A 288,358-nucleotide genomic window follows, 5' to 3' on the forward strand; every position below is an offset into this window, starting at 1 on the left:
ACAACCTTACATTCAATAAGGCCAACCTGGTACCCAGCAAGGCTACCCTTCTGGACAAGTTGGCCAGTCTTAAATTCAACAAGGCCAGCCAATTGTCCAGCCTACTCAACCATCTGGTCAATCTGGACAACCTTCGGTTCCACAAGGTCAACCCAATTCCCAGAAAGTTCAAACTTCTGGGCAAATGGGCCAACCTCAACCTCAATCGGGCCAACCTTCTAGCCAAATGGCTCAACCTATATCTTCTCAAGGACATCCGTCTGGGCCTGCTCAACCGGGCACTCAAATGATTGTTGCTTCTCAAGCTCCACCCGGTTTTCAGCCCCAGTCTGGGCTCCAGACCCAATCCGGTCTTCAAATTCAGGTTGGATCCAAATCCCAAGATTCTTATCAAACGCAACCTAGCTCCTAGGCTTATTTTGGAGCCCAACCACCTTATGGTTTTCAGCAATCCCAAGGACAAACCCAATTTGCCCCATACCAAAACTATCAACAACTGCAGGTTAATCCTTACCAGAATTTCCAGCAACCATGTGTTGCTCCTGCAGGCCAAGTTGGTAATCAATGGAATGCTGGGGGGAAAATCCAGGGTCAACCATCCAGTTACAGCTATAACCCCTATGGACAAAATCCTTAAAAACAAAACCCTTATGGGCCAAATCCGTCTGGACAAAATCAATGGGGCAAAAAAGTAGCTGGGTGGAACTCTAGTGCTACCTCCTACCCGCGGCCTCAAATGTCCTTTAACCCTCAATTACCCTTTTTAGCAATGTTGGAATTACCAGATGTGTCCAAACTGACAAATGATCCCATTCTTCATAATCTGTATTGGCCACTGGTTCTAACTAAAATTCTCAGTGATTGTCCCAAGTTTGACGGTAAAGCTGGAGAAGATCCCCAAGCCCACGTCATGACTTATCATCTATGGTGTTTGTCAAACTCATGGCTTGATGATTCAATCCGGCTCCGCCTTTTTCAACGGACCCTCACTAGCTTCGCTGCTAAATGGTATATTGAGCTAGCTTGCGGATGTTTTCAGGACTTTAACTCATTGGCTATGGCATTTTTAACTCATTTTCAGTTGCCGATTCGATATGAAACGGGCACACATCTCCTGACATCCTTAAAACAAACCACGGCCACGCATATCTCTGATCATATCCATGAATGGAGATGACGTTACCGTTTGATTAAGTTTTGGATTCCCGATCAGCTTTTGACTGACTAGTTCACAACCTCATTTATCCATCCAATAGCCTGGGACATTGCTATGGGGGAATGTGTAACTGAAGAGCAAGCTATTACATGTGCTTAGTACCTTGACTTGGTTTACTCCCAGTTCGATACATTATATGATTATTTTCCTGATGCTCCGAGGCCCGGAACTTTCAAAGCCCCGCCAACACCATCTGTTGACAGTGTCATTGGTTCTGTCAATACGTCCTCTAAGAAATATTTCGCGAACCCTGGGAAGCAAAAATCGAACACTTCGAATGAAAACACTTCTCAGGCTGCATCCAATTCTGGTAACACTTCTAAGGTTAACATTTTTCAATCCACCATGGTGGACAAAGCCTCGAAAGGGAAAAAGAAGGGAAAAGGAAAGAATAAGGCTGATCAACCAAAGAAGGATTCCCCTAAACCTCCACCCGAGGAAGGTGCCAAATGTAAGCCTAAGTATCCTTGCCTTATCTGTGATTAGGATCACTATACTAAAGACTACCCCAGGGGGTCTAAAGTTAGTCGTTTGTTAAAAGGTGCCCCTGGGACTCCTGTCGTGCTCAAAGAGCCTTTCCCTCACAACAAACGCAAATGGTGGCCGATCCTTCTCAATCCTCTTCTCCCTTTCGCTCTCAAGTATTTATGGCTGGGATGATTCCCGTCCACATTAGTACTCGGAAAAAAGAGCATTCGTTGCCTGCTGGGAAGGAGACTGAGGTCCCCTCTAGTGCTCCTCTGTCCAGTTCTGGTCCCCTCCATATTGAGCGACCTAGCACTGAAGCGGTCATCCGACCTCCTCCTAAAGGTGTACTCTGGAAGTCTTCTTACAACCCTAATGCTCATGCCACTCAGTACTATAGCATCATTGAGGACTTAGCCCGGGCTTCTTCAGTTATGTTTGCATTAGAAGTCCTCCAGACCTGCCCCTCTCAGAGGAAGTCCTTGCTATTGAATATCGGTGGCATTGACCTGGCCGACTCGGACCTAATCACTTTTGACCTAGACAGTCATATACCGAGACTTCCTCACCCGATTGCCTTCCTTACCCGGGTCATCATCAATTCTAAAATGATTCATCATACCATCATTGATGAAGCTACTTCTACTTGCATAATATCTGTTGCTTGTTGGAAGGCTATCATTTCTCCGACTCTGAGCTAGTCTCCTACGACCTTGGAAGCCTTTGATGGATAGAGTCTCATCCTTATGGTATACTCCAATGTCTGCCTATTACTCTGGAAGGGAAGATGGTCAAACTGGAGGTCTAAGTTGTTGATGCCAATTTAACTTACAACCTCCTTTTAGGACGAAGCTGGACATATGCCATGCGAGTCGTGGCTTCATCTCTATTTCATGTTATTCATTTTCCTCATTAAGGGAAGATCGTCATCGTAGACCAGTTGTCCTTCTTCGCCTCCTCCTCCTCCAATGGCAACGTGCCTGTTGTGGAGGATACCTCCATTCCATGTGAGAGTGTGGGTGCTAGACTCTTTAAAGATCCTACCCTTATGGGTGTTTTTTCACTCCCACCTCCCAACATCGCTCCCATTAATATGATTTTTGTTCACTCTGATCCTTGGGTTCTTCCTTCTGCTGATTAGATAGAATCTTGGGGCGATGAGATGCCATTGAGTCCTGCCGAGCTCAACTACGTCGAAATTGTTTCTGTATCGGCTCCATCCCCTGAACCTGCTCCATCTAGCAAAGCTCTCGACTCGTACACTCAATCCCCTTGGCTTGGAGATGCCGCTTCTTCAGACCCTTTGAAGGAATTTTTTCCTACTGATGAAGCGATTCTTGAGACTATGTCTTTCGAGGAACCTCCATGGTTTGATCATCAACATCGTTCCTCGTTTCTCCCTGCCCATTGGGAAATGTTTACTTGTCTCGACCAATTTGCTCCTTGTGTCCCCTCCCAACCCCTTCAGACACCCATCCAAATTCATCAAGTGTCTTCTGAAGGGAATATGGCGAACATTACACAAACTCAACCAATCGACATCTTTGTTAAACCAGGGATTTTCGAGCACATCCATGTTGGAGTAACTTGTACTCCGGAAGAGATTCAACTTTATACTGATCTTTTTCGTGAATTTCATGATGTGTTTGCTTGGTCTTATGAAGAGATGCCCAGCATCAATCCTAGCAACGTGGTGCATGAGATACCTACCTATTCGGATGCCAAACCTCTTCGATAGCATTTACGCCCCATGCACCCCCGAAAGGCTGTAGCTATTAAAGCAGAAGTTGAAAAGCTTCTTAAGGCTGGCTTCATTTACCCTATCCCACTCACAGATTGGGTTTCTAACATTGTCCCTGTGACTAAAAAATAGAGAACTATTAGGGTATGTGTTGATTATCGTGATATTAATCGTGCCTGTCCCAAAGACAACTACCCTACACCCTTCATTGACCATCTCATTGATGAGTGTGCCGGGAGTGAGATATATTCATTCATGGACGGGTTTTCTGGTTATAATCAGATTAATATCTCGCCTGCGGATCAACACAAGACCGCCTTTATCTATCCATGGGGCACGTTCGCTTATAAAAAGCTCCCCTTTGGTTTAAAAAATGGCGGTGCCACCTTCCAACACGCAATGTCTTATGCGTTTCATGATATTCGACACATTGTGTAGCCTTACCTGGATGACCTTCCAGCTCATTCAGCGAAGCGCCAGGACCATCCAACCCACCTTCGCGAAATTTTCCTCCGCTGTCGACACTATCGTATCTGGCTTAATCTGCATAAGTGTGTCTTTTGCGTTGAGTCAGGCAGACTTCTTGGGTTCATCGTCTCTCGGGAGGGTATCCATCTCGATCCCCTTAAATTCAAAGCCATCTTGAATCTCCCTCCCCCTGCTTCTTTGCAGCAATTGCAGAGTTTGCAGGATAAAGCGAATTTTTTACGATGATTTATTCTGAATTATGCTGAAGTGGCCAAAGGCTATACACGATTATTAAAGTGGGACACCCCATTTCGTTGGGATGCCACTGCACAAGAGTCATTCGGGCACCTCAAGACCCTCCTTGTTTCTGCTCTATTGTTGCGTCCCCCTGACTATCACCATGACTACACTCTTTATTTAGCCGTTGCCAATACCACTATTGGCATCGTTCTAGTTCAAGATGATGATGATGGTACTAAGCATGTCATTTATTATCTCAACCGTAATTTACTAGATACGGAAACTCGATACACCTATGTCGAGAAGTTGGCTTTGGCCGCTGTTTACGCCATCCAGCGTTTCCGCCACTATATATTATTGCGTACCATGACGGTGATTTCTGATTGCAACCTAATGACGTACATTTTGTCACGTCAGTTACTGGGGGCAAATACTCAAAGTGGATTGTCATCCTTCAAGAGTTTGACTTGGAGTTCACCACCACCAATTCTAAGAATTCCCTCGTCTTTGCTGAGTTTCTTTGCTCTCTGCCATCAGTTACTGCACCCTCTCGATTAGAGGACCATATTCTGGATGAAACTCTATTCCTTATTAGTACCCTTGATCCTTGGTATGGGGATATTATTGTCTATCTCCAAACATCCTCTTTTTTTCCCTATTTGTCCAAGGATGCTCAACGATGGATTCGCCATCATTCTCAACCTTATCGCATTATTGGGGACACCCTGTACCGTCTCGGTGCCAACTCTGTTCTCCGCCGATGCTTATCATTCGAGGAAGTTGAACGAGTTCTAAATGACTGCCATTCTAGCGCCTATGGTGGTCATATGTTCGGGTATGCTACTTCTCAGAAGATCCTTTGTGCTGGTTATTTTTGGCCCTCCATCTTCAAGGATTGCATTCTTGCCGTCCTCTCTTGTCATGAGTGCCAAATATACCAACGAAAGATGCGCACGCCTCCCGCTCCGTTACACCCTGTTGTTACCGTCGACCATTTTTCCAAATGGGGCATTGATTATATGACCTGTAACCCTCGCTCGGCCGGGGGGCATGGGTATATCATCGTTGCCGTTGATTATTTCACAAAATGGGCCGAGGTGATGTCTACACTATCCAAGGATGGTCACACATCAGCGCAATTTTTATTTAATCGTGTCATGTCACGGTTCGAAGTCCCTCAGGCTATCATCACTAATCACGGAAAACATTTCCATAATCATATGATTACTGATTTAACGACCCAGCTAAGATTGCGGCATGATAGCTCGACATCGTACTATCCTCAGGCCAATGGCCAAGTGGAAGTCGTCAACAAAGTTTTAGTGACGATGCTTCAACACACCATCGGCATGCACAAGTCCAACTGGAATTTGATGTTGTTCTCCGCCTTATGGGCCTATCGAACTTCAGTGAAGGATGCCACTGGGTTTACCCCGTTCCAATTGGTTTACGATTTGGAGGCTACCCTTCCAATTGAGTGTGAGATCCCTTCTCTGAAATTAGCTGTCGAATTACTCCCCAACACTACTCCGGTAGAAGAATGTCTTCTCTACCTAGAGCGGCTAGACGAGACCCGTCGACTAGCCTGTCTAGCCATTGAAGCACATAAGAAGAGAGTGAAAACTCACTTCGATCATACTATCCATCCTCATTCTTTTGTTGAAGGAGATTTAGTCCTGCTCTACAATCAAGCAAATGATAAGCTAGGGGCAGGAAAATTCGAGCCTATGTGGCATGGGCGTTATATTGTAAAACAAGTTTTGTAAAAAGGGGCATATGAGATGATTGATTATGAAGGGAACCCTCTAGATAAGCTGTGAAATGGGCTTTATCTGAAAAAATATTATGCATGAACCCCATGCATCTGATTTGTACATAGATGTGTTATCAGCAGGTGTGTTGTGTGTGTTTTCATGTTTGGCTTGGTGTGTAGGCGTTATTGTTGCTTATTGTGTCTTTTTGCTTCGTGTGCAGATGTCTGATACACCCTATGTTGGTTTCGCTAATGGTGCCTGCCACAGTACCTGGTATCTTTCTTCTGCGGCATGGGTGATCTACGATCCTCACGTGAGTTAGTAGACCTTCAAGGGGTTTTGTCTGGGTTGCACCACAAACAATATCGCTGAATATAGTGTTGTTATTGAATTACTGACCGAAGCTATCAACCTCGATATTCGTACATTGGTTGTGAATCTGGATTCTCAGCTTGTTGTCCACTAGCTTAATGGGCATTATTTCGTCAAAGATCATCGGATTTTAAGGTTGTATTTATGTGTTAAATTGTTAGAAATAAATTTTGATTTTATTACATATCAACACATTCCAAGAAGATTAAACACGTTAACTAATGCATTATCAAACCATGTATTAGACAGACATTTGCGCAACATGTAATCAAAACAACATATAGAAGCATTCAAAACACAATAATGAACCATGGAAATATGTATATATATATATATATATATATATATATATATATATATATATATATATATATATATATATAGTTATATATATATCTGATGTGGCGCACCGAGGCACTCAAAAAAATAAGTGTATATGTCCAAATAGAGTATGTGCTCTCCGTACATCCAAGACACATGTCTCTCAAAAAATCAGCAGGAAATAAAACCTAGGTGTCTAACTGTGGTGGGTTATGCTCCCTATAGCACACCACCGCTCGTGCGACTTGCCTCAAAAGTTGGTGCACCCTAGGTATCACCCCTACTATATGTATTTGGTACTCTATGGGGACCTCCTCGATCCCCCTGTAATCAGGGATCCCCTCCGTCAGTCCCTCAAGATTGTGGGGCACTATCTCCACTGAACTACCAGCTGGGGGAACCAAGGCCAACTCTTTGATGCCCTGTGGATCCCTCTGTGCCTCTGGAGCTAGTCCCATAGGCCTCTCTAGTCCCACATCTGCAAGTACCATAGAATACATCATTAGGACATATGCATGAAAAAATCTAAAAAACATCATAAAAGACAAAATACAAAAATAGTGTGATCAAGTGTTTTACCGCCATCGTCCCACTGCTCGCCAGCGGGCAGCTACATGTCGAGGTCTCCACGAAATTCCATACCAGCATATGGCCAGTCCTCGACGAAGATCGTCTGGCAATCCAGCCACTCATGGAATAGTGTCCCCCATGACACTGGTCATCCGCCACCCCCTCATGGCATAACATGCGCCCACCGTGTGATCCTGGTCTCCCACGGTCTGGGCCTGTCCAAGTCCATATCCTGCAACTGAAGCGCTGGCACCCGCTCTAGCATGAGTGGGATCAAGATAGACCCGTAGCCAAATTGCTTCACCTCCCCGCGATGACAGTTGGTGAGTTGTCTCTTCATGTTGGTCGTCACTGCTTCCGCCCAGTTGTACATGGTCGGGTTGAGGCACTCAAGAGCCAACTGGAGTTGGGTCTTTGTTGCCTCGTGTTGGGCTTGGGAGCCCACTGCCCTCGTCACCATGAATAGAACTGCACGAAGAACCAAGTCTTCCACCGTCGGAATTTCCACCTTCCCGCTTTTTTATTTGCGTGCCCGTGGGCACACTCGTGCTATCAGCATGTCTAATGATTCACCCCCGGTTCGTTGGCCCTCTAGAATCGGCCTCTCACCATGACGGGACAATCCAGTTAGGAAATATATGTCCGTAGCATCGAACTCAATGTCTCTACCACGGATAATGAATTTTCCGTCTGTTGGGTTCCAAGCACGAATTAGCAACTCTAGCAAATCGGGTTGAGCCCGAAGATGCGGAGTGAGGAAAAATTTGAGTAGCCTGCAAGCACGTAAATCATTTTGGCACCCAGCATCATTGAATGCATCCTCATCATTGAAATCGTGGGTTCATTCCTGCCAAACAAATGCCATGTTGCCCTGCAATACAAGAAATGAATTAGAGCCCCTTTCATAAATTTAAATTCATAATTTACACAAAAATTCAATTTCACGTCGTCGTCGCGGCTGTTTTCAAAACGGCGGTGACGGCGCTGAGTCAATAGTTCATTTTTCCCACGATCATCACGAGAGTACACCAGTTTCTCGCGACGATCACGGAGGTGGTACGTGTAATCACGCTCGATCGCCACGGACCCGAGCGGCTTTTCTACGACAACCGAGAGGCGGAATTGGATTTGAAAATCAGCCTAAACCCACCTACCTAACACTAAATTGCATGAAAAACTACTAAAATGCAGTGCAAGGAGAAATGTACTTACTTGGCAAAGGTTCCAAGACAAACCGTGGACAGACGAGGCCAGAATCAGCTTGAGAAATTTTATCAGGTTGGTGCTCCAAGTGCTCAAAGGTAAAATGTGCAACGTAAATGGTGAAAACAAATGAATTACCCCACCCTTTTTATAGTAATTTTTTGAAAAATTAAAAATTATACTTTAGGATGTGGGTTTTCTCATTTTTATTGCATCGTTAGTTAGGGTTTTTGGGTTTTTAACTGTATTTCTGCATATATTAATCATTTATGTCGAATGGATTTTACGTTTGACGTGTTTTGTGTAGAACTACAAGTGGTGATATCATGTCATACTTTGTATGCACTTGATCTGTAAAGTCTTCTTTAACGCTCTTTTCCGACTTAAAAGACAAAAAGATAGTCGAGTTATCTCTTTTGACTCATTAAACGAAATAAGGGGTAGTCTGCTTTAAGCTCTTTTCCGACCGTATAAAAGCGAAAAGATTGTGGGGCTTTTGTCATTTTAGGTTCGTTATTGGTTACGAAACAACGTGGTTTTGATCACTTCTCTACTCTTTCGGATCGAGGTCACTAATGACGAAAAGTACTCCTTGATCGTAATGGTCAAGCGGTTCTCTCAAGTATCGTTTTATACTTTTTCGGGCTCGAGAGACACAAATCTACGAAAAAGACCCCCTGGAGTTTTCTTTTCCGTGTCTTTTTCAAACTCTCTAAACATGAAAAAGTCTCTGAGTTTTACCTATGTCAGACTCATTAAACCCTGGCGGAATTGGACTCGTCACCATGACAAGACTCAAGCTTCTCCTCCCTAGGGCTCGTTAAACTATTACTAGGTTGGATTCAACTGAAGGTCGAACTTATATTACAAGCATATGCTATCTCCTTCAAGCTTGTTTTCAAAAATAATTGGGGTACTCGCCAGCAATGGTGGGGGGGAATTTGGAAGTTGTCATTGGTTATCTGCGGCAGCTAGTCACTCTTGAACATCGACACTTTTGCTTCTTGTTGGGTTGGGATATCCATACATCGTCATTGGCCTTCCGGGGTTTTGGGTTACCATTTAGCCTCATTCCATCTGATCTATGTTGTCTCCATTAAGCCTCTGATCCCTTGGTACCTGAATGCTGCCACCCTCTGGAGTCGTGTCGCCGACATGTTCAAGAGTATAATCCTTCTGTAGTTGACATCCTTACCTCCTCCTCTGATACTCTGTTTCACCATCTACCACTTGTTCTCTATCTTGTGTCGTTGATGGGGGAAACATTATGTCCCTCCTGCGATGGATCGTCTCTTTTCGACATCAGCTCATTATCCAGAAGACTAGTTTATAGATCCCCTTTGGTACCTTAGAGCTTGCATGCCTCAATGGCAATTTCTTTGTGCCTGACAATTGACTTTCATCATTGGTCATAGATTGGTTGATTCCATGAGTGTTTGACTTCAGCTCATTCTTCACACTTCATGGATTGTACTGAACAGTACCTTGAGAACCATTGGCATTATTGGTGGTTTCTCTCGCACTCGTTAACGGTTTCCCTCATTGACCAGTAATCGAGCGACTTTCTATCATGCTCGACTTCAGCACATCTGTTCGCATGTTAGAATTTGTACTATGATCGGTTCATTTTCCAACCCCGAACTCAGATTACACATGTTCAGGCTGCGTGGATTGGTTCGTGATTACATGACTCATTGATGGATGGCTGCGACCATACCTTTATCATTATCATGGTCTTACTAGCTGGATGGCTGCGTCCATACCACAAACCTAGTTCGTATGTCTTTTGGATGGTTGTGCCCATGCCTAGACTACATGTATTTCACTATCAAAGATATCGGTTGTATTTGCGCCTGCAGGTTCTTCCAGGTGGTGTTCCGGCTCAGACAGTTTTGTAAAGCATTTCACCTCTCCTACTCTCTTGGGCTTCATACTTTAGGGGACATCTATTACACAGTAATTTGTCACTACCTTCACCCTAGTCCTTCTACCGTGTCATGTGTCCAGTAAAACATGCTCATACTGAACAAATGCTCTCTTATGTTGCAAATTGACCCACTTTTCCTAAGTTTTCTGCCTCGTCGCGAGAGTTCGCTAAATATATGCAACGGACAGCGGTCATAAATGGTCCAGTTGCACCTCTGTCACAGGAGTACATTTAATTCCCATGACGGTCGGATTTCATGCTCCGGCGCGAGGCTATTTGCTATCTTTATCGATGGTTTGACTGATTACATTGCCTACTAGCGATGTCAGCGCTAAAGCTTAGTTATAAACTCATGACGATCCAAATTGGGTGAATTTGTTCCAATAGTCGGCCTTCTAGATTTCTCTAGACCTGGTTGTTGGGTTAGTTTGGGTCGCCCTCCTCCCTCTGGCATGGTAGTTCCGTCTTTTGTGCTGCTTGCCCTAAGGATAAGCTCCCTCTCCCTCATTTCATGGAGACCCCTTCTCCTATAAAATCACTCACCATTGCTATAATCTTCTAGTTCTTTTGGTTCTACAGTGCTACTGCTGCTTTTGAGTTTGATAGATAGTTGGTGTGAGTGTGACGAGTGTGGGATTACTTTGTAGTTTGCAAGAAGGTGTGGAGTGCCCTTAACCTTGTGTAAAGCTTGTAAATGAGAGAGAGAGAAAGATATTGCTATTTGGGGGACCCATCTTTCAGAGTGAGTGCTTGAAGAAACACACTGGTTGGACCCTCTGAGAAGGCTTGCGACGTCAATACTTGGTTGTAAGCTTTACTCTTGATTCATTATTAATACAATCAATGATGATTTCCTATGTCTTGTATGTAATTTACTTGATAGCTCATGACTTCTTGACTTTATGAGTAAATAGATCATTGTTGTTTCTCAGTTACGTGCTCTATTGTTTCTTTGTGGTGTTTCAGGTTGATGCTCATTAAGGAGAAGGAAACGGAAGCTGGAGCAGCGCAACGAAACTTCATCAACCACCGGTTTGAGGTAGGCCTCCAACGATGACTATTTAAGGAAGTTAATCGTTGCTTTGTCCTTGATGTGACTAGACCCACTCTAGGGCTAGCGGGGTTGCCTCTGTCTGCAAAGGGAACACTTTCCTACATCACACTTGTCATGTTCGATAAGTCCATCACTATTTGATGTTTTAACGAGCCTAGTGAAGGTAAAACTCAACATCTTTTTCATGTTTAGAGAGTTTGAAAAAGAGGCAAAAAAGAAAACTCCAGACGTCCCTTTTCATGGGTAGCCCCTTGTTGGAAATAATACTGAGAGGGGGGGTGAATCAGTATTATCAAGTCAAATATTCCCTTTTTCAAATCCAGATAATATACGCTACTTCAGTTAATTAAAACCACGTATATACGCAACTATGTAGAAGGAAACCTGCGTATACAATGCAAATTTACTTTATCTTTCAGAAGTTGATTATTAATCTGTGTATTAGAATCAAATAACCAGTAACCAGAGACAGTAAAACAGATCTGAAGACTATCACACACACAAGAACACAAGATATAAGGTGGAAACCCAATGTGGGTGAAAACCACCTGCTGCAATTCGTCTCTATCTTCTTTTAATTAGAAACTTCTTTTTACAATGTATTGGCGCAGTCCTTTACCAGTACGCAGGCCGCAACCTGCAGAGAGCTACAACCCTCTCTCGTTCTCCAGCTTCTCCTTGAAGGGAGCTACAACCCCCTTAGCTCTTGTACTAGCCAAGATACTAGTACGTAGGTGCTGGCCTACTGAAGGCTACAACCTTCTCTTTCTTCCGGGGACCTCGTTTCATAAATTTTCAGAATGGATCCATGAACATCAATCAATCATCAATAATTTAAAAGATATACGCTACTTCAACAACCTGAAACCTGCGTGCATACGCTCCTGTGTTTGGACCAACCTGCGTATACGCCGTTTTCATTCACTGAACCAGCATGTATACGCTCTTTCACTTCACTGAACCTGCGTACAGATCTATAAAGGATAATTCATTCTTTCAAATATTCAGACACTAATTAACCCAGATTGTCAGATTTATAGATCAAGCATGCGCCTCATATAACAGATAAAAATCATACAAAGATACTATTATTCAAGCTTAAAGATTATGACCCATCAATAGAACTTATCCTTCTTTATGCGCTAAGGTTCCTCCTTCATTCAGATCTAGATCTGCACCATAACCCCAATCACAAATATTTCAGATCTAGCACTTATTAGATATTCAATTCATTCAGATTGATTGCCTTGCCAAATGATCTCCTTCCTCTTTTATAGTCTTAGGCCTTTCACAATACCACGGTTCAAAACCATAATAACACAATACCATGAACCCAATACTTGGGGTCAACACTTTTGATTGCAATACCACGGACCAAAACCATAGGATCAAAAACTGTCAGACTAATACCATGAGCCAACCATGAAAGTGCGTGAACTTTTCTCTTCATGAAAGGAACTTTTCTCTGCATGAAAGTGCGTGAACTTTTCTCTATATGAAAGAAACTTTTCTCTGCATGAAAGTGCGTGAACTTTTCTCTACATGAAAGAAATTTTCTCTGCATGAAAGTGCGTGAACTTTTCTTTACATGAAAGAACCTTTTATCTTCATGAAAGTGCGTGAACTTTTCTCTACATGAAAGAAACTTTTATCTTCATGAAAGTGCGTGAACTTTTCTCTACATGAAAGAAACTTTTATCTTCATGAAAGTGCGTGAACTTTGCTGCACTATAATTTATCATCTGAGATGAGTGGGTTGCCATCAAGTACAACATATGTATCATAATGCCAACAATCTCCCCCTTTGGACTTGATGGCAACAACAACCAATCACTCTCCCCCTTTGTCATCAAGGGCAAAGGGCAGACCAAGATAATCTCTTTCCTAGATAAAATTTCCATTGCCCATACTCCCCTTGAGTACCTGCTGAAATCTCTGAATGAGCTCCCCATTTGTATATGCCAAGGTGTACCACTTTGTCCATGCTTCCTCTGAGTACATGTTGAAGTCTCTGCTCTGCTGAAGTGTGTTGTTCATGCTCCCCCTAACTATAAGCAAGGTCTGCAAAAAGATGTTTTACAAGAAGAACGATGACTTATACATCATAAAAGACCTTCCTATCACCAAAAGACTCAATACATACATCCATCACCCAACCAAGTGGGGATACATCATAGAATTACATGTGACAACCAAATACATTCCATCTTCATCCCAGGCATAGTGGGGAACCGTTACATGACCTTGACACCATAAAAGAGATACATGACATAGAGACGAAATATCTAGAGCAAGGCTTATGAAAGTCACAATAACTGATAGCAGCAGCATCTGTCAATCACCATTCAAATCAGAAACCATGATTTCCTTCTGTTCTCCCTCTGCATTCATTCCACCTGAATCCAACAACAGATGTGAACTAGAACCAAAAGCTTCTAAGATAATGCCAACAATGCATCATTAGAAGTTTATCTGCTCCCCCTGAACCTGTGCCAGATGGTCTCTGTCAGACCCATACCAGATTATCTTCAACCAGAGCCTGTCCCTATTGATATCCATCAAACCTCCATATACACGACTGTCTCTGCACAAACTTGCGTATGTACGCGGATCCTCCTTAGGCAACTCACGTACCCCCATTTTTCTCTGAAACGGACAAGATTTAACAGCAAGATGATGCATCAACTACACCCAGCTTCTGTCTGAGGTATTCAAAAGTTTCCCTGGGTAGTGGTTTGGTGAGTATATCAGCAACTTCTTCCTTAGAGGGAACATACTCCAACTTGACCTTTTGTTCCAGCACTTGTTCCCGGAGGAAATGATATTTGATAGGTATGTGCTTGGTCTTTGAATGCATAACTGGTTTCTTTGAAATGATGATTGCACTTGTATTATCACATAAGATGGAGATAGGTGGTGTACAAGTGATTTGAAAATCCTGCAAGGTTTACATCATCTAAAGGAGTTGAGTGCAACAAGATGCAGCAGCCACATATTCCGCTTCAGCTGTAGATAACGCAATCGAACTCTGTTTCTTGCTTAACCAAGATACTAATCTGGAACCCATAAAGAATGCTCCACCACTTGTGCTCTTCCTGTCATCCACGCTTCCATCCCAATCTGCATCTATATAGGCATGTAGAGTGAGATCTGTATCTCTAGGATACCATAAGCCATAGTTTTGAGTTCCTTGAAGATACTTGAAAATTCTCTTTACTGCCTGAAGATGGGTTTCCTTAGGATTTGCCTGGAATCTTCCAACTATTCCCACTGCATGCATGATGTCTGGTCGAGTACCTGTCAAATAAAGAAGACTTCCAATCATGGATCTATAGGTTGGTTGATGCACTGCTGTTGATTCATCATTTGCACTGAGGCTGCATCCTGTAACCATAGGGGTACATACTGGTTTTGCATCTTCCATGCCATATTTCTTCAAGATCTGCTTGAGATACTTGGTTTGAGACAAAAAGATACCACCTTCATTTTGTTGGATTTTCAATCCAAGAAAACATGTCAGTTCTCCAAGCAAAGACATTTAGAATTCTTTCTGCATCACCAAGGCAAAGCTTTGACTCATAGCTTCTTCATTGCTGCCAAAGATAATATCATCTACATACACAACAAATATTAGCAATTTGTCATTTTCAATTTTTATATAAAGATTGCTATCTGTTGATCCTTTTGAAAAACCATGTTGATGAAGATATTTGTCCAAACGGTAGTACCAAGCCCTTGGAGCCTGTTTAAGACCATAGAGAGCATTTTTTAGTCTGCATACAAGATTTGGATCATTCCCAAGGATGAAGCCATCTGGTTGCTCAATGTACACTTCTTCTTCTAAGTCTCCATTCAGAAAGGCTGATTTCACATCCATTTGAAATACTTTGAACTTCTGAAAGCTTGAGAGAGCAAGGAACATTCGGATGGCCTCAAGTCTAGCAACGGGAGCAAAAGTTTCTTCAAAATCTATACCTTCTTGTTGAGCATACCCTTTACAAACAAGTTTGGCCTTGTTTCTAATCACTTCCCCATTTTCATTCAACTTGTTTTTAAAGATCCATTTTGTCCCTATGACATTCTTATCTTTTGTTCTAGGAACCAACTCCCAAGTGTTATTCTTTTCGATCTGCTCAAGTTCTTCATCCATTGCCTTGACCCAGCATTCATCTTTGCATGCCTCTTTTAAATTTTGTGTTTCAGTGGAGGAGAGCAATGCCAAATAGCTTGAGGCTTCTGCAATTGTTCTTCTTGTTTGTAAACATGCCTCTTTCTGCCCCAAAATCTAAGATTCTGGATGATTCTTCTGAACGTACCTGGATGGAGTCTTCTCTTCTATCCTTATCTGTTCCTCTGGTGCCTCTTGAGGTTCTTCTTCATCATCAGTCTGATTTGAAGGGTAGTCTTCATCCTCTTATTTTCATAATTTACTTTCCTAGGAATGTTTCCTTCTTCATCAATCACTACATCAATGCTGTCAACAATTCTTCCAAGTCTTTTATTGTAACACTTATATGCTTTGTTGTGGGGAGAATAACCAAGAAGTATGCCTTCATCTGCTCTAGGTTCAAACTTTCCAAGATGTTCATCATTATTCTTCATATAGCATTTGCTTCCAAAGATTTTGAAATGTTTTACCAAAGGAGTCTCACCATACCAGAGCTCATGAGGAGTTTGAGTGTTGTTTACACGGACATTTGTTTTGTTGAGAATAACAACCGCAGCAAATGCAGCTTCACCCCAAAAGGTTGCGGGTGTTCCAGACTCATCAAGCATAGCACGAGCCATTTGTTGAACCGTTCTATTCATCCTTTCCACCACTCCATTTTGTTGAGGAGTTCTAGCTATAGAGAATTCCCTTCTTATTCCATGTTCTTCACAGAAATTGAAAAATTCATTTGAGGTAAACTCCCCACCTCTATCAGACCTGAGGCACTTAATTTTGTGATCTGATTCATTTTCTGCCAAGGCTTTGAACGATTTGAATTTTTCGAATGCTTCGTCTTTGTGCTTCAAAAGTCCTATCCAAACCATCCTGGAGAAGTCGTCAATGAATAATATAAAGTATTCTTCTCCTCGAGGTGATTTTGTCCTAGATGGACCACATATATCTGTATGGACTAGTTCAAGAGGCCTGCTCGCTGATCCTTCCTTCTCAGGGAAGTTAGTTCTGGTTTGCTTACCAAACTGACATGATTTGCATATTGTATTGTCTGGAATTCTGATGTCTGGAAGACCACGAACTGCCTGGTATTTGCATGCTTTCCTTATCTGTGAAAAGCTTAGATGCCCCAACCTCCGGTGCCATAACCAGTGTTCATCATTCTTGCTCAAATAGCATTGTTGTTGTCCTTCTTCAAATATGTATAAATTATTTGGAGTTCTTATGCCTTTGATCACTATTTTTCTTGTATCAAGATCACGAACACTACATCCATTTGATTGAAATATTACCTTAGTTCCTTGATCGCACATCTAACTAACACTCAGTAGATTATGCTTCAAGCCATCAACATACAGAACATTTCCAGCTTTGACTTTTTCTTTCAACTGAACAGTGCCTTTTCCTTTTATGACTGCAGGGGTATCATTTCCAAAAGAAACTTTCTTTCCCTTTTCTAAAGCACTATATGATTGAAGTTTTTCCTTATCACCTGTCATATGCTTCGAACATCCACTGTCGATGTACCATTGATTTTCTTGTCCTTCTGCATAAAAGGCTATCCCACATCTTTCTGGTTGTGGTTCCTTCATTCTCCATGTTCTGGCACTTGAGGCTTGTTCCTTCTGAGTTGTCTGCCGAAACCTGCTCCTGCATTCAGAATCTTCATGACCGAAGTTATTACAAATAGAACATTCAATTTCATTTTCAAGGGCGGAAAAGTTGTTATAGGTTCTTTTCATAATTCCAGTCATACTTCTTTGTTTTTGAGCTTCTCTAGTCATGATTGTCTTATAGGCAACACATTGAGCTGCTTTGTGGCCAAAGTTATGGCAAGAGAAACATTGGCCATTGAAGAAACTCCTGCGATTATCAAATTGACCAGCCAAATGATTGTAGTTTCTATTGTCATCCATTCTTGAGGCAAATTGAGAAGATTTTACCTGTGGCTGGTTGTAGCTTTTGTTCATCCTTAAGGTGGATTGCCCCTGATTTACCTAGTAGTCTTTGTTTATTCTTGATGTAAATCGTCCCTGTTTTACCTGGTGATATCCATTGGGCTCTTGCTCATTCCTCCTTGCTGCATCAAGATAACTTTTTGAGGTGGATGGTTTCTGCGCTTGAGATGCTTCTTCATTATATCCTAGACCTATCTTGATTAGTGGGGAACGCTGCACATTGATAATCTCATCTAGAGTTTCAGATCCTTTAACAAATTTAAGATTAAGAGCCTTTGTTTTCTCAATCTCTTTTCTAGGACCAACAATTTCACATTCTAACTTCTCAAGAAATTTTTCTTTTTCAACAAGTTGGAATTGCAAAGTATCAATGATCACATTCTTCTCTTCTAAACATACTTTGAGTCTAGAAATCTCTTCATAAAAACCATCTTCATCTATAGCATCCATGTAATTATCATATTCAAAAGCCATAAAAGTTTATAATTCTTACCTCGTTCATCTTCATCACTATTTGAAAGACCATCATTGTCTTCACGAGTGTAGTAACTTTTCTTAGTTACATTCTGTTTCTTGTTCCATCTAACACGTTCCTTCCCCTTGTCAATTTTATCCTTATGAGGACATTTGGCAGCATAGTGACCAACTCTTCCACAAGCAAATCATTTGAAAGGCAACTTACCTCTGAATCTTCCAGTACCCCGTTGAAGGTTCTTGACAAAATTTGATTCCTCCTCTTCTTCAGACACGTGTCCTGACTCATAGTAATCTCCTCTGCCTGAAGCCTTGAAAGAAGCTTCTCTCCTATCTGATGGTCCTCCTTTCCTCATTTCATAAGCAGTCAGAATTCCGTGCAGCTGAGACATGGTAAGGTTTCGTAGATTCTCTTTTTCTTCTATTGCAGAAACTTTAGATTGAAATCTAGGGGACAAAGATCTTAGAACCTTTTCAACCACAACAGCCTCTTTTATTTCTTCACCCAAATTTTTCATACAATTAACAATCTCATCTACACGAAGGAAATAGTTAGCCACACTTTCATCATTGTGCATTCGGAGATTTTCATACTGAATTCTGAGGGTTTGAAGTTTTGCTCGTTTTACCTGTTCATCTCCTTCATAGCTCAGAACAATCTTGTCCCATATTTCTTTTGCGGATTTATACTACATAACCTTGACGAATTCTGATTGAGATAGACATCCTAATAGGGTATTGACAGCCTTTGCATTTGTTTCATATTTCTTCTTCTCAGCCGGATCTGCAGGAGTTGTTGATGGAAAACTGTACCCTGTATTTATGATATCCAAAACTTCTGTACCAAGAGATTGAAGATAGGCAGTAACTCTTACTTTCCAATATACGAAGTTTGTCCCATCAAAAATCGGTGGCCTAATAGATGCTTCTCTCTAGTAGTTGCTCATGATGATGGATCTTCCTCCAAGCGATCAAGATTCTTTAGAAGGACCTGCTTTGATACCAATTGTTGGAAATAATACTGAGAGGGGGGGTGAATCAGTATTATCAAGTCAAATATTCCCTTTTTCAAATCCAGATAATATACGCTACTTCAGTTAATTAAAACCGCGTATATACGCAACTATGTAGAAGGAAACCCGCGTATACAATGCAAATTTACTTTATCTTTCAGAAATTGATTATTAATCTGTGTATCGGAATCAAATAACCAGTAACCAGAGACAGTAAAACAGATCTGAAGACTATCACACACACAAGAACACAAGATATAAGGTGGAAACCCAATGTGGGTGAAAACCACCAGCTGCAATTCGTCTCTATCTTATTTTAATTAAAAACTTCTTTTTACAATGTACTGGCACAGTCCTTTACCAGTACGTAGGCTGCAACCTGCAGAGAGCTACAACCTTCTCTCGTTCTCCAGCTTCTCCTGGAAGGGAGCTACAACCCCCTTAGCTCTTGTACTAGCCAAGATACTAGTACGTAGGTGCTGGCCTACTGAAGGCTACAACCTTCTCTTTCTTCCAGGGACCTCGTTTCATAAATTTTCAGACTGGATCCATGAACATCAAGTATATCTGCATCAAACAATCTCCTTTTCCCCAATTAGCACTGGATCAAGTAAACACTTCTCTGACAGTTGTACCCAGAACACAGTAACAATAACCACACACCAAATTCTGAACCCAGAATACTGCAGCAATAAACAGAGGCAGCTAGATCATAATTTAAAAGATATATGCTACTTCAACAACCTGAAACCTGCGTGCATATGCTCCTGTGTTTGGACCAACCTGCGTATACGCCGTTTTCATTCACTGAACCAGCGTGTATACGCTCTTTCACTTCACTGAACCTGCATATAGATCTATAAAGGATAATTCATTCTTTCAAATATTCAGACACTAATTAACCCAGATTGTTAGATTTATAGATCAAGCATGTGCCTCATATAACAGATCAAAATCATACAAAGATACTATTATTCAAGCTTAAATATTATGACCCATCAATAGAACTTATCCTTCTTTATGCGCTAAGTTTCCTCCTTCATTCAGATCCAGATCTGCACCATAACCCCAATCACAAATATTTCAGATCTAGCACTTATTAGATATTCAATTCATTCAGATTGATTGCCTTGCCAAATGATCTCCTTCCTCTTTTATAGTCTTAGGCCTTTCACAATACCACCGTCCAAAACCATAATAACATAATACCATGAACCCAATACTTGGGGTCAACACTTTTGGATGCAATACCATGGACCAAAACCATAGGATCAAAAACTGTCGGACTAATACCATGAGCCAACCATGAAAGTGCGTGAACTTTTCTCTTCATGAAAGGAACCTTTCTCTGCATGAAAGTGCATGAACTTTTCTCTATATGAAAGAAACTTTTCTCTGCATGAAAGTGCGTGAACTTTTATCTACATGAAAGAAACTTTTCTCTGCATGAAAGTGCGTGAACTTTTCTTTACATGAAAGAACCTTTTATCTTCATGAAAGTGCGTGAACTTTTCTCTACATGAAGGAAACTTTTATCTTCATGAAAGTGCGTGAACTTTTCTCTACATGAAAGAAACTTTTATCTTCATGAAAGTGCGTGAACTTTGCTGCACTATAATTTATCATCTGAGATGAGTGGGTTTCCATCGAGTACAACATATGTATCATAATGCCAACACCCCTTAGGTCTCAAAAGGTAGAAAACAATACCCAAGAGAACCTCTTGGCCATGTTTGAATAAGGTATTCCTTTTTCATAGCTAGTCTATCTCAGTCCAAAAAAGGGTTAACTTATACTGAGTAAATGTCTTTTCATTTACTTTTATGAGTTCAAAAAGATAAGTATTTGGCAATATTTTCATATTTTGGGAGTCTAAAAAGAGCTAAAAGAAGACTCCAAGTGGGTTCCTTTTTCGTAGGTTTAAAGAGCTTGAAAGAGAGATAAAAGTGTACTATGTGGTCAAAGTAACATGTTCAAGCATAATGAAAACCTACTAATAGCTGTCAACTTTCTCAAAACACCACAAGAAGGATTAAAAATACCTTTTTCATAGTAAAAATGAAGCATATCTAGGTCAAAATACTAAAAATAAATAAAATAATGAGAAAATGACCATAAATATTGAAAATGACTTGTCACTTTTACCATTTTACCTTCATCAATGAGTATTTGGAGCCCTTTTGCCCTCAATTTCCTTCAACTGATTGCAACCAATCCAGGGAACCATTTCAAGTGTCGTCGCTTCTAGGTAGGAACTGAAACCTTTCTCTATCTTTCTACGGTCCATTAATGTGTTTCCATTCAAAAATTTTAAGGTTTTGAGGCCCCTGGGGTTCATAAAAAATGCCCTGGGACCAACGCACCCCTTGGTGTCAAAAATTGCATTGCACCTAGGCAAAGAAACACTACAGACAAATGTGCAACACTTTGGTAGACACTATTGGGGTGCGTTAGGTGCATTTTCTTAAATTGTCTTTCAATTTTGCCTCAAATTTTGTCAAGTTTCTTGCATGGGAAAGAGCCTAATGCATTCCTTGTTGATGTTTTGGGTACCCATTAGCACATAATTGCATTCATTTGGCAAGAAAGAGAACATGAGGAACAAGATTTTAATGAAGCAAATGACCCTGCTACCATCTAGACACCCAAAAATTTTGGGTTGTTGAAATTCTTCCGGCTTCCTGGTATGCGGAAACAAATGGAGTTATTGAAATACCTTATCCATTCATGAGATATTTAGGCACAGTCATTCAAGTTTGGGGAGAATATACTCGAGATACAGATAGAGGATATTTACTTTCTGACAGGATTGCAAAGCAAGGTGCCCCCATCTCTCTTCTATGTGGAAGAATTAACGGTGAGACAGTGAAAGACTATATCGCTACCTATTGTATACCTCGAGCCCTTCCTACAAGGGATGGAAAGATCAGCATAAAAGATGTAACCCAATTAACTTTGAGAATTATCTTATTCATTATCGCAAGATTCGCAGACATCTCAACGCTACATGTTGTTGGGAACAGCCCAACTTGACCTAGTTTTTGACAAAGACTCTACATTTTGTGGGGCAGAGTGTGCAGCAAAGAAATTGGAATACACCATGAAATATAAGGGCGTTAGAGTGGGTTGAAGCCCATCTTTTTTGTAAAATCATGTGATAATGTAAAGGATCAATGGTTTTAGCTACTTGTTTTAGGGAGTCCATGGTATTGTAACGATGTAACCCTTGATGTAATAGCATATATAGGGTCAAATGATAAGAAGAAAAGGATCGTTGAGATCCAGATCCATGTTATGGTTGAAAATTTGTGATCTTTTGTTGGGGAAAAGAAGGTGAAACTCTGTAGTTGAGTGTGCAGAGGCCTGAGTCTGCAGCTTAGTTCATAGACAGCCTACAGCGTCATGTGCAGGTCAAGAACTATTTGTTGTACAAAGAATCATTATATTAGCAACAGTTCTTGTGGACATAACCCCACATTGGGGTGAACCACAATAATTTGGTGTCTTCATCTATATATTTTATTAGCAGTTTATTACAATTGCACTTTATTTCAATACATTGATGATTTATGGCTTTATATGGTATGTTAAGTGATTAAATGAATGTGGCGAAGTGGTTTATGAATGTTAAGGATAAAAGATAATATAAAAAGACCACATTGCATCATCCTTCAAGGTTGCAGAAACCTAGTTCTATATCCTTCCATAGTCACTTCGGGTGATACTACGATCTACTTGCAGGTCATTGCCGAAAGGGCCAATGATTGAGGGTTTTATTAGTGCACAGTATAGATCAAACCTAGGTTAGCCCAAATCATAACCAAAAAATGGTTTCATTGCTAGGAATGGGATCTATTTGAGGGATATGTGGATGTGGCATCCGTCAAAGAAGGAAATTCGAGATTGGCTAGAATTGAAAGAGTGAGAATTTGCAGATCAAGAGAACAGAAACCCTCGTCTGACATCTAAAGCTTGGTTACAGAAGTATATTTTCATGGATTAATACAAAATTTTCTTTGCATAATTTCCTATCGAACTGTACAAGTGGATATCAAGGTTTACTAAAAGAAATACCTATTTTAAAGGTGGAGAACCTACGATGTGGACTCTTGAACTAATACAGCAACTCAACTCAAAAGCACTGACAATAGGATTTCAAGGGCTGTCGATTTTTGGATTGATAGCATCTTGGGAGGATTTATTACTAAGTTCACAGTAGACTCGACTGTGTCCTATAGCAAAGAAGAATGATGATTTTTCAAAGGACCGCAAGGTATGTATTTGAAATCTCTGAAAATTTGGATTAAAAAGCTTCTATGTGAAAAGGGAGTTTTACAAATGCAATCAGATTGCTAGTTTACTTATGTTTGGAAGAAAAGAGAATAAATTTGAGCCAGAGATAGCAGTAACATGAAGTGGAAAGAGATATAGAATAGATACTATAAAGAGAGCTCATCGATAGGACCGAAGGCCTTTGTAGAGACTGAGTATAGTCCTCTTTTGAGTGAATCAGAAAGTGAAAGAGAAGATAGCCACCCTGATAAACCCTAGGTAACTTCGCAGTATTTACCTTCCCAGCTTGAGAGTTCACGGAAGCCATAATCCACTAATAGCTAGGGTTTTTTTTCTCTCCCCCTCCCCCTCCCCTACCCCCCATACCCATCCCCTTACTCATCCCCCTCCTCCTCCCCCTTCTCCCAGTGACTACCCCTACCCCCCATCTCCCTCCCCCTCCAAGAAGAAATATGGTTGATGATATTAAGCTACCTATTTTCAAAGGAACTGGATTGGAAGATCCATAATAGTTTTGGTTTTTATGTGAAGCTGTATGGGTTGCGAAGCATATAAACGATGAAAATATAAAGAAAGCGCATCTAATTACGACATTCCAAGATAGAGCATTGACATGGTATATGAAGTATTCAAATAATCTGACACAAGAAAAACCTATGATACCCACAGTATGCAAATAAAATGCATAGTCTCATTAAGTCCCAGGAATTTCAATGACCTGCCTCGTCAAACCTTCATAAAACTTATGGTTTAAGGCCCCTTAATTACTTCTCATGCGAAACGATTCCATAACTAACCCCAGTCTGTCCCCTAATCAATCCTTTCTGGGGACTTTATTATAAACATTATAACACCTTTGATTTATTCTATATGCCCACACATATAAACCAAACCCCACTCTTTACCTTGGGTTATACTCGAACTTATCCCATAAAACCCTTGCCGCTTTATTTCTATTATAATTCTTTTATAATAGAAATATTCCACAAGCATACATAAATCATACCTTTAGCGCAATCGTGGGATTTAAGGACTCATAAGAATTTGGCATTCGGAACTCCCAATCTGTGGGATGCGATTACTCTTTCCACTGTACTACGGCCTTTGTACATACTCTAACGCTCCACCTTATTCCATTCATTCCCCACCATTGATTTCATCCATCAGCATCAACGATTGTCACAATCTCGCAGATCACACCAACATGCATTCCAAGACTCCTCCTTTCGCATGCGATATGCAATAAACACAACCGGACTTCAAATACAATAAAACCATGTCCATAAACTTCTCGGGTCTACTCTGCATCGTACATCGCAAAACTGCATATCACAATTGTTTAGGGCCAAGGTACATCTACCATGGAATATTGCGATGCGAACTCATCGGCAAGGATATCGCACATCACACTTCCTCAGGCCCAAGTTGCATTTGCTCACAAAAGGAATATTGCAATGTGGGGGTAATTAGCGATCCTCTATCATTTATCAAAGCACTTGATCCAATGGTCAGCAATAATATCGCACATCGCAAATCGCTTAATCCAGGGTTCACTCACTCTGAGATATTGCGATGTGATTCTAATTGATCCATTCTATGCGACTTAATCCTGGCCGCCCATCACGAACAATCTTGTCCGTTGATCGTATAGATCTAATGACTCTTGTGCATCGATACTTCACTTCTTCATCTGTCTCTTTACTTTGGTTTTTACGCCATTTCTTCAATGTTTTCTATGGTTTCGAATTACTTCAGGATTTTTCTGGTCCTTTCGTTGTTGTGTCGCGCAACTCCTCCTGAGCTTAACTCTGCATGCTCTTTAATATGGTCACTCTCAAAATTTCCTTTGATCCTTCAATTGGTTCAACAATCCATTACGATCCTCCATATCATTCTTCTTCTTTGTGTTCTGCCCGAACTCCGCTTGCAACCTCTGTTACACAGAACTACTCTAGTTCACACACAGATTATAATTAAATTACTCCACACACAAACACAAACTCAAAATTGAGTTGTTTGTATTAATAACCAGATATTTACACAGGAACTGTCTCAGGCCTGATTTCCAATATTAGTGGCCTCTGTTTCACAATCTGCTCGTAAGCTTACAAACACACTCTAACTACTAACTTGACTAACTAGCTAACTAACTAACTCTTTTCTCTACCTTTTTGGCTTACATTTATACAAAAGGATTCTACAGCCAATTCCTGGTTTAGATCCATAAACTTCTCAAAAAAATCCTAAAATCTCTTCCTTATCTCTAAGGATCTTCTCTAATCCACAAAACCATGAACTAATTCCTAATCTAAGTTTTACAATTATTTCTCAAATCTCTCAACTATCCTAAATCTCTCATGTTCTCCTAAATTCGAGAACATTTACAAATATGCCTCACTATTCTTAATTAAATCCCTATTCTCATTAAACCACTTAAAAACCTTAATAATTACATTAATTCAACACTTAGGAAACCAACTTCCTTGGAAACACAAGACCCCCTATGTCTACTAAAATACAATTATTTTTCTTGAGCTGAATACTCCTGCATCAAACTCCCAAAGTAGAAAATATTCATGATCTCCTGATCATGTGTCTTCATATGTTGATAGAAAACCTCCATGGTCCCAAACTTTATTTTGTAGTTGTCTGAATGTTGTGCACCTTTGTTGTTGTTGTATGTATGTTTTCTTCTGTTTCATCTTCCTCTCCTTGTCAATCAGGTTCAAACTCTGATTGATCCTCCTTCTTGTTGCTATCAATCTCCTCCATATTGGTTGTTTCAATATTAACTGCCATAGTTCTTCAATCTCCATTTCCAACACATCCTTGGGCTAGTCCATACTCTATCATTTACTTCTATTTCTTCCTCTCTGATTCAAGTTGTTGTTGTTGTCCACTAACTTTGGCACCTTCACATTCTGCATCTCACTGCACATTTTCCATTCATATTTAAAATTCCGATTACTTTCCTCATCCTTTTCTACTTTAACTTCTGATATTACTCTTGATATTGCTCTAGGTACCACTATAGATATTTCTTCCACCCAAGCTTCCTGAATATCTTTGAAGTTATCTTCCTCTTCAACATCTAATTTCTGCTCATTGTCTGTAACAAAACCTGTAATCATAAAACAATTGTTAAAATAAAAATCATAAGGCTTCTACGCCTTTTCTTCCTTGGGCAACAATTCAGCTTGTTTCTCTAATTCTTCCTCCTCTGTCAGCACATCAGTATGTTGTTATGAATCCTTAGCAGAATTCATGAGACTGTCAGCTAGTCTCTCCTCCACACCATCTGTTTCAATGATGTCTTTCTATCCTTGTCCAGTGTAGTGAAATTCTTCATTCTCATCCTGTGTTGATTTTACAACCTGAACACTTACTTTTTGGTTTTCTAGCCTTTTCTCCAAAAGACTTAACTCTTGCCACAAATTTTCCATCTCACTTGAAATCTCTCCTAAAAGCTCTGTACAATCCTCACTATCTTCTTCTTTGTCATAAGTATGACTTCTTGTTGACACTACTTCTTCCTTCTTGATTAGAATAAAATTATGATCCTCCATCTCTGTGATAGTTTTAGATTTTTTCCATCACTCTCCCTTTGGTCATTTAAGAAAATCAATTCCTCGTTGTTCTTACCAATAGCAAATTTCTTAGCATAAGACATAACTATCTCATCTCTACTGAAGGTATTTCCTCCACTAAGCATGGAATTTATGAACTCCTTATGTTGTAATAACTCAACTTGATCTTCATTTGAAAGGCAGTCATCATCATGCTTTTCTTGGAAACTTTCAGTTCCATTCAAGGCAGTTCCATAAAATGGTTTGTCTTCTGTAATACCTACATTCACGCACAACTTGTCAGTTGTAAAACCACAATACCTCATGATCTCATTTGATGATTCAATCACTAATTCCTCCTGTTGTTCCAAGTCCTTTACATGACTCAAAAATATTTTGATGGTATTCTCCTCAATCTCATCAAGTCCTTTATTTGATTGCTTGATATTCTTCTCTACTTGTTCTTTTAGAACAGAATTTAGATTCTACCTATCTTCTTCTTTATGTCAATATCAGCAAATTGTCGTCCTTCACATGTTTCACCTACAAACATACACAAATTTTCAGATTTAAAATCATGTGACTCTTTGGTCTCACTCAAAGTTTTAGTCTTCAAGTCTTCATCTTCACCCAGAACTCCACCCTGCTCTGGTTCACAAATGGACACTTCCATTTCCAACTCAAATTCTCTAAGTTTTTCCATCAGCCACTTTACTTGCCTCTATTGTAGCCTTCTCTATAACTTATGCCACTTCACTGACTTATTCTTTAATACCCAACCTAATCTCTGGTTTTCCTCTATCAGCATTGTTAACACATCGAGTTGTTCTCTCATCTCTACAATTTCCTTGTTAATTTCCTCTCGACTCATCCTCTTGCCATTTGCCTTGGCATCCTCCTTCTTCACTTTTCTTCTACTGCGGTCTTCCTCATAACATCTGCTATGACTATCAGTAGTCATCTTCTTCCCCATCTCTATGAGTTCTTCACTCACTCACTATGAGCTGCATTAAAGCCTCGGCAATAGCAAGTCCTCCCTACTGTCACTTACCTCACCAAGCTTTCCTTTGTACTTGGTCTTTTGTCAAGCACTTGGTTCTTTGTCTCTAGAACCTCTTTTGAGCACTTTTCTCTGCTCCTTTAGGCTTCAACTCATCTTCACCTTCTAAGAACACAATTGTCCTCTTGTATTTCAATCACAATGAAATACTTGGTTCTGACCACCTCTTCTTTCACTTAGAAATTCTTACTAGCTTCCTTCATTACTTAGAAATTCTACCCACATCCTTTGTGGAATTTCCTTTGTGAGTTGCAACAATACCTCTGCAGTAACAAGTCTCCTTCTTCCTACATCTGCCTCACTAAGCTTCTTTCTTATGAGCTCAGTCTATTAGCATTTCTCTAGTTCTTTCCTCTGGAACCAATTGAGAACTTCTTGCTCTAGGTTGCTGCAATCTCCCCACCTTATGTTGCTACCTGTGCATCAATATAAAAACCACAACTCTCCAATCTTCAAGATCTCTGCATGATCTTGTTCTACCATTCCCCTGCACTTTGAATGGATTGTCCTCTATTTCCTTGCATCTACAATTCTCCCAATATTTTGTTGTACTTTATCTCTGTGTTCTTACTGTTTGTCAGATTAGAATCTAATCTCATCTTGCCTGCATACACATCTTTACACAACTCTATTCTAAATTGTTTTCAAAGAAACTTTCACACAGAATTTATTTGTTCAGCTCTGACAGCAAAATGACGCAGGAAAAACCTGCGATACCCACAATATGCATATAAAATGCATAGTCTCATTAAGTCCCAGGAATTTCAATGACCTGCCTCGTCAAACCTTCATAAAACTTATGGTTTAAGGCCTCTTTATTACTTCTCATGCGGAAGGATTCCATAACTAACCCCAGTCTATCCCCTAATCAATCCTTTCTCGGGACTTTATAACTCAACCCTTATAAACTTTATAACACCTTTGATTTATTCTATATGCCCACACATATAAACCAAACCCCACTCTTTACCTTGGGTTATACTCGAACTTATCCCATAAAACCCTTACCTCTTTCTTTCTATTATAATTCTTTTATAATAGAAATATTCCACAAGCATACATAAATCATACCTTTATCACAATCGCGGGATTTAAGTACTCATAAGAATCTGGCATTCAGAACTCTTGATCTGCAGGATGCGATTACTCTTTCCACTGTACTACGGACTTTGTATATACTCTGACTCTCCACATTATTCCATTCATTCTCCAGCATTGATTTCATCCATGAACATCAATGGTTGTCGCAATCTCGCAGATCACACCAACATGCATTCCAAGACTCCTCCTTTCGCATGCGATATGAAATAAACACAACCGGACTTCAAATACAATAAAATCGTGTCCATAACGCTCTCAGGTCTGCTTTGCATCGCACATCGCAAAATGTCAGCATCGCACATCACAAAACTGCATATCGCAATTGTTTAGGGCCAAGGTACCTCTACCATGGAATATTGCGATGCGAACTCATTGACGATTGCATTAGAGATCGCACATCGCACTTCCTCAGACCCGAGGTGCATTCACTCACAAAAGGAATATTGCGATGCAAGAGTAATCAGCGATCCTTTGTCGATTATCAAAGCATTGGATCCAACGGTCAGCAATAACATTACACATCGCAAATCGCTTAAGCCAGGGCTGACTCACTCTGTGATATTGCAATGCGATTCTAATTACTCCATTTTATGCGACTTAATCTTGGCCACCCATCACGAAAAATCTCATCCGTTGATCGTACAGATCCAACGACTCCTGTGCATCGATACTTCACTTCTTCATCCATCTCTTTACTTGGGATTTTAAGCCATTTCTTCAATGTTTTTTGTGGTTTCGGATTACTTCAAGGTTTTTCTAGTCCTTTCATTGTTCTGTCCCACAACTCCTCCTGAGCTTAACTCTGTGTGCTCTTTAATAATGTCAGTCCTGAACTTTCCTTTGATCCTTCAATCGGTTCAATGATCCATTACGATCCTCCATATCATTCTTCTTCTCTGTGTTCTTCCCGAACTTCGCATGCAACCTCTGTTACACAGAACTACTCTAGTTCACACACAGATTATAATTAAATTACTCCACACATAAACGCAAACTCAGAATTGAGTTGTTTGTATTAATAACCAAATATTTACACAGGAACTATCTCAGGCCTGATTTCCAATATCAGTGGCCTTTGTTTCACAATCTGCCCGTAGGCTTACAGACACACTCTAACTGCTAACTTGACTAACCAGCTAACTAGCTAACTCTTTTCTCTACCTTTTTGGCTTACATTTATACAAAATGATTCTACAACCAATTCCTGGTTTAGATCCATAAACTTCTCCACAAAATCCTAAAATCTCTTCCTTATCTCTAAGGATCCTCTCTAATCCACAAAATCATGAACTAATTCCTAATCTAAGTTTTACAATTAATTATCAAATCTCTCAATCTCTCAACTATCCTAAGTCTCTAATGTTCTCCTACATTCGAGAACATTTACAAATATGCTTCACTATTCTTAGTGAAATCCCTATTCTCATTAAATCACTCAAAACCCTTAATAATTACATTAATTCAACAATTAGGAAACCAACTTCCTTGGAAACACAAGACCCCCTATGTCTACTAAAATACAATGATTTTTCTTGAGCTGAATGCTCTTGCATCATAATCATATCATAACATTTGCATTTATTAAAGAAACATTTATCAGAGAATTTAAGAAGTCGAAGTCTAAGTCGTAGTGCATCACTGAGTTGAAAGAAATTAAAAAGAAACCTACTGAGTCTGTTTGGGAATTTGATCAGAGATTTAATGTATTTTGTTGGATCAAGTGAGCTTTGACATAGCTCCATAGAAACATCAAGAATTGTTTATAGTTGCGTTGTTACCGCATATCAGATTATTAGTGATGCAACAAAAGATAACAAGTCAAGTCGAAGCTCTACAGATTGTGATGAAGTTGGAAGCTTCACCTATAGGAGATACTAATGCATGTATGCAATAGATTCAGATTCAGCTAGTGAACCTAACCCTACATATACAAGATATCAAGAAAATCAAAGAATTTAGAGAAGAAGTATGGTGTACGAAGTGCAAAACGAAGGGCCATTCTAATGAACGGTGTCATATCTTCAGAGATTATATGGCTAGTAGAGCACCAAATCCTTTGAATGCAGGATCCAGCCTATGGTGCGAGATAAGTAAGACCAGAGGCCAACATCGCTCAAGAGATTGTTACCTATTATAGAAATATGTGTAGACTCCAAGGAACCTATATTGCAAATTTTGTAAATCAGTAGAACATCATGAGAATAATTTTCGAGCTTATGAACTAATGATGGAGCGTGGTGCTGACACTTATAGAATTCAAGCAGAAGAACATGGACATGAAGGTAGTGGACAATGCGGCAGTCGAGGAGGCTACCAAAGAAGAGGTCAAGGTGCTAGAGCTAGTCGAGGACGTGGACAGATCATTTATTATAATTGCAGCCAGCATGGTCATTTTGCGAAAGATTGTCATGACCCTAAAACAACATGTAAGTATTTTAAATCCTTTGACCATGTAATTGAAGAATGCCCTGTACTTATGGCAAAGATGCGAGAAAAAACGAATCAACAGCTGACACAGAATATTCAAATGATGACTACTGAAAGGAGGACCAACGAACCTCGAATTAGTATTGTCACTAGAAGTGGAGCTGCAACCGGAAGTGATAAAGCAGATGAGAAGAAAGAATCTGAAAGTACATGGGTTAGAAAAATTGTTGAGAAAGTTCTTGTTTTTTATATTCAAAAGGAAAAAGAAGTATTTATGGAAGAAAAGTGAAGCTTTATGGATGTTGGAGCTTCGACCTCCAGTGCACAGCCAAAGAAGAGAACTAGTTGTGATGTGTCATCAACTTCAGCACAGAATTAAACTTCGACACAGAACTGAGCTTCGACATAGGATCGAGCTCCGACACAAGACCAGGATTCAACAAATCAAGTAGGTATTTTAAAGTATTTTCTGCATACTTGTATAAAATTATTAAGACTGCAAAAGGTTGTAGAAGGGATTCACAAGTTGATATATTCCTATGCATCCAAGGAAACACTGTGAAATGAGATGCACGCAGTCAATAATTTTCATCGATAGAAGATAACTAGAAGAGAAATGAGGATTAGTGCATAGATAGAAGTATATGAGATGGATCGAGATATCATGGATATGGGATCTAATGCTATTGTCTTAATGAAGTAGACACGAGATTTAATGGGTAAGTCGAAGCTACAGTGGTAACCTATTCAATTAAGGATGGAAAATCAGCAAAAGATCTTCCCCTTAGGAAGACTACCAAGTGTAATAGTGGACATTGAATGAATTCGCACTACTGTTGATTTTGAAGTAATAGAGATAGTTGATGACAGTAACCCTTATCCTGCATTGCTTAGACTTGATTGGGAATTTGAAAATATCGCTATAATTAATTTTAAGAAGAGAAAGGTGATGAAGGGAATAATATGAGAGTAATTGTTCCCTTGGATCCATCAGAAGGGGTAAAATATATATAACTAGTTAGAGAAGAATATTGTGTAGCTGATATAGATAATATCTATCAAATGATAGCAAAGGAACAGGATTGGGTTAACCCTACTACAGAAGGCAAGTTGACTTGGGAGCATGATAGTTCTTGTACCTCAGACTCAGAAGAAGAGTTGGAAAATTGGCAGAATAGGTTGCATGAAGTATCCACAAGGCATTGTGCAAGAATTACCAAATCAGTTCATTGTATGATATCTGAGGTATGTAATATGCCTTCTTATGATGTCTTGGGTGATGTAAATACTTTTCTTGATGATTATGAAGAACAGGTTCCAGAGAATCAAAGGTTATTAGCCTTGGATATAGCCCTAAAATCTACCCCTGCTAGATGGTGGGGTGCACACAAGAAGAATATAGAAGGCTGGTAGGAATGTTGAAGATTGATGTGGATAAGGTTTGGAAAGATAGATATAGAAATAGAGATAAAATATGATGGTGAAACTAATCCTAGGAAGCATATCCATCTATGCACTATAGAATAGAAGGAGATTCCATAGCAAGAATGGGTACACAGATTCATTCATACATTAGAGACAATCCCTAAGAACTAGTACTTAGAAACAAAGCTTCGACATGGTACATCAAACTAGGCAGACATGGTTGATGGCTTTATATTAACATTCAGCTTTGAGGATGATTGTCCATACATAAGATTTGGCTCTTCATATAGTTAAGAAGAAGATATTTAAGAATGTTACCCCACTGACATGGCAGCGACCTGATAGGGCTAAACAGATAGAAAATGCACTAGAATGCTATAACCTTACTGCAGGAGAATAAGAAGATCCTCGCAACATCGACATAGTAGAATCAGAAGGATACTGCTAAGTAAATGGACGAAAGCCAAAAATACCAAATATAATAAAGCCACTGAAGACTAAGAAGGTGTGAGAAGGAACCTAAGTTTACAACAATAGGGGACTATTGGGATGAAGAGACAGTCAATAAAGTTACAAAGTTACTTCATGAATACCAAGAATTGTTTCCCACAAGTTTTCAGAGATGAAGGGTATAATAAGAGATATAGGAGTCAGGAAGATTCCCCTTAAGCCTAATGTGAAGCTAGTCAAACATAGACCTTACAGGCTGAACCCGAAGTATAAGGAGAAAGTAAAGATAGAGCTTGATAAGATGATAGCAGCAAGAATTATTGAACCAGTAGAAGAATCAGAATGGGTGATTCCTACGGTGGTACAAGAAAAGAAGACTCAAGGAGAGATTAGAATCTGTTTGGATCTGAGAAAGCTAAATAATTCAGGTTTACATGATCCCTTCCTACCCCTTTCACAGATGAAGTGGTAGACAATGTAGCAAGTCAAGAAGCTTACTCCTTTACAGATGGATTTTCGGGTTATCATTAGATTAGGATTGCACCTGAAGATCTGAATAAGACCACATTTGCTACAAAATGGGGCTCATATCAATACACAGTAATGACTTTTTGATTAAATAATGCTCCTACTATATTTTCTAGAGTGGTGGTTGAAGCAACATGTAAAGAGATTCTAGACCTTGATGTCCACGAAGAAGAATCAGTGGAGGACAAGGTCACGAAGCTCGACCTTGCAGTGAAAGGATACAAGCAGATGATTACAAATGTGCAATTTAAATATGAAATGAAGATCAGTGGGGTGCAGATGAAGCTGCATCCAACCATGTCACAGGAAGTAAGAGAGCAGAGGGAGATTGACCTGAAGACCACAATGGCCAGCATCTCCACATTAGTGGCAGACTGTGGGAAACTTTTAGATGAGAGTTTACAGATTTGGACTTCACTGCAAGAAGAGATTCAGTAGAAGCAACAGCAATGGGAAGAGATTCAAGCATCTGCGAAGACCTTACCAATCTCGCAGAAGCTCGCCAAAATCAATGAGGGAAAGGCCCTCCAGAAGAAGATTGAGGAATTGAAGAAGGAAGAACATATTTTAATATAAAGGAATTAACCATGGAAGGATTAAGCTCTCCAACTATTGCAAGTAGTATATGAGAAGCTCTAAGAGCTACGACAGACGGAGACAACAATGGTGCAGAAGACTGCAGCACATGTGATGGAAGCATTGCTGGAAGAGGTGCACAGTGAAGAAAAGCAATTCAGAAACTCTAGAGAAATCCAACAATACTTATAATAGTATTGCAACAAAAATCATAGGCAAATCAGCTGAGTGACTCAGGACGAGTCACATGTGAGTGTTGGGGGCCTATTGGGCGCAATCCAACTTGGCCTAGTTATTAGCAAAGCCTCCACATTTTGTGGGGCAGAGTGCGCAGTGGAGCACGTAGCAGAGTGCGAAGTGGACCATGTAGCAAAGCAATTGGAATATACAGCACGGTATAAGGGCGTCGAAGTGGGTTGAAGCCACTCCTTTTCGTAAAATCATGTGATAATGTAAAGGATCAATGGTTTTAGTTATTTGTTTTAGGGAGTCCATGGTATTTGGACCATGGTATTATAACGATGTAACTCTTGATGTAATAGTATATATATGGTCAAATAATAAGAAGAAAAGGATCGTTGAGATCTATATTTGTGTTATGGTTAAACTTTTTTGATCTGTTGTTGGGGAAATGAAGGTGTGGTTCTGTAACTGAGTGCGCAGAGGCCTGAGTCTACATCTGAGTTTGCAAAAAGCATACAACTTATGCATAGGTCAAGAATTATTTTTTGTACAAAGAATCATTATATTAGCAACAGTTCTTATGGACGTAGCCCCACATTGGGGTGAACCACGGTTATTTGGTGTCTTCATGTGTATATTTGCTTATCATTTGTTGTAGCGTAGTTGTTTATTACAGTTGCACTTTATTTTAGTACAGTGATGATTTATGGCTTTATATTGTATGTCAAGTGATTAAATGAATGCGACAAAGTGATTTATGAATGTTAAGGATAAAAGATAATATAAAAAGACTAAATTGCATCATCCTTAAAGGCTACATAAACCTGTTTCTGCATCCTCCCATAGTCACTTCGGTGAGACTGCTATCTACTTGCAGGTTGTTGCCGAAAGGGCCAGTGATTGAGGGTTTTGTTGGTGTGAAGTATAGATCAAACCTGGGTCAGCCCAAATCATAACTAACACATGTAGCAACCAATTCATACATGTAGTATTGGATAGAGTGTCTAGATTTGACAATATTCAACTGGAGTGAGGGTGTCTTGGTCAATTTGAAAGAACAACTTATTAAAGCAAAGGAGGGGAAGTTGAATAACTTCGGCTATGGTGCGATTTTAGTCACTTTTTCTCTAGAGCGGGTACCACTACTGCAACATCAACATATTGTACTTGAGCCTATCGATCTGAGGACCCCATGGATGAGGAGGTGGATAGACCATATGAGCTGACATGCAAGCCCATCAATGATAAACTTTTCACCAGCCTTCTTTGGGTGATGATCTTGAGCTCGAGTTTCCTGAGGGTGAGAAATGGGATACTTCAAGTAAGATACTTTGACCATTAAGTTTTCGAAATTTTTACAATTTTTTTGTGTTTCTCGATGTTCCCAAGACTAAACTATTTCATGTTTTCCTGCAGATATCATACTTGTTCAACCAATAGGTGCTACATATCTTTGTCGTCTAGAGAGATAGCCACAGGAGGAGATAGTGAGACTAGTACACGTTGTTGTTGTTGGAAAATCAAATATATTATTAGGGTTTGATTCTCATTTCTTGATAATTACTTGTTACTGTTTTGGCTTCTTTTACTTCTTCATTATCTTACCTTTCATTAGGCAATTATACACATATGAAGATCACAAAACAAGAGACACGAGATATAGGCACATGCCAGGGAAAAACCCCCTCGTGGGGAAAACCCAATCAAGATAATTCTTCCTTTCAATAGTATCCTTTGAGACTCTTTACTCTAGACCAAGACCAAACTTTCCCTCCCCACCATGTCAGTCTCCCATATCTTCAACCCCTTCTAGCAACTTCGACTAGGCAGCAACGTTTGGTAGCATGCAGCTTATGGCAACAATGAAATCTTAGGATACTTTGATCTCCCAACCTAGACCATGAAACAGAGAGAGAGAGGCAACAAAAACTAGATTTTCTTCTTCTCTAGAGATACCCCCAAACTCGCACTTCTTTCATCCTCTCGACAATAACTTTGAACTTCTTCAGCTCTTCTTGAGATATCAAACTTCCTTGAGAGTAAGTGATCCAAATGACTTAGACCTCCTTCAACATATATGCTTCTTGTGGGTAGAATGGGGGTCTTTAGGCCGACTTGATCTTCCTTAGGCAAACATGATGTGGAGGACACATACTTCATATTTGACTTGATACAAAACCTTTTTACATGATTCAAAAGCCCAAGAAGGGTCTCCTCAAATATAAAATGACTCTATAAACTCAATATTAATCCTAGGAGTCCACAATGGGGACTTTGACTGATATAATGATGACCCAAGCATGAAACCCATGCTTTAATAAGTCATTGTTACAATAATAAAAAGTATTTTTTTATTCTTTTGACAAGTACATTACATAATGACTCAAGTACATTATTGAAGACCGAACGTAGTTACATTTTCTAACACTCCCTCTTAACTAGGGAGGAATTCATAATGTACATATACAATCGAAGATCTCAAACTATATGAAAACATGAAGAACATTTAGGCACCGCAATGCCATGGACTAGATTCCTGGCTAGGGAAATCTATCCAAGTGGGACTAACGTGGACTCAGGCTTTAAACCCCTCTAGGTACCATCACGCTTACTTGCTAACCACCAACCCAAACATATAGGTGTGTATCCAAAACAGAGCTCAATAAACAACACCACCTTTTCAATTTCAAGATTCCAGACATCAACACATAGTGTCGGCCAGATGTCTCCCTAGGCACTCGCAAAGCCTCAACAAATCTCTTCCATTTCCTTATCATCAATACAATCACCAATATCTACCAAACCTAGCATGTTCCTTAGATATTTGAACTTCTTATTAGGAAGAGCCTTTGTTAGTATGTCTGCTACCTATTCATCTGTCGAAACATACTCTAACTTCATGATCCCATCCTGCACCAAGTTCCTAATAAAGTGGAACTTATTATTGATTTGTTTCATCCTCGAATGAAACATGGGATATCCTAACATCTTGATACAACTTTGATTGTCACAATTGATCACAGTAGAACCCAGAGACTTCTCGAACAAATTAGTCAGAAGCTTCCTTAACCAAACAACCTCTTTTCTCCTTCACATGTAGCCACATATTCTACCTCGGCACTACTTAATGCAACAAAATCTTGCTTCCTACTCATCCATGAGATCATAGCAACTCCCATACTAAATCATCCTCCGGTAGTTCTTCTTCCACTGGTCTCACTGCCACCCCAATCAGAGTATGTGAAGCCAATTAACTTGACTTGCTTATTGTCATACGTTAGGCATTGATGTATAGTGCCACGAAGATACCTCAATATATGTTTGGCAGTTATCCAGTTATCATAATGAGGCTTCAATTGAAACTGACTAAGAATGTTCACTGGAAAGCATATATCTAGCCTAGTATTTACCAGATACATTAGGGAACCCACCAGCTACAAATATGAGGTAGAATTCACTAGACTAGAGTTAGATCTCCTCGGTTTCGTGAGGTTGGTGATCATAGGAGTAATCATCGGCTTGGAGTCCATCATCCCAAATTTTTGCAATAACTTGATGATGTACTTTCCTTGCCCAAATATATTTCTCGAGGTCCCTGTCACACTTCTAGACCTAGGTAATAGTGCATCAGTCCTAGATCCTTCATCTCAAATTCAATTTCCAACATCTTCTTGCATTCTTGAATTCTTCATTCTTCACCAGTGATGAATATATCATCCACATATAGTATAATAATGGTGGGCTCATTATTCATGAATTTGATGTATAGATTCGGATCAGTAGTACTCTTCACGTACCCAATTCTGAGAAGATATGCATCCATTCTTGCATACCATTCCCTCGGTTCTTACTTCAAGCCATATAGTGCCTTCTTGAGTCTGAAAACATGAGAGTCCCTATTATTCACTTCAAATCCCTCAAGTTTTTTGATGTCCACTTCCTCATCAATGGTCCCATTTAGAAATGTGGTCTTAACATCCATTTGATGGATATTTCAACCCATTATAGTAGCCAATGAAACCAACGATCTAATGGTAGTGTGCCTTGTTGTAGGTACAAATGTTTCCTCATAGTCAATCCCTTAATTTTGAGAGAATCCCCTTGCTACGAATATTGCTTTGTACTTGTCTATACTTCCAATAACAGCATGTTTGATCTTATAAATCCATTTCGATGTGAAAACTGATTTGTCACTAAGTCTAGGAACGATTTCCCAAACCCCATTCTTCATGATGGATTGATATTCTTCCTGCATAGCTTTCTTCCAAACCTCTTCATGCTCAGCTTCCTATAATGTAGATGGTTCGGTTTCAACCAATTTTGTCATATATGCAGCATAACCAGAATACCTTTTCAATTACTTACTTTCCCTGGAGGACCCTTTCATAGTTTCATATCCTTCAACATCTTCTAATGTAGCACTCAACCAATTTGGCCTTTTCCTTGTGGTTGGGATAACCACCGATCGAATAGGTTCACTTGGTCCTGCTTCTTCAACATTAGAAGGGTTCTCATAATGAATTTCATATTCTACAAATACAGGAACTTCTATATCATCAAAATCAATAGGAATGTCCTTTGATTTCTTGTAAGCTTGATTGTCATCAAATTTGACATATGTGATTACTTCAATGTGTCTTCCTTCCTTTATATAAATCCTATATACTTTTGAGGAAAGACTATAACCAATGAATATTCCCTTGATGCTTGTCAAGTCCAACTTCTTTCGCTTGTCTTTCGGAACATGGACATATGTTGGACTTCCAAATATGCGGAGATGATCCACAGTCGGCCTCTTTCCTGTGTATACTTCTTCAGGTGTATTATTATCAAGACTCTTATGAGGACTTCTATTTTAAACATAGATGAAAATGATTGTTGCTTCACCCCATAATAACTTCGATAGATCTTGATCAAGGAGCATAGTTCGAATGCCTTCTTGAATGAACCTATTCTTCCATTCGGCCAATCAATTTTGTTCAGGATAGTAGGGAACAATGAGCTCCCCCTTAATATCTTCATCCTTACAATATGCAATTAACTCTTTATAGGTGTATTCCCCACCATTGTCAGATCTTAGAGTCTTTATCTTCTTTTCGGTTAGGCTTTCCACCTCATCCCTGAACTCCTTGAACTTATCAAATACTTCATATTTAGATTTGAGTAGGTAGAGATATGTTTTCCTCGAATGGTCATAAATGAATGTTACATAGTAGAGATGACCTCCAAGTGTTTTGTCAGACATGGGCCTGCATACATCGGAATGGATGAGATCTAATATTTTTTTAGATCTAGATTCAATATGATGAAATGGATTTTTAGTATGCTTCCCCAAAGAACATCCCTTGCACACACCTTCATGATCTAACTTCATATCAAGAATACCATGAACCAATCAACTAAGAGTAGGGATGACCCTATAATGAAGATGACCATACCTTTAATGCCATAGTTTAATGGGACTTATTTCCATATGAACCAAAGCTTGAGGAGATGGATTTATAACCCAGTAAAGACTTCCTTCACTAACTACAATAACCCTAGCTTTGTCAATATTAGAGTTATTTCCCAAAACCAATACTTTTCCATCAACAAAAGCAATCATTTTCCCTTTATCTTCTAAACAAGAAATAGAAAGTAAATTATTTTTCAAACCTAGGAACATAAAGAATGTTGTTGAGATGTTGCTTCGATCCATTATCTAGCTTCAATGATGTAGATCCCAAGCCTCTAACAACATAGCTTTTGTGTCACCCAATTCCAATGCATGAAAGGATGACTCCTTTGATAGTCTGTGAAGTTTCTTGCTTTCACCTATCATATGTCTTGATGCTCCACTATCAATTATCCATGCATTGTCATCAGAAAGAGAACCTATAAGAGCAACCAAGAATCCTTGACCCTTGACTTTGTTGAATAAGTAGTAGATGATCTTCTTGATCCATCTTCCAGCAGTGTTGTAACGCAATCTTATTTAGTTCATCATAGAGGGAGAATCCATTCCAACAAAGTGACCTTCGACTTCTATTGACCTTAGCTCTGATTCCATGTTGGAAAATCAAAGATATTATTAGGGTCTGATTCTCCTTTCTTGATAATTACTTTTGAGTGTGTTGGCTTCTTTTGCTTCTTTATTATCTTATCTTTCATTAAGAAATTATACACATAAGAAGATCACAAAACAAGAGAAACAAGATATAGGCATGTGTCAGTTAAAAAACCCCCTCAAGGGGAAAACCCAGTCAAGATAATTCTTCCTTTCAATAGTATCCTTTGAGACTCTTTACCCTGGACCAAGACCAAACTTTCCCTCCCCACCATGTCAACATCCTAGATCTTTGACCCCTTCCAGCAACTTCAACTAGGCAGTAACTTCTGGCAGCATGCAGCTTATGGCAACAAAGAAATCTTAAGAGACTTCAATCTCCCAACCCATACCACAAAACAGAGAGAGACACACCAAAAACTCTATTTTCTTCTTCTCTAGAGATTCCCCCAAACTCGCACTTCTTTCATCCTCCCGGAAATATACATTGTACTTCTCCAGCTCTTCTTGAAATATCGAACTTCCTTGAGAGTGAGTGATCCAAATGACTTCGACATCCTTCAATATATAGCCTTGTTGTGGGTCAAATGGGGGTCTTTACACTAACTTGATCTTCCTTAGGCCAACATGATGTGGAGGACACATAATTCATATTTGACTTGATAGAAAACCTTTTTAGATTATTCAAAAGCCCAAGAAAGGTCTCTTCAAATATACAATGACTTTATAAACTCAATATTAATCCTAGGAGTCGACAATGGGGACTTTGACTAATATAATGATGACCCAAGCATGAAACCCTTATTTTAATAAGTCATTGTTACAATAATAAAAACTATTTTCTTTTATTCTTTTGACAAGAACGTTATTGAAGACTGAACATAGTTACATTTTCTAACAGTTGTGGTAGGACAAGATGCGTTACGAGATCCTCATGTAGCAGAGATACTATCAAAGGTGGAGCACCACATGGAAGGACTGACACATGGGATTGATGAGACCATGGTCGATCAAATTCCATTACGAATTCAGCAACACACCATCAAAGTGCCTAGTCGTATTGGTCAATTATTGCACAAGATAGCTCGTGTAGTGTTGTTTTATCATGAGCACCATTGATTTGTCTACTTATATGTTTTGAATGTAGTTTTTATATGGACGATGTAGCCATATGTGTCTTGGGGCACACATTTTGTAAAACCAAAATTTATATATATATGTGTGTGTGTGTGTGTGTGTGCGTGTGTGTGTGTGTGTGTGTGTGTGTGTGTGTGTGTGTGTGTGTGTGTGTGTGTGTGTGTATTCAGTGTTTCTTAGTTCCTATTTTTCTTTCAATATGATGTGATGTGAATTGAAAGTTATTTACATTCTTTTCAAATGTCGATCTAAAACAAAATTAGCTAGGGCATCTGCTAATGTGTTCAAATTTCTAAAAAAAAATTCATATCGTATGAAATCAAAATGTCTTTCCAAAATACGTACTCTCAAAATCATGTGAATCATGGCGGGATTTCTCACTAAATAGATGTTTGTGAGTTGTAGTACTACGAGTTGTGAGTCAAGCCTGATGACTATATGGCAGATACCATGCAAAATAGAATCAAACATTAGCTCAACCAGTCTGCATACTCACTAGCTCACCATTCGGAGCAAAGAAATCCCACGCTACGGAGGATAGGTTTTGAGTACTACGGCTAGCACCATCGGCATAACCAATATACAGTTTGAGAGAGGTTGACATCTGCAATCCAAAAGTAAACAGAATCAACAGAAACCATGGGAAACTCTGAAAAACACACTACAAACACACTCAACACACCTATAGACAGTATGTACATAGTGTACCATGCATGGGATCAAGCATAGTAGTTTTTTAGGTACAACCCATTTCTAGGTTGCGCGAATGGAGCTCAATCGATATTTACTAACTCATAAGCCCCTTTTGCAAGGACTCATTTGACAATGTATGGGCCCAGCCACAGAGGCTAGAACTTTCCTCGAACTAACTTATCGGCCTCCTAGTCATATACGAGAACCAGATCTCCTTCCAAGAATATTCTAGGCTTGACACTTTGGTCACATTTCTCTTTGATGTATATTTTATGGGATTCATTGGCTAACGCGACATCACCCCAGGTTTCATCAAAACAAGTCAGATGTAAAAGATGATCCTCTATTGTAGAAGTAGTAGAAAGAAGTTCGATAGCTAGTTTCAGTGATGGAATTTCGCATTCGATGGGGAGGATAGCTTCCAGGCCATACACCAATTAAAAGGGTGTGAATCTAGTAACAGTCCTAACTGAGGTTTAGTATGCCCACAAGGCATCATATAGAAGCAAGTGTCAGTATGATTTATGGACCCCTATCACATGTTGAAGCATAGTCTTAAGGACTTTGTTAATCACCTCAACTTGTACGTTAGCCTGAGGATAATAAGCATTGGAATTTTCACATGAAAGTCCCAATTTGGCAGCTAATTTGATCATCATATGATTCTGAAAGTGCTTCCCGTGATCCGTTACTATTGCTTTTGGAACACTGAACCTAGCAATCACGTGGTTGAAGAAAAATTATGCAGTCGTTTCGCCAATATTATTGAATGTAGGCATCACTTCGACCCACTTAGTAAAGTAGTCAATAATGACAATGATATATCCATGCCCCCCATGTTGAGTGAGGGTTACATGTCATAAAATTAATGCCCCATTTCACAAAGGGACCAACGACGACAAAGAGATGCAACGGAGCAGGTGGAGCATGGAATTTTCGATCATATATCTAGCACGCATGACATTTCTAGACTACAAGGATACAGTCGCAAAAAATGGTGGGCCAAAAGTGACCGGCGCGTAAGATTTTTTACACAGTAGCGTAACCAGATAAATGGCCACTACATGTTATCGAGTGGAATTCATTCAATAATTTCTCGGTCTCCTCAAGAGTGAGGCACCTACGCAAAATCGTATCGATACCACGACGGTAAAGGGTGTCATCGATAATCACATAGTTTTGGGATTGGTATCAAATACATCATTGCTCTGAGCGGGAGGTATTAGGACGGAAAGTATGGGTTTGGAGATAGATGAGAAAATATCCATACCATGGGTAAGATGATGAGATCAGGAATAATGACTCATTTGGGATGGAATATTCAGATGTAGATTCAACATCAAGGGAAGAGAGATTGCACATTAGCTCGGCAAAACCTAGGAATTTCTTCGACTTGAATTTGATGAATTCCAGGTTGAACTCTTCAAGAATAACGATCCACTTAGAGTATTTTCCTCCTAACAATTGACATGACAATATGTATGTCATAGGGTTGCAAATTGAAATGATTGTAGTTTTGCAAAGCAATATGTAATGGTGAAATCTCTAGACGCCTTGAACTGTCACCAAAGCTAACTTTTCCACATGATTATACCTGATCTCAATATCATTGAGGTTCCAACTCAGATAATAAATGTGATTTTCAGTACCCAAATTGTCTTCTTGGACCAACATCATAGCTATAGTAGAGATGGCAGCAGCAAGGTATAAGAAATCATCGCACTGATAGTCAGGAGGATATAAAAGAGATGTTGGACAGTTGGCATTGTCTGGATGGCCAGTGGCCTAGTGAAGGCATCTACAAGTGTGTTGGAATTGATGTCAATAGTCATGCTAGGAAGATCTGTTGGGCAGTTGGCATTGCCTAACTGTTGGTAGGAGCAGTGCCTAACTGTTGGCAGGAGTGTTGGCATTGATGTCAACCAGACTAGCTTGGATGCTTGTCACAGTAGATGTTGGCAGTGATGGCCCAAGATGAAATCCCATGGTAGCTACAGGCTTCATGCAAAGGATCATCATGGTGGTTGTGAGTTCAGCTGACCAAAGAGTCAAGGCATAGAATAGTGGTAGAGATTTTAGAGCCATCTTAGAGGTATAATATGATCTCAAAGCCTACATCACACCCTCTCCATTAGAAAGTTCTCAGGAAGAGCTTTCCAACGATATGCAGAAGTTAAGAAATGGATTCCTGGTTCAAAAGTTATGGCCTGCTGAAGTTCAGGGATTTGAAGACTTAGGCAGGAAGGAATATCAGCATATTAGAGATTGGAATGTTGGAGGTCAGCATATCGGCGATCGGAGGTTAGTGTATCGGCGCATCAAGAGATTGGCGTATTGGTGCATTGGAATGTCTAAGATCCACATATCAGAGATATCAGATATCAGAGGTGCGATACATCGAAGCAAGTTGTATCGGAGGTTGGAGGATATTGAAATCCCGGAGATCAATGTATTGGAACATCAACATATCGGAGATTGCAAAATCGGAACTTCGTCAAGTGAAGAACCTTTAAAAAGTCGCGATATCAATAAGTGTTGATAAGCCCTTAAAAGCACTGAGGAATTCCAAAAGAGAATTAACAAAGGATTTCAGTGTAAACCCAAGGTTGATAGGTTCTTCTCTCTCTCCTATATTAGGAAACAAGGAAAAATATGATTGGTTCTGATAAGGACACATGGCAGCATGTGATTGGCTCTGATAAGGACACATGGCAGGATATGATTGGCTCTGATAAGGTACAGTGGCAATTGACATTAGCATGACGTGGCAATGCGGTAGGACACATGGCAGGCATATTCAACCTTATTGGGTAGGCTAATGGGCCATAATTAGGTGACACATGTCACCGCTAAGGAATCACCATGTGGAGTGATGATGCCATATCAGAAGTCGGAAATCAGACGTTGAAGACATCAGAACTCTATAACAATTAGAGTTTGAAAAGTTTCTAATATAGAGGGCTTCCAATAATGGGTTGGCACATGGTCATGAGAGGTCAAAGAACCAAGGGAACATAGAAATTAACAAAGGGAGAATAGCCCCCGGAAGAAATCTAAAGGCTTAGCACTTCAATGCTAAGCGAGAGGTCACAGGCAATGGTTCTATGATGAGAAGCATGGTAAGGGCTAAGAAAAAGGAGCTCGGCAATCAGAGGATTAGGATATCAGAACCTTATAACAGTTGGTTATTAAAAGTTTTGATGCAGGGAGTTTCCAATATTGGGTAGGCTCTTGGTCATGTAAATCCATAGAGCCAAGCGTGCAGAGTGGTAGTAAAGGAAGATTGGTCCCAGCAAGAACATTGTACCACTGTGGTGTAAGAATGTGGATCTTCTTCGATAGCACAATATAGAGAATTAAAGGTGTATGGGTCGGTAGCTACGAAGTTGAATGCAAAAAAGAAGGAGTTGGCCTTAGGAGTAATGGCGACTGTCAGAGATCGTTGGGTCAAGGCAGTAAGGACCACGATCTTCGGGAAAGAGTGTTGGGTCTGCCTTGAGGTGAGACAAGCCATCTTTGTGCTCTGATGCACATCTTTAGTGAGTTAAATGGATATATGGGACTCGTGAAGTAGTGTGCAGTTCATATGAGAATTATTTTCTCAGTATGGAGCTTCACGCAGTTAGGCAATGAAGGACTACAAGTTTGATCACTATTTTTGCACTCTGACAAGAAATAGACAGAAGACACAACAGTAGCAAGAAAGGCCATGCATAAGTCCACAGAGAAGCTATGTCAAGGTACAACCAAGACTATGTGAAACCATGAATAATCATGGAGAGCCTCAGTGATAGGAGAGTTGCACATAGAGAGGACTGTGCATTGTTGGAGTGTGCAGGTGGATTGAGAATTCATTCTCAGCATGGAGAAATTGTCAAGTGCCCTTTCTCATGGTTAATGCAGTGGCAGAGACCAAGTCAGACGAAACAACAGAATGTAAGATCCATGCTGAGGTACACTTGTGCAGTGTGAATACAAGATAGAGTGGTAGCATAGATCGAGGGGCAGCAGAGGAATAAAACCCAGGAGCTCAGATGAGAAATGTGAGGGGAAGCAGCATAGTTTCTAGAGAGCTAAGCGGAAAATTACTGAGAGTGTGCATTGATGTGTAAGGCTGAGTGAGAGCCTGTTCTGTAGAGAGAGGTCGAGAGTGCCTATGCAGAGGTAAGAGACCCCGAGAGCTGCACTATTGTGAGTAAAGGCGGAAGTTGCATGTGCGTTATGTGTAAGGCTAAAGTTTCCTGTGTGTTATGTGTAAGGCAAAAGTTGCTTGTGAGTTGTGCGTAAGGCTGAAGTTGCCTATGCACTGTGAGAAAGGCCAAATGTGTCTGCGTTGTGTGAGTAAGGAATTAGGTGCCTATGCAGAGATAGAAAGCCGAGAGCTGAGTTCATGCTGATGAAAAGTAGAGAACATAGAGTTGTGTGGTCTGTGATGAGTGACTATTGTTCAGAAGATCAGTGGGCTACTGCAGAGTGAGCAGAGTGGACAGAGAATAGAGTTGATATCAGGTAGAGTGGCTGCCAATTATAGAGAAAATTATGTTCTTATTTGAGTGTGGGTTGGAGGCTACATACATGAAGTTGGTGTTTCCATCTCTAGCGGGTGTTTGAGAAGGCTTGGGTGTAGGTGCCTCCTACAAGTTGGTGCTTGCTTAAATCCAAGGAGCTACAAGTTGGTGCTTGCAAAAAATCTGTGAAGTTGGTGCTTCACATGGTGCCTCTGGTAAGCTGGATAGGGCTACAAAAAGAGGGAGTTGGTGCTTCCAGCTAGTGGGTGCTAGCAAACAATCAAAGGTAGGTTGGTGCCTACATACTAAAGAGGTTGGTGCCTCCTGGAAAGTTGGTGCTTGATAAACAAAGGGGTTCAGTGCCTCCTGTGAGTGGGTGCTCACAAACAAACAACAAATTTGGTGATTTTTTCCCTCTAGGTTTCCACATGAAAAACACTGTGTCAAATGTATGTTGCTCATGATTCACCCCCCCCCTGCAATTCCTTTCCAATAATTGGTATCAGAGCCAAGTTCCTTCAGGAAAATTTTAAACATTGGAAGGTAGATCTATAAGGAATTATTTCTAGGAATGAGTCTCAAGAAGCTTACTCAAGTAGGATGCCAACCTTCTATGGGACCAAGTATTCTTTTGGGAAAGTGAGAATGGAAGCGTATCTTATGTCCCTAGGAGTAGATGTTTGGTATTTAGTATTGGTAGATTACAATGTCCCTGATATTCCTCCCACTGATGCATGTGGAAAAAATTATATTTGAGCAATGGTAAAGCCAAGTATGCCATTCTCATTGGTCTTAGTCAATCAAAACTTGTAAAAGTTATGCATTGTAAGTTTGTTAGGGAAGTGTGGGTAAAACTTAACCAAATTCATGAAGGAGATGAAAAATTCAAGCAAGCGAAACTTTTGACTTTCAGAATGAGGTTTGAAAGCTTGAGAATGGATGAGAATGAAAGCATAGCAGGTTACTTCCTCAGAGTTGATGAAGAGACTAATATAATTAGAGGACTTGGTGAAGAAGTCAAGGAAGAGATGATATTTCAGAGAGTATTAAGATATCTACCCATGAGATTTAATGCCAAAATCTCATCTATTGAGGAAATGGATAATTTGAGGGATCTCAAGATGGATCAGTTGCATGTTACTCTCATAGCCTATGAGATGAGAGTAGGAATAGAAAAGTATGAACCAAAGGAAGCGATGTTCAAAGTATCTAGAAACGGAAAGGAGCACAAAGATCATCAAGATTACTCCAAATGTGAATCTGATCAGGAGCTGGCTCAGCTAGCCAGAAAACTGAAGCATGGCTCAGGAACATATAAAGGGAAGTTGCCCTTTAAGTTTTTTTACTGTGGAAGAGTTGGAAATTTCTCTTCCAATTGCCCTTATAAAGAAAAGGATAAAAGGGAAGAGGATCTGAAATTAGGAAACATGTCTCACATACATTAGAAGAAAAAGCCCTATAAGAACAAGAGGTTCTACTCCAAAGAGGATAGCTCAGCACCAGAGTCAGACTGTGAAGACTCATCAGAGAATGAGTCAGATAAGTATTTTCTGATGGCCCTTGAAATAGACTCCAATGTAACAGCCCTAGTGAAAAGTTCATGTAAGAAATGTAAGAAAGACAAAATAAGACCACGGATAAGGGACACGTATTCCAAGATAAATTTTGGGCAAAGATATCCTAGTGGGCATCACTGCATGTGTGTTTTGGCTAAGGAAAATTGGAAAAGGCTAAGGCAAAGACATTAAAAGGAAAAAGGGAATTTTTGGCACATTTTGTATAATTTCCCACTGTAGATCAACAGATTATGCAATATACTAAACAAAATACAATATCTACTTCTACAACAAACTTTGCGGAAGCTTAATCAAATATTAGCAAGATCAATGAGAACACATATAACTAAGAATGAGAAATCAATCACACATAGCACAGAAAAAATAACCCGGGGAAAGACTCAACCTAAAACCCCAATCTTTGTATTATCATACAAGTGGAAATATGTTCAATTTACAAAAAGAATCAGCTCTCAAGCTATCCTGCTCTCTCTGCAATCAAAAAATACTGCTCATAGAAAATCAAAGGCTCTCACAACCTTCTCCTCTGCCCTCCAAGCCTCCTATTTCCTTGCACAGTTTCTCCTGGGTCCTCAAGCTGCCACCTATGTGTAATAATTCCCGCCTCACACTGCTCACTTGGCCCAGTAGTAATTGCGCAATCCTGAAGGAGATAAATCCTTCTGCATAGATGAGTTTCCTTTATAGGAAAAATTCATCCAACTGATAGTACATTGTCCCTCCTCTGATCTCAACCGGGTCTCTGACTGAACTGACATGCATGAGTTATTTATGAGAGAATATTCAGTTATCTGAAGTGCAGTAGTTACATGCATGCAAGCATTAACTAACTGAACTTACATTAATTCAACAAACTGTTTGAATTAATCTAACTGGACTTGACTCAGTTAACTGAGCCAACTAATTACAACTCATCCTTATCTCTTTAACTAATGGATAAATTCCTCAATTAATGGAGAAATTGTTGCATGTCCCCACATAGACTTCATGTTTGATTTTCCTTAACTAATTAACTCAAGATGAATTAATTAATTATTTTACAAACAGTTGCTAAGATCAAATTCAAATTTTACTTCACTATTTTAGTTTAGGGACTGACTAAAACAGGAAGGTATCCCAAACTGCTAAAAATAGAAATGTTATTTTTGGCACTTCCATTTTTCATTCCTTGTTGCTTAGTCCAGCACTAGTACCTGAACTGCTATATATAATAGTGCTATTTTTAGCACTTCTATTTTTAGCATTTATTGTTGCCATTTTCAACACTCCCTCTCAACAAGAAAGGCATTCAACTTGAACCTGATCCTAAACCTTTGGAATGTTCTGCATGCAACACTTCTCCCAAGTGTTATTGCTCCAGCAACTCTAGAAACAAAAAAACTCCCAACTGACCTCTCTGTTGGGCTAGAAACACCCTCTGATGCTGAAGCTCCCTCTGCCGCTGACAAGTGCTCCCTCTCTGACCTCTGAGTTGCTGCAACACTCCATGCATCTTGCACCGTTGCACACCTCTTTGTGCCATCATGCACTGGTGCAACACTCCTGTGCCTCTCACATTGTTGTAGCATGCTAGCTCTACACTGTCTTGGGACTCTTACACTGTAGCTCTCTCTGTCGCTCCATCTGCATCTGTCTCTACCCACTCAGCTAGTCTTGGTACTCCTCGTCGGGGCTCCTGTAGCAAATTCGAATCCAAAATGTTGGGTACCTCAAGGATCCAGCCCCTATTTCAGCCTTCGTGGGACAATCACCCCACCTCCCACCTCGAGGTATGGCTGCATGTGATCCCTCTGCCCACCTGGCTCAGAATTTCCCCTTACTGGAGGTCTCTGCATGAGTGAATGCCTCCACTCTATCTCCTCTCGGTTTCCCCAGTTATGTCTGCTCCACAACCTCCTGAAGTTGCTTCACCAATCATGGCTCCTCCACAATTGTCTGAGACTTCTTCTGGCGCTGCATGTTGAGAGGTGATTTACTCTCCCTCTCAACCACCAAGTCTCCATCAGTTGCCTTCCAACCACCAATTCTCCATCAGTTGCCTTTTTTCTCAAGGCTTTTCATGCATCTTGAACCTCAAGAGCATACAGGTTCTTGACTTGTGAACCAATCTGCTTCACCTGTCTCGTGGTGATGTGTCGAAGGAAAACATTTCCCTTACTAAAGACTACATCATAGCCCTTGTCTTCCAGCATGGCGATCGACACTAAATTTTACTTTAGTACTGGTACATACTTAACATCGGTCAAGGTAATGTGAGCTCCATGCTCCCTCTGAAAAACAATTGTACCTACACCTGAGACACTATAATTTTCATCATTACCCATCGCGATCCACATCTGGAGATCCTTATCCTTCAAGGTACTAAACAAACTCTTGTCACTGGTCATGTGGAAAGAAGCTCCACTGTCAAGAAACCAACCACTTCCCACCATGGATGAAACCATGCATGCGAAAAGTGTGAAATCCAACTCGAACTGTGAGGCCAGTGCCTCACCTTCTGATCCTTCCACGGATCCATTCTTGGATTTCCTCAGTGGACAATTTGTAGCAAAATGGCCCACTTCATGACAACGAAAGCATCGCACTTTTGATTTTTCAAACTTCTTCCCACCATGGGAAGAACTGGATTTGGGATGAGAATCCATCTCCTTCCCTTTATTTTCCTTACTCACTAAGGCACAATTTTCTTCATCCTCCTTGGATGAAGAAGATCCATCTCTGGTGCTTCTCCATATCTCCTCCTACATCGAATCCGACCAAAGTCATTCCCAATCTGGCAGTTTCTATCTTCCGTTTACCAAGTCTTGGTAGCTATGCCAGCTCTTAGGAAGACTGAGGAGTGCAAGACTCACCATGTCATCATTATCGATCATGATCCCTACACTTCCAAGCTCATCCCTGTAGGTGGTGAGTTTGTTCAGATATGTAGAGATCGTGTCACCATCTTCACACTTGATCTTACGAAGCTTGTCTTTCAGCACCAGCTTCCTCTGATCACTGTTGTTCTGATATAGATCTTTCAATGTTTTCTACATCGAAAATGGTGTCTCCTTCCCATGGAGGCTCGAGACAACGTGGTCTCGAACTCCCTCCAAGAGGATTCTCCTTGCTCTAGCAACACATCTCTTCCATTCTGCCAGTTGAGTAGCATCAGTCGACTTGGGGAATCCTTGATCAATGAAGTCCTTTAGACCGTTATCCTCTAATACTACCTCCATGCGATCCTTCCAAGCTATATAATTCGAGCTTCCATCAAGGGCATACTCGAGTCTTACCACTGAACGCCATCGGTGAAATTGAGATGTGATGAGAACTCGATTTCTATATTCAGGAACCACAAACTTCGAACTTCTCCTTCTTGTATATTGTTCCTCGCCTTGATCACCTTTACTCTAATACCATGTAGAATTTCCCACTGTAGATCAACAGATTATGCAATATGCTAAAGCAAAATACAAGATCTACTTCTACAACAAACTTTGCGGAAGCTTAATCGAATATGAGCAAGATCAATGAGAACACATATAAATGAGAATGAGAAATCAATCACACATAACACAGAAGAAATAACTCGAGGAAAGCTTCAGCCTAAAACCCCAATCTTTGTATTATCATACAAGTGGAAATATGTTTAAGTCACAAAAAGAGTTAGCTCTCAAGATATCATGATCTCTCTGCAATCAAACAATACTGCTCATAGACAGTCAAAGGCTCTCACAAACCTTCTCCTTTGCCCTCCAAGCCTCCTATTTCCTTGTGTAGTTTTTCTTGGGGTCCAGTGCTTCCACACATGTGAATTTCCACCTCACACTGCTCACTTGGCCCAGTAGTAACTACGTAATCCTGAAGGAGATAAATCCTTCTGCATAGATTAGTTTCCTTTATAGGAAAAATTCATCCAACTGATAGTACATTATCCCTCCTCTGATCTCAACTGGGTCTCTGACTGAACTGACATGCATGAGTTATTTATGAGATAATATTCAATTATCTGAAGTGCAATAGTTACATGCATGCAAGCATTAACTAACTGAACTTATATTAATTCAACAAACTGTTTGAATTAATCTAACTGGACTTGACTCAGTTAACTAAGCCAACTAATTACAACTCATCCTTATCTCTTTAACTAATGGATAAATTCCTCAATTAATGGAGAAACTGTTGCATGTCCCCACATAGACTTCATGTTTGATTTTCCTTAACTAATTAACTCAAGATGAATTAATTAATTATTTTACAAATAGCTACTAAGATCAAATTCGAATTTTACTTCACTATTTTAGTTTAGGGACTGACTAAAATAGGAAGGTATCCCGAACTGCTAGAAATAGCAATGTTATTTTTAGCACTTCCATTTTTCATTCCTTGTTGCTTAGTCCAGCACTGGTACCTGAACTGCGATATATAGCAGTACTATTTTTAGCACTTCTATTTTTAGCATTTCTTGTTTCAATTTTCAACACATTTATTTATGAAAATAAAGGAAATTAGGAGAAAATGAAGGTAAAATGTCACAGGTTGCATGTGAGAAGGAAATTGAAGAAAAATAATGGAAAATGAAGAAATTAGAGGCCTCATTAATAAAAAGGCTTCTGAGGATCAGTTGGCAGGATCTTGGCTCAAGCTTGGTCAGTTCAAGTTTGGAGATCTCTCATTATTCTCTCTCTCTCTCACTCACTCTTGGTCACTTAGAGTTTTCATGGAGCACTCTAGCTTTGGATCAAGGAAGGAAAATCAAGCAAAGGGGAAGGAAGGAAAGCAAGGATCAAGGAAGAAGAGTAGGATCAGGCAGATTCAACAAGAATACTTGTAGTTAACCTCTTGCATGTGTGATTTCCTAGCTGGTTTGGACATGCATGGCTTTGCCTATTGGTGTATGGTTCTCTTGTTGTCGATGGCATGGTTTTGCTAGGTTATGATAGTGGTTTTCTTCCTAGCGTTACCTTTTTCCAGATGCCATGGTGTTGGGATGTTTATTTTGGTTTTTGAGCTTTGGTTTGTTAGATGGATTTTGAAATTCGGGCCGAACGTGGTCTCAAGTTCATTCCCAAAGGCCTAGGAATCCCTTGATCGGTTTTGGAAGGATACACATTAAAGCCAGTGGGAGGAGTCTTAGTTTAGGGCCTAGTGATCTGGGTTTGGATTGAGGTAAATCCTGAGAGACTGGTCTCAATTTAGGGCCTAGTGATCCGGGATTGGATTGTGGTAAAGGCTGAAGACGAAAAATTCTTCAATGATAGTGATGGATTCTAAATGGCATTCCAAGTTTGATTCGGTTGTGATCAAAGCACCAGGTTTGGTGTGATCACGGTTTGATGAGGGTGGAGGTGATTTAACCTCTGGATTCCCTTGGTTGTTCTTCGATTGGTTGTTCTATGAGATCCCACATTCATGCTTGGAATATGCCACGGAGGTGACTGGCGGAAAGAGAGATTTGGTTCAACCATGTCTATGGTCGGGTGGTACATGGAAGTCTTGGACCTGGTCGAATTTTCTTATGATTAATAAAAGCTAAGTTCTCTTACTTTTTCACTTGTTTATATGTGGACTTGATGGTTGTCATATCTTTGATATTTATATGGTTTTACGTTGGTTATAAGCATGGTTAAATGATTGGTTCATGTCATGGTTATTTCATGTAATTACTTGTAATTGTTGAATGGATGGATGCAAGACCCAATTGACGATATAATAGTTCAATGGAGAAGGAGGTGATCCTTCTTGTTAATTCTCATAAATTCTTTTAGTCATTTATGATTTGTCTTGTATCCTAGATCTGTAGGTTGCGTTCATTCCGAGTGTTTGACATAATGTCAGTCCCAGTTGGGGATGCTCAGGCCTAGTCCTGAGACTGATTTTTGATTTTTTTATATTGTCATCATGGCTTTGATGGATTATGAAGGTTATAAAAAGTTCTTGGAAGAGGCTAGGATTTTGGGCTAGAAAAGTGGCTCAAATCTCGGGGATGCTAGCACTAGTCTGCTGGAAAAAGTCCAAGGATGCTGGCACACAACCCCGTGAGAGAGACTTTGGATTTTGGTCGTTCTCTTACCTATAGCTTGAGAGTGACTAGGGGTTAAAAGGCTTAAACCATCAGGGGACTCACCGACAGGATGTCTGAGTGGCTGACATGTCTAGTGAGGGTATTGTTGTTGATGTGGATGGGTTTGTTTGATATGTTTTGTCTGTTCCATTTCCTTAAGGTCTCCAAGGAAGTTGAATCCCTTATAGTAGCCTCTCTCGTCACATGTTTACCCCGATTGGCCAGTTGCTTGGGTGGACCTGGGAGGAGGGGGTGTTACAGAGAGGTATCAAAGTGTGGTTGCACTCTCCTTGGGTGAAGGTGCTTGGTCATGCAAGCATGCCAGATGCATGTGTGTCTCTTACACTTGCATTCCATGTGCTTGTTGCATTGCATCATCTTGATCATGATTGTGGTAAGTTTATCATGAGGAGCTTGATGTTTATTTTGTGGAATGTATCGTCAAGAGTACATGAATGGTTACATGATTATATGCAGCTTGATTACATCCTTGTATGTTAGGTTGCATTCTTGTATGTTTTATTACATGTATCAGCCTTGTAGGTTGTTTACAAGAATTGATCGACTACATGCATTCATGCATAAATGTATTTGATTAGGCATTGCTTATGCATATTTATGGTTGCATGTGGCAATGTGTACAATGGAGTAATGGTTGTTGTCATGCATGAGGTCATGGATTGTGTGGTTGATGTGGTCATGCATTGATGATTGGACTTTAGCTAGAATGAGGTGAATATGGTTTGGTATTCATGTGTTATATGTCTATATGCAGTTGTTATGCATGTATGGTCTTGGTTATCGTTATGCATGAATAGTAGGTCAAACATGCATTGTGAAGTCATGGTATGCAATTTAGGTCATCAAGGTGATGTTGGTATGTCATGATGCTAATGTGTTGGTTGAGATAGAGCAAGAGATGTAGATCATCATAACGAGGTTGCAGCATTAGAAGTTGGGGTAAGAGAAGATCGTCATACATGTATTGTATGTTGGCATGCAGGTATGTAAGTTAAGGATATTGTATGCAATACGTTTATGTACATGTCTTTTGATATTATGTTTACATTCATGATAAATGTTAGTTGATTAGTGTAGTTATATGCACATGTGTCGGATAGTCAAGAATGATAGTAACTTATAGTTGTATGCATTGTCATTATTGTTTTACATTAGATAACCTGATTATTAGGTTATATATTGTTGATAAGCATGATATATAGCTTAGTGTTGTTATATGTTATTAACTTGATGATCAGGGTTATCTCATTGAGATCTTGATGTTGTAATTTGGATTGGCCATATGCATGATGGTTATGTTCATTGCATTGAAGATCTTGATGTTATATGTATTTTTTAACCTAGCTTAGCCTATGTAGATGGTTATGGTTGTGATATTCAGGTATGAGTCGACATATTTGTTATTTGGTGTCATACGAATCTAAACCGATCATACATATGTGATTTATATCCATAAATGATAATTGTTTATGAGTTAGCATGTGAACATGTTAGTTAGTGATTGTTATGGATAACATGATCTTATTTATGTTTAAGCTTATGTGTTGATAAGTTATATCATGCTAACTAGATTGATTGTGTAGACAAGATAGCCTCCCCAAAGATACATTAAGGTATGAGTTTGCTTACATTGTATACTTGGTGGTTGACCGTTTGATTATGTCGTTTATTGGGTGTTTGAGTGTTTGGTGTCTATTACTTCATCTAGTTGATTTATTTAAAATGGTATGTTTGCAAGTTGGTTGAATATTTAATGAATTTCATAATATGAGTATGCATTCCAATGGTCTTGTTTTAAGATGATTGTACTAACACATATGTGTTGAGACAGTTGACATGTGCTTGAATTTAATTGACAGTTGTAGTATTATGTCTAATGACTATGAGTTGACTATGGGTTATGACATGATTGTTTGTAAATGTTGATTTCAAATTGATAGATATTATTGTCTTGATATTTGGAACATGTGGTTGACATGTGTGATCAGTGGCAGCAAACATGCTTGGTATTAGCATGGCAAGGTAGCAGTTGATGTGTTTATATAACTAATAGTTGAATGATGTGATAGCACATAGTAAGCCTCAATTACAACAAAGTAAAAAGGTAAAAGGAAGTAATTGGACATGAATTCCTTTGGCTATGTTTGGAAACCCTAATTCCAAATGAATGAGTGCTTTGCACAGAGGAAATCTTCTTAACCTTTATGTTGTCTGACATTATGTGGATATGTGCTAGACTCATGAACATGTACTTGACATCAACATTAGCTAGAGGTGGATCTATCATGGGGATTGGAGTCCCTTAAGAGATGGTGTGGACGTGTTCAGTTGAAAGCAAGGTGCGTGGACCAGAAAGATAAGGTAACTGGTGTATTTATATGTTTATTTATGCATTGACAATTATGTGTCTATGACAGTGTGATGCAGGGAGTTGCATGGCAAGAGAAATTTCCATGAAATCTTGAAGGAGGCTCAGGCCAAGCTTCTCTTGGGAACCATGGGGATTAGGTCATGGTGTTTGTTGTTATTCTTTTGCTTCTTTTTTTTGCGATTTTGAGTGTGTCTGGTGCTTAGTTTTGCCACTTTGTTTGCAATGTCGTATTGTTGTTGATTTGCCATGGTTTTCTTCTTCTTGTTTCTTGTGTTGCCTTTTATATTTTTTAGTCTTGGGAATTGGTCGAGAAAGAGGAAAGTTAATGGAGATCAAGGAGAGATGTGTGGTACCCAATAGGTAATGTAAGACACAGATGAAGCTTGGTGCATGAGTAAGCACAGCAGAAGGCAAGAATATGACAATCGATTGGATTGGTTGGGTCCATAGTGGTAAATGGACGATGGCAGTACAGACATGTGAAAGGTAACAAGAAAAGGTAAAGTAAATGGATCTGAGGCTTCAAATGCCTTGGATATGTTGCAAATGATTGTTCTCAATGTTTTGCACAAATAAGGAAGTTCTCCTAACCTAAACCTTATGTTATTTGGTAATTATTTTGTGATCATGATTATGTTGATGTTTATATATGTATACATGTACGCATGTATGTCATTGTCTAACAGGATGATGATTGTTTTATTCTAATGATTATATATGTATGTATCTATGTCACTGTCTGACAGGGTCATCAAGAATCGTCCTTGTGGAGGAATGATTGCTTACGCAGGTGAATGGCATGAAGAGGTTCCTAGTCTTACGAGTAATCAATTAAGCAGAGTAGTCATGAAAAATATTCTAGGTCCATTTCATATGGTTATGAGTTGATGTTATGTGATAATATTATGTCTATGTTATGGACAGGTTACACCAATGGATACAACAGTGAAATGAAAGCAGTGTGGTCTTCGACATGCTCGGACAAGCACGGATAAGACACTGGAAGCAAGGTTTCTTGGTAGAGATAGTGTGGTTTTGGATGTGTGGTACTACTATTATGCATATGTTGTATATGTTATACATGTTCAATCTATGATGTGTGCACATGTGGTGTTGTGTATATATAGTGTGTGTACATGTTGTTTATGAAATGTTATGTACCGGACGGTACAGATAGTGTTGTGTGAATATTGCATATGGTGTTGTGTGCATGTTGGATATGTAGTGTTGTGTACATATGATGCTATTTACATGTTGGATATGCAGTATTATGTACATGTGGTGTTGTGTGTGTTATGCTCCTATACCAATAGGTGTCGTATTTCATGATTGACTGAATTATCTCTGCAATATGTTCATACCTTTCCTTTTTATAAAGGTTTCCATATTATGAAGATTTCAAAAAATTAAAAAATTAAAAGAGGGTATACCCTAAAATAAAAATCAAAGGGTGAAAAGATAAATGGTCAAAAGGAAAAAGTGAAAGAAATGAACCTCGAAGAAAAAGGACCAGGAAAGTGTGCAAGTCCAAATGCCACTACTATTTCATGTTCTGTAAATAAAGTTTCATGTACAGCTTGTGGAACTCTTTGTCACAACTGATGAATGGTAAAATACTTCAATCTTGGCCAGTTCATGTTTGAATTTCTTGTTTGGAAATAGAGAATAAAATCTGTCCAAACTGTTTAAACTTGGCAAATAAGTAGATAGGTAGAGAAGCAAAGGAGCTCAACAGTTTAATCTGAGCCCTTGGAAGAAATAAGTGCAGATCTAGATAGGCTTATCATGCTAAGAAAAGAAAATTGATGAGGGTTTTCCAGTCCAAATGCACCCAAAAAGAAGAAAAAATGTTAGGTACAGTAGGCTGGGTAGGCAGTTTTGGTGTTGCTGAAAGAAACTTGTGATAGGTTTTGTTTCTCAAAATTATTCATCTTATTATTATCACAAGTACCATGGCAGGTGGTTGCATCCAGGTCAAGCAAAGCATGAATAACTCCCCTCCATCCTTTTCCCAATCACTTACTAATCTCCCCCAAAGACATTGAGATCTGCTCAATATCCCCAACTCACTTCATCTCATTTCATAAAAAGCCTAAGTAAAACCACATTCTTACTTTAGGCAAAAAGCCACATTTCTTGTGTAAATCCCTGTTTTCCCTTTTTGCCTAAGTTTTCCAACATTATATTTAGCGCCCAGTTACTTTCAAAAAGGTTTCATCTTAACAAAATAACATTTATTATATAAATCCCTCGTATAAGTTACCCATTCCCATATTATTAATACATTAAAATCCCTATATTCTAATATTCCCGCCCTCGGTTGATATACAACCATATATCTATTTATTGGGATTTAAAGGTTTATTTGAAACCTTTAAATAACCTAACCCACCGCACCCGCAAGAATTAATTAACATCTGGTTAATTAATAACTTAAACCACAACCTGATAACCAATAAAATCATGCCCGATATCGTTAATTTAACGTTAATATGAGCGGGCCCCCGCGCATTAACCTCCCTCTACCTCCATTGACCGCCAACCGTCAGATCTCGGCCCTCGCATCCGACGGCTGAGATCTATATCGCGACCCCCTCCGCCGCCGAAGTTTACCGCCCGGGGAAAGGGTGGTATTGCGCCCGTACTCAGGACGCGTGTCGACCTCCTGCCTTGTTCGCGGCCCTCCCCATCAAAACCACTTTAGCTCATAAGCGGTGCGGGGTGAAACCACTTACCGCCCTCCCGCTGACCCCCCACTGATGTCACCGCCACGTCACTGCTGACGTCACCCTCCGTACCCTCCACTACGCGACAAAGTGTCCTGTCATGATGATGTCATATGTTCATTAAACACCAAAATCACCCCGCCAAACCAAAATTTTGCTAAAAAACATAAGAAAAGGTCATTTTCGTTATTTTTCTCTGCGAGCAGTCTTCCATGAAAATTACATCCGGTTGATTGCACGAGCGTACAGTCTGCCACCCTGCCAGAGAAACCACGGCGACACGCTCTTCCATCAGTCATTTCAACCTGCAATTGCACAATTCGTCTCCTTAAGCCAGGTATTTATCCATTCAACTGTTACCCTATAAATTCCACTTTTCGACTGAAATTTCTACCTGTGAAACGAAACTCAAGTCAAGAGCAGTCTGTTTAGCCCACAAAAACACTCCCAGACCTGCTGTTCAGTCAAGTTCTCCACAACAATTCTAAATTCCAATTTGAAAACACAAGAACCAAACATGGAAGCCCCCGTAGCCCTCAATGTCGCACCCATCAATGCACCTCATAAAGACTTGAACTTTCTACCCTTGGCTGACAAATATTTCCAAATAAAAGACTTAATTGGTGACAGGAATCATCTACAAAGCGTCTGCCAAATCAGAGATAGCCATCTAAGCAACTCTGACATTTTTGGACTATGGGAATCAAACCTTCACATGTACTTTCTTCCCTCAGTCCATGTCTTCCCAAACATCATTCACCAGTGCTGTGCCAATTATGACCCTATTCATAGAGCTATTATGTCTCCTTCCAACACTGTCTTTTTCTCCATAACTGCTGAATCCATCAATGATATGTTACATTTTCATTTCAACGAGCCTCTGGCTCCTCTTTCCATGGGATTTTTGCTTGAAAAAGCTTCTCAATTTCCCAACTCAGAGATAACTCGCATTGCCCAGATGTTCATGATACCAACGCACCAACCTACAGGCCCTCCTCCTTATACTGGAAAAATCATTCTTGACATGATATCCTTGATTTTGGGATTTAGATCTAGTGAATTTGTGGATGATATCACCCTGGTTCTATTAACTATATTTACTCCAGGACAGCCCCCTGTTGTCAAGTATGACTATGCCACTTTCATTGCCAATAAAATCCATGCTCAGATCATGAATTTGGAAAGGGAAGGTGTCTTCAAATACACATCTTGTATATACCATCTATTGTTATATTATCAGCCAGACAACTTTCCATTTTCCATCGGGAAATTAGATTCAAAAGGAAACCGGAGGTCTGTGATCTTTTGGAGCTCAATCTTCCATGACTGTGACTCCCCTTATACCTATAGTGAATTCATTGACTTATTTGTACACCCAACCTCCACTCTGTTGATAGGAGCTCCCCCTCCTAGAATTTCTGGTGATCTGAAGAAGATTTTGCAGCTTTCCAAAAACTATAGAATAGGTGACTGGTGCCTCTACCAAAATCACACAGAAATCAGAATATATGGATGTCAACTTTTCCCCTTCAAGTTGCCTAGATATGTGCCCATGAGGTTATTTGCATTAGAATATTTTAGGCAACTCATCCATGCATATTTAACCCACTTTTGTAATGTAAAGAAGAAGGCTCAAGTGAGAATAAAAAACCAGTTAGGCCCTTATGTTATCCATGATAGGGATGCATGGAAAGATGCTGAACAGATCTTAGAAGACCACCTCAAATTGAAGAATAGTTTTGGGTGGGTGCCATATGATCCATGTAGTTTCATAAATGATAGAAGGGTGAGGTACAGGCTATCAGTGTACATACATCATAGGATCCCAGAAATTGAACAGTATGCAAATCAAGAAGAATGGGTAGAAGGGACCTTAGTTGAACAAATTACTGAACAGGAAAAAATGGAAAAAGTTATGAAAGATCTTGAAAAAACTCTTGACCTGGACTCTTTTGGGCAGGTATCTTTCAAGCTGCCTCAACAACCAGCAGTTGGAACATCTTCTACTGGAACTTCTCAGCAGCCTGTACAAAGAACCAGCACATCAATCACAGGGACCTCAAAGGGCAAAGAAGTGGAAATTATAGAGCAGCCAATAATGACCGATCAGCCAGGGGGGTCTAGAGAGCAGGAACAAGTGCAAATTCCTCCAGCCCAATCTAAGGCAGTTGAAATCCCAGCTCTACAAACTCCTCTAAATGAGGAAAAGGGTAAGAAGAGAGACAGAGAAGAGGCCACACCTATCAGTGGACCTGCAGAGCAACCAGGTGCAAAGAGGCAGAGATTGGATCCTCTGTTAGAAGAGGAAATCATTGAAGAAACAACAAACAGCCTAAGAGGTGAGAGGGTAATCAGCCAACAGACTTCCCCAGTGGTAGATACATCAACTAGCTCACATAGGCAAGAGCTAGAAAGGCAGCATAGTGTTGAGGTGTCATCTACCAGGCCACAAGGCAAACAGCCCTCTGACATCAAACGGACCTTCACAGAGATAAAGGCTAGGAATGATCCCGTGAGAATTGAAATTTATAATCAATACTTAAAAATGGCCCCCTCAACCCAGCAAAGATTGATGTCTACATATGACATCAAAGAAGGCAAAATGATCATGAGTTATTTTAAGCCGAAGGTGCAGCAACCCCGGTCTGCAGCAGATTATATCAGGACAAACTTAGAGGTCCTAGCTAAAGATATTCACCCCTTGGACCAGATTGAGCTCCACAAGAAGACTGGAGAAATGGTTTATTCTACACTGGCTGACAAAGCAATGCTGGCCCACCAGTTGCAAAGTTCCTTAGACAACACAACTGCTCAGTTAGATTGGGAAAAAGCTTCTTCTGTGGCCAAAGATAATAGAATCAAATCATTGGAAGAGATCATTATGGATCTGGGACATGACCCCAAAGATGCCAAGGGCATAAAGGCACTAATCAAGAAAAAGGAAGAGGACTGTGATTTAGGAAAGTGTTCCCTCTGCGGACAAAGGCAACCCCTCTAGCCCTAGAGTGGGTCTAGTCACAAACAAGGACAGATCAACAATAGCTTTCCTTAAACAGTCATAGTTGGAGGCCTACCTCAACCAGTGGTCGATGGAGTTCCGTTGCGCTGCTCCAGCTTATGCTTCCTTCTCCTAATGAGTAATCAACCTAAAACAATGCAAAGGAAATACAACAAAGCACGTAACTGGAACAACAATGATCTATCTACTCACAAAGTCAAGAAGTCATGAGCTATCAAGTACATTACATACAAGACATAGGAAAACATCATTGATTGCATTAATTATGAAATAAGAGTAAGCTTACAACCAAAGTCTTGACGTCACAAGCCTTCTCAAAAGGGTCCAGCCAGCATGTTCCTCAAGCATTCACTATTTGAAGATGGATCTCCCAATACACAAATCTCTCTCACTCACAAGATTAAGGGCACTTCACAATCTTCCTCAAGCTATTAAAAATCCCACACTTGTCACACTCACACCAGCTATCTAGCAAACTCACAAGCACTAACAATACTATCAGCAACTATTCCAAAAACTAAGAACTAACAGCACATAGCAATGGTGAGAGTTTAAATAGGAGAAGGAGTCTCCATGAAAGGTGGAAGAGTGAGCTTATCCCAAAGGAAGGTAGCACAAATGACGGAACAGCCATGCCAAAGAAAGGAGAGCGACATAAACTATGCCAACAACCAGGTCTGGAGTCATCTAGAAGGGCAACTGTTGGAACAAATTCACCCAATCTGGATCATCACAGGCACATAACTGGTATTCCGCACTGACATCGCTATTGAATAATGTAGCTAGTCAGGTCATCTCTGAGGATTACAAACGACCTCAAGTTGGCACATAAAATTGGACCATCGCGGGAATCAGGTGTACTTCCGCGATGGCAGCGCTTCTGGGCTGTTTTGGAGCACCCTTCAGCACGTTTATTTAGCCAACATATGTGATGAGGCAGAAACCTTTGGAAAAGTGGGTCATTTGGCAACATCAGAGAGCATTTGTCTAACATGAGCATGAATGATTTGGACAGATGACACAATAGGAAGACTAGGATGAAGACAGTGACAAATTACTGTGTAACAGATGCCCCCTAAAGTATGAAGCCCGATAGAGTGGGAGGGGTGAAATGCTTTACGAAACTGGCTGAGCTGTAACACCATCTGGAAGAACCTGCACGCAAGTATAACTGATATCTGTGATAATGAAATACATGTAGTCTAGGCATGGGCGCAGCCATCCAAAAGACATACAAAATAGGTCTATGGTATGGATGCATCCATCCAGCTAATGAGACCATGATGAGGATAAAGGTATGGTCGCAACCATCCATGAAGACTCAGGTATGGTCACAGCCATCCATTAATGAGTCATGTAGTCATAAAACCAATCCACGCAACCTGAACATATGTAATCTGAGTTTTGGGTCTTGAACCCATCCGATCATAGTACAAATTCTAACATGCGAATAGACGTGTTGAGGTCGAGCATGGTAGAAAATCACTTGATTACTGGTCAATGATGAAAACCATTAACAAGCGTGAGATAAACCACCAATAATGCCAATGGCTCTCAAGGTACTGTCCAGCACAATCCACGAAGTGTGAAAAAGGAGCTGAAGTCGAACACTCGTGGAATCACCCAATCGACGACCAATGATAAAAGTCAACCGTCAGGTGCGAAGAACTTGCCATCGAGGCATACAAGCTCTAAGGTACCAAAGGGGATCCCTAGATCAATCTCCTGGATAATGAGCTAATGTCGACAGGAGACGACCCGTCGCAGGAGGGCCATAATGTTTCCCCCATCAACGACACGAGATAAGGAACAAGTGGCATATGGCGAAATAGAGTATCAGAGGAGAAGACGAGGGTGTAAACTACAGAAGGATTATACTCTTGAACATGTCGGCAACACGACTCTGGAGGGGGGTGGCAGCATTCAGGCACCAAGGGATCAGAGGCTCGATGAAGACGGCATGATCAAATGGAATGAGGCTAGAATGATAACCCAAACCCGCAGAAGGCCAAATGAAGATGTATGGATGTCCCAACCCGACAAGAGGCAAAAGTGTCAATGTTCAAGAGTGACTAGCTGCCATAGACAATCAATGATAAACTTGCTGTTGAGTCCAACCTAGTAATAGTTTAACGAGCCCTAGGAAGGAGAAGCTCGAGTCTCGTCATGGTGATGAGTCCAATGTCGTCAGGGTTTAACAAGTCTGACATAGGTAAAACTCGGAGTCTTTTTCATGTTTAGAGAGTTTGAAAAAGACACAGAAAAGAAAACGCCAAGGGGGTCCTTTTTCATATATTTGTGTCTGTCGAGCCCGAAAAAGTATAAAATGATACTCGAAAGAACCACCCGATCATTACGATCGAGGAGTACTTTTCGTAACTAGTGACTTCGACCCGAAAAAGTAGAAAAGCGGTCGGAAGCATGTCGTTTCGTAACCGATAACGAGCTTGAAACGACAAAGGCCTGGTAATATTTTTGTGTTTAAATGGTCAGAAAAGAGCTTAAAGGCAACCGCCTCTCATTTATTTTAACGAGTAAAGAGGAAAACTCGGCTATATTTTCATTTTTCAAGTCGGAAAAGAGCTTAAAGATGACTTTATGGATCAAGTGTATATGTAACTGTCATAACTCCGCTACCTGTATCTCTGCCCAAAAACACGTCACACGTAAACCCATTCGAGATAAGATGAACAATATTCATAGTTATAGTTAAAAAACCAAAATTTGACTAACTATGTGGCAAAACAATGAGAAAAAACCCACATTTATAAAATATAATATTTAAATTTCCAAAAATTACTATAAAAAGGGGTTAATCCAACCATTTTTACCATAGTTACTATTCATTGCACTGTGGATCATTTTGGAGCACCGAAATTGGCGAGCTAAATTCGGCTTTGATCATCCATCATTCACCCCGAAACTTGTTCCAGGTAAGTATTCCTTGTCCTGCGCTTCAATTCCATACCTTTTTCACGCATTTTGAACATTGAATGTGTTAAATTGGGCAAGTTTTTGAACCGAGCTTCGTCGCTCAGTCATCGCAGCTATAGCCTTCGGGTCCGCGATGGCCGAAAAAATTGACACATAGCGCGCTTCGATCATCGCGGAAAAGTGGTGTACTTCCGCGATGACCGCGAAAAAATGAACTAGGGACCTCACGTCATCGCATCTGTTTTTAAAACAAATGCGATGACGACGCGAACTTATGTTTTTTACAAATGACGCGTTGAAATTTGATAAACAAAGTGCTAATTCAATTTTTTTCGTCATGTAGGTGACAATGGCGTTTGTTTAGCAAGGGTGGATGCATGATAACAATGATATAGAAGCTTTCGCCGATGTGGGGTGCCAAAATGCATTACGAGCATGCGGATTGCTCAAATTCTTCCTAACTCCGCATCTCCGATCACAACCTGATTTGCTGGAGCTACTAATTAGGGCTTGGAATCCCACAGATGGGAAATTCATCATCTGAGGCTGGGATATCGATTTTGATGCTATAGACATATATTTTTTGACTGGGCTGTCCCATCGAGGTGAGAGGCCTATTCTGGAGGGGCAACGACCCGAGGGTGATTCCTTAGAGATGTTGATGGCTCAAGTGTGCCCACGGGCACGCAAGATAAGGAGTGGGAAGGTGGCAATCCCAACAGTGGACGACGTAGTCCTTCGTGCTATGCTTTTCATGGTGACACGGGCAGTGGGCTCCCAAGCCCAACATGAGGCTTCGAAGACCCATCTCCGGCTGGCTCTCGAGTGTCTCAATCCCACCATGTTTAACTGGGCAGAGACGGTGACGGCGAACATGAAGAGGCAACTCACCAACTGCCGTCGAGGAGAGACGAAGCAGTTTGGTTATGGATCCATCTTAGTCCCGCTCATGCTGGAGCGGGTGTTGGCACTACAGTTACAGGACATGGATTTGGATTTACCCAGGCCACGTGAGACAAGGGCCACACGATGGGCTCACGTCATGCCACGAGGAGGTGGCGGACGACCGGTGGCGTGGGGGACATTGTTCCGAGAGTGGCTGGAGTGCCAAATGATCTTCGTGGAGGATTGGCCATATGCCGGCATGGACTTCCGCGGAGATCCTGACATGCAGCTGCCCACTGGAGAGCAGTGGGATGATGGTGGTAAGACACTTGATCACATTTTTTTTATTTTATTTTTATGATGTTTTTTGAATTTTTCATGTATATGTCCTACTGACGAACGCTATGGTATGCAGATGTAGGACCGATGCGACCCGTCGGGATGGCTCCAGAGGTGCAGAGGGATTCGCAGGGCATTGCAGCACTAGCCTTGGCTCCTCTAGCTGATGATACGGTGGAGACGGTGACCCGAAACCTTGAGGGTCTGACGGCAGGGATCCCTGACTACATGGGGATCGAGGAGGTCCCCAGAGCGTTCCAGATCCACACAGTAGGAGTGGAACCCATGATGCATCGTCTATTGAGGCGGGTGACACGAGCGGTGGTATGCTATAGGGATCATAACCCACCTCTGTAGACACCTAAGTTTTTATTTCCTGCTGGTGATTTTTTGAGAGACATGTGTCTCAGATGTACGGAGAACACAAACTCTATTTGGACATGTACACTTATTTTTGAGCGCCTCGGTGTGCCACACGAGATATATATGTATCTATATATATATATATATATATATATGTATGTATGTATGTATGTATGTATATATATATATATATATATATATATATTCTTATGGTTTATTATTGTGTTTTACATGCTTCTTGTATGATGTTTTGATTACATGTTACGCAAATGTCTGTCTAATACATGATTAACTAATGCATCAGTTAACGTGTTTAATCTTCATGGAATATGCTGATATGTAATGAAATCAAAATTCTGCTCTAAAAATATAACACGTAAATACAACCATAAAATCCGATGGTTTCTGACGGAATATCGCCCATTGAGCTGGTGGACGACAAGCTGAGAGTCCAGGTTCACAACCAATGCACGAATACCGAGATTAATCACCTTGGCCAGTAACTCAATCACAGCACTATATTCAATGACATTGTTTGTGGTACAACCTAAACAAACACCTTGAAGGTCTATCAACTCACCATGAGGATCGTAGATCACCCATGCCGCAGAGGACAAGTTGCGGGTACTGCGGCAGGCACCATCGGCGAAACCAACGTAAGGTGCACCAGACATCTGCACAAGAAGCAAAAGACACAATAAGCGGCAATCACGCCTTCACACCAAGCCAAAAACATGAAAACACACACACAACACACCTGCTAAAACACACGTATGTACAAACCAAAGTGCATGGAATTCACGCATAATACTTTTTCAAGTAAAGCCCATTTTGGGGCTTATCGAGAGGATTCCCTTCATAATCAATTAGCTCATAGGCCCCTTTCTGCAAAACTCTCTTTACAATATAAGGCTCGTGCCACATGGGCTCGAGTTTTCCTGCCCCCAGCTTATCATTTGCTTGATCGTAGAGCAGGACCAAATATCCCTCAACAAAAGAACGAGGATGGACAGTATGATCAAAGTGAGTTTTCACTCTCTTCTTTTGTGCTTCGATAGCTAAAGAGGCTAGCTGACGGGTCTCGTCCAGTCGTTCCAGGTAAAGAAGGCGTTCTTCTACTGGAGTAGTGTTGGGGAGTAATTCGACGGCCAATTTCAAAGAAGGGATCTCACACTCGATTGGAAGGGTAGCCTCCAGTCCGTAAACTAATTGAAATGGAGTGAAACCTGTGGCATCCTTCACAAAAGTTCGGTAGGCCTACAAGGCGGAGAACAAAATCAAGTGCCAGTTAGACTTGTGCATGCCAACGGTATGTTGAAGCATCGTAACTAGAACCTTGTTGACGGCTTCTACTTGGCCATTGGCCTGAGGATAGTATGGAGTCAAACTATCATGCGCAAGCCTAGCTAGGTTGTTAGCTCAGTCATCATGTGATTACGGAAATTCTTACTGTGATCTATGATGATAGCCTGAGGGACTCTGAACCATGAAATAACATGATTAAACAAAAATTTCACCGCTATGTGACCGTCTTCAGATAATGTGGGCATCGCCTCGGCCCATTTTGTGAAGTAATCAACGGCAACGATAATATACCCATGCCCCCCGGCCGAGCAAGGGTTACAGGTCGTATAATCAATGCCCCATTTTGAAAAAGGGCCGACGGTAACAACAGGGTGCAATGGAGTGGGAGGAGCACGCATCTTCCGCCGGTAGATCTGGCACTCGTGACAGGAGCGGACGGCAAGAATGCAATCCTTAAAGATGGAGGGCCAAAAATAACCGGCGCGGAGGATCTTTTGAGCAGTAGCATATCCGGACATGTGACCACCACAGGCGCTAGAATGGCAATCATTCAAAACTCGCTCAGCTTCCTCGAATGTTAAGCATCGGTGGAGAACAGAGTCGGCGCCGAGACGGTACAGGGTGTCCCCAATGATACGATAGGGCTGAGACTGATGACGAATCCATTGCCGAGCATCCTTAGACACATCGGGACGAAAAGAAGACATCTGCAGATATACAATGATATCCCCGTACTAGGGATCGAGGGTGCTAATTAGGAACAGAGTTTCGTCTGGGATATGGTCCTCTAACCGAGAGGGCACGGTAGGAGATGGCAAAGAGCAAAGTAACTCAGCAAAGACAAGGGATTTCTTAGACTTGGTGGTGGTGAATTCCAAGTCGAACTCTTGGAGGATAACGATCCACTTCGAGTACTTTCCCCCTAGCAACTAATGTGATAGGATGTACGTTATCGGGTTGCAATCAAAAACCACGTTCGTAGTGCGCAACAAGATATAATGGCGGAAATATTGGACGGCACAAACGGCGGCCAATGCCAACTTCTCGACGTAAGTGTATCGAGTTTCTGTATCTAGAAGATTGCGGCTGAGATAATATATAACATGCTCAGTGTCATCATCATCATCTTGAACAAGAACCATGCCAATAGTGGTATCGGCAGCGGCCAAATACAGAGTGTAGTCGCAATGATAATTCGGAGGACGCAACAATGGAGCAGAAACAAGGAGACCCTTGAGACGCTCGAAGGACTCTTGAGCAGCGGCATCCCAATGAAATGGGGTATCTCACTTTAATAACCGCATGAAACCTTTAGCCACTTCAGCATAGTTGGGGATGAATTGTCTCAAAAAATTTGCTTTGCCCTGCAAACTCTGCAATTGCTGCAAAGAAGCAGGGGGAGGAAGATTCATAATAGCCTCAACTTTAAGGGGATCCAAACGGATGCCCTCTCAGGAGATGATAAACCCGAGCAGTCTGCCTGACTCAATGCAGAAGACACACTTATGAGGATTAAGCCTGATGCGGTAGTGTTGACAGCGGAGAAAGATTTCGCGAAGATGAGCAGGATGGTCCTGGCGTTTTGCTAAATGAGTTGGTAGATCATCCAGGTAGGGTTGTACAATGTGTCGAATGTCATGGAATGCATAAGACATTGCACGTTGGAAGGTATCACTAGTGTTCTTCAAACTGAAAGGGAGCTTTTTCTAGGCAAAAGTTCCCCACGAATAGATAAAGGCAGTCTTGTGCTGATCTGCGGGCGCAATATTGATTTGGTTATACCCAGAAAAATCGGCCATGAATGAATACATTTCACTCCCAGCACACTCATCAATGAGCTGGTCAATGAAGGGTGTGGGGAAGTTATCTTTGGGACAGGCCCGATTAATATCACGATAATAAACACAGACTCAAATAGTACCCTATTTTTTAGTCACAGGGACGATATTGGAGACCCAATCTATGAGAGGGATGGGGTAAATAAAACCAGCCTTAAGAATCTTTTCAACTTCCGCTTTAATAGCCGCAGCCTTTTGGGGGTGCACAGGGCGTAGACGCTGGCGAACAGGCTTAGCACCCGGATACATAGGTATCTCATGCACCACGATGCTAAGATCAATGTCGAGCATTTCTTCGTAGGACCAAGCAAAGACATCACGAAATTCGCGAAAAAGATCAGTATAGAGTTGAATTTCCTCCGAAGTACAAGTTACTCCGACATGGCTATGCTCGACAATCCCTGGTTTCACAGAGATGTCAATGGGCTGGGTTTGCATGATGTTTCCCATATTTCCTTCAGAAGACACTTGATAAACTTGAATGGGTGTCTAAAGGGGTTGGGATGGGAGACAAGGAGCAAACCACTCGAGACAGGTAAGCATTTCCCGATGGGCAGGGAGAAACGAGGAACGATGGTGATGATCAGACCAAGGGGGTTCCTCGAGAGACATGGTCTCGATAATGGCTTCATCAAAAGGAAATATTTCCTTTAGAGGATCCAAAGAAGCATCATCTCCAAGCCAAGGGGAATGAGCATACGAGTCGGGAGCTCTGCTCAAAGGAGCAGATTCAGGAGGTGGAGCCGATGCAGAAACAATCTCGATGTAGTTGAGCTCGACAGGACTCAACGGCATCTCATCGCCCCAAGATTCTACCTGATCAGCAGGGGGAAGAACCCACAGATCAGAGCAAACGGAAATCATATTGGTAGGAGCAATGTTAGGAGGTGGGAGTGAAAAAACACCCATCAAGGCAGGATCTTTAAAAAGTCCAGCTCCCACACTCTCATATGGGATGGAGGTATGCTCCAAAAAGGGCACGTTGTCTTCAGAAGAGGAGGCAAAGAAGGACAGCTGGTCTACTGTGACAATCTTGCCCTGATGAGGGAAACAAATGACACGAAATAGAGATGAAGCCACAGCTCGCATGGCGTATGTCCAGCTGTGTCCCAGAAGGAGGTTGTAGGTAAGATTAGCATCAACAACTTCAACTTCCACTTCGACCATCTTCCCTTCCAAAGTAATGGGAAAACATTGGAGGATACCATAAGGACAAGACTCTCTCCCATCAAAGGCTTCCAAGGTCGTAGGAGACTGGCTCAAAGTCAGAGAACCAATAGCCTTCCAACAGGAAACAGACATGATGCAAGTTGAAGCGTCTTCATCAATGACTGTACGATGAATCATTTTGGAATTGATGATGACCTGAATGAGGAAAGCAATTTGGTGAGGCAGTCTCGGTATATGGCTTTCCAGGTCAAAAGTAATCAGATCCGAGTCAGCCGGGTCTATGCCACCGATGGCCGATAGTAAGGACTTCCTTTGAGAGGGGCAACTCTGGAGTACTTCTAAGGCAGACATAGCCGACGGAGCCTGTGCTAAGTCCTCAACGATGCTGTAGTGTTGGGCAGCACGAGCATTAGGGTTGTAAGAAGATTTCCAAAGTACACCTTTAGGAGGGGGTCAGACGGGCATCTCAGTGCTAGGTCTCTCGATATGGAGCGGACCAAAACTGGACGGAGGAGCGATAGAGGGGACCTCAGGCTCTTTCCCGGCAGGTGACAGATACTCTTTTTCCCGAGTACTGATGTGGACGGGAATCGTCCCAGCTATAAATACTTGAGAACCAAAGGGAGAAGAGGATTGGGATGGATCAGCCACCATTTGTGTTTTCTGTGAGGGAAAAGGCTCTTTGAGCACAGCAGGAGTCCCGAGAGCACCTTTCAACAAACGACTAACTTTAGACTGCCTCAGGCAGTCTTTGGTATAGTGATCTGTTATGAAACCAGCTCAAGAAAAGATAGAAAAGATAGATCAACGCCTTATAATTCAGCCTCTTCGAGGGGGCAACCTCCTTTACATTACATAAATGAACAATTCTTCGATGATTCAAATGAAAAAACCTCCTTTCTATATATAGGAGTCTAAGGAGTCACAATATAACCCAGCCGACCTAACAATAATAATATAAAGCCACAAAAATAACAATAGAGGGATTCTGTGGGGCACAGAAATAACAATATGGGGATAATAGGGGCACAACAATATTAATAAGGGATGCAACTACAATAGTAATGGGGTAATTACTAGTATTATAGGGTCCCTCTCCTTCAAAAAAAGTGTTGTCCTCAACACTTGAGTAGTTCTGGATGCTTCTGTATAAAATTCTCATCCTCCCATGTGGAATCTTCGGCGGATAAGTTCTTCCACTTGATAATATACTCTGAAATTGATCGATTTTGTAGCTATCGAGTTCTTGTTTCTATGACTGCTTCTAGTTCCAGTATAATTTTTCCTTCCTCGTCAAGTTCTGGCAATATTGTTTGAACTGGGAGCTTGCCGCCTATAACCTTCTTTAAACATGAAACATGGAAAACCGGGTGCAATCGAGAAGCTGCAGGAAGCTCCAATTTGTATGCCATAGTACCAATCTTTTGTAACACCTTGTATGAACCATAATACTTTGGTGATAATTTATTATCCTTCTTAGCTTGCTTGAGGGACATTTGCATATATGGTTGTAGCCGTAGGAATTCCCAATCACCTACATCAAAACTTCTTTCGTTGCGATGTTGATCTGCCTGTTGTTTCATTCTATTCTGTGCCAACACGAGGTTATCCTTTAAGATTTGGAGGACTTGTTGTTGATGTTCGATGTGATGTTCCACTGCTTGAACCTTAGGATTTTATCTTAAATATGATGTGATGGATAGTGACTGATATCCATAAAGTGCCATAAATGGGATCATTTTTGTTGTTGTATGGAAGGAAGTGTTATACCACCATCCAGCCAGAGGCAACCATTTGACCCATTGTGTCTGTTTATCAGATACAAAGCAACGAAGATATCCTTCCAAACATTTGTTTACTATCTCAGTTTGCCCATCAGATTGAGGATGATAAGATGAGCTATGAGCTAACTGAGTACCAAGACAAGAAAATAATTCTATCCAAAAATGTCCAGTGAAAATGGGATCTCTGTCACTTACTATAATCTTTTGGTTTCCATGTAGCTTTTGAATTGTTTCCATAAATGCAGTAGAAACCGTACTGGCTTTAAATGGATGTGATAATGCACAAAAGTGTGCATACTTGGTAAGTCTGTCAACTACCACCATGATGACACTCTTTCCCTCAGACTTGGGTAAACCTATGATAAAATCCAATGAAACCTCCTCCCAACGTTGGCTTGGAATGGATAGAGGTTGTAATAGACCCGGTGTCTTAATTGTTTCAACTTTATTTTGTTGGCAAACCAAACATTCCGCCACAAATTTCTGAATATCCGATTTAAGGCCATCCCAAAAAAATTCCTTCTTAACCCTGTGGTAAGTTTTTAAAAATCCTGGGTGCCCTCCTAAGGGAGAAGTGTGCAATTCCATAAGAATCTTTTGTTTTAGTTGGGAATTCTTACAGAGGTATAAGCGATCTTTGTACCATAAAGAATCATTTTTCCAGCTAAATGTATCAGACGTATTGGAATCTTCTTGTAACTTTCGAATAAGTGCCCATACTTCTTCGTCATTCTTCCATTCCTCCCTTGCTTCGTTTATCCAATCTGGTTGGATAATAGAAATGGTGCACAACAATGCTTCCACATCCTCATCCTTTCTTGAGAGTCCATCTGCCACCACATTTTGCTTCCCTTTTTTGTAGATGATTTCAAAGTCATAACCCAACATATTTGTGACCCACTTTTGTTGCTCTTCAGAGGATAACCTTTGTTCTAAAAAGTATTTAAGGCTATCACGATCCGTTTTTACGTTGAAGTGTCTTCCCATTAGGTAGGGTCGCCATTTCTTAAGTGCATGGAGTATTGCCAACATTTCCTTCTCATAAATAGCTTTTTGTAAAAACTTTCCCTTGATTGGACGACTTTCAAAAGCAATGGGTCTTTCATCTTGCATTAAAATAGCACCAATTCCATTTCCTGAAGCATCGCATTCCACAATAAAGGTTTTTGTGAAGTTCGGTGTAGCTAAGACCAGTGCTTGGCACATTGCCTCTTTAAGATGTTCGAAGGCCTTTGTTTCTTCTAGAGTCCATGAAAATGCATCTTTCTTCAATAATGTTGTTATAGGTGCTGCTATTCTCCCATAATTCTTAACAAACTTGCGATAATACACTGTCAACCCGAGAAATCCTCACAGATGCTTTATGGATGTGGGGATTTTCCATTCCTTAATGGCTTTAATTTTGCTAGGGTCTACCTTAACTCCTTCATGAGATACAATATGACCCAGATATTCCACCTCTTTCACTCCAAAGAAACATTTGGATCTTTTTGCATATAATTGTTTCTCCTCCAATAGTTGTAGCACCCTGTCAACATGTTCAACATGATCCTTCCAAGACTTGTTGTAGATTAGTATATCATCAAAAAATACTAACACAAATTTTCTAAGGAATGGTTTGAAAATGGAATTCATCAAACCTTGAAATGTTGAAGGTGCATTGGTAAGGCCAAAAGGCATGACCAAAAATTCATAATGACCCTCATGAGTTCTAAATGTTGTTTTCGGAATGTCTTTAGTCTTCATTCTGATTTGATGATATCCTGAATGAAGATCCAACTTGGTGAAGTAAATTGATCCATGCAATTCATCCATTAATTCATCAATGACAGGAATGGGAAACTTATCTTTTATAGTGAGCTTGTTGAGCTCCCTATAATCCAGACACATGCGCCATGATCCATCCTTCTTGTGCACTAATACTACTGGAGCAGAGAAAGAACTTTGAATTGGTTGAATTATACCAGCCTCTAGCATTTATGCAACCATACATTCAATTTCACTCTTTTGGGCATAGGGATATCTGTACGGCTTGATGTTTGGAGGAACACTTCCTGGAATCAAATGAATACCATGATCATGATCACGAATAGGTGGGAGACCTTTGGGAGTCTCAAATACCTTGGAATGATTGTCCAAGGCTTTTTGGATATCTGGAGAAATAGATGATTGCAATGTGGAAACATCTAGCGAAAGTGTAATTACACCCCTTTGTTCTTTTTTTAGAAGCTTTGTCATACCATTAAAGCTAATTATCTTTCCTGATTTCCGTGCAATACCCCTTAATTCAACTTCCTTTCCTTCCACGAAGAATTTCATGAAAAGTTCTTGATTGAAAGCTATTGTACTCATGGATTGTAGCCATTGTACTCCTAGTACAACATCAGCACCTCCCATTGGAATGGAAAGCATTGGGCTAGTAAATACATATTCTCCCATCGATAGCTTGATATTATGGCACTTTCCAGAGCAATTTATTGTTCCTCCATTTGCAACCATCACTTGACACTCTGGTGCTAGGTATAAGAAGCAATTCAATTCTTTTGCTACCTTACAATGAATAAAATTATGGGTACTTCCTGAATCAATCAACACTAGTACCTTTTTCTTCTTGATTTGTCCTTCTATCTTGATGGTTTGAGGAGTGGTAATTCCCGCCAATGCATTACAAGATATGGTTGGATTCATTTCTTCTTTTTCTAGGCTTTGTTCCTGGAGTATATCCTCTTCTTTTGACCTTTCTTGCTCCTTTTCTTCTTCCTCTTCACAATCTATGTAGAATAATTTATTCTCAGCACACTTATGATCTTTAGTGTATTTGCTATCACAACTGTAACAAATCCCTTTTGCTCTTTTTTCTTCCAATTGTTGTGGTGTCAACCTTATAGGTTGTGGAAGACTAGGAGCAACCACACTTCCATCTTTATAGTTGAGAGTGGTATGCTTCTTGGTTGCCATAATTTTGCTTTCCATTTTTCTTTCTAACCTGAATGCCTTCTCTAATGAATCAGGTTCCCAAAGGCGAACATCATGTTGGATATTATCCTTTAAAGACCCTATGAACACATCAATCATATGCTCCTCTGGAATATCTTTTACCCTTATGTTCAATTTTTGGAACTCCTCAATGTGCTCCATTATTGAACCCTTCCGTTTGAGACTTATCAATTGGCTAAAAAAAGTGTTGCTTTTTGTATTCTCATAATGTGCTATCAATTCTTCCGTAAAAATTGCCCAAGTGATAAATTGTTTACGAGAGCAAAGCCATTGATACCATACAAACTGATTTGGTTCCAAATATAAAGTTGCCATACGTACCTTTTGTGTGTTTTGCACATTATTGAGATCGAAAAATTGCTCCATTTGTAATATCCATGTTGCGGGATCCTTGCCATCAAACGTCCTCATATCGATTTTTGGAATATGGTGGGTTTTCGATCCCACATTAGAGTCTAAGAAATCATGATTAACATTTCTTTTGTTCGCATCATGAGTTTCCTTTACTACCTTTTCACCATTGGTAAGTATTTCCTGTAGAAAATTTGTCAAATCTGTCTTCAAATCTGCCATGCCTGTCTTCAAATTTGTGTTCAAATCTATCTTCAAGTTTTCCATCTTAGCTTCCATGCCATTTATGTTAGCTTCTGTTAGCTTTTGTGACAGTGACATTTGTTGCACTTGTTCTTGTAATTTTGATATATCATGTAGCATTTCTTCCTCTTCTTCATGACTCATGCTAGAGCTTTCAGGTTCCTTACTAGGTGTTTGCATTTTCTTTCCTCGGGGCATCAATTACCGATAATAATGCTCTACTATGCCCTTTGAATTCCGTCAAAATAAATTTTCAAACCAAGCTTAAGCAAAAATTTAAGAAAATCTACACACCTTTTTTCACTTTGTGGGAGCTTGATATTGCCTCTGATGTATCTTTGTACTTTTCGATAATATAGTTCTGAATTTTTGACCTGCAGTAGCCCTCTGTGTCCTCTTTCCAATGTCACAAGTCTGACCCAAATTGGATTCTCCAAGGAAGAGTTATGTGAAATCTCCCACAGTGACTTGATTATAAACTAGTTCAGTAAAGCAAACTTGTATGACGTGCCACGAGTCACTGTTTCGACCTTTGGATCTGAAAAATGCATACAAGAAACTACAGTCTGTCCTCTTTCTATACCTTCTTACGAAATTTCAATCTGATCCGCAGAGAGAAAGTTATGATTATTTTCCCCAGGTCACCTGTTTGGAATGTAATTCAGGAGTCTGCAAAAAGACCAACTTCCTTAGATCATATCTCTGCAAATATAGCGCGAAAAACTCTCAAATTTGGACTCGAGGTTCAGCGCAATTTCTTCTCAAATGAGTTTTTTTTTAACTTCTGAAACATCGCAGAAAAAAAAGTTATAGCAAAAATGCCACGATGACCTGTTTGGAGCAGCAAAACCCTAGAATCCAAAGCTCTGATACCAAATGTTATGAAACCAGCTCAAGAAAAGATAAAAAAGATAGATCAACACCTTAGAATTCAGCCTCTTCGAGGGGGAAACTTCCTTTACATTACATAAATGAACAATTCTTCAATGATTCAAATGACAAAACCTCCTTTGTATATATAAGAGTCTAAGGAGTCACAATATAACCCAGCCAACCTAACAATAATAATATAAAGCCACAAAAATAACAATAGAGGGATTCTATGGGGCACAGTAATAACAATATGGGGATAATAGGGGCACAAAAATATTAATAAGGGATGCAGCTACAATAGTAATGGGGTAATTAATAGTATTATAGGGACCCAACATGATCCTTGTCACAGATAAGACAAGGGTACTTGGGTTTGCGTTTTGCGCCTTCCTCGGGTGGAGGCTTAGGGAAATCCTGCTTAGGTTGATCCGCTTTATTCTTTCCTTTTCCCTTCTTCTTTCCTTTCGAGGCTTTTTTTGTCATGGTGGAATAAATGGCGTTAACCTCGAAAGTACTACCAGAATTGGATACAGCGTGAGAAGTATTTTCATTCGGAGCATTTGACTTTTGCTTCCCAGGGTTCGCAGAAGCTTTCTTTGAAGGCGGATTAACAGAACCGATGACACCGTCAACAGATGGTGTTGGTGGGGCTTTTGAAGTTTCGGGTCTTGGGGCATCAGGCAAATAATAATATAGCGTACCGGACTGGGAGTAAACCAAGTCAAGGTACTGAACGCGCGCAATAGCTTGCTCTTCAGTTACACATGCCCTCGTAGCAATGTCCCGTGCTATCGGGCCGACGAATGAGGTCATAAACCAGACAGTGAGAAGCTGATCGGGAATCCAAAACTTAATCAAACGACGACGTCGTCTCCATTCATGGATATGATCAGAGATATGCATAGCCGTTGTCTGTTTCAAGGATGTCAGAAGGTGTGTGCCTGTTTCATATCGAATCAGCAGCTGAAAATGAGTTAAAAATGACATGGCCAACGAGTTAAAATCTTGAAAAGATCCGCGAGATAACTCAATATACCATTTAGCAGCAGAGCCAGTGAGAGTCCTTTGAAAAAGGCGAAGCCGGATTGAATCATCAGGCCACGAATTCGATAAACACCATAGATGATAAGTCATGACGTGAGCCTGGCAATCTTCTCCAGCTTTACCATCAAATTTGGGACAATCACCGAGAATCTTAGTTAGAACCGGGGGCCAATACAGATTATGAAGAATAGGATCATTGGTCAGTTTGGACACATCTGGTAATTCCAACATTGTTAAAAAGGGTAATTGAGGGTTAAAGGACATCTGAGGCAGCGAGTAGGAGGTGGTACCAGAGTTCCAGACAGCTGCCAGTTGCCCCCATTGATGTTTTCCATACGGATTTGACCCAAGAGGGTTTTGTCCGTAGGGATTTTTTCCATAGGGGTTATAGGATGGCTGACCCTGAATTTTCCCCCCAGAATTCCATTGATTACCAACTTGCCCTGCAGGAGAAACATAAGGTTGCTGGTAATTCTGATAAGCACTCACGTGCAGTTGTTGATAATTTTGATACAGGGAAAATTGAGTTTTCCCTTGGGATTGCTGGAAACCATAAGGTGGTTAGGCTCCAAACTGAGCCTGGGAGGCAGGCTGCGTTTGATAGGCTGGTTGGGGTTGAGATCCAACCTGCATTTGAAGACCAAATGGGGTCTGGAGCCTAGCCTGGGGCTGAAAATCGGGTTGAGCTTGAGAAGCAACAATCATTTGAGTGCCCGGTTGAGCAGGCCCAGAAGGATGTCCTTGAGAGAATTGGGGCTGAGCCATCTGGCCAGAAGGTTGACCTAGTTGAGATTGAGATTGACCCATCTTCCTAGAAGGTTGAGCTTGCTGGGTGTTGGGTTGTCCTTGCACAACTAAGGGTTGTCCTGATAGACTGGATGGCTAAGCAGATTGGACAGTTGGTTGACCTGATTAGATTTGAGGCTGACCGACTTGTCCAAATGGTTAACCATACTAGACAGTGGGTTGGCCTTGCTGAACGTAAGGTTGACCGATTTGCCCAGAAGGGTAGCCTTGTTGGACACCAAGTTGGCCTTGTTGCATGTAAGGTTTTCCTGGATTACTAGAAGGTTGTGCAAAATAGGTAAAATACGGACCACCAGAGGCCGAAGGTTGTCCCTGGAAGGGTTGTCCTTATGGGCCTCCAGGTTGCCCTGGATAAGACTGCCCGTAATACTGCTACCCATAAGAGGGTTGCATGTAAGATAGTTGGTCTTGATAAGGTGGTCCTTGAAGATGTGCAGGTGATACTTCACCACCGCCATAACCAGTGGTGGTCCAAGCAATGGATAATGGGACCATGACCTTAACCGTAGGCCGAGGTGGCAAAGGTCCATGGAGATAGAGATGAGCCCCTCTAGAATCATAATAATGAAACGGATTTTGAGGACCCGGATTCTGAAGAGCATGCAAATATTGATCGTATGCCCCCCCTGCTGGAATAGAACCAGAAGAAGGTGGGGCACTTAGTGTAGGATCAACAACTCCAGATAAAGATGTTGATGGGCCATTGTTAGCTGACCCTGAAGAAGGTCCAGCAGCAGCGGTCACAACTGAGGATGCAGAAATAGCACCGACAACGGGGTTTGAAGAAGCCACACAGACAGTTGGAATAGTAGGGATGGAAGTGACAGACACATTGTGAATTTAAGGAATAAAGGACTCCAAGGTCGGATTGATGGTGTGCGACCACATAGAACTCTTAAGGGGGGGCCTAGAAGACATAACATCCCTCAAAGCCTTATAGCGTAAAGGCAACATAACACTAAGAGGGGTGATACGAAAAGGTGCAGTTTCCGTTGAGGTGGGAATTTCACCGCTCGTCGCAACGAATTCTTCACTTGTGACGAGGGATGTGTCCTCCATATCAGAAGAAGACATTGGGATCGAAACACTAGGAGGAGTACGGGGAATATCTTCTTCGGAAGGCTCCCAAATGGGGTTCCAGTGGATTTCATAAGTCTCGTCCTCTGGAGCGCGAGAGTTAATCGGTTGGATACTCAAAATAACAGGGAGAGTATCACTCACAACCGGTACCTCAGGAGCAATAGAAGAAGGAGACCCTTGGTCACTTGGAACGGGAGACAGGATCGGTGATTCTGCCAGGATGATGATTCAAAAATCCTAGGAAAACTAACGAGGGAGGATCCTACTCAAGCTAACGCAAACAAGATCTAACAGGGTAAATGTGAATCGTGGCCGAATAAATTTTAAGACACAGGAACAAAACTTGACCTTTTCATCTTTAAAGTGTCGAGAAAAGGACAAAAGATGACTCTAGTTGCCTTTGAATATTTAATGAGCCTGAAGCAACAAGTGCTCAGATGGACCTTTTCTTTTAGGGAGTCCGAAAAGGAACGAAAGTGACTACTCTGGAGAACTGGGCAAAAGGTTTACTAGACAAATCCGTAAAACTGCATCTACACCTTAGCAGTCATATGAAAACCAAGGACTTTCCGTATGGCAGTCAATCTTCCTGAATGTTGTGTTCGGTGTGTTACGGCTTGTAAGGCAGCGGACATGGCTTCCTATGGATAAAGGATGATAACCTAGTGGGGTCTCCCAGCATATACTCAACGGTACATGGGAGCACAAATCCGTGCTAGACCACTATTGAGTCATAGAAGGAGGAATCACCCAACCTTGAGTGGAAACAAAAGTGACTAGGTTTAACGACGCCGGAGCACGTCTCTAGCCTCGACCTCTAAATGTGTGCATTATGTTCCAATGCGTTGTTAAATTTATTCAGTTTATTTTAGAGTTTATCTTGGATTATGTTTTAGTTTTCAGGTCTTACCGTATGTATATAACAAAACCTAGGATGCAGCTAGAATCAATGAAATATATTTTTTTTCAATGAACACCTACCTATGGGAGGGTAGAGAGGTCATTCCCAAACCAAGAAAACCAAGACAACAAAGCAGTCACTCAGTGCAAACAGACATCAATTCCTAAAGTGCACAGATACTACTAATGAGAGATTTAATCATTCGCTTTTCAATATGCAACTTTGAAATGCAAATTCACTTTCACTTTCGTAGACTAAATGAAATGCAATCCTTTTGATTTTGATGTCTCTTGAATCTAAAAGAAACAAATAAGCAATAAACAAATGTGGAAAAACGGTTGATCCAAAAAAATTGTAATCTATGTCTGAGTAGTGAAGAGAAATCGAATCAATGCTGAGATTGGTCCAATAACAACCACTAAACAATCAACCAAAAGTAAGCAAAGGGGAAGGCTCAATCAAACCGACAGCAAGCTGCAAATGAATCTTTGAACAACCAAGCAACCAAGCGAAACTGATCCAAAAGACTTGGAACAATGAAACTAGGTCACAAAGCAAAAAAAACAAGATTCATTCAACAAAGCTCACGAGAGAGTGCCTCAACCTATGAACAGTGAAAAACAAGTTATCAAACAAGTGAGAACAGCTAGGGACTAGCAAGACTGATGGATTCAGGAGGCATAATTGAAAAAATCAATTCTACAGCAATCAGCGCGGGTGATACACAAGCAACAAGCACTGATAAAGAGCACAGTGCAGCGAAAAAGCGATGTCAACGCGGAAGTACACGACTTTCCCACAATGGTCCGATTACAGAACCGTCGTGACTGTTAAGCGTAATTATGCAATGAACAGGATACTACAAAAGGGGTGACGCGATGACAGCGCAACTGTTAAATTAAAAGCCACGATGATGTTCAAAACAGTAACAGACGAACCAAAAACTCCCAAATCAAAGACAATCAATCCTTAATCAAATAAGGGAATTTCCCAGATCAAGCCCAGAAACTCAGAAGACTGGTAACTAATCCCTAAAACTTCAAAAGAGACCAAAACAAAAATCAAGACAAGAATAAACAAGAAAAGAACAAAGGCCAAAGCTCCCCAGCAGAGTCGCCAATTTGTGATGTAGGAAAGTGTTCCCTCTGCGAACAGAGGCAACCCCTCTAGCCCTAGAGTGGGTCTAGTCACAAACAAGGACAGATCAACAATAACTTTCCTTAAACAGTCATAGTTGGAGGCCTACCTCAACCGGTGGTCGATGGAGTTCCGTTGCGCTGCTCCAATTCCGCTTCCTTCTCCTAATGAGTAATCAACCTGAAACAATGCAAAAGAAATACAACAAAGCACGTAACCGGAACAACAATGATCTATCTACTCACAAAGTCAAGAAGTCATGAGCTATCAAGTACATTACATACAAGACATAGGAAAACATCATTGATTGCATTAATTATGAAATAAGAGTAAGCTTACAACCAAAGTCTTGACGTCACAAGCCTTCTCAGAAGGGTCCAGCCAGCATGTTCCTCAAGCATTCACTCTTTGAAGATGGATCTCCCAATACACAAATCTCTCTCACTCACAAGATTAAGGGCACTTCACAACCTTCCTCAAGCTATCAACAATCCCACACTTGTCACACTCACACCAGCTATCTAGCAAACTCACAAGCACTAACAGCACTATCAGCAACTATTCCAAAAACTAAGAACTAGCAGCACATAGCAATGGTGAGAGTTTAAATAGGAGAAGGAGTCTCCATGAAAGGTGGAAGAGTGAGCTTATCCCCAAGGAAGGTGGCACAAATGATGGAATAGCCACGCTAAAGAAAGTAGGGCGACATAAACTATGCCAACAACCAGGTCTGGAGTCATCTGGAAGGCCGACTGTTGGAACAAATTCGCCCAATCTAGATCATCGCGGGCACATAACTGGTCTTCTGCGCTGACATCGCTATTGAATAACGTAGCTAGTCAGGTCATTATTGAGGATTACAAATGACTTCGTGCTGGCACATAAAATCGGACCATCGCGGGAATCAGGTGTACTTCCGCGATGGCAGCGCTTCTGGGCTGTTTTGGAGCACCCTTCAGCGCGTTTATTTAGCCAACAGAGGTGATGAGGAAAAAACCTTTGGAAAGTGGGTCATTTGGCAACATCAGAGAGCAATTGTCTAACATGAGCATGAATGACTTGGACACATGACACAGTAGGAAGACTGGGATGAAGACAGTGACAAATTACTGTGTAACAAGGACATTGTTGCCCTGAGGATACAGTTGAAGCTACCTCCTTCAAGACACCCTCAGACTGCAGAAATAATAGAGCAAAAATCAGAGGAAGACATGATGGACCTTCTCATGAAACTCAATGAAAGACTAACTGATACTAAGCAAGAACTTGAAAAAGAATTAAAATAGAAGCAGGGAGAGTCGACCTCCCAGCCTCCTGAGGTAATTCCTACAGTTACAAGTGCAGTCCCCTCAACAACTGGAGCAGCATTGGCCCCAAGTGTCCCAGCAGCTACAGCAGCAGTAATCACAGGTACAACATCAACAGGAGCAGCACCAGGCAGCAGTATAGGTATGAGCACATAAGAGTTGATAAAAGCCATGGAAGAATTGAAACTCCAAGTGTCAGAGCTAAAGCAAGTAAAGGAGAAATTGGCAAAAGTAGAACAAAGTTATGATAAATCCAAAATTAATGTGGCAGAGAAAACAAGAGAGGTTAAAACATTGCAGAACAGAGTCAGAGCATTAGAGAAGGATCTCACTATGGACAAGCCTCTAGCAGAAATTAAAGGAATCCTTTGGACCAACATCACTCAATCCCTTAGTGATGTTTGGCCATCTATCCAAACTATTTATGAGCAGATTGACTTGGTGAATGCAGCACATGGTGAAATCCAAAAAGCAAGAGCTTTATTAGGACAAATTCCTGATCAAGCCAACAGGCTCATTCACTTTTTGAATTATAGAAATAGAGAATATCTGGAACAGCTCGGCATCCCAGACAGGATAGGCACAATTTTGGATATCAAAAGAGTTCTAACCAAGAAAACTCTAATGCAGAATTTAGAAAAAAGATGCCAGGATATGCAAGTAGAAATCAATTCTTTCATGCAAAGATTTACAATTTTGCAGGATAAAGGACTGCCAAGTCTTTTAGGGAATAATGACAGGCTAATGAGACACACAGATTACATACATAAGTTGAACACTTATGTTGTTGATCAAGTTAATACATCAACAAGTGCTTCAGGAGAAAAAGCACTCCCCTCAGGCCAAAGTCTCTATGATAATTTAGAGAATTTATTTTATATTGAACATGAGGTGAAACATCTGTTTCATCTATAGTCTAACTTTTTCAGGTATACGGAAGCTGATGAAACCCTGAGGAAGCTTCAGAGGCATAAATTTCCAGATCAACAATGGTGGGAAGACGTGTTGGGGATTTTGTGAATATCTCTCGGGTAAAATGTACATTCTGAGCTATTTTTCCATGATATAGATGAACACAGATAAACAAGAATCAAGTGGGTCAAAGCGTATCTGATCAAGATTAAAAGAATATTAGACAAAGATGCAGCAACAAGCACAGAGTACCAGTGGAAAACAGTTGTGAGCCGACTCGCAGCACCTACCTCCGGTACATCCCATAAAGATGGAATGGCCAGCACAGCGTCAATTTATTGTTCCCCTGTTTTCGAGACTGTTCATCTCTATCTCTTGTAAAAGAAGCATTAATTGTCATCAGATATTATCTTCTTCAGATATTTTGATGTTATTGTATAAATACCCCCCCAGACGAAGTATTTGGGGTTGGTTGGTGGATGTTCATAGTTTTGACTGTAATACTGAAATTTTGGAATAAAAGGTTGTTGGAATCATTTTTGTCTAGCTTACTGGATGAGGAATCGATGCTAAGGACCATGTTGTAGAATTCTTGAATCATCTTATGGATCAATAAGTCCTTTCTAACTTGTGTTTTACAGTTTCTTTGTTTTCTATATCATCTATGTTTCATGATCTAAATAGTAGAGAGAAAGAATAATTCAGAATTTGCTTAATTGCACTCTGTCTTCAATCTTTACTATTTTCTATGTTTTCTTCAGAATTAGTATGAACAGTGAATTCTTAATTGCTCATGTTTCCCCTGACTCTTTCATCTTGACTATTTGCTAAGGAATTCTTAATTGCTCCTTAGCAGTATTCAGCCATTTTCCCTCTGTCAAAAATGATGAAGGATTCTTAACTGCCCTTCACCCATTTGACTCCATTCCATCTGATTTCAGCCTTTAAGTTGTCCCATTTCTGAGTACCTTGCTCTATGATACCTCCTCTGTTTAAAACCCGAATCCAAGAAGTTGTCCATATTTGACTCCATCATGCCCAATGGACTGAAACTCTTTAGTTTACCTCACTTTTCTATTGAAACCTTCCAACCAAACTCAAAACACAACCCTTGTTCCTCATAACTAACCTAACACACTTCAAAACAAAGCTAAATCATAAAGAGAGAGCCCTCTCTAGATGCAAATGGGCTAGAATCTGCATCTAAAAGATTGGTTTGTGGTTACCTCGGCCGTATTCCCTTTCTTACAACTTTTGGGAACAACCTAAGTGATAACAGCGTGCATGTTGTACATGTGGTGCTATGTACGTATGGTGTTGTGTGCATAATTGTACAAGTGGTGTTGTGTGCATATGGTGATGTGTACATGTTGTACAAGTGATGTTGTGTGCATATGGTGTTGTGTACATGTCATGCATGTGATGTTGTGTACATATGGTGTCGTGTACATGTCGTGTGTGTGGTATTATGTACATGTCGTATTGTGTACACGTTGTACATTGATGCAATGTACATGTGGCATTGTGTACACATTTTACAGTAGTGCAGTGTACATGTGGCGTCGTGTACATGTTGTGTGGGTTGTGCCATGTACATGTGATATTGTGCACACGTTTTGCAAGTGGTTGCAATGTACCGATGGTACAGTGTACATGTGGTACATACGGTATTGGTGTAGATGCATGTATTGCATGGTGTTATATGACGTGTGTAGTTATATGTGTGTGATGCACACTATGTGTATGTGCACATGGTTGAGGAGAAAGCACTGGGTGTTTGTCTGGTGTGGAAACCGATCCGGAGTGCATACAAAATAAAGACAAAGGTAGAAGCTAAGGATTGATTAAAGGATAAGTATCAGTATTTTATTTCAGCTTTATTATGCATGTGATTTATGACTATGGTATATGATGCTTATATGTGATCTATGATTCTGGTTTATGAAGATTACATGTGATTATGATTTTAATCTATGACGGTTTCATTTTGAGCTAACCGATGTGATATGTTTATACATGATGATTTGGTCAAAGATGTTAGTTTGACTTGTTGTGACAGGAAGCAAACAGGATTGCAAGTGTACCTTATCAACGAGCTACCAATGAGGTATGATTTGTGGTTATTTCAATTATTTGAATCTAATGGAAGTTATGTGTTTGGAACAGGAATGCATGAACATGCCCAGTTGAGTTGTTGAAATCGACTATAGGTATTAGCAACAACAACAAAAGGAATTGGAACATGTAGCAGTATGTTGGTAGAGTACTTCAGGAGCAAGGCCATTGTGGGACACTAGTACCCAATAGTGTCCATTTATTTCCATGAGCATTCTATGATCGGTATGATGGTTTGAGGTAGGTATATGCCTTAGTTTTTGTATTTTCTGATGCGAGGAAGCCTTGCCAAGGAATGGAACCCCCGAAATAGGGGATTCTAGGGAACTTAGAAGTTGAGTGACTGCACGGAAGGGGGTGACTGGATTTACCGAGGGACTGTGTAGCAGAGAAGGGAAGGTTGCAGATATATTGATTTTGGTCATTAGCATTGCTAGATGAGATCATATGCACATTGGGAGTGCGCCCTGGAACAATGAGCTGGTAACTGTTCTCTGAGAGGACAAGTGGTGCAGGATTATAGCACTAGACATTGAATGTAGCTTTGACTGTGGCAGTGGATTATGGACTTCCTAGGAAGGAGTTGAATCCTGCTATTGCTTTGAGGGTGTAGGTGTGATCCTCTAGATTCCCGTGTTGATTGATACAGGCATCATATCCTTTTATTTGTTTGTTTAGAAAATGTGCATATGTGTATATGTGGTTATTGTAAATATCGTAATGAGTTGTGCAATAAAGATCCAATATGCAGTGTGGTTATTATATTGTCGTGTTGTCATGATATTTTGCTTTTGAGTAGGTCTTTCATTGTAAATACTGCAACATGCTAAGTTATAAAGCTCCATGGGAAATATGTTTGCTTATCAGCGACTTTTTTGAGGTCATGGAGTGGTTTAACACCGAGGACAGTTTTCCCCAAGGGGGAGGGTTCTGTAACAACCCTAGTGAAAAGTTAATGTAATAAAAATTAATAAAGGAAATATAAGACCGTGAGTAAGGGACATGTATTCCAAGCTGAATGTTGGGAAAATATATCCTAGTGGGCATCATCATATGTGTGTTGTGTCTAAGGAAAATTGGCAAAGGCTAAGGCAAAGGCAATTTTGGCACATTTATTTATGAAAATAAAGGAAATTAGGAGAAAAGGAAGGTAAAAGGTCACGAGTTGCATGTAAGGAGGAAATTGAAGAAAAATAATGGAAAATGAAGAAATTAGAGGCCTCGTTAATAAAAAGGCTTCTGAGGATCAATTCGCAGACTCTTGGCTCAATCTTGGTTAGTTCAAGTTTGGAGTTCTCCCATTATTCTCTCTCTCTCTCTCACTCTTGGTCACTTAGAGTTTTCTTGGATCTCTCTAGCTTTGGATCAAGGAAGGAAAGGCAAACAAAGGGAAAGGAAGGAAACCAAGGATCAAGGAAGAAGAGCAGGATCAGGTAGCTTCAGCAGGAATATTTGCAGGTAACCTTTTGCATGTGTGATTTACTAGCTAGTTTCAACATGCATGGATTTGCATATTGATGTATGGTTCTCTTGTTGTCGGTGGAATGGTTTTGCCAGGTTATGACAGTGGTTTTCAGCCTAGCCTTGTCTTTTCCAGATGCCATGGTGTTAGGATGTTTATTTTGGTTTTTGATCTTTGATTTTCCAAAGGGATTTCAAAATACGAGGCAGACGTGGCCTCAAGTTTCATTCCCAAAGGCCTAGGAATCCCTTGACCGGTTTTGGCGGGATACACGGTATATCCTAGGGGAGGATTCTTGGTTTAGGGCCTAGTGATCCAGGTTTGGATTGCAGTAAATCCTGAGAGACTGGTCTTGGTTTAGGGCCTAGTGATCTAGGATTGGATTGCGGTAAAGCCTGAGAGACAAGGAGACGGAAAATTCCTCAAGGATAGTGAGGGATTCTGGATGGCATTCCAAGTTTGATTCGGTTGTGATCAGAGCACCGGGTTTGGTGTGATCACTGTTTGCTGAGGGTGGAAGTGGTTTAACCTCTGGATTCCCTTGGTTGTTCTTGGATTGGTTGTTCTATTATATCCCACATTCATGCTTGGAATATGGCACGGAGGTGACTGGCTGAAAGAGAGATTTGGTTCAGCCATGTCTATGGTCATGTAGTACGTGGAAGTCCCGAACCTAGTTGGTTTTGCCTATGATTAATAAAAACCAAGTTCTCTTGCTTCTTCACTTGTTTATATGTGGACTTGATGGTTGTCATATCTCTCATATTTATACAGTTTTATGCTGGTTATAAGAATGGTTAAATTATTGGTTCATGTCATGGTTATATCATGTAATTACTTGTAATTGTTGAATGGATGGATGCAAGACCTAATTGATGATATAATACTTCAATGGAGAAGGAGGTAACCCTTCTAGTTATGTCTCATAAGTTATTTTAGTCATTTATAATTTGTCTTGTATCCTAGACCTTTAGGTTCCATTGATGCCAAGAGTTTGACAGAATGTCAGTCCTGATTGGGGATGCTCAGGCTTAGTCTTGAGGTTGATTTTTGATTTGTTTATATTTTTATCATGTCTTTTATGGATTCTAAAGGTTATAACAAGTTCTAGGCAGAGGCCGGGATTTTGGGATAGAAAAGTGGATCGAATCTCGGGGAAGCTGGCACAGGTTTGCTGGAAAAAGTCTAAGGACGTTGGTACACAGCCCTATGAGAGCGACTTTGGCTTCTAGTCGTTGTCTTGCCTATAGCATGAGAGAGACCAGGGATTAAAAGGCTTAAATAATCAGTGGGACTCGAGGATAGGATATCTAACTGGCTTACATGTCTCCTGAGGGTGCTTTTGTTGATGTGGATGGGTTTGTTTGATATGTTTCATTGGTTCCATTTCCTTAAGGTCACCAAGGAAGTTGAATCCCTTATAGTAGCCTCTCTCATTGCATGTTTACCCCAGATAGTCGATTGCTTGGGTGAACCTGGGAGGAGGGGGTGTTACAAAGTGGTATCAGAGCGTGGTTACGATCTCCTTGGGTGAAGTTGCTTAGTCATGCATGCATGTATGTTAGTTGCATGTGTGTCTCTTACACTTGCATTCCATGTGCTTGTTGCATTACATCATGTTGATCATGGTTGTTGTAAGGCTATCATGAGGAGCTTGATGTTGATTTTCTGGAATGTATCGTAGGGAGTATATGACTAGTTACATGATTATGTGTAGCTTGATTACATCCTTGTAAGTTAGGTTGCATTATTGTATGTTTGATTACATGTATCAATCTTGTAGGTTGGTTACAATAATTGATCGCTTCTACTCAACTACATGTGTTCATGTGTATATGTAGTTGATTAGGCATTGCTTATGCATATTGATGGTTGCATGTGGCAATGTGTACAATGGAGTAATGGTTGTTGTCATGCATGAGGTGATGGTTTGTGTGGTTGATATGGTCACGCATTGATGACTAGACTCTAGCTAGAATGAGGTGAATATGGTTTGGTACTCATGTGTTATATGTCTATATGTAGTTTTCATGCATGTATGATCTTGGTTATAGTTCTACATGAATAGTAAGTCAAACATGCCTTGTGAAGTCATGGTATGCAATTTAGGTCATCAAAGTGATATTGGTGTGTTATGATGCTAATTGGCTAAGATAGAGCAGGAGATGCAGATCACCATAATGAGGTTGAAGCATTAGACTTTGAGGTAAGAGAAGATCGTCATACATGTATTGTATGTTGGCATGCAAGTATGTAAGTTAAGGATTATTATATGCATTAGGTTTATGTACATGTCTTTTGATGTTATGATTACATTCATGATAGATGTTAGTTGATTAGTGTAGTTATATGCACGTGTCGAATAGTCAAGAATGATAGTAACTTGTAGTTGTATGCATTGTTATTGTTGTTTTACATTAGATAACTTGATGATTAGGTTATACGTTGTTAATGAGCATGATGTATAGCTTATTGTTGTTATATGCTATTAACTTGATGATTAGGGTTATCTCATTGAGATCTTGACATTGTAATTTGGATTGCCCATATGTGTGATAGTTATGTTCATTGCATTGAAGATATTGATGTTATATGTATTGTGTTAACCTAGGTTGGCCTATGCAGATGGTTATGGTTGTGATATTCAGGTATGAGCCTACATATTTGTGATTTGGTATCGTATTAATCTAGATCAACCGTACATATGTGATTGTTATGCATAAATGATAATTGTTTATGAGTTAGCATGTGAACATGTTAGTTAGTGTTGGATATCATGATCTTATTTATGTTTAAGTTGATGTGTTGAGAAGTTATATTATGCTAACTAGCGTGATTGTGCAGACAAGATAGCCTCCCTTGAGATACATTAAGGTATGAGTTTTCTTACGTCATATACTTGGTGCTTGACCGTTTGATTATGTCGTCTATTGGGTGTTTGAGTGTTTGGTGTCTATTACGTCATCTAGTTGATTTCTTTAACATGGTATGTTTCAAAGTTGGTTGAATATTTCATGAATTTCATAATATGAGTATGTGTTCCAGTGATGTTGTTTTAATATTTTTGTACTAACACATATGTGTTGAGACAGTTGATATGTACTTGAATTTAATTAACAGTTGTAGCATTATGTCTAATGGCTATGAGTTGACTATGGGTTATGACATGATTGTTTGTAAATGTTGATTTCAAATTGATAGATATGATTGTCTTGATATTTAGAACATGTGGTTGACATGTGTGAGCAGTTGCAGGAAACATGCTTGGTATTAGCGTGGCAAGGTAACAGTTGATGTGTTTATATAACTAACAGTTGAGTGATGTGACAGCACATAGTAAGTCTCGATTCCAACAAAGTAAGAAGGTAAAAGGAAGGAATTGGACAAGAATTCCTTTGGCTATGTTTGGAAACCATAATTCCAAACGAATAAGTGCTTTGCATACAGGAAATCTTCTTAACCTTGATTTTGTCTGACATTATGTGGATATGTGCCAGACTCGTGAACATGTACTTGAAAGGTACATTAACTAGAGGTGGATCTATCAAGGGGATTGGAGTCCCTTGAGAGATGGCGTGGATGTGTTTAGTTGGAAAAAATATGTGTGACACAACAAGATAAGGTAACTGGTGTATTGTTGTGTTTATTTATGCACTAATATTTATGTGTCTATGACAGTGTGATGTAGGGAGTTGCATGGCAAGAGAAGTTGCCATGAAATCTTGAAGGAGGCTCCGGTCGAGCTTTTCTTCGGAACCATGGGGATTGAATCAAGGTGTATGTTGTTAGTCTTGTGCTTTTGGTTTTTTGCAATTGTTGAGCTTGATTTGTGATTTTGAGTATGTCTGGTGCATAGTTATGCCACTTTTTTCGAAGTGTCGTATTGTTGTTGGTTTTCCATGGTTTTCTTCTTGTTCTTTCTTGGGTTGCCTTTTATATTTTGAGTCTATGGAATTGGTCTGGAAAGAGGCAAGTTAATGGAGCTCAGGGAGAGATGTGTGGTACCCAACAGGTAATGTAAGACATGGATGAAACTCGATGCATGAGTAAGCGAAGATAAGACTAGGATAGTTGGTTGGACTAGCTCGGTCCATAGTGGTAAACAAGTGGTGGTAGTACATACATGTGAAAGGTAACTAGAAAAGGTAAAGTAAATGGATCTGAGGTGTCGGATGCCTTGGCTATGTTGGGAACGATTATTCTCAATGTTGTGCACAAATAAGGAAGTTCCCTTAACCTAGGTCTTATGTTATCTGGTAATTATTTTATGATCATGATTGTGTTGATGTTTATATATGTATACATGTATGCATGTAAGTCGTTGTCTGACAGGATGATGCTTGTTTTATGCTAATGATTATATATGTATGTATCTATGTCATTGCCTAATAGGGTCATCAGGAATCTTTCTTGTGGAGGAATGATTTCTTACGCAGGCGAATCGCATGAAGAGGTTCCTAGTCTTACGAGGAATAAATTGAAAAGAGTAGTAATGAAAAATATACAAGGCCAGTATCACATGGTTATGAGTTGATATTATGTGACTATATTATGTCTATGTTATGGACAGGTTATACCGATGGATGCATCAGCTAAATGAAAGCAGTGTGGTCTGCGACATGCTAAGACAAGCATGGATAAGTCACTGGAAGCAAGGTTGCGTGGTAGAGATAGTGTGGTTTTGGATGTGTGGTACTATTGTTGTGCATATGTTATATATGTTGTACATGTTGCATCTATGATGTGTGCACATGTGGTGTTGTGTATATATAGTGTGTGTACATGTTGTTTATGCAATGCTATGTACATGATGGTACATATAGTGTTGTGTGAATATTGCATATGGTGTTGTGCACATGTTGGATATGTGGTGATGTGTATAGATGATGCTATGTACATGTTGGATATGCAGTGTTTTGTACATGTGGTGTTGTGTGCATGTTGTACATGTGGTGTTATCTATGTATGGTGTTGTGTGCATAATTGTACAAGTGGTGATGCGTGCATATGGTGTTGTTTACATGTTTTACAAGTGGCATTGTGGGCAAGTGGTGTTGTGTACATGTTGTGTATGTGATGTTGTGTACATATGGTGTCGCGTATATGTCGTGTGTAGGGTACTGTGTACAAGTTGTACAGTGGTGTAGTGTACATGTGGTATTGTGTATACGTTGTACAATGGTGCAATGTACATATGGCATTGTGTACATGTTGTGCATGTGGTGCAATGTACATGTGATATTGTGCATATGTTGTGCAGGTGGTTGCAGTGTACCGATGGTACGGTGTACATGTGGTACATACAGTACTGGTGTATATGCATGTATTGCATTCTGTTGTATGACGTGTTTATTTGTATGCGTGTGATGCACACTATGTGTATGTGCACATGGTTGAGGAGAAGGCATTGGGTGTTTGTCTGGTGTGGCAACCGATCCGAAGTGCATATGAAATAAACACAAATGTAGAAGCTAAAGATTGATTAAACGATAAGTATCAATATTTTATTTCAGTTTTATTATGCACATGATTTATGAGTATGGTATATGATGCTTATATATGATCTGTGATTCTGGTTTAGGATGATTACATGTGATTATGATTTTAACCTATGATGGTTGTGTTTTGAGCTAACCTGATGTAACTACCCTAGTGAAAATTCCATGTAATGAAAGTAAATAAAGGCAAAATAATAACCACGGATGATGGGACACTTATTCCAAGTTGAATGTTGTGCATAATACTAGTGATGGGGATCACTTGTGATTGTTTATGGCTAAGGAAATTGGCAAAGGCAATGGCTAAGGCTTTGGAAATGCAAAATGGATTTTTTGGTACGTTTATTTATGAAAATAATGGAAATTAGGAGAAAGAGGAGGTGAAAGGTCACAAGTTGTATGTGAGAAGGAAAATGATGGAAATGAAGAAAATAGAGGCCTCATTCATAAAAAGGATTATGAGGATCAGTTGGTAACATTTGTCAGTTCAGTTTTGGATCTCTCTCATTATGCTCTCTCTTTCTCATACTCTTGGAGACTTAGAGTTTTCCTGGAGCAATCTTGGTGGGTGTGGCATACTTGGATTCTTGGAGTAACAAGGCAAAGGAAAAGTAGGAAAGCGCAAGAAGGCATCGGGATCAACAGCTACATTAGATTTGCCTACAGGTACCAAGTTGCATGTATGTTTCCTTCACTAGTTTTGGCATGCATGGCACTTGCATGTGGTTACTTGGCTGTGATCTGTCATTGGCATGGAGAATTTCCTAGATTGACGATGGATTGCCTAGCCTTTCCATTTAATGGATATCCATGGTGATTGCGGGTTTACTTTCATTGTTCGTTTTTGGTTGGTTCTCAAGTTTCCTTAGCTTGGGTTGAGTTTCTGGTTCTTGGAGACTTGATTGGACAAATTCTCTAGAGCCTTGTAACAACTTGGGTTGAGCTACTAGTCCTGTAACCTTGGTTGGAAAAATGCTCTAGAGCTCTTGGTGGTTTGAGTTACTAGTCCTGGAGTCTTGGTTGGACAAAAGTTATGGAGCCCGACGGCAGCTGTGGGTTGAGTTATGAATCTTGGAGCCTTGGTTGGAACAAATTCTTTGGAACCTGGATGGCTAAGATAAATATCTATCGAATTATGGTTTTGTGATGTCTAACCATGAGGTGGAATCATTGTTTTATGGGTTGAGGTGGATGGCCTCTGGAATCCCTAAATGAGTTTTGATTGACGTGTTCTATGAGATCCCACATTCATGCTTGGAATATGGCACGGGGGTGAATGGATGAAGAGATATTTGGCTCAACCATTCTATGGTCGGGTGGAACGTGGAATTCCCATCCCAGGTTTGGATTTTGCATCATTAATGAAAGGTTATTTCTCCTTGTATTTCTATGAGCATTTTGATGGATTGTATGTGGTCTATATGGTTGTACTTTCATGAGTATTATTTTTTTTGCTATTATGCTGACATCAGCCATGTATGGCTTTCCTTGTGTTTTTACTTGTAATTGAATAATCAATGTATCTATGACCTAATGGATGGAATGGAAGTTGATGTGTTGAGGCATCAATGGTTCTTAATGATTCTCGAGTAAGTATGAGAGCCCTATGCTCAGAACTGTTAATTACACCTATATATTACACATTTGCAATACGTTTGACGAAATGCCTATCATGGCTAGTAGGGTTCCAGTCAAGGTCTTGAACAAGTATTTTCTTTAGTACTGTCCTTTCCATGTAATTTTACTACTCTAAAGAGATGGTTCAATTATGGGTAGTGACCTGGGCTCTGGGCTTGGAAAAGTGGCTCAAATCCTGGAGTCCCTGGCATAGCACTGACAGTTTTGGCCTCTTGTTGCTGGCAGGAAAGCCTGTGAGAGCGACTTTGGGTTACTGGTCATACTCATGCCTATAGCATGGGAGTGACTGAGCCTTAACTTGTCCAAAAGCTCAGTGAGACCGCAAGGCAAGTTATCTAAAGTATTGGATTGGTTCTTGAGGGTCATGTAGCTACTAATTAATGTCTGCATGGTGTGTTTCTATCGGTTCCACTTCCTTAACATGACTTAGGAGGTCAAGTCATATCATAGTGTCCTCTCATCGCATATTTACCCAAGATGGACAGTTGTTTGGGTAGATGTGGGAGGAGGGTGTTACAGAGTGGTATCAGAGAGCATGGTTCACCCCTCAAACTAGATAGGTTATGTGTTGGTCATGCATGCATGTAAGCTGCATGTGTGTCTCTCAACCTTGCATTCCATGTGCTTATTGCATTTGCATGATGTTGTTCATGGTTTTAGTGATGTCGCCATTGGAAATTTTAGGTGTTATTGTGGAATGCATTGTTGTGAGTGTATGACTGGTTACATGTCGATTGATTTCGCTTACATGTATCGTTGTAGTACACTTGGTTACATTATTGCATGTTTGGTTACATTCTTGTATGCGTGGTTTCATGTATCATTTTTATAGGTTGATTTCAAGTATTGTTCATGCATGCTTGGTCGTATGTGTTTATGCATATGTGTGGATGGTTATGCATCGCTTATGCATGTTCATGATTGCATGTGGTCAAGTATATAATGAGGTAATGATGGTGGTTGTCAGGCATGAGGTCGTGGTGTGTGTTGTTGTTGAGGTCATGCATTAGTGACTGGACCCTAGCTATAATGACGGTCGCATGGTCATATGCTTATGTTTTATGTTTTTATATGTTGTCATGATTATGCTTTACATGTATCATGATGATTTGTTGATATTGCAGACAAGGTATCCTCCCCGAGCTATACTAAGGTACGTTGGTTTATTGTGATTTGGTTTAACTGACATGATATACCCTACAAGAAGAAATATCAAATGGCTAGCAAGATGGTTGACTAGAAAGACTCTCCCTATGAATCCGAAGAGCAATCTGGTGTTAATAACTCTTTTGATTTGGCAGTTACACAGAGAAGCTTAAAGGAATAAATAAGGAGTTGTAAGGTAGATAATGACAGAATCATATAGGCACAAGAAAAGTTAGCAAAGGTAAATGCAGTCATACTTCAGATCTTGTCAGATTTGCAGCGACAGGGACCGTTTCAGATCATCCATGAGCAGGAGGATAGAACTAATGGGGAATGTGGTAGTAGATCGCATGGTGGTCACCAATCAGATAGAGATGACACAATCAGAGATGGTAGATTGTTGGACATTCCAGATAGGAGAAGAGATAGACACAAGTATGATTCTAGTTCTAATTCAGATAAGCACTATGATTGTCATTGGTATCATCCTTACAGGTGGAGTGGTAAGGGGTATTTTCCAGAAGAGTTTAATAAAGCAAATCTACCTACTTTTGATGGAGAGGTAAAGAAATCGCAAGATGCAGACGCATGGATTCTAGGCATGAAGAAGTTCTGTAGATTGCATGACTATTCAGAGAACATGAAAGCTAGAGTGGCTACATTCAGTCTCAAAGACAAAGCAGACATTTGGTGGGAACATGTGAAGAATGTCAAATGTATTCATGAGGAAGATTTGACTTAGAGTGAGTTTGAGCGGCTATTCAAGAGGAAGTATTTTTCAGAGAGATACTTTGATGACGGGGTGAAGGAATTTTATGAGCTAAAGATGGGATCTATGATAGATGATGAGTAAACTAGCAGGTTCTTGGAGTTGCTGAGGTATGTGCCTTATCTCATAGAGGAAAAGGCCAAGATTTAGAGGTTCATTAGTGGGTTACAGGTTGCATTTAAAGATAGAAGTGAGTTTGATGAGCTTAGATCATTTGAGGAGGCCATTCAGAAGCTAAGGCGTCACTATGAAAAATGGAAGCATAGAACTAAGACTAATCCAGACTAGAGAGGTAATACAAAGAAAAAAAAACAAATGGGACAAAAAGAGAGCAAGACCACAGGGCACAGGTAACAAGGAGAATGTTGCACCACCTAATAGGTTCAATGCATCAGACAAAGGACAAGGACACAGATCTGAGGAAAATAATAAGGATCCCATGTGGTGTTGGATTTGTGGAGAAGATTATCGCAGGAGAGACTACCCACAATACCAGAGTGGTAGGCCTAAGATATACAGTCCACAGGAGGCACAGACTATTGGAGATGTTGGTTAGAGTATACCATGTATTTATGCAGCATTGGATAAAAAACAGGCAGAGCATCAGGCATCTATTATTGAAATGGACGATAAGCTTTGTGATCAAGTTATTTCTATTTTAATTGACCCTAAATCTAATCATAGCTATGTTAGTCCTGACTTGGTGGAAAAGTGTGGTTTGAGTAAGGAATTGCATGCAGAGTCTTGGTTAGTGAAGTTGCCTACGGGTACAAAGAAGTGAGGTCATCATTGGGTAAGAGCTTACGCATTTGAATTGAATGGTATGTCTACCACAACACATCTAAATGTATTACCATTGGGATCATACAATATGTTGTTGGGCATGGATTGGTTGTATCTACATAGAACCAAGGTAGACTATTATGACAAAGCTATTGAGTGTGTTCATGACAATGGGGAACCAAGAGCCTTACAGGGTAAGAAAAAAGCCACATCAGTTAGGATGGTGACATCTATGCAAGCAAAGCGTAGTGCTAGCTATTTGCAATACACATTTCTAGCGATAAGGGTAAGGAGGCTGAGGATGCATATGTATTGAATAGGTACCCAGTTCTACAATAGTTCAAGGATGTGTTTTCTGAGGACATTACAGAGTTGCCACCTCATAGGGAGGTAGAATTTTCTAATGAGTTAGTGCCAGGGGCATTTCCAACATCGAAAGCACCTTACAGGATTGTTACATAGTATTTTGTCACTATCCCTGTACTCCACGTTCCTTGATCCTGGAGGACCTCTACAGTGAACCCCGCATGCTTTGCCTTCATGGAGAAACTCCTATTATGTCCCTCTTCATGAGCAGATCATTTCCCTTTTTCACCATTTCCCCTAAAACTTCTATTTTTCCCAGTTTACAAGGTCGGCGTTAATGACATTTGTCTCCCCCGCGCCGATGTGTAGAGATTAGAACTATTCCCTATGCTGACTGGTGCGACTAAGCTGTGTTCCAGTCGCATTGGTCTTGTTATGGAAAGTTTTTTAAATTAGAGCCGAAGCTTCCAGCTCTAGAAGCTCTGTAATGGAAGTCTAGTAAATGGTTTGGCTGGATGGGATCGAGGATGATAGTTTGGGCTCCTTGCCCCTATAATGATGGAACTACCTCAAGGGATAATTCCTTCTCCCATGAGAAGAGGACTGTAGTTCTTAACCCTGTACAGAAATTACCTGCATACGAATTCTAAAACACATAAAATAGACAATGCAAGAGCATAACACATAAAACACATATACACAAAGATTTTCCCCTGGATCCCAAAACCGGACTACCAACTTGATTTTTCATTATGTTCCTTTCAATGTTATAATACATATTTATACATGCCGAAGCATCTAATACCATGGACCGAAAACCATCGCGTCCAAAAACATGTGCGAAAATCATGCACAAAACCATAGGTGGGTCCGCCCAACCTAACATAGGGTCCAAAACCAAAATTTTCTGGGACGCTGCCCCGGACCCCATAAAGTGGGGTTACGAGTACACCTCAAACCCCCTGTGACCCCCCCCCCCCCCATGCTACACAATCGGCGCAACGAAGGGGGTGCTCCGCCCCTTCTCTAACCCCCGGTTAACTACGTGGGCTAGTCGTGGAAAGAATATAACACAACGCAACATTCTCCCACTTGTTGTTTTCTTTCCACAGGGGGCCACAAGAGAGCTTAGTCATTTTTCCAGCCCTAAAACACCCATTTTTTCTCTACACCAAGGAACTTCTCAGAGCTCACATATTTTGTCAATGCATCTGCAGTATTCTTCAAAGTGTCCACCTTTACCAGCAACATATTTTTTTCTTCTATCGTATCCCTCACAAAGTGATACTGAACATCAATGTGCTTTGTCTTTGAATGATATGCAGGGTTCTTTGCCAAAAAAAGTGCACTTTGGCTGTCACAGTCTGTCCTTATAGCATCATGTACTAACCCCATACTTGAACTCAATCTCTGCAACCAAATTGCTTCCTTGCTTGCATGAGTGGCTACCATGTATTCTGCCTCTGTAGTTGATAGTGCCACTACATATTATTTCTTACTCATCCAACTGACTGCACCTCTAAATAGGTTAAACACATACCCACTTGTAGATCTTCTCTGATCCAGATCTCCAGCCCAGTCTGCATCAACAAAACCATGAATATCCAACACTCTATCCAATCCTAGTATTCCTTGATAGCACAAACCATAATCACTAGTGCCATGCAAATACCTGAAAACCCGCTTCACTGTTGTCCAGTGCTCCTTCCCTGGTTTTGACATAAACCTGCTCAATACTCCCACTGTATGTGTAATGTCTGGTCTAGTACAGACCATTGCATACATCAGGCTACCGACTGCACGTGCATATGGAACACGGGACATGTCCTCTTCCTCTTTGTTACACAAAAATATCGTCACCATGATTATTTGCAGTCAGTATGGGTCTATCATCAATTGTACTATCCTCCTAAGCAAGTCTCAGACCTCAGCTCTTCAAGTCAAGATTTGAAAATGAGAGAAAGACATTGAAAATCAATGAAACTTTGGTTCCGCACTTTCTCTCACTATTGCCTGCGGTCCCGCACCTTCTATTTACAAAAACTGCGGACCTGCCCACTCTGTCCCTAAAGGTGTGGGTGCGGACCCCTGTGAAAGTCAAAAAGGCGCAAGTTTATTCTAAAAAACTCACTTTGGGTTAATTTTAGATGATTCTAGAAGGAATTTTGACGTGGATTTGCCGCTCTTAGGTGGTTCATGCATCCCAAAAGAGAAGGAGCTAATCCCTTGATGAGAGGAGCTATCCCTTTGAAGGAGGGATCCCTTTGAAGGGGGACTTAGTAACTTCCCTCCATTGCACTATAAATTCAGGCATTGGGCTGGTTGCTAGGGAGGTTAGAAGCTGAACATTTTTTAGGGTAAATGCTGGTGAAATTAATACTTCCTAGTTGAGCTTGAGAGGAGAGATCACATACCTTTTTGGCTTCATTGGGAAGAGAGTGAAACTTTTCAAAGTAGAGGAGACTTCTTGCTGGACCCTGGGAGGAGCTTGTACAGCGTCAAGGCACAGGTTGTAAAGTTCTTCTTCTTTTGAATTAATACAATCAAACTCATTTTTTTCAACAAGTGTCTCATGTTATTTGTTTCATGAATTCCTTGACTTTCATGTTAAATATGTTTTATGATATTGGCTTTTCAGGTGCTATTTAATTTGTTTGCTTGTTTGTGTTTGCAAATTCGCAATAAAGGAACTCATTTGGATCGAAGGGGCGAGGGCATCCACAAACTTGCGTTGGACCTAAGGTAGGCCTAAAAACACTTGTTTGCCTTTGTTTATAAAAGCATATTTAGAGAAAGATAGTGTCTGATTGGTTTGCTTGTCATTACGTCTTCTTTAGATTCTAGGAAGGTCTATCTTGTCCGCAAGATCGACTTATTCCGTGTGACAAAATGGCGACCATACTGGGGACTTGATTTTTTCCTTGTTTTTACTTTGACCTGCGAAACTGTGTTTTTGTTTCTCTTTCTGGCTTGTTGTGTGTGGAATTGGGTAGAGTTTGTAGATCCAGGGTTATTTTTCATTTTTCATAGCTTTGGGAGAGGACCGCACCCTAGCCTTTTAACATAGTGCGTACTTATCCGCACTTTTGCTTTTAGCACAGAGCGGGACCGCACCTGTGTTAACTGTGGGCCTGCGGACCCTGTCAAAATTTTGAAAAACCTAAGATTTCCTCTGTTAGTCAGCTTAGTTTTTGTTTAGAAGTTATTATCCACTGCCCAGACCTGCATATAACCTGTCAGAAGCTTTCCTTAGGTTGATTTCATTAGTGTTAGGGTTTTAGGTGAAATTCCTAGGAGTTTTGCTTGTTGGGCTTGTTTTTCATTTTGGTCTTGTAGTAGCTCTGAGCTTAGAAGCTGTAGGGACCTCAGATCACCTTGGTGTCTACCAGCCTTCTTATGAGTCTGACCATTTATGAAATCTCCCCTTGTTGAGGAATCCGCTTTGTGTTTTCTCTTTACAAAACTTCGAAAAGCTTGTGTTTAAAAGTTTGGATTTTCATTTTTAAAAAGAAAACAAAATTGGTTGTTTTTGACTGATTTGTGATTCTGCATAAATTGGTCCTTAGCTTACATCTAGCTAAGTAAAACATCCTTAAAAAATACATTTTGTAATCTTTGACTTCAAATAGGTTTTTATAGTTTATAGATCTCAAAGTTAGTTCTTTGCAAAGTTTTGAGTGTTTTATAAAAAATAAAAAATCTCTTTTGGAAAAAAGTTTGTTTTTGTTGTAGTGGTTGAGTGCTTTGAAACGAAAAAGGGAAATTTTTGTGGAATAACTAGTTGTCTCGTTTTGAGTGCATTGGAAAGGACAAAAGCTCTTCTTTTAATTTGTTTGTTAAGACAGATTTGTGTTTACAAAGTATTTGCATTCTCAAACTCTTTCTTAGTTAGAAGTTCATCGAAGAGAAAAGGTTGTTTAAATCATCTTAGGTGCATTTTTAGTGATTTTGAGTCGAGTCTTCATACCACGAGTTTCATCTCCGCACCTTTTGACTTAAACAAAAACCAATAAAAAATCACGCTTAAGTAAAATTCATCTAGCAACATTTTTATTTCTAGGGCTCTGATACACCAACTTAGCTTAGGCTAGTGTCTTGGAGTAGGAGAGTAATTAACTCTCCAAGACAGTAAAAACAAACAAGTAGTTGTATCTTGTGGTAGGGAAGAAATCCAATTGTTGCATTTATGCTCTGGGAAAGCTCCTCTTAAAGGAGAAGCACGAGATCGTGTCCGAACCAATGTGGGAATCAATCCTTCCTCATTGGGAACGACGCTAGTTATTCACATATTAAAAACAGTAAACCTCGGATTAACCATTGTCGAGGAGCCTGGGGTCACTTGTTGGTAAACCTTGGATTATGTCAAGGAGCCTTCAAGGGGATTGAGCTTGCTACTCTGCCCTTCCATGCGTATCGGATCGTAGACTGTTCCCCCAGGTATATTTGTTTCAGTTGGTAACCTTAGTGGCCATATTCTTTAGGATTCTTCCTGAGGTGACAGTGGTGGGAAGATCCCACTGTACCTGGAGCAGACGTCGGCTAGACTCACTTGGATTTTCTGGGGGGTTCTCTTCACTCGAGACGGTTAAGTGGAGGAACTTGTGCTAGTCTATTCATTAAGCAGGTTGTCGGGGTAACTGTTCCAACCTCCATTTCTGTATTGAACTCTGCGACGTTGGATTTCATCACCAACTAGTGTTTTCAGTACGGAAAGTTACTGTTTGTGTGTGTTTGATCTCCTAGATTCTTTAGGCGTGTGATTCAAATTTTTTTGGTTCTTTAGAGGCTTTAGGTGGTTTTCATTGAGATTTTACTTTGTTTGCGTGTGAAGTAGTTAAAAGTTTTTAACCGTGGCTGAATTACCGAGGAAGTCCCGTAGACTTCGGGGCCAACCTCCTGAGTTTTCACCGAGCCAGCTTGAAGGCTTGAAATTCCTCGTAACTCCTAGAGACAGTAGAGTTGGGTCACCTGAAGAAGGAGAGTCTTCTTTGGTGGTACATCCTGATTTTCAAGCTTTAGTAGCAGATTATAATCCGCAGTCAGTGTCTGTTTCCGAAGTTACTGGTAGCTTTTCATCTACTAGTGATATAGGTGAGGTACCTGAAATATCCGAACCTAAAAGTGAATTTGATGCTACTCTGACATCGGGGTTTGCTTCTCCAGCTTCTAGTGGTCCTGGTTCACCTAGGGTAGAAAGAGTAATCACCCAAGATCTTCCTTCTGGACTTATAGCTATCGAAGAACTTGCTACTCCGGAAGAAGAAGTAGGCATCCCTATCCCTGAAAATCAACCTGTTATTGAGCTAAGGGAGCGTGAATCAATTTTTTACAGTCCACCTAGGAGCAGTACTTGGTATCTTTCTTTGACTAATTTCTTAGAAAACCCAGGGTTAAGTTTTTCACCACCTCGTGTTCCTTATCACCCAACACCTAGAGGTTATTATCCTCCGTTAAATATGTCAAGACAGTCGTCCATGTTTACTCAATCGCCTGAATCCTTTTTGTACGGCGGTCCTTCTGTTCCCTCTGGGTATCAGTCACTTTCTGGTACTTTTTCGGGAGCATCTCCTCAACCCATTGAGCAAGGGTTATTAACTGGAAGCTATGGTAGTAAGCCGTTGAGCGTAGAAGATATTCTCATGATGTCAGGTTCTATTCCCAATCCTCAACCTCAAGGTGGCCAGTTACCGCCTTGGGGGCAGCCTCAATTATCACCTGGGGGGCAACCTCAAGGTACCCAATTTGCGTCTAGGGGGAAACCTCAAGGGCAGTACATACCTACGGGACAGTACGTTCCTCAAGGTCAACCCCAGACTCAATATGTACCCCAAGGTCAACCCCAGTATCAATTTCTACCTCAAGGTAAACCCCAGTATCAGTACGTGCCTCAAGGGTATCAACCCCAAGGTCAGTACTCGAACCAAGGTTTCCAACCACCCTCCGGTCAATCATATGTTCAAGGAACGGGAAATGTACCTTTGAATTATCAATCTTACCCTCAACCCGGTTATGGTCCTCAATATTCTCAACCTGTTGTGGGTCCGTACCCCGGAATGAATATAGTGTGGGATCCATCGCAAACTCAACAGGTGTTGCAGCCAAATGTACAGTTGTCATCTCAAACTGGACAACCCTTAGTTTCTGGAACACCCCAGCAACCAGTCCAGTCTAATATTCAAACTTCTGTACCTTCGATAGTTTCTCAGCCTGGGCCTAGTACGCCTCATACTCCGCCTCAAACGACTGCTACAACTGCCGCAACATCTGTTCAATCTACCCCACTTACTTCTGGAGTATCGACAGCTCCAGTTTCTATTGTTCCTGTATCTACTCCTCAGACATCTTTACCACCGTCTGAATCCACAATTCAAACTTCGGTTCAGATGCCTGTAGGACAACCTGGTTCAAGTACGGTTGTCACAAGTCAACCACAATTTACTTATCAACCGTACCAGGGACAGTACCAATTTGGTCCTGCTGTGCAGCAGCCAGTCTATCAGTATCAACCGTACCTTGGGTACACTTATCAACAACCTCAGCAACCCCAGTACGGTCCAGTTAATCCTGGTTTTCTGGGAGGATACAATATCCCAAATGCAATTCCTATTCCTAGTTGTCCTGGATATCCTCCTCCTAGGGTTGGTCTCATGACCCAGAGTTTTAGGGACCCTAATCGTCAGTTACCGTTTATCGCAACTTTGGACTTGCCTGACTTGTCGTGCCTAACGAACGATCCCATTAATTATCTTCCGTTTTGGCCGCCAATGCCGAATAAGTCACCTAGTGATATTCCTAAGTTCGAAGGTAAATCAGGAGAGGACCCGTCGAACCATGTGATGACTTATCACCTCTGGTGTGCGTCTAACTCCAGTTCAGATGATTCAATCCGTCTAAGACTTTTCCAGCGCACTCTAATTGGTCTTGCAGCCAAGTGGTACATTGAGTTACCGCGAGGCACTTTTTATAATTTTAGTCAGCTAGCTACCTCGTTTTTAACCCATTTTCAGTTGCCAGTGAGATATGACAATGGCACGGAATTGTTAACTTCATTAAAACAATCGACATCCACTTACATTTCAGATCATATTCATGAGTGGAGACGTCGACGGCGTTTAGTGAAGGTTTTTATTCCGGATCAGATTTTGGCTGAGTGGTTTGTAAAGTCTTTGTTGCCAAAGATCACTGAAGATGTAGCTAAAGCCGGAGTTGTTACTGAGGAGCAAGTAATTGCTCAAGCATAGTACATCGACTTGGTATATACTCAGTGAGGTACGTTACACGAGAAAATCCCCGATCTTCCCAAGCAAAATCAAATCGTTGCAGCTCCTTCGGGATCTCATGCCGCTGATGGTATGATTGGTATGGTTAACACTAAAAGTAAGAAGAAGTCTTCCAAGTATTCTTCTCCTATCATAACCTTGCCTGATTCCCTGACAGGAGATTCCTCTGCGGAGATTTCCGTCGATATTCACGTTGTAGAGTCATCTACAGCCAAATCAAAATCCGGTGGGAAGAAGAAAGGAAAGAAGAAGAATAAAACGGACAAAAATTCAAAGGAGAAACTTGAAAAATCGGAATCCAATGATGAAAAACGCAAACCTCATTATCCTTGTCCCATTTGTGACGATGAACATTTTACAAGAGATTGCCCTCATCATGTAGAGGTTGCGAAGATTGTCATCCCAAACGCCTGCTGTTTTGAAGGATCCTTTTCCAGCTCAAGACAGTAAGATGATAGGTTCTTCCTCGAGTGCCAATGAAGAACCCATACTGATGATGTCCCATGTTAGGATTGTGACTCGATCGCATGATTATGGTAGTAAAAGTCTTGTTGATGATAAAGAAGCAGAATCTTCTCATTCTAATCCATCAACCTCAGCGCCCGGTTCTGATCCACTACAGATCGAGAAACCTAATCTAGACTTGGTAATCAAACCGCCCGCCAAGGGTATACTTCGAAAGTCGGCTTTCAATCCACATGCGAGAGCGGCCCAGAACTATAACATTATTGAGGATTTAGCTGTTTTACCCTCAGCAATGTCGGCTTTGGAAGTGCTGCAATCATGTCCAGCACAGCGTAAATTACTTTTGTCGACTATAGGAGCTGTTGACGTTCAGGACTCGAACCTAATAATTTTCGATCTAGAAAATAGTACACCACGCTTACCTCATCAAATGGCTTTCCAGATTCCAGTGATAGTAAAAAACAGGCCTATTCATCGGACTGTGATTGATGAGGGAGCCTCAACGTGTATTATGTCGATACAGTGTTGGAGATCACGTGGTTCTCCTTCGCTAAATCAATCCCCGATGATTCTAAAGGCCTTTGATGGCCGTGGGTTTCATCCTTTTGGCATTCTACAGGATTTGCCTATAGGGGTTGAAGGAAAAACCATTAATCTAGATGTGGAGGTGGTTGATGCCCCTCTAGATTACAACCTTCTCTTGGGTCGAAGTTGGTCTTACGCTATGGCAGCGGTCGTTTCATCGGTCTTTCGAATTATAAAGTTTCCTCATAATGGAAAGATCATAACAATAGATCAGCTGGCTTACTTTTCATCCGACCTAGCCTCTTCTGAAAGTATTCAGCATGTCGGTAAAACGACTATCCCGTATAAGGATGTTGGAGTAGGACTAGTTAAAGATGCCAGTTTACTGGGAACTTTTCCTTTTCCTCCGATCAACGCATCATCTTCATTCGCAACCATTCATATGATTACATCAGACACCATTGTTTATGATGATCCTTGGATCATTCCTTCTGAATCTGAGATAGACTCATTTGGTGATGTCATGCCTTTGAGTCCATATGAAATTGCGTATGAGGCCGTGCAATCGTTTACCGACCCATCTTCAACCGAAATTGACTTCATGAATGTGGTCCGTGAGGAATCACTTTTCACATCAAGCTCGGATTTAATCACGTTTTCTGAACTTGTTCACTCTGATGAGCAAATTCGTGAAATCCTATGTTTAGATGATTTACCATGGGAAGATCTCCATCACAGATCTTCGTTTTTACCCGAGAATGATCGTTTTGAAAATGATTTTTCATCAATCTTTACGACTAAATATGTCAAGGAACCTCAGAATCCAATGAAACATCCTGATTCAGAGTTAAATTTGGGAAACATCTCTCGAACTATTCCTATTGACATTTCGGTTAAGCCTGGAATTGTTGAGAACATTCATATAGGTGCCTCGTGTACAGATGACGAAATTCAAATATATAAGGCCCTATTTCAAGAATTCCACGACGTGTTTGCCTAGTCCTATGAGGAAATGCCAGGAATTGATCCCGCGATTGTTGTTCATGAGATCAAGACTTACCCGGACGCTAAACCCGTCCGGCAACGTTTGCGTCATATTCACCCAAGAAAAGCTGCTGCAATTAAAGAAGAAGTTGAAAAATTACTCAAAGCATGTTTCATTTATCTGATCCCGTTAACGGATTGGGTATCGAATATTGTTCCGTTAACAAAAAGTAAGGAACAATAAGAATATGCATCGATTATAGGGACATTAATCGAGCCTGTCCAAAGGACAATTACCCAACTCCCTATATCGATCAAATCATTGATGATTGTGCCGCCAGTGAAATATTATCCTTCATGGATGGTTTTTTCGGATACAATCAAATCAATATTCTACCTGCCGATCAACCAAAAACGGATTTCATTTGTCCATGGGGGACATTTGCTTATTGCAAACTACCTTTTGGGGTCAAGAATGCCGGAGCAACTTTCCAAAGGGCCATGTCTTATGCGTTTCATGACATCAAGCACATTGTGCAACCCTATCTCGATGACTTGCCTGCTCATTCATTACATCGAGCAGATCACCTCGTCCATTTACGAGCAATCTTTATGAGGTGTAGGCATTATCAGATTCGGTTAAACCCACACAAATGTGTCTTCTGTATAGAAACGGGTCGATTGTTGGGGTTTGTAGTTTCGAAATCTGGCATTCGCGTCGATCCCTCGAAGGTCGAAGCTATTGTCAAATTGCCTCCTCCTCCGAGTCTTCGCCAACTCCAAAGTTTGCAAGGTAAAGCAAACTTATTACGACGATTCATTCCTAACTACACCGAGGCTACAAAGGGTTTTACCCGGTTGTTGAAACAGAATACTCCATTCTATTGGGATGAGATAGCTCAGAAATATTTTGATGCACTCAAACACACGTTGACCCATGCACCGTTATTGCATCCTCCCAACTACAACCAGGATTACTTCTTGTATCTCGCCGCCTCTCATTCCACCATTGGAATGGTCTTAGTTCAGGAAGATGAATTCGGAATTGAGCATGTGATATATTACCTTAGTCGAACTTTAAATCCAACTGAGCTAAAATACTCACATGTGGAGAAATTGGCATTGGCAGCTGTTCAAGCTGTCCAATGTTTTCGTCACTACATTTTACTACGTAAAACTACAGTGATTTCGGATTGCAACCCTATGATCTACATTTTGACCAAGCAATTGCTAGGGGGCAAGAACTCTAAATGGATTGTTATCCTGCAGGAGTTCGACTTGGAATTTGAGAAATATAAGTCTAAGAAATCTTTATTTTTTGCGGAGTTAATGTGTGACTTCCCGTGTACTGACACGAAGACTGTGGCGGAGGAGCCCATTGCGGATGAATCCTTATTTCTAATCAGCACTTTAGATCCGTGGTATGGGGATATCATCGTTTATCTCCATACCCAATCCTTTTGGCCAGAAATTTCAAGGTCAGAACGTCAGAAAATTCGATTCCAGTCCCAACAATACAGGATTATTGGAGATACTCTTTATCGCCGTGGGGCGGACTCTGTTTTTTGACGTTGCTTAACTCAAGAGGAAGCTGAAAGGGTTCTAAATGACTGTCACTCTAGAGCATGTGGCGGTCATATGTCTGGTTATGCCACAGCCCAAAAGATATTGCACGCTGGCTACTTCTGGTCGTCTTTGTTTAAAGATTGTATTACTACGGTCCGAAAATGCCACAACTGCCAAATTTTTGATCGAAAGATGCGCGCTCCACCTGCTCCTCTCCACCCTATAATTGTCGTTGGTCCTTTTGCCAAATGGGGTATCGATTTTATTACATGTAACCCTCACTCGGCCGGGGGGCATGCGTATATCATCCTTGCGGTAGATTATTTTACCAAGTGGGCCGAGGCGATGCCTACATTTGAGGCAGACGGCAAGACAGCTGCAATTTTCGTGTTCAATCATATAATTGCTAGGTTTGGTGTCCCACAAGCGATAATCACTGATCATGGGCGTCATTTTCGAAATGTTATGATGACCAAACTTACAGGCCAGCTTGGTTTGCGTCACGATAGTTCAACTCCTTATTATCCACAAGCTAATGGTCTGGTTGAATCCATCAACAAAATTTTAGTCATCATGATCCGACGAATCATTGGGATTCATCGGTCGAATTGGCATAACATGCTATTTTCAGCACTTTGGGCATACCGAACTTCAGTAAAAACATCAACAGGGTTCACTCCTTTCCAACTAGTTTATGGTCTGGAAGCTGTGTTACCTATTGAATGCGAAATCCCGTCACTGCAAATGGCCATCGAATTACTTCCAGCCACTTCCGAAGAAGAAAAGCGTTTGTTATACTTAGCACAATTAGATGAGAATCGACGTGATGCTGCATTGGCGATCGAGACTCACGCAAAACGTAGGAAAGCTCAGTATGATCAAAATGTGACCCCTCGAAATTTTTCGGAAGGAGATCTAGTCTTAGTTTATGATCAAGCTAATGATAAATTAGGCGCTGGAAAATTCATTCCTATGTGGCATGGTCCCTATGTTGTCAAGCGAAAGCTAGAAAAAGGGGCCTATGAATTGGTAGACTTTGACGGGGACTCTTTAGGTAAACCCAGAAATGGTCTTTACTTGAAGAGGTATTATGCTTAAAGAATGGGTATGGAGATTTTTAGTTAGGATAGCTTTTCTTTCTAGCTGGTGTGTTTTAGTTTAAACAGTGTGCTTAAGCTTAGACAGTGTTTTTTCGTCATTATTCCTGCTTATCTTGGTTTTACTCTTGATATTGCAGATGTCGATGCCTCTCTAAACATACATTGGTTTCACTGATGGTGCTCGTCGTAATACACGGAACATTTCTTCCGCAGCTTGGGTTATCTATTCGCCCTCTGACGAGTTAGTATCTATGCATGGGGTAAGCCTCGGTCAAACAACAAACAACATTGCCGAATATAGTGCAGTGATTGAGTTATTATCTGAATCTATTTCATTTGGGATTCGGAGTTTGATAGTGAGGTTAGATTCTGAACTCGTTGTATTACAGCTTAATAGAGTGTATGCCATTAGAAATCCAGTGTTATTAAGATTATTTTTGAGAGTGTGTCTCTTGGAACGTGAATTTCATTATATTGAATATCAGCATATTCCAAGATCTTTAAATACATTAGCAGATGCAATTGCTTCTCAAATGTTAAGTAGACATTTGCAATAATCATACATGTAAATTTAAAACCATTCCATAACATGATTTACAAGATAAGCCGGTAATAGTGATATATATATAGGAGTGTGTCAAAAAATACATCGTCTTCGATCATAGGTCGAAAAACACCTTATGACCGGCAAAAATGATAAGTACAAAAAACAAAAATGTCATATGTGCCCACAATAGGCGATCATCCTATCACTGGTGATGATCTCGATAAGAAACCACTGCACGGGCCACCTTGCAAAGGAACCTCCTAAAAGGTCTTAGGACCCCAATCACATAGCGCTGAAGTCGACGAGGAATGTCATCTATAGTGGTCTCCGGAATATCTCCTGTCAAGCGCTCGAGATGACCCTCCAACTCGGCCAAAACCTCTGCTGATTCGTCCTGTGGGGCTGGCGCGGCTGCAACTGGTTGTTTCCTCTCGTAAGGCCGGAGAGCGGCTGGTCACTGTGGACCCACATCTGCATTTGAAACTTTTGCTATCAGTTTTGGACGATAGAAAAATAAAAAAAATTAAAATAGGAAAAATGTTGAAAATGATTTTACCTGAGTCATCCCACTGCTCTCCTGGTGGAAGAGCCATGTCTGGGTCACCACGAAAATCTAACGCAGCGTAAGGGAAGTCCTGAATAGAAAAAACCTAGTTTTCCAACCATTGGAAATACTCAGGTTTGAATTGAGCAACCTTCGTCCTCTCGTCCGGATGACGGGCCATAACTGCGACCCATCGCATCAGTTTGGGCTCTCGAGGAAGCCCAGCTCCAACAGTAAGGTGCTGCGGGATCAACATGGGAACCCTCTCCAGACCAAAACTCACAACCAAAGCCCCATAACCAAAGGTCTTTAGTTGTCCGTTCTTGGCTCTGGTCAGTTGGCCTTTCACATTGGCCAACACAGCATCGCACCAGTTGAAGATGGTGCCTCGAAAGCAATCAACTGCCATACGCATCTGGGATCCGGTGGCAATATGTAATGCGGCACTCCCGCAAAGTCTAGTGACAGTAAATGTGATCACCATGAGTTCAGGAAGGGATATGGTTTTTATGTCTATCCCTTTGTCTCTAGCCTGGCTGTTGCAGAACTCTAGCCGGAGGCTATCGACAAACTGGCCACCTGGCCTAGCCCCGAATAGAGTCAAGTCTTCGCCTCTCTTAGGCAAACCAGTCAAGAAATATATGTCTGTCGGCTCGATTTCAAGCTGGTGGCCACCAATGAAGAAGCACTGGTCCTGTATGCTCCATCTGTCAACCAGCCACTATAAGAAATCCACCTGAGCCCTCATGCCAGGAATGGCTCAGAATTTGTACAAGCCGCACGCCTTCAAAGCATCAAGCGAAGGTTGATGATTCCATGCGGCAGAATCCACGTCCTCATGCTCTCGTTCACGCAAATCTAGCATGATGTACTCTCTGCATCAAGTAAAAAGATAAATTAGAATGCTAGAAATTGTTTTGTTTGGGCCAATTTTGAGAAATTTTGGGTTAAAAACCCTTACGGCGGGGACCGCACCCTCTGGGTTAGACACAGTGCGTGGGTCCGCACCTTGTCTACATGGAAGGTGTGGACCCCTAACTTTTTCCCAATGGAGAAAAAGTCGGGGTCCGCAGGCCAGCAGTGGTACACCTGCGGGCCCCCGCGCGCAGGTTTTAAGCCTAAAAACCCTCCAAAAAAATGAAATGAAAGCCTAAAACAAGAAATGAAACGGTTAAAAATGAAGAGTAGGATGATGTGGATTACCTGGAGAATACGGCGTTCAATTCCGACGGTTGGATTTTCCACAATCTTCACGGGAATTTTTCTGAACAAAAGCACTATTTTCTCACCCAAAACTCAAACGGTAAAAATGAATTGACGAAGGCCCTTTTTATAAGCTTTTTGAGTAAATAAATTCCAAATTTGTTTATGTTTCACTTTGGAAAGGTGTTTTTTGCAACGTTTTTATTCATTTCAAATAGGTATGAGTAATGTTTGCATTTTTGTTCAGGATAACGGATTATTCAGGCGAAATCTATCATTTTCGACGAAAAAACATTTAGAGTCACCTTTAAGCTCTTTTTTGACTCCTGAAACATGAAAAGATCGCCGAGTTTCTCTTTTAAACTCGTTAAAATGGAATTAAAAGACGGTCCACTTACAGCTCTTTTTTGACCGTAAAAACATGAAAAGATTGACGGATTTTTGTCGTTTCAAATTCGATATTGGTTATAAAATGACGTGTCATTGATCACTTTTTTACTGTTTCGGATCAGGGACACTAATTACGAAAAGTACTCCTTGGTCGTAAAGATCAAGCGGTTTTCTCAAGTATTAATTTTATACTTTTTCGGGCTTGGGAGACACAAATTTACGAAAAAGGTCAACCTTGGAGTCTTCTTAAGTTTTTTCAGACTCTCTAAAATTGAAAAACGTCGAGTTTCTCCTATACTAGACTCGTTAAAATTTCACAGTAAAGGACCTGTTCAATTACAAATAGGAACGAACCACTCCTTCTTAGGGTTCGAATTTAAACTAAGTTGGACTCATCCGAAGGATGAGCTTATAATCAAGCAAATGTTATCCTCCTCAAGCTTGTCAAAAATAAAGAGGTACTAGCCAGAAATGGTGGGGGCAAAGAGAGAAAAATGAGCCTGTTTGTCATACTTTGTAACCACTCTTGAACACGACACTTTTATTCACCTGGGTTGGGAAATCCTTTGCCTAACAGTTGATCAAACCAAATTGAAAGTCTTCAACCGGTTTCTGGGTATTAACTTTGGGTCAATTGCCACTAAGCCATCTGTTGTGTCGTTATGTGTTCAAGAGGTCACTGCCAATAAGCCATTCATCTGCAAAATATCTATCATCCATCTTGACCATCCCTGAGTTAGTCCTTGCAACTAAATTTCTTCAACTTGATCTATGATTTCGTGTTGTGAGCTTGCCTGCGACGGATCGCTTTCTATCGACTTCAGCTCATTATCTAGAAAGATGATCTAGAAATCGTCAGTACCTTGGGATCTGCATGCCTCAATGGCAGGTTTCTCGCCTTTGACGACAGGTTGCATCATTGACCTTCGATCAGAGGATTCCGTGACATGTTCGACATCAACACATCTATTCACATATCATGGATTGTACTGGGTACTTTGAGAGCCATTGACATCACTGGTGGTTTCTCTCACACTTGTTAACAGTTTACATCATTGACTGGTAATGAAGTGGTTTCTACCATGTTCGACTTCAACACATTTATTCGCATGGATAGAATCGTACTGTTTCGAGAAGTAGAAATGAAGACCCTGGATCTAGTTTCCACAATCTAGGATGTGAGGAATTTTGTATTCATTATATAATGGACTATTCATAAACATATGGTTGCGTCCATACTGTGTCCACATGAGTCTACACTTGTGATGTATTACAAGATCATTCCTGTATCAGAGCAGTAGTTAGTTTTCTAAGTCAGTTTTGATCTGAGTATGGGAATGCCTACCTCAACGATGATATGATCTCATATATATATCTTGCATTGAATGTTTTTACAGGTTCCAACTAGGCTCTCCACAAGATGATCCTCGAAATGATAAAGTACTTCACTCTTCCTAAATGATAAATTAAACCCTCATCTACTACAGACTTCACACTTTAGGGGGCAATCTGTTACACAAAAATATCGTCACCATGATTATTTGCAGTCAGTATGGGTCTATCATCAATTGTACTGTCCTCCTAAGCAAGTCTCAAACCTCAGCTCTTCAAGTCAAGCTTTGAAAATGAGAGAAGGACATTGAAAATCAATGAAACTCTGGTTCCACACTTTCTCTCACTATTGCCTGCAGTCCCGCACCTTCTGTTTACAAAAACTGCCGACATGCCCGCTCTGTCCCTAAAGGTGTGGGTGCGGACCCCTGTGAAAGTCAAAAAGGCGCAAGTTTATTCTAAAAAACTCACTTTGGGTTAATTCTAGATGATTCTACAAGGAATTTTGACGTGGATTTGCCGCTCTTAGGTGGTTCATGCATCCCAAAAGAGAAGGAGCTAATCCCTTGATGAGAGGAGCTATCCCTTTGAAGGAGGGCTTTATCCCTTTGAAGGAGGACCTAGTAACTTCCCTCCATTGCACTATAAATTCAGGCATTGGGTTGGTTGCTAGGGAGGTTAGAAGCTGAACATTTTTTAGGGTAAATGCTAGTGAAATTAATACTTCCTAGTTTAGCTTGAGATGAGAGATCACATACATTTTTGGCTTCATTGGGAAGAGAGTGAAACTTGTCAAAGTAGAGGAGACTTCTTGCTAGACCCTGGGAGGAGCTTGTACAGCGTCAAGGCACAGGTTGTAAAGTTCTTCTTCTTTTGAATTAATACAATCAAACTCATTTTTCTCAACAAGTGTCTCATGTTATTTGTTTCATGAATTCCTTGACTTTCATGTTAAATATGTTTTATGATATTGGCTTTTCAAGTGCTATTTAATTTGTTTGCTTGTTTGTGTTTGCAGATTCGCGATAAAGGAACTCATTTGGATCGAAGGGGCGAGGGCATCCACAAACTTGCATTGGACCTAAGGTAGGCCTAAAAACACTTGTTTGCCTTTGTTTATAAAAGCATATTTAGAGAAAGATAGTGTTTGATTGGTTTGCTTGTCATTAGGTCTTCTTTAGATTCTAGGAAGGTCTATCTTGTCCGCAAGATCAACTTATTCCGTGTGACACTCTTCTTGTGTCTTGGGACATTGTTCAGTAGATAACCTCACACCTACAAGAATAGGAACCTTCACTGGTTTACTATCCAGCATATTAAACCTCTGCAGTATTGTCTCGACATACTTCCTTTGGTTTAACCAAAGTTTCCTCTTTGTATGATCTCTTTTAATTTCCATGCCCAAAATATAGTTTGCGGCACCAAGATCTTTCATGTCGAATTTGGAGGACAATTGGGTCTTCAAATCCTGGATAATTTCTTTGTCATTTCCAACTAGCAACATATCATCCACATACAAGACCAAATAAATAGCACAGTCATTAATTAATTTAAAATACACACAGTGATCTACTTTGCTTCTGGTGAAGCCAAGTCCCCATATAAATGTATCAAATTTCTGATACCACATCCTTGGTCACTGTTTTAACCCATACAGAGACTTCTTTAACTTACATACCAGTTCTTTCTTACCCTTCACCACAAATCCTTCAGGTTGCTTCATGTAGATCTCCTCTTCCAGATCCCCGTGAAGAAATGTTGTCTTCACATCCATCTGTTCTGCCTCAAAATCAAAAGCAACAGCAACAGATAAAAGTAATCTAATAGAGGTTACCTTGGCAACAGGAGAAAAAATATCACCAAAATCAATTCCCAGCACCTGGGAATAACCTTTTGCCACCAAATGAGCTTTGTATTTCTCCACTTTTCCTTATGCATTTGTCTTCTTTTTGAACACCCATTTGCTGCCAATGAATTTCCTTCCAGCCGGCAACTCCACCAGATCCCAAGCCTCATTTTTGTGCAAAGATGCCATTTCATCAACCATGGGCTCTTTCCAGAGTTTTCCGTCCTCTGAATCCACTGCTTCCTTCACGGTTTGGGATCATCATCAGTAACAGAAAAAGAAAAATTTGAATAGAAAGCAGATGGACTATACCTTTCTGGCTGCCTTCTTTCTCAAACTGATCTTCTCACAGCCAGACTTTGTGGCTCTTCATCGTTTGATTCCTCCTCTGTTGTAGAGTCTGATTCTTCCTCCTTTAGCTCAAACTCTATCTTCTCAAGTTCCTTTGGTTGGACTTCATGTTTAATAACATCTTTCACCTCTCTAAACACCACATCTCGGCTGTACACAACCTTCCTTGTTACTGGGTTCCAAAGCTTATAACCCTTTAAACCATCCTTATAGCCAATAAAGATGCACTTTTCAGATTTACTATCCAACTTGGTTCGTTTCTCCTTTGGAACATGTACATATGCATCACATCCAAATACCCTTAGATGTGAAAGAGAGGGTTTCTTACCAGTCCATACCTCTAGTGGAGTCTTATCCTCCAACGCTGATGAAGGTGACCTGTTGACCAGGTAACATGCAGTGTCCACCTCCTCTGCCCAGAATTCCTGTCCTAACCCGGCACCACTAAGCATGCTTCTTTCCCTTTCCATCGGCGTCTTGTGCATTCTTTCTGCAACTCCATTTTGCTGAGGTGTATATGGAGTAGTCTTCTGTCATGCTATACCACACTTCTTGCAGAATTCTTCAAATACCTTACTGCAAAACTCTCCACCATTATCTGTCCTCAGCACATTATCTTCTTCTCTGTCTGGTTTTCCACTAGAGCCTTAAATTCTTTAAACTTGTCAAAGACTTCAGATTTCTTCTTAAGGAAATATATCCATGTATTCCTTGAGAAGTCATCTATAAATGATACATAGTACACAAACTTACCCAGTGATGGAACCTTCACAGGTCCAAACACATCACTGTGCATAAGCTCTAATATATGTTTCGCCCTCTTACTACCAGAGGGGAAACTCACCCGATTCTGCTTCCTGTATACACAATTTTCACAGAAATCAAAATCTAGAGAGCTATTACTCATACCTTCTACCATACCTTTACCATGAAGTATTTGAAGGCCCTTCTCTCCAATACGTCCAAGCCTTTGATGCCATAGCATGGTCTTTTCTCTAGAGACCACTAGATTTTCTACTCCACTTTTAGGAACCACGGAACTATTGCACCCATCAACAACAATGCTACCTTGCAGCTTGTACAGAGTTCCAATCCGAACTCCCTGCATCAATACCAGTGCTCCCTGAACCATCTTGCAAGTATCCTTCTTGAACACTATTTTTACACCTACATCATCCAGCTTGCTAACAAAAATCAAATTTCTGGCCAATGCAGGAATATGCAGAACACCCGGAAGTGTTCTAACCCTTCCACCTTGCAGCTTCAACTTTACTTTTCCATGACAAATGATTCTAGCCTTCCTATCATCCCCCAAGAAGACATCACCACCATCATATTTCTCATACTCACAAAACCACTCTCTATGGGGAGTGAAGTGAAAGGATGCACCTGAGTCAATCAACCATGCCTCATGATCTACATGTGTACTTGAAGAAGCCAAGTACACATCCCCAGCTTCATCTGAGGTGGTTTTCGCCTCTGCAGAAGGAGCCTCATCAGATCCCTTTCCTTTGTCAGGAGCTTTAGATTTACACTCCCTTTTGAAGTGGCCTTCCTTTCCGCATTTCCAGCACACCACCTTTACAGGTTTTCCTGGAGATTTAGATCTCCCACTCGATGACTTATTTTTGTTTCTGTTCTGGGACCATCCTCGTACAGACAAAGCATCACGATTTTGGCTCTCCATATTTTTCCATCTCATCTCCTCCGTCAGCAAGGCTAAGACTATTTCATCAAACTGCAAGGCAGTTGCATTACTACCTATTGCAATAACCAGACTATCCCACGAATATGGTAGAGAACATAACAAATTGATGCACTTATCTTCATCTGAAATTTTAATATCAACATATGCTAACTGACTTACCACAGTATTAAATGCGTTCAGATGCTCTGTCACCGAGTCTCCATCTTTCATCCTCAGTTTATACATCTTTTTCCGCAGGAATAGCTTATTCACCAGAGACTTAGATTGGTACAAAGTCCCTAACTTGTCCCACAAAGCCTTTGTTGTAGCTTCCCCTGATACATTCAGCAATACTGAATCTGAGACACACAATCGTATTGTTCTCTTTGCCTTCTGATCCAACTTCTTCCATTCTTCATCGGACACTCCCGTTGGTTTAGTACCCAGATCTATCACGATCCACTGATCTTTATCCACCAACAGGTCCTCCCTCTTGAGTTTCCACAACTCAAAACTCTGACCATTAAATTTCTCGATCTTTATCTTTCCACTGCTCACCATCTTCTTTCACCACCAGAATCGATCTCGCAGATCTCCCACTGAACAGGGTCTACCACAGGCCCGAGCGAAACCCCTCAACAATAAAGTCATCCCCTTGAAGCCAAATCTGCTCTGATACCAAATGTAGGTTTTAACCCTGTACAGAAATTACCTGCATACAAATTCTAAAACACATAAAATAAACAATGCGAGAGCATAACACATAAAACACATATACACAGAGATTTTCCCCTAGATCCCAAAACCGGGACTACCAGCTTAATTTTTCATTACGTTCCTTTCAATGTTATAATACATATTTATACATGCTGAAGCATCCAATACCATGGACCCAAAACCATCGCGTCCAAAAAAAATGTGCGAAAATCATACACAAAACCATAGGTGGGTTCGCCCAACCTAACATAGGGTCCAAAACCAAAATTTTCCAGGGCACTACCCCGAACTCCATAATGTGGGGTTATAGGTACACCTCAAACCCCCTGTGATCCCCCCCCCCCACTACACAATCGGCGCAATGAAGGGGGTGCTCTACCCCTCCTCTAACCCCTCGGTTAACTACGTGGGCTAGTCGTGGAAAGAATATAACACAACCCAACAAGGATCCATTTCCCATCCATATTTCCTATATAAGCCTCCCTTCTTCCCAAGCACAAACTAGTTAGAGTGTTGGCTAAGTGTGAGTATACTATTTTGATTAGACAAGCAAGTTATTACTAGTTGTAGCCATCTAGTTGTGTGAGGGAGAAGTGTGTTTGGTTTCGAGTAAATCCTAAAGGGAAGAGCCTATAAACTATTGTTGTTTGAAGCCATCATGGAGTACTAATAGAAGTGTGTGGGAACTTGGTCTTGTCAGAGGAAGACTACAACGTCAAGACGAATGGTTGTAATCTCTCTTTGATATTAATATATGCAACTATCGATTGGTTTCCTACATGTTTTGTAATATTACATATTCGTGTCTTAATGCTTCTTGACTCGTTAAGTAGGTTGAATTGCAATTTGTCTATTATTATGTTTGTGTGTTGTTTTTGTTTACTTGTTTCAGGAGCTTGAAGAAGGAAGCAAGAGATAGCTGGAATGAGCAAGCGAGGACATCATTAAGCAGGATAAGCGGACCGAGAGGTAGGCCCTCTTGATTGATTCTAACCTAAGGAAAGCTTCCATAGAATGTATCCGTTGTGGCTAGACCCATTATCGGGCTAGAGGAATTCATTCATGTCCACACTTATAATTTTACTTCACCACAAATTGGTGACTCCACTGGGGATCCCAATCCTTTTGTTTGTCTTGGATTTCATGATTTTGTGAGAACTTTTCTAGTTCCACTTTTTCCCTTTGATTCTGTTTCTTTTCTCCTACTTACTGGTCTGAGTCTAAAATTCATAGTAGCAGATCTGGTCCCTGTTTCAAAAAAAAAATATAGTTTTCTTTAGCTACCTCATTCAACGCGCTTAATTCGCTGACAGTCGCGTCGATCAACACGAGCTGTTGAGAAACGGTCGCGCCGACCAGCATCTGGCACTTGTTGTCAGTTAGGTAGTCATGCCGATGCCTGTAAGTGAAGATTAGGGCTTGACCCCAATCTTGGCCAATGTGTTCTACTCTTGTGATTTTGACCCCGTAAGCCTTTTGGACCGTCTTCTCCCTGACTAGAAAGCTTCATTTAGCTTTCTTTGTGTGCTTGCTTGGTTTAGCCCACCCTCTGATGTGTTAAGTCTGGCCCTATGTGAAGTTCTTTTTTATTTTTTCTTTGAATCCCTCGATTGGTGTTATTTTTGGCCAAAAGGTCGCACCGATTAGCCATCAGCGCTAGTTGTAGTACTGGTCAGTCGTGCCGATCAACGCTACTTTTGGCCCAAAAGTCACTCCGGTCTTAGGGGTAAGAAAAAATCAGAATTTCTCCCATTCTAGTGCCAGTGTGTCTTGACCCTCAGACTCTCTTCTTCCTCCCAGAAGTGACTAGGATGCTTTGTTTTCAATTGAATGAGTGAAAGAGTCTCATTTGTTCTCTTATTTCGAGTGTCTCTTTTCTCTTCCAAGCATAGATTACATTGCTTCGTTTCCCGATTAAAGCATTTATGTGTTTGGTTTGTTCGATTCAGGGAACAAGTTGTTTTTGGTTTGATTCATCATGCTTTGTATTTGATTGATGAATTGTGAAAATTTTCATTTAAATTGCTTTATGTGAAAGATTCATTTTTCATTTTATGAAAAGGAGAACATCATTCTAGTTTACTTAAGCGAAAATATTGCATTAGTAGTGTTATTAAGAAGTTAGAATTTATTGAATTAACCTAAGGAAGCATTGAAACTTAACTCTCATATTTAGAGGTCTAGGCTAGAGACGTGTTCCGACGTATTAAAACCTAGCAGTTGTTGTTCGCTTCAGCACTAGTACGGATTTGTGATCCCCTTACTGTCTAGTATATAACGGGAGACCCCACTAGGCTACAATCCTTTATCCATAGGAAGTCGAGTCTGCTGCCTTGTAAATGTGATACACCGAACAAAGCATTTGGGCAGATTGCCTGCCTGTACTTCTCGATTCGCTAGGAGGTATTCTACAGTTCACGGTTACCTAGTAATCGTTTTGCCTAGAATACCCTAAGTAGTCATTTTTTATCTTTCCTGACTCTTTAAATTTTAAAATATTATCGATCACTTGTCCTTTCAAGCTCGTGAATTCCGAAAGCGACTAGAGTCACCTTTTGTCCTTTTCTTGACCCTTAAAATATAAAAAGGCAAAGTTTTGTTTCAGTGTTTTCAAATTAACTTCCCACGAAATATTCCTGGTTAAAGTTATCTTCCTTAGTGATTCTTTAGGGTCAATTCCAATGCAACATTTCCAGAGTCTTCCAGTCAAGGATTCCCCTCGGATGGGAATCCTAGTCCTTTTCCTTCTTTTGGAAACACTGGTGCTCCTTATATGGCAATGTTGTCCCTTCCTAGGTTAACCATTGGTTTACCTGTCTGGTTATTTTCGACCTCGGTGATACCGAGTGTCCCAGCTCCTGCCCCGCCATATCCTTCATTTGAATCACGTCACGATGATTCTCAAGTTGACCCCTCACCTTCTTCCCCTATTTCTTCACCCTCCTCTTCTAATTCTTCTGGTGAAAGTTTGAAATCCAGTAACTAGGAGGCTAAGAAAAAGAAGAATAAGAAGATAGATAAGAGAGAGGCCAACCGTGCGGCTTTTACTCCAAATGAACCCCCCGTCGACAAACCTCTTGATCCATCGTGGAAGTTAAAATTCCCTTACAAGCTCTGTAAGGGTGACCATCTCCTTTGAGACTATCCTGGCATTCCCAGAGTCTTAGAGGTATTGTCTCAAAACCTGAACCGACCATCCCCATTGACCTCTAGAGATCATGTCGATGCTACACCCTCGGCTAGCGATGGTAAGAAGAAAGGGAAGATTAGATTCCCCTGTAGGTTATGTGAAGGAGAGCATCTTCTTAACCTTTGTCCTCTTATGGATAAAGCTTCCAAAGTTTTGGAAAACCTAACAACTCCTCAACCCCAACTTCTTGTTAGTTATCACAGGCTTTCTTTTGACCCTCTCCTGGTTGGTAAAGAGATTGACTTGGATTCATCTCTTGTATGTCCTTCTCTTCCTGAGTGAGAGTCTCTTGTGTCTGTTCCCGACCAACCATTGGTCGAAAAGAGTGTTGACTTGGTTCCACCACCAATTGCTCACTCTGTTCCGGAAGAGAGTGGTGATCATATTGCTCATGTTCTTCTCGTCTCCTTAGATTCTCATGAATCGAAAAGTGACCCTCCCATCCCGGTTGTTCAGGAGATTCCTTCTCCTATTCCTGTACAGCATGGGGGCAATCATATGATACCCCCACCAAGTAGTTATGTCATCTCTTTCACTTGGGGTCCATTGACTGCTTTCCGCCTCCCATCTTATGAGCCTTTCCAGATCATAGTACAAGCCTATAATATGATAGTACCTGGAACTATATTAGATGAAGGTGCATCTGTTAGCATCATGTCTTCTACTACTTGGCAATATTTGGGTTCCCCACAGCTTGTGCCTATCACTCAGAATCTGTTGGCTTTCAACAGAGAAACCAGTCAGCCCTTAGGGATCCTTCCGAAGTTCCTTATTACTTTGGGAGGAACGGTCGTCTATATAGACATGATGGTAGTCCAAGGTCCTTTAGATTTCAATCTTCTCCTTGGATGTGACTATGTTTATGTCATGGGAGATCTTGTTTCTTCTCTTTTCTGTGTGGTTTGTTTTCCGCACGAAGAGAGAATTGTGATTATTGATCAATTGTCATTCATTGGTCACTAGGCGCCTCCTTTGCAACCATCGTCCCCTATCAGCTCTTGTTTGCAAGCAGTGCCTTCCTGCCACAAGTCAATTATGTGGCTACCTGTTCCATCTCCACATCTACTGATGATCACACAGATGGTATAGTACATTATGTACTGGGGGCATTGGAACCCGATTTGTCTTTGGTACCAAATGACATGTATTCCTCCTGGAGTGTGGTTCTTCCATCTAGTGAAGACCTATTAGGAGCCATGTTCTCGTATGGTTCATAAACAGATGTTATGAGGATAGTTCCTGGTCTTGTGTGAACCTCGTTAAAAAATGAATCAAGATGTCTGAGCATAGTTCTTTGTCTTGTGTCAAGCTCGTTTAAAAAATAAAACAAGAGTCGTGAGGATAGTTCCTGGTCTTGTGTCAACCTCGTTAAAAAATGAAACAAAGGTCATGAGGATAATTCTTTTACTATGTCAACCTCATTAAAAAATGGACCAACTCCCTTTTCCAATTCGAGTCTTTGATTAAGATCTCGTAAAATTCCAGTCGAGTCTTTCCTGGATCTCGAAAGTGAACCTTCATTCCATTCACCTAGTTGAATGACATGAAGCTTGGGGGGCATGTACCTCATTTGAGTCATTATGCTAGGGGCATGCGAACTTATAGCAAGCATAGTTTTTCGTTTCAAGCTTGTGTAAACATGAAACCGAATCCAAGAAGAGTTCTCCATGGTTCAAGCTTGTGTAAAAATGAACCCATGCCCAATTTACATCTCATGATTTCCGTTTTTATCAGCTAATTTCTGCTAGATGAGCCTTGGTTGTTTCATTCCAGTGCCACCATCTCTTTGGCTGATCATACGCTTTCACTAGGTTTTTTTTTCCTTTCCTGAGGAACCGCAGTGATGAGTAGTTTTATTAGCCAGCCTCTTGACCATTACATGTTTTGAGCAGTTCCACCACTGCTGAAACTAGTTGCTACCCTTTATGCCACTCGTTCCTCTAGGATGAGTCACCTTTAAGCTCTTTTCTGACTCGTAAAAAAATGAAAAGATTATCTAGTATTTTTCCCTTTTGACTTGTAAAAAAGAATAAAATGGGGGGTCCACTTTCAAGATATTTTCTGACCCTTTAAACACGAAAAGATAGCCGAGCCCTTGTCGTTTCAAACTTGTTAATGGATGTGAAGTGTCGTGTGCCCAGTATAAGTTTACCCCTTTTTAGGGCTGGGAGTCACTATTTACAAAAAAGTTACTCCTTGACTGAAATGGTCAAGCAGTTATCTCAAGTATCGTTTTCTACCTTTTTGAGCTTGAAAGATGCAAATGTACGAAAAGGGACCATGTGGAGTTTTCTTTTACGTGTATTTTTCAAACTCTCTAAACATGAAAAAGATACCGAGTTACACCTTTGTCAGACTCATTAAATTATTAAACGACATCGGATTCGTCACCATGACAAACACGAGATTCTCCTTCCTAGGGCTCGTTAAATTTACTAGGTCAAATTCATCTGAAGGTTGAACTTATAGTGCAAGCATATGCTATCCCCTTCAAGCTTGCAATTAAAAAATAATTGGGGTACTTGCCAGAAATGGTGGGGGAAAATTTGGAAATCTATCGAGTAGTCTTGGCAGCTTACTCTTGAACATGACACCCTTTGCTTCGTGTCGGGTTGGGACATCCTCCTTTGTATCATTGAACTTCCTGGGTTTGGGCCATTCGTTTTTCCTTCCATTTGATCTCTGCCACGTCATCATGACCACCGATCCTATGGATCCAAAAGCTGCCAAACATCTAGTTGTGTCGCCGATATGTTCAAGAGTCATCCTTCTGCAGTTACACTTACCTCTGATTCTCTGTATCATCCAAAATCATTTTGCATCCTCTTGTCTCATGTCGATGATGTGGGATTCATTTTGGCCCTCCTTCAACACAGTCACTTTTCATCAACTTCAACTCATTATCCGGGAAGTTAACTATGAGACTCCCTTCGAGTACCTTAGAGCTTGCATTCCTTAATGGCAAGTTCTTCGCACTCGACGACAAGTTCACATCATTGGATTTCGATCAAGTGATTTCACGAGTGTTCGACTTCAGTTCCTCTATTCACATTTTGTGAATTGTGCTGATAGTACCTTGAGCGCCATCATCATTATTGGTGGTTTCTCTCGCGCTTGTTAATAGTTTACATCATTGACTGTAATCAAGCGAATTTCTAGCATGCTCGATGTCAACACATCCATTCACACGCTAGGATTTGTACTTTGATCAGGTCGTGTTGGAGCGCAAGACCCTGGGCTCAGATAACACAAGTCCAGGTTGTGAAGTGGTGTGACATGGTTTATGATGATATGCATGTCTCTTTCAGATGGCTGGCTACAACCAGACCATGAGTTGTCATATGTGATCCTTCTCATTATTGGATGGTTGCGACCATACCTTGGTTTCATTATGATCCTCTTTGACAGATGGTTGCGCCCATACCTGGATCTATTTACATGATCATTCTTTGGATGGTTGCGTCCATGCCACGATTCATGTATCATTTGACAGAGATCTCAGTTTATGTATATGTATATGTACTTGCTTGCAAGTTTTCCAACGGCAGAGCGGTTCCCCACACTGATTTATAAATCATTTCATCCCTCACTCTAGCTCGGCCTTCATGCTTTAGGGGGTATCTGTTACACAAAATTTTGTCACTGTCCCTGTACTCCCCTTTCCTTGATCCTAGAGGACCTCTACAGTGAACCCCGCATGCTTTGCGTTCATGGAGAAACTCCCATTATGTCCCTCTTCATGAGCAAATGATTTCCCTTTTGCACCATTTCCCCTGAAACTTCTATTTTGCCCATTTTACAAGGTCGACGCTAATGACCTTTGTCTCCCCCGTGCTAATGTGTAGATATTATCACTATTCCCCGCGCTGACTGGTGTGACTGAGCTGTGTTCTAGTCTCACCGATCCTGTTATGGAAAGTTTTTTAAATTAGAGTCAAAGCTTCCAGCTTTAGAAGCTCCGTAACAGAAGTCTGGTAAATGGTTTGCCTGGATGGGGTCGAGGATGATAGTTTGGGCTCCTTTCCCCTATAATGATGGAACTACCTCAAGGAATAAGTCCTTCTCCCATGAGAAGAGGATCCATCTCCCATCCATATTTCCTATATAAACCTCCCTTCTTCCCAAGCACAAACTAGTTAGAGTGTTGGCTGAGTGTGAGTATACTATTTTGATTAGACAAGCAAGTTATTACTAGTAGTAGCCATCTAGTTGTGTGAGGGAGAAGTTTGTTTGGTTTGGAGTGAAGCCTAAAGGGAAGAGCCTTTAAACTATTGTTGTCTGAAGCCATCATGAAGTACTAGCAGAAGTGTGTGGGAACCTGGTCTTGTGAGAGGAAGACTACGACGTCAAGACGAATGGTTGTAATCTCTCTTTGATATTAATATATGCAACTATCGATTGATTTCCTACATGTTTTGTAATATTACATATTTGTGTCTTAATGCTTCTTGACTCGTTAAATAGGTTGAATTGCAATTTGTCTATTATTATGTTTGTGTGTTGTTGTTGTTTACTTGTTTCGGGAGCTTGAAGAAGGAAGCGAGAGATAGCTAGAGCGAGCAAGCGAGGACATCATCAAGTAGGATAAGCGGCCCAAGAGCTAGGCCCTCTTGATTGATTCTAACCTAAGGAAATATTTCATAGAATGTATCTTTTGTGGCTAGACCCATTATCGTGCTAGAGGAATTCGTTCGTGTTTGCACTTATAATTTTACTTCACCACAAGGATGAGCACACCTGAGTTGGTTGAGTTAAAGTTGTAGCTAAAGGAAATGTTGGACAAGGGATACATCGGGTCAAGTGTATCACCATGGGGCACACTATTATTATTTATAAAGAAGAAAGATGGAACACTCAGATTATGCATTGACTACAGGCAGTTGAATAGAGTGACTATCAATAACAGGTACCCTTTGCCGAGGATTGATGACTTGTTCGATCAGCTGAAGGGAGCGTGTTCTCAAAGATTGATCTGAGATCTAGATACCATCAAGCACGCATCAAAGAGGAGGACATTTACAAGACTACGTTATGGACCAGGTATGGGCATTATGAGTTCGTTGTTGTTCCATTTGGCATAACTAATGCTCCAACTACATTTATGTGTTTGATGAATAGTGTGTTGCATCCGTATTTGGATAAGTTTGTTATTGTGTTCATTGATGATATATTGGTATATTCTAAAAATGAGGAAGAGCATATCGATCATTTAGCAGCAATGTTAAGGTTGTTGAGAGAGCATCAGTTGTATGCTAAGCTCAAAAAGTGTAGTTTCTTTCATATTGAGGTACACTACGTTGGGCATGTTGTCTCCAAGGAGGGCATTGCATTTGATCCAGAGAAGATAAGGGCCGTCATGGAGTAGGTAGCTCCTAAGAATGTGGATGAGGTGATATTTTTCATGGGTTTAGTAGTTTATTATATGAGGTTCATCAAGAACTTCTCGCAGATTTCTTATCCTATCACATCATTGCAAAGGAAAGGTAAGAAGTTCGAATGGACTGAGGAGTGTGAGGCTAGCTTTGAACAGCTTAAGCAATTGTTGACACATGCACCGATACTACATATTGCAGATCCGGACAAAGAATTTGTAGCACATATGCTTGTAAGAGAGGACTTGGTCAAGTCCTTATAAAGGGTGGACAAGTGGTGTGATATTAGTCCCATAAACTAAACAATCATGAGCAGAACTACCCAACACATGATTCGGAGTTAGCAGGGATCATACATGCATTGAAGATGTGGAGACACTATCTTCTTGGCAGGAGGTTTGTACTTATGAGTGGTCATATTGGATTGAGGTATTTGTTTGACAAGCTGAATTTGAATGACATGTAGGCTAGATGGTTGGCCACAATCAACGAGCTTGATTTCGAGATCAGGTACATCAAAGGTAAAGAGAAGAGGGTGGCAAATGCTCTCAATAGACAAGTACAGGTAAATCACTTGGAAGTTTTGAGCTCCTATGGGACAGATCTACAGGATAGGATCTTGTAGGCAGGTCAACAAGATGTCAGGTATATGGAGATTGTGCACAGGTTGCAGTAGAATGTTAGTACAGGTACAGGTACAGGTGCACAAGGTATGGATTATCGTCTTACAACAGACGGGTTGGTTAGGTTCCGAGACATGATATATGTACCAGATAACAGTGAGATCAAGAAGGTGACCTTGAGGGAGTTTCATTTGAAACTGTATTCGAATCACCTAGGGTATCAAAAGACATTAACTATAGTGAAAATATTTTACTATTATCCAAATCTTAAGAGACATGTAGCAAAGTTCGTGGCTAGATGCTTTGATTGTCAGCAAGTGAAAGCAGAATGCAAACATCCAGGTGGACTGCTACAGTGGATCGCGATTCCAAAGTGGAAATGGGAGATCATTTCCATGGAATTCATTACAGGTTTGTCGAAGATAGTGAGAAAACACAATTCCATCATGGTCATTGTGGACAGGTTGACAAAGGTTGCACACTTCGTTCTGGTTAAGTCTACATTCTCTACTAGCGATGTAGCCAAGTATTCATCAGAGAAGTGGTCAAATTGCATGGTGTACCAAGGAAGATTGTGTCAAACAGGGATGTGAAGTTCACTTCCAAGTTTTGGAAGGAGTTGTTTACAGGTTTGGGCATAGATTTGGCATTCAGTATAGCTTATCATTCGCAAACAGATGTACAGACAGAGCAAGTCAACAGGATATTGGAGGACATGTTGAGAATGTATGTGATGCATTAGCAGTGGAAGTGGGAAGAGTACCTTCCACTGGTTGAGTTCACATACAACAATGTTTATAAGTAGTCAATGAGGATGAGTCAATTTGAGGCATTGTATGGGCGGAGTTGTAACACTCCCATCAATTGGAGTGACCTGGTTAACAGGGTGTTGATTGGAACATATATGTTGGCAGACATGGAACACGAAATGCAGGTAATCAAGAAGAATCTAAAGGCAACATGAGATAGGCAAAAGAGTTATGTAGATAAGAACAGGTTGTTCAAGGAGTTCCAGGTTGGGGAATAGGTGTACTTTCTCATCAAACCGAAGAATATCTCCTTGCGGATTGGATCTTATGCCAAGATGGCACCACAGTTTTGTGGACACTTCAGTATTATTGAGCAGATTGGGCCAGTAGCCTATCGACTTGCACTGCCTCCGACAGTAAAAGTCCATGATGTTTTCCATGTATCATTGGTTAAGAAGTATGTTAAGGATGTTGATCATGTGATTGACTGGTTTGTATAGCAGTTGGAACCAAATGGAGAATTCCAACTGGAGCCTTAGTGTATATTGCAGAAAAAGGTGCTCATGCTCCGGAACCGAGCAATCGAGCAAGTTAAGGTGCAATGGAAGTACTTTGGGCCCAATGAAACTACACGGGAGATGGCGGATCAGATGTGGGCTATGTATTCTTCCTTTTTTTTCGGTTTAGGCAAAGCAACTTCGATATGGTGGTTTGGTATATGCTTTATGGTGGTTTGATATGTTCTTCATGGTGACTTGGTATATGCTTTATGGTGGTTGATATATGCTTTATGATGGTTAGGTATATGCTTTATGATGTTTTGATATATGCTTATATATGGTGTTTAGTATATGTTTTGATATATTTTTTAGTATATGATTTGGTATATGTTTTGGTATATATTTCTGGTAATGTTTCTATGTGTACACATGTATATGGATGTAAATACCACCATGAGCTATGTTATAAATCTCCACTATGTGGTATGGGTGTTATGTCAATATGATTATGTTGTCATGTTACTATGCTATTGTTACACAGTAATTTGTCACTGTCTTCACTCCAGTCCTTCTACTGTGTCATGTGTCCAAGTCAAACATGCTCATATTGAACAAATGCTCCCTTGTGCTACCAAGTGACCCACTTTTCCTAAGTTATCTGCCTCATCGTGACTGTGGACTTAATATATGCACTGAAGGGAACTCATAAACAGTCCAGCTGCGCTACCAGCACGGAAGTACATCTGATTCCCGCGATGGTCTGATTTCATGCTCCAGCGCAAGGTTACTTATTATCTTTAGCGATGATCTAACTGGCTACATTGCTCACTAGCGATATCAGCGCTAAAGATCAGTTATTCCCCCACGATGATCCAGATTGGGCAAATTTGTTCCAACAGTCGGCCTTCTAGATGACTCCAAACCTGGTTGTTGGCATAGTTTGTATCGCCCTCCTTTCTCTGGCATGGCAGTTCCATCAATTGTGCTACCTTCCTTTGGGATAAGCTCACTCTTCCACCTTTCATGGAGACTCCTTATCCTATTTAAACTCTCACCATTGCTATGCATGGCTAGTTTTCTGATAGTTGGCTAGTTGAGCAGTGCTGTTAGTGTTTGGTAGTTTGCTAGATAGCTGGTGTGAGTGTGACAAGTGTGGGATTGTTGATAGCTTGTGGAAGGTTGTGAAGTGCCCTTAATCTTGTGTAAAACTTATGAGTGAGAGAGATCTTGTATGTTGGGAGATCCATCTTCAAAGAGTGAATGCTTGAAGAACATGTTGGCTGGATCCCTCTGAGAAGGCTTGCGACGTCAAGACTTTGGTTGTAAGCTTACTCTTATTTCATTAGTAATACAATCAATGATGTTTTCCTATGTCTTGTATGTAATTTACTTGATAGCTCATGACTTCTTGACTTTGTGAATAAACAGATCATTTTTGTTTTCTGGTTACGTGCTTTGTTGTATTTCCTTTGCATTATTTCAGGTTGATCACTCATTAGGAGAAGGAAGCAGAAGCTGGAGCAGTGCAACGGAACTCCATCGACCACTGGTTGAGGTAGGCCTCCAACTATCACTGTTTAAGGAAATCCATTGTTGATCTGTCCTTGTTTGTGACTAGACCCACTCTAGGGCTAGAGGGGTTGCCTCTGTCCGCAGAGGGAACACTTTCCTGCATCACAAATTGGTGACTCCGCTGGGGAGTTTGGCCTTTGTTCTTCCTTTGTTTGCTCTTGTTTTGATTTTTGATTTGGTCTCTTTTGAAGTTTGGGGATTAGTTATCAGTCTTTTGAGTTTCCTGGCTTGATCTGGGAAGTACCTCTATTTGATTGAAGGATTGACTGCTTTTGATTTGGGAGTTTTGGTTCGCCTGTCATTGTTTTGAACATCATCGTGGATTTAAATTTAACAGTCGCGTTGTCATCGCGCTCACCCTTTTGTAATATCCTGTGCATCACGTAATTACGCCTCACAGTCGCGACGGTTCTAAAAATCCGACCATCGCGGAAAAGTCGTGTACTTCTGCGCTGACATCGCTCTGTTGCTGCGGTTAGTTCTTTATCAGTGCTTGTTGCTTGTGTATTACCCGCGCTGATTGTTGTAGAATTGATTTTCTCAATTTTGCCTCCTGATTCCATCAGTCCTGCTGGTCCCTTGCTTTTCTCACCTGCTTAGTAGCTTGTTTTTCACTTTTTATAGTTGAGGCAACTTTTTTCTCAGCTCTGTTGAATGAATCTTGTTTTTTTTGCCTGTGTGACCTAGTTCATTATTTCAAGTTTCTTGAATCAGTTGGCTTGGTTGCTAGTTCGTTCAAGGTTCGTTTGCAGCTTTTTCTTGGTTTTATTGAGCCTTCCCCTTTGCTTGTTTTTGGTTGATTGTTTAGTGACGGTTATTGAATCAATCTTTGGCATTGATTCGATTTATTTTTGCTACCGAACATAGATCATAATTGTTTGGATCAACCGGTTTTTCCACACTTGCTTGTTGCTTATTTGTTTCTTCTAGATTTAAAGACATCAAAATCAAAAGGATTGCATTCATTTAGTGTACGAAAGTGAAAGTGAATTTGCATTTCAAGTTTGCATATTGGAAAGCGAATGATAAGATATCTCATTAGTGGTATTCGTGCACTTTAGAAATTGGTGTTTGTATGCATTAAGTGACTGCCTTTGTTTTCTTGGTTTTCTTGGTTTGGGAATAATCTCTCTACCCTCTCGTAGGTAGATGTTCATTGAAGAAAAAGGATTTTTCATTCATTCTAGTTGCATCCTAGGATTTGTTGTATACATACGGTAAGGCCTAAAAACTGAAACATAATCCAAGATCAACTCTAAAATGAACTGAATAAATCTAACAACGCATTGGAACATAACACACATTATTTAGAGGTCTAGGCTAGAGACGTGCTCTAGCGTCGTTAAACCTAGTCACTTTTGCTTTCACTCAAGGTTGGGTGATTCCTCCTTCTGTGACTCAATAGTGGTCTAATACAGAATTATGCTCCCATGTACCGTCGAGTATATGTTGGGAGACCCCACTAGGTTATCATCCTTTATCCCTAGGAAGCCATGTCTGCCACCTTACAAACCGTAATGCACCGAACATAGCATTCGGGAAGATTGACTGCCGTACGGAAAGTCCTTGGTTTTCATATGACTGCCAAGGTGTATATGCAGTTTTACGAGTTGTCTGGTAAACCTTTTGCCTAGTTCTCCAGAGTAGTCACTTTCGTTCCTTTTTGGACTCCCTAAAAGAAAAGGTCCATCTGAGCACTTGTCACTTCAGGCTCACTAAATATTCGAAGGCGACTAGAGTCATCTTTTTGTCCTTTTCTCGACTCTTTAAAGATGAAAAGGTCAAGTTTTGTTCCTATGTCTTAAAATTTATTCGACCACGTTCACATTTACCCTATTAGATCTTGTTTGCGTTAGCTTGAGTAGGGTTCTTTCTTGTTAGTTTTCCTAGGGATTTTGAATCAAATCATCTTGGCGGAATCCCCAATCCCGTCTCCCGTTCCAAGTGACCAAGGGTCTCCCTCTTCTGTTGCTCCTGAGATATCGGTTGTTAGTGATACTCTCCCTATTCCGAGTATCCAACTGATTAACTCTCGCCCTCCAGAAGATGAGTCTTACGATATTCATTGGAACCCCGTTTGGAGCCTTCCGAAGAAGATAACCCGGGTACTCCTCCTAGTGTTTCGGCCCCAATGTCTTCTTCTGACATGGATGACACATCCCCCATTACGAGTGAAGAATCCGTTGTGACGAGCGGTGAAATTCCTATCTCAACGGAAACTACACCCTTCCGTGTCACCCCTCTCGGTGTCACGATGCCTTTACGCTATAAGGATTTGAGGGATGTTATGGGTTCTAGGACCTCCCTTGCGAGTTCTATGTGGTCTCATACCGTTACTCGAACCTCGAAGTCTTTTATTCCTCAAATTCATAATGTGTTTGTTACCTCTGTCCTGACTATTCCAACTGCCTGTGTGGCTTCTTCAACCCCTGTTGTTGGTGTCATCATTGCATCCTCAGTTGTGACCATTGTTGCTGGACCTTTGTCCGGATCTGCGAATTTTGGCCCGTCAGCATCTACACCTGGAGTTGTTGATCCTACACTAAATGCCCCACCTTCTTCTGGTTCCATTCCAACAGGGGGGTATACGATCAATATCTACACGCTCTTCAAAATCTGGACCCCCAAGATCCGTTTCATTATTACGATTCTCGAGGAGCTCATATTTATTACCCCGGACCTTTTCCCTCTCAGCCTGCAGTTGAGGTTACGGTCCCGTTATCCGTTGCTTGGGGTACCACCGGTTATCATGGTGGCCAAGTACCCCCTGCCAATTTTCAAGGGCCACCTTATCAAGGTCAGTTGTCTTACACACAACCCTCCTATGGGTAGAAGTATTACGGACAGCCTTATCCAGGGCAACTTGGAGGCCCACAAGGACAACCCTTCCAGGGACAACCTTCGACCTCTGGTGGTTCATCTTTTACCTATTTTAGGAAACCTTCTGGTAATCCGGGACAACCTTACATGCAACAAGGCCAAGCTGGTGTCCAGCAGAGCTACCCTTCTAGGCAAGCCGGTCAGCCTTACATTCAGCAAGGCCAACCCACTGTCCAGTCTGGTCAACCATCTGGACAAGCTAGTCAGCCTCAAATCTAATCAGGTCAACCAACTGTCCAGTCTGCTCAGCCATCCAGTCCATCAGGACAGCCCTCAGTTGTGCAAGGACAACCCAATACCCAGCAAGCTCAACCTTCTGGGAAAATGGGTCAATCTCAATCTCAACTAGGTCAACCTTCTGGCCAGGTGGCTTAGCCTCAGTTCTCTCAAGGACATCCATCTGGGCTTGCTCAACTAGGCACTCAAATGATTGTTGCTTCTCAAGCTCCACCCGGTTTCAGCCCCAGTCTAGGCTCCAGACCCAATCCGGTCTTCAAATGCAAGTTGGATCCCAATCTCAACCTGCTTATCAAACGCAGCCTGGCTCCCAGGCTCAGTTTGGAGCCTAGCCGCCTTATGGTTTCTAGCAATCCCAAGGGCAAACCCAATTTGCCCCGTACCAAAATTATCAACAACTGCAGGTGAGTCCTTATCAGAATTACCAGCAACCGTATGTTGCTCCTGTAGGCCAAGTTGGTAATCAATGGAATGCTGGGGGGAAAATCCAAGGTCAGCCATCCAGTTATAGCTATAAACCCTATGGACAAAATCCCTACGGACAGAACCCTCCTAAGCTAAATCCGTCTGGATAGAATCAATGGGGGCAACAAGCAGCTGGCTGGAACTCTAGTGCTACCTCCTACCCGCGGCCTCAAATGTCCTTTAACCCTCAATTACCCTTTTTAGCAACGTTGGAATTACCGGATGTGTCCAAACTAACCAATGATCCTATTCTTCATAATCTGTATTGGCCGCCGGTTCCATCTAAGATTCCTGGTGATTGTCCCAAATTTGATGGTAAAGCTAGAGAAGATCCCCAAGCCCACATTATGACTTATCATCTATGGTGTTTTTCAAATTCGTGGCTTGATGATTCAATCCGGCTCCGCCTTTTTCAAAGGACCCTCACTAGCTCTGCTGCTAAATGGTATATTAAGTTATCTCATGGATCTTTTTAGGATTTTAACTTGTTGGCTATGGCATTTTTAGCTCATTTTCAATTGCCGATTCGATATGAAACGGGCACACATCTCCTGACATCCTTAAAACAAACAACGGCTACGCATATCTCCGATCATCTCCATGAATGGAGATGGCGTCACCATTTGATTAAGTTTTGGATTCCTGATCAGCTTTTGACCGACTGGTTCATGACCTCATTTGTCGGTCCGATAGCACGGGACATTGCTATGGGGGCATGTGTAACTGAAGAGCAAGCTATTGCGCGTGCTCAATACCTTGACTTGGTTTACTCCCAATCCGGTACGCTATATGATTATTTGCCTGATGCCCCGAGGCCCGGAACTTCCAAAGCCCCACCAACACCATCTGTTGACGGCGTCATTGGTTCTGTTAATTCACCCTCTAAGAAATATTTCGCGAACCTTGGGAAGAAAAATTCGAATGCTCCAAATGAAAATACTTCTCAGGTTGTATCCAATTCTGGTAATACTTCTGAGGTTAACGTCATCCAGTCCACCACGGTAGACAAAGCCTCGAAAGGAAAGAAGAAGGGAAAAGGAAATAATAAAGCTGATCAATCCAAGCAGGATTCCCCTAAACCTCCACCCGAGGAAGGTGCCAAACGCAAGCCCAAGTATCCTTGCCTTATCTGTGATGAGGATCACTATACCAAAGACTACCCGAGGCGGTTTGAAGTTAGTCGTTTGTTGAAGGGTGCTCCCGGGACTCCTTCCATGCTCAAAGAGCCTTTTCCCTCGCAACAAATGCAAATGGTGGCTAATCCATCGCAATCCTCTTCTCCCTTTGGTTCCCAAGTTTTTATGGCTGGGACAATTCCCGTCAACATTAGTACTCGGGCAAAAGAGTATCCGTCACCTGCCGGGAAAGACCCTGAGGTCCCCTCTAGCGCTCCTCCATCCAGTTCAAGTCTGCTCCATATTGAGTGACCTAGCACTGAGACTCCCATCCGACCCCTCCTAAAGGTGTACTCCGGAAATCTTCTTACAACCCTAATGCTCATGCTGCTCAGCACTATAGCATTGTTGAGGACTTAGCCCAGGCTCCGTCAGCTATGTCCGCTTTAGAAGTTCTCCAGAGTTGCCCCTCTCAGAGGAAGTCCTTGCTATCAGTCATCGGTGGCATTGACCCGGCCGACTCAGATTTGATCACTTTTGACCTAGACAGCCATATACCGAGATTGTCTCACCAAATTGCCTTCCTTATCCAGGTCGTCATCAATTCTAAAACGATTCATCGTACCGTCATTGATGAAGGCACTTCTACTTGCATCATGTCTGTTGCTTGTTGGAAGGCTATCGGTTCTCCGACTCTGAGCCAATCTCCTACGACCTTAGAAGCCTTTGATGGGAGAGAGTCTCACCCTTATGGTATACTCCAACGCTTGCCTATTACTTTGGAAGGGAAGACGGTCGAAGTGGAAGTTGAAGTCGTTGATACCAATCTAACTTACAACCTCCTTTTGGAACGAAGCTGGACATATGCCATACAAGCCATGGCTTCATCTCTATTTCGTGTCATTTGTTTCCCTCATCAGGGGAAGATCGTCACAGTAGACCAGTTATCTTTCTTCGCCTCCTCTTTCGATGGCAACGTGCCCTTTGTGGAGCATACCTCCATCCCATGTGAGAGTGTGGGAGCTGGACTCTTTAAAGATCCTGCCCTTATGGGTGTTTTTTCACTCCCACCTCCCAACATCGCTCCTATTAATATGATTTCTGTTCGCTCTGATCCTTGGGTTCTTCCCCCCGCTGATTAGATAGAATCTTGGGGCGATGAGATGTCGTTGAGTCCTGCCGAGCTCAACTATGTCGAAATTGTTGTTGCATTGGCTCCACCCTCTGAATCTGCTCCTTCGAGCAGAGCTCTCGACTCGTACGCTCATTCCCCTTGGCTTGGAGGCAACACTTCTTCAGACCCTTTAAAGGAAATTTTTCCTTCTGATGAAGCCATTATCGAGACCATGTCTCTCGAGGAACCCCCTTGGTCTGATCATCACCATCGTTCCTCGTTTCTCCCTACCCACCGGGAAATGCTTACCTGTCTTGAGCGGTTTGCTCCTTGTCTCCCATCCCAACCCCTTCAGACACCCATTCAAGTTTATCAAGTGTCTTCTGAAGGGAACATGGGAAACATCACGCAAACTCAGCCAATCGACATCTTTGTTAAACCTGGGATTGTCGAGCACATTCATGTTGGAGTGACTTGTACTCCGGAGGAGATTTAGCTCTATACTGATCTTTTTCGTGAATTTTGTGATGTGTTTGCCTGGTCTTACGAAGAAATGCCCGGCATCGATCCTAGTATCGTGGTGCATGAGATACCTACGTATCCGGGTGCTAAGCATGTCCGGCAATGTCTACACCCCGTGCACCCCCGAAAGGTTGTGGCTATTAAAGCGGAAGTTGAATAGATTCTTAAGGCTGGTTTTATTTACCCCATCCCACTCACAGATTGGGCCTCCAATATCATCCCTGTGACTAAAAAACAGGGCATTATCAGGGTCTATGTTGATTACCGTGATATTAATTGGGCCTGTCCCAAAGATAACAACCCCACACCCTTCATTGATGAGTGTGTCGGGAGTGAAATGTATTCATTCATGGACAACTTTTCTGGTTATAACCAGATTAATATTGCGCCCGCAGATCAACACAAGACCGTCTTTATTTGTCTGTGGGGCACTTTCGCCTACAAAAAGCTCCCTTTCGGTTTAAAAACGTTGGTGCCACCTTCCAACGCGCAATGTCTTATGCATTCAATGATATTCAACACGTTGTGCAACCTTACCTGGATGATCTACCAGCTCATTCAGCAAAATGCCAAGACCATCTGGCTCACCTTCACAAAATATTTCTCTGCTATCAACACTACCGCATCTGGCTTAATCCACATAAGTGTGTCTTCTGCATTGAGTCAGGCAGACTTCTCAGGTTCATCATCTCCCGAGAGGGTATCCGTTTGGATCCCCTTAAAGTCGAGGCCATTTTGAATCTCCCTCCCCCTGCTTCTTTGTAGCAATTGCAGAGTTTGCAGGGAAAAGCAAATTTTTTACGACGATTCATTCTGAACTATGCCGAAGTGGCCAAAGGCTATACGCGGTTATTGAAGCAGGATACCCCTTTTCTTTGGGATGCCACTGCTCAAGAGTCCTTCGAGCACCTCAAGGTTCTCCTTGTTTCTGCTCCATTGTTGCGTCCTCCTAATTATCATCATGACTACACTATGTATTTGGCCGCTGTCGATACCACTATTGGCATGGTTCTCATTCAAGATGATGATGATGACATTGAGCATGTCATTTATTATCTCAGCTGCAATCTACTAGATATGGAAACTCAATATTCTTACGTCGAGAAGTTGGCATTGGCTGCCGTTTTTGTCGTCCAATGTTTCCGCCATTATATCTTATTGCGCACCACGACAGTGGTTTCTAATTGCAACTGGATGACGTACATCCTATCACATCAGTTGCTGGGGGGAAAGTACTCGAAGTGGATTGTTATCCTCCAAGAGTTCGACTTGGAATTCACCACTGCCAAGTCTAAGAAATCCCTCGTCTTTGCTGATTTGCTTTGCTCTCTGCCATCTCTTACCACACCCTCTCAGTTAGAGGACCATATTTCGGACGAAACTCTGTTCTTAATTAGCACCCTCGATCCCTGGTACAGGGATATCATTGTCTATCTACAGACGTCCTCTTTTCATCCCAATGTGTCTAAGGATGCTCGACGACAGATTCACCATCAATCTCAGCCCTACCATATTATTGGGGACACCCTGTACCGTCTCGGCGCCGACTCTGTTCTCCGCTGATGCTTAACATTCGAGGAAGCTAAGCGAGTTCTAAATGACTGCCATTCTGGCGCCTATGGTGGTCACATGTCTGGATATGCTACTACTCAAAATATCCTCCGTGTTGGTTACTTTTAGCCCTCCATCTTCAAGGATTGCATTCTTGTTGTCCGCTCCTGTCACGAGTGCCAAATATACCAGCGGAAGATGCGCGCGCCCCCCTCTCCATTGCACCCTGTTGTTACCATCGGCCCTTTTGCCAAATGGGGCATTGATTATATGACCTGTAACCCTCACTCGGCCAAGGGGCATGGGTATATCATTGTTGCCGTTGACTACTTAACAAAATGGGCCGAGGTGATGCCCACACTATCTGAAGACGATCACACAGTGGTGCAATTTTTGTTTAATCATGTTATCTCACGGTTCGGAGTCCCTCAGGCTATCGTCACTGATCATGGTAAGCATTTCCGTAACCATATGATGATTGAGTTCACAACCCAGCTAGGCTTGTGGCACGATAGCTCGACACCATACTATCCTCAGGCCAATGGTCAAGTAGAAGCAAGGTTCTAGTTACGATACTTCAACGCACCATTGGCATGCACAAGTCTAACTGGCACTTGATGTTGTTCTCTACCTTATGGGCCTACCGAACTTCTGTAAAGGATGTCACCGGTTTCACCCCATTCCAATTAGTTTATGGACTAGAGGCTACCCTTCCCATCGAGTGCAAGATCCCTTCTTTGAAATTAGCCATCGAATTACTCCCCAACACTACTCTGGTAGAAGAACGCCTTCTTTACCTAAAATGGCTGGACGAGACTCGTCGACTAGCCTCTCTAGCTATTGAAGCATAGAAGAAGAGAGTGAAAACTCACTTCGATCATACTGTCCATCCTCATTCTTTTGTTGAAGGAGATTTAGTCCTGCTCTACAATCAAGCAAATGATAAGCTGGGGGCAGGCAAATTCGAGCCCATGTGGTATGGGCCTTATATTGTAAAGCAAGTTTTGCAAAAAGGGGCCTATGAGCTGATTGATTATGAAGGGAACCCTTTGGATAGGCCCTGAAATGGGCTTTACTTGAAAAAATATTATGCGTGAACTTCATACACTTCGATTTGTACATACGTGTGTTTTTAGCAGGTGTGTGTGTGTGTTTTCATGTTTTGGCTTGGTGTGTAGGCGTATCACTACTTATTGTGTCTTTTGCTTCTTGTGCAGATGTCTGGTGCACCTTACATTGGTTTCGCTGATGGTGCTTGTTGATGAGCCCCAAAAATGGATAATTATTTGGGCTCATTCAACCTCCTAATTCGACTTAATCCACCATTCTCATTAGTTTATTGCATGTTTTTTATTATATTTATGCTAATAGAGTGAATTGGGTTAGTCATTATGCCAACAAGTCTAATGTGTGCTTTGTGTAGCCTTTTTGGTCAATTTGGAGACAAAATCAAAGGTTTAAATGAGCACTTGGTAGCCAAAATCGTGGGAGAACAAGGGAGAGGATTTGTAGGAAGGTGTCCCCTTCATTTATGGGCCCTTAACTCGAATTCTCCACCATCATCTTGGAGTTCAAGGGCCACCAAATCAATTAACGCAAGGGCAGCCAAGCAAGTCAAGTAGGACTGTTGTAAACTGCAAGTTTTGGGCAGCTGAGTCCCTAAAGTTTAGGAGGACTGTTAGGGTCCTCAATTTGTATAAATAAGAATTCTTAGGGCCTCATTTTGGTTAGCCAATAGTTAGTCATTTTTTTTAGCCAGTAGTTAGTCATTTTGTATTCATTTTGTAGTCATTTTGTAGTTCGATTTTTAGGCAGTAGATTAGCTTTGCTTTCAGCACATTTTCAAGTTCTCCTTGTGGATAGTTTTTGGAATGTAACATTTCTTTTGATCAATAAAGATGAATCCAGCTTTGCACCAGCTCTAAATCTCTCTTAGGAGGTTGTAGCTCTTGGGGTTGGGCCCATCTCAAGCGCCCAGTACCTCCTTTGTTTACTTTCATGTGTCTTTGCTGCATTCTTAGAATAAAATCTGTTATTTAGATTTAAACCTTGTTTTATTATTTAGGTTGTTTTTGATGAGTAAAATATCTTTTCATGCTCAGATTTAGTTGATAGGTTGTTAACAGAAAAAGCTTCAAGAAAAGGGCCAACAAACATCTGTGGTTTCACCTCTCCCTCAGTGGGATCAGGAGCGGTGACTAGGATGACTTTGTTGCGCACAAAAACACTGATTTTGCTTTCCCATGCAATCACTAGTGTTTGATCTTCATGTGTAGAAGTTGGTTACAAGTTCAGACTTTCATTTGCTTAGTTGCATGAGTTAAAATACATGGTTTCATTGCAGGTCACACTTCCGTTCATTCTCTTTACTGATAGCTAGCAAATTAGGTCAACATAACTAGGTCTTTGAATTTACAAGTCTTTGTTGGTTCAGATTGGAAAAACGACTTGCAGAGCACCTGTACCACTCCTTCATCTGCTTATTCTCCATCAGCACCATCCACTCCACCCTCTACTTAGAATCCTTGCCTCACGTTTGCCACATTTGCTCACATAACCCTAGTTTTTGTACATCATTGTTTAAGCCTTCTTTGAGCCAACTTAGCTATCTACACCTTCTCACCACTCCTTCCACCAGTCCCTGGGCCACTTCAGACCCCTATCCTACCTCCATATCCATTCATGCATCTTCCCTCACTCACCCATCCTCCAAAATCCAATTTTTAAACATCCTGTAGAAATTTTGAACATCCTGTAGAAATTCCTGAAACATCCTATAGAACCCCTGCAGACTTCCTGTAGAAGCTCACGAATGAGGTTTCTTGATAGCCAAACTCTGTGAAACTCTCTGGAAGGGTGTTAGGGACCCCTTAGGCCCTCTCTGAACCTTCCCAACCTCTTCCAAGCATTTCATCTCGCCAATCCACCTTTGCACAGTCAAAAATAGTTAAATTGTATGCATGATAATTGTGACAACTTATTCAAAAATACAAAAAGATGTTTTCTTCAGATAGTAATAACTTAGACACATGAATTTTACCTTCCTAGAAGTCAATGGCATCTCTTTGAGTAGCTTGCATCCTCTTTTTCGCATCAGTAGGGCTAGTTGGTAAAATTAGGGTTTGCTAGGGTTTGCATTTCCTTTCCGCTTTCCAGTTTCTTTCTGCAAGTAAATTAGCCCCTTTGAGTTAGCTTTCATTCATCAGTTAAAAAGCTTCTTCTAAGAGCTCATAGAAGTTGGCTTAAGCTCCTAGCGGACTTGTGCCAGCTGACCAAGTGACAGCTGCGGCAAGAGCTAGTACTTGTGCATACAGCACCGTCGCTTCCAAGTTTGTTACGAACTACCGAGTTGATAAAATTAAAGAAGGGAGTTCCAGGAGTTGCAGCATTATTGCTGCAATACTGGGGCCCACCATCTGCCGCAGTACCCGCAAATTGTCTTCTACGGCATGGGTGATCTACGATCCTCACAATGAGTTGGTAGACCTTCAAGGTGTTTGTCTAGGTTGTACCACGAAAAATGTCGTTGAATATAGTGTTGTTATTGAGTTACTGATCGAGGCGATCAATCTCGATATTCGTACATTAGTTGTGAACCTAAATTCTCAACTTGTCGTCCACCAGCTCAATGGGCGATATTCCGTCAGAGACCATCAGATTTTAAGGTTGTATTTACGTGTTAAATTGTTAGAAAGGAATTTTGATTTTATCACATATCAGCATATTCCACGAAGATTAAACACGTTAACTGATGCATTGGCAAACCATGTATTAGACAAACATTTGCGTAACATGTAATCAAAACAGCATATAAGAAGCATGTAAAACACAATAATAAACCATAGGAATATGTATATATATATATATATATATATATATATATCTCGTGTGGTGCACCGAGGCACTCAAAAAATAAGTGTATATGTCCAAATAGAGTCTGTGTTCTCCATACATCCGAGACACATGTCTCTCAAAAAATCATCAGCAGGAAATAAAACCTAGGCGTCTACTACGGTGGGTTATGCTCCCTATAGCACACCACCGCTCGTGCCACCCACCTCAACAGGTGGTGCACCCTGGGTACCACTCCTACTGTGTGGATCTGGAACGCTATGGGGACCTCCTCGACCCCCATGTAATCAGGAATCCCTGCCGTCAGGCCCTCAAGATTTCGGGCCACTGTCTCCACCGGATCATCAGCTGGAGGAGCCAAGGCCAGCGCTGCAATGCCCTGTGCATCCCTCCGTGCCTCTGGAGCCAGCCCGACGGGTCTCACTGGTCCCACATCTGCAATACCATAGAGTTCATCATTAGGACATATACATGAAAAAATCTAAAAAACATCATAAAAAATAAAATGCAAAAATAATGTGATCAAGTGTCTTACCACCATCATCCCACTGCTCTCCAGCAGGCAGCTACATGTCAAGATCTTCGCGGAAGTCCATGCCAGCATATGGCCAATCCTCAACAAAGATCGTTTGGCACTCCAGCCACTCTCGAAACAGTGTCCCCCACGACACTGGTCGTCTGCCACCTCCTCAGGGCATAACGTGTGCCCACCGTGTGGTCCTAGTTTCACGTGGTCTGGGCAAATCCAAATCCATGTCCTGTAACTGCAATGCCGGCACCCGCTCCAACATGAGCGGGACTAAGATGGACCCGTAGCCAAACTGCTTCGTCTCTCCTCGATGGCAGTTGGTAAGTTGTCTCTTCATATTGGCCGTCACTGCTTCTGCCCAGTTAAACATGGTTGGATTGAGACATTCGAGAGCCAACCGGAGATGGGTCTTGGATGCCTCGTGTTGGGCTTGGGAGCCCGCTACTCGTGTCACCATAAATAGCATTGCATGAAGAACCACGTCTTCCACTATCGGGATTGCCACCTTCCTGCTTCTCGATTTGCGTGCCCGTGGGCACACTTGTACCATCAGCATCTCTAGAGAATCGCCCCCGGGTCGTTGCCCCTCCAGAATGGGCCTCTCACCGCGACGGAATAGCCCGGTCAAGAAATATATGTCTGTGGCATCAAACTCGATGTCTTGGCCTCGGATTATGAATTTCCCATCTGTTGGATTCCAAGCACAGATCAGTAGCTCCAGTAAATCGGGTTGAGACCGAAGGTGCAGAGTAAGGAAGAATTTTAGCAATCTGCATGCACGTAAAGCATTTCGGCATCCAACATCAGCAAAATCTTCCACATCGTTATCATCATCTGTTCATTCCTGCCAGAAAAATGCCATTATGGCCTGCATGACGAGAAAAAATGAATTAGAACTTCGTTTGCAAATTTCAATCCATAATTTGCACAAAAAAATAATTTTGCGTCGCCATCGCGACTATTTTTAAAATAGACACGATGACGCAAGGTTGCCAGTTCAATTTTCTCGTGGTCATCGCGGAAGTACATCACTTTCTCACGATGATTAGAGAACGTTATGTGTAAATATTTTCGGTCATCGCGGACCTGAGCGGTATACCCGTGATGACCGAGCGGCGGAGCCCGACTCAAAAAATCTGCCTAAACTAACACATCTAACGTCAAAATGCATAAAAAAGACATTGAATTGAAGCGCGGGAAGAAGTCTATCTACCTGGAAGAAGTTTCAGGATGAACGGTGGACGAATGGGGCCGAAATCAGCTCGCCAACTTTGGTGCTCCAAATCGCTCCAAGGTGAAATGAACAGTACCAATGGTAAAAATGAATGAATTACCCCCCCCCCCCTTTTATAGTAATTTTTGAAAATTAAAAGATTATATTTTATAAATGTGGTATTTTTTCTCAATTTTTATCACATGGTTAGTTAAAATTTGGTTTTTTAACTATGTTTCTACATATATTGTTCATTTTATGTCGAATGGGTTTACGTTTGACGTGCTTTGTGCAGAGCTACAGGTAGTGGAGTTATGTCAGCTTCATGTACACTTTATTCGTAAATTCGTCTTTAACGCTCTTTTCCGACTTGAAAAATGAAAAGATAGCTAAGTTGTTCCCCTTGACTCATCAAAAGAAATAAGAGGCGGTCACCTTTAAGCTCTTTTCCAACTGTGTAAACACGAAAAGATTGCCAGGCCTTTGTCGTTTCAAGCTCGTTATTGGTTACGAAACGATGTGATTTCGACCGCTTTTCTACTTTTTCGAGTCGAAGTCACTAGTTACGAAAAGTACTCCTCGATCGTAATGGTCGGGCGGTTCTTTCGAGTATTGTTTTATACTTTTTCAGGCTCGAAAGACACCAATCTATGAAAAATGACCCCTCTGGAGTTTTCTTTTCCGTGTCTTTTTCAAACTCTCTAAACATGAAAAGGACTCCGAGTTTTACCTATGTCGGACTCGTTAAACCCTGACGAAATTGGACTCATCACCATGATGAGACTCGAGCTTCTCCTTCCTAGGGCTCGTTAAACCATTACTAGGTTGGATTTAACCAACGGTAGAACTTATATTACAAGCATATGCTATCCCCTTCAAGCTTGTTTTAAAAAATAATAGGGGTACTCGCCAGCAATGGTGGGGAAAATTTGGAAATCATCATTGGCAGCTAGTCACTCTTGAACATCGACACTTTTGCTTCTTGTCGGGTTGGGATATCCACACATCGTCATTTGGCCTTTCGTGGGTTCACGCCATCTCCATTGAGCCTTTGATCCCTTGGTACCTGAATGCTGCCACCCTCCGGAGTCGTGTCGCCGACATGTTCAAGAGTATAATCCTCCTGTAATTTACACCCTTGCCTTCTCTCTGATGCTTTGTTTCACCATCTACCACTTATTCCTTATCTCATGTCGTTGATGGGGGAAACATTATGGCCCTCCTGCGACGGGTCGTCTCCTGTCGACATCAGCTCATTATCCAGGAGATTGATCTAGAGATCCCCTTTGGTACCTTAGAGCTTGCATGCCTCAATGGCAAGTTCTTCGCACATGACGGTTGACTTTCATCATTGGTCGTCGATTGGGTGATTCCATGAGTGTTTGACTTCAGCTCCTTTTTCACACTTCGTGGATTGTGTTAGCTAGTACCTTGAGAACCATTGGCATTATTGGTGGTTTCTCTGGTGCCTGTTAACGGTTTTCATCATTGACCGATAATCAAGCGACTTTCTATCATGCACGACCTCAGCACATCTATTTGCATGCTAGAACTTGTACTATGATCAGATGGGTTCAAGACCCCGAACTCAGATTACATGTGTTCGGGCTGTGTGGATTGGTTTGTGATTACATGATTCATTGATGGATGGCTGTGACCATACCTTTATCATTATCATGGTCTCATTAGCTGGATGGCTGCGTCCATACCACAGACCTAGTTTGTATGTCTTTTGGATGGTTGCGCCCATGCCTAGACTACATGTACTTCATTATCAGAGATATCAGTTGTACTTGAGTGCAGGTTCCTCCAGATGGTATTCCAGCTCAGTCAGTTTCGTAAAGCATTTCACCCCTCCCACTCTCTAGGGCTTCATACTTTCGGGGGCATCTGTTACACAGTAATTTGTCATTGTCTTCACTCCAGTCCTTCTACTGTGTCATGTGTCCAAGTCAAACATGCTCATATTGAACAAATGCTCCCTTGTGCTGCCAAGTGACCCACTTTTCCTAGTTATCTGCCTCATCGCAGCTGTGGACTTAATATACACGCTGAAGGCGCTCATAAATAGTCCAGCTGCGCTGCCAGCGTGGAAGTACATCCGATTCCCATGATGATCCGATTTCATGCTCCAGCACGAGGTTACTTATTATCTTTAGCGATGATCTGACTGGATACATTGCTCACTATCGATGTCAGCGCTAAAGATCAGTTATTCCCCCGCGATGATCCAGATTGGGCGAATTTGTTCCAACAGTCGACCTTCCAGATGACTCCAGACTTGGTTGTTGGCATAGTTTGTATCGCCCTCCTTTCTCTGGCATGGCAGTTCCATCAATTGTGCTACCTTCCTTTGGGATAAGCTCACTCTTCCACCTTTCATGGAGACTCCTTCTCTTATTTAAACTCTCACCATTGCTATGCATGGCTAGTTTTCTGATAGTTGGCTAGTTGAGCAGTGTTGTTAGTGTTTGTGAGTTTGCTAGATAGCTGATGTGAGTGTGACAAGTGTGGGATTGTTGATAGCTTGTGGAAGGTTGTGAAGTTCCCTTAATCTTGTGTAAAACTTATGAGTGAGAGAGATCTTGTATGTTGGGAGATCCATGTTCAAAGATTGAATGCTTGAAGAACATGTTGTCTAGATCCTTCTGAGAAGGCTTGCGACGTCAAGACTTTGGTTGTAAGCTTATTCTTATTTCATTATTAATACAATCAATGATTTTTTCCTATGTCTTGTATGTAATTTACTTGATAGCTCATGACTTCTTGACTTTGTGAGTAAATAGATCATTGTTGTTTTCAGGTTACGTGCTTTGTTGTATTTCCTTTGCATTGTTTTAGGTAGATCACTCATTAGGAGAAGGAAGCAAAAGCTGGAGCAATGCAACAGAACTCCATCGACCACCGGTTAAGGTAGGCCTCCAACTATGACTGTTTAAGGAAAGCCATTGTTGATTTGTCCTTGTTTGTGACTAGACCCACTCTAAGGCTAGAGGGGTTGCCTCTGTGCACAGAGGGAACACTTTCCTGCATCACAACTATCATGTGGTTATGTTATCATGATGTTATGATGTCATGTGGGTTGGTACTCAGCAAGATGATCATTGTAAATACCGTAATGAGTTGTGTTATAAAGCTCCACTATGCGGTATGTTATCATGTTGTTGTGATGTCTTGTTTTGAGCAGATATTTTATTGTAAATACTCCATAGAGTCGTGTTATAAAGCTCCATGAGAAGTATGTTTTCTTTCACCATGTTGTTGAGGTATATGCGTGATTGAACACCGAGGACGGTGTCCCCGAAGGGGGAGGGTTCTGTAACAGCCTTGGTGAAAATTCCATGTAATAAAAGTAAATAAAGGAAAAATAATAACCACGGATGATGGGACACTTATTCCAAACTTAATGTTGGGCATAATCCTAGTGATGGGGATCACTTGTCATTGTTTATGGATAATAAAATTGGCAAAGGAAATGGCTAAGGCTTTGGAAAGGCAAAATGGCATTTTTGGTACATTTATTTATGAAAATAATGGAAATTAGGAGAAAAGGGAGGTGAAAGGTCACAGGTTCCATGTGAGGAGGAAAATGAAGTAAAATGATGGAAAATGAAGAAAATAAAGGTGTTGTATTGATGGGGCCTGACCCAGGTTCAGTGTTAATTAGCCAAACAAATCCCCACACTACTGGCCCTTTTGGCATCAGCTCACGGAGTGTGGACTGAAGTCTCACCCGAAGCAGTATGGGGGGATGTTGGAACCAAGTTTCCACACCCTGAGATGGTCGTGATGTCGTTTAATTCCCTTTATCCATGCCTTCGCAGGTTTCTTTGCACTAGGGCTTGCAGGACAAACCCTCTATTTCGTCCTTCAATACCTCCGCAAAAGGGTATGATCATCCTTCACGTAGCCCGACCCTGCTGCTCAGATACTTTCGCGCTGCTATGGCAGTGTAGTACAAATTCCCCAATTAATCTAAGTGCCTTTCTTATCTTATCACACAATTATAGTTATCCTTGCATAAACAGATATTCATAAATGCTTTCAGTTACTCAATGTAATTGCATTCATTTGCGCACCATATAAGCATAATAAAGAAAATTCATACATAACATATCAAGATGCATCAATAGAACAAAGACACAGAAATTGTACAATATCTTTCTTTATTAATATCTTCCAAGTGGTTACAACCTTTGTCTGCCCTACGCACACAACTGCAGGGGTCTGCGCACTCAGCTTCGGACTTCCACCCTAGATCAGTTGTAGAGCCTCTACCTATGCTACAACCCAAGACTTAGACTTCTTGCTCTAAAACTATGATTATATTACATCATTCATCATTGTCTGTCTCTTCCAAACTACTTAGAGCTTAACTCTTTTTATACAATCCCATGGTCCGTGGACCATGGGTAGTTCTCTCACAGTCGACTTTACTTTTACAAAACTAAGGGCGGACTACCCTTTATGACACATAACACCTTTGCACTCCACGACCACAAATTGAGGAGTCTTTACAATAATATTACAAAAATTGACTTAAACAAAACTGCCCTTGGGGGATCCCGCTCCCAACAGGCCCCCAACACAAACATCGTGACTCACCTTCAAGTCACTCAGTAAGCACAGAGATATTTGCGCAAAGCCCGTCCAACTCGACCCTGATGACTGCAACTTCGGCTGTGCATTGAGTTGTTGCCTGCTTCACATCTTCAATTTTTTTCTCAGTTACTGCCCTTGCACTGTCAGCCTGAAGTTGTTGTTGTGTCGCTTTGCAGAGTCACAAGCTTGCCTTCAATGTTTCTTGTGACTGCATAAGCTTCCTCCAGCCACGGCTTGAATCGTGCCTTTAGCACACTACTTCCTTGTGCAGCGCTACATCCACCTGTTCCTTCAGCTGCTTGGCTAACATCTGTGTCAACGCGATTGTTTTCGTTGTGCCCTTAACTTCATCAAAGAGCTGTTGGAGTTTGCGCGCTTCCGTTTCTAGCCTCTGGATATTTTGGTCCTCCTACAAGCTGGTCAGGACCTCAAACAATTGTTCAAACAACTGTGTACAGTTCGCTACTGCACTCTCCACTGCCGCAACTACTTCGGTGACAGCGGTCGCCCACTGTTCCTTTACCTCTGGCGGTATTGAAGGTTGGGCCCTCAACTGGAGCTCTGTAATCTACAGGTTCAGCTCCAACTGAACTCGCTCCATCTCTGTCCAAGTGTCATGCACCCCTGTGGCCAATTTGTAGATGTGGACCTCAATTGGGTCTTCCTCCGAAATGGCCAACTCTGGGACCATTCTGCATGCCTCCTCCATGACCTGTATGATCCTCTTGAAATGGCTAGTCACCTCGGCCTCAGCGGCGGTGGCAACATTCCTCTGCAAGGCCATCTGCATGTTGTTTATCTTCTGTTCACTAATCACCTGGAGGGCACGATGCTCATGACCCTCAACTCTGGAATTACTCCATCCTGCAAGAGGGGCAGTGCTTCGCGCGAAAGCGCTGCCAAGCTCATTCCAATTCCCTTCAAAGCGCTGACAGTGGGCCTGTCAACCTCATTTTCCGTGGTCAGTGCTCCATCTGGCAGCACTATCGCATTGGAAGCCTTCATGCGCAGCATATCGGCGGCCTCTAACGTGCTGATAGCCAAGCTGATGGACATCAGACCAGCTTGCGTCGCGTGGGTTTGCAACTCCTGCAGCCTGGTTTGGATGGCCCCTAAGATGATCTATTGCTGCTTCTCGAATTGTTGCAGGGCCTCCATGATGACATCTCTGACGGTGTCACCAATGTCATATAAGTGACCCTCCGTTAGTGTGATAAGGTCTAACGAGGTCTTGGTCACCTTGGATTTCTTTCTGGACCCTCCCCTTTCCAACTCTCTCGGGCATTTAATGCGGGTGGACGTCTCTTGAGGGTCCATGCAGTGTTGTTCTGTGTCCTCTTCTTCGGTCTCAGGTGAAGGCGACTGCGCGCCTTTGTCAGAGCCCCACTTTGCACCACCTGTCTGTTTTCCTGCCTCCTTCCCTACCTATTCCGCCTGGGTCTTCTCAACGTGCTCCTTTTTCCTCTTTTCGAATAGCTGCGCCATCTTCAACTTGGCCTCTTCCTTCTTCTTCTATGCAGCGGACTTGCTTCCACCCATCGCCAAGTCCGTGGTGGTGTGCCACTCTGTCGGCCATTTATCTAACACCGCATCAATGGCATCATCTGTGGATAGGTACGGTAAATCATACCACTTCTGCATCGGGTCCTTCCTTCAGTGCCCTAATTGATATCTGATGGAAATCAACTTTAAATTCGGCATAGCCCTGCAGGTTAGAATTTATGGTGGGCGACAATCGCGGCTTGTGTTTGATGGCCATCCTAATATTCATTTCCATCAAGATCCAGAAGATCTTGTTGTCCCGAACGCGCTCTGCATCCTTGGTTGCCCACATCAAATCATATTCGCTGCTTCAAGAAGGTCTGGTGCGACCAAGGGGAATTAGCTCTCTTCTGGTAGCTCCCACACTACGAGCATGATCGATATCAAGAGCCACACGTAGTGGAAGGTCTTGCTCTGCTCTTGCACTTTGCGGCAGTTCGTCAAGAACTCTCCACGGAGGTAGTCTGACCAGTTAAACTGGACTCCTTCCATGTACTACTGTGCGAACGTGATGACAAGCACCAGCACCTCATCAGCGCGGCACTTCCGCGTCACCTTCCCTGCAAGGATTTGCGTTGCCACCTTCACAGCGGGGTCGCAAATGCTGGAGATAGCGTACCTATGCGGCTTCTTTACTAGTTTGAACTTCTCTTTCATTGACTCTGTGAGCGCCTGTTCGCCACCCTTGCCGCCAAAGATCATAACTGGATTTTAGCCTGTATACAGCAAACATGTTATGTAGTGAATCAACATATTGGTGATGGGTATCGGCTCCTTTAGCCACAGACACCCATCATGCACCAAGCACAGCAGCTGCTTGATGACCAACACTATCACGGGGGTGCGATTATAGTGCGGCACCCAGAGCAGGTTGAGTAATCCTGCCTTCTCTACTCCTCTGAGCCACTTCCTCGGATCCAATGCAGTCATCCCCAGATTTGTGTCTATGATGCGACACATTAGCTGTTCGGTCGCCAAGTGTGGGAACTTCTCGTGGTCTACCAAGTCCCAGTCTTCGAGCTTCAATATGGGCATGCGGGACAAACGCAGACTGTCAAAAGTGATTTCATTCGATAGCAGAGGGGTTTGTGGGGGAGTCTTACTTTCATCAATGTCCTTTGGGACCTTAGACTTAGTCTTGTGCGGAGGGACATACTCCGGCAACCGTGTAATAGGGTCCACACCTTGGGCTTCAACCTCCTCTATTTCCACTCCCACATCCTCGTCGTCCATGGGGATGTCTTCGATACCCTCCTCCTCTACTTCTAGATTTATAGCCTTTCCTTTCTCCTGGGCAGTGGGCTTTGGTGGGTTTCATCTTGGCGATGCACACACCGGTATGGCTGGTTTCTTGCCCTTCTTGTCTTTCATAGTCTCCTTGGTTGGGGTTGGCTTCAGTCTCAATGTTCTCAGGGACTTAGGGACCTCTACCAGTACTTTGGCCACTTTCGGAGCAGCTACTCCAGCCGCCATATCAATCTCCTGCACATTCTACTCGGCGGCCAATCCTTCGATGCCCATAGCTCCTGTGCGTGTCAACATGACGCTATTCACTGGTGCTTATGTCTCCTTTAACAATTGTTCAAACACCGGACTCACTACTAGATCTTGAAATAATTCATGGTTCATGTGCACCTGAGAGCACAACAACTCAATTCTCAAAATGCCAAGTTTTTTTCGCTAGACAGCCACTTGTAATTGATAGGGCATTTTGAATTCAAATCCGACTGTTCCCCCCAAAATCGGTTCATTAATGCCAGATTGGCGGTAGATTTTCAAGGATACAAGCCATAAATTTTATCTTAAATGTCGGTCGCCTACTCCATTTGGCCTCATTTCTACCATCTTTTCATGAACAGTGAATTTAACGGTCACTTTCCAATCTACCTGCACAAATTTTCCCTGGGTAGCACAGCTCCCTCCACTCTGCCGCGAACCCAGTGACACGTCCTTGCTTCACGCCATTGTCAAATCATGCAGCTCCCCAACCCAAGCATTGTAGTTTATAGTCCCACGCCTCCTTTCAGCTTCCTAGAGTGCTAAGACTGTGTTTCTTTCATTTAGTCACATGGTTGGATCTTCGATGTATGGCTTCAAGCAGCTGCCATTCACCTTTCTTGGGAAGGGTTCTCCATTTAATTTGACCAACTGTACCACTCCTCCGTCAGTAATCTCCTTAATAATGTAAGGCCCTAACCAATGCATCCTGCATTTTCCTAGAAATTTATCAAACTTACTATGGTATAACAAAACCAGGTCATTTACCTTAAATGTGCGCAGCTTGATGTGTCGATCATGCCATGCCTTTTCGTGATGCTTTTGGACCTGTTGGTGAAATCCAGCCAAAAATATTTTTTCTTCGAGATCATCCAACTATGTGAGCCTCTCTTTCAGGGCTCTGTGATCCGTCATACCTGTGAGCGTTGTTATGTGTAGACTAGCTACAATGTATTCCATAGACATTACTGCTTCCACAGCATAGACAAGCCTAAAAGGGGTTTGTCCAGTCAACTTCTTGCATGTCGTTTGATAAACCCATAGTACTGTAGGTATGTGTAGGTCCCAATCACTTCATTAAGCATTGCAAACCTTGGTCAGCGTGTTTTCGAGCACTTTGGAACGCCTCTACTTTTCCATTAGCCTGTGGGTGATAAGGTGTGATATTCTGGTGATATACCTGAAATTCCTCTGTCAGTGCGTTGATCGTCTCATTCAGGAAGTTCCTACCATGATCACTCATCAATATCTTCGGACATCCAAATCGCGTCAGTACATGCTCAAATAGGAACTTCATGGCATTTGCACCCCTGCAATCCTTCACAGATTGCGCTTCTGCCCAACAAGTCAAATACTCCATCGCAGCGATAATGTATCTTGCTCCTGTCTTTCCTTGTGGCTGAATAGGTCCTACAAAATCGATCGCCCACTTCTCGAAGGGTTGCAACGTCATTTGTGGATTCAAAGGCATTTCATCCCTTCGTGATGGCCTGCTCGTTCTTTGACATACATCAAATGCCTTGCAATATGCTTTATAATCATGATGAAGGGTTGGCCACCACAACCCTACGCATAGAATCTTCTATGTGGTTTCTCTCCCTGCATAATGTCCTCCCGCGGCGCCCCCATGAGCATCCATGAGGATACTACTTCTTTCAAACTCAGGTACTTACCATCACAATATCTCATTAGTCCCCATTTTGTACAGATGCCCAACAATGACAGAGAAATATGTCGCACGCACCACTAATTCCTTCTTTTGTTAGACATTGTATCCTTCCGGTGCAGTTCCTGTTGTTAGGAAGTGTATTATATCCTCAAAGTGACCATCTGCAACACGCACTGCAAATAGCTGCGCGTTAACCAATCCTTCTTCCAAGTTAGTAGGTTCCTCCCCCGTTTTGATGCACGACAGATGATCTGGTCCCACGTTCAATCGTCTAGGCTTCATGACAACTTCAAAATCATACTCCTGGAATAATAAGAGCCATCTGCAAATTCTCCCCCCCCAACACAAGCTTATTGACCAAGTACTTCAGCGCAGAGTGATCTGTATACATCTTAAAATGGCCTCCTAGCAAGTAGTGCCGATACTTCTGGAGCACATAGACCATAGCTCGCCCTTCGTGCTCAATGGTGGAATATTTCTTCTCTGCTTTGGATAATCTGCAGCTTGCGAATGTGATAGGATGGTCCAAGCCTTCTCTGCCAACTTGTGTTAGTACTTCTCCCAACGTTATACATGATGCATCAACATGTACATGAAACTCTTTCTTCTAGTTCGGGAAGACTAGAATCGGTGTGGTAACCATATTTTCTTTCAATATGTCCAAGATCTTCTTACAGTCATTGTTCCAGTAGAACGTGACATCCTTTTTCAACAATTTCTCCATAGGCGCGGTGATCTAGGCATAGCTTTTGATAAACTTTCTATAATATCCCGTATGTCCCAGAGTAGCACGCAGCTGTTTCACACTCCTCGATGCTTCTAAGTTCAGATCACCATGATATTCGTGGGGTCTACCGTTAGTCCTTGTCTACAAACCGCATGCCCTAATAGGTTTCCAAAAGGAACGCAAAACAGACACTTCTTGAGATTGAGCGTGATCTGGTATCTTTGACAAGTATTCAGCATCAAGCACAAGCTAGCTACATGGCACTTAATCAACCCAAATATAGTCTAGTCATCAAAATATACCTCCAGGAACTTATGAATAAATTCCTTAAATGTTGCAACAACCACGCGTGAAAATATTGCAAGTGCATTCTTTAATCCAAATGACATTACAATGTACTGAAAACAACCCCACTCAGTTGTGAAGGTTGTCTTGCTCCTATCCTCAGGCGCGATTTTGATTTGGTGGTACCCAGAGAACCCATCAGTGAAGGAATATGCTTCCTGGCTACCTACATTGTCCAACTCTTCATTCATTAATGGAGCTGAGAAAGGATCATGCACACAAGCATAATTCAATTTTCTGAGATCCACGCATATCCTTATCTCATCCTTCTGCTTCTTCTCTTGCACCACCATTGGACTTACCCAATCAGATTCTTCCACAAGCTCAATGATTCCTGTTGTGAGCATCTTTTCTAGCTCTAAGTGGACCTTATCCTTATATTTTGGACTGAGACGGTAAGGCCTTTGCTTAACTGGCTTCGCGTCGGGCTTTAACATGATCTTCATCATTCCTAGGTCATCGATTATTCCTTTCAGATCCGTAAACTTGATAGGGAATAAGTGTTGGTATTCACTGAGCAATTTAGCGACCTTATCCACCGTCGCGTCATCCCAGTAGTCTCCAATCTTTGCGAATTTGGGTTCTACCTTCGTAACAATGTTTACTTGTTTTGTTTTCAGCGGCGCGATTATATCAGGATTCTCAATATGTGGCCCTTGAACCTCTCGGTGACCTTCTGTTTCTGGAATTTTAATCCTCCATGAATCCTCATCCTCTTCTTCAGTAGTTACATTATAGCATTCTAGCACACGAATTAGCTGATTAGCCCATTCAGACTGAGCCAGGTCTAAGGGATCTTGCAATATCCTAAAGATATATGCTTTCACCTCTTGTAGTGCTTCATCAATACTGTCAAACCCATCCTCAAAACTGAAGGTCATCATGAATCCTTCGCGCAGGATATCCCATTCACCTATCTGATGGAAAAGCTTTGTTTCTATATACCAATTCATTGGGATGGCATCCAAGGTATGACAAAACAGGTGCACCCATTCAAGTTAGGGCTTTTCTCCATAAGCCTGGGTCCATTTTGCCAAATGTGCACATGAATCATTCTGCTCATCATACTTGTCTGTCAGTCACAGCTTAGGCTTCCCAAATCATGTTCTTATCATCCTCCTACATTCGCGCAAATCATCAAAGCTTCCCTTGTGCGTACTCCACCATCTTGCGAGCGTAGCGCGCAATGCCCAGTCCAAGGCCTGGAAGCACTGCATTTCTAGTACCACCCTTTCAAATGCATCCAAAAAGATATCTACCTCATTCAAACCATCATAAGTAGGCAGATTTCTTACTTCTGATGACACATAACGTAGCGACCGGGTCATCATGTTGCAATTCAGCGTAGTTACTTCATGTAACTGATTTTTCCAGCATTTTATTTCTTCATCGGAGTCCAAAGTGTAGGAACTCTCGCGATCCCATGTGATCTATCCATCCGCGGTGGGATTCACCCAATCTTGGTCTCGCGTTGTTATCTTATAGATATAGTCTAGGTCGTCATCACTCTCATAATCACGGACAGGTTCAGTGTAGTGCGATCCTTCAGCAGGATCGAGGGGTACTATTACGCATAGCGATTTCTTCTCAAAGATCATCTTTTTCTTCTTCATATTGATTACCCCGTTCATATCAGTAGCCCAGTCAATTCCTAGGAGTGCAAGATAGGGATTGTTGTCATCCACTATCTCTATTACTTCAAAGTCAGCCAGTGCACTCGCTCCCTCAATATCCATAGTCACCCCCTGCAGTCGCCCCATGGGGATGATCTTCTGTTGATTCGCCATCCTTAGCTGAATCGGAGACTATTGCAACACAGGTCTCCCCATCCGTTCCCAAGTCTGTTTTGGTAGGACATTCGCATCTGAACCTAGGTCCAAAATGACCTAATCCATTTCATAGTCTCCTATCTATGTGGTCAGTCTCATCTCTCATCATGTCCTTATTTTATGCTTGCCAATCTTTCGTACTACGCACGTCTCACTTGGTTTGGTTCCAACGCATCTATTGATGAGTTCTTGTAATCCTTTCATAGCCTTAATATCACGCAGCAACTTCATATAGGTTTCCAGGAAAGTTGTGAGCACAGAGGAGTTCATCTCCTGCTCAGGCTTATCCTTTCTTCCTGAGGTGGAGGCATTAGCGAAGCTCTTCTTAGCTTCCATGAAGGTTTCCCATGCGTGCTCCAAATCAAACTCAGTCTCCTTTGTTAGAGCTTTGCGGACCCATGAACTATCTTCTTGTTATTTCCCTTTATCATCTCCCGTCACGATTCCACTTCTGAGCACCATATTTATGTTTGGATCTTCTTCGTGCGGCTCAGACCTCATCATCTACAGGTCCTGAATCAACTGAGGTGGTAGCGCCCCTTTGTCACGTATCATAGCTATCAGCGTAGGACAGTCTTCTGTTTCATGATCAAACAGCATGCAATAATTACATGATGGACGTGTTGGGTTAGTGCAATTGTGGCCATAGTGTCCTGGTCCCTCGCAATTGTAGCAAATCAACTTTCCTTAACCTCTACCAGGTCCTCCTCCACCTCGGCCTCGTCTACGTCCCTAAAATCCTATTTGATCCCTGCGCTCTAGTCAAGGGGCCACATTTCGACCTGAACCTTATAGGCAGGAGTTCTATCCATCATCAATTCATAACTCCTGCAATTACGCTCATGATGCCCTACCGATCTATAAAAGTTGCAGAACAACTGTTGCGGTGTCTATACATACTTTTACAGCATATGACAGTTATCCGTGGCATTTTTTCCTCCTACCTGATAGATAGTGCACCATAATGCAGGCCCCACGCTAGGTCCTACTTGAGCTTCTAGCCTTAAAGGCATCGGTCCTCCTCCTGCAATATAGTTCGCAAAGACTGGACAGTGGTCTTTGTCATGACCTTGACTCTTGCATTTCTGGCACCATACTTCCTCGCATACCTTTGGTCGAACCATCTTGTCCTACTTCAGACTTTGCATCTCAAGCCATAGATTCTTCAGCTGCACATGGATTTGCTGAACTCCTAGGTTAGGATCTTACATTAGAGTTTCATATAGTCTCATGGCAATCTCCAAGGCCTCTACCTAAGTTGTTATCATTTGCCGTGACAGGGCGGCCCTTAAGTGAGGCAGTAGCGAAGCCACAAACCACTCACGATGTTGTCCATCTGCCAAATTCATGTTGGCTTCATGGATTGTATACTTCAACCTCTGATTTAGCTCCCAAGGTGTCTCGCTTGGTTGCATCGCAATCTCCTTGAATCCCATGATCAACTGCGCCTCAAATTTAGGCCTACTGAACTCTCTCTTTAGTGTTGTCTGGATGTCTGCCACTCCAGCATTCGGGTTATCATTCGAGTACTTGATATACCAGGTTAGCACGCGATCTTGCAGGGCACTAACCAATGTCGCCTTCTTTATATGATCATCTGTAACACCTTGATCTTCCCATACAGCTTTCACAACAAACCAGAATTGGTCTGGATCCTCATTTCCCAAGCCTTTGAACAAAGGCATCTTTACTACGTTTGCCATACTGAACTGCGATGGAGGTGGAGGTGGTATGGGTGAAGTTGGAGGTGATGGTGGTGAAGTTGGAGGTGGTGTGGGCGGAGGTGGTATTCGCGGGAATCCTTGTCTTATTAACTAAATAGCACTTCACGGAGAAAACTTCACTGTCCCTTCCTCGTCACTTCGCGAAGTTGAAATCAATGGACTATACTCCGGACCCTTTTGTCCTTCGTTCCTATAAGTTTTTCTGCTTCGTGTAGTTCCGAACATCTAGGTAGTTGCACGACCCGTTTTTCGTACAATATCATTTTAATCCAAGTATTCAAGGATTTCACGTACTTACCTCGCGGTCCTTTGAAAAAACATCGCTCTGTCTCGTTGTAGCTGACTGAGGTGTCGACCACGAATTCAGTCACAAATCCTCCTAAGATGTGATCAAGGAAATGATCGACAGCACAAGCGATCTTATCCTCTGATGCTTCCAACCTTCGCACTAGCTCCGGGGTCCACACAATAGGGCCGTCAAGTTTCCACCTTCCTTGGCTATCTGCTAGCTTCGTGATCCACTCGTATAGTTCAATAGGGAAGGAGCAGAAAAATATCTCGTGGATATTTGTATAGAGGTATTTGTCCAATCACTATTCCTTTGTCAGTCACGGATTTATGTTCTCTTGTGTCACGAATTCGTGGATCTTTCTATCCAACCAGTCTCCAATCTCCTTCCTAGTTGGATTCCAATGATACGACATCACACATGTCTTATGTAGATTACGGTCCCGGCAACGAAACCATTTGTTGGCTTAATGGGGCCTAACCCAGGTTTAGCGTTAATTAGCCAAACAAATCCCTACACTACTAGCACTTTAGGCATCAGCCCGCGGAGCGCGGACTGAAGTCTCACCCGAAGCAGTATGGGGGGATACTGGAACCAAGTTTCTGCACCCTGAGATGGTCGTGTTGTCATTTAATTCCCTCTATTCCGTCCTTCAATACCTCCGCGAAAGTATACAATCATTCTTCACGCACCCCGAGCCTGCTACTCAGATACTTTCGTGTTACTATGGCAGCGTGTTGTACAAATTCCCCAATTAATCTAGGTGCCTTACTTATCTTATCAAACAATTATAGTTATCCCCGCGTAAGCAGATATTCCTAAATGCATTTAGTTACTCAATGTAATTGCACTCATTCGCGCACCATAGAAGCATAATAAAGAAAATTCATACATAACATATCAAGATTCATCAACAAAACAAAGACCCAGAAATTGTAGAATATCTTTCTTTATTAATATCTTCCAAGTGGTTACAACCTCTGTCTGCCCTACGCACACAGCTACAGGGGTCCGTGCACTCAGCTGCAGACTTCTACCCTAGGCCTCTATGCACTCAGCTGCAGAGCCTCTACCTATGCTACAACCCAAGACTTAGACTTGTTGCTCTAAAGCTATGATTCTATTACATCATTCATCATTTTCTGTCTCTTCCAAACTACTTAGAGCTTAGCTCTTTTTATACAATCCCATGGTCCGCGAACCATGGGTAGTTCTCTCATAGCCGACTTTACTTTTACAAAACTAAGGGTGGACTACCCTTTATGACACATAACACCTTTGCGCTCTGTGACCACAAATTGCAGAGTCTTTACAATAATATTACAAAAATTGACTTAAACATGGGCTTTTAGCCCCAAAACTGCTCTTGGGGGATCCCGCTCCCAACAAGAGGCCTCATTCATAAAAAGGCTTCTAAGGATGAGTTGGTAATCTTTTGTCAGTTAAGTTTTGGAGCTCTCTCATTATTCTCTCTCTCTCATACTCTTGCAGACTTAGATTTTTCTTGCAGTACTCTTGGTGGGTGTGGCATACTTAGATTCTTGGAGCAAGAAGGCAAAGGAAGAGCAGGAAAGTGCAGGAAGGAATCGAGATCAAAAGCTACATTAGATTTGCTTGCTAGTACTGAGTTGCATGTATATTTCCTTCACTAGTTTTGGCATGCATGGCACAAGCATGTGGTTTCTTGGTTGTGATCTGTCATTGGCATGGAAGATTGCCTGGATTGACAGTGGATTTCCTAGTCTTGCCATTTCCTGGATAACCATGGTGATTGTTGTTTTACTTTCATTGTTTGTTTTTGGTTGGCTCTCATGTTTCCTTAGCTTGGGTTGAGTTACTAGTTCCTGGAGCCTTGGTTGGATAAATGCTATGGAGCCCTGTATCAGCTTGGGTTGATTTATTAGTCCCATAGCCTTGGTTGTAAAAACGGTCTGGAGCCCTTGGTGGGTTGAGTTACTAGTCCTGGAGCCTTGGTTGGACAAATGCTCTGGAGATTGGCAGCAGATGTGGGTAGATTTATTAGTCATGGAACCTTGGTTGGAACAAACGCTCTAGAGCTCTGGATGGTTGGGATAGAGACCGATCAAATGATGGTTTTGTGATGTCCGAACGTGAGGTGGAATAACTGTTTGATGGGTTAAGGTGGATGGCCTCTGAAAGCTCTGGATGAGTTTTGATTGATGTGTTCTATGAGATCCAACATTCTTGCTTGGAATATGGAACGGGGGTGAATGGTTGAAGAGAGATTTGGCTTAGCCATTTGACAGTCGGGTGGAACGTGGAAGTCCCATCTCGGGTTTAGATTTTGCATCATTAATGAAAGGTTATTTCTCGTTGTGTTTCTATGAGCATTTTGGTGGATTATGTGTGGTATATATGGTTGTACTTTCATGAGTATTTCTGATGCTATTATGTTGGTTATGTATGTGTTTTATGACAACAACCATGTATGGCTTTCCTCATGTTTTTACTTGTAATTGAATAATCAAGGTATCTATGACCTAATGGATGGAATGGCAGTTGATGTGTTGAGGCATCAATGGTTCTTAGTGATTTTCAGCTAAGTATGAGACCCCTATGCTCAGAACTATTAATTACATCTATAGATTACACATTTGCAATATGTTTGACGAAATACCTGTCATGGATAATAGGGGTCCAGTCAAGGTATTGAACAATTATTTTCTTTAGTATTGTCCTTTCCATGTTATTTTACTAATATAAAGAGATGGTTACACCTGATATGATATGTTTATACATGATGATTTGCTCAAAGATGTTAGTTTGACTTGTTGTGATAGAAAGTGAATAGGATTGCAAGTGTACCTTATCGACGAGCTACCAATGAGGTATGATTTGTGGTTATTTCAATTATTTGAATCTAATGGAAGTTATGTGCTTGGATGATCCAAGATCTTTTGCTTATAGTTGTATTAAAGAATTACATGGGTAAATTGCAACTTAACCATAAAAATTTAATGAGCGCATGAGAGGAGAGGAGAAACACATAAAAACATGAAAAGAAGACAAGAGGCTTGATAACAGAGTTTGTCCACTTTGTACTACATCTCTAGGTCCTGCTCGATCAATGGGGAGGCCTTCATTCATTAAGTGGCATGAGAAATAAGAAGTACAATCAACATTTACAAAAGGAGTATTATACCTCCCATCTAGAAAATGGCTGAAAAATGGAGAGCTTTGTTGCAAAAACTGGCATCACCATTGATTTCCTATCATTGAGAGGTGCAAAATTGATATAAAACTTGCTCAATTCTAACACTAGACCAAAACTGCCACTTTGGAAAATTTTGCTCAGGCAAGGTTTCGCCCCCTGCCACAGGCCTTCTTAAGGTTCTGCCTCCTTCATCTCGAAATCCTTGCCGCACTCTCCTACCCAGACACACTATGCAGAAGTGTTTAAATGTAATTTCGTCGGTGGATTTTCCAAGGCGAACCGTTGGTGCGCTGGCTAAAAACTTCAGGTGGTTGAGGAGGGGTCGAGGGATCAAATCCCGCCCCTCCATTTTTATTAAATATTAATTTTAAAGTATTATAATGGGAGGTGGGTCCACCGGTCCCGGTGGCCTGCTCCCCCCCAATCTCCGCCAATGGTTTGTGTGTACAAGTGAGGTGGAGGGGCGGCGGGGTTCACAGCTTGCGCCCCCCACTATATATATATGGTTTGTTGGTGGATTCCAGGGGCGGTGGGGTCATGGGCGCCTGCCCCATTTTTGTATTTTTTTTAACTAATATATGGTTCCACAGGGGGTGGCGGGGGTTATGGCCTGCCGCCCCATTTGAAAAATTTCTCAAACTTTAGAGAATATTAGACAAACTAATGGATCCACAATTTCACCTAGAAACTGGTCGGATTCCGGTGCCGAATTCTTGCCAAATTGCGCCCTCCTTAACTCTGCCACATGGGTAAGTCAACCCCGAACTTTGATTGCTTCTATCTTCTTCATACATGCTTGGATTGGAGTGTCATTTGCACCATTGGAATCAGGGCAACGAGCACTTCAATCTAATGTCAAGTTAATTGAATTTCTGCCACTTTGAATTTTGAGCCTTTTTCATGCCACTAACGTCTGGGAATCCCCCTGGATCAATCCTCCCCATTGAGAGACACCACACTTTCATCATTTGCATAGAAAACTAGTACATCTTCTACACTTACTTGTGACTTAACAACCCCTCACTTGCCAAGAGTTTATAGCACACACTCTTTGGTCAAAGATTACACAATAGCAATCAATACTTAAACTACTCATAAGAAGGCTTAAAAACATCATCGTTGCATTTTGAAGTGATGGCAACACATCGTCACCTTTACATTTACTTGCAACGCATGATTTACAAACTGAGGCCATACAAACTACTATTAAAAAAGTTGTCCTTTCCTTAATAAAGCGGACCATCATGAATGTGTTCGAGTGTTGTCACCAACTGGATTCTCTATTTATTCTTTCCAGCTGTGGAGCATTTGGAACATGCTTTCCTGATGTCCCTCTTTGTTGCAGCAACTACAATGATTTTTCTTTCTCCAAACCTTCTGGGTCCTCTTGAAGCGCTTCCCTTTGGTGTTCCTCTGATAAGGTTTCATGGAGCCCTTATTATCACTGGAATAGGAGGAGGAAGTCTCGTCATCCATCGTTGATTGATCACTAACTGCTTTAGATCTTTCCCTAACGTCCTTCCTAACGTAACTGAGTCCTGCATGACGAGGCATTTCATCTACTTTGATGGGGTTCATGATGCCTTGGCCATTAATGCCGAGGCCCTTTCCCTGATATCCCATCTTCTTCAATAGCTTGGACCCGATACATGTAGTATATTTTTCAAAAGCAGTGAAATCATCATCAGGAAAAGTACACAAAATCGAAGAACTATTTTTTACCTCAAGGGGGTTACGTTGTAATCTTCCCAAGGCCTCGTTCTTAGCTTGCAATTGGTGTAGCAACCTCTGTTTCTCCTCCTCTGCTTCCCATAGGAGCCTCCTTAACTTACCATTTTTTGCTTGAAGGTTCTAGTTGGTATCCTTAAGTTCCTCGAGCCCTACCACATTGGGTGCCCTTTCCATCTTTGGTACATCATCTATTGAAATTTTTGCTTCATCACCTAAATTAGAACCCAGATCAATGGGTCTGTCTGTTGTTATTCCAAGAGTTGCAATCCTCCTTTCGTCACTGGAATCTGATCCCAAGTCAATGGGTCTACTTCATACAAAACCGTAGTTGCGACCTTCTTGTCTTCTTCTGACTCAGATGTTTGATCTTGTTGCATGGTGGCGGTGGGTTTCTGCTTCTCCTTTCTGTCATTTCTCTTAGGTCTCAACTCAGGGTGAAGTTTCCAGCAATTTTCTTCATCGTGTCCCTCTTTCTCACAATGTGTACAAGAGGGTTTTGTCCCTCTCCTCTTGGTTGTTGCGGCTCTTTTTGGTGATCATTTTCTCGTGCATCCCACTGCTCTCAAGATGCATGGCTTTCACACTAGCTTCATCAATAGTAGCAGGTTCAAATAATGATAATGAATGCCTTATGTAACTATATAAAGCACTGATATACTTAGTTACAATATCTAGTGAATATAAAGATATGCTTAAATTCAATGCTTTTCTTCTAAAGTCTTTAGTAAAGTTTTGCACATTTTGACCTTTTCTTTGCCTTAGGTGTTGCCATTCTATTAATGCCTTCTGCCTATAGCCCAAAGGGTAAAATTGTTTTTTCAATGCAGACACAAAATTTGACCATGAGGAGAGAAGGTTACCCAGATTCATGTTGCCCTACAATTTTCTCTCCCACCAAACGAGAGCGGTGCCACTCAGTCAAAGGGATGCCAACTAGATCTTTGCCTCATCCTCTTCGATCTGTTGAATTATGCAGTAGACTTCAATATGCCTAATCCAATTGTTAAGCTTTTCGACATTACTTTCACTATTATACATGGGAAGATCAAATTTGACATCTAATTTAAGGAAAGGTTTCTTAGATGCATTTCTTGAATTCCTATGACGATGGTGAGAAGAAGAAGAGGAACTTTCACTCGCGGAAGGAGAAGGAGGGGGTTCTTCTCCACTATTTCCATGCACTGAACCTTGTTCTTCTGGATTTCTCTCTTTTGCTTTCTTGATCCAAAATGGATCTAGAATAGACTTCTAAGTCTAAAAATGTTCCTCACAGAGGAAAATGAAAATCAAGGAATGCTCTTGGAAATAGTCTCATTGCATAGATCTCTTCAATCTGAATCTAATGCAATTTGAATGGGATAAAATGGCCTACGGATGAAGAAGTTATTGTAATAAGAAGTTTGCCCATTGTCCTTTGAAATGGAGGAAAATTCTTATAAAAATGGGGCTTAAGGCCTTATATGCAAAAATCGCATTGCAAATCCCAAAGGGAAGGACTTAACCAAAGGCGTGAAGACTTATGATGAGCGTTTTCAGCCGTCGGATTAAACAGGAAATCAACGGTCAGGATCTGATGGGAGATTACAGATCAAGGAAGCTTAAGGGTTGCGGATCATGGAAGCAGCGACCACCAATAAATGATATTGTGATATGCCAATGTTCCAATGGGATGATCGACGATATCGGTGATCAGCGATCGGCAAACCCTCGATACCAGGGCTAATGCACTACAATATGTCGATATGCGATCAACGATGGTGTCGATATGCGACAGTGCCAACATGCGACATGCGCATCGATATCAGCAATCGGCGATCCCCAATACAAAGGGCCAATGCACATGCGACGTGTGATTGCGATATGCGATAAAGAGCGCAGACCCGATAGATTTATGGACGTGATTGAATATAATTTGAAGTCCGGAATTTCAGATTTTCTGTGTATTCTCGTGTATTTGGGTTTTTACCATGAGATTGCGATATTGCGACCAAAGGCGGACCTGATGGGATTATGGATGCAATTGGATAAAATTTGAGTTTCGACATAAAGCGTTTTGTTGGGATTTCCATGTGTTTCTGTGTATTTCCGTTAGGAACCAAGAATGCGTTATTTGGCAGATTTTGGTCTGGAAAAAGGCCGACTGTGTCTTTTCCATTATAAAATGGCTCCTATTCATTTGTGCCATGTTGTAAGTGAGCGTTTTGTAACATGAATACATTATAGAGACGCAAAGCCACAGAGCTAGATGGCCAGACGTAGAGCCATGGAGTTAGAGGGCCAGATGCAGAGACAGAGGAATGATGGCACAGAGAGGAACAGATGGAAACTACAGAGTTAGAAGGATGCCTCACAAAAGCCAGAGCATGAGTGACAGGGGGAGCTCACACATTGTAATAATCAGAGCACTTGACAGGGGGCTCACAAAAAAATGTAGCAGTAGAGAAGTGATTTCTCTCTCGAGGGAGCTCACAGCTGGGGGCAGAGACAGAATCACATAGTACTCTCTCCCCCTTCGCAAAGCTGCGCAGAGATAGAGCTCAAGATAGTCGTAGAAAGCCAGAGAGTAGGATAGCTGCGCAAAACCAGAGGGTCGATAGCTACAAAGAGCCAAGATCCAGAGCCAGAGCTAGAGCCGAGAGCCAGAGCCAGAGTCAGAGCCAAAGCCAGAGCCAGAGCAAGAGCTAGAGCCAGAGCAAGAGCCAGAGCCAGAGCCAGATCCAAGAGCCAGAGCCAGAGCCGAGAGCTAGAGCCAGAGCCAGAGCCAAAGCCTGAGAGCCAAAGCTAGAGCCAGAGCTAGAGCCGAGAGTCAGAGCCAAGAGCTGAGAGCCAGAGAGCCAAACAGCCAGGGATAAAAATGGTATTCTAAGCCTAATGGTTTAGTCATAACCTATTGGAGTGGAGTGTGGAACTTGTAAAAGAATTCAGCCATAATCCCAAAGAGCCTAATTGAGTTGACTAGAGCTCATGGAGACGTAGCCCAAGCTATCAGGGTGAACTCCTAATTATATTGTTGTTATGTGTGTTGGTTATTATTGGCATTATTTATTGTTATATGTTTTTATATCAGTTTAAGCAAATAAACTTAAAGCACTTAACAGTTTAAAAACAAACACAAGCATGCACCTCTTTCAAGTACTTCTGATTCTGCAAATTGTTAATCATAAGCATAGACCTTGGGAATATATAAGCTTTGGAGTGGGAGAGGTTCTTGTAAGCATGACAAGAAGCATTTAGGTCCCCATTTCAGATCATTTCTCCAGCCTTGAAAGCAAATGATCGACCTTTTCTGCCATTGTATAGAAGGTTTTGTGGTAATTGTGCTCCTCTTCATAGCGAGCCTCTTCATCTGCAGTGTTTCTCCTTCGATGTGCACACCCCACCTCAGGATCGAAAGACTTTAGTTTCCCTTCACCTCTTCGGAGCCTGTTTCTGTTAGCATACAAATAGGAAATTCACATGTACAAACACCTGCTCTAATACCACTTGATGCAAGATCTTTTGCTTATAGTTGTATTAAAGAATTACATGGGTAAATTGCAGCTTAACCATAAAAATTAATGTGCACATGAGAGAAGAGGAGAAACACATAAAAACATGAAAAGAATACAAGAGGCTTGATAATGGAATTCGTCCACTTTGGACTACGTCTCCGGGTCCTGCTCGATCACTGGGGAGGCCTTCATTCATTAAGTGGCATGAAGTACAACCAACATTTACAAAAGGAGTCTTATACCTCCGACTTGGAAAATGGCTAAGAAATGGAGAGCTCTGTTGCAGAAACTGACATAACCATTGAGTTCCTATCACTGAGAGGTGCAAAATCAATATAAAACTTGCCCAATTCTAACACTGGACCAAAACTGCCCCTTTGGAAAATTTTGCTCAGGCAAGGTTCCGCCCCCTGCCACAGGCCTGCTCAAGGTTTTTCCTCCTTCGTCTCGAAATCCTTGCCACACTCTCCTACCTTGACACACTATGCATAAGTGTTTAAAAGCAATTTCGTCGGTGAATTTTCCAAGGCAGACCGTTGGTGCCTTGGCTAAAAACTTTGGGTGGTTGACGAGGGGTCGGGGGATCAAATCTTGCCCCTCCATTTTTATTAAACATTCATTTTGAAGTATTATAATGGGAGGCGGGTCCACCAGTCCCGGTGGCCTGCTCCCCCCAATCTCCACCGGCGGTTTGTGTGTATAGGTGAGGTGGAGGGGAGGTGGGGCTGATAGCTCGCACCCCCACCATATATATATGGTTTGTTGGTGGATTCTGGGGGCGGCGGGGTCATGGCCACCCGCCCCATTTTTGTATTTATTCTTTAAGTAATATATGGTTCCACTAGGGGTGGTGGGGGTTATGGCCTGCCGCCCCATTTGAAAGATTTCTAGAACCTTAGAGAATAGTAAACAAATTAACGAACCCACAATTTCACCCAGAAACTAGCCAGATTATGGTGTTGGATTCTTGCCAAATTGCGCTTTCCTTAAGCCTGCCACATGGGTAAGTCAACCTAGAACTTTGACTGCTTCTATCTTCTTCATATGGACTCGGATTGGAGTGTTGTTCGCACCGTTGGAATCAAGGCAACGAGCACTTCGATCTGATGTCAAGTTAATCGACTTTCTACCACTTTGAATTTTGAGCCTTTTTCATTGCACTGGTGTCTAGAGATCCCCCTGGGTCATTGGAACAACAATGCATGAACAAGCCTGATTGAGTGGTTGAAATCAACTGCAAGTATTAGCAACAACAATGAAAGGAATTGGAACATGCAGCAATATGCTGATAGAGTACTTTAGGAGCAGGGCCATTGTGGGACACTGGTACCCAATAGTGTCCATTTATGGCCATGAACATGCTATGACCGGTATGATGGTTTGAGTCAGATATATGCCTTGGTTTTTCTATCTTCCGATGTGAGGAATCCTTGCCAAGGGATGAATCGTCGAGATAGGGGATTCTGGGGAACTTGAAAGGTGAGTGACTGCATGGAAGGGGGTGACCGATTTCCTGAGGGACCATGTAGCAGAGAAGGAAAGGTCACGGAGATATTGGTTTTGGTCATTAGCATTGCTAGATGGGATCAGATGCACATTGGGAGTGCGCCCTGGAACAACGAGTCGGTAACTGTTCACTGAAAGGACAAGTGGCGTAGGATTATAGCAATGTACGTTGAATGCAGCTTTGACTGTGGCAGTGGATTCTAGACTTCCTAGGAAGGGGGTGAATCCTGGTATTACTTTGAGGGTGGAGGAGTGATCCTATGGATTCCCTCGTTGATTGATGATGAGCCCCAAATTTGGTGACATTTTGGGCTCATTTGGCCTAACTACCTTTGCTCAATCCTTCATTTTTCATAACTTATGCATCATTTTTTAGTATGTTTATGTCATTTGTACGAATAAGGGCAGTCACTATTCCTAGGTGGCTAACACGTGTTCATTTCAGGTTTTTTTACACATGAGTGGAACAAAACTGAGCGGATAAGGACAGAAGACAGCCAAGATGGGGTTGAGGATTCGTAGGAGGGTTGTCCATAGCATTAAAATGACCTTCCTCGAGATCTTCACCCCCAACTCCGAGCTCCAGCAGCCACCACAACCAGATTTAAAGACAGCCAAACGGATTTTGAGGAAGTAGCAGTTCACTCTTAGTTTGGTCAGCCAAGCCCCACTGATTTAGGAGGCCAGCTTGGGGCCTCAAGATGTATAAATGATAGGGCTTTAGCCTTCGAAAAGGACTTTTGAAACATTGTTGCACATCCTGCACTACGAGCTGCTAGCTTAGTTTTGCTCTTTTGTAGCCATTGTTGGCATACTATGTGACTTATGATTATTATTTTTTAATGGAAAGCAGTCGGATTTGATCTCAGTTCTGAGCTTTTAAAGGAGCCATAGCTCTCGGGGTTGGGCCCAACCTGAGAGCCTAAGGCCTCCTTCTTCTGTATTGTTATCCTTTCTTTCAGCATTATGGTTTTTATTTACATGCATTCAGAACGCAGTTTGCTGAGTTAGATTTCTTGGTGTGGTTAAGTAGGTCATTTTCATAAGACAAAATTGCTTCAGCTATTTAGAGTAGAGTGAAGAGATTGGAGTTGATAAAAGTTCTAAAAAAGGGGTTGCCTGCACACTCATTTTCACCTCTTTCTAGGGGCTGGAATTGCAGACAGTGCTGCCCACCAAAAACATTGGTTTACAAATTCATGCAATCTGTGGTGCAATATTTTCGTTTGTAGAAGTTGCCCATGCGTTCAGACCTCTTGGAATATTTCCTTGCTTCAGTACTATACATGGTTTTCCTTAAGAATAACGTTGTTGTTCATTGGTTCCATTAAACAGTTAGGAATGTTTTGATTATATGCAGGACGTGGAAGAATTTGATTCAGTTTGCACTGTGCAGTACTATTCCCTCACTCTCTCATCCTTCTAAGCCTTGCCCAGACCAGTTACTCATCTTCCAATTAGACCCCTTGTCTCTCAGCCACTCTACCACCCACGTTATCCCACCTTTTCGGCCTTCCATTCCCTCTACCCTCCTTTAGACAAGCTAGCTTAGCACATCCCCTCATCATCTCATCTCTCTGTCACTAAGTCATTACAAACCCCTCTCCTACCTCCCTATCCACCCATGCAGCCTCTTCCACTCACCCATCACCCAAAAATCCGATTGTAGAACATCCTGTAGGAATTACTGAACATCCTGTAGAAGTTCTGAAACATCCTGTAGAACCCCTGTAGACTTCTTGTAGAAGCTCATAAACACGGTCTCTTGGGAGCCAAACTTTGTGAGACTCTCTGGAAGGGTGTTAGGGACCCCTTAGACCCTCTCTGAACTTTCCCAACCTTTTTCAAACCTTCCGCCTCCTTGATCCACCTCCGCACAGTAAAAATCTAGTTAAAAGCACATGCATGATAATTCTAATAATTGGAACAAAAATACAAAAAGTGTTTTCTTCAGATAGAGATAGTCTAAACACCTGCATTTCACCTTCATAGAAGTAATGGCATCGCTTTCAGTAGTTTGCATCCCCATCTCTGCATCAGTAAGACTAGCTGGTAGAATTAGGGTTTGCTAGGGTTTGCGTTTCTTATTGGCTCTCAGTTCCTTTTTGCAAATAGATTAGCTTCTTTTGATATTAGCTTTCGCCCATCAGTTCAAAAGCTTCTTCTAAGAGCTCATAGAATTTGGCTTGAGCCCCTAGCGGACTTGTGCCAGCTGACCAAGTGACAGCTGCGACAAGAGCTAGTACTTGTGCATACAGCACCGTCGCTTCCAAGTTTGTTACGAACTACCGGGTAGATAAAATTAAAGAAGGAAGCTCCAGGAGTTGTAGCATTATTGCTACAATATGGGAGCCCACCATCTTTTTGGCGTCGTTGCCGGGGAAGCGTCAAAGTATTGGTGATTGTTGCTTTTCTTCTACTTTCCTACTCTCGCCTTCTGCTAAGTAGTATTTCATTTCCATTCTGCAATTTCCTTTCTGCAAAAGTAGCATAGACATTTCCTGCTTTCATAGATTAACATTTCAATTCCGCAATTTCATTCCTGCAAGCGTAGATTAGCATTTCAATTCTGCAAAGCATAGCTTAGCATTTCGTTCCTGCAATTTCATTTGAGCAAAATAGATTAGTTCTTTCATGCTTTCATTTCAATTCCGCATTTCCATTTCAGCAAGATAGTTAGTTGCAGTTCAATCTGTTTTAGTTTTGCAGGTACCAGAAAAAACAAAAGCAATCAGAAGTCTTTTCATTTCATGCCTCGTAGAAACCGAGATAAAACAGGCAAATTCTTACCCAACACCCCCACCACATCACTAAGTCACCCTTCTCTCTTCTTTGGTGACAGTGATCCAGAAGAACCTATAGGTGAACCTCCTGAGATATACGAAGATCCTATAGCAGAAGAAGAGTTAGAGACCACTCCATCTGAAGCTATGGCTGACAATAGGGGAGAAGATGAGAGAATTGAAGGTGCCTTCCCCATCTGAGAGACCAATGGGGACATGAAAATGAAGAACATCAGCCCCTCCGCTTTACCTCACTTCCATGGACTGACTACTGAAGATCCTGATACCTTCCTGTTTGAGTTTATCGTCCTTTGTCGAACCTATGACTATACCGAGGATGAGCAAAAATTGAAACTCTTCCCCTCTACCCTTAAGGATGCAGCACTATGCTGGTTCATGGGCTTACCTGGGAACAGTATCACCACTTGGGCCCAGATGCAGCAAGCTTTCAATACCAAGTACCGGGACTACTGTAGGTCCAAGGAAACCAAGGGAGAAATCTTTCGGATGACCATGGGGAATGATGAGTCTTTAGAAGATTACGAGGAAAGGTTCCAACTCAGCTATAAATGGGCCAGGTGCACACTTGACCCTGAATCCCTCAAGTTGGTCCTTCTCCGAGGAGTCCCTGAAGACCTCTTAGATACCCTTCACATGCTAGCTGGAGGAGATATTTACCAACTACCTTATGAGCACATAAAGACTGTGTTTATAAACCACTCTAGGGCAGCCCGGAAAAGAGGTAGAGGAAACATCCTCTCAGCTGGTATTCCTTTCTCCAAACATGAGTTTGCAAATCAATTAGAGGACCTCAAGAGTGAGGTGAGACAGACCATCGCCATGCAACTTGATACATTCCGAATCCAGCAGAAGAAAGAGGAAGCTGAGAGGGCTTTGGCTATTTTCTGCCCTAGGTGTACAAGGAAACACCCTAAGAACGAGTGCCCATTACATTCGGTTGAGGTATGTTTTGTCTGTGAGGAGGACCACCCCACAAACCAATGTCCAACTTTACCTGGGCTTAAAGCCATGTATCAAGGGACAGAAGCACCCACTGAACCTCTCTATTTCCTCAACCAAAGAAGGCCACATGGACCTAGACCTTACCAACAGGGGATGCAAGGGACACCCCAAACCTATTACAGCCCCAACCAATCTGCTCCTATGCCTTCCTGGGGACCCCCTCTTCATCCTTCCTGGTCTATACCTCCTCCATGGTCTTACCCACCTCAGTACCATACTCAGCCCACTACTCCTTCGTTTCACTCACATGCCCAGCCACAGCCTCAGTGGAATGCACCTCAACCGGGGTGGAGGCCCCAGTACAATACTCCTCCTGCCATTTTGCCTCCACCACCGGCTCAACCACAACCATTACCTCCTGCTCCTCCAAGGCAACCCCAAATGCCTGCTCAACCGATCCCGAACCCCAACAACAGACAGGCCCAGCAGGTATATACTGGGGAAACATCATGCCCTACCTATGCTGTGGAGATCCAGGAGATCAATCTGTGATCTGGAAAAACTCTTCCGGATCACCAACCTCCTCCCCCAGAGGACGAGGAAGATAAACAGGAAAGTGAACCAAAGGCCATTCCACCCTTTCCTGAGAGACTAACGGCCACCACGCAACCCAACCCAAAGGAGGATGAGCTTCTGGGAGAACTCAAACAGTTGTGTGTGAGAATACTACTTCTCCAAGCCATCAAAGATGTACCGATATACAACAAACTGGTTAAGGAAAAGTGTTTCAGACACCCAGGCAGGCGAAAAAGAGATGCTTCAACCATCAATGTCATAGGACAACTGTCTGATCTTATGTTAGGGCAGGCCATCTGCCCAAAGTATCTGGATCCTGGGAGTCCTGTAGTGGATGTCCACATCAATGGCACCATCATACCTCACACATTGATTGATCTGGGGGCTGCCATTAATGTGATGACCAGAGATACCATGCTCAAACTCAACCTTCAGGGTTCCCTGAGAAAGACCTCGACAGTCCTACAACTAGCAGATCGCTCCACTGTGACTCCCGAAGGGATCGTAGAGGATGTCTTGGTCTCGGTTGACTCTTGGGAGTACCCTGCAGACTTCTTGGTTCTGCAACCAAAGGCAAAGCTTACTGGATACCCTCTCATTTTGGGAAGGCCTTGGTTAGCCACTGCAGATGCTTACATAAGCTGCCGTGCAGGAAACATGACCATCAAAAATGGTCCTATGTCCAAGCAGCTAGTCCTGTACCCTCCTGCCCAACCCTTATTAGAGCATGACTTACCACTTTGGTTGGAGGAAGGAGAAGAGGATGAGGTGTACTCAGCACCTTTGTGCACCCTAGACACCACTAGGGGAGGCCTCCCAACCGAGGATGATTTGATTGAGACCTTGATCCAGACTCCACCTCCCAGTGCATTGTCCTTAGAAGAATTGGTGGAGAATGCCCAAGCCAGCACCTTAGTGGACCTTTGTGTGACCGACCCTGTCACTCCCAGAGTCAAAAATGTGGAGTTCGGTCCTGAGAGAATGTTAAAGATCAGCTCCTCCCTATCTCCTTCCCAGGAAAAGGAGCTGTGTAGTCTATTGGCCAGTCATCTAGATGCTTTTGCTTGGAACTATAAGGAGATGAAAGGAGTTCATCCTTCGGTCTGTACCCATCACATCTACATCAAAGAAGACTGTAAACCGGTTAGGCAACCCCAAAGGAGAATGAATCCAGCCCTTAAGGACATCGTCAAGGAGGAATTACAAACACTGTTGGATGCCGGATTCATCTACCCCATCTCGGATAGCGAATGGGTGTCCCCTTTGGTGTTGGTTCCCAAGAAAAACGAGAAGTGGAGAATCTGTTTTGACTACCGAGAACTGAACAAGGCCACCAAGAAAGACCATTTTCCTCTACCCTTCATAGATCAAGTGTTGGATGGCCTGGCAGGGAAGAAGTTTTTCTCCTTCCTAGATGGGTTTAGCAGGTATAACTAGATCCAAATCAGCCCGGAAGACCAAGATAAGACCACCTTCACTTGTCCTTGGGGTACCTTTGCTTACCGAGTTCTTCCCTTTGGACTATGCAATGCTCCTGCCACCTTCCAGAGAGCCGTCTTGAGCATCTTTTCTGAGCTAGTCCATGATTCGGTGGAAATCTATATGGATGACTTCACTCCTCATGGGTCCAACTTCCAGGAAGCATTGTCCAATCTGGGAAAAGTCCTAACCAAGTGCATTGAGATGAACATGTCCCTTAGTCCTGAAAAGTGTGAATTCTTGATGACTGAAGGGACTGTGCTAGGCCATACCATTTCTCGCCAAGGATTACAGGTGGATCCCAACAAAATTGCTCTCATCAAGAAGGTTCCACCTCCTCTGAAGGTAAGAGATGTTCGAAGTTTCTTAGGATTAGCGGGATATTATAGGAGATTCATTAAAGACTTCAGCAAGCTAGCCTCACCATTGTTTAGCCTCTTGGCAAAAGATGTTGAGTTTAAATGGACTGACGATTGTCAGAAGGCTCTGAATGAATTAAAAGACAAGTTGGTGTCTGCCCCAATCTTGAGAGGTCCAAACTGGGCCCTACCTTTCCACATCCACACTGATGCCTCGAACAAAGCCATAGGGGCAGCCTTAGGACAAGTTGAACAAAAACATCCATATGCCATCTACTTTGTCAGTAAAAACTTATCCAAGGCAGAACTGAATTACACTGTAACTGAGAAAGAATTCTTGGCCGTGGTCCATGCACTGAACAAATTTCGACATTATATCACTGGATATCAAACATTTGTACATACTGATCATGCTGCAATTAGATATTTAATGAATAAACTAGATGTGAATGCTCGTATTATTAGATGGTTACTTTTGTTGCAGCAGTTTGATTTGACTATTGTTGACAAGCCAGGTAAAGAAAATGTTGTTGCTGACTTTTTGTCTAGATTGGATTTACCTGCAGGAGAGGATGGAACAGTGGATGACCAGATGCCAGATGAACATCTGTTTGCTATCTCAATACTCTCTCCATGGTTTGCTGATATAGCAAACTACCTTGTCTCAGCACAGTTTCCTCCGCACCTATCCTCAAGAGAGAAGAGCAGGATCATACGGAAGAGTGCCTCATTTACTTGGATCGGGGGCAACCTATTCAAGCTTGGCCCTGATCAGATCTTAAGGCGTTGTGTAAGGGAGGAGGAAGTCTTTGATATCCTCCTAACCTATCATGACAGGCCTTGTGGAGGACATTTTGCAGCCAAAAGGACTGCCTTCAAAATCCTGCAGGCAGGCTACTATTGGCCCACGATTCACCAAGATGTCAGAAGATATATCAGCCAATGTGACCGATGCCAAAGGATGGGGAAACTGACTCCAAGGGATGAAATTCCTCTCCAACCTCAAGTGACTCTTGAGCCATTTGAGAAGTGGGGTATGGATTTTGTGGGTCCAATCAATCCTCCTTCGAGGCAATGGTCTTACATCATTGTGTGCACAGACTACCTGACAAAGTGGGCAAAAACCAAGGCAATCAAAGCAGCGACAGAAGAAAAGGTGGCCGAGTTCTTAAGAGAAAACATCTTCTACAAATTTGGCTACCCAAGAGAGTTAGTCACCGATCAAGGAAGCCAATTCACCTCCAACTTAATTGAATACCTACTCACTCATCACAAAATCAAGCATAGGACTTCCACCCCCTATCATCCTCAAGCAAATGGGAAAGTGGAAGTCACCAATAGAGCATTAGAAGGGATCTTGACTAAGGTGGTGAGCAGCAGCAGGAAAGATTGGGCAGATCGCCTAGTTGAGGCCACATGGGCTTACAACACCACTTCGAAGACCACAACCGGCTTCACACCTTATGAGCTGGTCTATGGGAAGAAAGCTTTGCTGTCAATTGAGTTTGAATACAACACCTTGAGGATGGCAGCTCAGTTGGACCTGGATCTTAGCCATGCCCAACAAGAAAGGCTATTGCAGCTGAATGGATTGGACGAGCACCGAATGCAGGCCCTTCTCCACTCAGAAGTGGTTCAACTTCAGAGGAAGGTGTGGCATGACCAACACCTCAATGACAAGCAATTTCAGCCGGGAGATTGGGCGCTGTTGTATGATTCCAGGCATAAGGATTTCAAGGCGAAGCTGAGAACCAGATGGCTAGGACCATATGCAGTGGAAAAATGTAACGACAATGGATCTGTTCTTATTCGGACCATTGATGAGGAGGCCATCCCTATGCTTGTCAATGGGCATCGACTAAAGATCTACAGGAAACCTCTCTCAAGACAAGAATTCATCAAAACTGTGGAAAAATCAGTGCTGGTCATAGATCAGGGTTCTGCCTCTGTTTTGGGCATACCTTGAAGATCTTAAAAAAAAAAAAAAAAAGATCCTTGGGTGAAAACCTTTCTGAGGCTCCCAAGGCAGATGGTAGGGGTGAAAACCTCATTGAGGCGTCCCTACTATCTTTCTGAAAATGTTTGAAAAAAGACCCTTGAGTGAAAACCTCTTTGAGGCGCTCAAGGCAGATGGTAAGGGTGAAAACCTCATGGAGGCGCCCCTGCTGTCTTTCAAAAAAAAAAAACAAAAAAAACAAAAAAACAGGGAAAGCAAGTTCACAATGTGGCAATGCATGCAGGTTGTAGGTATTCTATGAAGGAAAAGAGGCCCCTCAACTCAAAGACAACGATCCTTACTATGCTACCAGGTGACCTCACCAGCACCCCCTCCGGAAACACCCATCTTCTCCAAGGTCTGGGCACGATTTGATCACAGTTTAGCCTCTTACAGGAAGCTACAGGACTTTCTACAGGAAGTTCTGTATTTCTACACGAAACTTCCTGTAGAAGTTTTGGACGGCCCAGAACCAATTGTGTGGGGAGATCTAATGCCCGAGGTCCGACACAGAGGCATGCAAGCTAATATTTTCTCCATCACGCACTGCTGTCACCTCCTTCTACCACCCCAGTTGCCATGCAATGAAAATACCTGCACAGTCAACGCAGAACATTGAATTATCAGAGGAAGCAATTCTCAAATAAATGAAAAAAGTTGCAGAGACACCATGCACTACTTATCAAAGCCACCCGAGGGCCCTGCGATCGTGACTGTGATGCCACTGTCTCCACTATCTCAGCATGCACCCGAGGAGGAAAAACTGCTACAGGACATCCTACAGGAATCCCGTAGCAGTTCATCCAGCTAGAGTGTACACCATCAAAGTGCCTGCAACACATAGAGCGCGCACATGTAGCCAAGTCACAAGCTTCGTCATCAGCGGCAGTCTGCAAGGAAGGACCCCCGGGCCTGTGCAAATAGAAGCAGCAAGCAAATCCAATCATCCTCGTCCCGAAACCTGGAAACAATGTCGCGGCCGCACAGGTAAGTGCCTCGCCCTTTCTTTTGTCAAATTACATGAATAATACTCTAGAATGTTTGCAAGTGTGAAAATGAACGGGTTGAGCAGTCGGGTAGCCATTCCACTAGCCACCATGACCAGTCAGATGGTCTAGTCAGATTTGGGAAGTGGTAGTCGTGGCAAGCAAAATGGGTAATGGACACGTGAGAAGCGTCCAGTCGGGGAGAAGCGGCGATTTAACGGAAATGGCAGCGGCAGATCTGCGGGGAATGATGCGGCAGTCAGGGAGATTTGCAGTGAAATGAGTAGGTGACGTCGTCCAACGGTCCGGCAGGGACAGCTCACCCCCACGCCACGAGTTCGGCCGGGATTCAAATCCACCACCTAGATCGTCACTCCACTCATTTATCACCAGCCGTTTGCAGTCGAGTAGCGTCTGAATTTCTCTGAAGCTCATTACTCCAAGTCCTTGGCTCGTTCAGACATCTGGTGGTGGCACAGAAGGAGCAGAACCACTGACGTGCTCTCCGGAACCTGTGCGCGACTTCTACAAGAAGCTGCGCTACAGGAAGCTCGCCGCTACGAAGGAAAGTTGGTCTATTCACATCAAAGGTGGCGAATTGGAAAAGGTAAGCCTGAACCTGTTCCTCCCATGCAATTGGTTTAAAGGGTGGCGAAGTCGACGTCTTCAAAAATGTAAAACTACAGTCTTCCTTTTGCATGAAAGTTGTCGTCGAAGCACATGCGGGATTTTCTACAGGATGTGGTGTGTAATCGAGCCCCTGTCAAGGCTCATCTGTAGCTAGCCCAGAATTCGAATTGTGTGCATGACCGAGGCGTAGTTCTACGCTCTGCCCAAAGAAATCCGAAAGACCATCTTTTGATACGCACCCGCCACCTCCGGCTAACATAGCAGGCTTTCACCATGCGGGTGGATTCATCAGAAAAGAACCGACAGACTCAAAGAAACTACGGGAGAACCTGGAGGTGGTAGAATTGTTCACTTGGGCGCGATGGATGTCGTTCTGCGACAAACTTCAAGGCTATGATGATGAGGTGGCGGAGGAGTTCCTACGAGCGTTGAAACCGAAATCAAAAACGCTGGCCATTGTTAATTTCAGGGGTTTGAATCTCAGACTCACCCCACAGTTCATCAGCAGAGTCACTGACCTCCCAATGGGGGTGCCGTGGGACAAGGAGGAGAGGAAATTAGGCCAAAAGGCTAAAAAGGAGTTTTTCCCATCGGAGGAGAAATTCTCAGAGGATAAGAACGGGGTTCGCAGAGCTAGCTTACAGCCACTTTGGAGTGAGGTCAGCCTCCAAATTATGAAATACATCACATGCGAAGGACGGTTCAGCATTGTCTATGGGTACCATTTCCGGCTACTCACAGAATTGAGGCACCAAATGGACCTACCCTCAGAAAACAAGCTCAGTATTCCTTACTTTCTCCTGCAGTCTATGACTGAATGTGCCACCAAGTTAAAAGAAGGCACGCCAGACCAGGTAGCCCATCATGGGCTCATTAAGCTCCTCGTGGAGGATGCACTCCACACCTACACAGTCCCGCTCTCGTGGGAAGCCTTCCGAAATCTGACTAAGGATGGCGATATCAAGATGTTGACCGAGGAGCTCACCACCTCCAGCAGCGAGGAGAAGGAGCCAGTACACACAAAGAAGAAAGGGAAAGGCCAAGAACCCGTGGCCAAGGCATCGAAGAAAGAACAAAAGGGGAGGCAAGAGAAACCCCAGGTTGTCGAAAAGGAGGGTGACAAATCCACATTGACACCCAGAGAGAAAAGGCTACAGAGTAGGATGGAAAGAACTGAACCCGTCCACGTCAGTAAAGGCACCTCGAAAGCAGCCTCAACCAAGTCAAAAGGCAAAGCGCCCTCAGTCAAACAAGCTAAAACGGTGCCACCTGTTTCTACAGGAAAACCCAAAACGGCTTCTACAGGAAGCCAGAAATCAGCTGATATAGGGCCTTCTACAGGAAGCCCTGAGAAAGGAAAACCAAAGGAGAAGAGAGCTGAAATTCTTGCAAGGGAGGCAGCAGCCGTGTTGGCCGCCCTTAGTACACCTCCTAAGCTGAAGGAAAAACAAAAGAGGGAGATCCCTCTGTACTTCAAAGCCAGGAGAAGTGTGAGAATCAAAACAGGCAGGCCACAACCTCCATCCAGCAGCCCAATTACTATAGAAGATACTCCTACCTCGCCAAGGGAGAGGTCCCCCTCAAAGATATCAGTCACTTATGAGAGGGGGAGCCCGAAGATAACTACTTGGAAGGAAAGAATGGACAGGTTGGCTTCAAAAGACCGGCTACAGGATGCTGAGGCGGCTCTATAGGAAACCTTGGCCTGGCTTAAGGAGACAGAGAGAATGGAGGGAGAGGCACCCTCATCACCACCGAGCAAAGACGAAGTAGAGCCACCGAGGGAAGAAGAGAAAGAGCATATTCCAGAACCGAGTCCCCAGCCAAGCTTGAGCTCGTATTATAACTTTTTGGAGGCTGGGAAAATTATTCCACAAAAATTCACCGTGCCACTTTTCTTTGCGTTGGAGGAAGAAAGGGTAAGGACCCACACGTGGATGAAAATAGCTAAATCAAAAGTTGTGGCAGATATAGGCCCCTTGGAGGAACAACTCAAGGAGGCAAGAAAGGAATTAGCTATGGCTAAACACGTGGCAAGCTGCCAGCGGGTGTTCCTACAGGAAGAGAACGAGAAACTTAGACTGCAGCTAGAGCTGAAGAAGGAAAATGGCACATCCTCAGGGGACACTACCGCAGAACATTAAGGCAGAGAAGGACTGCAAGTTGGTCTTGGGGAGCCAACCTTGCATCTACAGGAAGGGGAACTGCAAGCACAAATCGAGATACAAGCTCTCAAACAGCAGTTGCAGCAAAAAGAGGCGCAACTGGCTTGCATGGCCAGTTGGGCCATAGATGCTCTCCAATGCAGACAGCCGGCCAAATCCTATGGCATGTACCTACGAGACCAGTGGCTGCAATTTCAAATAAATGCATTGGCACAGAGGGGTATCTCCCAACTCCAAGACCCCCAGCAATTCACAGCGTTATGTAATAGCAGCTCATCAGAGGATAAGGCCAAACTCTCGGAGTTCTATCTCCATAATTTGGCCCTTCCTAATGTGACTACATGGGATCCCAACACAGTTGTAGGGGATATGCAATTGATGGCATTTGCCTCATGGTTGAACCATGAAGAGAAGAGGGCAGCAGAAGTCAAGGAGGTCATGGACCGAGAATTACATGAGCCACTGCTGATCAGAGCAGAGCCAGTGGATCCCACTGCGTTGATATCGGCCCACCAACACTTAGCCACCAACCCTCAAACTTTATTGAAATACATGGATCAGCAGGCACAGGCCATAACACATTTCGAGGATATGGAGCGACTATTAGGGGACAACTGTGTTCATGCTTGCACCCGCCGATGGAACACATTGTCCCACAGCCTTAAAATCAGAGAATACCATACTCCAACTCGAATGAGGGAAGCTCTAGCACGGGTGCCCCTCTACAAAAAGTCCATGCAGAACCTTCAAGCCAGCTGGATTGGCCTCAAGCTAAGCCCACCTCTGCTGTTAGGATTGATGGAAGGCAGCACAGAAAAAGAAGAGAAAAAGCAGTGGGAGGAGGTGGAAAGGAAGGCTGGGTTCCATGCCAGTGAGGAAGAGACCACTTCAAAAGCCTGGGATGTGAGGGTGGCGGTGAAAGCAATGAAGGACGAGGAGATGGATTAGTTGCTCAGGGATGAGCAATCATTTTAGCTGGGGGGTGATGATGAGCCCCAAATTTGGTAACATTTTGGGCTCATTTGGCCTAACTACCTTTGCTCAATCCTTCATTTTTCATAACTTATGCATCATTTTTTAGTATGTTTATGTCATTTGTACGAATAAGGGCAGTCACTATTCCTAGGTGGCTAACACGTGTTCATTTCAGGTTTTTTGACACATGATTGGAACAAAACTGAGCGGATAAGGACAGAAGACAGCCAAGATGGGGTTGAGGATTCGTAGGAGGGTTGTCCACAGCATTAAAATGACCTTCCTCAGGATCTTCACCCCCAACTCCGAGCTCCAGCAGCCACCACAACCGGATTTAAAGACAGCCAAACGGATTTTGAGGAAGCAGCAGTTCACTCTTAGTTTGGTCAGCCAAGCCCCACTGATTTAGGAGGCCAGCTTGGGGCCTCGAGATGTATAAATGATAGGGCTTTAGCCTTCGAAAAGGACTTTTGAAACATTGTTGCACATCCTGCACTACGAGCTGCTAGCTTAGTTTTTCTCTTTTGTAGCCATTGTTGGCATACTATGTGACTTATGATTATTATTTTTTAATGGAAAGCAGTCGAATTTGATCTCAGTTCTGAGCTTTTAAAGGAGCCATAGCTCTCGGGGTTGGGCCCAACCTGAGAGCCTAAGGCCTCCTTCTTCTGTATTGTTATCCTTTCTTTCAGCATTATGGTTTTTATTTACATGCATTCAGAACACAGTTTGCTGAGTTAGATTTCTTGGTGTGGTTAAGTAGGTCATTTTCATAAGACAAAATTGCTTCAGTTGTTTAGAGTAGAGTGAAGAGATTGGAGTTGATAAAAGTTCTAAAAAAGGGGTTGCCTGCACACTCATTTTCACCTCTTTCTAGGCGCTGGAATTGCAGACAGTGCTGCCCACCAAAAACATTGGTTTACAAATTCATGCAATCTGTGGTGAAATATTTTCGTTTGTAGAAGTTTCCCATGCGTTCAGACCTCTTGGAATATTTCCTTGCTTCAGTACTATACATGGTTTTCCTTAAGAATAACGTTGTTGTTCATTGGTTCCATTAAACAGTTAGGAATGTTTTGATTATATGCAAGATGTGGAAGAATTTGATTCAGTTTTCACTGTGGAGTACTATTCCCTCACTCTCTCATCCTTCTAAGCCTTGCCCAGACCAGTTACTCATCTTCCAATTAGACCCCTTGTCTCTCAGCCACTCTACCACCCACGTTATCCCACCTTTTCGGCCTTCCATTCCCTCTACCCTCCTTTAGACAAGCTAGCTTAGCACATCCCCTCATCATCTCATCTCTCTGTCACTAAGTCATTACAAACCCCTCTCCTACCTCCCTATCCACCCATGCAGCCTCTTCCACTCACCCATCACCCAAAAATCCGATTGTAGAACATCATGTAGGAATTACTGAACATCCTGTAGAAGTTCTGAAACATCCTGTAGAACCCCTGCAAACTTCCTGTAGAAGCTCATAAACACGGTCTCTTGGGAGCCAAACTTTGTGAGACTCTCTGGAAGGGTGTTAGGGACCCCTTAGACCCTCTCTGAACTTTCCCAACCTTTTTCAAACCTTCCGCCTCCTTGATCCACCTCTGTACAGTAAAAAGCTAGTTAAAAGCACATGCATGATAATTCTAATAATTGGAACAAAAATACAAAAAGTGTTTTCTTCAGATAGAGGTAGTCTAAACACCTGCATTTCACCTTCATAGAAGTAATGGCATCGCTCTCAGTAGTTTGCATCCCCATCTCTGCATCAGTAAGACTAGCTGGTAGAATTAGGGTTTGCTAGGGTTTGCGTTTCTTGTTGGCTCTCAGTTCCTTTTTGCAAATATATTAGCTTCTTTTGATATTAGCTTTCACCCATCAGTTCAAAAGCTTCTTCTAAGAGCTCATAGAAGTTGGCTTGAGCCCCTAGCGGACTTGTGCCAGCTAACCAAGTGACAGCTGCGACAAGAGCTAGTACTTGTGCATACAGCACCGTCGCTTCCAAGTTTGTTACGAACTATCGGGTTGATAAAATTAAAGAAGGAAGCTCCAGGAGTTGTAGCATTATTGCTACAATACGGGAGCCCACCAATTGATACGAGCATCGTATCCTTTTATTTGTTGGTTTAGCAAATGTGCGTGTGTGTATATGTGGTTCTTGTAAATACCGTAATGAGTTGTGCTATAAAGCTCTAGTATGTGGTATGATTATTATATTGTCATGTTGTCATGATGTTTTGCTTTTGAGCAGGTATTTAATTGTATATACTGCAACAAGCTAAGTTATAAAGCTCCATGGGTAGTATGTTTGCTTTTCAGCAGTTTTACTAAGGTCATGGTGTGGTTTAACACCGAGAATGATGTTCCCCAAGGGGGAGGGTTATGTAATCTCCCTGGTGAAAAGTTCAAGTAATAAAAGTTAATAAACACAAAATAAGACCACGGGTAAGGGACACGTATTCCAAGCTTAATGTTGGGAAAAGATTTCCTAGTGGGTATCACTGGATGTGCGTTTTGGCTAAGGAAATTTGGTAAAGGCTAGCGCAAAGGCATTAAAAGGAGAAAAGGCATTTTTGGCACATTTATTAATGAAAATAAAGGAAATTAGGAGAAAAGGATGGTAAAAGGTCACAAGTTTCATGCTATGAGGGAATTGAAGAAAAGTAATGGAAAATGAATAAATTCGAGGCCTCCTTAATAAAAAGGCTTCTAAGGATCAGTTGGCAGGCTCTTAGCTCAAGTGGTCAATTCAATTTTGGAGCTCTCTCCTTATTCTCTCTCTCTCACTCACTCTTGGTCACTTAGAGTTTTCTTGGAGCACTCTAGCTTTGGATCAAGGAAAAGCAAGCAAAGGGAAAGGAATCAAAGAAAGGATTAAGGAAGAAGAGCAGGATTAGGCAACTTCAACGGGAATACTTGCAGGTAACCTTTTACATGTGTGATTTCCTAGCTGGTTTGGACATGCATGGGTTTGCATGTTGGTGTATGGTTCTCTTGTTGTCGGTGGCATGGTTTTGCGAAGTTATGACAATGGTTTTCAGCCTAGCCTTGTCTTTTTCTAGATGCCATGGTGTCAAGATGTTTATTTTTGTTTTTGAGCTTTGGTTTGTTGGATGGATTTCGAAATCTGGGGTGAAGGTGGTCTCAAGTTTCATTCCCAAAGGCCTAGGAATCCCTTGACCGGTTTTGGTGGGATACATGGTAAAGCCTGAGGGAGGAATCTTGGTTTATGGTCTAGTGATCTAGGTTTGGATTGTGGTAAATCCTGAGAGATTGGTCTCGGTTTAGGGCCTAGTGATCCAAGATTGGATTGCGGTAAATCCTGAGAGACTAGAAGATGGAAAATTCCTCAAGGATAATGATGGATTCTGGATGGCATTCCAAGTTCGGTTTGGTTTTGATCGAAGCACCAGGTTTGGTGTGATCACGGTTTAGTGAGGGTGGAGGTGGTTTAACTTCTGGATTCCCTTGGTTGTTCTTGGATTGGTTTTTCTATGAGATCCCACATTCATGTTTGGAATATGGCATAGGGGTGACTGGATGAAAGAGAGATTTGGTTCAGCCAAGTCTATGGTCGAGTGGTAGGTGGAAGTCCCAAACCTAGTCAGATTTGAAATCTAGTCGAATTTGCCTATGATTAATAAAAGCTAAGTTCTCTTACTTTTTCACATGTTTATATGTGGACTTGATGGTCGTCATATCTCTAATATTTATATGGTTTTATGCTAGTTATAAGCATGGTTAAATGACTGGTTCATCTCATGGTTATTTCATGTAATTACTTGTAATTGTTGAATGGATGGATGCAAGACCTAATTGATGATATGATAGTTCAATGGAGAAGGAGGTGATCCTTTTGGTTATGTCTCTGTTGACAGTGTTAGACCCACCAACATTGAGGGGATCACCTCAGTATGAGGTCGCAACTAGACCTCACACCATTTGGTGTGGGAGTCCCATCTGGTATGATGGCCCAGTTGTCATTATCTTAAGGATTTGCCTCAACTCTTGCCTGTCAGCACAGGAAAGTGGTTCGCTTTGTCTTCAAGAAGGGAGGTTCGCATGCCTGGTGAGTGTAAGTGTACTTGTGTTAAAGGTTCTTTCACTATGAGGGGGAAAAGGTGAAGATGAGTTCCATGTTGAAAGGGATCACTCCCAACTCAGCTAGGAACACACAACACAAAGGACATACACATCTTTTGGTGGAGCAGTCCACTTGGATGTAGCAGTCACAACATACAAGGTAAGATAACACGTACAGCATTCATGGATCAGTCGGAGATGAGTGCAACGGTTGTTACAGCAAGGTTCATGTGAAAGGTCTGTCTGATGTCCGGCAGAGCATTCGACACGAACGGTACAGAATTAATAGCATATACAACACATTTCCATCAATAGATTATGCATTACAACAAATGAATCAGTTCAGATGTAGAACACATGGTTAAAGCAACATGCATTACAAGTGTTAAAGATCAATCTTACAACAAATACAATACATGTGTGAAAATGTGTTGGCCTGTTGACAGGTTTCTAAATTAAGCAAAAGTTCCAAGACACATTGTTACACCATACATCACTAACCCTGTCAGCGGGGCGTTGGAGCCACTACTTACTCCTCAAAGAAAAGATTACAGACTCTCTTGGCTATGTGGGAGGAGCTGAGGTGAAAATTCCTTTCATGTACAAATGAGGGGGGTATTTATAGCCAAGGGTGAAACTGACCCTTGTGGTTGTTCGACTACCCTCATGACCATTCGACTTCCATGACTTTCTGACTTACATGACTCTATGTTCAACAAGTGGGTCTCTTGGACTTCCACATTACATCACATTGATTGACAACAAGCCCATAGTAGAGATGTGGGCAACATGACTCATGACTTGACTCGACATGAATTGACATGAAAATGTTGCTACATTCGTGTTGCTGCCGGCGTGCATGTCAAGCTACATTGTTGCTGAGTGATGGATGTCTTCATGGTGTATCATAGCTTCACCTCCACATGGCGAAGTGCGCAGAGTCTTCGATGGTCCTTGGTTCGCTTGATGAAGCTCTAGCATGTTGTTCCTTGCTTTCATGTTGGAAGGCTTGACAGGCTCACTTGTTCGCGAAGGTGCATGTTCATCACATAAGTCTGCTTCGCATGATTTGTTCGTTCATCCCATAGTGAACCTATCCATCTACACGTGCTCCCTTCATTCATCCTATTCATCGTCTTGACATGTATGTTGGTGTACCTGTACCTGCAGTCACTCATGACGAGACGACATCAAATCCAAAACCTCCTAGGCTACCATGACACATGATCATTCAGATGCGGGTGACCGGGGAGGCAGCAGGGCTGTGATGCGGGATGATGGCTCCAGGCAACTGCTAATGAAAACTGCTCAAGATTCATTGAGGGATGGAGACAAACAATCTGAGTTGACAGTGACTGCCTGCAAGGTCTCACTCGACTGGGAGGCAAAATTGCACAAATTTTTGGAGGGATAGTACAGGCTGCAAGAGGGCAAGGCAGGCATGCTCTGTGCATTTTCTTGAATGAAAAGTCAGCAGGGGATGGACTACTAGATTTGCGCAATTTTCCAGAGGAATGGGTCAGGTTGCATGAAGGGTCAACTGGCAGGGATTATGCAGTTTTTCTAAGGAACTTCCCAGGAGACTGACAGCTAGAACTGCGCAATTCCCAAAGGGAACTACCAGTTGGCTGCTGGGGTCACTGGCAATCAGACTTGCGCAATTCCCAGATGGAACTGTCAGTTGGCTGTTGGGGTCACTGGCAACCAAACTTGTGCAATTGCTAGAGGGAACTGTTAGTGGGCTACTGGGAGCTGCTGGCTGGGAAAACTGCACTAAGGCCAGAAGGCCTGCTTGCTGATCATCTCTATGCAATTTCTTAGCTGAGCTGACTGATGGGCAGCAAGAGGCCTACTCATGAGCACTGTGTAATTTTTGAGATGAACAGCCGATCAACTGTCCGAGTGGCCGGCATGAGTGCTGCTTGAGTTGCTTGCGGGCAGCGCTGCTTGAAGGAATTAGCTTGGTGCTTCTACACTACTCTGGTTGATAGTCAATCAAGTCGAAATCAGGATGATGGTTCGGCTATCAGTGAGGAGTCTAGTTGTCAGAACTTCAGCAAAAATGACTGTGTGTGTGAATAGTAGAAAGATGCATAGGTGATCATACGAACACACACTTGCATGACTTGACGACGAAACAATCGAACCATCCAGACACACATGTTCAACAAGACTTACCGACGGTGCAAGCAATAAGCGCAACACTCATGATTGATCGTTCATGATCAGGACGACGCTTGCTTGATAGTGAATGTGACTTCGTGTGTGAGTGCAACATATGCTTTCATGGCAAACACAACAAACAAATACGAAGCAAAGGCTCTGGACATAACCATAACATAGTCGCAAGCATGACTTAGACATCAACATGCAGAGACTTGAGTGCAATAGATAATCAAGGTGGATGTAAGGACTCACACGAGCTCATGGAGTGAACCCAAGTGGGTGCAATCATCAAGTGAAACTCTTCAAGAGAGGCTATGAAATTGGTGCAGGCCAAAATTTTGGAGGGTGGTTGTAGTCGCTACAACACTTGGCGACACACTACTCCAGCTTCTCTGTTTTAGTTCATTGCTAGCACAAGGCCTTGGTACCTCGGGGAATATTGAATCGTTGTGCAGGTTACTTCAGTTTCCCCACTTACCCCATGGACATACATGGTTCACCCTTTGCCAACTCAGTCAAACACAAAAAGTTCAGCTTAGATCTCAGTGTTTCAAATCCGGGAAGGGTAGTTTAGCTCGTGAGTTGAAGATTTTTAGAGTATAATTTTTCATCTTTGGTGTTGCTTCGCTTCCAGCAGGCCTGGACAGTACCCCAGTGGAGTCATGCAGGAACACACACATTACTCCACTGCCAATGAGCCTGGTCAGTACCCCAGTGGAGTTACATGCTTCACCTCTCTGCGTAGGAAGCCTTTCTCTTCTTTCGCCTTTGTGTTTTTTTAAGAGAAATGTGCATAGGCACTTATTTATTTTTGGGGCGAAAGAGGGATCCTGACTTATTAAGAGCAGAAGAGGTTCTTCCTTCAGAGAAGCATGTAAGACCTCTCACATAGGTTTGCTCATTTAGATTTTTCCCCTTCTCCATTTCTACTGGTTGGATTAGCTTCAACACAAAGAGCAGAAGGCCGAGTACAGGCATGGGGCTTCCCAGTGTGGACACAGGTTCATGGTTGGACCAAAGATTCCCTTATAGACGGTTCGTATTTTCCATCAGGACTTCATAGGCCAAAGGTTGTAACCAAGCACAGAGAAAATGAACACAAGACTGGCCAAGTGCTGCAATGTCACAAGTCTCTTCCAATTTTAGCTACATACTCTATTCAAAAGCTAGAACATAGTAGTTGGCAGCACTTATTTCTGGAAAAAAAAATAGTAATATATCAAACAAACAAAATGCACATGAACAAAAAATAGTAAGAAGAATAAAACAAAGCAAAAGCAAAGATAATAAGCAAAACAAAACAAATGAAACAACAAGCAGCAAGCCGACTATGTACAAGGCACAAGTGCAGCCCAACCTATTGAACTAATGTTTGAGGACTTGGCAGTTTGATAGGAAGATTATCAATCCTCCCGTCAAGTGATTTCAAATGATACATGTGTGAGCCAAGTTTCTCATGGACCAGTGCCGATCCACCAGGCTTCGATACCGGAGCCTGGTGGTATTCCAGAAGACCTTCAAGTGAAGACAACACCACTGTTTCAGGAAATGTGTGCAACATGGGTTCAGATGATGGCATGGGGTAATTGTTTTTACTCCGGGAAGGGTTCAAGTTTCTGAAGTCAATGTGTAAGCAAATCTTCCCAGATTTCTTATGTGCAAGGTTTGAATTAGAAAACCAAGTATGATGATGAACTTTGTAAGTAATGCAAACACTTAAAATGTTAGTCAATATTTTCGGCAAAAGGAAGGCAAACAACATGTATGTGTTACATGTTCTTTATTGCAATGGCTTGTCTCCTCCTTTACCTGGAATCTCACATTGGATGGCTTGGGTGCAATGGTTACTTAGGTCATCATCTACTCTTACTGACCCATCTCAGTATTGTTTGATCAAGTGGTCAATAGTTGGTTGTTGCTGCAGTGTGTAACTTGTATCGAGATTGGCCATCTTCGGATCACAGTGGGTTCCCATGTTGCTTTGTTCGTTCATGGTGTTGGTCCTTCATGTGTTCAGAATGAGTGCTTCATCATCATAGTTTGTGACTACGGTCTCCAAAAAACTTGAAATCATGCATGGTTCATTATTTTCGATGGTTGAGATATACTCGGTCCTTGAGCCATTGTGTGTTCCTGATTTTCCAAGACTCGTGGCCCCCATCTTGTCTGTATGTGGACGTGTGGCAGGTTGGTACTATTGTTGCTATGGTTGTTTCTACTTCTGCTACTAACAGAAAAACAAATTGTACAAGTTTCATTATCATCAGTTGGGCGAGGAAGGAGTCCCAACTACTTGTCTGACAATGTTGAAGTAGGTCGTGCAGGATAACACTCTAATGTCTTTTCCAGGAGGTAGTTGCCAAACATGAGTTCTGCGAAGGTTAATGGTTCGTTCTTGCCATCAAGAGGAGTGACATTGTTTTTCATATACCTCTCGAATAACACCCGGATTTGGTTGCATCTACCCTTATACAGAAGCCACAGGTGAGACTAGTCTATAGCAAATTATCCATCTAGCTTGCTGGACCAGTCTCTACTAAGCAACAGATCATATGCTTCTGGTATGTCCACAACAACTATGTTGATGCACTAGAGGAATCGACTGTCATGAGATAGTCGGATGATTACGTCTCGTAGTTCACCAATGGCTGGTATTGATGTTCTATCAAGTTGGATGATTCTCGCAGATGTTTCGCTCCATCGTGCATTGATCTTCTTAGCAATGGAGAGCGGCATGACATTGGCTGTCGCACTAAAATCAACCAAATAGTTGTGGACATTGTACTTGAAATGTTCGAATGAAAGCAGGAATGGGGACAACCTGAGTTCACTTCTTCCATTCGGAGTGTATTGAGCACAGTGGATAGTGATACGGGAGGTATGCATGCTCCCTTGCTAGTATAGGTCATGTTGTCTATTTCTGTTTGTCCCAATGCGCACAGCAAGATACCACGTTGGCTCTGGACTTTGGCTAACTCAAAAAAACTGATGTTCACTCGAGTTTTCTTCATGTCATCAACTATGTTGTAATCTAGAGGTGGTAGACTCACCGAGGTGTCCGAGGTGGAACGGATGCTCGTGTTGTTTGGCGGATTGTTCTGCAACTTGTCAGTCACAGATGTGTTCTTATCCGCTGCTGTCTTCCCGGACTTGCTTTGTGTTTGTTGCTTTGAGGCAGCTGGTGGATCAACCTTCTTTATCAGTCATCTCACTTTCTCTTGCATATCCTCAAGTTTCAAGGGAGCCCCTTTACTCCTAAGATTATAACGATCATTTTGCTTTTGGGGCTGCTTCTCGGTGTTCATCTTCGAGACTACTTGTGAGCACTGATATGCATTCACCACATGCCCATAACTTGGTGCTTCATCAGGTGCAACCTCTTCGTTATCATCAGTGTCTTCTGACTTCTCTTATATCTCACCATCCGCATCAAGCGTATGAGTACAAACAGAGGTAACAAATCGCTTCCAATCTGAACAAGAGTTCTCGAGGTGAAATTATTCATGGAAGAAACAATACTTAGGATCAACGCATTGATCAAGTTGGGACATATGCTTCTACAAAAATTTGGAACCGAACCAGTTGTTGCTTGATGAGTCGATTGATGAACTACTTGCCTATCTCTATTTGGGCAGATGACTATTCGCGAATGTGTCTGTCTTCACATTTTGGTGGTCAAGTTCTTGACAAGGCGAGTGAGGGTCTTAATGTTAGTTGCTTCCTTGTCTCTACCTTTGCTCATCGTTGCTTGGGGATTTCTACTCACATACTTGGAATCTTCCGTTGATTTGTCATCCTTGATGACTCTAATGGCACAAAATATTTCTCAAAAGCAATAGCCTCTTCGCAGCTTTCTAACAATATTGGCTTCACAGCTCGCTTGACGAACTGTGCAATGGTGGTTGGCCATGCAGATGTGTAATAGTCGACAATGACGGAGTCATGAGGTTTGGTGTCTGCTACAAACTTGTTAAATATACGTGTAAATCTCTGATTGTAATCTTTCACTTTCTCTTTTCCCTCCATCTTGAGGCTTCCCAATTCTTTGAGTAGCATGGTTGGAGTCTTGTCATCAGCAAACTTTTCAAGGAACATATGTTTGAAAGAACCCCAGTTTTATATAGAGTTGGGTGGAAAGTTGTGATACCAAGCAATTGCCCAGTCGTCCAAGGTACATGGAAACAGTCTACATGCTACGTCGTCATAACATACCTCAAGGGTATGCAGCTATAGGTAGAAGTTGTCTAAGTGATCTTTTGCCTTCATGGTGCTGTCAGGGTTAAACTTGATCTTCATTCTCTTCACTCGCTTCAGAATTTTGTGCAAAACATTCAGGAGAGCCAATGGTCCCTGAGTCATCCATTCAATATTTGGGTCAGCCATCTCTTCGTCCTCTTATTCTTATTCCTCTGCTTCAGAATCTGAAGGTTTTGCATCTGAGTCTGTTGGTTCGTCTCTGCCTTCCCCTCCGCCTCCTATACCGAATTTTGATCCCAAGACCACAAGAGTACCTTGTTTGTCTTCAAAGAAGATTGGAGGTTCCTCTCTATCTTCAATATCTTCTTCTGAACCTTCAAGAGTAGCAAGGACTACTTCTTCCACCGATGATACAACAACCCCTGTGGGAGTGGCTTTTGGCTTCTTCAATGCGTGTGGAAGATATTGTACACCTGGGATCAGTTTGACTACTTTCATGAACTAGCAAGTGATGGGACGGACGGAGTGAAGGTGTTGATATGAAATCTCATGTTCAATTCTGGGAGGTGAGGAGTAACTAACTGCTAAGTCATGAGAGACGGAGTGTGAGTTACTGCCTTGACTAGATGGTTGATGAGTGATTGTGAGGGGAATTTTAGCCATGTACAACTGGTTTCCCTCCTTCTAGCGCCAGAAATGTTCACGGTTCTGGACCCACCAACATTAAGGGGATCACCCTGGTATGAAGTCCCAACTAGACCTCACACCATTTGGTGTGGGAGTCCCATCCGATATGATGGCTCGGTTGCCATTATATTAAGGATTTGCCTCAACTCTTACTTGTTAGCACAGGAGAGTGGTTAGCTTTGTCTTCGAGAAGTAAGGTTCGTGTGCCTGGTGAGTGTAAGTGTACTTTTGTCAATGGTTCTTTCACTATGAGGGGAAAAGGTGAAGACGAGTTCCAGGTTAAAAGGGATCAGTCCCAACTCAGCTAGGAACATACAACATAAGGGACATATATAGCTTTCGGCGGAGCAGTCCACTTGAATGCAGTAGTCACAACATACAAGGTAAGATAACATGTACAACACTCACGGATCATTCTGAGATGAATGCAATGGTCATTACAGCAAGTTTCATGTGAAAGGTTTGTCTGATGTCCGGCAGAGCAGTCGACACGGACAGACAATATTAACAGCATATACAACACATTTCCATTAATAGATTATGCATTACAACAAATAAATTAGTTTAGATGTAGAACACATGGTTAAAGAAACATGCATTACAAGTGTTAAAGATCAGTATTACAACAAATACAATACACGTGTGAAAACGTGTTAGCCTATTGACAGGCTTCAGAATTAAGAAAAAGTTCCAAGACACATCATTACACCATACATCACTAACCCCGTCAACGGGGATTTGGAGCCACTAATTACTCCTCAAAGAAAAGATTATAGACTCTCTTGGCTATGTGGGAGGAGCTGAGGTGAAAAGTCCTTTCATGTACCAATGAGGGGGGAATTTATATCCAAGGGTGAAACTAACCCTTGTGGTTGTTCGACTACCCTCATGACCATTCGACTTCCATGACTTTCCAACTTACATGACTCTATGGTCAACAAGTGGGTCTCTTGGACTTCCATGTTACATCACATTGATTGACAACAACCCCATAGTAGAGATGTGGGCAACATGACTCATGACTTGACTCGACATGACAATGCTGGCACATTTGTGTTGTTGCTGGAGCGCATGTCGAGCTACAGTGCTGCTGAGTGATGGATGTCTTCATTGTGTATCATAGCTTCACCTCCGCATGGCGAAGTGCATGGAGTCTTTGATGGTCCTTGGTCTGCTTGATAAAGCTCTAGCATGTTGTTCCTTGCTTTCATGTTGGAAGGCTTGACAGACTCACTTGTTCGCGAAGGTGCATGTTCGACACATTCATCCACTTCGCATGCTTCATTCGTTCGTCCATTGGTGAACCTGTCCATCTTCCTGTGCTCCCTTCGTTCATCCCATTCATCATCTTGACATGTTTGTTGGTGTACCTATACTTGTGGTCACTCATGACGAGACGGAATCAAATCCAAAACCTTCTAGTATACCATGACACATGATCATTCAGATCCGAGTAACTGAGAGAGGCAGCAGGGTTTGTGATGTGGGATGATGGTTCCGAGCAACTGTTGATGAAAACTGCACAAGATCACTGAGGGGTGGAGACAAACAATTTGAGTTGACAGTGACTCCCTGCAAGGTATGGCTCGGCTGGGAGGCAAAATTATGCAAATTTTGGGAGGGACAGTCCAGGCTGCAGGAGGGCAGGGGCTGGACAACCAGATTTGCGCAATTTTCTAGAGGAATAGGTCGGGCTGCTTAAAGGGTCAGCAAGCAGGGATTGCACAGTTTTTCTAGGGAACTGCCCAGGAGATTGGCAGCTAGAACTGCGCAAATCCCAGAGGGAACTACCAGTTGGCTGCTAGGGTCACTGACATCCAGACTTGCGTAATTCCCAGAGGGAACTGCCCGCTAGCTGTTGGGGTCACTGGCAGCCAGACTCGCGCAATTCCCAGAGGGAACTTCCAGTTGTCTACTAGGAGGCACTGGCTGGGAAAACTGCACTAAGGTTGGAAGGACGGCCTGCTGATCATCTCTGTGCAATTTCTAAGCTGAGCTGACTGATGGGCGGCGAGAGGCCTGCTCATGAGAACTATGCAATTTCTGAGATGAACAGTCAGTCGACTATCTGGGTGACCAGCATGAGTGATGCTTGATTTTCTTGCAGGCAACGCTGCTTGAAGGAACTATCTTGGTGCTTCTCCACTGCTTTGGTTGACATTCGATCAAGTCAAAAGCTGGGTGATGGTTCGGATGTCATTGAGGAGTCTGGTCATCAGAACTTCAGTAAAAATGACTAAGTGTGTGAACAGTAGAAATATGCATAGGTGATCATACAAACACACATGCGCATGACTTGATGACGAAATGACCGAACCATCCAGACACACATGTTCAACACGACTGACCGACAGTGCAAGCGACAAGCGCGACACTTGTGATTGATCGTTCATGATCGGGACAATGCTTGTGCGATAGTGAATGCGACTTCGTGTGTGAGTGTGACAGATGCTTTCATGGTGAAAAAAACAAACACAAAGGCGTTGGTCATAAATAGAACATGGTCGCAAGCATGACTTAGACATCAACATGCAGAGACTTGAGTGCAGTAGACAAGCAAGGTGGATGTAAGGACTCACACAATCTCACAGAATGAAACCAAGTGGGTTGCAATCATCAAGCGAAACTCTTCAAGGGAGGCTCCAAAATTGGTGCAGGCCAAAACTTTGGAGGTTGGTTGTAGCCACTACAATAGTCTCATAAGTTATTTCAGTCATTTATGCTCTGTCTTGTATCCTAGACCTCTAGGTTGCATTGATGCCAAGTGTTTCACAGAATGTCAGTCCTGTTTGGGGATGCTCAGGCCTAGTCTTGAGGTTGAATTTTGGTTTGTTTATATTGTCATCATGTCTTTGATGGATTCTGAAGGTTATAACAAGTTTTTGGAAGAGGCTGGGATTTTGGGCTAGAAAAGTGTCTCAAATCTCGGGGACGCAGGCACAGGTCTGCTGGCAAACAGGCTTGTGAGAGCGACTTTGGCTTCTAGTCGCTATCTTGCCTATAACATGCGAATGACTAGGGGTTAAAAGACTTAAATCATTAGTGGGACTCAAGGACAAGATGTCTGAGTGGCTGACACATCTCCTGAGGGTGTTATTGTTGATGTGGATAGGTTTGTTTGATATGTTCTATCGATTCCATTTCCTTAAGGTCACCAAGGAAGTTGAATCCCTTATAGTAGCCTCTCTCGTCACATGTTTACCTCGGATGACTGGTTTCTTGGGTGGACGTGGGAGGAGGGGGGTGTTACATCCAAAAAATAGGGTATTATGGACTCTAAAGAGGAAGAAGAAGAAGGAGTGGTAGACCTTGAAGGGGAACTCATCACTGCCCTCGATGAGTTAAAGAAAGCAAGGAAGAAAAATAAGCAGCTAAAGGAACAGTTGCAGCGTGCAGAGGAAGGTATGTATAACTCTTATAATGAGGAGTTTACCTATCAAAAATAAAATCTTGAAGAAGCTATCAAGAGCAAGGACAGTCTAGTCCTTTTATAGAAAGAAAAACAAGGAAATAATGAGAGACTGGAAGAGGAGAACAAGCAGTTGAAATAAGAGTTGCTCAAGTTGAAAAGGGGAACAATCTCACTGATATGCAAAGATGATGTAATGTCTGTGAAAGTTGAGCTGGAGGAGGCAAAACAAAAAGGAGAAGTTCTTCAATACCTAATTCAAGAAAGGGAAGAGAATTGTCAGTGTCTTAAAGCAGAGGTTGTCTCTCTCGGAAACAATCTTGAGAAAGCAAAGATTGAGAAGAGTCTAGATGAAAAATTTGTTGAAGGGACAAGGAAACTAAATAAGATCCTAAAGAGTCAAAGGCCCTCAGGAATCAAAACTGGTCTGGGATACTCTAAGACACAAGAATATTCTATTGGGAAGATAGACTTCAGATCCGTAGGATTCGACGAATCACAGAGCCATGAGAGGAAGCACCATGGAAAATTCAATGATGACAAAGGAGTTGTCGGCCAAAGAGGATATTGTCAACGGAGAATGAACCAATCAGTCATACGACCAAGGTATTTTCCTACACAATCCCATAATGCTTCTAAAAATAGGCATGGATATTTGTTTTATGGTCACTTCTATAAGTGTCATATCTTTGGACATAAATCCATTGATTGTAGTAGGATATCTAAGTCTCAAAAATCTTCTCTCAGAAATCAGAATGCCTTCTCTCCCTTTCTAAGTAAAGTAGAATGCTTCAAATCTAATAATTTTGGGCACAAAGATAGTGAGTGCAGAAGCGGGTTTGAATACTTGTCTAAATCCCAGAATGTCAAACAGACAACTCTCCAAAAGGATAAAGGAAGCTGGAAGGTCTGGAAGAAGAAGGAAGATGATCTGCTCAGGGGGAGTAGATCATTTGTTTCTCTTCAGTGAAGGAAGAGAATGGCCTCAAAGGAGTCCGAATAAGTAAAATGTAGGAAGCTAAAAGGAATGAAAAGAAAAGTGCATCTGACTGATGAAGATGTTTTCTTGTTGATTACAAGAACAAAGTGGTTGATTTTGAAAGTATCAACATTGAAAAGGAGGGGTGCAACCAGCATGAGGAGTACACAACAATATCTTATGTTGTGGGAAGAAGATGGGCTGCAGTGGAATGACAAGAACCTCATAGTCAAGTTAGGTCCATAGGATCGGTCCCCACACAGAGGCTTGAACTCTTGGGTAGCAGTGTTGACTGTAAAGATGCTCAAGAGAAGTGAGCATAGAAGATGAAGCAGCAACAATGACAAAGAACGAGTTGAAATGCATCATCATTTGGTATTTGTAACAATAACAATACAATGAGTAGTTTAATTGGTATTATTTTTTAAATTGATACAAAAGATGCATTAGTGGAGAGTATTTAGCCAACAACCATAAGAAGTCCAAAAATGGATGAATTCAAATCAGAGGTAGTATATGTTCAAGGGGATCATATCACATATGCCCGCTTTATAGAGTAGCAGCAACGATGTGTCCTTGAAGAGATGTCTACAAAGTAGAATGCACATATGAACAACTAGATTCTCGTCTTCGTAGCCAGTGATTACATAAGGAGAAAAAGGCAACATGCAGCCCCTTGCCATTGATGTCAAAGGGGGAGAGAATGTGTGGAGAAGCTGTGATGGCCTATGCAGAAGAAAGCAGGCCATTGGTGTCTCATGCAATGAGATGTGTGGAAGCAGCATTAGGTTGGCCATCACATGAATATAAGGAGAAAGTGTTGCCAGCAATGCCAAAGGGGGATATTGTTGGATAGTTTGCATTGTTTGGATGGCCAGTGGCCTAGTGGCGCAATTAAGCGATGAAGGACTACAAGGTTGATCGTTGTTTCTAAACTGTGACAAGAAACAGATAGGAGATGCAACATCGGCAAGGAAGGAAATGCCTAAGTCCACAAAGAAGCCATGTTGAGGTACATCCATGACTGTGTGAAACCATGAATAAGCATGGAGAGCCTCAGTGACAGGAGAGTTACACATAGAGAGGATTGTGCCTGGTTGGAGTGTGCAGGTGGATTGAGAATTCATTCTCAGCATGGAGAAATTATCAAGTGCCCATTCTCATGGTTAATTCAGTGGAAAAGACCAAGTTAGGTGCAATAGAAGAATGGAAGAGGCATGTTGACGTACACTTGTGTAGTGTGAATAGAGGATAGAGTGGTAGCATCGATCGGGAGGTAGCAGCGAAACAAAACCCAAGAGCTCAGATGAGCAATGTGGGGGGAATCAACATAGTTTCCAGAGAGCTAAGCAGAAAAACTTTGAGAGTGTGCACTTTTGTGTAAGGATGAGTGAGAGCTTGTTCTATAGAGAGAGGTCGAGAGTGCCTATGCAGAGGTAAGAGACCTTGAAAGTCGTGTTTCTATGAGTAAAGGTGGAAGTTTCCTGTGAGTTGTGTGTAAGGATGAAGTTTCCTGTGTGCTGTGAGAAAGGCCAAAGGTGTCTGGGGTATATGAGTAAGGTTGTAGGTGCCTATGCAGAGATAGAAGGGCGAGAGTTGAGTTTGTGATGATGAAGAGCAGAGAACAGAGAGTTTTGTTGACTGTGATGAGTGACTATTGTTGAGCAGATCAGTGGACTGCTACAGAGTGTCATAGTGGGCAAAGAATAGAGAGCTGATATCAGGCAGAGTGGCTGCCAATTACAAAGAAAATTGTGTTTTTATTTGAGTGTGGATTGGAGCCTACATATAGGAAGTTGATGCTTCCATCTCTAGTGGGTGCTTGAGAAGGCTTGGGGTTGGTGCCTCCTGCAAGTTGGTGCTTGCATAAATCCAAGGAGCTGCAAGTTGGTGCTTGCAACAAATCCATGAATTTGGTGCTTCACATGGTGCTTCTGGTAAGTTGGACAGGGATCTACAAAAAGAGGGAGTTGGTGCTTCCTAATAATGGGTGCTAGCAAACAATCAAAGGCAGGTTGGTGCTTGCATACTAAAGAGGTTAGTACCTCTTGGCAAGTTGGTGCTTGCTAAACAAAGGGGGTCAGTGCCTCCTGTGAGTGGGTGCTCACAAACAAACAAATGTAATTAAGTGGTTTCTTAACTTAAATCATAAGAAAACAACAAATTTGGTGGTTTTTTCCCTCTGGGTTTCCACGTGAAAAACATTGTGTCAAATGTATGTTTCTCATGTGATTATTGTTTGAACTTGTGGGTTTGAATATTATTGGTTCACTATTTTTGTGAAGGTATGCCCTCACAAGTAAAAGAATATAAGAAGGGATTGTAATCATAATAAGAAGAAGACTGGAGCTTCTTGATTGCTAATTCACCCGCCCCTCCGCAATTCCTTATTCCAACAAGAGATGCTTGAACCAGTACATCAAATGCTTTATGCGCAGCATCATCCCAATGGAAGGGAATCCCTTTCTTCATTAAGCGAGTAAATCCTTTTTTCAATTCAATGTAGTTAGGGATGAACCTCCTCAAGAAGTTGGATTTCCCTTGGAGACGTTGTAAATGAACAAGAGTGGAGAGTGCAGGCAAGTCAATGATTGCCTAGACTTTTAAAGGATCAATACAAATTCCTTGTTTCGAAACTACAAAACCAAGGAGTCGGCCAAAACCGACACAGAACACACATTTGTGCAGGTTGAGTCGAACGTTATAATGTTTACAACGGAGGAAGATGGCCTGTAAATGCATGGGTGATCATCACGATGCTTAGAGTGAGCAGGGAGATCGTCGAAATAGGGTTGCATGATGTGCTTTATATCATGGAAAGTGTCATCTGTCATACATTGAAACATGGCCCTGCATTCTTTAAATAGAAAGGAATCTTTTTATAAGCAAAAGTACCCCAAGGACAAATGAAAGCGGTTTTAGGTTGGTCTGCTGGGAGAATGTTGATTTGATTATAGCCTGAGAATCCATCCATGAATGAATAAATCTCGCAACCAGCAAATTCATCAACAATCTCTCCAATAAATGGGGTCAGGTAGTTGTATTTTGGACAAGTTCGATTCACGTCCCTATAATTGACACATACTTGGATCATGCCCTGTTTCTTCATAACAGGGACAACATTCGATACCCAATCAATTAAAGGAATGGGGTATATGAAACCAACCAGAAGAAGCTTTTTTATTTCATACTTTATGCCAGTAGCCTTCTTGGGATGGATCGGACGAAGGGGTTGTCAGACAATTTTGGCATCAGGATACGTCTTGATCTTGTGCTCTACAATATTTGGGTCAATATCTGGCATTTCCTCATATCTATAGGCAAAGACATATCTAAACTTACGAAAAAGGGCTCGATAGATATTGACTTCAAATGAAGTGCAAGATGATCTGATGTATAAATTTTTGACTATTCCTAGTTTAATCGAAATATCAAGAGGAATGGTTTCTTCAATATTTAAAAGTTTCTTCTTAGATTCGATCTAATGAATGGAAACATAATTCATAAAGGGTTTGATAAAATTAGGTAGGTATACACCATTGACATTATTTTCAATGGTATATGGGAAGGACAAATAGTGATGATATTCATCCCACGACGCGTCATCTGACATCATGATCTACATGATGCTTTAGTCCGTAGAGAATGTACATGAGAAATTATCAGAGGGCGTGCCATAATCTAGTGATTAATCTACCCAATTTTATCGAAGAGAAAGTATGGGTCCCACAAGCCGAGCAGATGGCTCCATAATATTGCTCAACGGGGCTAAGCGATATTTGGTCGCCAAAACTTTTGATGTCATTTTCATCAAAGACAATCCATGGATCGGCCAAGATCGTATTGATGATATCATGTTGATGTAAGAAATTGAAGTGGAGGAGCTAGGAAGGGGAGAGAACAAAAAATTCCCCATAAGCGATGAATCCTTCAATAAACTAACTCCAACATGTTGATAGGAATGTAGGGCTTCCCCTACCAGAGTGATACTTCCAATAACATTTGAATCAAAGGTGAAAAAGGTGAGTTGATCTATGGCTATGATCCCACCTTTATGAGGAAAGATGATCATTTGAAAGTAACTTGAAACAATGATAGCCATAGCATAAACCCATGTACCTCCCAGTAGAAGATTATAATCCAAAGGTTTGTCAATAACTTCTACTTCAATGGAGATGGCTTTGCCCTCTAATTCCACTAGGAGGGAGTTTAGAATCCCACAAAGTTATATGTCCTTCCATCAAAGGCTTTTAATGTGGTGGTTGATGGATTCAGTTGGGTTGAACTGATTGCCTTTCAACAAGACAAAGATATGATGCAGGTCGAGGCTCCCTTGTCCACAATAGAATGATGAATGTTCTTACCATGGACAACAACCTGGATCATAAAATCTAACTAAGTTGGAAGTCGAGGGGTATAGTTTTCCTAAGAGAAAACCACTAGGTTGTAATTCGATGGATCGATACATCCGATAGTTGACAATCAGGCCTTATTTTGGGTGGGGCAGTTTTGCAACACCTCAAGAGTTGACAGAGTCGAAGAAGACCGAGCCAAGTCTTCAACTACGTTGTAATTTTGAGCAATCTCAAACGAGGGTTGAAAGTAAACTTATGGATAACACCCTTCAGAGGCTTGATAGTCAATTATGCAGGAATCAGAAGTGGAGCAAGATCAGATAAAGATAGTGTTGAACTGGAAGGTTGATCAGTAGCCTGACCTTTAGGATAATTTCTTCACCTCGGATGTTGATATAGTTGGAACTCTAATACTGCTCTGTAACACCCTCCTCCCACCACCCAAGTAACCATGCCAACCGGGTAAACATGAGACAAGAGCTTACTATGATGATATTCGACCTCCTATGTGACTTTAAGGAAGTGGAATCGACAAGAACATCACACATAGCCATCCAACATCATCAACAGAACCCTCAGGAGAAAAGTCAACCACTCAGGCAGCTTGTCCCTGGGTCCCACTATTATTTTGGATCTCTTAGGCCATGGTCACTCTCATGCTATGGGCAAGGGAGCGACCATCAACGTAAAGTCACTACCAATAACCAAGGACCAAAATTGTCAGTTCTATGCCAATGACCTCGGGATTTAAGCCACTTTTTCAGGCCCAGAGCCCAGGCCATTACCCATAATGGAGTGATAGCTTGGAATCATTAAAAATACATAGAAACAATGATTCAAAATCAATAAGCTGAAGTGGACCATAACTAGACCCCTACTAACCATGCCAGGCATTTCGTCAAACATATCATCAGCATGTAACTCACAGGTACAAACAACAGAATTAAGTGTAGGGATCTCATACTTATATGAGAATCGATATGAACCATTGTTCCCTCATGTCATTTGTTGCATTATTGTCTATTAGGCCATATATACACTATCCATTCATTTACAAGTAAAAACATGCTGAGAGACATACATAGTTGTTGTCATAAAATATGCATATAACCAGCATAATAGGAACATAATTACCATAAACATATCAGCCATCAAAAGTAGGTGGTTTGTCTTTCTTGAAGTCATCCGACAAGTATCCCCTATCATTCACTTTGTAAGGTTAATAGCGATGATGATCATGATGTCTATGAGAACCAGAACTAGAATATTACTTGTACTCATTGCCCCTCCTATCTAGAGTGTCCAAGAACCTGTCATCTCTCACTGTATCAGACATATCCGACCTATGCCTACCAGGAGACCAGCTGCCATATGCCCCATTAGTTCCATCCTCATGTCCATGGTTGATCTGAAGTGGCCCTTCGCGCTGCAATTCTGTCAAACTTTGAAGAAGTATAGCATTAACCTATGCTTGCTTCTATTGTGCCTGTATGATCTGTTCATTATCTACCTTACAACTCCTCATCTCTTCCTTCAAGATTCTCAATGTACCTGCCAAATTGGAAGGATTTTAAACACCATACTACTCTTCGGATTCATAGGGAGAGTCTTTGTAGTCAACCATATTTCTAGCCATTTGATCTCTTTCCTGCAATGCATAATATGTCAGATAAACCAAATCACAATAAATCGATGTACCTTAGTATAGCTTGGGGAGGATACCTTGTCTACAAGATTGCCAAATCAGCGTGATACATGTATAACATAATCATAACAACATATAGACATACGCAAATAAATGTATCAACACATAAACATCACTCTAGCTAGGGTCCAGTCATCAATGCAAGGCCATATCAACAATGCATGTTATGACCTCATGCATGACAACAACCATTACTCCATTGTACACATTGCCACATGCAACCAACAACATGCATAAACAATGCCTAATCAACTACACATACGCATAAACGCATGTAGTCGAGCATAAGCGATCAATTCTTGTAATCAACCTACAAGACTGATACATGTAATCAAAATATTCAAGAATGCAACCTAACATACAAGGATGTAATTAGGCAACATAAAATCGAAATGTAAGTGACATATAACCATATACAACCAGTCACATACTCATGAAAAATACATTTCACGAAATCAATATCAAATTCTCCATGACAACCTTACATCAACCATAATCAATTAGTAAGCAAATGCTACAAGTGCATGAAATGCAAGTATAAGAGACACACATGCAACTGGCATGCATGCATGGCCAAAACACACCACCCATCCAGTCTGAGGGGTGAACCATGCTCTGATACCACTCTGTAATACCCTCCTCCAACATCCACCCAAGTAACCATGCCAATCGGGGTAAACATGAGACGAGAGGATACTATGATCATGTTGGGAACGGGATCCCCCAAGGACAGTTTTGGGGCTAAAAGTCCATGTTTTGGGTCGAATTTTGTAAAAAAAGTGTAAAGACTCCACATTTTGTGGTCGCGGAGCGCGAAGATGTAATGAGTCATAAAGGGTTGTCCACCCTAATTTTGTAAAGTAAAGTCAGTTGTAAAAGATCTACCCATGGTCTGTGGACCATGGGATTATATAAAAAGAGCTAAGTAAGTAAGCTCTAAGTAGTTTTTTCAGAGTTAGATAGTCATAGCTTTGAAGCAAGAAGTCTAATTTTCGGGTCGTAGCATAGGTAGAGGCTCTGCAGCTGATTGCGCAGAGGCCTAAGGTGGAAGTCTGCAGCTGATTGCGCGGACCCTTGCAACTGTGTGTACAGGGCGGATAGAGTTTGTAATCATCTGAAGATATCAATAAAGAGAAGCATTCTATGAATTCTGTGTCTTTGTTTCCTATTAATGCATCTTGACATGTTATGTATGAATTTCATTTATAATGCTTATATGATGCGCAAATGTATGTAATTACGTTGGTTAAGTGAACGCAAGTAAGAACATATGTTTACGCAGTGCTAACTATGATTGTTTAATAAGATAAGTAAGACACTTAAACTAGTTTGGGAATCTGCACGGTACGCTGCCCTAGCAGCGCGAAAGTACCTGAGTCGCAAGTTAGGGTCGCGCAAAGGTCAATCATACCTTTCCGCGGAGGTACTGAAGGGCAAAATAAAGGGCTAGTCTGGCAAACCCTAGAACTAAGTGCCCTGTGCGAAAGCAAGAATATAAGGAATAAACTGACATCACAACCATCTCAGGGTGCGAAAACTTGGTTCTAGCATCCCCCCATACTACTTTGGGTGAGACTTCGATCCGCGCTCTGCGGGCTGATGCCGAAAGGGCCAGCAGTGTAGGGATTTGTTTAGCTAACTAACGTTGAACCTGGGTCAGGCCCCACCAAGCCAACAAATGGTTCCATTGTCGGGACCGGAATCTGCATAAGAGATGTGTGATTTCGTATCATTGGAATCATACTAAGAAAGAGATCAAAGACTAGTTGGATAGGAATATCCATGAATTCGCGGTGCAGGAGAACAGAAACCCGCGACCGACAAAGGAACAGTGGCTGGACAGGTACCTAAATATAGAGATCCACAAGATATTTTTATTTTCGTTTCCAGTTGAGCTATATGAGTGGATTGCGAAGCTAGCAGATAGCCAAGGAAGGTGGAGACGTGACGGTCCTATCGTTTGTACCCCGGAGCTAGTACAAAGATTGGAAGCATCTGAGGATAAGATCACCCGTGTTGTCGATCATTGGCTCAATCGCGTCATAGGAGGATTTGTAATTAAATTCGTGGTTGACACCTCAGTTAGCTACAGCGAGGTGGAGCAGTGTTTTTTTAAAGGTCCGCGAGGTAAGTACTTGACATCTTTGAATACCTGGATTAAAATGTTATTGTGCGAAAAGCGGGTTATGTGGCTACCTTGATGTTTGGAGCTATGCGAAGCGAAAAAACTTACGAGAACGAAGGAAGAAAGGGTCCTGAATATAGTCCATTGATTTCACCTCCACGAGGTGATGAAGAGGGAATAGTGTAGGCTTCTCCACGAAGTGCTATTCAGTTAAAAAGACAAGGATTCCCGTGACTGCCACCTCCACCCGCACCCCTCCAACTTCACCACCATCGCCTGTGACTTCACCCGTACCACCTCCACCTCCACTGTGGTTCAATATGGAAAATTCAATGAAGATTCCTTTGTTCAAAGGCTTGGGAAATGAGGCCCTGGAACAGTTCTGGTTCATCGTGAAAGTTGTATGGGAAGCTCAGGGCATTACAGATGATCACATGAAGAAGGCAACACTGGTTAGTGATGAGCGCTAGTATTGCAGCAAGGATGTTGCAACTCCTTGGCTACCAGCTTTACTTATCAACCCGGGGTTCGTACAAACTTGGAGGTGACAATGCTATATGCATAAGTAAAAGTGAAGGTCCTACTTGTTGTCACTGTTCATCTGGTGAGAGACCCCAAGGGTTCCAAGCGAGACTTCTATAGAGTCAAAAGAAGCTTGATTCTTTGATGGAAGAAAAGCAAATCTATTCTAAGAGAGCTACTCTACTGTAGTAATGAAGAAAACAACATGTAATGCTAAATCACACCATATCCTAATTAACCATTTAAGCAGTTATGCTAAGCAAAATTGCTAAATCAACACTAACCTAATGCTGCTATCTAAGTTACAGAAGTAAAGAGCATCAAACCATACTAATGTGTAAGCAAGGAAACTAAACTAAATCTGTTTTCACTTTTTTGGTTTTTTTGGGTAAATCAAGCACGCAATCTAATTGTTCTTGTAGATGTGACAGGTAGATGGAAGGTGGTTGAGGATGGCTAGAAGGTATATGGAGTGTTTGGATAGTGTGGTGTGTATTGAGTAATTGAATTATGAACTGTATGTGAATTAGAGTAATTCTGTATAACATAAGTGTGCAGGGAATTCAACAAGAATCCGAGAGAGAGGACAGTGCTCAAAGGAGTATTGCAATGATCGGGCAGTGTTGGAGTCTGATTGAATAACAAAATCAAAGCTCGGGAGTGGCAGCATTTAAATGATATGCAGAACAACGTTCGGGAAGGAGTCAAGCGGAAGAGCAATCGATGATCAAAATCAGTGGAAGGAAGACGTAATGAACCAGCAATGCATAGGAACTGTTGGATCAATCGGATCAACGAACAGTATTAACAGAAGATGACGGTGGATATATTATCGCAGGAGATTATGTTAATAGATGGATGGATCACATCAAGTCACGTGTCGATAGAAGGGTGTAAAACGTGCGGAATGATGGAGCAGTCTTCGTAGGTGGTAAGCAGTATCTCGCGCACCCTAAGCGTTGTAAGCAGAATTCCTAAATTTCACGCGATTAGCCTAAGTGGGTGACACGTAGCACAGGAAAACCACTTTCCTCGCATGCTCTCAGTCGAATATCGATTGTGCAATAATTACGCGAGATTGCTCGATAGTCATTGGATCATGCAGGATTGATCAACAATGGAGATCAGTCAAGCACATAGCACGGGAAAACCACTTTTCTCACATGCTCCCGATCTGATATTGGTTGTGCAAGAATTCATGTGAGATTGCGCGATAACCATTGGATCATGCGGGATTGATCAACGGTGGAGATCGGCCAAGATAATTGGTGAGTGGGTGATGTGATAGCCATTGGATCAAGCAAAACAAATCGACGATGGAGATTTGGAGTGCCTAAAGTCAAACGTTGAAATGAATATGCGATATTCAGTTGACAGCGATTGGTCAGGTTTGTTGTGGATCGGACGATAAGGAAATCCACGGGTATAATTTGATTAAGACATGATTTATTAGCTCCCGCATATGCATGAAGAAAGTGTTGAAGGAAATGAGAATATGAGTGAGATCTTATTACATAAAGAGAGTGATGGAAAAAGATGACGATGAAATGAACCAAGTATTGAATCAAGAGTAAAGTTTTACAATAAAATATCCCCAATCCTACTGAGGTCTTAGGCCTCTCTACTTATACATCTAAAGTATTCAACGACTTCCTTAAAATTAGGGAGGCTCGTCTCCCAAACTCGAGATAAACTGGTGCTTTTACTTTCACTTGCTTGGCTGCCTTCTAGTCCTCGTGATTTGGTTGTTTGCACTCCGAGCTGATGGAGGAATTTTTGAATGGAGGGGTAGTAAATGAGAAGGATTTACTGCCTATAATTCCTCTCCCTTGTCCCATTCAAGTTTTGACCAGGGTCTTTGCCAAAATTCCTTGCTTTTATCCTTTAATCCTGCATTAAATGCACATTAGACCACAAAGAAAAATATCCAACTCTAACTCATCTCATAAACAAAATATAATCAAAAGTATGTAATAAGTTGTGAGAATAGTTGGTTTGACTAAGCTAGGAGGTGAATTAAGGCCCATATAATTACCCAATGATGAGGTTCATCAATTAGTGCTCTGCAGGATCGCACGCTAACCTGGTGCATAAAGTACTCTAATGATAACCCAAATGCTCAAGTGGTAGACATCCAGATCGCGCTGAACAAAGAATTTAGCAGTCTTAAACCTGAGGCACAGTCAATTGTGGGGTTCAAGGAAATCGTGATGCAACTAGGCGAGACCCCTTGGGAACTAGATCAGAGGTTGAAGTGTAAAATCCGTGAAGCTAATATGAACTTAATAGACGGACAACACCGCGAATGGTTTGTGGCTTCGCTCCTGCCACACCTAAGGGTTGTGCTATCACAACAGAAGATAACGACTTAGGCAAAGGCCTTGGAGATTGCAATGAGACTGCATGAAACACTGATGCAAGATCCAAATCTGGGGGTTCAATAAATCCATGTGCAGCTGAAAAATCTTTGCCTTGAGATGCAAAGTTTGAAGCAGGACAGAACAGTTCAACCAGAGGTGTGCGAAGAGGTATGGTGCCTGAAATGCAAGGGTCAGGGGCATGACAAAGACCATTGCCCGGTCTTTGTGAACTATATTGTAGGAGAAGGACCGATGCCTTTGAGGCCAGAAGTTTAGGCAGGACCAAGTGCGGGGCATGCATTATGGTGCACTATATGTCAGGTAGCAGGAAAACATGCCACAAATATGAATCTGGAAATTGTTTTACAAAAAGATGAGGATCGCAGAAACTTGAAATTGAAGATGCCACAGATAACTGTGATTCACTACAGAAGTTTGTACAGACACCGCAACAACTGTTCTACAACTTCTATAGGTCGGTAGGGCATGATGAGCGCAATTGCAGAAGCTATGAATTGATGATGGATAGAACACCCACCTATAGGGTACATGCAGAAACGTGGCCCCATGACCAGAGCGTGGGGATGTTGCAGATAGGCTTTCAGGGGCGAGTGCAAGTCTGAGGTGGAGGAGGACTTGACAGAGGTTGGGGACAGCTAATCTGCTACAATTACGGAGGACTGGGACACTATGCCCACGATTTCTTTAACCCAATACGTCCGTCGTGCAAGTATTGCACTCTGTTTGATCATGAAACGGAATACTATCCTACGCTGATAGCAAGGATACGTGACAAAGGGGCGCTACCACCACAGCTGACTCAGAACCTACAAATGATGAGGTCTGAGCCACGTGAAGAGGATCTGAACGTGAATATAGTGCTCCGAAGTGGAATCACAACAGGAGATGACAAGGGGAAATAGACCGAAGACAACACATGGGTTCGCAAAGCTCCGACGAAGGAGGCTGAGTTTGATTTGGAGCACGCACATGAAACATTCATGGAAGCACAGAAGATCTTCACTGAGGCCTCCAACTCAGGGACCAAGGATAAGCCTGATCAGGGGATGGACCCTTCTATGCTTACAACCTTCCTAGAGACTTGCATGAAGTTACTATGCGAAAGTAAGGTTGTGAAGGGGTTACAAGAGCTCATAAATAGATGCGCCGAAAACACTCCGAGTGAGTCGCGCATAGTACGAAAGATTGGTAAGCATAAAAAAACGATGGGACGGGAGATGAGACTGACCGCGCAAATAGGAGAGTGTGAAATGGATCAGGTTATTTTGGACCTAGGGTCAGATGCGAACGTCCTACCGAAGCAAACTTGGGAACGGATGGGGAGACCCACGTTACAATAGTCTTTGATTCAGCTAAGGATGGAAAACCAACATAAGATCATCCCCATGGGGCAACTGCAAGGGGTGAATGTAGATATTGAAGGTGTGAGTGCGTTAACTGACTTTGAAGTAATAGAAATTATGGATGATAGCAACCCTATCCTCTGCTCCTTGGCATTGATTGGGCTACTGATATGAACGGAGTAATCAACCTAAAGAAGTGAAAGATGATATTTGAGAAGAAATCGCTCCGCGTAATAGTACCCCTAGATCCTGTTGAAGAATTTCACTATACTACACCAGTCCGCGATTATGAGAGCGATGACGATATGGATTGTATCTATAAGATAACAGTGCGAGACCAAGATTGGGTGAATCCAACAGCGGATGGACGAATTACATGGGATCGCGATAGTTCATGCACCTCGGACTTTGATGAAGAATTAGAGCGCTAGTGAGCCTAGGTATTGCAACAATAATGCTGCAACTCCCAAGGCTACCAGCTTTACTTATCAACCTAGGGTTTGTACAAACTTGGAGGTCACAATGCTATATGCACAAGTCGAAGTGAAGGTCCTGCCTGTTTTCACTGTTTATAGAGTTAGAAGAAATTTTAATTCTTTGATGGAAGGAGAGCAAACCTTATTCTAAGAGAGAGCTACTTCTATTGCAATAATGAAGAAAACAACATGAAAGGCTAAACTTGCACCATAACCTAACTTAATCAACCAAACAGCTATGCTAAGTAGAACTACTAATTTAACATTAACCTGAGGCTAATTATCTATGTTGCAGAAGTAAAAACATTAAAACTAGACCAAGGGGTAACAAAAAAACTTAGGCTAAATCAGGTTTTAGGCGAAAAAAGCAATTGAAGGTTGAAATGTGTGAAAGGAGGGTGTGAGGGAGAAACAACGCACAAGAACCATTGGATCAGTCGGGTGAAAGGAAATGAATGGCGGAGATTTGATACCGGAAGGTTACGTGGGTAGATGGGTGAACAGGGTTGCTAATAGGATAGATGGTTGAGATCTTATCGTGAAGGTTTTAAGTGAAGGGATGGACGAATGAGGGAGCAAGGTGGATGAACAACGGATATCGTGTCGTGAGGGATGAGGTGAGTGGATGGACGGATAAGGGAATAAAGGAGATGAGTGGCTGAGATTTAATCGCACTGGTGAGGCTAAGAGATGGATGGGCGAGGCTAATAGGAGCGATGGACAGCTAAGATCTTATCGTGCGGGTGAAGGTCAGAGATGGACAGTGGAGATCACATCACGGAAAAAGAAACGTGCAGAAATGAGGGAGCGGGTTTCTAAGGCGAAAAGTAGTTTCTCGCGTGCCCTTCAGGTAGTAAGTAGTTTTTAGAATTTTCATGCGATTAGCCTTACTGCATGACACGTAGCGTGAGGAAACCACTTTTCTCGTGTGCCCTTGGGCGGATAACTTTCATGCATTAATCCGTGCGAGATTGCATGATAGTCGTTGGATCAGGCAGGGCTAATCACCGGTGGAGATCGACCAAGCTAGTTGGCGATCAGGTGAAGCAACAACCGTCAAATCAGGCAAGGCAGATCGACAGTGGGGGATTAAAGCACCTAAAGTGATCGAGTGAAGCGACAGCCGTCGGATCCGACAAGGCAGATCGACGATGGGGACTTAAATTTCATAAAGTGAATGGTGGACACTACGCGAGGTAGAAATTGAAGAAAATAATGAATCAGATGGTGATTGTGAAGGTTTGTTGGTGATCGGACGACGAGGAAGCGGTGGAGGGAGAACGTGTTGGAGGTGGTTTCAAAGGAAAAATAACAAAGAAAACCAGTGAGAGTATATAGCTAATTGCATTCAAACAGCGAACTCTATAACCTATGCGAGAACTAGAAACTGTGTTTTTGGGGTTGCTGGCGAGTCTTTGCCTCAAGTCATGGTCCCAGAGGGAGGAGATGAGGCCAAGACACTTGTGCACAACCTGATAGTAATCTTTTCATCTAATATGACCTATGAATTAAAAAAACACAAATGACAGTAAACTACGGCAAATGCAACTACTGAAACAAATGAACAGAACTAGAAAGTTGCTTAACCAAATGAATCAGAACCACAACTTCTTGAGCAAATACATTCGCAAAATGAAACTACTTAACAAATAAACAAAATAGAATTCTATGCTAGAATAACATAACAGTAAAGAGGAGTTGTGGTTGCTTGGGTTGGGCCCTCACCCAAGAGCTTCAAACCTCAAAGTTTAACTCAGAGCTAGCTTAAACAGAACTCATCTTTATTATGGAAACCATGGATTACAAAGAAAATTCACAAGTCTTTGTAGTTCAGAAAATAAAACAAAGTTTTACAAATGAAGTCCAAATTAGAAGTACCCCCCATCCTAATGAGGTCCTAAGGCTCTCTATTTATACATTTGAAGTCTCTAACAACTTCCTTCCAAATTAGGGTGGTTTGGCTCCCAACGCAAAATAAACTATTTTCTGTCTTTTTCGCTTGGTTGGTTGTCTTCTAGTCTTCAAAGTGATGGTTGTTTGCACTCTGAGCTGGTGAAGGAATATTCGAATGGAGGGGTAGTAAATGAGGAGGATTTACCTCCTATAGTTACTCTCCCTTGTCCCATTCGAGTCTTTTCCAAGGTCTTTGCCATAGTTCTTTGCTTTTATCCTTTATACCTGCATTTTTCCTTGCTTTTACCCCTTTATTCCTGCATTACATGCGCATTAGACCATAAAGCCAAATATCCAACTCTAACTCATTTCATAAACAAAATATAATCACAATTATGCAATAAGTTGTGAGAATAGTTGGTTTGACTAAGCCAGGAGGTGAATTAAGGCCAATTAAGGCCCATATAATTACTCAATAATGAGGCTCATCATCACCCCCCTACTAAAAGTGATACTCATCCTCTAAGAAACTTAGTCAATGTCCATGTCCTTCATGGCTCTGGTAGCCTCTCCGACATCCCATTCTTCTACTGTGGTCTCTTCTTCTTGTTTACATAACCTTGCTTTCCTTTCTACTTCTTCCCACTGCCTATTTTCCTCTTCTTATTTTCTCCCTTCTATCATCCCTGGGAGTAGTGGTGGATTGAGTTTTAGGCCTATCCAATTGACCTTCAACCTTTGCATTGATTGCTCATACATAGGTGCCCTGTTGAGTGCTTTTATCAACCTTTGAGGGGAGTGATATTCTCTGATCTTCAAGCTGTGTGGTAGTGTGTTCCATCTCCTTCAACAGGAATGTATATTATCATCTTAGCAGCCTAAACATATCCTTGAAATGTGAAATTGCTAACTCTTGGGCAGTAAGCTATCTAAGTGCTAGCTGAGGATTATTTGTAATTAGATTATGGGTGCTAATTAAGGCCTTACGATTTGATTGTTCAGCTCTAATGAAAAGAGGTTCATTTTGCTCTCTGGCCAATATTCTTTTCATCTCTACAGCCCTTGACTCCTCATGGTTCATCCATGATGCCAAATCCATTAATTATAGATCTCCTAGCTCTGCATTAGGATCCCAAATATTCATGTCTATGAGGGCCATGTTGTGCAAGTAAAACTCAACCATTTTGGCCCTATAGTCTAGTGCATTTTGATCACAAAGATTGATAAATTGTCTGCAGTCCTAAAATGGCATGGTGCTCCTTTTTGCTAGTGTTTTAATCTGAAATTGCAGCTATTGTTCTCTACGGTAAAGAGCATAGGATTTAGCTGGCATCCTACACTGGATGGTCTCCAAGGAGAAGTTGGCCATACATGCTATCTAGTTTTCCTTTTCCTACAGTTGTCCTCTCTATTTTTCTGATCTTATTCCTTTTTTTGTTCTTTTGCATCTCCATCAGTTTCTTCCTTTGTTTCCTCCTCTTGTTTCAGCATCATCTTCCTTGTCTTCTTTCAACATGTTCCTCTGTATCAGTTTCTTCTTCACCCATCTCATCCCCATCTAGCTCTGTATCTTCCTTTTCTTGTTTTGCCTCCTCCTCACTGACAGAAGGATTAACATCATAGATGAGGGTTTTGATTTCATCTTCTGCTGGTAAGCTTCTGAACACTGGCCATGTTATGGGGATCCTGAGGCTTTGGAGGGAATCCTTAATGAGGATCCTGATCAACCCATGGTGAACCAACTGCTAGGAATTTCCTTCCTTTAATTTGTTGCTGGAGTCTATGAGTGATTGCATCAAGAAATAGGGTATGCTGAGTCTTTGGTGAACTGGTGTTTCTACCCCAAATCTTAATTATTCAAGCATTCTCAAATGGTTGCCATAACAACACTATATCTATGGACTCTTGCACTCTCTTTTGACTTATTAAAGAATTTCCTTTTTTGCCACCTTTTCACTTATAAACCAACTACCTCTTAACCTTTACAACTTCTGATCAAATGATGCATATGAGTGAGTGAGTGGGATACTTACCTATGGTCTTGATGTCATGCTACAGTTGTCAAAGATCAGAGGTACTGTTGATGGTCATTCTTCTTCCTCCTCTGTTGTCTGTTAATGGTTTATTAGCTTTTGCAGGTGTCTATGACTGAAGATCTGATGTTGTTGCTGCTGCTGTGGAGCTCTTGGATCTGATGTTGCTGCTGCTGTGGAGCTCTTGGATCTGATGTTGTTGCTGCTGTGGAGCTCCTGGATTTGATGTTGTTGTTGTTGTGGAGCTCCTGGTTTTGATGTTGTTGTTGTTTTGGAGCTCCTGGATTACCAATTGTCAATGTTTGGTGTCTCCTTTAGAATTTCTTGATCAGGTTGTTAGCTGGTGTTGTGAGGATGTTGTAATCAATGGACAGAGGGAGTAGGAGTGTGTGTGGATGCAGGGATGATGGTAATGGATGAGGTGATTCTATTAGAAAACACAATCTTCACCTGGATTGAAGCAATGAAGTGAAAAACAATGGAATTGATGGAGGGATGCATGGTAAGGAGTGGAGGAGATGAATATATGTGAGGCAGGGTTCCCTTTTGATCTTCTCTTTGCTCCTTGATTGTCTTTCTCACCCACCTGCAAAGAACAATTATGTTTTTTTCTTTTTCTTTTTTCTTTTTCTTTTATTATTATTATTATTTTTTTGAAAAATACCTAAGCTGCCTCAGAGAGGTTTTTACCCTAGATATTTGCCCTAGGCACCTCAAGGAAGGTTTTCACCCAGGGATCTTCTTATTTTTTTTATTTTTATTTTCTAACCCTACCCTAATTGAAAAGCAAAATAACTTTCAAGTATAAGAATACTTCCAATGGAGCCAGGTGCACATCAAGATGACATACAAGATGATGTGGAGGCTTGAAATGTATGCTTTGACATGTACCTGGATTTCAGAGACCAAATGATTTGACTTTGAAAGGATCAAGCATATTTGAGGAAGAGAGTGATGCTGCAACTTAGTGACTGTCTAGAACCATATTTCAATGTAGGTGTGATATCCCTGGTCCGCTTGCTAATTTGGATCATCTTGGATGTCTTCTTCCTTCATGACCTTCAAATCTTCCTCTTTTCGTTGAGTGTTCTCTTGAACATATGGAGGAATTGATGGTAACCATGAGGGAGCTTCCTCAATCTCTGATTTTGTTGTCTGCTCTCCATCAAATGCAACCCATGGTTCTTTGATCTTCTCTTTTGAATCTTCTTCTTCTGTATGTTGTCCTTCAATGATATTAGGAGAATCTCTTTTTTGAAATACTTTTCCTGAGTTATGGTGAATACCATTGACCTCAAGAAGAGATGTTTGGAATTGTTGTATCTCAGCATTGTAAGTGGGCTGAGCTACTTCAATGTGTGGGTTTGGAAATGGTGGTACAGGTAGTTGAGTGGGAATGTATATTTGAGATGGATGTGGATAGGGTTGTGGTTGTGGTGGAGGTGAATGGTAAGGATAACATGGAGTTTGGTATGGAGGATATTGAGGAAAATACTAAGGATATTGAGGATATTGTGGATGGATCCCATAAGTTCCTTGCCAAAATTGTTGCCAAGATTGGTTTTGGGGTTGTGATGGCCAATGTTGCCAAGGAAAAGGTGTGTTCCAACTACTTGGAGTTGGATGTGCATAAGCCTGAAATTCTGAAGTAGGCTCTTACATCATATCAAGCTGAATAAGCTGCCATGGTCCTCTTGGAGCTACATAACATCGTTGCATTGACAATGGACTTGGTCCATTGTCCTCCTGGTGAATTTTCTTCAACCTTGGTAATGATAGACCATGTCTAACATCCTGTGATTCTGCAACACAAATATCAACATTTTCTTTTCCTTCATCTTGCATTCTTAACATTTCTACTTGTTTTGTTATATTTCTAAGAATTTATGTTTTAAAATCATCAAACAAATTTACAAGTTTAGCTTGACTTACTGACCTTAATGCTGATTTACCTACTCTTGCTTTTCCCTTTGATATGTGTTTGCATGTTTCACATATTTCCTCAAATGATAATTGGTATACATCACCTTTACTCATGATGTTAAGGAGATCAATCCATTCATCCCTAATTGTTCTAAGTAAGAGGGTTTTTAGTGTGTCAGATCTTAAACGATGTAGTTTTGCCCTCTTAACATTGTCCATGAACCTCCCTATTAGATCCTATAGACTCTCCTCTTCTCTTTGATTCATTCTAAAGATTTCTTCTTTAAGATCATGATCTTTATATTTGTCTAGAAATACCTTTTGCATATCATTCCATGCTCTTATTGAATTAGTCCCTAAACTCATGAACCATCTAAGAGCTCTATCCTTTAAAGTTGTTGGAAACAATCTCAGGTTTTGAGTTTTTGATAGGCAACCATAAGATCTACAACTAATTTTAAATTCAAAGAGAAAGGTTTCCGGATCCTCTGTCCTTAGACCATGAAATTTTGGAAGAAAAGATGGAGGGATGTTCTTTATGAGCACAATATCATCAATATCTTGAATGGGAAATCCAAGAGGATCTTCCTCATTTTCATCATCTCCATCCATTTCTTCTACATTATTTGTCATTTTCTTCTTCTACCTGCAAGAGTGAATGGTGATGTGGCTCTTACTGCACCACATCATCAAATGGGGGATTGGGTTGGTATTTGGAGAAATTTTTCGTTTTTGTTTTTATGATTGAAATCCTACTTGCAAAATGGAAAGGAAATCAGATAATAACAACTAAAAGAAAGAAAGAAACTATATTACTTTTGTAGAAATAAACTAATGGAAGAAAGTTGAAGACTAGAAGTAGAAGAAAATAAAGCTTGGAGCTTAGAAATAGAAGAAAGCAGTAATTACTTCTACTTAGACACCTCCCTGGCAATGGCACCAAAAAGTGGTGAGCCTAGGTATTGCAACAATAATGCTGCAACTCCCAGGGCTACCAACTTTACTTATCAACCCGAGGTAGGTACAAACTTGGAGGTGACAATGCTATATGCACAAGTAGAAGTGAAGGTCCTGCCTGTTTTCACTGTTTATAAAGTCAGAATAAATTTTAATTCTTTGATGGAAGGAGAGCAAACCTTATTCTAAGAGAGAGCTACTTCTATTGCAATAATGAAGAAAACAGCATGAAAGGCTAAACTTGCACCATAACCTAACTTAATCAACCAAATAGTTATGCTAAGCAGAACTACTAATTTAACATTAACCTGAGGCTAATTATCTATGTTGCAGAAGTAAAAACATTAAAACTAGACTAAGGGGTAACAAAGAAACTTAGGCTAAATCAGGTTTTAGGCAAAAAAAGCGATTGGAGGTCGAAATGAGTGAAAGGAGGGTGTGAGGGAGCAACAACACACAAGAACCATTGGATCAGTCAGGTGAAAGGAAATGAACGACAGAGATTTGATTGTGGAAGGTTATGTAGGTAGATGGGTGAACAGGGTTGCTAACGAGATATACAATTGAGACCTTATTGTAGAGCTTTTAAGTGAAGGGATGGACAGACGAGGGAGCAAGGTGAATGAACGGCGGAGATCATCTCGTGAGGGATGAGGTGAGAGGATGGATGGATAAGGGAATAAAGGAGATGAGTGCCTGAGATTTAATCGCATTGGTGAGGCCAAGATATGGATGGGCGAGGCTAACAAAGCGATGGAAGGCTAAGATCTTGTTGCGTGGGTGAAGGTCACAACTGGACGGCGGAAATCACATCATGGGAAAAAGCAACATGTGGAAATGAGGGAGTGGATTTCTAAGGCGAAAAGTAGTTTTTTGTGCGCCCTTCAGGCAGTAATAAATTTTCATAATTTTCATGCGATTAGCCTTACTGCGCGACACGTAGCGCGAGAAAACTACTTTTCTCGAATGCTCTCGGGCGGATAACTTTCGTGCATTAATTCGCGCGAGATTGCGCGATAGTCGTTGGATCAAGGGGGGTTGATCAACGGTGGAGATCGGCCAAGCTAGTTGGCAATCGGGTGAAGCAACAGTCGTCAGATCAGGCAAGGCAGATCGATAGTGGGGGCTTAAAGCGCCTAAAGTGATCGAGTGAAGCGACGGCCATCGGATATGGCAAGGTAAGTCGACGGTGGGGACTTAAAGTTCATAAAGTGAATGGTGGACTCCACACGAGGTAGCAGTTGAAGAAAATAGTGAATCAGACGATGATTGTGAAGGTTTGTTGGTGATCAGATGGCGAGGAAGCAATGGAGGGAGAACGTGCCAGAAGTAGTTTCAAAGGAAAATAACAGAGAAAACTAGTGAGGGTATACAGCTAATTGCATTCAAACAACAAACTCCATAGCCTATGCGAGAACTAGAAACTATGTTTTTGGGGTTACTGGCGGGTCTCTGCCTCAAGTCATTGTCCTAAAGGGAAGAGATAAGGCCGAGACACCTGCGCATAACCTGATAGTAATCTTTTCCTCTAATCTGACCTGTGAATTAAAAAAACACAAATGACAGTAAACTACAGCAAATGCAACTACTGAAACAAATGAATAGAACCATAAAGTTGCTTAACCAAATGAATCAGAACAAAACTTCTTGAGCAAATGCATCAGCAAACCATGAAACTACTTGAAAAATAAACAGAACAAAGTTTTATGCTAGAATAACAGAACATCAAAGAGGAGTTGTGGCTGCTTGGGTCAAGCCCTAACCCAAGAGCTTCAGCCCTCAAAGTTTAACTCATAGCTGGCTTAAAAAGAACTCATCTTTATTATAGAAACCATGGATTACAGAGCAAATTCACAAGTCTTTGTAGTTCATAAAATAAAACGGAGTTTTACAAATGAAGTCTGAATTAGAAGTCCCCCCCCCATCCTAATGAGGTCCTAACCCTATCTATTTATACATTTGAAGTCTCTAACAAATTCCTTCCAAATTAGGGTGGTTTGGCTCCCGACTCAAAAATAAACTGTTTTATGTCCTTTTCACTTGCTTGGTTGTCTTCTGGTCTTCAAAGTGATGGTTGTTTGCACTCAGAGCTGGTGGAGGAATATTTGAATGGAGGGGTAGTAAATGAGGAGGATTTACCTCCTATAGTTACTCTCCCTTGTCCCATTCGAGTCTCTTCCAAGGCCTTTTCCATAGTTCTTTGCTTTTATCCTTTATACCTACATTTTTCCTTGCTTTTACCCCTTTATTCTTGCATTACAAGCACATTAGACCACAAAGCCAAATATCCAACTCTAACTCATTTCATAAACAAAATATAATCAAAATTATGGAATAAGTTGTGAGAATAGTTGGTTTGACTAAGTTAGGAGGTGAATTAATGCCAGTTAAGGCCCATATAATTACTCAATAATGAGGCTCATCAAGTGCTAGCAGAATCGGTTACATGAAGTAACTACATTGAGTTGTAACATGATGACCTGGTCGTTGCACTGTGTGTCGTCAAAGGTAAGAAATATGCCCACTTATGATGCCCTGAATGATGTAGATATCTTTTTGGATGCATTTGAGAGGGAGGTGCCAGAAAAGCAGCGCTTCCAAGTGTTGGACTGGGCACTGCGCGCTACGCCCGCAAGATGGTGGGATACGCACAAGGGAAGCTTTAATGATTGGTGCGAATGTAGGAGGATGATGAGAACATGCTTTGGGAAGCCAAAGGTATGAATAACAGACAAATATGATGGGCAGGATGATCCACGCGCGCACTTGGCCAAATGGGCTCAGGCTTATGGAGAAAAGCCCCAACCTGAATGGGTGCACTTGTTCTGTCACACCCTGGAAGTCATCCCGATGAACTGATACTTAGAAACAGAGCTCTGCCATAGTACAAGTGAATGGGATATTTTGCGCGAAGGATTCATAATGACATTCAGCTTTGAAGACGGGTTTGACTGTATTGACAAGGCGCTACAATAGGTGAAAGCAGCAATCTTTAGGATACTGCAAGATCCTCTGGACCTGATTCAGTCTGATTGGGCTACTCAACTGAGTCACGCACTGGAATGCTATAATGTAACCGCTGAAAAGAGGATGAGGATCCGTGAAAGATTAACATCCCTGAAACAGAAGGTCACCGCGAGGTTGAAGGACTGTATATTGAGAATCCTAATATAACCGTGTCGCTGAAAACAAAACAGGTAAACATTGGCACAGAGGCAGAGCCTAAATTCACAAAGATTGGAGATTACTGGGACGATGTGATGGTGGATAAGGTAACTGAATTGCTCCACGAATAACAGGATTTATTCCCTACCAAGTTTACGGATCTAAAAGGGATAATCAGGGGCCTAAGTGTTATGAAGATCACATTAAAGGCCGATGCGAAGTCGGTTAAGCAAATCCCTTACCGTCTCAATCCAAAATATAAGGAGAAGGTCCACTTAGAGCTAGACAAGATGCTCGTGGCAGGCATCATTGAACCTATGGAAGAATCTAACTGGGTAAGCCCAATGGTGGTACAGGAGAAGAAGCAGAAGGATGAAATAAAGATATGCATGGATCTCAGAAAGTTGGATGATGCTTGCAAACATGATCCTTTCTTGACTCCATTCACTGATGAAGTTTTGGACAATGTAGGCGGCCAGGAAGAATATTCCTTCACTGATGGGTTCTCTAGGTACCATCAGATCAAAATTGCACTGGAGGATAGGAGCAAGAAAACCTTCACAACTGAGTGGGGGTGTTTTCAGTACATTGTAATGTCGTTCAGATTAAAGAATGTGCCTACGATTTTCTTGCTCGTAGTCGTTGCAGCGTTCAAGGTATTTATTCACAAGTTCCTGGAAGTATACTTTGATGACTGGACTGTGTTTGGGTTGGTGAAACTCCATGTCACTAGTTTACACCTGATGCTAGATACTTGTCGAAAATACGAGATCGCGCTCAATCTGAAGAAGTGTCTATTTTGTGTCCCTCCTGGGACCCTGCTAGGTCATGTGGTTTGCAGACAGGGACTGATGGTAGATCCTGCGAAGATCGTGGTGATACTAAACTTGGAAGCATTGAGGAGTGTGAAACAACTCTGCGCTACCCTAGGACATACAGGATATTACAAAAGGTTTATCAAAGGCTATGCTCAGATCACCACGCCTATGAAGATGTTATTAAAAAAGGATGTCACATTCTGCTGGAATGAGGACTGTAAGAAAAGCTTGGATGTATTGAAAGAAAAAATGGTCACCGCAACAATCCTAGTTTTCCCTGATTGGAAGGAGTTTCATGTACATGTCGACGCGTCATGTATTGCGCAGGGAGCAATACTGACACAGGCTGGCGGAGGAGACTTAGACCATCCTATAGCATTCACAAGCAGAAGGTTATCCAAGGCGAAGAAGAACTATTCCACCACCGAGCATGAAGTGTTAGCCATGGTATACGCGCTCCAAAAGTTTAGACACTATTTGTTGGGTGGCCATTTTAAGATGTATACAGATCACTCCATGCTGAAATACCTAGTCAATAAGCCTGTGTTGGGGGGAGAATCTACATATATTTGTTATTGTTCCAGGAGTATGATTTTGAAGTTATTGTGAAGCCTGGATGACTAAACGCAGGACCAGACCATCTGTCGTGCATCGAAACAGGGGAAGAGCCCACTAATTTGGAAGAAGGATTGCCTGACGCACAACTATTTGCAGTGCGCGTCATGGATGGTCATTTTGAAGATATCATACACTTCCTAATGACAGGAACTGCCCCGGAAGGATACACCGTCCAACAGAAGAAGGAGTTAGTGGTGCGCACGACAGATTTTTCTGTCATTGCTGGGCATCTGTACAAAATGGGGTCTGATGAGATATTGCGACGATATGTACCGGAGTTTGAAAGGACCAGCATCCTCGCAGACGCTCATGGGGGAAACACGAGAGGACATTATGTAGGGAGAGCGACCACGCAGAAGATTATACGCGCAAAGTTGTGGTGGCCAACCCTCTATCAGGACTTAAAAGCATATTGCAAGGCGTGTGATGTATGTCAAAGCACTGGTAGGCCATCGTGGAGGGATTAGATGCCTCTGAATCCACAGATGACATTACAACCCTTCGAGAAACGAGCAATAGATTTTGTGAGACCCATTCAGCCCCAAGGAAAGACGGAAGCTAGGTACATTATCACTGCGATGGAGTATTTGACTCGATGGGCAGAGGCACAGGCTGTGAAGGATTGTTGAAGCGTGACTGCTGCGAAGTTCCTCTTTGACTATGTACTGACACGATTTGGCTGTCCAAAGATTTTGATGAGTGATCGTGGTATGCACTTTCTAAATGAGACGATCAGCGTGCTGACGGAGGAATTTGAAGTATATCACCAGAAGAGCACGCCTTATCAACCGCAGGCTAACAAGACGATGGAAGCATTCAATAAAGTGCTGGAGAATGCGCTGACAAAGGTTTGCAACGCTCAATGAAATGATTGGAACCTACGCATTGTAGAAATTTTGAATAATATAACACTTATTCACAAAGATTATCCTGATTATACACTATTTGCAGAATGCATGCATAATACATAAACTCCTCTACGTTGATCATCAATTTTGCGGAATTAAAAAACAATGAAACATCAATCGCATGTACACATTAACATAGTATGTAATGGGGAAAGCATACAGCTGAAAACCCTACACTATCTGTATATTATAATGATAGAGAACATGTAACAATACATAGTACAATACTCCTCACAAGTACTCAGTACTATCTCCACCTGCTACACACAAACTAGCTCAGATCTGAATCAAGTCACAGGTTCAAATCTCCTCCGCTGTCTACCTGCCTCTACTACGCAATCCAATGTGAGAATAGGAATGATCCAAGCTCGTTTTCCTTTCTTCTGTACTACGCAATCCTCATTGGCAATCTCCATCATTGATTGTGCAAATCTGATGCACAGCTATAGTCACAACTGATAATAGTCTCCACCTCTAACACCTGTCTCCACTGAACTGTCCATTCACTAAGTTAACTGATGTATTCTTTAGTTGCTTTATGAGTTAATAATTAGTGAATTAATTCACATCACTCATCACTAGTGTATTTGCAGTTAGACTAAATACAACTAGTTCAACCAAGTCAAACTGAACACAACTCCATCAACTCCTCAATCAACTCCACCAAACTCAATCACTTGAGTTCTCCATCATGCAATAGCTCAACTAACCCATAAGAAAAGCATATTTCCTTCTGGCAGTTGCATGTGCCACATCCGCAACTCGAACTAAAGTGCTCCAAGAGGATAAGATAATGTTTATAGTCCAAATATTAATAAGAGCTGACCCCAACCAAGGAGAGCATGAAGGATAAAAAGGGCAAGTAGCGTGCAATATCAGTGCGCACATTGCCAAGAATAAACCCACTGAAGCCCATCGCATAGGAGAAGGGCAAAGCCATCAATTTGGAGCCAAAGGAGGAAGAAATTGAAGACATCCCGATGGATGATGAGCATGTGGGAGTAGATGTGGGGGAAGTTGAAGCCCATGGTGCTGACTCTATCACTAGGTTGCCTGAGTACATCCCATCGCGCAAGGGTAAGACCAAGGTGCTGAAAGACATTGATGAGAGCAAGGTCCCCTTTCAAACCCCTCTGTTGTCGAATGAAATTGTCTTCGAAGGACCAATCTTGGGGCGGGTTCCTCTATAAAAACTCGAAGACTAGGACTTAGCTGATCATGAAAAGTTTCCACACCTGGAGACCGAGTAGCTGATGCATCGCATTATCAACACAACCATCGAAATGACTGAATTGGAGCTGCGGAGGTGGCTCAGAGGAGTAGAAAGGTAGGGTTGCTCAACTTGCTTTGGGTGTCGCACTACAACCGCACCCCAGTTACAGTATAGGTCATCAAGCAGCTGCTATGCTTGGTGAATGACTGGTGTTTGTGGCTGGAGGAGCCAATACCCATCACTGACAGATTGATCCATAGGATCACGCGATTACCTTACACTGGAGAAAATATGGCCATGATATTTGGCGGAAAAGGTGGAGAGCAGGCCCTCGTGAAGGCCATGAAAGAAAATTTTAAGCAGGTGAAGAAGCCGCGTGGATATGCCATATGCAACATCTGCAACCCTACTATAAAGGTAGCTACGTAGATTTTAACAAGGAAGCTGATGAGGAAGTGTCGCGCCGACGAGGTGTCGGCACCTGTCGTCGCGCTAGCAGCCCAGTGCGCCGAAGGAGTTCAGTTCAATTGAGCAGACTATCTACGCGGTGAGTTCCTTGCGAACTACCGCGAAGCACAGGAGCTCAGCAAGACGTTCCACTACGTGTGGCTCTTACTGTCAATTGTGTTGGTAGCATGGGAGCTTCCAGAGGACAACCAATTCCCTTCGGTCGTGCTAGACCTACCAGAAGCAATGAAGTATGCTTCGTTGTGGGTGACCAAGGACACGTGGCCCATCAAGAATAGTAAGATCTTTTGGATCTTGATTAAGATGAAAATCCGCATGGCCATTAATCGCGAATCGTGGTTGTCGCCTATGCTGTATGCCAACCTGTAGGGCTATGCAGAGTTTAAAGCAGACTTTCGCCATGTGTCCATCAAGGTGCGGAAGGACCCTATGCAGAAATTGTATGAATTGCCTCACCTGGCAACAGATGACGCCATTGATGCAGTACTTGATCAATGACCGACAGAATGGTGCACCACAGTAGACTTGGCGGTGGGAGGAAGCAAGTCCCTCCGCGCAGAGAAAGAAGGAGGAGGCCAAACTAAAGATGATGCAACTGGCCAAAAAGAGAAATAAGGAGGCTACTAACAAGGCCCAAGCAGAGCATGATGCTTCTCAACAGACAGAGAAGCAAATAGGTGGAACAAAGCAAGGCTCTGACAAAGGCGTGAGGTCGCCTTCACCTGAGACAGAGGAGGAGATGGATGAGCAGACAAAACAACACGGCGCAAACCCACAGGCGACATCCGCCCACATCAAGCATCCAAGGGAGCAGGAGAAAGGAGAGTCCAGGAAGAAATAAAAGGCTACCAAGACATCACTGGACCCAATCACTTTAACAGAGGGTGATCTGCACGACATCGGTGAAAAGAGTGGGATTGACCGAATGTGAAATTGAATCGACCACTTGATCAACTAATGGATCATCAACCTGAGTGATATGAGTTTCATTCTCCAATGGAAGAGTGGGATTGACTGTACTTGAAATTAGATCAATCACTTCGTCAGTTGACAGTAAGTTGGGAGAAAGTTTACGGTAACCAGTTAGAAATTCTTGCTGTAGAACAGTAAGGTTTTCCAACAAATTTGAGGCTTCATCCATGTGAGGGCAAATGTGAGTTTGATTACTCCCTTTGTGTAACTTACAAGGAAACCTAACTTTACCCTTTTTCCCAGGAACCTGACTATCACTGGGTGATGGATCAATGGAAAGTTGATGAGATTTTTTTTTACCATACTTCCAAGACCTTTGGAATACCAGGACAATTGATAAGGAAGTGGTCACCCTTACAAAGCCTGCAAGGGTATTTGGGTTTACGATGCATGTTGGAGGTTTCCTCAACACAACTAACACTTACAGCCATGGTTGGTTGGTTGACTTCTTTCTTATCTTGCTTCTTCTTCTTCTTCTTCTTCCCTTTCTTCTTCTTCTTAGCCACCTAGTTACTAGCGTCAAGGCTTTTACCAAGCGAAGAGGAAGAAATGGAGGAAGAAAAATTAGGCGAAGAAGGTAAAGGGTCAACAAAAGGTTGGTGATGTTGAGATGGTGAACTCTGTTGAGGTGAAGCATTCGGTTGAGGTGGAACAATTGGAGTATTTGGGGCCAACGAAGTTGAAAATAACCATATCGGTAAACCTATTGTAAATCCAGGTAATGAAAAAGTAGCCATGTAAGGAGGACCAACATTTCCAAAGTAAGGAAAAGTACTAGGATTCTTGTTAAGAGCGGTTCCTTGGTTGGTAAATTCCAGAACATTTGCCATTATATTCAACTTCAGTGAATTTTATTAACAATTTAAAACTAAAATTAACAATTTGCAATTCACACCTAACAATTAAAATTCACAATTCACACCTATGGTCTCTAAAAGTAAAAACAAACAAATTAACACGCACTATCAAATCTAGGAGTCAAACCACACACAAACAGTAACTTTCCATACTGAAAACACTAGTTGGTGATGAAATCCAATGTCGAAGAATTCAATACAGAAATGGCGGTTGGAACAGTTACCCCGACAACCTGCTTAATGAATAGACTGGCACAAGTTTCTCCACTAAACCGTCTCGAGTGAAGAGAACCCCCCAGAAAATCCAAGTCAGTCTAGTCGACGTCTGCTCCAGGTACAGTGGGATCTTCCCTCCACCGTCACCTTAGGAAAGAATCTTATAGAATATGGTCACTAAGGTTACCAACGGAAACAAATATACCTGGGGGAACAGTCTACGATTCGATACGCACGCAAGGGCAGAGTAACAAGCTCAATCCCCTTAAAGTCTCCTTGACATAATCCAAGGTTTACCAACAAGTGACCCCAGGCTCCTCGACAATGGTTAATCCGAGGTTTACCATTTTTAATACGTGAATATCTTCTATCGTTCTTAATGAGGAAGGATTGATTCCCACACTGGTTCAGATATGATCTCGTGCTTCTCCTTTAAGAGGAGCTTTCCCAGAGCATAGATGTAACAATTGGAATTTATCTCCTACCGCAAGATACAGCTACTTGTTTATTTTACTGTCTTGGAGAGTTAACTAAAACCTATTCCAAGACACTAGCCTAAGTTAGATTGGTGGAAAGAGCCCTAAAAATGTAAAAATTACTAGATGAATTTTAATTAAGCGTTGTGTTATTTAGGTTGTTATTACTCAAAAGGGTAAATGGATACGAAACCAATGGTGTTATGACCTGACTCAAAACTGAATGCAATCGAATATGATAATGTAATCCTTTCAATTCGATGAATCCTAACTAAAGTAAGGAGAGAGTTTCCATTCACTTCCAACAATGCAAAAAATTGATCACTAAGAGAAAATATAACAAATTCTCTAATGCACTAATTTCATCAAGAAAAACTAATGCAAATCAATTCCAAAACATTTTTTATTTTTATTTTTGTGTGTTAAAAACAAGAATAAAAATATGTAAATTCAAATCAAAGAAAGTTGATCTAAATCTACGATTGATTTTTCAGAATGTAAACTATCCAATTGTAATCTATGCACAATTCACTTGAAAGGTATGCAAATGTAATCTATGCACATTTTTCATTCATATTCTGAAAATGAGAATTCTAATTATGCAAATGTGATCTATGCAAGAGAATTCTCAAACACAAGGTGATTCTAATGTAATCTAAGAACCAGTCAAGTGCAAGTCAAGAAAATTGGGTGAGAGTTCCAAAGATCAAAAAATAAAAACACTCAAAGGTGATTAACACTCATACACAATTTAGCGCCCCCCCCCCCCCCCGGGCGAATGAGGGGGAATTTTTTTTTGCAAAAACAAAAGCAAAAAGATGCAAAATTGTGAAAAGACTGAGACAAACCTCCAAGTAATGACCAAAGGAAATCAAATTAAGAATTTCTCAAAAAAAAGACTCAAAACACCTAATTGATAAAAGCTTAAAACAGGAATTCCAATGGAATTAACCTAAGAAAAGTTCCTGACAAGTCACGTGCAGATCTGGGCAGAGGCTAAAAACACCTAAACAAATCCTAAGCTGACTGAAAGAGAAAATCTTAAGTTTTTCAAAATTTTGACAGGGTCCGCAGGCTCCCAGTTTACCCAGGTGCGGGACCGCTCTGTGTGTAAAGAAAAAGTGCGGATAGGTCCGCACTGTGTTACAAGCAGAGGGTGCGGTCCTCTCCCAAAAGTATGAAAAACAAAAAATAATTCAAGATCTACTAAACCTACCCAATCCCACACACATCAAGCCAAAAACCAGAAACAAAGACACAGTTTCTCAAGTCAAAGTAAAAGCAAATCAAAAATTCAAGTACCCAGTGGAGTCGCCATTTTGTCGGTCGGATAAGTCGTTCTTGCAGACAAGACCGACCTCCCTAGTATCTAATGATATCTAGCGACAAGCAAACCAAACAAATTCTATCTTTCTCTAAATATGCAATTTATAGATAAAGGCAAACAAGTGTTTTAGGCCTACCTTGGGTCCAGTGCAAGTTTGTGGAAGCCACGCTCCATTGATCCAAATGAGCTCCCTTGTAAAGAATCTGCAAACACAAACAAGCACACACATTAAATAGCACCTGAAAAACCAATATAACAAAGCATATTTATCATGATGATCAAGGAATTCATGAAGCAAATCACATAAGACAATTTGTTGAGAAAAATGAATCTGATTGTATTAACTTAAATCAAAGAAGAAATTTACAACCTTGGTGCCTTGATGTTGTACAAGCTCCTCCTAGGGTCCAGCAAGAAGTCTCCTCTACTTTAACAAGTTTCACTCTCTTCCCAATGAAGCCAAAAGGTATGTAATCTCTCCTCTCAAGCTTAACTAGGAAGTCTCAATTCCAACAGCATTTACCCTCAAAAATGTTCAGCTTCTAACCTCCCTAGCAACCAGCCCAATGCCTTAATTTATATTGCAATGGAGGGAAGTTACTAGGTACTCCTTCAAAGGGATAAAGCCCTCCTTCAAAGGGATGAGCTCCTCTCATCAAGGGATTAGCTCCTTCACTTTTAGGATGCATGAACCACCTAGGAGCGAACCATCCACGTCAAGATTCCTTCTAGAATCATCTAGAATTAACCCAAAGTGAGTTTTTAAGAATAAACTTGCGCCTTTTTGACTTTCACAGGGGTCTGCACCCACTCCTTTAGAGACAAAGCGGGCAGGTCCGCAGGTAACATGAACAAGGGGTGCGAGACCGCAGGCAACAGTGAGAGAAAGTGCAAAACCAGAGCTTTATTGATTTTCAAAGTCTTTCTCTCATTTTCAAAGCTTGACATGAAGAGCTGAGGTCTGAGACTTGCTTAGGAGGACAGTATGAATGATGATAGACCCATACAGACTGCAAATAGTCATGGTGACAATATTTTGTGTTACATAGAGAAAACCACCTCTTGGTTTTACCGTATATCCTGCCATTCACTAGCAAGGATTCCTAGGCCATCCAAGGGAACACAAATTTTATCTCTATTGCAACCCACAATCCAGCTCAGGGATTACTAGGCCACGTGTTCTATCATTTCGGAGATCCACCTCACTCAACTTCGAATCCATCTGGTAATCCAGCTCAACCAAAACATGAGAACCCCATCACACCATGGCTATCTAGAAATGTCAAGACTAGGCTGAAAACATTGTTACACGTAGAAAAATCCATGCCATGAAAGAAAATAACCACATGCAATTCCATACATGCTAACTCTAGCAAGGAAAATACACATGCAAGTTGATACCTGGAATGAAGTCTGTTGTAGCTACTTGATCTTGCGTTCCCCTGATTGATCTTTGCTTCCTCTTGCCTTCTTTTCCTTTATTGCTCCAATGCTAAAATTTCTCCAAGAAACTCTAAGTGTCCAAGAGTGCGTGAGAGAGAGAAAATAATGAGAGAGCTCCAAAACTCAACTGACAAAAGGTTACAAATTGATCCTCAAAATCCTTTTTATGAATGAGGCCTCTATTTTCTTAATTTTCCATTATTTTCATTCATTTTCCTCCTCACATGCAACATGTGACCTTTCACCTCCCTTTTCTCCTAATTTCCATTATTTTCATAAATAATTGTGCAAAAAATGTACTTTTGCCTTTCCAAAACTTTAGTCTTTGCCTTTGCTAATTTCATTAGCCATAAACAACCAAATGAACACCCCCCTAGGATGTCTTTCCCAACATTTAGCTTGGAATAAGTGTCCCATCAACCATGGCTATTTTTTTTAACTTTTATTACATGGAATTTTCACCAAGGTTGTTATAGAACCCTCCCCCTTGGGGGACATCCTCCTTGGTGTTCAATCACACATATACATCAGCAACCTGCTGGAAGAAGACATATTGCTCATGGAGCTTTATAACACAGCTCGTTGTAGTATTTACAATGAAAGACCTGCTCAAAAGCAAAACATCATGACAATATGATAACATACCGCATAATGGAGCTTTATAACATATCTCATTAACGGTATTTACAATGATCATCTTGCTGAGTTCCAACCCACATGACATCATAACAACATGATAACATAATCACATGTTAGCATAATAACATGACAACATAATCATAATAACATGACACCCATTCTACATAGTGGATCTTTATAACATAGCTCATGGTGGTACTTACATCAATATACATATGTACATATAGCAACATCACTAAAAATATATACCAAAAACATATACCAAGGAATATATCAAAACATATATTAAACACCATACCTAAGCATATATCAGAACATCATATAGCATATACTAAACCATAATAAATCATATATCAACAACCATAAAGCATATACCAAACCAGCATAAAGCACATGTCAAACCACCATAAAGCATATAAAAACCAGCATAAAGCATATACCAAACCACCATATCAAAGCTGCTTTGCCTCAAACGGAAAACAAGGAAGGATACATAGCCCACATTTGATCCTCCATCTCGCATGTAGCTTCATCGGGCCCAAAGTGGTTCCATTGCACTTTAACTTATTCAATTGCTCGGTTCTAGAGTATGAGCACCTTTTTCTGCAATATACACAGAGGCTCCGACTAGAATTCTCCATATGGTTCCACCTGCAATACAGACCAATCAATCACATGATCAACATCCTTAACATATTTATTAAGCAAAGATACATGGAAAACATCATGGAATTTCATTGTCAGAGGCAGTGCAAGTCGATAGGCTACTGGCCCAATCCTCTCAATGATACTGAAGGGTCCACAAAACCGTGGTGCTAGCTTAGCACATGATCCAATCCGCAATGAACGCTTCTTTGGTTTGATGTGCAAGTACACCTATTCTCCAACCTGGAACTCCTTGAACAACCTATTCCTATCTGCATAACTCTTCTACCTATCCTATGTTTCCTTTAGGTTCTTCTTGATCACCTGCATTTCTTGTTCCATGTCTGCCAACATATATGGTCCAATCAATACCCTGCTAACTAGATCACTCCAACTGATAGGAGTGTTGCAACTTTGCCCATACAATGCCTCAAAAGGATCATCCTCAATGGCACCTGATAACCGTTGTTGTATGCGAACTCTACCAAAGGGAGATACTCTTCCCACTTCCTCTGTTGATGCACCATAGACATCCTCAACATGTCCTCCAATATCCTATTAACCCTCTTTGTCTGTCTGTCTATCTACGGATGATAAGTTGTTTTGAAAGCCAACTCTGTGCCCAAACCTGCAAATAAATACTTCCAAAACTTGGAAGTGAACTTCGCTTCCATGTCTGACATAATGATCCGGATTTAAGCAGGAACGCAATAGATTACAGAGATAAACATAAATACAGAGATGTGATAACCATAAAAACAGAGATGCAGCGGAAATAATACTTCATTTCATTAATGGAGAATACTGAAATATGCTTACAATAGAAATAACCCAGCTAGGGCGATGGTAGCTTATCTCTGAGAAGAGATGTGTCAGCTACATGCCTCTGAACTGTTTCAAACTGTCTTTACAATGAGGCTCGAAGGCCTATTTATTATTGAGAAACAATGGAAAACCCTTAACATTCCAAAACCTAACCCTAGAAGATGAAACGCCAAACTATCGGCCCCGTTTGGGTAAATTGGTACATCAACTTCCCGGGGTGGTAACTTTGGCATACGATCTTCGTTTGACGCGCATGATAGCCCGTTGGAAATATCTCTCCGAGGACTACGACGAAAAAATGATTTTTTACCTAAAAAATCACGAAGGTAGATTTCCCAAAAAAACGTCGTTTAGGGCCTCAAAACGGCTCCGGAAGTTTAGGACCCGAAAAACTGCTAAAAATAGTAAACTGCGTTATAATTAAGGAAACTGAAAAACTGAAAGAGACAGTTGTGGGGATCCAAATGGGATAGGTGGGTGGCCACCAACATCCACCTGGATCACACAATCTTCTTTGCAACACCATGCAGTCTAACTAAATCTCTGATGAATACCTACGCCAAATCACTAGCTGAGAATGTAGACTTCAATGGAATGAAGTGTGCAACCTTTGTTAACTGTCCACAATGACCATAATGGAATCACGCTGCTTCACTGTCTTAGGCAACGCTATGATGAAATCCATGGAAATAACATCTTATTTCCATTCTGGAATCTCAATCAGTTGTAGCATTCCACCTGGATGTTTACACTCTGCTTTCACTCGCCAACAGTTGAAATACCTCGCCACAAACTCAGCTACATCCCTCTTCGAATTTAGCCGATAAAAATACCTCTTCACTGTTGTCAATGTCTTTTGATAACCTGGGTGACCAGAATAAGGTTTCGCATGAAACTCGCTCAAGATCACCTTCTTAAGCTCATTGTTATTCATTACATATATCCTGTCTCATAACCTAGTAAATCCATATGTTGTAAGACAATAATCCATACCCTATACACCTGCACCTGTACCTGTACCCTGTTGCAACCTATGCACAATCTCCATATACCTAACATCCTATTGTCCAGCCCGCAGGATCCTATCCTGTAAGTCTATCCCATAGGAGCTCATAGCTACTAAGTCATTTACCTATACCCGTCTGCTGAGAGCATCTGCCACCCTGTTCTCTTTAAATTTGATGTACCTAATCTTGAAACCAAACTCACTGATCGTGGCCAACCATCTTGCCTACCTAATATTCAGATTCGACTGGTCAAACAAATATCTCAACCCAATGTGATCACTCATTAGTACAAACCTCCTACCAAGAAGATAGTTTCTCCACATCTTCGATGCATGTATGTTCGCTGCTAACTCAAGATCATGGGTCGGGTAGTTCTACTCGTGCTCGTTAAGCTTCCGGGACTCATAGCATACCACCTGTCCATCCTGCATAAGGACTCCACCAAGCCCTATCTTGCAAGTGTTTGTACATACCACAAACTATTTGTATGGATCTACAATCTGTAGATTGGTGCATGTGTCAACAATTACATAAGTTGCTCAAATATAGCCTCACACTCCTCTGTCGATTCGAACTTATTACCTTTCCTTTGCAATGATGTGATAGGATAAGCAATCTGCGAGAAGCTCTTGATGAACCTCCCATAATAGCCTACCAGACCCATCAAATATCTCACCTCATCCACACTCTTAGGAGCTACCCTCTCCATGATGGCCCTTATATTTTCTGGATCTACTACAATGCCCTCCATGGAGACAACATGCCCCAACTAGTGTACCTCAGTCTGAAAGAAACTAGACTTGCTCAGCTTAACATACAGTTGATGCTCCCTCAACAACCTCAACACTACTGCTAAGTTCTTGACATGATCTTCCTCATTTTTAGAATATACGAGTATATCATCAATGAACACAATAACAAACTTATCCAAATATGGACGCAACACACTATTCATTAAGCACATGAATGTAGCTGGAGCATTAGTTAAACCAAACAAAACAATAACAAACTCATAATTCCCATACTTGGTCTTGAACGCAATCTTATAAATGCCCTCCTCTTTGATGCTTACCTGATGGTATCCGAATGTCGAATCGATCTTTGAGAACATTGCTGCTCCCTTCAGCTGATCGAACAAGTCATCAATCCTCGGCAAAGGGTACATGTTCTTGATAGTCACTTTGTTCAACTGCATGTAGTCAATGCACAATCTGAGAGTACCATCTTTCTTCTTCACAAACAAGACCAATGATGTTAGATTTGAAACTTCTGTGGTAGTTTTTTGTAGTGGTATGATCTGGATTATCCACAGTTTCGTGTTCATTCTGTCGATGTTTCAAACCCCAAAGGGGGTCCATCATCAGGACTAAATCAGAAAGAATATGAATGAAAACTTATTGAGAGAAGAGCTATAACGACCTGGGTATAAATAAACCAAGATCCCTAATTTTTAAGAAGCCGACACTTATATAAATAATTTTTCATTTATTTTTATTTATTTATATTATTATTATTTTCAAAAAAGTTTTTATAAAAGTTTTAATTAATTATTTATTTAGCTTTAATTATTCATATTAATTTACCTAGAACCTAAAATATTTTAATTGATATATCTGATTCATGAATAAGTTTAATTTTTCATTTCTTCCAATTGTTTTTATTAATTTAATTAAAAAAAAAAATATTTTATTCTATTTTATTTGATTAATTAATTAATTAACTTAATTCTTACTTATTGTTTTTATTTTCATTTAATTAATTAATTTGAATTTAATTGATTAGTTAATTTAATTTATTGTTATTTACCATTCTTCATTGTTTAGCCCTAATTTTTAATTAATTAATTACTTTAATTAATTAAATTAATTTATAATCTTAATTTTACTTCTTTATTTATTAATCCAATGTTAATCCTTGTTTATTAATAATTCTTTTAATTAATTGACTAATTTTATTTAATTTTTATTTTAATTAGAATAGAATAACTAAATTAATTAATTAAATTAAATTTATTGATTAATTAATTTTATTTAATTTAATTATAACCATAATTCTTTTTAATTAATTATTAATATTTACCATTTTAACCTATTAAGCCTTAATTGCCTAATTAATTAATTTATTTTATTTTATTTTTCTTTTATTTTATTATTATTAATTATTTGAGAAATTCTATTTAATTCTTATTTAGAATTAATTACAATTTTTATTTAATTAATATAATTAATTAAATAATAAAATAAAATAAAATTTATTAATTTTGATTTAATTAATCTAATTAAATTTTATTAAGAGACCCTGATACTATGCTTCCAAAGGCCTGGAGGGGTTTATTTGTCTGATCAGGGGAAGCCAGTTTCCACTAATTTCACTCCCATTGTCCCTGTTGAGGTTTTGAGGAAATTTCATAATTTCGATGGCCTCTCTGATTTTTCTTTTGTGATAATTATCCTCTCTTGCAATCACTTTAGCGTCCTCCAGACCACATGATGTTTGGTTTTGGACGAGTATTCCGCAAGGGCCGATGTACGGGATCTCTCATTCTTTATATCAGTCGCGTGCTCCTTTAGTCTTATTTTCAGAGATCGACCTGTTTCCCCAATATAACTCTTGCCACAAGAGCAATCAATCTTGTACACACCCTTGAGTTGTTGACGATCAATGTTATCCTTTACTGACCTCATCATCTGCCTTATAGTTCCATATGTTGTAAATTGAGTGTTTATGTTATTCTTCCTTAAAAATTTTGCAATCTTATCTCTAATCCCCTGGATGAATGGAAGGTAGAATAACATAAACACTCAACAGTAATACATTCAAATGTGTTGTGGTAGGCATACCATTCAAATCAAATGTGCAAGCTCTTACCCAATGATGAACTCGCTTCTTCATACTTGTATCTAAATGTACTAACCAAGACTCTGCATGCAATTCCTTACTCAAACCGCAAACCGCACTTATCCACCAAGTCAGAACTAACATAGCTATAATTAGATCCAGGGTCAATCAAAATAGAAATAACTTGATCACAAAGCTGACCATCCATCTCAATGATATATACCTGGTATTCTTCCTAATTGTTTTCCACTGCTGCATAGATACGTGGAATACTCTCACCAACATCCCAAACAGTGTATGCCTCCTGTGCACTGTATATATGAGGATTTCCACCCTGATTCTGTAGACAATCTCTCTTAAGGTGCTCCTTACCACATGTCCAACACTCCAACCGACCAATTCCCTCACCTCTATGTTGTTGCTGCTAATGTGACCTATGTCCATGTCTAGCTGCATTAAATATCTTTTGTGGTGCCACATTCTCTTTCACATCTACATGTGAAGGCCTTGTTCTCTTAGTATGCCATTTACCTTTGTCCATTCCTTTCCATCCATGCTCAGATTCATTCTTACACTTTGATTGTTCATAGCAATGCTTCAGTTTCCAAATAACTTCCTCAAGTGACCAAGGCTCATCATACTCAATTCAACATCTAAAGGCTAATGGCAAACCACTGACAAATCTATGAACTTTATCCTTATCATCAGTAAGATGCAATGGATACCTCAATAGTTCCATAAACTTGGTCATGTACTCTTTGTCTGTCATTGATCCCATTTTTAGCTCATAGAACTCTTTAGCCTTACTGTCGTATTACCTTTCTGACAAGTACTTCTTCCTGAAAATCCTCTTGAACTCCCACCAACTCAAGTCATCTATCCTAATGTCTATAACCCACTTAACATCTTCCCACCAGATGGTTGCTTTACCTTTCAAGCTAAAGATCGCTATTATGGCCTTCATGTTATCTGTGTAGTCATGCAACTCAAAGAATTTGTTCATCCCAAGTATCCAAGCCTCTGCATCTTCCGACTTCTTCATATCTCCATCAAAAGTAGGCTACACCACTCTGTAAGGAAGTGGAATCGATGGAAACATCACACACAGACATTCAACATCATCAACAGAACCCTGAGGACACAAGGCAACCACTCAGACAGCCTGTTCCTGAGTCCCACTGTTGTTCTGGATCTCTTAGGCCATAGTCGCTCTCATGCTATGGGCAAGGGAGCGACCAACAACCTAAATTCGCTTTAACAAAATTGTCTACCCGCGATCAGGGACCAAAATTTCCAATTCTGTGCCAGCAACCTTCGGATTTAAGTCACTTTTTTAGGCCCAGAGCCCAGGCCACTACCTAGAATGCAGTGATCGCTTGAAATCATTAAAAATACAGGGAAACAATGACGCAAAAGCAATAAGTTGAACAAGACAATAATCAGACCCCTACTAGTCATGTTAGGCATTTCGTCAAACATATCATCAACATGTAAACTACAGGTACAAACAACAAAATTAAGTGTAGGGATCTCATACTTATCTGAGAATGTCTATGAACCATTGTTACCTCGTGTCATTTGCTACATTATCATCTATTAGGACATATATACACTATCCATTCATTTACAAGTAAAAACATGCTGAGATCCATACATAGTTGTTGTCATAAAATATGCATATAACTAGCATAATAGGAACAGAATTACCATAAACATATCATCCATCAAAATCCACATATACATCAATACATTTGCACATGGAAATCAAGGGAATTAATTTCTCATTAATGAATGCAATAAACCAACTGGAGACGGGACTACCACGTTCCACCCAACCATAGAATGGCTGAGCCAAATTTCTCTTCAGCCATTCACCCCTGTGCCATATTCCAAGCATGAATGTGGGGCTCAAACCAAAATAACCAAGCAAAGCATACCGAGGCTAAACCACCTCACCCTCACCAATAGAAACCAGGCTTTACCGTAATCCATCTCGGATCACTAGGCCAACACAAAGAACACATCATAACAGGCTTTATCGTGATCTCCACCTGATCACTAGGCCAAACAAGCATGGATGTCACTAGATTTCTCCACCTACACCATGAGGAATTTTCTTTGTCTCCTAGTCTCTCAAGATTTACCGCAATCCAAACCCGGATCACTAGGCCTTAAACCGAGACCCACTCTCCAAGCTTTACCGCATATCCCAAACTCGAGATTACTAGGCCCAACGAAGAGCAAACCACCTCTTGGCTTTATCGTGTATCCTGCCATTCACCAACAAGGATTCCTAGGCCATCCAAGGCAACACAAAATATGGCTTTACCACAACCCATTATCTGGCTCAGGGGTTACTAGGCCATGTGTTTTAACATTTCGTAGATCCACCTCACTCAGCTTCGAATCCATCCGACAATCCATCTCAACCAAAACATGAGAACCCCATCACACCATCGCTATCCGGAAATGGCAAGGCTAGGCTGAAAACACTGTTACACCTGGCAAAACCCATTCCATGATAGAAAAGAACCACATGCAATTCCATGCATTCCAAATCTAGCAAGGAAAATACACATGCAAGTTGATACCTGCAATGAAGTCTGTTGTAGCTACTTGATCTTGCATTCCCCTGCTTGATCTTTGCTTCCCCTTTCCTTCTTTTCCTTTCTTTCTCCAATGCCAAAGTTGCTCCAAGAAACTCTAAGTGTCCAAAGTGAGAGAGAGAGAGAGAATAATGAGAGAGTTCCAAAACTCAACTGACAAAAGGTTACCAACTTCTCCTCAAAAGCTTTTTTATGAATGAGGCCTCTATTTTCTTCATTTTCTTGTATTTTCCTTCATTTTCCTCCTCACATGCAACCTGTGACCTTTCACCTCCCTTTTCTCCTAATTTCCATTATTTTCATAAATAATTGTGTTAAAAATACCATTTTGTCTTTCCAAAGCCTCTTGAACTCCCACCAAGTCAAGTCATCAATCCTCGACAAAGGGCACCTGTTATTGGAAGTCACTTTGTTCAACTACTTGTAGTCAATGCACATTTTGAGAGTACCATCTTTCTTTTTCACAAGCAAGACCAGTGTGCCCCAAGGTCATACAGTTGGCCTAATGTATCCCTTGTCCAACATTTCCTTTAACTACAACTTCAGATCCATAGGGAGAGTCTTTATAGTCAACCATCTTGCTATTGATTTGATATTTCTTTCCTGCAATGCATAATATGTCAGATAAACCCAATCACAATAAATCAACGTACCTTAGTATAGCTCAGGGAGGATACCTTGTCTGCAATATTTCCAAATCAGCGTGATACATGTATAACATAGTCATAACAACATATAGACATATGCAAATAAATGTATCAACACATAAACATCACTCTAGCTAGGGTCCAGTCATCAATGCAAGGTGGTATCAACAATGCATGTTATGACCTCATGCATGACAACAACCATTACCCCATTGTACACATTGCCACATGCAACCAACAACATGCATAAGCAATCCCTAATCAACTACACATACTCATAAATGTATGTAGTCGAGCATAAGCGATAAATTCTTGTAATAGACCTACAACACTGATACATGTAATCAACATATTCAAGATTGTAACCTAACATACAAGCATCTAACTAGGCGACATAAAATCAACATGTAAGCAACATATAATCCATATGAAACTAGTCACATGCTCATTACAAATACATTTCACGAAATCAATATCAAATTATCCATAACAACCATAATAAATCATCAAACCAATGTAACAAGCACATGGAATGCAAGTGTAAGAGACACACATGCAATTGACATGCACACATGGCCAACACACACCACCTATTCAGTCTGAGAGTTGAACCATGCTCTGATACCAATCTATAACACCTCAAGAGTCGACATAGCTGAAGGATATTGAGCCAAGTCTTCAACCACGTTGTAATTTTGAGCGACACTGAAACGAGGGTTGAAAGTAAACTTATGGATAACATACTTCGAAGGCTTGATAGTCAATTACGTAGGAACCAAAGGTGGAACAAGATCAGATGAAGATGGTGTCGAACTGGCAGGTTGATCATTAGCCTCGCCATTCGGTGGATTTACATTACCATAGTCCATATTTAGAGTCACCACCATGACATCGGATTTTGGCTTTGCCAAGGAAAGCATCAAAACTTTGTTAAAGGAAGAAGCATCTCGGGCAACCATATGAGTCTCCTTATTGGCAAATGGGTCGGTCAGCACAACGGGAGAAGTGGATGATTTAAGGAACTGATTCACTTTAGCACGATGCAGATAATCATGTGTAAAGTGATCCTTGTTACAATAACGTGGAACACCCTCCTCCGCGTCTACCCAAGTAACCATGCCAACCAGGTAAACATGAGATGAGAGGCTACTATGATCAAATTCAACCTCATATGCGACTTTAAGGAAGTGGAATCAATGGAAACATCACACACAGTCATCCAACATCATCAATACAACCCTCTGGAGACAAGTCAACCACTCAGACAGCCTGTCCTTGAGTGCCACTGTTGTTCTGGATCTTTTAGGCCATAGTCGCTCTCATGCTATGGGAAAGGGAGTGACCAACAACCTAAAGTCGTTCTCATAGGCTTGCCTGCCAGTGACCAAGGACCAAAATTACCAGTTCTGTGCCAGCCACACTAGGATTTAAGCCACTTTTTTAGGCCCAAAGCCCAGGCCACTGCCCAGAATGGAGTGATAACTTGAATTCATTAAAAATAAAGGGAAACAATGATGCAAAAGCAATAATTTGAAAAAGACCATAACCATACCCATACTAGCCATGCCAGGCAGTTCGTCAAACATATCATCAACATGTAACCTACAGGTACAAACAACAGAATTAAGTGTAGGGATCTCATACTTATCTAAGAATCACTATGAACCATTGTTCCCTCGTGTCATTTGTTGCATTATCATCTATTAGGTCATAGATACACTAGTCATTCATTTACAAGTAAAAACATGTTGAGATCCATACATAGTTGTTGTCATAAAATATGCATATAACCAACATAATAGGAACATAATTACCATAAACATATCAGCCATCAAAATCCACATATACATCTATACATTTGCACATGGAAATCAAGGGAATGAAATTCTCATTAATGAATGCAATAAACCAACCGGAGATGGGACTACCATGTTCCACCCGACCATAGAATGGTTGAGACAAATCCCTCTTCAACCATTCATCCTGTGCCATATTCCCAGCTTGAATGTGGGACTCAAACCAAAAGAACCAACTAGGGCATTCCAAGGCTAAACCACCTCACCCTCGTCAATAGAAACTAGGCTTTACTGTAATCCATCCTAGATCACTAGGCCAACACAATGAACACATCATAATATGCTTTACCATGATCTGCATCCGATCACCAGGCCAAACAAGCATGGATTCTATAGGATTTGTCCACCTACACCATGAGGAATTTTCCTGTCTCCTAGTCTCTTGGGCTTTATAGCAATCCAAACTCGAATCACTAGGCCCTAAACTGAGACCCACTCTCCAGGCTTTACCGCATATCCCAAACCTAGGATTACTTGTCCCAACGAAGAGGAAACCACCTCTTGGCTTTACCCTATATCCTTCCATTCACTAGCAAGGATTCTTAGGACATCGGAGGCAACACAAAATATGGCTTTACCGCAACCCATAGTCTAGCTTAGGGGTTACTAGGCCATGTGTTCTATCATTTTGGAGATCCACCTCACTCAGCTTTGAATCCATCCAGCAATCCTGCTGAACCAAAACATGAGAACCCCATCACATTATGGTTATCCAGAAATGGCAAGTCTAGTCTGAAAAACTATTACACCTGGAAAAACCCATGCCATGATAGAAAATTACCACATGCAATGCCATGCATGCCAAATCTATCAAGGAAAATACACATGCAGGTTGATACCTGTAATGAATCCTGCTATAGTTGCTTGATCCTGCCTTTCCCTACTTGATATTTGCTTCCTCTTGCCTTCTTTTCCTTTCTTGCTCCAATGCCAAAATTGCTCAAAGAATTTCTAAGTGTCCAAGGGTGAGAGAGAGAGAGAGAGAATAATGAAAGAGCTCCAAAACTCAACTGACAAAAGCTTACCAATTGTTCCTCATAAGCTTTTTTATGAATGAGGCCTCTAATTTCTTCATTTTCCTCCTCACATGCAACCTGTGATATTTCACCTCCCTTTTCTCCTAATTTCCATTATTTTCATAAATAATTGGGCCAAAAACGCCATTTTGTCTTTCCAAAGCCTCAACCCTTCCTTTTCCAATTTCCTTAGCCATAAAGAAACAAATGAACATCCCCTATGATGTCCTGCCCAACATTCAGCTTGGAATAAGTGTCCCATCAACCGTGGTTATTGTTTTTAAATTTTATTACATGGAATTTTCACTAGGGCCATTATAGAACCCTCCCCTTTGGGGGACACCATTCTCAGTGTTCAATCATACATATAACTTAGCAACCTGCTGGAAGAAGACATACTGCTCATGGAGCTTTATAACATAACTCATTGCAGTATTTACAATGAAATACCTACTCAAAAGCAAAACATCATGACAACATGATAACGTACAACATAGTGGAGCTTTATAACACATCTCATTATGGTATTTACAATGATCATCCTACTGAGTATCAACCCACGTGACATCATAACATCATGATAACATAATCACATGATAACATAATAATAGGACAACATAATCATAATAACATCACACCCATAACGCAATATGGAGATTTATAACACAGCCCATGGTAGCATCTACATCCATACACATATGTACATATAGCAACATTATCAAAAGATATACCAAAACATATACCAAGGCATATATCAAAACATTTACTAAACACCATATCTAAGCATATACCAAAACATCATATCAAAGCATATACCAAGACACCATATCAAAACATATACCAAAACACCATATCAAAGCATATACCAAACCACCATATCAAATCATATACCAAACCACCATATCGAAGTTACTTTGCCTCAACCAACAAACAAGGAAGGATACATAGCCCACATCTGATCCGTCATCTCCCATGTAGCTTCATCAGGCCCAAAGTGTTTCCATTGCACTTTAACTTGCTCGATTGCTCGGTTCTGGAGCATGAGCACCTTTTTTCTGCAATATACACTGAGGATCCAACTATAATTCTCCATCTGGTTCTACCTGTGATACAGACTAGTCAATCACATGATCAACATCCTTAACACACTTTTTAATCAAAGATACATGGAAAACATCATGGAATTTCACTGTCGGAGGCAGTGCAAGTCGATAGACTACTAGCCCAATCTTCTCAATGATACTGAAGGGTCCACAAAACCGTGGTGCACATGATCCAATCCACAATGAGCTCTTCTTCGGTTTGATGCTCAAGTACACTTGTTCCCCAACCTGCAACTCCTTGAACAACCTGTTCCTATCTGAATAACTCTTCCGCCTATCCTGTGATGCCTTTAGATTCTTCTCGATCATCTGCATTTCCTATTCCATGTCCGCCAACATATCTGGTCCAATCAATACCCTTCTAATAGGATCACTCCAACCGATGGGAGTGTTGCAACTCTTCCCATACAATGCCTCAAAAGGACTCATCCTCAATGACTCCTGATAACCGTTGTTGTATACGAACTCTACCAAAGGGAAATACTCTTCCCACTTCCTTTGCTGATGCATCACATAGATCCTCAACATGTCTTGCAATATCCTATTAAACCTCTCAGTGTGTTTGCCTGTCTGCGGATGATAAGTTGTGCTGAAAGCCAACTCTGTGCCCAAACCTACAAATAACTCCCTCCAAAACTTGGAAGTGAACTTCCCATCCCTGTCTTACACAATCTTCTTTGGAACACCGTGCAGTCTAACTACATCTCTAATGAATACTTGCACCACATTGCTAGCTGAGAATGTAGACTTCACTGGAATGAAGTGTGCAACCTTTGTTAATATGTCCACAATGACCATAATGGAATCATGATGCTTCACTGTCTTAGGCAACCCTAAGATGAAATCCATGGAAATAACCTCCCATTTCCATTATGGAATCGCAATCGGTTGTAGCAGTCCCCTGGATGTTTACATTATGTTTTCACTCACTAATAGTTGAAACACCTTGCCACAAACTCTACTACATCCCTCTTCATATTCGAACAATAATAATATATCTTCACTGTTGTCAATGTCTTTTGATAACTTGGGTGACTTGAAAAAGGTTTCGCATGAAAAATCCATCAATATCACCTTCTTGAGCTCACTCTTATCTGGTACATATATCATGTCTCGGAACCTGACCAATCCATCCACTGTAAGACAATAATCCATACCCTGTGCACCTGCACCTGTTCTTGTACCCCGCTACAACCTGTGCACAATCTCCATATACCTGATGTGATGTAGGAAAGTGTTCCCTCTGCGGACAGAGGCAACCCCTCTAGCCCTAGAGTGGGTCTAGTCACAAACAAGGACAAATCAACAATAACTTTCCTTAAACAGTCATAGTTGGAGGCCTACCTCAACCGGTGGTCGATGGAGTTCCGTTGCACTGCTCCAGCTTCCGCTTCCTTCTCCTAATGAGTAAACCTAAAACAATGCAAAGGAAATACAACAAAGCACGTGACTGGAACAACAAATGATCTATTTACTCACAAAGTCAAGAAGTCATGAGCTATCAAGTACATTACATACAAGACATAGGAAAACATCATTGATTGCATTAATTATGAAATAAGAGTAAGCTTACAACCAAAGTCTTGACGTCACAAGCATTCTCAGAAGGGTCCAGCCAGCATGTTCCTCAAGCATGCACTCTTTGAAGTGGATCTCCCAATACATAAGTCTCTCTCACTCACAAGTTTTACACAAGATTAAGGGCACTTCACAACCTTCCACAAGCTATCAACAATCCCACACTTGTCACACTCACACCAGCTATCTAGAAAACTCACAAACACTAACAACACTACTCCAATAGCCAACTATCAGCAACCATTCCAAAAACTAGCAGCACATAGCAATGGTGAGGGTTTAAATAGGAGAAGGAGTCTCCATGGAAAGGGGAAGAGTGATCTTATCTCCAAGGAAGGTAGCACAAATGATGGAACAACCACGCTAGAGAAAGAAGGGCGACATAAACTATGCCAACAACCAGGTCTGGAGTCATTTGGAAGGCCGACTGTTGGAACAAATTCACCCAATTTGGATCATCATGGGCACATAACTGATATTCTACACTGACATCGCTATTGAATAACGTAGCTATGGTCACAAGCCTTCTCAGAGGGATCCAGCCAGCATGTTCCTCAAGCATTCACTCTTTGAAGATGGATCTCCCAACATACAATTCTCTCACTCACAAGTTTTAGACAAGATCAAAGGCACTTCACAACATTCCTCAAGCTATCAAAAATCCCACACTTGTCACACTCACACCAGCTATCTAGCAAACTCACAAGCACTAACAGTACTATCAGCAATCACTCCAAAGACTAAGAATTCCAAACTAGCAGCACATAGCAATGGTGAGAGTTTAAATAGGAGAAGGAGCCTCCATGAAAGGTGGGAGGATGAGCTTATCTCCAAGGAAGGTAGCACAAATGACAGAACAGCCACGCCAGAGAAAGGAGGGCGACATAAACTAGGCCAACAACCAGGTCTGGATTCATTTGGAAGGCCGACTGTTGGAACAAATTCGCCCAATCTGGATCATCGCGGGCACATAACTGGCTTGTCGCGTAACATTGATATTGAATAACGTAGCCAGTCATGTCATCACGGAATATTACAAGCTACAGTTGCGCTGGCACATAAAATCCGACCATCGCGGGAAACAGGTGTACTTCCGCGATGGCAGCGCTTCTGGGCTGTTTTAGAGCGCTCATCAGCGCGTTTATTTAGCCAACAAACGCGATGAGGCAGAAACTTTGGAAAAGTGGGTCATTTGGCAACATTAGAGAGCATTTGTCTAACATGAGCATGTATGACTTTGGACACATGACACAGTAGGAAGACTGGAGTGAAGACAGTGACAAATTACTGTGTAACACCTGACATCTTGTTGTCCTGCCTGAAGGATCCTATCCTGTAAGTCTGTCCCATAAGAGCTCATAGTTGCTAAGTGATTTACCTGTACCCGTCTACTGAGAGCATTTGCCACATTGTTCTCTTTACCTTTGATGTAATTAATTTTAAAATCAAACTCACTGATCGTGGCCAACAATCTAGCATGCTTGGCATTCAGATTCCGCTAGTCAAACAAATACCTCAAGCCAATGTGATCACTCATAAGTACAAACCTCCTTCCAAGAAGATAGTGTCTCCACATCTTCAATGCATGTATGATCGTTGCTAACTCAATATAATGTGTCGGGTAGTTATGCTCGTGCTTGTTTAGCTTCCAGGACTCATAGCATACCACCTTTCCATCCGACATAAGGACTCCACCAAGCCCTCTCTTGCAAGTGTTTGTACATTCCACAAACTCTTTGTCCGGATCTGCAATCTGTATCACTGATACATGTGTCAACAACTATTTAAGCTGCTCAAAGCTAGCCTCACACTCCTCTGTCTATTTGAACTTCTTACCTTTCCTTTGCAATTGTGTGATAGGATAAGAAATCTGCGAGAAGTTCCCAATGAACCTCCTATAATAGTCTGCCAAACCCATCAAATATCTCACCTCATCCACACTCTTAGGAAATACCCACTTAATGATGGCCCTTAGCTTCTCTGAATCTACTGCAATGGCCTCTTTGGAGACAACATGCCCCAAGTAGTGTACCTCACTTTGAAAGAAACTACACTTGTTGAGCTTAGCATATAACCAATGTTCGCTCAACAACCTCAAAATTATTGCTAAATGCTCGACATGCTCTTCCTCGTTTTTAGAATATACAAGTATATCATCAATGAACACAATAACAAACTTATCCACATATGGATGCAACACACTATTCATCAAACATGTAAATGTAGCTGGAGCATTAATTAAGCCAAATGGAACAACAACAAACTCATAATGCCCATACCTAGTCCTGAACACATTCTTGTAAATGTCCTCCTCTTTGATGTGTACCTAATGGTATATGGATCTCATATTGATATTTGAGAACATTGTTGCTCCCTTAAACTGATCGAATAAGTCATCAATCCTCAACAAAGGGTACATGTTCTTGATAGTCACTTTGTTCAACTGCCTGTAGTCAATGCACAATTTGAGAGTATCATCTTTCTTCTTCACAAACAAGACCAATGAGCCCTAAGGTGATACATTTGGTCTAATGTATCCCTCATCCAACATTTCCTTTATCTACAACTTCAACTCAAGCAACTCAAGTGTGCTCTTCCTGTAAGGTGCTTGTCATCATGGAGTTGCCCCTAGCACTAACTGAATAGAAAAGTCTACCTCCCTATTAGGTGGAAACTCTATAATTTATTCAAGAAATACATCCTTGAACTATTGTAGAACTGGACACCTTCTTAAAACATCTGCATCCTCAACCTCCTTACCCTTATCACTAGAAATTTGCAATGCGAATAACACACACCCTTTCCTCTGGCTACGCTTTTCTTGCATATTTGTCACTATCCTAACTAATGTGGCTTTCTTCTTACCCTGTAAGACTCTTGGTTCTCCATTATCATCAACACACTCAATAGCTTTGTCAGAGCAGTCTACCTTGGTTCTATGAAGATACAACCAGTCCATGCCCAACAACATATTGTATGAACCCAACGGTAACACATTCAAATGTGATGCAGTAGGCATACAATTCAAATCAAATGCGCAAGCTCTTACCCAATGATACACTCACTTCTTCGTACATGTAGCCAACTGTACTAACCAAGACTCTGCTTGCAATTCCTTACTAAAACCATACTTATCCAAAAAGCCAAGACTAACATAGCTATAATTAGATCCAGAGTCAATCAAAATAGAAATAGCTTGATCACAAATCTTATTGTCTATCTCAATGATGGATGCCTAGTGTTCTGCCTGCCTATTGTCCACTGCCGCATAGATATGTGGAATACTCTGACCAACATCCCCGATAGTCTACACCTCCCGTACACTGTATATCTGAAGCCTTCCATCCTGATTCTATAGACAATCTCTCTTAAGGTGCTCCATATCGCATGTTCAACACTCCAACTGACCAGTTCCCTCACCTCTATGCTATTGTTGCTGATGTGACCCATGTCCCTATCTAGATGCATTAAATCTCTTTTGCGGTTCCACATTCTCTTTCTCATTTGCATGCGAAGGCCTTGTCCTCTTAAGCTTTCATTTACCTTTACCTTTGTCCCTTCCTTTTCATCCATGCTGAGATTCATTCTTACGCTTTGATTGTTCATAGAAATGCTTCAGTTTCCCAATAACTTCCTCAAGTGACAGAGGCTCATCATAATCAATCTGATCTCTAAATGCTATTAGAAAACTGTTAACAAACCTCTGAACTTTAGCCTTCTCATCAATAAGATATGGTGCATACCTCAATAACTCCATAAACTTGGTTGTGTACTCTTCTTTTGTCATTTATCCAATTTTAGCTCATAGAACCCTTTAGCCTTACTGTCGTAGTACCTTTCTCACAAGTACTTCTTCATGAAAAGCCTCTTGAACTCCCACGAACTCAAGTCATTTGTCATGGTATCTCTAACCTGCTTAACACCTTCCCACCAAATGTTTGCTTTACCTTTCAAGATGAAGATTGCTACTTTGGCCTTCATGTTATCTGTGTAATCATGCAACCAAAGAATTTGTTCATCCCAAGTATGCAAGCCTTTACATCTTCTATCTTCTTCATATCTCCATCAAAAGTAGGTGGTTTTTCTTTCTTGAATTCATCCTGCAAGTATCCCCTATCATTCTTCCTGTATAGATGATAGTGATGATGATCATGATGTCTATTAGAACCAAAACTAGAATAGTACCTAATCATCGCCCCTAGTATCTGGAGTGTCCAACAACCTACAATCTCTCACTGTATCAGATCTATCCAACCTATGTCTACCAGGAGACCTATTACCACATGCCCTATTAGTTCCATCCTCATGTCCATGGTTGATCCGAAGTGGCCCTTGTCGCTGCAATTCTGACAAACTCTGAAGAAGTATAGCATTAACCTCTACTTGCTTCTCTTGTGCCTGTATGATCCAGTCATTATCTGCCTTACAACTCCTTATTTGTTCCTTCAATCTTCTCAATGTAACTACCAAATCAGAAGGATTTCCAACACCATACTTCTCTTGAATTCATAGGGAGAGTCTTTGTACTCAACCATCTTGCTAGCCATTTGATTTCTTTCCTACAATGCATAATATGTCAAATAAACCAAATCATAATAAATCAACATACCTTAGTATAGCTCGGGGAGGATACCTTGTCTGCAAGACCACCAAATCAACATGATACATGTATAACATAATCATAACAACATATAGACCTACGCAAACAAATGTATCAACACATAAACATCACTCTAGCCAAGGTCCAGTCATCGATGCAAGGCCATATCAACAATGCATGCTATGATGTCATGCATGACAACAACCATTACTCCATTATACACATTTCCACATGCAACCAACAATATGCATAAGCAGTGCTTAATCAACTAGACATACGCATAAACATGTGTAGTCGAACATAAGCGATCAATTCTTGTAATCAACCCACAAGACCGATACATGTAATCAAAATATTTAAGAATGTGACCTAACATACAAGGATGTAAGTAGGCGACATAAAATCAACATGCAAGCGACATGTAACAATATGAAACTAGTCACATACTCATGGAAAATACATTCTGAAAGATCAATATCAAATTCTCTATATCAACCATACTATAATTGTAATCAATCATCAAGCCAATGCAACAAGCACATGAAATGCAAGTGTAAGAGACACACATGCAACTGACATGCATGCATGACCAACACATACCGCTCATCTAGTCCGAGAGTTGAACCATGCTCTGATACCACTCTGTAACACCCTCCTCCCACATCCACCTAAGTAACCATACCAACCAGGTAAACATGAGACAAGAGGCTATTATGATCATATTCGACCTCCTATGTGAATTTAAGGAAGTGGAATCTACAGAAACATCACACGCAATCACCCAACATCATCAACAAAACCCTCAGGAGACAAGTTAGCCACTCAGATAGCCTGTCCCTGGGTCCCACTACTATTCTAGATCTCTTAGGCCATAGTCGCTCTCATGATATGGGCAAGGGAGCGACCAACAACCTAAAGTCGCTCTCACAAGCTTGCCTGCCACTGACTAGGGACCAAAATTACCAGTTATGTGCCAGGTACCCCAGGATTTAAGCCACTTTTTTAGGCCCAGTGCCCAGGCCACTAACCAAAATGGAGTGATAGATTGAAATCATTAAAAATACAGAGAAACAATGATGCAAAAGCAATAAGTTGAACACGACCATAACCAAAACCCTACTAGCCATGCTAGACATTTTGTCAAACATATCATCAACATGTAACCTATAGGTACAAACAACATAATTAAGTGTAGGGATCTCATACTTATTTGAGAATCTCTATGAACCATTGTTCCCTCATGTCATTTGTTGCATTATCATATATTAGGCCATAGATACAATATCAATTCATTTACAAGTAAAAACATGTTGAGAGCCATACATAATTGTTGTCATAAATTATGCATATAACCAGCATAATAGGAACATAGTTACCATAAACATATCAGCCATCAAAATCCACATATACATCAATATGTTTGCACATGGAAATCAAGGGAATGAATTTCTCATTAATGAATGCAATAAACCAACCGAAGATGGGATTACCACGTTCCACCCGACCATAGAATGGTTGAGCCAAATCTCTCTTCAACCATTCACCCTTGTTCCATATTACAAGCATGAATGTGGGACTCAAACCAAAAGAACCAAGGCATACCGAGGCTAAACCACCTCACCCTCATCAATAGAAACCAGGCTTTATCGTAATCCATCCTGGATCACTAGGCCAACACAATGAACACATCATAATAGGCTTTACCGTGATCTCCACTCGATCACTAGGCCAAACAAGCATGGATGCCACCAGATTTCTCCACCTACACCGTGAGGAATTTTCTTGTCTCCTAGTCTCTCAGGCTTTACCACAATCCAAACCCGGATCACTAGGCCCTAAACTGAGACCCACTCTCCAAGCTTTACCGCATATCCCAAACCTGGGATTACTAGGCCCAACAGAGAGCAAACCACCTCTTGGCTTTACCATATATCTTGCCATTCACCAACAAGGATTCCTAGACCATCCGAGGCAACACAAAATCTTGCTTTACCGCAACCTATAGTCTGGCTCAGGGTTTACTAGGCCATGTGTTCTATCATTTCAGAGATCCACCTCACTCAGCTTCGAATCCATCCGACAATCCATCTCAACCAAAACATGAGAACCCCATCCCACCATGGCTATCCGAAAATGGCAAGTCTAGGCTGAAAACACTGTTACACGTGGCAAAACCCATACCATGATAGAAAAGAACCACATGAAATGGCATGCATGCCAAATATAGCAAGGAAAATACACATGCAAGTTGATACCTACAATGAATTCTGTTGTAGCTACTTGATCCTACCTTTCCCTGTTTGATCTTTGCTTCCTCCTACCTTCTTTGCCTTTCTTGCTGTAATTCCAAAATTGCTCCAAGGAACTGTAAGTGTCCAAGAGTGAGTGAGGGAGATAGAATAATAAGAGAGCTCAAAAATTCAACTGATAAAAGATTACCAACTGATCCTCATAAGCCTTTTTTTGAATGAGGCCTCTATTTTCTTCATTTTCCATTAGTTTCCTTCATTTTCCTCCTCACATGCAACCTATGACCTTTCATCTCCCTTTTCTCCTAATTTCCATTATTTTCATAAATAATTGTGCCAAAAATTGCATTTTATCTTTCCAAAACCTTAGTCTTTGCCTTTGCCAATTTCCTTAGCCATAAACAACCAAATGAACACCCCCTAGGATGTCTTGCCCAACATTCAGATTGGAATAAGTGTCCCACCAACCGTGGTTATTGTTTTAAACTTTTATTACATGGAATTTTCAACAAGGCTGTTACATTTTTGAAACACCTCAAGAGTTGACATAGCCGAAGGAGACTGAGCCAAGTCTTCAATACGTTGTAATTTTGAGCGGCTTTCGAATGAGGGTTGAAAGTAAACTTATGGATAACACCCTTCGGAGGCTTGATAGTAAATTTCGTAGGAACCAGAGGTGGAAAAAGATCAGATGAAGATGGTGCCAAACTGGCATGTTGATCAGTAGCCTGACCATTCGGTGGATTTGCATTACCGTAGTCCTTATTCCGAGTGGCCACCATGACATTGGATTTTACCTTTGTGGAGGAAAGAATCAAAATTGTGTTAGAGGCAAAAGCATCCCGGGCAACCATATGAGTCCCCTGATTGGGAAACGGGTCGGCCAGCACAGTGGGAGAAGTGGATGATTTAAATAATTGATTCACTTCAGTATGGTGCGAACAATCACGTGTAAAGTGATACTCGTTACAAATCAAACATGGGTATCGAGGCTTTCGTTTCTCATCGAAAGATGAATTTGTTTGTTTATCCTGCAGTGAGGAATATTTCTTTTTCTTACCTTTACCTTTCTTCTTGCTTCCATATTGCTGTTGAGACTTGCCCTTATCAGATGACATGGCATTTATCTCAGAAGTAGGAACCACATGAGGATGAGATGGAGGTTTTTGCAGGAGCCGCGGGAGGATGAGATGGAGGGTTTTGTGCATGAGCGGTAAGAGAAATACCATATGGTTTACTCATCGACTGCGGACTAGTAGAACCTATAATGTCGTCTGCAGCATGATATTCTTTACCAGGTGGAGGAGGAACATTTGAGGGCCTCAGAACGTTCGATACCTTATCATAGAGCGTGCCCAATTAGGTATAAACAAAATCTAAATACTGAGCACGAGTAATAACTTGCTCTTCAATCACGACTCCACCTTTGGCCACATCTTCTGTTATGGGAGCTAACAAATATTTGACAAACCATTCTGCTAACAAATGATCACGAACATAAGTCTTGACCAACCAACGATGGAGTCTCCACTCATGAATGTGATGTGAAATGTGAGTAGAGTTTGATTATTTAAAGTTAGTCAATAGTCAATAGTTTCATTCCAGTTTCCTATCTGATGGGCAACTTGAAGTGTGTGAGGAAGGTAGTGGCTAAAGCGATGAAATTGTGAAACGACGCTCTGGGTAATTCAATATACCTTTAACTGCGATACCCATAAGTGTTCGTTGGAAAAGACGGAGTCGAATGGAATCATCATTAAGTGAATTAGATGAGCACCATAGGTGTTACGTCATGACATGCGTCGATGGGTCTTCTCTAGGATTCCCATTGAATTTTGGGATATCATAAGGCAACATAGTGGGAATAATTGGGCACCGTGACGAATGAGCGATGGGGTTGTTAGCAATCCTATTTAATCCGGTAATTCAAGAGTAGCTACAAAAGGCAGTTTCCTATTAAAGTCCGGAGACAGATAACCTAGATATGAAGGGATAACCTCGACAACAGGCACTTGCATCCCTGGATAAGGAGGGTTTTGATAATAAGGAACTTGGTTACTAGAATATGGAGGGTTTTAATAACCAGTATACAGATGAGTTTGCTTCCTAGCCCTGGGATGGCGATAAAGATGTTGGAATGGTTGGGTTTGGATTTGTTGGCCTTGAAAAGGAACTTGATGTGATCCATACTATTTCCCGATTAGGCTTTTCATTTCCCCCTAGTGTGGGTTTGACTGAGACTATGCTAAATTTTGAAGAATTTGACCTATCGAAACTTAAGGGGTAACTTGCGCAAGTGATTGAGAAGGTGAGGGGCCTTGTACAGGTTGACCAATCAGGATCTGGGGAGAACCAGACACAGTTGGAATAGGTTGTAAAGGTCGGCTCACATGTATTTGAACTTGTTGACGTGTTGATGGATAGGTAGGAATTTGTGATAAAGATGGTACAGTTTGAGAATTCAACGATTGATCCCAATATGAACTAGGTTGCACGGGTAAAGTAGGTTTCCAAATATTGGAAGCCATTCCAGGATAAGGAGGACTATAACTAAGTGGATTGCCATATGAAGGTATACCAACAACATGTTTCCCCCTTGCCATGGGAGGAGGGGATAAGGAGGGTTGGGTTGTTAAGGGTAGATTTGCCCACTGACATAAGGGCCAACGTGATGCTCTATTGTAGGTGTATATGGAGGAAGAGGAGCAAACTGTGTGGCATTCATAAGAGAATTACTAGACATTATTTCCGAATTTGATGACATGGGAGAGGTACAAGGAATGAAAGCCACACCAAAAAAGGTACTAGATAATGACTGATATCTAGGTGGGACGGACGAGCCACCATATAAATGATCTTCTGGTGATGTTACAAACATAAATGATGATGTGACACTTGATGTCTCAATCATAGTGGTAGACACAGGTTGGGAGTTTGAATCAGTTCCAATCATGGTTAACAATCCCAATGAAGATTGTTGCGAGAATCCGCGGGTAATCCCAAAGAATTGGGTAAAGGAGATTGTCTCAGAGGTTGAAGAGATAGAAGAGGATTCATATGATAAAAATTAAGGCCTTACCAATGAACAAGAGTAGAAAGATGAGGCTCTTATTGAGGATATATTCAATACCCACAAGTCTGTATGGAAGAGTTTTATTGTCAGGCCCAAGATATATTGGTTATGCCTGAGACAAAGTAAGAGAGAAGGAAGGTCCCAACGAATCAGGTGAAGATGGCCGAGGAAGATGGTTGAGGCTCCTTAGGTTCAATAACCTTAGGAAACAAAGCTTATGACTCAAGGAGATCAGATACAATGACCTCAGGTAACAAAGTTTCAAGGACTTTTATTTCAATTGTGTCAGTGTCACCAACAACAATAGATGTACTCTCGGGTTCAAAACTCAAAGGGACAGATGATTATGGCTTATCAATATCGGGTGGAGGGCCAGTAGTAGTTCATGATGTTCCTGATTCGGTAGTTTGTGTTTTCCTATGTCTAGGACAACGGTTAGTAGTAGCTTCTAGAGGAAGCGAAGGCTTATTTTGCATTCTACGCGAATGACGGGGATGGGGATTTTGTTCTTCCACGTTGGATAATAAATTTTATTAACACAAAAAGAAATAAATCAAAAAGATGGTAATCTAGGCATACAGGATTACCAAGCAATCGTGAACTACAATATACACCTTGGCGAACCAAGGAATTAACGAACAACAACATCTCCTCGAATGTTGTGTTCGGTGTATCACGGTATACAAGGTGGTAGACTCAGTTACCTATGGATGGATAGCAACCTATTGGGGACTCCAAAAATATATGCGACGGTACGTGGGAGTGCATTTTGTAGTAGTGTTGTCTAATGCGTAATTGTTCAATGAGAGCGTTCCCATATACTTTACGAGCGTGGAGCGCCACAAATATATCTGAAGGTACATGGAGTACGATCCCATACACTTACATACATGGAACGAGATTTCACCCCCAGGATACAACGCTGGAAAACAATGATAGCTCCTAAATTTAATGACTTCGAAACACATCTCTAGCCTAGACCTATAAATGTTTGCGTTAATGTTACAAATGCTCCTTAGGTTGATTTAATATTTTTTACTATTTATATTTTATTATGTTTCAGTTTTAGGGTCCACCGCGAATGTCACCTGAATATCTTAAAATGCAAACCTAGCATAAGAAACTAGAAATCCTTTCTCTTTCGATGAAAATCTAGCTAAGGAAGGGAAGAAAAAATATGCAGCAAACAAGATGCACAATGCAATTTCCTTTCCGATGAAATCATTCCTATGCTAATGCACATGCAAAACCCTAAATGCCAATGCAAAAATTTTCTTTTTGCCACGCTTAATTTTCGAAATGGAAAAAACTAAGATGCAAATGTTCAATCACTGATTCAATTGAACTTTTCAAAATGAGGACTAAAACAACAATTCATATAAGCGGTCAATAATCAAACACAATCAGTTTTCAAGCGACCAAGTGATAAGAACAAAGAAAAATCAAAGCCAATTCTTACCAAAGGAAAACAACACAAATTCAAACCAAATGGATGCTTTAGAGAGACCACAGGACATTGAAGACTCATGGAAGTTTACCTGGAAGTAGGCTAACAAAAAATGGGCTCAATAACCAAGGCAAAATTCATGCAAAAACAGGGGCCAGTGGTGGTGCAGAAGAGGCACCAGTGCATTGCAATGCTGGTGCAGAGTGGGCCAGGGTGAGGTGCAACACTTTGTCAAAGGCACAGGGGGTGTGTTGGGCCTGGGAAAGAGAATTCCAACACAAAAATTGCAAAAAAGGCTTAATGAAATCACTTCCCAGGTATGTTCTTGGTTGGATGATTCAACAAAGGTCTGTCAAGGAGGTAATAAAACACAATGGACAAGGAAAACACCAAGGGAATACTTTGTTCCCCAATATGATCGCCAATTTGTTATACAGGATTTATGATTGTAGACAAAAGTATCTCCCCTAGGTCAGTGACTAACCTAGAACAATAGAGAGATAAGGAACACAAAGATTTTCCTTAAAGTAAATAAATGACGGAGTGAGGCTTACCTGGAATCCTTCGAACACTTCGCTCATTCTTTAGCTTGGAAGATCCAATTCTAGCTGTGATTACCAAAATTAGAACCTGTATAATCATATAACACAAGCCAATAAACTACGAGATCTATGCAGTATCATCTAAGTACTTCATTCAATAGATCAACATGGTATTGAAATAAGTGAAATAACAACATCACATGTAGGAAAACAATGAATTATTTGCATTAATATAAATGGAAGGAGATTACAACCATAAGTGGCAGTTTATCTCGTATAAGAGCCCCTCCAAGTTGTTGACTTGTCCTTTCCTTGTCACAATATACACTTCCAATCACCCTAAATGCATGAGATGATAACCACTCACTACAGGAGCATAACGGCATAATCACTCTCCAAAAGCCAACCCCCAACCACATAAAAGGCTAGGAATATATAGAGAGATAGGGTAAGTTGGGAGTTCTTATCCAATTACCAATCTAGGGTAAGAGATCCACCTTTGATGGAGGGATAGGATCAAAGGATAAGTGGTGAAAACTCCAATGTAGGGAAGGATAGGATCTGAATGTTTAATCCAAGGTGAGTAGTTGAAAGAACTTCTGGAAACTCCTAGAAGGGGAAGCTTCCGGAATCCCGAGCATTCTCCCAGATTTTTAGAAACAATGCAGGCGCAAAGGGGAGAAACCTGTTGGTGACCAACACATGCCACAATGGAGCAACCTGTTGGTAAATGCACCCCAGTAGGCTTACAGGGAGATTGGTCCTTAAACTGGATCAGATGAAGCAGTTTAGGGCTGAAACTCTAGGGGATGAAGGGAACATGCTGAGGGATTTGTGCAAGATGGTGACAAGCGGGAATATGATGTTGATTGATCTCATTTTGAGACTTGTTGGTCAGCTCTAACAAAATGGACTATAACAATACTTTTTATTTGGATGTTTAATTAAGGTGATTCAAAATCTATTGGAAAACTGGTAATATCTATATTGAATCATTATTGATAATATATTGAGCTTTATGTTGAGAATCAAGGTTTGACTTCACTTAAGAGTCAATGGTAGTACTTAGATTTACAAGGGTGGAAGATAGAGATATACACAATCCTATAGATTGGGCGAGGATGATAAATGAAGCTTTTTCAAGTCATTATTTTGCAACATATTCTTTTGAGGGTGAAGCTTCCAAGTGGGGGAAGGCTTTAATGAAGATGCTAGATTGTACATCATATGGGAAAATTTGAAGAATTGTTCTTAAAAAAACGGATTAAGGACTAAAAAATGGAAGCAATCGATATAATTCAAGATGAATTAAAACAAGCTAAAGAAGCAATCAAGAAGAATGGTGATGAGTTATCTAAGATACAAAACCTTAATGAATAACTCATTGAATAGATTCAACAATTAAAACAGGGAAATAGTATTAAGGGGAATTGGAAAAGGGATGGTCTATATTAGATCATTATATCTTTTATCATCCATCTTGATGCTTTCACGGTGGAAAAATTAGAGAAATCAACTTAGGGGAGCAATTTTAGTGGCAGGGACCAATTTGGAGGATTGGGGTCAGAAATATTTGGGCAAGTTTGAGGCCTTAAATGATGTTTTTTGGGGGTAAAATTTTCCACTTAAATATGGTGTCCTATGACGTTATTCCACACATGAAGACCTTCCCAACAGTGCAATAACTGCACCAATCAAAATTTGGATGATAAAGTTATGCTTTCTAGAAATTGACTTATAGTGATTGACCACCATAATTTGATAGGATGCCACACCAACCATAGTTACTCATGGAAAAGGGGATAGCCACATGAATACCATGGAGAAAAATATTGAGAGCTTGATTTTTAACTCTATATAAGAGTTGAAGGAGTCAAACTTAACCATTAGTTAGTTTATTGGGATGCGTTATAGTCAAGACACTAGGAGGGAAAAGGGTTCCATTCTATTTGGCTGCATTTTGTTCCATAGTATATCAAAATAGTTGAGATCGAATAGAGAGAGAGAAATATATAATGGAATTGCATTTGGTAATATGAGTCATAAGATGAATAATTGTTAGTGTCATTGCCCAATTGTTCACACAAATCCCCAATCTAAGTGGAAAGTGGATGTTATGTTCCTCTAGGATTTGTATCATTCCTAAAACATATCCAAGACTAGGATTCACTATAGAAAATCCATTTAAAAACTCAATAACGCATGCAGAGTTAAGGTTGAGAGGAAGAACATTCCTTAGATTGGAATTTTGGATGGATTAGGAATGGGATTTGACATCTACTTCAATTTGCAAAATACAACTAGCAAGGACTTTTACCCTTTTGAAGATTTATCATTTTGATGTATCCACATGGACCATATATTTTAAAAGAGAATATTCATAATGCCAACCCTACTAATGTTATCCAATGGCTAGTTCTCCAAGACCTCTTAGAAGTGAAGCTTCCCAATATTTTATATCAAAGCACAAGTTTGATAATGGGCCAAACTTCTAAAGAGAAATGAAATTGTCCAAAAAAACATAGAGATGTTTTTGTGTCTTCCTTATATTATGGAAAATACTCAACCCCTTCCACTGCCACTTATTAGGTCCATCCCATAGAAGAAGTTTATTTTCCATAGCTAGCTTGCACAAAATAATGATTTGAGGTGGCTTTAACCTTCCATTTCCATTTATAGCCAAGATCCATATATCCTTGGAAAGTATATATAAATGCCCATTTATGTCCCTATTGAACTAAATATTATTCCTAAGTGGGACTCGTCCCCCATTTCAAAACTTATATTCCTTCGATCAACTTTATACTTGATTTTAAGAGATGAAATTTAAGGAGTTTCCAAGTTGGAGGTAACTATTTGGGAAAGTGTATAGTCATAGCCTAAATTATTGACCATTGGTTGATAGAATCTCAGGATTTAGAGAAGATATCAATGAAGTAGTTTAGGTCTTTGGAGTTCAAGTAGGACCTTAGCTTCTTTGATATAATGAAATGAGGGACTAGACTTACCCAAGAGTCATGACCTAATTTGACATGTGTGTGATTTCCAACATGTGATGTCAAATGATTCTAGTCACAAGATATTCTTGTCATTGCTCACTAGAAGAAGGGGGTCCTCGTACATGGTTTGGAAGGGTTTCCAATATAATCCATGAGAGTACGAGGGGGGTGTGTGTGTGTGTTATAAGTATACCTTGCAACCTGGATGATAGAGACAACCATTATACAATTATTTTATGAAGCCAAACATACTAACACAAACATATAAGTTAAATGGTTGATGAACACCGATAGCCCCTTTAGTCTCGTGAATTTTTGTCTAGATAACAATTCATCACCAGTAGTCCCTGGTTTGCACATTCATAATCAATGGCGAGGCTTTTAAAAATTTTGTCTGAAGGAAAAAAGATAGTGGAAAACATGAAAACAAATATGAACTCACAATTCCATTTGTGTTAAACAACTTTAAAACACTTGGAAATTGATCTTACAACTAGGAGAATGTGCCCATTATATTTCATAAGCCCACACATCCACTATACATTTTATAAGCCCTAATTATGTTTTTATTTTTTGTAAGTTGAATATATTGCCTCAAAATATCCAATTACATCATTCTTTCCATAAGCATAATACACAACCTTACATTTACTACATTCTTGGTCTTAAATCCCATGATTGTGCATGGGTTTATCCTTCTTTCCCTTCCTCTTCTGGATGTTTATCCATCTTGAGGAGTTATCAGGAGTAACTGAAGATGAAATAATGATGGTGTTTCGTTGAGACGCTTCCATTGTTGTATGTTCTGGTATATTTGCGGTTTCCTTGTCACTATCTAAGTGATCAGATTCATGGTCGCGCTTATGCACACTCATTGAATTAGTCAAAATTATAGCTAAGTCTCTCTCCTTTTCGGCGAAAGGTTGAGCTTCCTCCTATGAAGGTTGAGATGGCTCTACATGGGGCTGAGCTAAAGTTGAAGGTGTTGATTTGGTTGTGGGTGACTTTTGTTGCTGAGTATTATCTTACATGTGAGCCACTATAGGCTTGGTACCTTCGGTTCCCTTTGGAGCCTTCCATACACGGTTCCTTTTCTTAGCATATGGTTGAGTATAAGGCTCATGCGAATAAGGGCATACATTATGAATATGACCTCCCTGTTGGCAAGCCCTACTTTGAAAAGCAACATTTTCATAATTCAATGGCTGTAAATAAACCTTACCCCTCCATTTAAGAAGGATTTTGTCAAACAATCCTTTACTGAGGTCTACTTCGACACATATGTGTGCAAATGTGATAATTTTTGCTGCCATCCTATCAATGTCTATTTTGATGAAGCGATATATTAAGTTTCCCACATCTTCTAAGACATATGGATATGCTAAGTGGATGGGCAGGTTAGGGAGCCATACCAGACCGAGGTTGTGAGAGCTGCCATGGAAAGAGGATTAAAATCAAGGAATCATGGTTGAAAGGAGAGACCATAGTGGCCCAAAAACCAAGATCCTTGATCAAAAACCTTTTTCCAGTCTTCTAAATGTTTGAAGAGCGCAACAAAGAATCATTTTGAGCAAAAATACAACACAATATCAAGAGACCAATTCTAGTGCACCCACTCCTGAAGAGTAGATGCTAAGGGCCAAAAACTGTTAAAACGATAAATAATCGCATTTATTTCATAATATGAAGCTATGAATCTACATATAATGTCATCCACATCAAGATATGGTGTTTCCGCTACCTGGTCCACCACAGACGTTGGTCTTAAAAGATCTTTAGGTTTTGGAGTTAATAGTCCAAGATTTAGGACATCCTTAAAGGATTTGGGTTTAGACACACCCCAACGTTTGGCTCCACCTCATACTCTTGATACAGTAGAGATTGAGGCATCCTTTTCTATGTCGAACTCACTGAAGGATTTCTGATATTGAAGCTACCAACTTCCATGTACGAGTTGAATAATGCCATATGGGGTATCTTGGCCGTGAGTTCGAAAACTAGATCTATGGATATTACCTGCAAAAATAGGGAGCCCCTTGAAAATGGTTTCACAAAGATCGAAAAATTCTCTAAATATTGTGTACTAGACACATCCTAAGAGCAGAAAGAACCTTACAAAAGAAGGGGCCTTGAGATATGAGGTGTTATTAAGCCCGTTGAAAGGCCTCTAACTCCTCCAACTGAAGCGGCTAATCCCGACTTCACATGAGTAGGAATTAACCTAGGTACTCCATGACCCGCTACTTTGTCTAAGTTGGGGCTTGCTTAGGTAGCAATGTCTAACTCCAATTTCTTCGCAACAATCATGTGGCAGAACTGACATCTTGTCATATCACTACAAGCAACAAGGTTTTTGACTGTCTTCCAACCATTTACGATGGTGGTGCCCCTCAAAAGAGAGTTGAAGCTCCCTTGGCTCCCTCTTAGTTGGAGTTGGAGATTGAATTATGAGGGAAAGTCATTGTATACAGTGGTTGGACGAGTTAATTCAATGAATGAGCGGATGTCCGAGATGGTTCGTTGAGACTACAAAGGGATTTTAATTGAATTAAAGGGTTGATCGTTCAAATCAAAGACATCGAGGAGGAGATCAGGCCCCTGCAGGGATTCTGATCTGCCATCCAAACCCTAGGTGAAACTTTGGAGCATGTTGAGCACGAACCAAAAGGTGGTGGCTAGGGTTGCAGAGCTCAACTCAAATTTGCAGTATAAGCCATGATGTTATTTATTATTTGATCACTAATATGGTAGTTTAATATTCATTTTAGATAAATGTGAAAATGTTAATAGATTCACTAAAAATAACCATATAGATTTAAATATGAAAATGAGTTATTAAAAATTCCATGTGGGGCCTTCGATTTAGTCATTTGTAATGGCTTGACTAGGTGGGTAAAGTCTGATAATTTCACTTGAAATACTTACAATGGAGCAATACTTACTTACTGAAGCGGTTAATCTCAACTTCACATGAGTAGGAATTAACCCAAGTACTCCATGACCCACTAATTTGTCTAACTTGGGGATTGCATAGGTAGCGACGTCTAACTCCAATTTCTTCACAACAATCAAGTGGCAGAACTGACATCTTGTCATATCAGAGCAAGCAACAAGGTTGATGACCGTCTTTTGGCCATTTACAGTGGTGGTGCCCCTCAAAAGAGAGTTGAAGCCCCCCTTGGCTCCCTCTTAAGTGGAGTTGGAGATTGAGTTATGAGGGCAAGTCATCGTATACAGTGGTTGGACGAGTTAATTCAATGAATGAGTGGATGTCCGAGATGGTTTGTTGAAACTACAAAGGGATTTTAATTGAATTAAAGGGTCGATCATTCAGATCAAAGACATCGAGGAGGAGATCAAAACCCTGCAGGAATTCTGATCTGCCATCCAAACCCTTGACGAAAATTTGGAGCATGTTGAGCACGATCCAAAAGGTGGCGACTAGGGTTGCAGAGCTCAACTCAAATTTACAGTATAAGCCATGATGCTATTTATTATTTGATAACTAATCTGGTAGCTTAATAATCATTTTAGCTAAATGAAAATGTTAAGAGATTCACTATAAATAACCATATAGATTTAAATATGCAAATGAGTTAATAGAAAAAATTCCATGTGGGGCCTTCGATTTAGTCATTTGTAATGGCTTGACTAGATGGGCAAAGTCTGATAATTTCACTTGAAATACTTACAATGGAGCAATACTTATTGAAGCAGCTAATCCCGACTTCACATGAGTAGGAATTAACCCAGGTACTCCATGACCCACTGCTTTGTCTAAGTTGGGGCTTGCATAGGTAGCGACGTCTAACTCCAATTTCTTCACAACAATCATGTGGCAGAACTGACATCCTATCATATCACTGCAAGCAACAAGGTCGATGACTGTCTTTTGGCCATTTACGGTGGTGGTGCCCCTCAAAAGAGAGTTGAAGCCCCCTTGGCTCCCTCTTAGGTGGAGATGGAGATTGAGTTATGAGGGTAAGTCGTCGTATACATTGGTTGGACGAGTTAATTTAATGAATGGGCGGATGTCCGAGATGGTTTGTTGAGACTACAAAGGAGTTTTAATTGAATTAATGGGTCGATCATTTAGATCAAAGACATCGAGGAGGAGATCAAAACCCTACAGAAATTCTGATTTGCCATCCAAACCCTTGACGAAACTTTGGAGCATGTTGAGCACAATCCAAAAGGTGGTGGCTAGGGTTGTAGAGCTCAACTCAAATTTGCAGTATAAGCCATGACGCTATTTATTATTTGATAACTAATACGGTAGTTTAATAATCATTTTAGCTAAATGTGAAAATGTTAATAGATTCACTAAAAATAGCCATATAGATTTAAGTATGCAAATGAGTTAATATTAAAAATTCCATGTGGTGCCTTCGATTTAGTCATTTGTAATGGCTTGACTAGATGGGCAACGTTTGATAATTTCACTTGCAATACTTACAATGGAGCTAGTAGAATATGTAATTTTCTTGAATGGTTTGTGTGATAAAATGGAGGATGTTTTGATTGGAGATCAGCTTTGGGACTTAAAATCCAATCACAAGCCAATTTATTTAAGTTTCTCTTAGACTGGAAAGAAGCAATTAGAGTAAAAAACTCAGTGTGTTCAACAGAATCACCGAAAGGGAAGAATTCTTTTGACTCCAGAAAATTATAATACCTTCGAAATTATGCTAGAGAGGCTCTTCGAGAAGGAGAAAATCCCAATTAATGGCCTTCATAGTCATGAATTAACACATTTAATTCAAAGCACACTTGCAGAGTGCAAAAGAGAAAAACTTAAGAAGTTTGAAACTAATTGCTTTCTGGTTAATGCATGGTTTGAGGAGGAATGAAAAAAGGCAAGGAGAATGTGGAAAGAGTCAAACAAGGATAACATAAAGCTCAAAGCTTACAAGCAGATATTAAGAAATAAAAAGGCCAATTTCATGGTTTCAAGGAGGGAAGAACTAATCTTCCTTGGGAAAAATAGTCCCAAATTATTTTGGAAGGAGCTCCAACCGAGAAAGATGCAAACTAGAAATAGGATTACAACTTCTAAATGGTTTGACTATGCAAGACAACTCTATGAGTAGCATCCCAAGGTTGACCCTCCCCCCTTGGTCAACACTAACACTGAACTCTTCACGATGTAAGAGGTAGAGATGGGTATCAAGAAGTTGGGTGTTGGAAAAGCAAAAGACTTAGTTGAACTCCAAGCAGAGTATCTAAAGTGGGGTTCAACTATTCTTGCACCTCACATTACAAAAATTTTCAACAACATCATACAACAGGGGTTCCCCACTGGTCGGAATCTGGATTAGGGGCAAATATTCGCTAAAAAATCAAAGTGCTCAAAATTGCTCAAAGACTGGACGACTGCGTTCGTCTCAGCGATATGATCCCAATGCAACTCGTTTCACTCAAAATGGAGTTTGAATGAGAAAGATAGGGACTTTTGTCTGCTTTCCCAAACATAGGAATTTTCAAAAAAAAATACAATCACTGCCCAGTCAGCAGTCCGTATTGCTCACGTGGAAGGTCACTGTGTTGAGAAATGGAAAGACTGTCTTCCTCAATGTCATGATTGAGCAAGAGGTGTACATAGAGCATCCCCAAGGTTTTGAAACCTTGGACCGCAAGTCACATGTGTGCCAACTCAAGAGAGCGTTGTATGGGCTGAAGCAAGCACTCTGTGCTTGGTACACTAGGATAGATAGCTACTTCACTGGGTTGGGCTTCACAGAGAGTGAAGCATATGTGAACCTGTATCACATAGTGGTGGAAGGTAAGATTTTGATCATTGTACTTTATGTAGATGATCTCATACTGATAGGTGATGAGAAGCTCATCAAATCTTGCAAGGTGGAAGGTAAGATTTTGATCATTGTACTTTATGTAGATGATCTCATACTGATAGGTGATGAGAAGATCATCAAATATTGCAAGGAGGACCTTGCAAGAAAGTTTGAGATGAAGGACATGGGGCTCATGCATTACTTTCTTGGCATGGAGGTATGGCAGGGAGATGGGGAGTTGTTTGTTCCTCAAGGCAAGTATGCCAATGAGATACTAAGGAGATTTCGTATGGAGAGCAATAAACCCACAGAGACTCCTCTAGCTGGTAACTGGAGGAAGGAGGATGCTACTTCAGGAAAAGTAGTGGAAGCTATTGTTTACAGGCAGCTTATGGGTTCACTCATGTCTTTGGTGAACGCGCGACCATATATGTGTTATTCAGTTAACCAACTTATTCAAGCGAGGGTTAGGCCTACCAAGTTGTATTGGAAGGCGACAAAGCATGTATCGAGATACCTCAGAGGCACTACTTAGTTTGGGTTGTGGTACAGATAGACAGAGGGAGTGAAGCCTCAAGGCTTCACTGATGCAAATTGGGCAGGGAGTCCATCTGACAGGAAAAGCACATCAGGAGGGATCTTTAGTATTGGGTTAGCGGTAGTTTCTTGGTATAGCACGAAATAGAGATATGTTGCACTTAGTTCGGCAGAGGAAGAGTACAAGTCAAACAACATGTGAGGCTATCTGGATGAGGAAGATCCTGGTTCGTTTGTTTGGTCAGCAGATGGATCCGACAGTGATTTATTGTGATAATCAGAGTTGTATCAAACACTCTGAAAATCCAGTTTTTCATGATCGGTCCAAGCATATAGATATCCGATAACATCATCTCAAAGATTGTGTATTGAGGTGGATCACGTTGTTAGACTACATTCCCACGGAGGAGCAAGATGCTGACATCTTGACAAGGGCATTGCCAAGATGTAAATTCGAGTTTCACAGAGACAGGATCGGGGTAGTGGATAATCCCTTTCTTGTTGAGAGGGAGTGTTGAGAAATGGCAACAAAAATTCCAGTTTAATTTGTCCTTGAATTAAACCGTGAATTAAAATAGAATTCTTTTCTCATATCGATTTGAAAATAATTAATTAATTTTAATTAACCTAATTAATTTAGGAAATTCGAATTGGAAGTCTTATAGAAGACATGTATATGTTCTCCCTAACTTATAGGAGTTTAGGATGAGTTATGAATGAGTTGTAATTAGTTAACTCAATTTATTGAGTAAAGTCCAGTTAAATTAGTTCCAATCAATTTCAAGAACTAATAGTGAGTAAACAGTCAGTTGGGACACTAGTGACCTAATTATTGCTACTCTAGTTAACTGAAGATTCCACCATAAACTCATGCATGTCGATTCTGAGAAAGACCAAGTTGAGACTAGAGTGCAGGGACAGTGTACTATTTGTTTTAGATTTTTTTTAGTTGCACTAATAGTGCATGCAATTAGGAACTGATCCTTGAGGGATTGCACTATTTTTAGAGGCTTTATTTCCCTTTAAATACAAGTTATCCTTCATAGGAATTACACATTGGAATAGAGACTTGGAGAGATTGTGAATTAGCTAAGCTTTGGCCTTGAGCTTGCTTATGAGTTCGAGATTGAATTTGTTGAGTGTTGGGATTGTTCTAGAAAGAACAAGCATTGTAATTTCATCTTGATTTTTCGGATTAATACAAAACAGATAGTGGGGTTTTGAGTTGTGGCTTTCCCTGGATATTTATTGTGTTATGTGCCTTTGCTTCTCTTCCTCTATTGATTATTGTTTGCTTGATGTTTATGGGCTTCTGTTGTAAAGAGTAGAAGTAGATTCTTGTTTCTTGTTTTAGTATATTACATGAGCTTGTGAATCTGCAGGTTTTTCTACAGACTGTGCAAGTCAAAGGTTTGGTCAATAGCAAGTGAGGTCACACCAAGTGGCACATTTTGATTGGTCTACAGTTTGATGAGTTGGTGTTTTTTTATTGGATGGGGGAGGACCAATGAGAAGGAGACATGCGGCAAGTCTGGAGGCCACCATGTGTCCCTCCCCAAGGGCTTATTGGCATCGACGCGTAGCGACAAAAGTTTATTTATAGGTCGGCGGAGTCGAACCCGCAACCTCGCCCACACAAACCCAAAGTCTTACCACTATGCCGTAACACTATTACTTAACATACTACGGGTGTGGCTTGTAATTAAAGACATGGTACGTGTCAATTGGGGAAAGAGAGGGCCAACCTCGCGGGCTAACCCCCTCCCCATGTGACCTTACATTGTAACCGGAAGCCAACGCTGTGCGCTAAGCGAGATTAGTGTTAATTAACCCATGATTATCCCTAATTAAATGTGGATTAACTTGGCAACAGTTTGGCAGGTCCGACAAATCCGTCATTGCGCCAATTTTTTGGGGGGTTAACTGGAGTTTCTCCAGATTTGGTGGAGTTTTCCTAGGGAAAACTAAAGAGACCATAACTTCTTCAATTTTTGACCAATTTGGCTCAGAAAGAGTCATTCCTAGATTATTTAGATGCTCTGAACACCATGGAACAGGTTGCAGAGGTAGAAAGGCACTTCTGTACTTTATTTTTCTACGTTGAAGTTTAAGGAAGCCTAGGGCCACCAGGAGAGGAGGTCAAGCCTAGATCAACTGAAGTCCAATTGCAGAGCTTGGATAGTTAGTTTTGGGGTTTTTGGGTCTTTTGAGTCCAATGGAGTAGGTTGCAAAGCCATTGGAGCACTACAGGTGCATGTAATCAAATAATTGACCATCAATCCAAAGAGGGCCTAGCCATTGAAGCTAGTCCAAGGAGATGTAGACCAGGAGGGGTGAACTCCTTTATCGGCTTTGTGTTATGAGTTGTTGTGTTTTACTTCTGTGCATTTTACTTGTTGTATATGTGTTTTAAACATCTAATTAACCTCATAAATTGCTCCTAAAAGACACTCAACACTTGACATATAATTCATCACATTTTGGTTAATATGAGACGATCCTAAACACATTTTTATTTAATACTAATGAGGGAGCTTGCATAGTATTAACAAGTTTTCCCAACATTCAGATCAAGTTGGTATCGGAGCACTGTTAGCTCATTTTAACCCTGAGATGGTTTGCCAAGGTTAGCTAGAAAATTAGCTATTGTTTTGTATTTGTGCAAGGAGAATTTAACTGTGTGCAAAGTTATGTGTGTAAGCTTTGTGAAGCTTTTTGATGCATTACAAGTGTGATGGGAGCTTCAACAAGTGATGTTTCTAATCCATCTTCCTTGGCAAGACTCTTTGATTTAGAAATGTTGCAAGATCTTATCATCATGAGAGATATGGTGCAAGAGATGAATGAAGATAGGAAGGAGAACACTATAATCCAAGAGGAGTTGATGGCCATGAAGGAGGAGAAGCAAGAACTTCTTGAAAAGATGCATGAGATGGAGATTCAACTCCATGATGCCAAGGAAACCCTAGCCAAGTATGTGCATGAAAATGAGGTATGCAATTCAAGTTTATCTTCAATTTCCTCTCAAAATGAATGTTTTGGTGTTTTTGAAAGACGCACTAGAGGAATAGGGTCCAAATTATTGATGAAAATGGGTTATGAAGGTAAAGGGCTAGGCAAACATGCACAAGGCATAGTTGAGCCAATTGTTGTTGAGGAAAGGCCTAGGTATTTGGGTCTTGGTTATGGACAACATGATGGAGAATGCTCCAAAGCCAAGGAGGCATATGAAGGTGTTCCAAGAAGGACTTTCATTATACGTTCATTACCTTAAGCTTGTGAATTTTGTGTTCATGAGGAATGCAAAAGTTTTATACCCACTTTGCAAGAAGATGCTCATAAGCATGCAACTAGTGGAAATGGAAAACAACAAGATGTTGAAAGCTCTAAAGTCATTGAAAACATTGTTGGTATTTCGAAGAGAGCCACTACCTCATCAAATTAACCTCTTCAAGAAGGCGACAAAGGTGAATGTGCAAGGTACAAAACTACCTTTAATCATGTTTCTTTTGATTATGATAAACATGGTAAATCTTCACATAAGATTTGGAGAAAATTTACATGTTCCTTTTGTGGTTTGAATAACCATATTGTTTTGAGGTGTTGGAAGAAGATAGCCATACACAAGAAACTTTCAAAACAAAAGAGGCAAAAAGCCAAAGGTCCATTGGAAGGGAAAACATGTTGAAAAGAAGATGCAATTATTTTGCACTCATTTCCATAAGCAAGGTCATCTTGTAGACAAGTGTTGGACTTTGCATCCAACAAGTCATCCACGACATTTGAAGAAGGTGGAGAGAGATTTTGGCAAGAATGGAAAAGAGGATTCCATAATTGATGTGGGCCAGGATGATACACATGATGAAGTGCAACTAAAAGAAGCGCCATTGAAATGGTTTGGAAAGAGGTGGTTAGATTTCCTAACCAATTAAGGCCTTGCATTTCTTTTGATAATTGATGTAAATCTTGCCTTATTGATGCATTTCCTTGTTATTTGGATGCATTTCTTTTCTTCTGAAAGTATGTTGCATATTGCATGAAGAAAGATGTTGGAAAAGTAGAGTTATGTTGACTTGCTTAGATGCAGCAAAGATGGCAATTTTCAACTACAAATTTGCATGCATGTTGCATTCTTGAACTTGCATGTTTACGTCAGGAAGGTGTTCGAAAGTGGAGTATGTTGACTCACTTTATTACAACAAATTTAGTCATTTCAACTCTTTAAGTACTCATACATACCAATGGGATTCTTGTACTTGTAAGAGAGTTGATAATTGTTATACATGCATGAGAATTTGTGTGTGTGAATAGTGGAATTTTTAATAGTTTCAATGTGCTTGAACATGCATGAGTGATTGACTTGTGTTGGTTGATTGCTTTGTTAACATGTATGTTGTCAATTTGAGAATGTTGATCATTTGCACATGCATGAGTGTTGGCTTGTGTGGTCAATTGATTGTTACATGTATGTTATATCAACTTGGAAGAGTTGATTTTGTCTCTAAAGATGAAAGGGAGATGTGACAAATTGTTTCATGAGAATGCGGAATTCTTGTTGTAAATCGTCAAGTTGTTGTATATGCTTTTGCTTGACTTGAAAGTCAGTTGTTTGAAGAAGCATGTTTTGTCGACTTGTGTTTAGTTGATGGTTTATACACCAAGATGTAAGAGTACATGGCGATGTTCACATAATGTGACATTTGTTGCTTTGAAGAAGCAAGAGGAAGAGGTCGCCAAGTTATATTCTTGCATGAGTGTTTTTCAAGGTTAATGGTGTTTCTTGTGACAAAATATCACAGGATTTTGGAAGGTCCATGCTTGAGCAAGAGGCTCATGATTAGCCTTCATTCTCAAATCATGACATGAACAACATGTTAATACTGGAGGATGATGGAATCAAGAAGTGAAAGTGGACAAAAAAATTGCAGCCATTGTAGACCATTTGATGTGTTGACGCCAAGAAGCAAAAGAGATGGTGAATGCATTCTTCCAGATGTGGAATTTGGAATCGTGGAGGTAAAAGAATGGTCATTTCTTTTCTTTTTATTACTAATATTGGAACTCATTGTTGTAGTTCACTCAGATGGGCTTAACTTGGAAAAGTGGTTTCCAAGGAGAAGCTTGCATCGAATGCATGTGTTGCAAAGGAGGAACATGATTCTTAGTGGGAAGGCCATCAGTCAGATTTACAAGCACCAAGGGATTGCTTTGGTATAATGGGGTGTTTAATCAACGAGCAGCCAACAAGTGTTGGGTTGGGTCAGTAGAAAAAGGAGAACATTGGTTGAAGTGCCAAGCCATTTGCAAGGCAAGGCATGTCAGTGGACCCAAGTGGTTGTCATGGATATTTTTCTAAGTAGAATCAATTGATAAAACTTGGGAAGGAGAAGAGTATTCAGCTCTCATCCGCTAACCAGATTTTGTGGATCCAAAAGCTTGTTAGTGGGAAGGAGTGATCAGAATCTAGATTAGAGGCAAAAATTTGCTCAAAAATAAAAGTGCTCAGAATTGTTCAAAGACTAAATGGCCACGTTCGTCTCGGCAATGCAATCCCAATGCAACTCGTTTCACTCAAAATGGAGTTTGTATGAGAAAGATAGGGATTTTTGTCCACTTTGCCAAACAGAGGAATTTGTAAAAAAAATACAGTCACTGCCCAATTAGCAGTCCGTACTGCTGATGTGGTAGGTGACTATATTTTTTTTGCAGGTTTGGTTAACAACCAGTGAGGTCACGCCAAGTGGCACTTTTTAATTGGTCTACAGTTTAAGGAGTTGGAATCTTTTTATTGGACGGGGGAGGACCAATAAGAAGGAAACATGTGGCAAGCCCGGAGGCCACCATGTGTCCCTCCCCAATGGCCTATTAGCATTGATGTGCACTGACAAAAGTTTATTTGCAGGTCCGCGGAGTCGAACCCACAGCCTCTCCCACACAAACCCAAAGTCTTACCACTATGCCGCTACAATATTACTTAACATACTACAGGCGCAACTTGTAATTAAAGACATGGTACGTGGCAGTTGGGGAAAGAGAGGGCAAACCCCCTCCCCATGTGACCTTACATTGTAACTGGAGGCGAGCGCTACATGCTATGTGGGATTAGTGTTAATTAACCCATGTTTATCCCTAATTAAATGCATATTAACTTAGCGGCAGTTTGGCAGGTCTGACAAATCCGGCATTGTGCCAATTTTTGGTGGGGTTAACTGGAGTTTATCTAGATTTGGTGGAGTTTTTCTTGGGAAAACTAAAGAGACCATAACTTCTTCAATTTTCGAACAATTTTCACTCAAAAAGAGTCATTCCTAGATGATTTGGATGCTCTGAAAACCATGGAATAGGTTGCAGAGGTAGAAAGACACTTTTGTACATGATTTTGCTACGTCAAAGTTTAAGGAAGCCTAGGGCCACGAGGAGAGAAGGTCAAGCCTGGATTAGCTGAAGTCCAATTACAGAGCTTGGATAGTCATTTTTGGGGTTCTTGAGTCTTCTGAATCCCATGGAGTAGGTTTCAAAGCCATTGGAGCATTGTAGGTGCATGTAATTAGAGAATTGACCATTAATCCAAAGAGGGCCTAACCATTGAAGCAGGTCCAAGGAGATGTAGCCTAGGAGGGGTGAACTCCTTTATTAGCGTTGTGTTATGAGTTGTTGTGTTTTACTTACCTGCATTTTACTTGCTATATATGTGTTTTAAACAACTAATTAACTTCATAAATTTCTCCTAAAAGACACTCAATACTTGACACATAATTCCTCACATTTTGGTTAATATGAGATGATCTTAAACACATTTTTATTTAATACCGATGAGTGAGCTTGCATAGCATTAACAAATTTGACCAACATTCAGATCACCCACATATTGGACAACTAGTCTGGCAATACCTCTTTTCAAGAGTGGTGACGTCAATAATCCCTCCAATTATAGGACCATAATGATAAACCCTTTGTTTGCAAAGTTATTTGTAAGCGTGCTAAAAAATAAAATCAACAAGTGGGTAGAAGAAAGAGATAAGTGTGCTAAAGGGCAAGCAGGTTTTAGACCTAAACATTCCACAATTGATCATTGTATAGCTTTAAGGCACATCATTGAAAAAGTTTGGGAGAAAAAGGAAGAAGTATTTTGTTGCTTTGTTGATTTCAAAAAAGCATTTGACCTGGTTCCCGGGGATAAGCTTTGGCATAGAATGGAGGAACTTGGGGTTCCTAAACATTTGAGAGCATTTGTGCATAGGCTGTATGAAGAGGTGAAAGTCAAAATTATAACTTCAACACACATTTCCGAAAGTTTTAGAAGCGATAACAGGGTCAAGAAAGGTTGCCCATTGTCTCCTACCCTTTTTGGTTTATATATCGACAAGCTTCAGTAGAGGTTAAATTCGCAAGGGGGTGATGGTATTTGGGCAAGTTTGTTATAATGTTTCTTTTGTATGTAGATGACCTTATTATGATTGCTAAATCTGCTCTTGGAGCACTTACTATCCCTTAAGAATTTTTGTAGAAGGGTGGGGATGCAAGTCAATATTAGTAAAACGAAAGTAGCGGTTTTATCTTAAAAAAAGGAAACATAACCAACAGCAGTTCTACTTTGAAGGCAACATTCTGGAAGAAGTTGTGGATTACAAATACCTCAAAATTGACTTCAAAAAAAATCTAAGATAGGATGGTTGTAGAAAGAAAAGAACTTTGGGGGGTTGGAAAGCATTTTATGCTTTTCAAAATAGGTGTAGAGAGGCAGAGTTATGGGACTGGAAAACCACTCAAACTAGTTTTGGGCTTCTAGTGATTACAGTGATTCTCTATGGTTATGAACTGTGGGCCAACAATGCATCCGACATGTAGTGGAAACAAATTGAGAAAATCTAGAAGTTTTTTGTTTTTTGTTTTGTTTTTTGTTTTTTTTAAGCTTGGTAGTACCTCCTTTTTATATTAATTTAACAAGTTACAACTAGTTTTAGAGATAGTTAGGTGGCCTCAAATTTCCCTATGGGAAACCAAGTCTGTTGGCCACCTACTGACATAATATGCCATCCAGAAACGATAAGTCTTAATTCTTTCTAACCACGCAATATATGATTGTATGTCTATGCTTATCCTACCATCTACTTGCCTATTGGCATAACTATCTATACATTGAAAATTAAAAGCTATCCACATAAAAAAAACTATAGAAAGAGACATCGTAATTACTAATCTACTTCCTCAACTGAAGTAGATTCCACTGGTGTCAGGTATTTTTCATTAGACCCGGGAGTTCTGTTGGATAAAGGATGCAAGGTAGGTGGTTTTCTATGCGCCGGAGACGCCCATCCTATTTCTGCATTTGGAACTGGAATTGTTGGAATTCTTGCTTGTAGTTCAGGAAAGCATACACTGCAGTGGCCATGTTCAAAGCTATTTGTTCCAGGGCCGAGCCCAGAATCCCTTTCGTAGACTAGTAAAGAAATAGAGTGTGTTTAAACTGGGTTACTCGGCCTCATGTATGCCCAGGATCGGACACTAAGATTTGTCAACCCTCAACGTCAATCTCCATTGAACCTGCCTAGCGGTTCATATCCGCCTCCCATTCCTCAATCAATTACCGAATTTCCTTAGTTGTGCCTTTATGGTAGGCTTCCACAGTGTCATTGATGATGCTCACTGTTTGGTCAATTTAGTGTGTTCTAAATTGCTATTTAAAATGTCAATCCGGGGTTCGTAAACTGACGAAGTGAAGTGTACTATATGTACTAGATAACCATTTCCTTAGTCTTTTGTCGTTTTTTAGTTTTTTAGTTTGTTTTTGGATTTATCTTTCCCTAATGTGTGATGGCGAAAATGAAAGTTAAGTATGGATGGTGATGGTGATTTCTACAGTGATTTTCCAAAACTTAAAAGTGCTCAAAAAGAAAGCTTTAAAACAACTGTAATGAAATCAATTCTTAAGAGGAAATCAATGTATTAAACAATGAACTAATGACAATGGCCCAGTATCCTTGCTGTTGAATGAAAAAGAAAGTAAAAACTGAACTTAAAGCAACTCAAACTAAAAGCAAAGCAACTAATTCACACTACTTCAACTCTTCAGATCCTTTACCCTTCAGCTCAATCTACCTTGTGGGAAGCAATCATGAACAAGTCAAGCAATATGATATCTAGATGGAAAGAAATTAAATTGCAGAAAGGAAACTAATCACACTACTTCAACTCTTCTGATCCTTTACCCTTCAGCTCAATCTACTTTGTTGGAAGCAATCATGAACAAGTCAAGCAATATGATATCTTAGATGGCAAGAAATTAAATTGCAGAAAAGGAAACTAATCACACTACTTCAACTCTTCTGATCCTTTACCCTTCAACTCAATCTACCTTGTGGGAAGCAATCATGAATGAGTTTAAGCAATATGATAACTAAATCACACTACAATAAGTAATATTCTGATTTCTTACTAATAGAGTCACTTGACTATAGAAAGAAACCATAAACTGATGAGTAGTATGATGTCCAAGTAACAAAAAAATAAATAAGCAAATCACAACTTGAAAAAGAACATTACTGGAATTAAACTTCAGAAAATGAAAGTTAGCAGGAAGGACAAGATGATCTCATATGTTAATAGTTATCAAAAAGATGAAAATTTTCCCGGGTTGCCTAAGAAAACCTGCAGAAAAACATTGATCAGCTGACAGCGATAAAAACGGAAGTGAGCATGTAAACAGTAGTGAATTTAAAAACATATAAACAGCGTGTCAAATACAAGCTAATGATTATGAAGACAAAAACCTAATGAAAACAACTATACAGGGCTTTAGTGCGCAGGGGCCCTCTGCCACCTTAACCAGTCAACGAACAGTCACAATAACGAGCTCAACAAAGTAGTCTTCTCATGTATTAAAGCAGCAACAACATATATAAAACAAAGTACAGTGGGCTGCTAATAGAAACAGTTCCAAAAATTACATCGCAAAAGCTCCTTCACAGCGTTCATCAACGCGTTATTTATAATGAAAGAGTATTGAAACTAACTAACTGAATCCTATGCTATTAACTGTGTTGCCAAGGACACGTAGATCTCCTCAGCCGAGATCTAGCGTAACTGTCATCATGTCTATTAAAGCTTCGGAGTGGTAGCAGGTTACGGGGATGATCTCCAGGTATGCCGGTGTCTTCGTGGGCTGAGGACTATGCCACGTAAACGTTCACGTGCTCAAAACAGAGACGTGCCACCGCTAAAATCCTTGGTTGGCTTTGCCTTTGACCCTTGTTGACCGTGACCTTCTATGGATGATTTGGCTGATTTGAAGGGACACGTTCCATGTACTCGTCACATGTAGCTTACCCATGTGGCTCATTTCTTCATAGGACACCTGTAGCATAGCTTCTAACAAAATAGCTGCGGAATCCTATGCTGGCTGCGGAAACCTGTTCTGGCTGCGGAAACTTGTCAGTTTCCGCAGCTGCCTGAACAAAAATCTAAACCAAACAACAGTCATAAGCATAGTCAGAAAACCATGTAAAAAGCTCTTTTTAGACTATAATGCAATGATTTTAACAGCTTGGTGGATGAAGTAAGTGGAAAAAGAAGGTTGAGAGGGTGTATAGGAAGGTGCAGGTTTGAGGCTCAACATACCCCCACTATGAAGGTGTTGCATGTCCTCATGCAACCAAAATTTAGGTATTTCCCTCTAATCTATATGTTCTGAGGCTTCTGCAAGGACATCTAGCCCTCTTTTCTTCTTGTTTGATGCTAACATCATCCTTGGTTTCCTGACTAGACATTTGAACTTGAGATTAATCAATGCTCTGCTTAACTTTTTGCACTTTTTCTTCAGCCTCCTGTTTTTCTTTTGCCACAGTCCTAAATGGAGCATAGTGTTATCATGGACAATCTTGTCTACCTTACTCTGCTCTTTCAGTGCTTCATTTTCCTGTTTGATATGCCTATTTAGGACTTCTAATTCAAATACTTCCTGTTTCAAAGACTGAACTTGTGCATCAAGTGGCAAAGTGGTACTCGGTCCTGCAGCTGATTGTTCTAAGGATTCCAGGTAGTTATATACCTCTTGCTGATTAGGATCTATCTCAGGTGTCTTTCTCGGACTAGGCTCAAAATCTAGTGGAGGAGGAAGATTGCTCTCTCTTTCTGGCTGAAAATGGCTTTCCTCACGTGGAGGACTTGATTCAATGCTTGGCTGAGTTGGAGATTTTTCAAGTGTCTCTTCACCTAAATCAATAAAGTGAGACTGTTTTTCTTTGGTTTCATTCCCTCTCCCTTTTAGCCTAGTGCTCCTCCTTAAGTATGGATTAATACTCTTCTCTTGTGCACTATGTTTTCCTTTTTGCTTTTTCTTGGCTATAGCAGCAGCCTGAAGGTGTACTAATCTTTCTGACAGAGGTTGATAATCCTCTTCTATGGATTGCTCAGGGGATGGATAGACTTCTTGAATGGTTCTTTTGCCTTTTTCTTTCTTTTGTTTCTTATTTTTAGCTCTATCTTCTTCTTCTTTTTGGACAGTTTCTTGAATTTCTATTGTAGGGGAGTCTTGGACTGTAATGTTCTTTTCTTTCCTCCTACTTTTCCTTGGAATCTTTGGTGGACTGCTTCCAGAGGCCTCAGACAGCTCTTGGAAGTAGTTCCTTGTCAAGAATTGCTCCCAAGTATCCTTAGTTTTCTTTAAGTGGTCCTTAATAAGAATTTTTATGAATCCATGATGGTAAAGATGAGGTTCAATGTTGCCTACGTGTTTTTGAACTGTAAAACTCATCTTTTTCAAACTTAATAGCAGAAAATGAGGCAAATTAAGAGTGTGACCCTCTATGAAATTCATCATCAGTCTGGCATGATACATATACATAGAACCAAAATGACCTTCACATGTGATAAATTTCTGGATGACTAACAGTAAACTAGACCATTCCTCTTTTAGTGCATGAACAGGGATGCCTCTTGTAAATACGGTGGTATCCATACCTTGGTTTTGTAGCATGATTCTCCATATTTGATCGTCCACACTTTTATTTTTAAACCACCTTTCACCTTCTTGAGGTAGGCCTGTGGCAGCTGCTACTGTGGCCTCATTCACTGTAAACTTTAAGTCTCCAAACTCCACTGTTTGTCCATCAAAAGACCGCGCAAAAGCTTTGGTCACCTCCTTGTTATGCCCTTTAAACTTTTGGATAAATCGTAGCCATCTGGCTTTCTTCAGCAATTCCTTAGTTTGAGGATAACCCTCCAAGTATTTCGGTCCTTCTGGCACGGCTCTCAGTAATTTTCCCATCTGCTGTTTTAAATTCCAACTGAGAGTTCTTCTGCGTGTGAGGGTTCAGAAAAAAAAACGGCTCTATTACAGGGTTTAGGATAGACTGTAGTGACTGCAGTAGGGGTTTTAGGATGACTATAGTGACTGCAGTCGGAAATGGAGAACAGGGAATGGAAGTACTCAGATTACCGAAAGAACAGAGGGTGAGCAGCAGTGAACAAGTTTAAAATGTGGATGCATGCGAGGAGTATGGTATTAGTGGAGTGGTAAACGAGTGGAATAATGGCGGGATTCTTTCGAATCGGGTGACTGTGTATGAAATTTTTACACGTCTCAATAGACGACTGCAGAAATTACGGCTAAGAAGAGCCGTAACACAATAGGTCACGTCTCAAGAGTACGGGTAATAAATAGAAGTGCAGTCAGCCTTGAGTTTAAACTCGGAATAATCATGAGACCGTTGGAAAATGAATGCAAGGTGTGTGGAGTGATATCGTGGAATAGGAGTGGTAGTGGAGCTATCGTATCAAATCATTGCACATAGTAGAACTTGTTATGGTTTAATAACTATGCATAATTACGACTTGTATTGTTATTTGATAAAGATTTTTTATCATACCTTTGGAAACTTTGTCATTTCTAGCTCAAGGCTTCTAACCAATTGCTCTTCTTTGATGTCTTTGAGATGCCCCATGTCTTTAGCTCAATTACACCTGCATTTCATGATTATGGCACTAACAGTTGACTGTGAATTTTGAAAACAGAGTGATGCTGGCTGCGGAAATTGTTTCTGGCTGCGGAAACTGCTTCTGGCTGCGGAAACGGTTTCCAGCTGCGGAAACTGAGACAGCACCCCCTTAACTGCACAAAGATAGTTAGAGAAGAACTAACTGAATGAAAATAGTCCTGGAAGGGACTTTTATTGATGGACTGAAATGGAATGAGTGGAATGAAATAAAAATGAAGTGGAATGGAAATGAGAATGAGATGGAGGTGAAGTGAAATGGCAAATGAGATGGAGTGAAGATGGCAAGAGAAGGAGAGGAGATTTTTTTTTTGGAAAATATAGTGTCAGGTGTCCCTGGTTTTCACTCTATATTTTCTGTATAAGACTGCCAATCTATGATTGGTTTTCAGGCCTATAAGATTTTTTTTTTTTTTTTTTTTTAGCAAAGAAACAAAGGCCAGGCTGATGGGGGAGAAGGATTCTTCTCCACCAGCCTTATTGCAGAATTCTCTTGGAACATTTTGACAAATTCCTCTTTTGAGAGTGGCTTATGATAAATTTTCAATCGGTGGCCATTCACAATGAGAGGAGTTTGAAACTCATCAATGGTCTTGATTCTTACTGCTCCATTGTTAAAGACTTTGTCAATCTCATATGGCCCAAGCCAATGAGTCTGAAATTTTCCTTTGAAGTCTTTAAACTTGGAATCAAACAGTAACGCCCAATCTCCCTCTTGAAACTTTCTCTCTTTGATATATCTGTCATGCCACTTAGCTCTTTGATGTTGAACTAGATCGGTGCTTAAAATTGCATCTTGTCTGATCTCATCTAGCTCATTCAGCTGCTCCATTCTGTGCTTTTGGGCTTCTGATAGATTCATCCCCAACTGAACTGCCATCTTAAAAGTCTTGACTTGAAACTCAATGGGGAGCAGGACTTCTTTCCCATAAACAAGTTCATAGGGAGAATGTCCTGTTGTGTTCCTCCATGTAGTTCTGTAGGCCCATAAGGCTTCAAGGAGCCTTTCTGCCCAATCTCTTCTGTGTAGGTGAACAGTTTTGGTGATGATATTCTCAAGAACTTTGTTTGTAGATTCCACTTGGCCATTTGCTTGCGGATGGTAAGGAGTAGATTTTCTGTGCTTGATTTTGTATTTTTCCATCAGCTTCTCCATCAAGTTAGATGTAAATTGACTTCCCTGATCTGTCACAATTTCTCTTGGGACACCAAAACGAGTAAAAATATCCTCAAAAAGAATTTGAACAACTGAATTTTCAGTGGCAGAAGGCAATGTTTTTACTTCTACCCATTTAGTGACATAATCAGTGCATACCAATATATACTTCTTTTGTTTAGATGGTGGATTAATGGGTCCAATGAAATCTAAAGCCCATTTTTCAAAGGGTTCAATAAGTACCTGTGGTTGTAATGGCATTTCATTCGAAAGAGTCGGTCTCCCAACTCTTTGGCAGCTGTCACACCTTCTGACATATTGTTTTGCATCTTTGAAAAGGGAAGGCCAATAATATCCTAAAGAAAGGATTTTATAGGCCGTCCTTTTGTCAGCAAAGTGTCCACCGCATGGTTCATCATGACATGCCTTGAGGATGTCAGGTATTTCGTCTTCCCGAACACATCTTCTGATCACACAATCTAGCCCTGTTTTAAACAATTCATTAGAAATCCATGAATAACTTGAGCTCTCCTGAATAATTTTTCTTTTTTCACCAGGAAATAGATGTGGAGGTAGCTTTCCTGTAACCAAGTAGTTAGCAATATCTGCATACCAAGGAGTCTTAGTAGTTACTGCAAACAAATATTCATCTGGAAACTTATCCTCTACAGGAGAATCTTCGTTAGTATTTTGGATTCTAGACAAGAAATCAGCTACTGTATTTTGTTTCCCTGGCCTACCCAACATAGTAATATTGAATTCTTGTAAAAGTAAAAGCCATCTTGTAACTCTGCCATTAGTTCATGAGATATCTAATTGCAGAATGATCAGTATGGACAAAAGTTTCATAGCCTGTTATATAATGTCTAAACTTGTTGATTGCATGAACAACAGCTAAGAACTCTTTCTCAGTCACAATATAGTTTAACTCAGTGGGAGTCAAATTTTTACTGGTGTAGTAAATGGCATAGGGAACTAAATCCTTTTGTCCCAACATAGCTCCTAGAGCTGTATCTGAAGCATCTGTAGAAATATGGAAAGGAAGTTTCCAATTTGGACCTCTCAAAATGGGTGCTTCAGATATTCTTGTTTTCAAAGTTTCAAATGCAGATTGACAATTAGGATCCCATTTGAATTCACAGTCTTTTGTAAGTAATTTGAAGAGTGGAGATGTTATTTTGGTGAAGTTTTCAATAAATCTTCTATAGTATCCAGTAAATCCAAGAAAACTTCTAACATCTTTTTGACAATTTGGAATAGGCAACTTGGAGATGACCTCAACTTTTGATCTATCAACTTTAATCCCATCTCCTGAAATATGATGTCCTAAAACAATCCCTTCAGTAAACATCATAAAGCATTTTTCATGACTTAATGATAGGTTTGTTTCTTTACATCTTATAAGGACTTTTTCCAAATTCCCTAATGCCTCTTCAAACGAATTACCATAAACTATAAAATCATCCATATAAACCTCTACACAATCATGGATTAGATCGGAAAAGATTCTAGTACTGCCCTTTGAAATGTTGCGGGTGCATTACATAATCCAAAAGGAAGTACTCGATAAGCAAAAGTTCCCCATGGACAGGTAAATGTGGTCTTGTCCTGATCTTCAGGTGCTACCTGAATCTGATTGTAACAACTAAAACCATCCAAAAATGAAAAATACTTTTTGCCTGCTAAAGTATCTAATACCTGATCGATAAAGGGTAAAGGAAAGTGATCCTTCAAAGTTGCTTTGTTCAATTCCCTGTAATCAATGCATACTCTCCATTTACCATTCTTTTTAGGTACTATAACCAAAGGAGAAACCCATCGGCTATCTGAAATTGGATAAATGAAGTTCACATTAAGTAACTTTTGGAGCTCTTCTTTCACGATCTCCCTAAGGTTTGGATTCATCCTTCTCTGAGGTTGTCTGATTGGTCTATTGTTTTCCTCAATGTAGATGTGATGAATGCAAGTCTTAGGGTCAATACCTTTCATATCACTATACTCCCATGCAAATGCAGTAGAATGTTTTTGCAAGATTTCGGTTAGTTCTTCCTGTTGTGATCTTTCCAAATTTTTGTTGATATTCAATGTTTTTCCTGGAAAGATCTCAATGGCGGAACTACCAAATTCTTCCATAGAGAAAAGAGACATTTGTCTAGATGATAGATACTCAATGTCGGAATCTAACTGAAATTGTGTGTGGTCATATTCTGAAGATGTTTCAAAATTTTCTAATGTGTTCAGAATTTGACTATCTTCACTAACTTCAGAAATGGTAAAGACAGGTTGTATAGTATCTTCATCATCAACCCACTCATTATCTCCTATTTCTGTAATTGCTTTTGCTGGAGGATACAGATTGAATTTCTTTGCCGAATTACCATCAGAAATATACATATCCCCAGACCTACAACTGATGAAAGCATCGACTGTGGCTAGCCAAGGTCTTCCTAAGATGAGAGGATGTCCTCCTAAATTACTCTTGGGAGTTAAAATCATGAAATCCACTGGATATTCCCAAGAGTCTAAGGAGACTGAAATGTCTTCTAATACACCATCTGGTTTAATAATTGATCGATTTGCAAGTTGCAGTAAAGTAGGTGTAAAGAGAAGATTAGGAAGTTTCAGCTGTTCCATAGTCTGTCTACTCATAATGTTGGTAGCAGCCCCTAAATCAATCAAATTATTTGGAATTTCAACCCCATTGATATGTGTTTTGACAATTGGACTACCGGGATCTACATACTTCTGCATAGTAATTTTTCCCATCATGATGTCCGCAATTTTCCCTACCAGGTGGATTCTTCTTGTGTCTCTAGGTTTTCTTCCTGGTCTTTTAAGACTCAACTCCTTTATTGTTTTTGCTAGAATAGGAATCTCTTTGATGGCTTGTAACAAGGGAATCTTGATACAGACATTCTTCAATTCATCTAGAAAATCATAGTCAGGCAACAAGATTTGTTTTTCCACCCCTTTCTCAATTTGTAATCTTTCAGGAAAAGGAGGTGTGGATGAAGATGCAGGTTGCTCAACTATAGGAGTTGTGGGGGTTAGCTCTTTTTCTTTTTCTTTCTGAGTGTTTGGGTTTTGAAGAGATGCTTCAGAACCCTTATTGGCTTCAAGAGACTCTTCCTCAGAAATGCTTTGATTTTGGGCATCTATAGAAGGTTTATCTAGAACTCTACCAGATTTGAGTTGTACATCATTGAGAGGAACAATCATATAGGCAGGAAGTTGTTGACCTTCTATCATGTAAGCATTTTGAGGGTTTTTATTATTGGGGTTTGGCAATGGCTGAGAAGGAAGTTGATTTGACTTTGTTGGAATGGAAGCAAGAGTTGAGAATTTGGGTTTTGTTGAGAAGGTTGTTGTTGTTGAAATGGCAATGATAGTTGTGGGTTTTGATTTGGAAGTTGTGGAGCTTGTTGGTTTTGAAAAGATGGAGGATATTGATAAAATTGAGCAAATCTCCCATAAGGATTTTGCATACCTTGTACCCATGATTGAAAAGGATTCTGAGGTTGGGACCAAGGTTGTTGCCAAGGATTCCAATTTGGTGGGGATTGAAAGTTCATAGAATTGTTAAACCCTTGATTTTGTTGCCCCTGCCAAGGTCTCCTTGCAACAAAACAGAGAGACTCAATTGTATTTAGATCTTCTTGAAAGACAACTTTGAGCCTAGGAATTGAAGGACAATCCTTGGTCTCATGATTCTCTGAACAGATCACACATGTTTCTACAACTTTCTTATCCAAGGGACATTCCCTGAGAGCATGTTTTTTTCTACATTTTGGGCAAAAGATGGCTAAAGCTTCAGCTTCTGCTTTCTGCTTATTGTGGATCTTAAGAGTGTCTAGTTGCTCACTAAGACTCCCTAAGATATCAGTTTTAAATTCATCAAGCATGTTGCCAATCTCAGCCCTACTTACTGATCCAGTTGCAGATTTGTTTGCTCTGATGAGAGAAGGATCTCTAGGCCCTTTTCCAGTTTTAGATTTTCCTCTTGAGAGATGGACACACAGTTCTGCTATATCATGAAGTGGAAGTTGAGATATATCTCCTTTTCCCATCATGTTCAAAATATCTATCCATTCATCTCTAATAGCTTTTAATAGAAGGGCTTTCAAGGTCTCCTCATCTAAGTTACTCATTTTTGCTCTTTTCAGGTTGTATTGAAATCTTTTAAGTAAATCCTCCAAGTTTTCATCTTCTTTTTGTACCATTTTGAATACCTCATCCTTGTAATTGGTGGGCATACAATAGTCCAGGTATCTATCCAAAAATGTTTGTTTCATATCATTCCAAGTCCTAATGGATTGAGTGAGTAATCCCATGAACCATTTCAAAGCTGCTCCTTTCAATGTTGAAGGAAACAGTTTGAGTTTTTGAGAGTCTTCCAGATAATCATAGGTTCGACACACGACCTAAAACTCAAATAGAAATGTTTCAGGATCTTCATTTCTTAACCCATGAAAGTTTGGGACGACAGATGGTGAAATATTTTTCATTGTTGCTCAAGAATCCTCATCGACTATAGGAAATCCGAATGAGTTATCTCCATCCCTATTTCCCCCATTGTTACCTCTACCTCCTCCATTATTTCCTCCTCCTCCTGCTCCACCTCTACCTCTACCAAATCCATTTACTCCCTCTTCTGTCATGGTAGTTTTCTCAGAGATTTCAGAGTCCTCTGGTTCTTCTACTAATGGCGAACGAGGAGGAATTTCTCCCTCTTCTTCCTTAGGTGATTCTACTTCTTCAATTACAATGTGTCTCCTTGTAGAAGAAAAGAAAGGATCTATTCCTAATTCAGATTCGATGGATGGTGTGGGAGAGTCAACTACTGCCTCTTGAATTCCAGGAATCCTAGGGTTAGGAGATGATGGAGGTGTCTCTTGTCTATTCCTTGAAGTAGAAGGAGTTGTAAAAATCGAACTCTTGGCTCTAGCTAAAAACCTTCCCCTAGAGTCTCTTGCTTTATGCATGTCATTTTTTTTTCTTCAAGTCGGGCTAATAACTCTCTTTCTGATCTTCCAGGTCACTCTAAGTGCAAGAAGAGAGCATACTCAAGAAACTATTAAACCAATAACTTTCTCTTTTCTGATTCTCCAGATCACTCTAGGTGCAAGAGGAGAGCATACTTTGAGAGGTTATCGATTTTCCTTCCTTGAAAATTTTTTATTTTTTATTTTTTATTTTTATTTTTTATTTTTTTTTTTAAGAAATTGGCTACCTAATTTCACTTCCCCGGCAACGGCGCCAAAATGTTTGGTCAATTTAGTGTGTTCTAAATTGCTATTTAAAATGTCAATCCGGGGTTCGTAAACTGACGAAGTGAAGTGTACTATATGTACTAGATAACCATTTCCTTAGTCTTTTGTCGTTTTTTAGTTTTTTAGTTTGTTTTTGGATTTATCTTTCCCTAATGTGTGATGGCGAAAATGAAAGTTAAGTATGGATGGTGATGGTGATTTCTACAGTGATTTTCCAAAACTTAAAAGTGCTCAAAAAGAAAGCTTTAAAACAACTGTAATGAAATCAATTCTTAAGAGGAAATCAATGTATTAAACAATGAACTAATGACAATGGCCCAGTATCCTTGCTGCTGAATGAAAAAGAAAGTAAAAACTGAACTTAAAGCAACTCAAACTAAAAGCAAAGCAACTAATTCACACTACTTCAACTCTTCAGATCCTTTACCCTTCAGCTCAATCTACCTTGTGGGAAGCAATCATGAACAAGTCAAGCAATATGATATCTAGATGGCAAGAAATTAAATTGCAGAAAGGAAACTAATCACACTACTTCAACTCTTCTGATCCTTTACCCTTCAGCTCAATCTACCTTGTGGGAAGCAATCATGAACAAGTCAAGCAATATGATATCTTAGATGGCAAGAAATTAAATTGCAGAAAAGGAAACTAATCACACTACTTCAACTCTTCTGATCCTTTACCCTTCAGCTCAATCTACCTTGTGGGAAGCAATCATGAATGAGTTTAAGCAATATGATAACTAAATCACACTACAATAAGTAATATTCTGGTTTCTTACTAATAGAGTCACTTGACTATAGAAAGAAACCATAAACTGATGAGTAGTATGATGTCCAAGTAACAGAAAAATAAATAAGCAAATCACAACTTGAAAAAGAACATTGCTGGAATTAAACTTCAGAAAATGAAAGTTAGCAGGAAGGACAAGATGATCTCATATGTCAATAGTTATCAAAAGATGAAAATTTGCCCGGGCTACCTAAGAAAACCTGTAGAAAAACATTGATCAGCTGACAGCTATAAAAACGGAAGTGAGCATGTAAACAGTAGTGAATTTAAAAACATCTAAACATCGTGTTATATACAAGCTAATGATTATGAAGACAAAAACATAATGAAAACAACTATACAGGGCTTTAGTGCGCAGGGGCCCTCTGCCACCTCAGCCAGTCAACGAACAGTCACAATAACGAGCTCAGCAAAGTAGTCTTCTCATGTATTAAAGCAGCAACAACATATATAAAACAAAGTACAGTGGGGTGCTAATAGAAACAGTTCCAAAAATTACATCGCAAAAGCTTCTTCACAGCGTTCATCAACGCGTTATTTATAATGAAAGAGTACTGAAACTAACTAACTGAATCCTATGCTATTAACTGTGTTGCCAAGGACACGTAGATCTCCTCAGCCGAGATCTAGCATAACTGTCATCATGTCTATTAAAGCTTCGAAGTGGTAGCAGGTTACGGGGATGATCTCCAGGTATGCTAGTGTCTTCGTGGGTTGAGGACTGTGCCACGTAAACGTTCACGTGCTCAAAATAGAGACGTGCCACCGCTAAAATCCTTGGTTGGCTTTGCCTTTGACCCTTGTTGACCGTGACCTTCTATGGATGATTTGGCTGATTTGAAGGGACACGTTCCATGTACCCATCACCTGTAGCTTGCCCATGTGGCTCATTTCTTCATAGGACACCTGTAGCATAGCTTTTAACAAAATAGCTGTGGAATCCTGTGCTGGCTGCGGAAACCTATGCTGGCTGCAGAAACTGACAAGTTTCCGCAGCTGCCTGAACAAAAATCTAAACGAAACAACAGTCATAAGCATAGTCAGAAAACCATGTAAAAAGCTCTTTTTAGACTATAATGCAATGATTTTAACAGCTTGGTGGATGAAGTAAGTGGAAAAAGAAGGCTGAGAGGGTGTATAGGAAGGTGCAGGTTTGAGGCTCAACACTCACAGTAGGCTTTCTTCCTCTCGGTTTGCCTCCAGGTGCACTGGATTGACCCTCTTCCTGTTTGCCTTTGTTCTTCCTGCCACGGCCCCGGGGGGCAGGGTTTTGGGTTCGAGCCGCCGCACGAGCCATGGTTGTCATCTTGCAACGTGAAGAAATGTGTCGTTGAGTACTCTTAGGTGGCATAAACCCACAACAAGCCAGCTTATGGGTCCTGTTACCAACCTGCTCACCTGTCTAGAGACCAACCAACACTCATAAAACCAGAACATGGGTCTTGCCAACCTTCCTTTCTTCACAACAAATTTTAACAGTGTTCCCCAAAATAGGCAAGGCTTCCATCCCCTTATACTGAGACTAGTAATTATACACCAACCTTTTGATGAAAACCCTAAGGTCCTGAAGTCCACTATTACCTTCATCTTTGAGGGGCAAACTCAATACATACCAACTCACATGGAAATGGCCCAAGGGTAGCCCCCCCCCAACACCGGTTTACCAAGCACCCACCCGTATTGACTTGACTCATAATTCTGGCAGCCATAGGCCTGAGACTTCACTATACTACCCTAGACCCCATCCAGGTGAACCTTATACAGATACGGAGCCATGGGTTCTATTACCGCAAGGAGGCTAAACATAACATACACAGGAGCATGCCCAATCCAATTACCATAATTTAAATCCCAAACCAACACATGTATTATCAAGATAGGATGCAAACCCTTTAATCCCCATAACTTCAAACCGACTGACCCAATACTTTTATGCAGAAGACTCTCTTCATGGAGAAAAAGGAAAGGTAACATACTACAATTAATCCCCTTCAGGACAGCAAGACGCCAAACATAACAGGCACAGGAGCATGCCCAACCCAATTAACATAATTTAACCACTGAACCGATGCATCCATTATCAAGACAGGGCGTAGACCCTTTAATCCCCATGACTTCTAACCAGGTTGACCCAATTATTTTATCCAAAAGACTCTCTTCATGGATAAAAAGGAAAGGAAACGGACTACATGCTGAATATCTAGCACTATGGAAGGATGAAGGCACACCAATGCCGGTCTTTCTCCACAACAACTAACCTTGTCCACTAATTTCCTTTAATCCGGGACCAACGACTAGCCTTCAAACCACTGCATGCAATCAACTAGATGCCTACGCCTTGAATGGCTCCCCCTACAACCACCCGCATTATTATTACCTCCCCTCCTGCATGAGGTGACCCTACAAGCCTTACCACACATGTGGAAGGTGGTGGGTTTGTCCTTCGAGGTACTCATCTTTTAATTGAGGTGATTGCGCCAAGGATCTAGTACACACCCCGATTAGGGAAAAAATCAGAAGTGTTTGATTACAAACAAATTCAAAATTAAAAGTGTAGTTCCTTATGCTATCTTGGTAAGCGAAACATCGGTTGCTCCTATTGAAGCAATTTCTATGGTGTGAGTCGTAAGGTATTTAAAAAAATTTGAGCAAATGGAAGAGGGAAGAAGGCCTACGGTTGTCTTTAATGACATATTGT

This window comes from Pinus tabuliformis, chromosome 7 (genome assembly GCF_031772625.1).
Source record: "Pinus tabuliformis cultivar Carrire ecotype Pingquan chromosome 7, CPIR1, whole genome shotgun sequence".
NCBI classification, from domain to species: domain Eukaryota; kingdom Viridiplantae; phylum Streptophyta; class Pinopsida; order Pinales; family Pinaceae; genus Pinus; species Pinus tabuliformis.